This window comes from Euprymna scolopes, chromosome 20 (assembly GCF_053919585.1).
Source record: "Euprymna scolopes isolate OS-2025 chromosome 20, ASM5391958v1, whole genome shotgun sequence".
NCBI classification, from domain to species: domain Eukaryota; kingdom Metazoa; phylum Mollusca; class Cephalopoda; order Sepiida; family Sepiolidae; genus Euprymna; species Euprymna scolopes.
The window spans coordinates 11,865,598-12,151,151 of NC_136501.1; the positions used below are offsets into that span (position 1 = coordinate 11,865,598).

General features: G+C 33.6%; 2 protein-coding genes across 5 annotated transcripts; one reads left to right on the forward strand and one right to left on the reverse strand.

Annotated features, from left to right (window-relative positions):
* Positions 1–9,009: 9,009 nt before the first annotated feature.
* On the reverse strand, positions 9,010–108,419 carry LOC145241327 (dehydrodolichyl diphosphate synthase complex subunit DHDDS-like). Its single transcript, XM_080104159.1, has 8 exons — positions 108,286–108,419; positions 60,012–60,206; positions 57,604–57,746; positions 46,944–47,060; positions 21,092–21,193; positions 16,218–16,332; positions 12,156–12,263; positions 9,010–9,391 (listed from the first exon to the last, which is right to left on the reverse strand). Exons 2-8 carry the CDS (start codon positions 60,198–60,200, stop codon positions 9,152–9,154), a joined length of 1,014 nt encoding a protein of 337 aa, XP_079960285.1. The 5' UTR covers positions 60,201–60,206; positions 108,286–108,419; the 3' UTR covers positions 9,010–9,151.
* Positions 108,420–108,588: 169 nt separating this feature from the next.
* Positions 108,589–243,153, forward strand: LOC145241326 (PH-interacting protein-like). Of its 4 annotated transcripts, XM_080104155.1 has the most exons (37): positions 108,619–108,757; positions 108,909–108,967; positions 109,060–109,089; positions 109,427–109,486; positions 144,683–144,833; positions 148,654–148,749; positions 151,132–151,292; positions 153,333–153,554; positions 163,536–163,636; positions 165,627–165,798; positions 169,437–169,576; positions 174,301–174,457; positions 174,765–174,899; positions 179,954–180,082; positions 181,079–181,304; positions 183,917–184,105; positions 186,456–186,606; positions 186,922–187,006; positions 189,701–189,838; positions 201,622–201,645; positions 204,641–204,687; positions 207,367–207,562; positions 208,612–208,911; positions 212,480–212,607; positions 214,148–214,230; positions 217,593–217,704; positions 219,113–219,174; positions 221,204–221,242; positions 223,102–223,372; positions 225,202–225,327; positions 226,666–226,786; positions 229,553–229,708; positions 233,058–233,210; positions 234,652–234,770; positions 237,242–237,672; positions 238,238–238,516; positions 241,826–243,153. In XM_080104155.1, exons 1-37 carry the CDS (start codon positions 108,703–108,705, stop codon positions 242,539–242,541), a joined length of 5,820 nt encoding a protein of 1,939 aa, XP_079960281.1. In that variant the 5' UTR covers positions 108,619–108,702; the 3' UTR covers positions 242,542–243,153. The 4 variants fall into 4 exon arrangements, with proteins under 4 accessions (XP_079960284.1, XP_079960282.1, XP_079960281.1 ...); XM_080104156.1 differs by lacking the exon at positions 201,622–201,645 and having other exon boundaries at positions 108,609–108,757; XM_080104157.1 differs by lacking the exon at positions 221,204–221,242.
* Positions 243,154–285,554: the final 42,401 nt, after the last annotated feature.

Below are 285,554 nucleotides of genomic sequence, written 5' to 3' on the forward strand. Positions count from 1 at the left end.
ATAAGATAAACCAGTAAGTGTTATGGATTGTCAGAAATTTGACAATTACATCACGCCTCCCATTGTATTTGTTTTGGACCAATCAAATTGGTCAACTGTATTTACTGCAGAGCGATTCACAAATTTTTTTGCATTGTGTGCCTTTTTTTTTTTTTTTTTTTTTTTTTTTTTTTTTTTTTTGAGTTTCATCAAACCAGCCGTACAAGAAGGATCTTTAAAACTTGTTGGGAAGTTTCATAAGTCCCCTGAAACAAATAAATAAAAAGAAATACCAAATAATGTAAAATAAACTTTGTTTATTTTTGTTAAAAGAAATTACTTTTTTTAGTATGGGCAAAGGTGGCAATCTGTATGAAAGAAGGAAGGGAGGAAGAAAGTGAAGACTTGAGAGCATGATTGAAAGAGTCCGACTACATGCTGTGATGAAGTGAGAGAAAAAGTCAAACAATATTCTTTAACGTGCGAGAAAAGCTGTTATTTCAGCTACTGAATTCGCTCGGTGACCGTTCGACTTGCGACTCGTCTTTCTGCTGGTGTCTGATGTCCCTCTCTGACGAGAAGTTCCTCTTGCCTTTTATATTTCTTTAGAGGCTCCCAGAGGCTTGCAAAAAATGCTTTTTAAAATCGAGCCCTGATTGGTCAAAAATTCATATTTTTGACAAAAAAACATGCTTTCAACTATGTCAACCATTTCTCAAGTGTTCTGCTTTTTGATCCAAGAGGTTTGGTGTGGGTGAATGCTGTAATTCCTGTGCAAAGGAATTTATAAATTTTAATGCGTATGTGTGTGTGTCTTAGAAAAATAAAATCAGAAACAGTATAAATACTTCCCCTAGATTGGAAAAAACATGGAAGATGTATGTATATTTTTTTTAATGTGATATATTCTTTAAAATGTTTTCGCCAGTGGACTTTTCTGCCGGTTTTTGTAGTAGGTGTTATGTCAGTATTTCGTTTGTCAGTTTTCTCGTGTTTTGTAGGAATTTTTTCCTTGTGGAAGAATTGCATGAGGATGTCCCTCAATATATGCAGGTTTAATGCGATCAATAGCGATATTATCTTTCTTTTCTTTCCTCAAGATAGTAAAATATTTTTCATGCCTTTTCAAAACTAGGTATGATCCTGAATAATTTGGGCAAATTGGCTTTTTAACTGCATCATTCCTGATAAATATATATTTGCAGACGTGAAGATCATTTGGGATGTAAGTTTTTTTGTTTGCTTTCCTGGTGGATGTGAAGTTGAGAAGAGACATTTTATGTTTCAATTCTGTCACAAATGATGTTGTAGGTGAAATATCTGTCTTTTGATTCAAATACTGTCCAAGTAAGGTTAATGCTGATTGAAAAACTACCTCTGTAGCTATGCTCTATCTATAAATCTTTCTACATGTTTCTTATTGCTAGGAGAATTAATGGTAAATTGTCTGCCCAGTCCGCATTGTTCAAATACATAGCCAAGGAAGCTTTTTTTTTTTTTTTTTAATTTTTTTTTTATTGCAATTTCACCCCAAACAAGGCACATTGCCACTTTGCTGTAGGGGGCTACTATCAGGGACATAAGCTACAAGGGTACTATGTGGGGAGTTGGGCAGCAAGATGTTGGTTCACGTTACACTTGAACTTCTGCATGTCAATACAGTTGGGGAAGCAGGAACTCTGAAGGGAATTCAAAGTCCAGCGGTTCTGGGGAAGAAACTACTGGAGTAGAAGGCTCTCTTACATCTAGGGATCTTAACTGAAGGGGTGGAATTTTGCTGCTTGCTGAGTTTGTCGGGGGTACTTACGTCGAGGGGGCACAAGTGCTTTCAATTGTCTGTGGAATCTTTCTACCATCTCATTTGCATAGGGGTGATAGGCAGTTGTCTTAATGTGGTTTGTTTGTAACAATTGATAAAATTTTTCAAAAAGAGTTGATTGGAACTGTGAGCCCCTGTCTGTTGTAATTACTGAAGGTACTCCAAAAATTGCTATCCAATCCTGCAGTATAACTCTGGCTATTGTTGTGACTAAAGTGTCTTTGACTGATATGGCTGTAGGCCATCTGCTAAATCTATCAACTATAGTGAGGATGTGTGTATATCCTTTTGAGGTGGATAAAGGTCTTACTAAGTTGATGTGAACCTTGGTGAATCTAGCGTCAGGTGTGTTAAAAGTGGCAAGTGGTGATTTTTTGTGTCTGAATTTTATTCTTTTTGCAAGATATACAAGTTTTAGTCCAATTGCGAATGTCCATGTTCATATTGGGCCAAACAAAGCGTTCTGCTATTAATTTCATAGTTGCTCTTTTTCCTGGATGAGATAAGTTATAAAAATGTTGAAAAACTTGTCTCCTGATGCTAGATGGTATATACAGATGTGGATATGTTTTTGATACATCGCAATAAAATTTCATTGTACCAAATGATATAGGCATTTGGTTTGTTGAAAGGATGTTTTTAGTTGTATAGCTGGAAGTGTTTCATCTCTTTCCTACTCTTGTGCGATTAATTCCATATTTAATGAACTGGAATTTAAAGAGGCAATTGTAGCTCCAGATATCGCACCTGCTATAATGTTCTCTTGTCTCTTAACATATTGGATGTCTGGAGAACTGAGCTATATAATCCAGATGTCTGATTTCTCGTGGCTTGTATTTATCTGTGTATGTAGAGCGTATGTTAATGGTTTATGACCAGTGTAAATGCAAAAATTCCTTCCAGCAAGTGTTTAAAATGCTTAATTGCAAGATAAATTGCTAGTAGTTCTTTTGAAAAAGTACTATATTTTGTTTGCGTCTTGCTTAATTTAGCAGAAAAAAAAAGATATAGGAGTCATTGTGTTGTTGACCAGTTGGGTGTATGACTGCTCCTACAACTATATCTGATGCGTCTGTTGTAAGTGTAAGTTTTGTGTCCTTACTGTCTTTTATGTAATTCAATTTTGTGAAGTTGACCAAAGCTGTTTTAGCTTGTTTGAAGGCTTCTAATGTAGGTCCGTCTAATTTTAACTGTTGATTTTTTCTTTTGTTTTTTTAACAGACATGTCAACGGTCCCAGTATTGTAGAACAGTTAGGTAAGAATCGTCTTTAGTAGTTAATTCCGCCTACGAATCGGTGTACTTGTCTGACAGATTTAGTTTGTGGGAAATTAAAAGAATTTTTTTTTTTTACTCATGTTCACCCCTTACAAAGCATATCGCCACTTGGACGTAAGGGGCTACTATTTGGGGCCGTGTCTAGGAAAGATCAACAAGATATTTGTATATGTTACATTTAAACTTCTGCATATCAGTACAGCCAGGGAAGCAGGCAGCAGGAAGGGAATTCCAAAGTTCAGCTGTTCGGGGGGGAAGAAACTATTACAATAGCTTTCTGGCATTTAGGGACATCAACAGTGAAGGGGTGAGATTTTATTGCTAAGCGGGTTTGTCGGGGATATGTATGTTGAGGGGGCATAAGTGCAACAAGTTCATCAGAACACATTCCATTAAAATATTTGTAAAACAGACACAGAGATGCAACATTGTGGCGATGGGACAGGGGTTGGAGCTTAGTTGAGGAAGTGGGACTGATTAGATTGACAACTCTTTTTTTGGACCCTACCTAAGAGGGAGAGACGTGGTAGATGCACCAGCCCAAATGTGGCAACAATACTCCATGCATGGGTGAATGGTGGCCTTGTAGAGGTACAGGATACTCTCAGGTCTTCTAGCTCGATAGAGGGAACCCACCTTCTTTGCAGCAGCCTTTGCAATGTCCTCTATGTATTTGTTCGAGTTCATATTGCCTGCAAATGTTAGGCCGAGGAGTTTGAAGGTAGAATTCTCAGGTAAGGTGTTATTTGTCATGGATATAGTTGACAGGTGTCTTGTAATTGTTAAAGGAGAGCAGCTTAGTTTTACGAGCATTAAATGCTACCATCCATTTGCGGCCACATTCCACGATAGTCTGAAGGTCGTTTTCTAACAATTCTGCCATTGTCTTAGATTTGTGTACATCTGTTCTTCCGTCATGCATGTTATAAAGTGTTGTATTATTAGCAAATATACCCATTTTGGACAATATTATTAAGGAGGTCGTTTATGAATATCAGGCATAATAATGGTCCAAGGATCGACCCCCTGAGGCACTCCCGCATTAATGTTATGCTGCTTGAATGAACGTCCATCAATGATAACCTGTATGCTTCTATTGTCTAAGAACATCTAATTATATTTAGTAGATATCCAGTTATACTGTACAATTTAATTTTCATTACCAGCCCTTTGTGCTAGACTTTGTCAAAGGCCTTGAATATATCAAGGATTACAGCCCTGGCTTCGCCCGCCTTATCCAGTCCATGGTAAATGCGTTCAGAGATGAATGTTAAAATATCTGCCTGACATTTTCATTGCCTGAATCCATACTGTTTGTCAGAGAGATTTGCTTTTGCGAGGTAGTGAACTAGTGCTTGATTAATTAAGGTCTCAAAGATTTTAGCGAAGAGGGCGAGGAGACTAATGTGGCGATAATTGAGAGGGTCTGTTCTTTTACCAGAATTCTTGTACACTGGTACCACAGAGGCCATCTTCCAGCTATTAGGGAAGCAAGATTCAGCAAGGCATTTATTGTAGACCTTGGAAAGTATGGGGGCTAGCTCGGCTGAACATTTAATTAGTATAGCAGGGATGAGATCAGGCCCACACGCCTTTGAGGTGTCAAAGGTTTTTATGATATTGTGACATGAGAAGAGGTGATGTTTTCATCATCAAATGTGGCTTCCGTCCGCATAGGGAAATTTGGGAGGGAGTTGTTTGTTGGCTCTAAGGTGGAGTTGGAGGTGAATCGCCAGGCAAGCAGTTTCACCTTCTCCATTGCTGTGCATGCAACCTTCTGGTTGTTGCGCAGTGGAGGAATTACTGATTGCCCTTTATTCACTACACTATTATAGATTTTCCAGAAATCACGAGTTCCTATCTTCTGCAATTCAATGTGTTCCCTGATTATTTCAGCATGCTTTCTTTTGGCTATCACTATTTCTCTCTTACAATAATTTCTATCAAACTTTGTCATTTTTTAAAAAAATATAAACAAATAAAAAATTCATACATTTATTTCAATTGATGATAGACACTTCAGATGATTGGTGTTGATACTTTCTCCAATAAGTAAACCCGGACTAAATATTCAAAATAAGATAGTATTTAAAGCTAAAATAAACTTCTCATCGGCATGGCTACACAAAAAGAAATGGTACACTTTGTCAGTGATGTTGCGTGCAATGACAAGTACTCAGTTGGATATTCCACCAGACCAGATTCAATATTTGTCTTGGAATCAGGTAAGACGAACCGATCACAAGAAAGATATAACATAGTTAACGGGTCAATTATGGAGAGGAAAATTAATGTTCTTTGCTTATTTACTAACTAAACGTTTGAGAAGTAAAGGAGAATTTTAACTGAACACTCAGATATCTATGTATCCCATGTAGAGATACAAGTGTTAGCTCGAGAATGTAATGAAGTAAAAAGAAAAAAAAAAAGTAGAAAAATCCACAGATCTAAGTGTCACTTCTGATTCTTAAACCCTCATAACCATAAAAAAAAATAAAACAGTCTTCTATATTCAATGGCACAAAATTGTCTGAGGATTTTAGAATTGTGAGGGTTACACTTAGATTTGTAGATTTAAAAAAAATGTTTTTTGATCGGGGAAATTGAAGTTCATTTGAAAAATTGAAAAATAAGTCACATAAAAAAAAACAAGTCGTTATTTAATAATATTCGTCTTAATGAAATGAAGAAAAAGAGGAAGATGAAAAGACAAGCATTACTCAATTAAACTTGCAGTGTTGCACCAGCTTTTTTTTTTTACATGGGTGTCACCACTTATCAAGGCCCAGAGGCCACTCAAGGATAAGGGTTAATAGGTATACATTAGTCATTGTGATTTTAGCATAGTAAACAGTGGGAATTTTGTAACTTGGATTACTTAGGGGGACGATTCAATTAGAACTTGTTCACATTGGACTTTTTCTTTTTTTTTTTTTTTTTTCATAGGTATCAACACATTATCAAGGCCAAGAGGCCACTCAAGGATAAGGGTTAAAGAGTGTACAGTAGAAATTGGACAATATAATAATCATTAGTAATGAAAATTTGTTAAATTTGATAACTTATATGGAACGGCTCATCAAGAACTTATTTACGTTAGACTTGAACACAACCATATTGTAGTCAGCCGGAAAGCAGGAAAACGGAAGACAATTCCACAGGCGTGCAGTTCTAATAAAAAACCTTTGTTCATGGAATCTACGTTTAGGTTTAGGCACAGATAAAGAGTGGGGGGAATTATTGATAGTGTTTACAGCTAGACGAGTCTTTCTTGTGAAAGTTTTGCGAGGGGGGACCATAGATTGAAGCTTAGTCGAACACTTTCCATGAAAATAACGATACATCAGAGACAAACTCGAAACATCTCTTCTGTGAGATAGAGGTTGCAGGGAAGAGAAAAGGACATCTCCTACGAGGCTACGAAGTCTATTTTGAACTCTATCAAGGCAGGACAAGTCCTTTCTAGCAGCTCCTGCCCAGATGTGGCAACAGTATTCCATCCTTGGACGTACCTGGCTCCTATATAGATAGAGAATTGCATCAGCAGTGAGATATCTACTGGATCGATAGAAAGATCCCACCATTTTTCCAGTGGCCTTGGCAACAGATTTGATGTACGTGTTCCATTTAAGATCAGGAGTAATGGTCAAGCCCAGAAGCTTGTCAAAACTTAAGGCCTCCTGAAGACGAGAGCCATTCATTTCAATTGATGCCAGATGGGGATCAGAATGTTGATGATGTAAAGAGAGAAGCTTGGTTTTAGATGCATTAAAAGTAACCAGCCACTCCTTTCTCCATTGTACTACATGCTCAAGATCAGAGGAGAGAGAATTGGAGAGAACTTGGTCGTTTACTGTCTTAGATGTGCTACCATAAATGGTAGTGTCGTCAGCATAAATGTCTACAAATGATGTAAGGATGTGATTTGGAAGATCATTAATGTAGATCAGGAAAAGAGTTGGGCCCAGGATGGACCCCTGAGGGACAGCGGCATTAATACTGTGGGCTTCTGATTTTTGCCCCTCAACTACTACTCTTATGAACCTATCAGAAAGAAATGATTTAATAATTGAGAAGACATTTCCAGCTATACCATAGCTAGAGATCTTATGAAGTAAACCTTTATGCCATACCCTATCAAAGGCCTTAGATATGTCAAGAGCAATTGCCCTAGAAAGGTTGCCTCCATCGAGAGATTTGCTAATCCTATGAGATATAACTGTAAGCACATCTGCTGTAGATCTAGCAGAACGGAAACCATATTGAGTGTCACTAAGAAGGTTATTTTTGTTGAGATGGTTGATTACTTCTGTATTTAACACAGATTCCAGCAACTTACTCATGACGCACAGGAGACTTATTGGCCTGTACTGAGAGGGGGATGAGCGATCACCTGAATTCTTAAATACAGGGCATACTGATGAAATTTTCCAGGGAGATGGGAAACTATTCTCCTTAAGACAACGTTAAAACAGTTTTGTAAGTATGGGCGCTAGTTCAGGTTGAAGTTTTTTGAGTACTATAATTAGAATACCGTCAGGGCCAGTTGCTTTACTGGAATCAAGGTTTTTGATTAGCTTGGCAACATCACGTACAGATATACGTATATCACATAGTGTGTTATCAGATACAGGAGGAAATATTGGGGGTTGGCAGCCTTGATTGCAAAAGGTAGAATTAGCTGCAAAGTTCTTGACAAAGAGTTTGGCTTTGTCTGATGCTGACGAGATTACCTCAGGTCCATTGATGATAGTTGGGATGGAGCACACGCTTCTGTTCAGAATTCTGTCTGCCATCTGCCAAAACTTGTGGCAACCAAGCCGCTGCTCAGCTACTTTGGACTTAACAGATTGAGCATACAACCATCTTGCGCTCTTTATTACTTTCTTACAATGGTTGCTGGCAGTCCTGAAAGCGGCTTTAGTTTCCATACATCTATTACGTTGGAAACAGTGGAAAAAGTGATTTCTGTGCGCAATGGCAGCAGCACATTCTGGAGAGAACCATGGCTGGCTGTTAGGTTTTTGCTGAAACTTTTTCGAGGGTATGAAACGATCAATACCTACAATTAACCATTCCGTCAGGTCTAATACTATAGAGGACACATCCTTTTTAAATATGGAATGCAGAGGTAGATCAGTTATAAATGTACGGAAGCTATCCCAGTCAGCCTTAGTATATCGATATACTGTACGATGGAGAGGTACGTCTGGGGACTTATTACATTTCATTTTTATCTTAATTGATACAACAGAGTGGTCGGAAGATCCAAGAGGCGACAGAACAGAAACTGAACAAAGTTCAGGGCAAGTTGTGAGAAAAAGGTCTAGCTTTGATTGAATTCATGACAAAGAAAAAAAAAACTTATTTTTTTTTACAAAGGAGTCACTACCTTATCAAGGCCCGGAAGCCACTCAACGATAAGGGTTAATGAGTGTACGGTAATTGATGGGACAATATCGTAGTAATTGTTAGTAGTGGAAATTTGGTAAATTGGATTACTTAAGGGGATGGGTCAATAAAGACTTGTTTACATTGAACTTGAAAATGAGCATATTGTAGTCAGCTGGAAAGCAGGCAAGTGGAACAGAGTTCCAACAGCATGCAGTTCTAAGCAAGAAGCTTTGTTCATAGAATCCATGTTTAGGTTTAGACACAGATAAAGAGTAGGAGGAAATTATTGATAGTGTTTTCAGCTAGACGAGTGTTTTTTTTGTAAAAGTTTGGCAAGGAGGGGGGGTCATAGATTGGAGCTCAGACGAACACTTGCTATGAAAATAACGATAGAACAGAGACATGCTTGCAACATCTCTTATGTGAGAAAGTGTTTGACATGATACAAAGTGATATTACCTGACTGCATTAACTCTGGCAACCATTTGTGAAAAATAAATTGTCAAATATCAAGATCAGAGAAAAATATCCGAATTCTGATTCTTTTCTATAAAATCATTTATTTCAAAGTGACAGCAGATCCTCATGAACAGAATTTGTTCGTTTGAATTGTTTGTTTTTTTTACACATTTCTTTAAGGATTGATTATTTAAATAAGACATATTTTTTTTTTATCGTAAGATCACAGCATTTTTGGACATAAAGCTTGTATATAAGCCTCTCGTTTATTATATAAGTAATTGAGGAAGGCATCGACTCTACGTTTCCTCTGTAAAGAATATGCATGTGTTTTTGCAGCAGATACGGAACCCATGTTCTCTCCCAGATAATCGTGTTCTGCATGGCTTTCCTCTTGAGCACACTTGTAGTCACTTGCCATTCGAATACGTTCACATTCTGTATTGTCATAGTTCACAGCAACCTGAAGGTCAAAAGAAAATAAAAATAAAATTTTTAATTACTTCAAGAAGAAAATGGCGTAAAATAAAATTAGCGTTAGAAAATAATTTATTTAGGAACATTAAAACTTGGGCCATGTTTCTTCACATATAGCCAATGAAATTATCGGAAAATGAAGATCACAAGAAAGAATTCATGGTGTGTGCATTTATGTTACCATGCTACTTTTTTAAAATATTATTTTCAAACTAAATTCAATTTTGACGATATTTTTATTACATTGTTAAGTGAAAGTACAGAAAAGTTATAACATTATCACCCTCCTCATGGTAAGAATGGCTTTCTAAATAACGTCATTATTTCAGCACAGTAACATAAGTACCAATGCAGCTAGACAATCTATTTTTCTAATCACCACTTTTTACCGACAACATAAAGATATTTACTCCTGAAGATTTTTGTTGATGCTCCCAAGACTTAAAGATATTCAAACCTATGAGATTTGTCTTTGAATATCAACAAATGCAACCACTTTCCAGTCAGTTGTTACTCTAATATGTCACTTTCGAACTTGGCCAATTAATTCTGGTAGAGACAGTGCAGTCCAAGGACTGTGGCATTGTGGTCAATTCCTTTTTTTTTTTACTTCTATTTCCCAATGCAAAATTCCACCTCTTCATCGTAGAGGTCCCTAGATGCTTTTAATATTTTCTTTCCTCGGACTATAAGACTGGAATTCCCTCCATGTTTCCTTCTTCCCTGACTGTAATAACATGCAGAAGATTAATTGTAATGTGAACAAACATCTTGTTTATCTTCTCACAGTCTTCTGAATACATGGTCCCAACTAATAGCCACTTATATCCAAGCAGCAATATGCTTGACCAAGAGTTACCCCCACCCCCAAAAAAACTTATTTAGGTCTCAAATAAAGGTTCATTGTGTGCCTTTTCTTATCTTCTATTGTTTTGCTACCGTCAACGTTTCCCTCCTGCTATACATGTCTCTGGTGCAATCTATTCTGGAATATGGCATTCAGGCCTTATTCTCCTATCTCGTTCAGGCTATTCAACACCTGGAACATGTTTGGAGCCTGGCAACATAGATGATCCATGGGCTCCACATGAAGTCGCTGAACAACGACTAGAGGTCCTCAACCTGTATTTGCTGGAGCAGACTCAAACTACAGTGACCTCATCATTGCCTTTAACATAACGTGCAGCAATTATAATGTACCAAGTGACCTTTCTTTCAAACTCACTCTGCAGAAAGGGCTTTGTGGAAAGTCACAAAAGTTATACTGGAAAATATCTTAGCTGAATTGTCGGAAAGTTTCTTATTCAGTTATGGTTGCTTGATTGTGAAACAAGCTACTAGAAACCCGTGTTAGCCTGCAGACGTCTGGACAGTTCATGGCATAATGTTGACAACATCAAACTCTCCTTGATGCATTAGATATGGGAAAGTTGCAACATTTTTGTTTATTTTCGAATACAGTGGAATCATTTCATTCAGAGATCTGAACAATTGTGATTTTTGAGTTCTGTCTCAGCACCCAGTTTTTGTTTTTTTCATAAAGTAGTCACCACTTATTAAGGCCAATTAATGAGTGTACAGTGGTCAATGGGACAATGTCGTAATAATCGTTAGTAGTGGAAATTTGGTAAATTAGATTACTTAAAGGGATGGTTCATCAAGAACTTGCTTACGTTGGACATGAAGATGACTATATCAGCTGGAAAGCAGGCAAACAGAACGGAGTTCCACTGGCGTGTAGTTCTGTGAAAGAAGTTTTGTTCATGAAATATAAAGAGTGGGGGAAATTATTGATAGAGGTTTCTGCTAAACGAGTGTTTTTTGTGAAAGTTTGGCAAGAGGGGGGGACCATAGATTGGAGCTATTGGAGCTCAGACAAGCACTTGCCATGAAAATAATGATAGAGCAGAGACAAGCTTGCAATGTCTCTTCTGTGAGAAAGAGGTTGCAAGGAAGAGAAAAAGGCATCCCTACTAGACTATGAAGTCTATTTTGAACTGTTAAGTCTACTCTATGAGTTACTCAAGACCAGTATTAGAAGAGTTGAACTTATTCTTTACCCTAAAGACTCATTCAAATAAAATGTGAGAATTTGAAAAACCAAGTCTGTCTCTATTTACAAGAACAGAGTTAGGCACAAGGTCAGTTTTTAATGTAGGAAAAATCCAGTTTCACAAGAAAGTGCACTCTGAATTGGGGAGAAAAAACAGTAAAAATTGCATCACTCTAAAAGGATTTCTCCTTCACTGACTGAGAGCAGAAAAGATGAAGTATAACTGATACTACACTTTACTCCTAACCAAAAAAAGTCAAATTTGTCAACTCAATTTTTCATGCAAATTAACCACCACATCTAAATGTCATAGTTTTTGAAAAATTAAACTTTATGAGAATTATACAAAAATCATGTCTTATATAAAGAGAGAGGGTGGATTTCTATGCTAATAGAATGAATAAACTTGTTTCTCGTTGGCAAAAATGTGTTGATTCTAATGGTTCTTATTTCAATTAATAAAGTTTATTATGAAAGGAGTTATGATATTTTGAAGTTGAATGTCAAAAACATTTTCGCACCAACTTAATATTTCTAGAAAATTTAAAAATTATCCCGGCTTTAAATATTGTTCTAAAAAAAAAAAAAAAAAAGTCAATGTATCTAAAATATGCTCTGAAACAGTAAACTTATCTTTTGTATTTGTCTAAAAGTCATAGAAAGTGAATAATTGAATTCAAGAATGAAATGTACTCACTTGTCTGGAATTATGGGTCGTTTGGTAACTGAGGATGGCATAATACAAATGCCAAATGTTAAACTCGGGCCATAAAACTTTTAGGAATGATAAACTGGAAAAGCTACTCTGAAAATGAAATGAAAACAAAAATCAATGTTTAATCAGATAGTTAATCAAAATATATTTTTTTGGTTGAAAAACGTCTGCACCAGGTATTGACAGTAAAACAGAGTATTTCGTTCTTGTTCAGAATTCCTCATATATTACAAAAAGCAAAAATAAAAAAATCTGTATAATGCAAAACAAAAAATACAATCTCCCAAAAACCACATAAATTGATCAAGTAGTTTTATTTTTAAGAAAATTAAATTTAGGTGAGACGTCACTGTCTTGAGAGAGAGAGAAAAAAAAAAAAAAAAAAAAAAAAAAAAAACTCAATAAACAAAGGGAGACAACCTAATAATTCGCACTTGCAAAATTTATAGTAATATGTACAAATTACCATTCATTGCTAAAAAATAATTTTCTTTATAAAAATAAAACTACTTGATCAATTTACAGAATTTTTGGAAGATGATATTTTCCTTTTGTCATGGGTACATATATCAAACAGATTTTTCTTTATTTTTGTTTTCTAATATAAAGAGAATCCTGGAAAAGAACTGAATATTTACTTCAGTTTAAAAAAATGTACGTATAGAACTACAAAAAGTCAACATTGCTTTATATATTAGATAATTAATATATACAAGAAATAAATCAATTAGAAAATTTATTACAAACAATAAATATTATATGATAAAGTAATAATTACAAAGAAAAAATACCAACTGCTTCAAATATTAGATATAACTTGCAGTGCTGTCTGGCATTGCATGGAAACATTTAATAAAACAGAAGAGGTAAAAAGAAAAAAAAACAAAAAACAGTGAATAACATTTCCCCAAAACCTGTGGCCTTGATGGAGGGGAAACTAAAACTTGCTGCTACGGTTTCAAATGATCTGAAATAACAGCAAGGGGAGACTTGATTCCAAATATTTCTCATGTTATATTTCCCCTCGTTTGAAAACAGGGTACAATTATGAATATCTTCAGTATCAAATAATCGTTATACACTGAAATTTACTTTATGTATGAAAACCAAACAGGGGAGATATAACATATGAGAAATATTTGCAATCAAATTTCCCCTTGTTATTTCAGATCATTTGAAACCATAGCAAGTTTTAGTCTAGCCTCCATCAAACCCAGAGGTTTTGGGAAATATCAGATATTTTGTAATTCATATGCAAAATTAGGAAAACAAATAACTATGATTGAAATATTGATAAAGGGCAGTATCTTTCCACCCACAAAAAGTCCTTTAAAATTACCACTATTATATAGGTTTTCGAGGGTGCTGAAAATAAAAATAACATTTAAAATTGCAGGAAATTAGTAGTTTCCAAGATTTGAGGAAATCATAGTTTTAAAATGTGAGGAATCACTGTGCTATATAATTTTAATGTAAAATGAGCACCCACTTTATGGGGGGGGGGGGATTATTTTTTTTTTTTAGGGATGGTGTTTATTGTGGCCCGGTAGACCAACACAAAACTTACCTTAAAAAACTTGTTTGCTATAGGGTTTCGGGTGTGCTAAAAACTAATATCGCATTTAAATTTTCTGCAAATAAGTATTTTTCCAGGTATTAAGCAATGTAATTCTTTGTTATAAGTGGTGGCCATTGCTGTATGTGCAAGTGTGCATATTTTTGCTAAATACCCAGAAAAATACTTATTTGCAGAAAATTTAAATGCGATATTCGTTTTCAGCACACCCGAAAACCTATAGAAAGAAGTTTTTTAAGGTAGGTTTTGTGTTAGTTTACCAGGCCAAAATAAACGCCCCCTAAAAAAAAAAAAAAAAAAAAAATAACAGACCCTCACCCAAGAAGGTGACCACAAAGTGAGTGCTCATTTTATGTTAAATTAATATAAAAATGTGATCCCACTTTTTGAAATCATAATTTCTTCATATCTTGGAAACTACACGTTTCCTGGAATTTTAAATGTTATTTTCGTTTATTAGCACCCTTGAAAACCTATAATAGTAGTAATTTAAAATGATTTTTTGAGGGTGGAAAGATACTGCACCTTTACAGAAAGATTTTATTGCTGTAAAAAAGGGCCAAAAATAGGCTCTGGATGATCCTCTAAATGTTTGATCTTAAAGACAAATCTTATATAACTCAAACCTTTCCAATGAGCCATCATTTGTTAAATTCTGATCAGTAGTTGCTGAGATTTGGAACTTATAAAATTGCTAAAAAAGGTGGTATATCTATACAGTAGAACCCCAGAATACGGCATTAATTCGTTCCGGGGTTAGGATCGTCAGGTGAAATCACCATATGGCGGGGCCCAAGCAAAATTTTATACAGTACAAATTAAAAATTAGTAACAATACGGTACAGTATATAATACACATGTATATAATCAAATAACAAATAACACTAAGGCGGGGCAAATACCATAACCAGGATCTGGAAACATCCTATTCCAAATTGTAACCTAAATAAATGTATCCCTGGGTTCGACTGTATATGGGTATACCTATACTTATAGCCAAATTGAATATTGAAATGCTCATATCTTTGGTTCTATGGGATGAAACCACATAAAAATTTGCAGGCTTTTTGAAGATTATAATACTATTCTATGGTTAAATTTTATGACAATTGGTAAAAAAGAACCTATATTTTCAAACCAATAAAATATGTCCAAATTTGCCTACACTTGTATATATATATATATATAGTGTCCGGGTAGGCTAGCTTCAGTTTTGCTGCTTTGAGATGAATTTTGCTTAGGGATTTTTCTTTGCTTGGTTGTCTCCACTAATGACTCTCTGACTCTCTCTCACACACACTAATCTGTCTGTTTGTCCATTCTACCTTTTTTCAGAAACTACTGATCTGACCGAAATTTTTTTTTAAATTAAAATAACAATTAACTATTTAATCAATAATGTATTCTCCATTTGTGTTCACAACTTTTTCCAACGTTCAACAAAATTTTCAATAACTTTTCGGTAAAAATCATTTGATTTTGATTTGAAAAATAAAATATAACAAATAAATTTTCAAAACACAACATAATTAAAAACAGCAAGAACTTAGTTGCCAACCCAATATATATATATATATATATATATATATATATATATATATATATATATATATACACACACATATATATTACACATTTATTGGAGAATTAGAGTCCTATGCTAAGGATTAGTGATGAGGTGTTTTCTGTACTGCAAAGAGTATGGTCTTAATATCCAAAATATTAAAACCATGTGGTGACCATCCTTGTGAAAACAAAAAGAACATTTCCATAATCTTAGATACTCTTTAAGTATTTGATTTTAATTATATATATATATATATATATATATATATATATATATAGCATTATATGGCAATAATCACATTGAAGTACAAGTTCTCGTTAGATTATCGAAGTTAAACATAAAACCTGGTCAATGCCAAGTGGGTGACCAATTGGGAATACTAGACACTGTATTCCAACTTCCCATGACTGAGATATATGTGCGGCTGAGCACCACTTGTAAATTCAATATTCCCTGAGAATTTCCTCTTATCGAGGAAACTGTTAAAACTCGCTCAAAGCTAATACCACACTAGATTACTGGTTTGTGTGCCTGTCAATATCAGTGTGCCATTCTCTATAGAAAAAAAGGTTAGAGAATCTACATAAAAACTAAATGTATTCAGATGTAACATTTTTTTTTTGTATACTAGTGTTCAGTCTTTTTCTTAAGCCTAACAGCAATGTACTACAAAAGCAGCCATCAAATAGACAAGCTAATTTTATCTTTCCATTTAGTTTTTTTAGTCAAAGGAGACAATTATTCACTTACCTGAACCGCCCTCCTTAAGTAATGACACTTTATCAATTCTCCAATACTATTACTACACTGTGATTACTGTACACACAATAACCCTTATCCCTGAGTGGCCCTTGGGCCTTGATAAGTGGTGAACTCCATGTAAAAAAAAAAAAAAACTTACCTGCCAAGCAAGGAAGCCACTTAGTCTCACCTCACCTGATGTCCGGATAAGTAAATCAGGATTTGGAGATTTATTTGTATACATGCAATTCTGAAGAAGCTGTTGGTCGACATCACTGAAACAGAATAGGAAACAGAATGAAGAATTACAATTAAAAATGCTAAAAAGTAGGGTTCTCCTCCAGAGTTGCTTCATATTTAAAAAAAAAAAAAAATCCAAAAAATCTGTAGGTTGTACATATCTGTGACGGAAAGAAAATATCATACACGAAAAATTATGTAAATGGGTCAAGTAGTTTTATTTTTATAAAGAAAATCAAATTTTATGGCTAAACTATGAGCTATGATTTTGCAACACCGTCTTCAAATCAATTTGAAGGAACAAAGGAGATAACTTCACGTAATTCCAACTTGCAAGATTTTAGAAAAAGCCATTCTTAACACGAGGGATGGCACTGGAAAAACTAAAAAAAATAATTTTCTTTATGAAAATAAAACTACTTGATTAATTTATGTAATTTTTGGTATACAATATTTTTTTGTCACGGGTACATAAATACATCACAGATTTTTAAAAAATGTTTTATAATGACTGGAAGAGGGTAGTTCAGGCAAAGTGCTAAAAATCGTTACCTGCATATACTATTTTAATCAACATGGGTCTATGCAAGTAAAATTAAGAGTAAAAAAAATAAATAAAATCAAACAAAATGAGAATATCTAAATTAAGGAATTGGCAACTATTTTGTGTCTTCAGGCCAGATGATATGAGATCGGGGTAAGCCAAATAAATAAATCTCTTAATCTTATATGATTTTTGGTGCTTGTTCAGAATTTCCACTATATTAAAAAACAAAAAACACAGAAAAAGTTTTGATGTACATACCCGTTACGGAATGAAAACATTCCAAAAGTCAGAAAAATTTATATATTTAAAATAAATTTTTGTATGATTTTAAACAAAAATCATAAATCATAGCCATTACAAGACTGAAAACAAATTTAAAAAATTTGAAGTTTAAATTGAGTTATCACCATTAGTTTATTGAAGATGGCTTAGTCCTAGCTTCATCATAAAATTTGATTTTCTTAGTGAAAGAAAATAAAAAAAACTAATTTATCAATTTATGTGATTTTTGGAATATGACATTTTTGTTCTTTCACTAGTACACACATAAAGATTTTCTTTTATCTTTGTTTTTAAATATAGGGAGCATTCCAAAAAATAAAATTTTTTTGTTTTGTTTTAAATAAATAGCCAATGGTATTGGATATGAACTTAAAATGCAGCCAGTGGCAAAGTCTTAATTTGAGGTTCTGGGGAGTAGAGAGTCACCACATTACTCTGAACTATACTGACTTTGTATGGGAGTACTGGTCATAGCTTCATCTAATTTAAAATCTCATTTAAACATTTAATAAATGTAAAAAAAAAATGTTTTTATTATGCATACAGTTTAGATAAAAAAAAAATGTAAACAAAAAACATGTGAAAATTAGACATTTTTTGTAATATTTTTTACAGAGTGACCTCCCTTAGTTCATACTTAAAAAGGAATGGACATTGTTTTTTCTTTATCCATTTGAAAATAACATAGCATCATCAGTTTTTTTATCAACGACATGAACAGATAGAGTTGGAATCTAATTATTGTATGACACCACGTGCTACCCAACTCGACAAGTCTGCCGACCCCAAATGTTGTGTACCGTGGCTTTATTCTTCATTTTCTCTTCTTATCGCCATATCATTTTCTCACACTGGTGGCTGTCAAGAGAATGCACAGGTCCATAAGTAGAAAAATAGAATAAATCACAGGAACAAAAGGACAACATGGACTCCAATCCTTCACAAATATAGCAGTGTGTGTGTGTGTGTGTGTGTCTATATGCTAAGATTCACATCTATTTCTACTGTCGAGGCCATTTACATCAGTCAGTTCATTAGTTCATCTCTGTCCGTTCAAGATCTGTCTTCAAAAGTGTTCAAACTAACTGCTGTCAAAGTGCCACTGAACCGTTGTTGGGTTGTTGCCAAAAACCACTTCCAACTGTTGTAAAAACTTGCAAAACACCAGCCTCTGCAAAAGTTACCTCACCTTCATAAAACTAAATATATTTCTCACACCCCAACTGACAAACTCATATAAAATTTCTTTTATTTTCCTACTTATTGTCTACTAATAAATCCTATTCTCTATTTCTTTTGTTATCTATCTTTTTCTATTGTTCTACTTCACGGCACTTGAATTTCTTTTGTCACATAGCTTTTCCTCTCATTTCCTAGCGCCTATGGTATCACAATTGTGCCTCTTATTATTTCGATCAATAATCTTTTTCCAACTCTTAATTAAAAAAAGAAAAAAAAAAAAAAAAAACTGTACACAGTTGTTTATTTTGTTGGCAATACCTTTGATCAAATTCATTTATACAGAAAAACATTTTACCTAAATGCTAGGCTGGGAATAAATTTCTGTTTGCCAATGCGATAAGGAATATGAAGAGGCTTGTTGCCACAAAAATTCTAGTGAAGACACATGGTTGTTGCCGGTGAGAAATCAATGGCAAGCGACTGTTGCAATAATGCAAATTCATTTGAAAAAATTATCAAACCAGATAGATAGTACTGTAATCTTGAGGAGACTTGTCACACAAACTCTACAGAACACCACTAGTTGTTGTCAGTGAGCAATCTCTGATGATGGTCTGTGTAAGAACTCCTAGTGAGTACAAATAATAATGAACGTGGTTTATCTTAACATTTTACTGCAATTTTATGACATTTGGTCATTAAGTGCATTAATTATAACCTTAACATATTTATACATTTGAATACAATTTCGAAATGAGCATAAAAGTGAATCCTAAAATATTATTTGGTCCCCCCCCCCCCGACAAAAGGAGGTTGGCCCTGTAAATTCACCCTTATCTGTTTGTCTGTCCACACTCTTCTCAATAACTACGCCTTTAAATTTTTTGAAATTTTGCAAACATTGAACATGATATGAGTAAAAAGTAACAGAACGGATTTTCGGGAAAACTCTGGTTGCCCCCTAGGGGTGCCTTTTGAGATAAAATGGCTGAAATTGACATTTTTGTGCTTGTTAAAAAAAAAAAAAAAAAATTGATGCCTTGGATTTTTATAAAACTTTCTGAAAAGTTGTAACTAACTGATTCCTTTATAATTTTGTTTGTCTATACTTCACGATAACTCTTGGGTGTGCCCCATGGGCTCCTTTAGAGCTAATAAAAACACTCCATTTTTGGGACTATTTGACCATATTTGTCCAAAATTTTCTGTGATTTAGCAGTTCTCCATAGTGCTGAACTCAAATTTAAATATGTTAAGGCCTTAGGGACTTTTGGAGCTAAATGGGGGAGGGGAAGGAGGAATGATGGACTTAGTCATTTCCTTTTTTGCATGGCGCAGAACTCAAATTTACATATGTTAAGGCCTAAAACTGCATCATTTGTTCATTTTCACCAGGATTTGACATCCCCTGGGGGCTAATTGAGGGGGGGGGGCAAATGCTGAACTTATTCATTTTTTTAATGCCTTGTTCACTGTGCACTTACAGGGGACCATGCATACTTCACTTGTTTTTATTACAAATGTAGTTGGTGTGACATGATCGAGCACAGTTATGATTTGCCTGCATAATGTGACATCGTTCATAGACATGATTTCTTTTCCAGTAGTTTATTTCCAAGAATTACAAACTTGTGGAAATCTCTTACTGCTGACTGTATTCCTCTTATTGTCCTTTTCAAGACTAAGTCGAATAGACATTTTGTGTCTTAATGAAAATCATCTTTTGTTCTTTTTAGTTCTTACATCAAGTGGCTTCATGCCTTTTCTAGCGCGATTTCCATTAAAAAAAAACTTTAAAATGTTTCTTTTAACAATGCAATAAATTTTTGTACAAGTTTAATTGAATTAGTTATAGTACTGTTTTGTTATTATATTAATTGAATAAAATTATTAAAAATTAAATAAATTTGAAAAGGTTAATTTAAAATATTACATTAGAACATGAATTCCCACGAACAGACATTTTGTCTTTAATATATAGATTTACTTAATGATTGGCCGATATTTACAAACAAAAAAAACAAAAACTATAAAATCCAAAAATCAAAGTGAAATAATAGATTTAATGCATTTATTAAAATATCAGCAATCATTAGGAAAAAAAGGTACAAAATGCTATTTCAAATTTACGCCTAACAGACAAAAAAATTTGAAAGCAAAGTGCAACAGACCAAAGCAAATGCTATTTCAGACTTAAGCATGTTCAGCAGACTAAGCTTCCAATTGCAATGCGAGGACATGCCTAAATAAGACGTGTGATAAATATTTGCATCATTTTCTACCTGTATAAGCATACAAGTAAACAAATAATGGTAATCTTATAATATAGTTAACAGCCGTGAAATCAAAGTAAAAAAAAAAAATACAACTAATAATAAATGCATTAAAATTTTATTTTCTACCAACCTGTATATTTTAAATGTTCTGAACCTGTTTTAAATATGGTTCTTATTTTTTCAAAATAAGATTTCATTCAAAGCTTTTTCAAACCCAATAATATATGTGTGTATGTGCTTTCTAATATTCCTACTGTTTACTATACTGTAAGATTATACAAATAGTATTGCAATCAATACAGAAACGGTGCTTTGTATGAGAGAAATCAAAGTTGTAATAACCAATCAATTTATTACAAAAATTTCCTTGAGGAAAATTAAAATATAATTCCTGCAATTAAGTGTATATGTGAGGATGAGGAAGGGAAACACAATGATTATATCAAATATTTTCAAGTTTCACAAGTAAAAAAAGAAAAACAAACAAAAGAAACAAAAACAACTTACCTGGTTTTTAATAAACCCATTTGTACACCTTCCGCCACATCTTTTATGGCTGTGGAAATTTCATCTTGGGATGAATAAGCTAAACAGATGTTTAAAAAAGCTCTGGAAACAAAAAAAAAAAAAAATGAAAACATTTTTTTTTACTGTTAACTATCGGGGGGTACCTAGCGTTGCCCGGGTGTTTGTAGGTGTGTGTGTTTTTGGGTAAATAAAAAGAAAAATCGTTGGCCGGGTGTCTGTTAAAAAAAAAAAACGAAGCCTTGACACGCAGTTGGAAAATAATAAAGTGTGAAAAAAAAAAAAAAAAAGGTGCAATGTTTAGCGGCAGGTGCTCGTTTTTAACGAGTTAATGACGTCAACTTTGAGTGCAGGACAGTGTTTTATTTACCGCGAGTTTGTTCGCTTCTTTTTTTTTTATACGAAAAAGCTTAATGCACATGCGGCTATCAAAAATTGTTGAATATTTATCTTTTCAAAGTCGGGCAAATTAAATAGACAGGCGACCCCGGTTGTTAACTCGTATATATTATCATTTAGGCATGATATAGAAAGTTTTAAGAAGTTGTGAGGCGACCGATCGGTTCTCGGAAAGAAGCCTTTCTTGGACATACACGAAAACGCACACAAACATTTTCGCTTTTATATTTATAGACTAGCGGGAGTACCCGGCGTTGCCCGGGTGTTTGGAGGTGTATGGTGGTGGTTTGGGGTGGGGTGGGGGGATAAAGAACTTCTTAAAAAATCGGAAAAACCTAAACAAAAAAATAGCCAACGAACGTAAAACTTCTTAAAAAAAAAAAAAAAAAAAAAAAGAATCGGAAAAACAAACCCCCTCCCCCCCAAAAAAAGGACGGCATTGCCTGGGTGTTTGGAAGTGTGTATGTAGAGGGGGGGGGGGCAAAGAATAAGCGAATTAATAACCCTGTTTAAACTTAAAAAAAAAAAATCGGAAAAAATAAAACAGCGAACGGGCATAAAACTTCTTTAAAACTATCGGATAAACAAAAACCCAAAAAAAGGAAAAAAAAAAAAAAAAAAAAAGAAAAACAGTGAAAAAAAAAAAAATGGTATAAATAACCTCATTTCAATATTAAATGTTTAAAAATCGAGAAAAAAAGTATATCTGATAACTGGGATTGAACCTGAAATCTTTAGATAACAACGCTGTCACTTAACCCATTGCGTTATAGACACATGGATGAAAGTAGGTCGATTTTTATAACATTTAAAACGAATTCAATGTACAACATCTTTTGAGTGTATTGACGCACGCATAAAGCCACCTTGTCATAAAGATACCATTTTTTTTTTACCCCTCCTTGTAAAAAAGAGCCGTTAAGGATGAAGGAATGAATGTTTTTGCTCAATTTTTCGATATTTGTCAACCGGAGGTTCGAGCTTTAGAATGATACCTTTCTGGCGAAAATCTGTGGCCTGTGTCGAAAGTTTTTGCGAGATATACAAACACACACACACACTCAACACACACATTTTGCCTTTTATATATATATACTAGCGAGGGGTACCCGGCGTTGCCCAGGTGTTTGGAGGTGTGTGTGGGGGGGGGGTAAAAAAAAAAAAAAAACAAGTAAGTATGAGGATCAAACCCGAACCGTTGAAGCAAAGTTGTGAAAAAAAAACAAAAAAAAAACGTGCGACGTTAACCATTGCCCCACCGCGACATGCTTACGGAAACACGTTTGAATTTATTTAATTACTTGGATTTAGCAGGTGCTCGTTTTATAGGAAAAAGACTAACCCACATGCGGTGAGCGACAAATGTTGAATAATTACCTTCCCGAAATTGAGCAAATTAAATAGACAGGTGAGCTTCGTTGTTAACTGTGAGATATTACGATTTATATGTGATATAAAAAGTTTTAAAAAGTTGTGAACCGACCGACCACTTCTCTGAAAGAAGCCTTTTGTAGACACACAGAAAAAGCGAACACACATACATACATTTTCGCTTTTATATTTATAGATAGACTAGCAGGGGATATCTGGCGTTGCCCGAGTGTTTAGAGGTGTGTGTGCTCGGGCGGGGTGGGGGGTGTTAATCAAAACATAAGAATAAGCGAAGTAAAAAAAATTAAACTAAAAAACAAAAAAAGAAAACAGAAAAACGAAGGTTAAAACTTCTTTAAAAAATCTGAAAAAAAAAAAAAAAAAAAAAAAAAAACATGTGAAAAATGGCTTAAATAACACTGTTTCAATATTAAAATTTAAAAAATCGAAAAAAAAAAAAAGAAAAAAAAAAAAAAAAGAAAAGATATTTCACACCACGATTCGAACCCAAAACGTTTAGATAATGAGGCCGCGCTCTAAGCAATTGAGCTAAGACGACGTGGACGAAATTAGGTCACTTTTTAAAATCTTTAAACTAAATCAGGTTCCGACGTCATTTGCGTATGCGTAGAACTGAACTCGTCATGAGAGGAGTGTTTTTGCTGACGAAGTACAAGCACTTGTACTCCCTTGACGTGAATACCCCCGACAAACCCGACAAGTAGCTAAATCCCACCTCTTCACAGTAGAGATCCCTGGATGTAAGAAAACCTTCTACTCCAATAGTTTCTTCCCCAGAACTGCTAGACTTTGAAACTCCCTTCTGGGATTTTGCTTTCCTAACTGTACTGACATGCAGAAGTTCAAGTGTAATATGAGCAGACATCTTGCTACTCATCTCCCTTCATAATGTTTCCCGATAGTAGCCCCCTACTTCAAAGTGACACTGTGCCTTGTCTTGGGTGAAAATTGATAAAAAAAAAAAAAAATTTTTTTTAAATTATAACTGAACTTCTGCATATCAGTAGTAGAGCAGGAACCCGGGAGGGAATTCCAAAATCTAGCAGTCTGAGAGAAAAAAAACATTTGAGTAGGTTTTTTGGCATATATATATATCTACAATTATATTAATGCAACTTTGTGTGAGTTCATTCCTTATAGACTCCGAAACAGCTGAACTTTAGTGTATTAGTCTGGGAGTGATCTTAGTTAAGTTTTGTCTCAGAATACCCCTGATAATTACCGATAATCAAAACTTATTTTAATTTATTTATCATCAGTAAAGCCATTTTTTCCATGTTGTCACTTAAAAGATAGAACAGGGTGTGAAAATTCTACTGTGGGTAAGTTGATAGTATGTTTTTTTTTGTTTTTTTTTTGCATGACGTGGTCTGCAGGTTTGCACTCCGCACGTAAATTTCTTAATTTTTTTATTAACTGCAAAGAATTTTACAAGACTTGAAAATTTACGTGTTTTTTTTTTGTTAACTGGAAAAAAGTTTATATAAAATAATTTTATAAAAGATAGAGTGCAATGCAATGTAGAATAACATATTTTGAACTAAGTTATTGCATGGAGGCATGTGAAGTTTCCTCCCGGGTGATTTCACAGATTTTAATGACAATAAAAATATAGGAGTGCGAAATATTTGTTGATTATCATTAAATCCCGGACAACGTCGGGTCTCCCTGCTAGTGTATATATATATATATATATATATATATATATTAAATGAAAGATCAGGAATAAAAGTTATACATAACCTTATTATATCATCAGAATAATAAGGAAAAGTTAAGGGGAAATTTAAGAAAAAAAAAACAAAAAACCTTTAAGCCATGACATTTTGAAGCTAATGTCTTCTCATCAGAAGTGAAGGATCAGAATTATACAAAATCAAATATAGAAAAAACTGGTTTAATAACATTTAGAAATGAAAAGAGAATGAAAGAATAAGATAAAATGGTAAATAGTAATTAAAAGTAGGTACAACATATAAGGGCGAATCGGAAGGGTAGTATATATGTAGGTAATATTTAAAAAATATACGCCACTATAAAATAATTGGGATCATTAAAAAAAGAGCCAATAATAAAAGAAAGGAAAATAAGGAAGATAGTGGAGAAAGAAGGGGATGAGATAGAAACAGTAAATTTTAATTTTTGGTTTTCTATTACCCGATTGCATAAAACTAAATACACCTCCAATTACCCACCCTTATATCTAGCAGAAGTGTTCAAAAATACATAATGATCAGTTAATTAGTTTAGGAGTAAATACTGTACATACAAATATATAAACATATACATATAACTTTATTTTTGTACTAGCAGTTCCATCCGGCTTTGCTCGGGCTCTATGATTGTACTGTTCATAACTTTATGTGCATATGTATATATTAAAAAATGTGAATATGTATGGTAATGCCTTTCTATATAATATGCTTCCTTAACTACCATAGAGAAAAGTTGGTAGAGACTGCAGAGGTCAAATTCTTTTTAACTTTGTCCCCAATTTTGACCTCTTAACATTTATTGTTTTGGGCTCAAATTAAATTAAAATGCTGGATTCATGTCCAAGTAACCTACATCTAAAATTTCAAGTGTTTAGACCCAAAATTGGCGGAGGAGTTTGGTAAAGTTTTCACAGGTCAAATTGTTGAACTTTGACGCCTGAACAGACAAATTTCTGGCCGAAAACCGATTAAAAAGATTTTCCTAAATCTCAATACCCCTTATGTCAAATCTCGAGTCTGTAGACTGAAAATTGACAAAATAATTTGGTAGGGAAGTGTACACAGACAGACACACAGACATTTTCACTTTTATAGATATATAGATTAGTATTTACTTAAAAAAAATTTCAATACAAAAGTAGTGTTTAGTATTATTATAAAAATATACTTATTGCAAGCAAGTTATACAGAGACGTTTCAGTTTCATTCCACATCAGAATCTACCAGAAGAATTATTGACATGCCAAATTCCTTTGTGAAACAAAGCAAAGACTTTTGTGTAACTTACTTGCCATAAGTATGCTTTTATAATATACTAGCAGGACATGTCTCCCAGCATTACTTGAGAAAATTGAGAAAAACCAAGACTTGCAATTGAAAGGACCAAAAAAGACTGTTTTCATTCAAAACACAACCTCCATCTATAGAAAACAATCGTTGAAAAAAATAGTTCATTAATGAGATTTCCTTTTGCAAAGCAATATGGAAATTTGTTAATCAGATGACATCAATCACATGTGCATTATCCAAATATATTAGGAAGCTATTGTTAATTTGATACTTTAATCTCATTTTATTGCGATAAGCGCCTAACTTTATAAATATAGTTTAATAAGCTTTGCAGTAAAAGAGAAAAATCAGTTTACTCAATATGCAAGAGCATATATATTTTCTTCTATTAAAAAAACGTTAAATATTAGTTTGATTGTTCATTCATACCTTTGGTTTCAAAGAAACAACGGAAACTCAGTTCACAGAGCTAAAAGATAAACAAATCTGTTATTCAGTCAATGTGATGATTAGGGCTATGACAATAGAATATTCTTATCATTGTTTTGACTATATATCCAACACAGACAATTAACCGAGAACCACATCACTCTATATAAAAAACATAAGATATTAACTATATATATACTCGAGAGTCAAAATAATGAAAAGAATATATTTTTTTTTTTTTTTTTACATGGATGTCACCATTTATGAAGGCTCGGAAGCCACTCTGGGATAAGGGTTATTGCGTGTACAGTAATCAATGGGATAGTATCGTAGTAATCGCTAGTGTTGGAGATTTGATAAAGTGTCTTACTTAAGGGGGTGATTCATCAGAAATTTGTTTATGTTGGACTTGAAGACATCCAAGTTGTGGTCAGGTGGGAAACAGGCAAACGGAAGAGAGTTCCTGAGATTGAACAAAATCATATACTTATTGCGCATTTTGTGTGTATGTATAATACACACACACACACACACACACACAAAATGCGCAATAAGTATATATTTTCTTTTGTTCGTAACTTTGTTGACACACATTTCTCAACTCTACCAAAACTCTGGTTTGGGGCAAAAATAAGAATAGCATTAAGCTACAAAAATTTCTCTTTTGACTAATGATAAAACAAGTACTACACTTTGATCTAAACCTAAAACCTGGACAATGGCGAAACCATCCGAAAACGTCTCATCCTTAGTTTCAAAAGTGAGAATTATAAAAAAAAAAAAAAGTTAATTTAATCTAATAATTTGTAAAGCAGAAAGAGGTAACATGAATCAATTATTTTTTAGAATTGTTTTTTTTTGTTGTAATTTAAATAATTATAATATATATTAGAGAAAAAAAAACGTTGATTTTTATTAAAACATAATATTGATTTTATGTCCATTTTTTCTTTTATTTAAAACTTTAAGTGAATTAAATAATAGGTTTATATATACTAACAAAGATACCCATGCTTTGTACGGAACTTTACTATACGCTCATGTACCCGCAAAGCAGGTACATGAGTGTACAGCAAAGTCCCGATATTAACCAATGATCTTGAAAGATAGTGTGCACTAGGTGTGTCAGAAATTTGGGGGAATTTTTGATCCCCCCCCCCCCAACAAAAAACTGCGAATAAAATCTATCAAAATTTTTCTCTTGGTTCAATTTTTACGATATTTTTAGGTTCAGTGTGAAATTTTATGCTCTTTCCAATAAACCGAATATAATATTCTAGATAAGGTATTTTTTTTTTTAAATTCAACCCCCCATTTTGAAATGTCTATTAAAATGAAAATAATTTTCTCACCTCAAATTTATATATCACAAACTGAAGATAAAAGATCAATAAATAAAATAAGCTAATTTAAAACAAAAAAAAATACAGTTATTTGCAAATTTAACTGTAAAGTTCAACGTTTAAAACCTTTTTTTAAAAAAACCACGTTGAATTTTTAATTTTTTTTTAAGTGAAACCTTATAGTCTTATATTGCACAGAAAATTTCATTTAATTACGACAATTATTTCTATTTCATTCAATATTTTCTTTTTTTTTTTTTTTTTTTTTTTAAGATATTAAAAAAAAAAATTCACTCCATAAAGAAGAAATAACATATATTAAATAAAAAAACTTGTGTATTTCTTTGAGAAAAGAAAAAAAAAAAAAATTCCTTGACTGTTTTTTTTTTTAAAAGGCAAAAACTAATATATGACTATTTTTCACCTATGGTGACACATTTCTTCACACACAAGCCTAGACGGCTAACACAAACGTGTGGTTTTTACCTCCTCCTGTCCATCCGTAGTTCAAAACAAGAAACACCGGTTCGGCGTTTTGTTAACATCGTAAAAATGCTTACGTAATGGCGGCCTTTTCAAATAGCTGTTTAAAAAAATTTTTTTATTTAAAAAATACATGGAAATTAAAATGTAAACATGGATAAATTCTTAACAATCAAGAATAGAAGCACCCATTGAATAGTATTTTTTTTTATAGGTAAGTGATTTTTTGGAATTTATATATATTTTTTATAATCAAAGTAAAATTTCGTTGATTTTCTTCAAATCTTTTTTAAAGAAAACCGATTTAAAAAAGCAAATATTGCATAATTTGCTATTAAACCTGTTATTTTTTTAAAATTTGGTCTTTGTTCCTTTAATTGAAAAAAAAATTAGGGTTTGAATTACATTTTTCAAGTAGTTATAAAGTTGGAAAGATAGGAGGTCAAATTATTCAATTTTTTATCACGCATTTTTAATGTCGGTTTCTGACACTGCTAAGTATGCACCATTCCTAGACCATCATCATGTCAGGTTTGGACATGATAAAAATAAAGGCATATGTGAATCCCCACTCATTAGGTACCTCCACAGCTTTGTGTAAAACGGCAGCGTTTTACACAATAACAGCAACGTCATAATTTCGTGTGTTTTCTCTGTCAATTTCTAGGAAGAGCATTGCCACTATAATGGTTAATAGAAATAACATTTTTTTTTTTTTGCTATCGGATTAATTCAATAACATTCAAGTAATTTCGACTGCATAATTTTGGAAGCTACCATTGTAATTTATTAGACTTGACAAAAAAAAAAAAAAATCAGTAGAAACCATTGTTTTTTTTTTCTTTTTTTATCTGAAAACTATTTATCGACTACAAAATTTTATTCTAATAGTGTAGAAGTGCCAAAAAAATTAAACTAGATAATGATTACGGTACTTGTCCAGTTTAGTCAAGACATTAAAAAATGAAAATATTGAAAAAAGTTTAAATTGTACGTATCTGTTATGGAATGAATTTCTCCGAAAAAAGAATTTCACTTAATTTCATCAAGTAGTTTTTATTTTACAGCGAAAAAACAATTTGTTATCATACCGAGCAAAAGGTTCGATTTTTAGGAAGAAAAGCTAGTTATTAAAGATGGGGAGGGAGTGTCGGCGCTTGGGTTTGTATTACTGTACACATAGATTCGAAAAAGTTGTCAAAAAACAAATATATAACAAATAAATGTTATCAAAGGCAAAATAAGTTACTTTTCTACCAAACTGGATATATTTTTCGTGTTTTTATTCAATGTAACATGTTTATTCAGCTCGAAAACCATACAGTGTTTACCGATGTATTGGAAAATTCAAGATGGCGTCTGACTCCCTCTTTAACACAGTAAGTTTGGGAAAAGGTGTTATAAATAAAAAAACTAGATAAAATACTGTTAAAAACTCGCTCAATATATGTTACCGTGATATAGGTTGACACATTCGGCGGGTTTTTAATAGTATTTTGTCTAGTTTTTATTTATAACACTTTTTCCCAAACTCACCGTGTTAAGAGGGAGTGAGGCGCCATCTTGAATTTTCCAATTACGTACAAACAAGTAGTATTTTTTAAAATTTATTTAATAAGAAAATCGAATTTTATGAGTATGGCCAGGAGACGCCATGCTTTTTTTTTTTTTTTTTTAGAATGTATGATAACTCAATTTAACTACCGAGATTTACAAATCGTACTATTTTATTAATCGAAAAACAAACAAACAACCCCCCCCGTAAAATTTGATTTCCTTAATTAAAAATACAAAAAACAAACAAAAAAAAAAAAACTTAAAAAAAAAAAAATACTGATCGAAACCCACCTACCGTGACATTTATTGGATTTCTACCAATATTTAGTTTTATTTTTCATTCTTAGGCCATTATTGAGATAACAAAAATGTAAGAGTCACATCGCGGACATTTTTTTTTCTCGTAACGTTCGAAACTGCTTGTTTTTCGAACCGAATAAACGCTTTAAAATAAGTTAAAACAATAAAAACATTTTCAGTTAGGTAGAAGAGTAACTTATCTTGCCTTTCGTAAAATTTGTTATAGACCACTTTGTGTTTTTTTTTTAATTAAGTGTAATTCTAAATAAGCACACACACACATTATATATATATATATATTATATATATATATATATATATATATATATATATATATATATATATATATAATAAACTGTTGTGCGAGGATGCAATTGCAATAACACGTTTTCTTTTTCTTGAGTGGAGATGGAGATCTCCCTGCTTTAAATTAATAAAATACGAACCATCTAATTTCTTAAATAATCAATAAATTTACAGTTTAAGATAAAATCTTTTCTTTTATTTTAAAAGCTGAAAATAATTTGATCAGGCTGACTACAACAACAACAACAACAACTGTGCGTGTTTTTGTAGTAGTACGCCTAACAGTACCTTGTGAAGCAGGCAGAAAACCATCCGAAAATATAAGTCCACATCTCATCTTTACAGTTTCACATATGAGAATTATATAAATAAAAACTAGTTAAATCTCGATAGAAATAATATCTTACACACATTTGTAAAATAAAAAAAATTAAAAAATTGCACCACGCGACTTGTCGGCCATATTTAACATTTATTTGGATCGTAAAGATTTTTTGGAATATTAATAAATATGTAACTTATACATTTTTCTTCGTTATTTATAATTTAAATAATTATTTTTTTAAATATCACACTCATTGCAGTTTACCAAAAAATAAAATTAAGATTCTATTTTTTCGGGCGATTACACACAGCCTGAAAAAATATTCGTAACAAAAGAAAAAGAAAAAAGATTTTAGCGTGGGGGATCAGTCACTCGGCACTCGCCGATATAAATTTAATATAAAATGAGCACCCACTTTCGGAACAGTTAGCGGCCATAGGCATTTAATCATTTTCGGTCAATTTTTACGACATAACAATTTGGTTCAATTCCATGAATCAACAAAAATAATGAAATTTTTTTTCTTTTGTGAAATCTTTTAAAAAAGTAATTTGATAAAAAAAAAAAAAAAAAAAAAAACACTGCCGGGCAACAAGGCATATGCATTGCACGGCACGGCTAGTTTATAAAGACTTTTTAAATTCGTCTTCAGATTTCTTGAAAACTTGGCTAGCAAATTAGTCACCATTGTTCAGAAAGCGGCTAATTAAGGAAGAACGATAACTCAAATTCTTAATACTATTTTCTCGCCCCACACCGCCACCAAAAAAAGGACATTGTGGATTGGGACAAAAATAAAAATTGTCTCAATTTAGAAGGATTTCTCTCTTATTCTCCATTGATATTATTATTATTAGAACATATATTATACTTTGTTCCTGGCTACAAAGAACGTGCCCATACCCTTTAATTAAAAGTGATTAACACTTTAGTTTCCTTCCTTAGTTAAATCTCAGTATGAAAGATTGGGACTATATTTTTCCGACCAACTTTCATTTCACTTGCTATAAGTTCGTGTTTCTAAATGTATCATTTATTTCATTTTTTTTTTTTTTTTTTTTTTTACGAAAATACGATTCAAGTAAAATAAAAAGAAAGTTGTTCAGAAATAATGTTGAAATCCATTTAACGCTAAACAATTTATTTGACCGAAATAGGAATTAACTAACTAAAAAGTACACAAACCTGGATTAACGTAAAAAGAATTTAAAAATATAAAAAAATGAGATACTTGTGCAGAATAGCGCACTAACTCTAAGTCCGAGTGGCAACGCCCCCCCACTCCCCTGTCATACAGATTTAGGGTGAGTGGTAAGATTAGAGAATTTTAAGTGGAAAAAAATCTGTTAAATTCTCTGATTCATTATTTTCCACAAGAATTTCAAATAAGTTATATATATATATATATATATATATATATATATATATATATATATATATATAAGAACAAGTAGTTAATAAAACATGTTAAAAAACACTTTGAAAAAGAATTAAAAACATTTAATTTTAAAAAGGAAGCACAAAATAAATTTTAGTCCTTAATCTGCGGAGTTTCGAAGAAATACTTTCCTACTCATCAGAGGGTAGGATTTAGCAAAATGCGGGATCGGATTTTGCTTGCAAAAGTATTTAATGAAACTACAAGTAAGTCATAGATCTTACTTGATAACAAAAAGTGAAGCAGAGGGAATAGGGTGAATAAAAAAGTGATTTCACGTGAATAGAGAGTCTGGTGAAGGTTAAAATATGCAATAACAGTAAAATCCAAAAATAAAAAAAGTTGGTTAAGTTTCCATTTCCACAAGTAAAATCCAAGGGAATCGCGTAATTGGAAGATGATCCAAAGTGATCCAAAAGGCAGAAATCCGTGGAATAATTCACAAATGGGGGCAAGGAAAAGGGAATGAGTTTAAATAATATTATTAAAGGAAGATAAGATGTGCGTAAAAAAAAAAAATTTAAACCACTGTCAAGGCATATATATATATATATATTTTTTTATTTTTTATTCAATTTTCACCCCAAACAAGGCACAGTGCCACTTTGAAGCAGGGGGCTACTATTAGGGAATTAATTAGCGGGGTCATTATGAAGGGAGAAGAGTAGAAAGATGTTTGTTAACATTACACTTGAACTTCTGCATATCATTGCAGTTGGGAAAGCAGAATCCCGGAAGGGAGTTCCAAAGACCCGCAGTTCTGGGGAAGAAACTATTGGAGTAAAAGGCTTTCTTGCACCTAGGGATCTCTACTGTAAAGGGATGAGACTTAGTAGCGGTAGTTACGTCGGGAAGGTACAAGTGTTTGCAGTTCGTCAGAGCATTCACCATTAAAGTATTTGTAGAACAGGCAGAGGGATGCAACATCTCGTCGATGGGACAGAGGTTGAAGCCTAGATGACAGTTCAGGACATATCAGGTTGGCGACTCTTTTTTGAACCCTGTCCAGGAGCGAGAGACAAGCAGCAGATGCACCAGCCCAGATGTGACAACAGTACTCCATATATATATATATATATATATATATATATATATATATATATATATATATGGTGATAGTCAAAGTGAGTATAAATAATTAAATAAAATATGAGGAAGTGTCAGAATTTACTAAAACAAGTTAGAAATAGTTATAAAAACAAAAGAAAAACACTTCTAATATTCATTTCAAGTAATTCAGTTTTTAATTTTATTCTTGGATTTTTTTTTTTTTTTTTCATCCGAGCCTTTCAGCTGTAGTTTTTATATAAAAACATTTTTTTTTAAATAAAATAAAAATGAAATTGTTAAAATCCAACTTTTCAAAAAGCATGATGCTGATAATGACACACACTCAAAAAGGTATTAAAAGGAATGAATATTTAAAGATAAACAATTTTAGGTAAATTTTTACTTGGTTTCTCACCCTTTCCTTTAAAATGACGACTTTTAGAGGTTTTCGAGTATGCTGAAAACGAATATTACATTTAAATTTACCGCAAATAAATAGTTTTCTGTATATTTTATTTGCGGAAAATTTAAATGCGATATTCGTTTTCAGCATACCCGAAAACCTAGGAAAATTGACATTTTAAAAGGAATATGTTAAGGTGGGAACCAAGTAAAATTTACTCAATTTTAAAAGATTTCTTAAAAATTATATAATGCAAACAAAAGAATATAAAAAATTTAATTTCATTTGTAAAATTATATTTTTGACAATTGAAAGTGTTTTAAACTTAAAACACTAAGAAACTGATTATTATAATAAATTATTTTGGCCAATGTCAAGTTGCTTTCCAACTCCACAAAAAACTTGATATGAAGAAAATGATATATGAAGAAATTACTTTTTTCCAGAAGTGGGGGACCACTTTCCTATATACATTTAACCTAAAATGAGCACCCACTTTCTGGTCACCTAGTAATTTCTTATATCATGAAACAAATTTAACTGATATTCGTTTTCAGAACCCCCGAAAATCTGCGCTGTTTGTTTTACTATGAGATTCGTTTATTTTTTCATCTCATAATTTAGGACGCTAATTATGCTGTCAGTAAGCTTACAAAAATATACTTTTGTTTTTCGTTCTTTTTTCATTATAGAACTTGTATAGTTGTTAACAGGTGTTTAATATTAATTCTGTTTATATTAGGGCGCCCCCTAATGTAAACAGAATTTTTGTGAACTATTAAATGATTCTTCTGCTCGGTTAATGTCGGCACGTTACTTACCGAAAAATGGTTAATTAAACTACAGAAGAAGCACCTGTTAAAATTATACAAGTTCTATAATTGAATGCAAAAAAAAAAAAAAAATATATATATATTTTTGTAAACCGCTCGTGTAAACTTACTGACAGCATAATTAGCATCCTAAATTATGAAAAAAATGAACGAATCTCTTAGTAAAAAACAGCGCCAGTTTTCGAGGGTTCTATAAACGAATATCACAGTCACATTTGTTTTATGATAGGAATAAATTACTAGGTGGTTAGAAAGTGGGTGCTTATTTTACGTTAAATTTATATAGGAAAGCGATCCCCCATTTTTTAAAAAAGTGATTTTTTCATATCATGAAAACTACTCATCTGCCCCAAATTTAAATTTGATATTCGTTTTCAGCACCACCGAAAACCTATAAAAGTCGTCATTTTAAAGTTTTTTGAGGAGTTGGAAAGAAACATGACATTGACCATTATTTTATAAATAGTTTTAAACAGTTTTACAGATTAAAATTAAAAAAATTAGATAATAAATAATTTGCAATTTCAAAATTTACAAGAAATTCTCATCAGCTGTTTATTCAACTTTTGATATAAACGCACGCAATAACCGTGATGTAAAAAAGGTCAAGGTCACTTTGCGTTATAAAGCCGAAAGCAGTTTTAAATAAAACTGTTTTAAACAACTTAAATAAAAAAACGCTAATCTTCGAATATTTGCTTATATAATCATACCACACCACGGCTCACTAAACGCTAATAATAATGTACAATTATTTATTAAAATTAGGTTTTTCAATCGAAATATGCAAATTAAACATCGCATTACGTCAGAAGCAACGATTTGGGCAATGTATATAATGCAGATGCTGCGAATTTCATTCGAGGTCCGAAGTCACTAGAAATACGGATGCTAGGTTCATTCTCCCACTTTCTCTTCTTTGAAAACACGTTTGATCGTTTATCTTCCCAAATTCTAGTGACAAACTTTGAGCTCTTTTAATATGAGATTAGAACTTTCTTTAAATCTTGAAATTGTACGAGACTATTTTTTTTTCTCACGAAGGAAAAACAAACAAACAAAACAAAAAAAACGTTCTTCATTCAAAAACTGTTTAATAACATTGTAGATTTCTCGTGTTAGTATAAAGTACTAAAACGAAATTAAAAATTATGAAATTAAAATTAAATCCATCAGAGTGCATTTCGTTTTTTTTTTTTTTGTTTTTTTTTTTTTGCAAACAAGTAAGCTATAAATTATTTTATTTATGTAAGGTAGAGGTGCAGGTGGTGATTGCTTCGGGACCTTTGAAAAGAAGCATTAAAAATGTCACTTCATTCAAAAAAGTCATTCCTGCCTTTAAAATCCTATGCATTTTTCAGTACAGCCAACAAAACGAAAAAATGAGAAATAAATTACATAATAAAGTTGAGTTTTTTTTTCTTGCTCTGACATTTATATTAAAAGCCCATTGTTTTTTTTATTGGTATTTATTTGTCCCCCCCCCCCCAAAGAGGAACTCTGGAAGTAGGCAAAAATAAAAATTATCTTAGTATAGAAGAGTTTCCCTTTCCTAAGGACAAATTAACTTGAGTGTAGCATCAGAACAGATACTACACTACTACTAGTGTATATATATATATATATATATATATATATATATATATAAAATTCTTATGTATAATTATAAAACTATGTTGTGGACTTGTCCAGGCTTGCTTGCTTGAATCTTGTCTTCAAGTTTGGCCAAAACAAGTCAAAATTGATATACACTAATGGAACTGTATTTGACATTAAAAGAAAATGGCCAACTATATTATTTAAAAAGTATGGTTCCCTCAAAAACTGCCTGTCACGACTTGGAAACCTGGCATAAAATTCTAGGACACTGCAATACAGCTGATATTAGAAAATTACCAAATGTAGTCGAAGGTATGAAAATAATACCTTCAGATGATCTCTCAAATTGTGATGTTTGTGCACAGGGGAAAATGACAAAATATATAAGCAAAACACCAGACAAAAAGGCCACGAAAATTCTCACTTATGCACTGTGACTTGGCAGGTCCGATCAGCCCGATGGGGAGAAATAATCTAAGGTACGTTTTAAACTTAATTGATGATTTTTCCGGTTTGATTACAGTTTATTTTCTAAAAAACAAATCAGATATTATCCTCGCCACTAAGAAATATTTAGCTTATTTTTTTGCCCCGTACAGCTCAGTAAAATGTATTCACTCAAACAATGGGACTGAATTCTTTACTAGTAAATTCAAAATTCAAGCAATGTCCCGTAGACGCGTGCACGTATACCAAAAATGTAGGTAATGAATTGTTGATTTTGGTTTTTTGGATTGACGATATATTACTCGCCTCAAATTGTGACAACACTTTAAAAGATGTTAAAAATAAATTAAATAAAAAATTTAAAATGGCCGATCTTAGACAATTGTCATGGTTCCTTAGTATAAAATTTACCTATGAAAACGAAACTATAACAATGAACCAATCACGGTACATTGAAAAAATTCTGCTCAAGTTCGGAATGCAACATTGCAAACTGTGTGCAAATCCTGTTGAGATAGATATAAATAAAAATATAGAGATCGAAACAAAATTAATAGATGATCGATTATACAGAGAAATGATTGGAAGCCTTATCTATTTGATGACCGCAACTAGGCCTGATATATGTAACACTGTAACAAAGCTATCTCAAAACTTATTGAGACCGACAATTAAGGACCTTAATCATGCAAAACAAATTCTTCGTTATCTAAAAGGAACCAAGGAATAATCTTTAATATTTAAAAATCAACATATCCTCTAAATTTAGAAGGATTTTCAGATTCAGATTGAGGTAACTGAGGATAAAAAAAATAGAACGGGGTACTGTTTTAGACTGTCAAAGACTGGACCTATGATCTCTTGGAAAACTAAAAAACAACAAATTGTTGCACTTTCTACTTGTGAAGGAGAATTTGTGGCCCTCACCCATTCCACGCAGGAGGCAATTTTTCTGAACATCCTTCTAAAATCTATTTTAAAACCAGATCTAAGTAAAAAAACCTATAGTAATTCATTGTGACAACCAGAGTAGTATCTTATGAGCAAATAATTCTATGATTCATCAAAAGGTCGAAGCATATTGATATCAGAAATGATGAAATAAGCAAAAAATCTATTACTCTTAGTTATGTAACATCTGAGAATAATATAGCCGACATTTTCACTAAACCTATAAAAAGGATAAAATTAAAACATTTTATAGCCAAACTTTTTGGAATTTAATCATGAATAAATCTAAAAAGTAATAAATAAATAAATAAATAAATAAAAATAAACAAATAAAATAATTTTTTTGTTTATGCTTGTTTTTTTTTTTTTTTGACATCTGGAAACATAGCTCAGTGGTAGAGCATTTGACTACAGATTGAATGATCGTGCGTTCAAGCCCAGGTGTATCTCACCATTTTATTTTAATTTTTTCTTATCAATGAATTCAATTTACAATAAAAGAAGAGGTACCATTTAAAAATCGCTGCAAATCATTTCTTTGTTTGCATATTTTAAAAATAAATATTAATCAGAAGTGACTTTTTCTGGGCATTCATTGTCAAGCCAAATATCAGCTAATGTGATATTGTAAACAAATACGGATGGCATTTGATGAACAACATTATTATTATTTTTTATTTTTTTGCGAATTAGTCTACCAGGCAAATTATTCTTTGTAATACATAATATTCAATAGAGGATTGATTCTATAATAACACATACACAATCAGCATAAATTAAAATATCATGTTCAAGCATATCGTACGACCGAGCAATGCAGGGCATCTAGCTAGTATATATATATATATATTAGTGATGGGATGATTCCAAAATTTTGTTGATTCCGATACAATTACTGATTCTGTTCTAAATTGTTGATTCCGATTCTTTTAAAATTTCTTAGTGTTTAATTAAATATTCAATGATTTTTAAAAGTGTTCAAAAGGACCGTCCCCCTCTCGTGTACTGTCGACATATTTGGCTAAACGTAAAAATACATTTTGGAGCGGGGGGGGGGGCATATATTACAAGAGTAGATCTTTCTAAATATTTTTCTCTAATGTTTTCCATGAAATTGATTGAAAATTATTTTTAAAAGGAAAACAAATCTCATTTGCATTTGGTTGTCGTTAATGCCATTTGAAATTTTCATAAACGATTAAAAAGAATCAACAATTAGTATGCAAAATAAGAAAACAGTTTAAAAACAAAATAGTTTTTCTATTAAATGCAAATGTTAATATTAATTGTATTTCAGTTTTTAATTTATATATTTATTTGACTGTGTTTTATTAAAATATAATACTATCTCTGGTCCAATGTACTCATTTTTATCTGACAAGTTGATTTTAGATCCATATATATATATATATATATATATATATATATATATATATATATAATAAAAGTGGTGCAGTTTTTCCCCTCTGCACCAAAATACTGTAGGTTTGCAACAACAGATTCCACATATGAATCTATTAGCCACTACATTCTGTAACTTTACAACTTCATTACAGACATATTTAGGCTTCATAATAAAATTGTACATTTCATCCTAGGAGCGACATCACTATCGCCATTATCTTTAAAGGAAGTAGTTCCTATTTCCCCCCTATTCAATAAGTCCTCTTACGACCCCATTCTTCCTCACCGTGTGAATTTATACTTTTTCCTACTTTCGTGTCTATGCTGTCATTAACTGGCTACTGAATTCATACATCGCATACTCTTACTGACATTCAAGATTAACGGTATCAGCCTTAAAACCGAATGCTTACTTATATTTCCATATGGCCTCTTTGGATTACATACGAAAGAGAAACCTTCTGGCTTATTACTTATGGCATTAAACACACTGACAACCCATTACACATGTATTTACACATAAAAAAAACAAAAAACGCAGCATTGCTCTGTGTGTGTGTGTGTGCCATTAAACTAATAGGTTGCATAAACTTCTGCATGCATGTGTTTGCGTTCATGCACATACATGTGTGTGTGTGTTTGTTTACTTGCATGTGTGTGTCATTAAAGTAATAGGCTTAAAAATCTTGCGCATGCGTGTTTGTGCTTATACACAAACATGTACATGTGTTTGTGCATGCGTGTTTGTTTTTGTTTGATTGAGTGTGTCTATGTGCGTTTCTGTTTGTGTTTATACATATACACATGTGGGTTTTTTTTTTGCATGCGTGTTCACCTTGAGTGTGTGTGTGTGTATGTTTTTTGTACATATGTATTCATTATGTTAACATGAATTTGCAGCATCAGAACAGATACTACACTTTCAGCCTATTACTATATTGTTTCAGTGTTGTGTTCTTTTTTTTTCGGTGCATTATATTCACGTACGCATGGAAAAAATAAACTAAGTAACAATTATTTTTCGTTTCAGTAGGAAATATAACAAAATAGAGTTCTCCTGACACTTCTGTCTCCCAATTTTTTGTCTGCTAAAATTATATTCACATGATTATGGTAATAAATAAAATAAAATAAAGCGCAACTGATGAAATTCTACTTTTTAAAAGTACACGTGAATTCATAATTGTGAAATTATTCAAAATTGAAGAAATACAACACAAGTGCAAGTGAAAGTAAAATTATTTTTTAAAAATAATTACACAACATTTTAAATTAAACTCCTTGTGAATTTATTCACATGGTCCTTTGGAATATAAATATGTCAAATGAAGTGGTGCTTATGCTCTTATATTCGTGTCCTATTTTTTAAAATAGTATTTTCAAGTTAAATTCAAGTTTTACAATATCTTTTTGTTTATTTAATTGTTAGATGAAAGTACAGAATAGTTACAAAACACCCGCCAGCCCGGTAACATAAGTGAATAAGTACCAATAAAGTGATTTTTAATGTCAACAGTGTGAGTTCCATATAGAAACGTTGATTTAATTTGAATAAAATAAAATACGCATCAAGTACGCTTGAAAGCCAAATCACAACGTAATATTAGGAAAATAAACAGATATTTTACTTGTTTGAAATTTATAACAAATATATTTTGGGGCTATACTCCATCCTCAGTATGTTGGTTTTCTTTTCTTTTTTGCCATGTTGTAAAGTTGGAGAAAGAAAAGTCTGTAAAGAGCCACGCGTTCTATCTGAGCGGTTGTGTTTTGAAATGTTGGAACCGTGCGTAGGCAACACGAGAATAACATCAAAGGTGTGATGTGCCTCTAGAAACGTTGATTTAATTTGAACATGACCGCTGAGATACATTGTAACCGTCAGCATTTTTTTTTCATTTCCATTAAGCCACAGCAACGCGTGGCCGGGTACAGCTAGTATATCACAAAAAGAGCCGACAATTCTATTCTGCCCCCCCCCTTATATCCCTTAAAAAGATACAAGTCCAAATGCTAAACAATGGCATGCTAAGATTTTTTTTTTTTTTTTATATAATCTTGTTGAATGCAGAGCCGTATCAAGGTAAGACGATCCGTAATAGTTATGCACTGAAGATGGATGCTTTTAGCAAATAAGTTGTGAATTTATTTGATATTTATTCTTTATTAGATGCAAATGTTAACATTAATTATATTTATTTCAGTTTTTAATTCATATTTTTTTTTTTTTTATTTGATTGGGTTTTATTAAATGTATAAAACTACTGTTAAAATTTATTATTGGAATTGTTAATTTGCGGTTTGTGATTCGTTTACTATTTTCCTAAAAATAAATGCATTCCCCAATTTTGAATGTATACGCGTTCTTTTGCAGCCCCCCCCCCCAATGTCAACGTTATTCTTTAGTAGACTTTTTAAATAGTCATACTAATAAAGCACTGCCTAGCGTCAACTATGTTAGCAAAAGGAGTAAATAAATTCCATTTAAATCAAATCGAGAATGACTTGAGGAAAACAGCAGAGTTGTTGTAAGAATTTGTCTCTTAGTCCTCATTTAGAACGAGTGATTTTTCTGACAAAGGGAGAAAAAGCTGTATTCTAAGTCGGCAGTGTTTTTGTGTGAGCAGTCACCTGAGATGTCGGAAATTTTCTGCTTCTATGTCTATCCTTGTAACCATGCCACTAACAAGGGTGCTGGAGGTAAACGTTTTAACTGGACTGAAGTTATCTGCCTGATAATAAGAGACCTGAACCTTGGATTAACCACTAAGGAGGCTGTCCTATCAGCAGGTGCAATATAATGGGGCTGCTGTACTGCAATTTGGTGAATGGATTCTGGACCATGCAGTAGCTTCTAGTGGGGCCTCTCGATGCCATACTAGTGGGTAATTGTTACGGCTTTACCTTATGGACAAAAAAAAAAAAAATTTCTTTGTTTCTTTTTCTCCATTACTTTCTCTCTCTGCTCTAACCAAGTCTATCACCACTGCATTTACATTTGCTCTTTATTGTCCCCACAGCAGCGGAGTTACTAAGAGCATATCTGATAAAATTGACCACTGTCTGCTCATCTTTTGGTTAACATTCACATCTGGAATGGTTAGCCCACTCAAACAATACAGATGATTAGGAGAGAGGTTCTGTCATGATTTCTCCATTGCTTATGATCTAACTCAGATTGTTCATGAATCTACCCGTGACGGTCAGTATGCAAGTCTTCTAGACTATTTTTCCACAACTTGCCCTGAACTATGTTCATCCTCCATTCTGTCTCCACTAGGATCTTCTGACCATTTGGTTGTATCAGTTAAGATAAAAACAAAATGTAATAAGTCCTCAGATGCATTTCTCCATCGTACATCAATACTCTATGGCTAACTGGGATAGCTTCCGTACATTTATATTAGATCTACCTCTACATTCCATGCTTAAAAAGAATCTGTCCTCTACAGTATTAGATCTAATGGAATAGTTAATTGTCCGTATAGACTACTTTATATCCTTAAAAAAATTCCAGCAAAAACCTAACAGGCAGTTGTGGTTTTCTTCAGAATGTGCTGCTGCCACTGCACACAGAAATCATTGCTTCCAATGTAATAGATGTACTGAGACTAAAGCTGCCTTCAGGACTGGCAGCAACCACTGTAAAAGAGTAATAAAGAATGTGAGAGTTGTATGCTCAGTCTTAAGTCCAAAGTAGCTGAGCAGCAGCTAGATTCCCACCAGTTTTGGTAAATAGAAGTGTGTGTGCTCTATCTCAACCATTATCAATGGACCTGACATGACAAACTGGAGATCATTCTCTAAAGTAGTGGTTTTTAACATTTTTGCAGACGCGGATTCTCTGAGGAGCTCAATTTTTCCTCCAGATCGTCATATACATCCATGTATATAAGGATTTTTTTGATAAAATAAAGAAAAAGGTTTACAATTACAAAACTGCAATATAATCTAAATTTGTTTTGGGCCACTATATCTTAGTGCCACGGTTGCTAGCACTCTTCAACATGGCCGGGTGGTGATTTGGCCATAAGCGTAGAAATACAAAGAAATGCAATCACAGAATTCCCTTTCTAGATCGATCCTTTTTCGTCCGGACGACATGGGGTAAGCATGCGTGTTTCTGTCTCTCTGTGAACGAGAGGGGGCACCCCCTTTCCATCAACACTAGTTAGGACTATCTATGTAGCTCAGTCTAATAATTTTTAAAGTTTAAGTATTAATTGCTTTTGATTCTTTTTGTAAAACATTGTAAAATATTGTAATATATTTATGTATAGAAATAAAATAGTTAAGATTTCTCATAAATATTTCGATTGTATCGTGTTGTGTGTTTTATTGAGTCTGCCATGAACGCCTCCATCAAACAACAAAGTGGTCCAGAGGACGAAGAAAGGATATTCCAACCAGAATGCCACCAGGGTGAAGAGGTCATCTTGAGAAAATAAAGGAGCCACACCCACATCCAACACCTCAGGTATGATTTTCTTCTTGATACACAGACCCTAATGACTGGCCATTTCACGAGACTACTTCTAAGACAATTAGTATAACATGTAAAGCCAGTCATACCAGAGACCGACTGATCGTGTTATAGTTTATTCAAGAAAATTACAAATTAATGCAAAATTTTACCTCAATTTTCAAATAGAACTGGAAAGTTTGGCCTTGTTTTCAAAAGACATACACACATCTCTTCAAGTGCTACTAATTTTTCTCTTTTCTTACTTTTAATATTTGTCATAGTGGAGAATCCTAAAATTCGTACAAGTATGACATAAAAAACTGCAGGAGAATATGTAGAGCCTTTTTTTTTTGAGACTGATCAATATTCTTTTGCAGTTCAAATCCAAAATGAGTCTAGATCAAGTTGTGCTTCATTCTAAGTGTCCAGTCATTTGAAATACCTGCCAATTCTTCTTCAGTCAAACTGAAATCCACCTTAAAAGATTCAACAAAAGGATTTCTAATCCAATCATACTCTTCAAGTGATATAGAAGGAAATTATTTATTCAATCCTTTAATTAAAGATTCCAGATGGTTAATTATCAGTGGCAAAATGTCAAACAAATTTATTCTTTGAACTAAAATGGGAAAATTCCACAGTTGCCTTGCAAAACATGTTTTTTTTTTCCAAATAATCAATTTCCTTTTAAATGCATCAATTTTGTTTAGTGAAGTTAGAAAATTCTTTTTCCCCTGGCATATTCATATTCAAATTATTCAGGTGCTGGAAGATGTCAAATAGATAAGCTAGTTTTGAACACCAACTTTTGTTATTCAGAAATTTCATATATTCAAACTTGTTACTTGTAAAGAAAAAAAACAACCATTCTTCTCTAAGCTCATGAAATCGACATTGTGATTTAAAAAGGAAAACAAAACGAGAAATTTCTTAGTTGTTTGTTTGATTTATTGTAATTTCTGATTGTACAGTGTTTGTAAATGAAAGATTTTGGCACTTCTACAGAATTGAGATGAGATCTTTTAGTCGATAAATGGAGTTTTCAGATAAAAAACAATAGTTTCAACTGATTTTTTTTTGTCAATTCAATTAAGTTACAATGGTAGCTTCCAAATTATGAAGTCAAAATTACCTGAATATTACTGAATTATTAAACAAAACCGCTTTAATCGTGTTAGCAGGTAAAAAATTGCTGCCATTTTGTTCCAATCGAAATGGAAAATTACCTCCCTTTTGAATTCTCTTTTGTCTTATGATAGTTTTCATCGAATTCTATTTTTACTTTCTTTAATAAATAAATTTCTACCGTATAGAGTTTCATAATTTTTGGATATAATCTTAAAAATATGAGGAATATGTAGATACCATTGTTTTCATGTGAAATTCAGTTTTATGATTTCTGAAATTTCATCCTAATAGCATAGAAGCGCCAAATATTTTTCATGGTCATTTCACAAAGTGTGGCTTCAATTTTTATTTTTGCTACAAGTTTTTAATTTTATCTCGTTCCAGTTTCTTATCACAGCATTTCGCTTTTTTGATCAACAAAGTCAAGGCTTTCCACTTCGAGATAAGGCAGCTAAAAGACAGCCATGTTGGTTAGTTTTTACCTAATGTTTACATATTTAAAGTGTGTATTTCTCCAGTTTAAATGATTACAATAAAATAAATTTTAACTCTAAATGCCTCCTCAAGTGGTGAGAAAGTTACCTGCCTTCTTTTTTTTTTTTTTACACAGTGATCACCACTTATCAAGGCCCGGAAGCCACTCAGGGATAAGGGTTATTGCAAGTACATTACGTTAGTGTGGAGATTGGATGGAGTGTTTACTTAAGGGGGCGGTTCATTAGGAATTTGTTAACATTAGACTTGAAGACACCCAAGTTGTAGTCCGGAGGGAAGCAGGCAGACGGAACAGAGTTCCACAGGCGTGCAGTTCTAAGAAAGAAGCTTTGTTCATGGAATCCGCGTTTTGATTTAGGCACAGATATAGAGTGGGGGAAATTTTTCACAGTGGATTCAGCTAGACGGGTGTTTTTCGTGAAAGATTGGCGAGGGGGGACCAGGGATTGGAGTTCAGACGAGCACCTGCCATGAAAATAACGATAAAACAAGAATAGGCTCGCAACGTCTCTTCTGTGGGAGAGGGGTTGCAGGGTAGAGAAAAGGGCATCCCCCACTAAGCCACGAAGTCTATTTTGTACTCTGTCAAGGCATGATAGGCTGTTTTTGGCAGCTCCTACCCAGATATGGGAACAGTATTCCATCCTTGGACGTACTTGGCTTTTATATAGATAGAGATGCCTTTTGTTTATTTGTGCCCCCCCTTTTTTTTGGGGGGGGGCTAATTTTTTGTTATTATTAATTTTATTTAAATATTTAACTTTTTTTATTTAAAATTTAAATATTTTTTATGTGCATAAAAGTTACCCATGAACACGTGTTTCTGGGTATCCTCCTCATGCAATAATATTTAACAAAAGACATTTTTAATGCCTACAGAGAATGATTTTCTTACTATCAATTCAATACAGTACTTAGCAACATTACCTATTAGCAAAGGTCTTTGGTTTCAGATGCAAATGGTAAGGATTTGATTATATTAAGTATTCATTCAGTAAGACTGTATAAGTTAGCTTTCATAAGATCGTACTAAAAGTTAATTTTTTTCCAATCTCCGTGAATAAAAACTTCTGGTCGAAGTTTAAGATGTGTTTTGATTACGTGTACCATTTCAAAACTATTGATGAAGATCGAATGATTTAATTTTAATTTTTAAAAACAAATGTGTAAAAATTGAGTTTTGAAAAAAAAAAAAAAAAAAAAAAAAAATACTTTGCGTTTTCGCTTGTTCAAGGTAAATACTTTTTTAAACTTGCTGTAAAAAATAATCCCAACTGATAAAAATCACATCCAAATTACATATTTGAAAATATTTTCTTTTCTTTCTGACCATATACAGATTTAAAAAATTGACCCCCCCCCCCAAAAAAAAGTGAGAAATTTCAAGTGCAAATTTGTTATGCACGATAACAGCTTATGGACTAAGAATACTACAAAAATAGTACACAGAAAAAACTGTTACAGTTTCATCAACATGTTCATGCTATCAAAAACTGCGGCATACCTTTATACTAATAATTTGGTCCTTGTCCAGAATTCCCCTTCTATTACAAACCCATTACGAAACAAAAAATATATTCCTAAAATCAAGTAAATTGATCAAGTAATTCTATTTTTAAAAAGGAAAATCAAATTTTATGGGTATCTGTAAGTAATTGTGACACCCGACATTTTTTGGGGGAAAAAAAAAAACAAAAACAAAAAAAAAACAGGAGATGACTCAACAATAATTTATATTTATTAGATTTATGTTGTAATGCCTACGAATTCCCATTAATTGCATAAAGATGATTTTCTTTAAAACTACTTTATCAATTTATACAATTTTTGGAATGTGATATTTTTATTTTGTGATGAATATGTACAACATACATTTATTTTTTAATATAGGGAAATTCTGGATAAGAACCAATAATTTAATGATATTTTTGAAACATTTATGTTGCTGAATTAATGGCTAAGTTTTTTTTTATGCAAGACAACATATCAGATGTTGTAAAAACAAAAATCTGAAGCTGCCATTACGCTATTTATATATCGATTAATGGATATGAAAGAAATAGATCACATTTAGATTCTTACCTTGTATTATTTTTCGATAAATTCACAACCTCAGCAATTATATTCTGAATGTCTTGTGGTAGGTAACTCAAATTGCCAATTAATCGGACACACACACCACGTTTGTTTAATTCATCCCTGAAATGGACAGAAAAGTTTCCATTTTTAAAAACGTTTGTGGCATAAGCATGATCATCTCCATAAAAAAAAGCCAAGCGATCTAAAAAAAAGATTTTGAATGGAGACAAATTTTACAGTCAGTAGAAATCTTTTTAGTTTAACTGTCATAATTCATAGAAAATTTGTTTTATATAAAATACACCTAATACAAACATAATAAACAACTGTGATACATCGAGACAATGTTTATAAGCCAAGAATTCTTTCATTTATACATTAAGTATGCCGTACATGTTAATTTTTTATTAAACAGTTATGCTACTGTGCTAAATCTTTTCTGTTTACATACATAGGACACATTGTTTTTCGACACATCGGCACTGATAACCATTGTTTCTTCTTTATTTTATAAAAGCTAGATAAACCTCTCTTTTTTTTTTTAAGTATGATTGACAAAAATTCTTTATTTATACGCTAAATAAAAAAAATAAAATACGGATTAATCGATTAATATAGCCGAGACCCACACTGTCTATTCCTGACTACCATGCTAAATCTTTTCTGTATACATACATCGTTCATAGTTTTGCGACACAGATAATCATTATTTCTCCTTTCTTTTATAACAGAAGAAAATTCTTTTTACACTAAATAAAAAAAATGGATTAAGCGATTATTATAGCCAAGACCCGTGTTCATAACCAGTATTTTGCAGTTTATATATTTAAAAATGTGTGATTTGGAAGCCTTTAAACTGTCTATTCCTGATTTGCAAAGTTTGTGTGTGTGTGTGTGTGTGTGTGTGTGTGCGTGATGGTGTTTTTTGTGTGCATGTATTTATATGTGTGCATGTATTTATATGTGTGCATGTTTGTTTGTAGAAGTACGTGTGCATTTGTTGCATCAACCAGACTAGGCCACGGCAACACGTGATTTGGCAGGTACAGCTAGTAGTTTTATAGTCCATAGTACACGGAGTCATCCTAAGGCCAAAATTTCATGATTTTATATTCTCTTTTACACTAGGTCATCTTAAAAATAAAATTGTATTCCTTTCTTTTATTTGCATTTTTTCACTTTTACAAATTTTATTTTGATCATTTTATGTTTTTTACGACGCATCATATTTTAAGATCAGGGATTGGTAATCAAAACTGTGTATTTGGGGGTAAGGTTAGGCTAAGATATGCACAGCCTATGCTTACCAACAACTGCTGCTATGTTGACATTGACTGAACATAAAGGTACATGGACATGCACATTCTCAGGTCTTTGATCCATTATATTTTCTGAGTATTTTTGATTTCTAAATGAAAATAATTCATAAAATTTACATGGAGGCATATTCAGTATGATTTGCACTATAGATTTTTTTTATTATTACATTTTCACCCCAAACAAGCCACATTTTCACTTTGATGTAGGGAGCTACTATAAGGGACCTAAATTGCAGAGGTACTATGTAGGGAGTTAGCAGCAAGATGACTGCTCGAACCTTTGCATGTTAGTACAGTTGGAGAAGAAGGCTTTCTTACATCTAGGGGTCTCAACTGTGTAAGGGTGGGACTTCGCCACTTGTCAGGTTTGTCAGGGGCATTTTCGTCAAGGGGGTACAAGGGCTTGTAGTTCGTCAGAGCATCCACCATTAAAATACTTGTAAAACAGGCATGATCTTATCTTGATGTATCTATTCCAACTCATGTTTCCTGTGAACATTAAGTCAAGGAGCTTGAATGAAATGCTTTCAAGTAAAATATCTAGCCATAGTTATTGGTGGTTGGTAAGGTTTCATGTAATTATTAAAGGAAACGAGCTTTGTCTTGGCAGCGTTGAACATTACCATCCATTTTTGACCCCATTCCACTACAGACTGAATGCGTTTCTCTAGGGTTTCAGCCATTACCTTAGATATGTGAACAGTTACAGCAGGAATTGGATAACACCTTACTAAAGCCCGAGTGTCACAGCTGGTGAATTTCAAAAACGCAATCTGGATGTGAGTACATTTCAGAAGAACGATATGCAATAAAATTCTGTTTTAAACTTGGAAAAAATGTCATAGAAACGTATGGAATGCTTCAGACTGCTTTTGGACCAGCTTCCATGAATCGAGCATCAGTTTTTGAGTAACAAAGAGATTCAAGGAAGGCAGGGAGTCTGTGAGATGAATAGAGGTGTGGAAGGAGTAACGAAGTCAGAAAACCAGAGTTGATTGGCCAACTCCCACAGAAGAGACGTTGCGAGCCTATCCTTGTTTTATCGTTATTTCCATGGCAGGTGCTTGTCTGAACTCCAATCTCTGGTCCCCCCTCGCCAATCTTTCACGAAAAACGCCCGTCTAGCTGAATCCACTGTGAAAAATTTCCCTCACTCTATATCTGTGCCTAAATCAAAACGCGGATTCCATGAACAAAGCTTCTTTCTTAGAACTGCACGCCTGTGGAACTCCGTTCCGTCTGCCTGCTTCCCACCGGACTACAACTTGGATGTCTTCAAGTCCAATGTTAACAAATTCCTAATGAACCGCCCCCTTAAGTAAACACTTCATCAAATCTCCACACTAACGTAATGTACTTGCAATAACCCTTATCCCTGAGTGGCTTCCGGGCCTTGATAAGTGGTGATCACTGTAAAAAAAAATAAATAAATAAATAAGAATTTCATAGATAAGGACCATTGTATGTCTATAGAGACAATAAGTGCACAGTTTGATGTCAGTGAGAACTGTACACACAATTATTCGCGAGGAACTCAAGATGCAGAAGATTTGTGAAAAGTTTGTTCCAAGAATGCTCAGAAAAGATCGGAAAGAAAGACGTTCTCATAACAGCAGGGAAATGGTCAAACTGATCAATTCAGATCCTGTAGTTCTTGATGCTCTGATGACTTGTGATGAAAGCTGAATCTACTGCTATGTCTAAGAGACAGAGTTCCCAGTGGAAACACGCTGGCTCTCCCAGACCCAAGACCAGACAGAACAAATCCATCCGAGCAATAGAAAATCTCTACTATTATATAAGAGGAACTGTGTGTGTGTGTGTGTGTGTGTGTGTGTGTGTGTGTTTGTTCCCTATGGACTCGAAAACGGCTGGACCAATTTTTATGAAATTTCACATGAACATACTTTTGGTGCCTGGTAGTGTTCTTAGATAGAGTTTGTATCAGAATGTTTTCGATAAGTACTGATAATCGATAATCAAAATTATTCGATAAAAGGAACAGGCGATTTTGACCAAAGTTAACACCTTACACAGCCTAACATCACAAGTGCATTTTAGAAGTTTTATAACTACACTAGCCAAAAGGCTCGACATATAAAATTAAGAGTTGGTTCTTTGATATAACAGGGGTGCGTTCGAAATGAATGTTTCTGTTTAGAGCACAGTGGAAGTATGATACTTGATTTTTGCATTTTAAACTTAAATTCAAGCCATTATATATAAAAATAATTTTATAAAATCAACAGTAGGTTCTCTACAGTGCAATGTAGAATGGGAGATTTCATCAATTTCAACGATAATAAAAATATGGGAGTGTGAAACATTCGTTGATCATCATTCAATCCCGGGCAACGTCAGGTCACCCTGCTAGGGAAAGGAGATTCACACACAGCCATATTGATGTTAGGTGTAACATAAGTTTGGTTTAATGTTGAAAATACACCCCTTCCACAAAAGAGGCTTCTCTTCACCAGGAAAAAAAAATAATTTAGTTTGACTCATCAACACATCCTAGTGAAGGTGCCTCTCAGGTGACAGGAAATATATATATATATCCTTTCTTCTAAAGGAAGAGACAACCTTTTCACTGTCAACAAAAGTAGCAGGTAATAATGAAGAGTACGATCTCCTAAGATTGAACACTTACAATCCAGTCCAAAAGCTATTGATCTGTGTTTTCACAAAGTTTAGGTATTCCACAAGGTTGGTTTAATATGAGAAATTCGGCTCTTCTAAAAAGTGGAGCATTCTGGTCCAGGAATGAAAAGAAAAAATGTGTAGTGCTATTTCCTGATGAGGATGCCTCAGTAAACAGTCAATAAAACTAACTCCCCACCCCCACAGGAGAAAACAAAGGAATGTAATCCCTCCACCTTGTACAAAAGGACGACCCCCCCCCCCTCATTAGACCAAAAACTTTCAGTACAAACAGAAGGTGAAGGAAGAGAGGAGACATAGAAATTAGACTGTTTTAAAGAATTTCAAGCAAGCTCAATGGCTGAATCCATCTTGATAAGAGGGGAGATAAGCCAGCAGTGACTGTTTTAAAGATATGAGGGAATTTTTGAAGAGTTCCATAAATATTTGTAAATTATCATTTTTTGTAATATTTGAAATTTCAAAATAAATATGAATCTCTTGTGATGTCATAAACACACATTCTCTTCTCAGCTTCACCTTCGGTGCAAGACTATAAATGTTCCACAAGTAATCTTTTTTACTATAAAAGTCTGAAAAAAAATCTTTATAATGTACGTACTTGTCACTGCATGAAAATGTCATATTCCAAAAATTACGTAAATCGGTCAAGTAGTTTGTTTTTTTTTTATTAAAGAAAATCAAATATTATGAGACATTTTATCGAAGAAAGACTTCACGCCATCTTGTTTTTGAATGATACACTGCTAGCCACACCTATTGGGAAAGTTTGGAATATAAGTCGGCAAGGGGCAGACAATCGACTGTCCACGCTATAGAAAAAAAACTTGGATAATTAAGACATTTATAAGTTTTGATGATGTTGAAAACGAAAATAACGTTTAAATTTTTTTTTTTTTTTACAGTGATCACCACTTATCAAGGTCCGGAAGCCACTCAGGGATAAGGGTTATTGCAAGTACATTATGTTAGTGTGGAGATTTGATGAAGTGTTTACTTAAGGGGGCGGTTCATTAGGAATTTGTTAACATTGGACTTGAAGACATCCAAGTTGTAGTCCGGTGGGAAGCAGGCAGACGGAACGGAGTTCCACAGGCGTGCAGTTCTAAGAAAGAAGCTTTGTTCATGGAATCCGCGTTTTGATTTAGGCACAGATATAGAGTGAGGGAAATTTTTCACAGTGGATTCAGCTAGACGGGCGTTTTTCGTGAAAGATTGGCGAGGGGGGACCAGAGATTGGAGTTCAGACGAGCACCTGCCATGGAAATAACGATAAAACAAGGATAGGCTCGCAACGTCTCTTCTGTGGGAAGTAGTTTCCAAGATAAGAAATGTTAGTTTAAAGAAAGTGGGGGATCACTTTTCTATAATAATTAAACGTATAATGATCTCCCACTTTATGGCCACCACAAGTGTAAAACTTGAATTTACGCTGCTGAAATACACATTTGCTGAATTTTTGTTGGAGTAGCGTCAACGTGTGGATGCTCAATTTACGTAAAGTTCTTCATATCTTGGAAACTACTCGTTTCCTGGAATTTTAAACGTTATTTTTATTTTCAACGTCCTCAAAAACTTATGTCTTAATTATCCAAGTTTTTTTTCTTTAACGTGGACAGTCGATTGTCTGCCCCTTGCCGATCTTCTATTCCAAACATTCTCAATAGGTGTCGCTAGCAGTGTATCATTCAAAAACAAGATGGCGTGAAGTCTTTTTTTGATAAAATGTCTCATAATATTTGATTTTCTTAAATAAAAAAAAAAAAAAAAAACTACTTGACCGATTTACGTAATTTTTGGAATATGACATTTTCATGCAGTGACAAGTACGTACATTAAAGATTTTTTCAGATTTTTATAGTAAAAAAGATTACTTGCGGACCATTTATAGACTTGCACCTCATCTTATAAATATAACAAGTTGTATCACAAATTCAAACAAGGGAGATAACACTTGCCTTAAATTAAGTTTTTTTTTTTTTTTTTTTTTTACAAGGTAGTCACCACTTATCAAGGCCCGGAAGCCACTCGGGGATAAGGGTTATTGTGTGTACAGTACGTTAGTGTTGGAGATTTAATAACTTAAGGAGGCGGTTCATCAGGAATGTGTTTACATTGGACTTGAAGACATCCAGGTTGTAGTCAGATGGGAAATAGGCAACCGGAACAGAGTTCCACAAGTGTGCACTTCTAAGAAAGAAGTTTTGTTCATGGAATCTACGTTTTGATTTTGGCACAGATAAGGCGTGGGGAAAATTTTTGACAGTGGTTTCAGCTAGGTGGGTGTTTATTGTGAAAGATTGGCGAGGGGGAACCAGAGATTGGAGTTCAGACGAGCACCTGCCATGGTAGTAACGATAAAACAAAGACAGGCTTGCAACATCTCTCCTGTGGGAGAGAGGTTGCAGGGAAGAGAAAAGGGCATCACCCACTAGGCCACGAAGTCTATTTTGTACTCTGTCAAGGCAGGATAGGCTGTTTTTAGCAGCTCCTGCCCAGATGTGGCAGCAGTACGCCATCCTTGGACGTACTTGATTTTTATACAGATAGAGAATTGCATCGGGGGGGGGGGAGATATCTTCTGGAGCGGTAGAAGGATCCCACCATTTTTCCAGCGACCTTGGCAACTGACTTGATGTACGCGTTTCATTTCAGGTTAGGAGTAAAGGTCAAACCCAGAAGTTTATCAAAACATGGAGCTTCCCCTAGACGAGAGCCACCCATTTCAATTGATGCCAGATGGAGATCAGAGCGTTTAATGATGTAAAAATAGGAGCTTGGTTTTAGATACATTAAAAGTAACCAGCCACCTCCTCCCCCACTGTACTATGCGCTCAAGATCAGAGGAGAGAGAATCTGAGAGAACTTTGTCATTTACGGCCTTTGATGTGTTGCTATAGACGGTCGTGTCATCAGCATAGATGTCAACGAATGATTTAAGTATGTGTTTTGGAAGGTCATTGATATATATCAGGAAGAGAATTGGGCCTAGGATGGACCCTTGAGGGACTCCAGCGTTAATATTGAGGGCCTTTGATTTCTGCCCATCAACCACTACTCTTATGAGTCTATCGGAGAGAAATGATTTAATAATCAAGAAAACATTTCCAGTTATACTATAGCTGGAAATCTTGTGAAGTAGGCCCTTATGCCATACTTTATCGAAGGCCTTTGATATGTCAAGAGCAATTGCCCTAGAGAGGAAGCCTTTGTCAAGAGATTCACTAATCCTATATAAGATATAACAGTTAGTACATCTGCTGTAGACCTGGCAGAACGGAAACCATATTGCATGTCACTAAGAAGGTTATTTCTGCTGAGGTGGTAGACTACTTCTCTATTTAATATGGATTCCAGCAGCTTATTCATGACACACAGGAGACATTGGTCTGTACTGAGAGGGAGATGACTTTTCACCTGAATTCTTAAATACAGGGCATACTAATGAGGTTTTCCAGGATGTTTGAAAGCACTTCTCTTTAAGGCAACACTTAAACAGTTTTATAAGTATGGGGACAAGTTCTAGTTGAAGCTTTTTCAGCACAATGATTGGAATGCCGTCTGGGCCAGTTGCTTTACTGGAATCAAGGTTCTTGATTAGCTTGACGACCTCACTCGCAGGTATTTGTATGTTCCAGAGCGTGTTGTCCGTTATAGGAGGAAATACGGGGAGTTGATGGCCTTCGTCGCATAGGGTAGAATTAGCTGCAAAGTTCTTGGCAAATAGTTTGGCCTTATCTGATGCTGACGAGATGACCTCAGGTCCATTGGTGATGGTTGGGATAGAACGCACGCTTCTGTTCAGGATCCTGTTTGCTATTTGCCAAGACTGGTGGGAACCAAGCCGCTGCTCAGCTACTTTGGATTTAACAGACTGAGCAAATAGCTCTCTTGCATTTTTTATTACTCTTTTACAGTGGTTGCTGGCAGTTCTGAAGCAGCTTTAGTCTCAGTGCATCTATTATGTTGGTAGCTATGGAAAAAGTGATTTCTGTGCGCGATGGCAGCAGCACATTCTGGGGAGAACCATGGCTGGCTGTTAGGTTTTTGTTGGAATTTTTTAGATGGTATGAATCGGTCTATGCCTACAATTAGCCATTCGGTCAGGTCTGATACTATAGAGGACACATCCTTTTTAAACATGGAATGCAGGGGTAGATCGGATATAAGTGTATGGAAGCTATCCCAGTCAGCGGTAGCGTATCGATATACAGTACGGTGGAGAGGTACATCTGAAGGCTTATTGCATTTCATTTTTATCTTAACTGATACAACCGCGTGGTCGGAAGATCCCAGAGGAGACAGAACAGAACTTGAACATAGCCCAGGGGAAGTTGTGAGAAAAAGGTCTAGGAGGCTAGCATACTGACCGGAAGTATCGGGCACTCGGATGGATTCGTGGATAATCTGGGTGAGGTAATAGGCAATGGCAAAATCATGAACGAACCTACCCTCATCATCTGTCTTGTAAGAGTGGATCAGCCATTCCGCATTGTGGACATTGAAGTCAGCACAAATGTGGAGGTTAGCTGAAGGGTGAGCAGACAGGATGTGGTTAATTCTTTCAGATATGCTCTTAAGGATAGTAACTCTACTATTGTGGGGGCGATAGAGAGAAAACATAAATGCAGTAGAGTAAGCAAGTGCAACCCGGAAGCACATATAAGGTAAATTAGGGTCTTCTCTGGAGATATCCCTACCACATGGAAAGACATTTTTAATGTAGGCACATATTCCATGTCGATCTTGGGGGTCAGATTTAGATGTTAAGTTAGAGTATCCTTTAATTATGAATTCGTCAAGGGAAGTGGTCGGCCTAATGCCAGTTTCGCTTAGGAAGAATATGTCTGGTTTCGTCTCCTGTAATTGGGTTTCCACCTCTGAAAGGTTGGAACGTAGACCCCTGATGTTGGAGAAGGAGACATGGTAGTAGAGGTCTACGTTGGAAGATGGGGTTCTGGGTCTGCCATCTTTAAACACGATATCTGGGAACATAATTGTGGCTGATTTTTTTATTTAAAATACTTCTAGCACATCATCTACTGGATCATTTTGCACAATTATTGGAATTCCATTTTCCTTATAATTCATCATTTAATGGCACCTGCCCTTCTTCCCAACATCCAAAATATTCATATACAGATGAAAAAGTGTACACAAGATAACAACATCAGAGTTCTAGTAGAAAATCGATAATCAAACCAATAGCAACATTGTTCGCAGAAGTTCTCAATGATTCTCCCTGTCATCTTAGGTGAAATTGCGTGGATTGTCTTTCTAGTCCTTTCTTCCAGATCCTCAAAATGTGTAGGAAAACTTTTTCATTTAGAAATCCTCAGAGGAAAAAGCTACAGAAAAGTTTTACATATATATCTATAAAAGTGAAAGTGTGTGTGTGTGTGTGTACATTTCCCTACACAATAACTGTCAATTTTACTGACTTGAAATTTAATATATAGAGTATTGAGATTTGGGAAAATCTTTGAAATCAGTTTTTGGCCAGAAATTTGGCTGTTAAGGGGTTAAAGTTTGACGATTTGACCGTTGAGAACTCTACCAAACTCTTCCGACAATTTTGGGTCTAAACACTTGAAATTTTAGATATAGGTTCATTGGACATGAATTAATAATAACTTGATTTGAGTCCAAAATAAATGTTAAGGGGTCATAATAGGGTCAAAGTTAAAAAAATTGACCCCCCCTCCTTTTTTTTTTGCTCAACATACACCTCCAAACATCCGGGCAACACCGGGCTGAAATGCTAGTATGTATATATATATATATATATATATATATATATATATACACATATATTAGTAAACTTTCAGTGCTTTTTTAAATGAGTGATTTTTTTTAAACAAGCGCATTTCAGGTGGAAACATTACATACTTACATGTCATGTCGAAATTAGTATAAATTCCATAAATTTATGAAAGTGATTCAGTAGAAAAATAATTACAAGTAAAAAAAATAAAATTTATTGAATTATCAAGTTTTATTGTATGTTTTAATATGAAATAGTTGTGCGATAAATTCAGTATGCCAAACAAGGGAGATAACACTTGCCTTAAATTTAGGGTCTGCCATCTTTAAATACGATATCTGGGAACGTAATTGTGGCTGAGTTTTTATTTAAAATACTTCTAGCCCATCATCTACTGGATCATTTTGCACAATTATTGGAATTTATACTAATTTCGCCATTTCATGTAAGTATGCAATAATGTTTCCACCTGAAATGGGTTGGTTTAAAAAAATCACCAATGTAAATAAGCATCGCACTTGCTGCTCCCCCATTCCATCATTACAGAGTGGATATGTAATACGAGTTTTAAAGACCAGCTTAAATCTGATGACCTCAGAGAAAGATTAAATCTTGAGAGTATAAGTAAATGTGTTTCGAGCAGGAGTTATTGTTGGTTTGGTCACATTAAAATAATGGATGCAAGTGGTTGGGTTAATAGATCTCCAACAGTTACAGTAATCAGGTCAGTTGGCAGGGTATGGTCAAGTAAAGTATGCAAGTGATACAAATAATTTTGAAAAAAAAAAAAAAAAAAAAAAAAAAAAAAAAAACTGGTCAGAGATAAGTCAGTTTGGAAGTCAATTTCCAAAAGCTGTCCAACATGCCAACATTTAAAACAGACATTTAATGTAATATGATGATTAATGGTTTTGCTTACTTTTCTTCCATCAGACGTTTCGCTCTTGCTCGGGCCAATTCCATAAGACAATCAACCTCTTCCTTAGATCTCTTGAAATTGTCAATGCTGAAAGCATATACTGTTGCTTCGGTAATTCCAAGATAGAGACACCATTCCAACACCTGAAATTGTAAAATTAAATTTTCATTTAACTACAAGTTTATTTTACACTAGCAGTTCAGCCCGGCTTTGCTTGGGCTCTATGCACTGTTCATAACTTTATGTGCATATGTATATATATATTAAAAAGTTTGACTCATGTCTAGGTAACCTACATCTAAATTTCAAATTTTGGCGGAGAAGTTTGGTAGCGTCTGCAAAGGTCAACTATTTCAATTTTGACCTCTTGCCAGCCAAATTTTCGACCAAAAACTGATTAAAAAGCTTGCTGCATGTCTGAATACCCTTTATGTAAAATTTCAAATTTTTAGACCAAAAATTGACTGAATAATTTGGTAGAGACTGCAGAGGTCAATTTTTTAAAAACTTTGACCTCAATTTTGACCTCTTAACATTTATTGTTTTAGGCTCAAATTAAAAAGTTTGATCCATGTCCAAGTAACCTACATCTAAAATTTCAAGTGTTTAGACCTAAAATTGACGGAGGAGCTTGGTAGAGTGTGCAAAAGTAAAATTGTTGAACTTTGATCACTTGACAGCCAAATTTCTGACCGAAAACCAGATTAAATAGATTTTCTCAAATCCCAATACCCCCTATGTCAAATCTCGAGTCTGTAGACTGAAAATTGATAGAGTAGTTTGGTAGCGAAATGTACACAGACAGAGACAATTTCACTTTTATAGATCAAACTATACTCCAATAAGTTGTACTTTTTAGTTGGGTTGTATATTCTGTGAAAAGTGAAATTAGATTGAACCTCTTGAAATTAAGAAATAGATCTTATCCAGAATTCAACCTAATTAAAAAAAAAATACAGAAAAATCTTTGATATACATACCCACCAAACAATGAAGATGTTATATTCCAAAAATCATGTAAATTTATCAAGTAGTTATTTTTAAACTAAAAAAATCAAATTGTATGAGTAAGCAAAAATGGACTGGCTTGAAAAACAAGGGCAGATAACTCAACAATACTTCAAACTTGTGAGATCAGCTATGTAATGCTAACAATTTCACATTGTTTAAAAATTAATGTCTTAAAGTAAAAAATACTTTGTGATTTTTGGAATAGGACATTTTTATTCTGTAACAGATATGTATAAAAGATTTTTCTATATTTTTAAGTTGGACTGTGGATATGCACTAAAGAATCTAGTCTGCATATTCATATTTTGTAAAATTTTTTAAAGTTGAAAAAAAAAAAAAAAAAAAAAAAAAAAAAAAAGAAAAAAAGACTAATTAAAATAAAATATCTCCAAAAAGGTATAATAATCTTCAAAATAATTTGTACACACGTTACCATTTTCCATTTAAAACAACAAAATGTACGCCAGTGTCAAAATTTAGACTTTACTTAACCAGCGATGACAAATGGAGGTATTGGCATAGAGTAAAATCTAAATAAGTGATGCTAAGATAAGCATTCATAAATTTGTAAGATAGAAAAAACACTGAGTGCCGAGAAGCCAGCAGCAAAAGGAACAAAGAGTAAAAAAAAAAAAAATGAAAAGGGAGGAGTGAAAAAGACTGGGATATTAAAGAGCAGTGATGCTTAGCTTTTTATCATTTGTCGAAAGTTGTTAAAAATGCGACTTAAACAACAACCTGATCTAAATAAAGTCAAAATATTTTAATGGAATCTGCTCTGATGAACTTGTTGCACTTGTGCCCTATCGACATACATATCCCTGATAAACCCGCTTAGCAACAAATCTCTAATAGTTTCTTCCCTCAAACAGCTAGACTTTGGAATTCCCTTCCTGTTACCTACTTCCCTGACTAATGATCGATGCTTCCGTTCAGTCTTGAAAGACAAAGGATACCCTCATGTTGGGGCAGCTGCGCTTGTAATTGTGTGGCAAGGATTGCGCAATCTCTAACCACACTTCTCCTGAATCGCCATTGCTCGAGTCCAGTGACAAAGAGAAGTCCAGGATGACTGGAAACAATGCCGAGATAAGCAGAGAGCACATACAGCACCTGGATGTCCCAAATGGTCAACCATCTGGTACTGGGCAGGCTCATCGTTGCTTAATTTTGGTGAGTGATCTGACGGGAACCGGTGTGTCAATGTGATTATGCCATATATGTAATGATATGCAGAAGTTTAAATGTAACGTAAACCAACGTCTCGTTAGGCATGGTCTAAAATAGTAGCTCCTTACATCCAAGTGGCGATATGCCTTATTAGGAGCGAACGTGAGTAAAAAAAAAAAAAAAAAAAAAAAAAAAAAAATGGTTCCAAGAAATAAAATGCCCCTTACCTCAGCAAGCTTTTCAACTCCTTTCAGATGGCCTTGAGAATTTTCCATGGATTTCTTTGAAGCAAAGCGCCTGTTGCCATCCATAATGAAAGCTACATGTTTTGGAATTGGTCCGGTCTTTAAAATATTGCCACATAACCGTTGTAACCATGTGACCGTATTTTTCTGAGAGAACCACTGAAGATCCATAATTCACTGGAAAAATGAAAAGTAAATTTATAAATGTACAAACAATAAATAACACACAGAAAATTATGTATACAAGATCGACCACTTCAGCTGGCATTGTTTTTATGATTCAACCAACACATAAGGTGTACAGATAAGTACAAATCTATCTCTTTATCGACAATATATTTGCTTCATTACATTATGTTTTTTATTTTACTCTTCTTCATCCAAAACAAGGCATACTGTCATTTGGAACGTAAGGGGCTACTATTTGGGATTTTGTCTAATAGGGGACTGTGGGGAGTTGAGCAGCGATATATCTGTTCACATTACATTTAAACTCCTGCAATCAAGACAGTAGGTATTAAAGAGGGAATTTCAAAAGTCTAGCAGTCCAAGGAAACAAGCTATTAGAGTAGGCTTATCAGCATCTAGGGACCTCAAAAATGAGGGGTGAGATTTTGCTGCTTGTCAGAACTTTGTACGCTGAGGTGGCACAAGTACTACTAGTTCATAAGTACTTGTAAAGCAGGCACAGGGATGTCACATAGTATGGGACATATTAGATTTTAAACTTTTTTTTTGGGGGGGGGGACCGTCTCCTCTATTGGTAGCAATCGTACATAAGTAAATGATGAAATATACTTCTGACAATACATTTGTTTTGGTGGCAACCCATGTTTTTGTAGGCAAGAAAAAAAAAAAAAAATCGCTATTAAATGAAACTTTTTAGGATTGGTTATTCATATTATTTGGATTCATTGGACTACTGTTCTCATCTTGAGTGCAATTTTCACAACGTTTTGGTCGATGTAACTTCAGATTTTCTTCAGGAGTATCTTGTCAAACTAGATTGTCGATTACTAAGTAGACTTAGTATAGAATTTAATACGACATGGGAACCATTAATTATAAACAATAGATAATATACACAAGTAATAAACATAAACATTAATATATATATATATATATATATATATATACACACACACACACGTTAATATATAGTAATAAATAGTGATACTGACAAATAGAAATAAAATAGGTTTAAAACTCCTAAAATTTGTACCAGAATTGTTTGCAAGGACCTGTGGAGCAGTGCTTAGAGTACTTAGAAAAATCAATTGTAAAAAGCGATATTCTCCTGGAGGTTGAAGATTCAATCCTCAGTGTGAGCGACCAAAAAAATACAATTGTGAATTACTTAGGACCTCTATCCAGTCATGGCTGATGGAACAAGAGCATGCTACCCCTATGAATTAAATAAAGGGTTCTGCTTGAAATTCCATCCAAATTCCCGAGTTCAGCAAGATACACCTAAAGAAGGTCGGAGGTTATATAGACCGAAATGTTGTGAAATCACACTCAAGATGAGAACAGTAGTCAGATGAATCCAAATAATACAAACTTTTTATAGTTATACGGTGTCTTTGTTTTTTTTTTAACCCATTATGTGTAATTTTAGTGTATCTGCTACAAAAAAAAACACATTTACAAATCATGCATTATTTGGTCCCTTCTGAAAAACTGCTGTCTTTGTATTTATACCACTCTACATGCAGCATGGATGTGACACAAGGTTCAGCTTAATGTGTTCTCTGTGATCATTACTGAACACTGGATGAGCATCCATGGTTATTGAAAAAGACCTTTACAAAATTCCTCAGTCCTCTCGGCATTCTTTCACAAGTGAGGGCACCTCAGGCTACAGGTACTCCCTCCCCCCGATGCAGTAGAATAAGAACTGAAAATCTTATGCGAATGAATAAATTTATCAGATAATTTCACGTTTGAGTTTTACACGTTTAAGCGCCAAGGTTGTAGTCTGAGTGTTGTGAGGTTTTAGTCAGATTTTAATTTTCTGAATAATAAAGTCTGAATATTGGAAGATTTTTACGTCTTCTAATAACTGATCAAAATCAAATATTTTTAAATCCTAAAAATTGGAAGGAAGTTAGATTTTATACTTCCTGACTCTGCAACACTGGTAAGCACTTTATACTTTACAATGAATTCTTAAATTTTTATTGAATATTGAAATCATAAAAGTGAAACTAAACTTTGCAACAATGCATTTTGAAAGATTTAAGAGCCCCCCCCCTCCACCGCCATAAGTTTATCAAAAATATGCTCAGAAGAAAAATACAATGTAGTCATAGCAACCATAAATCGTAATTTTAAATGCTTAAATAATAAAAACTCAAACTTTAAAAGTACAAAAAGACAAACTTCCAATACTACATAAACAATTATAGTTACTGTAGGATAATTACTGTAGAAATTCTCATAAGATAATTTATGGCTTTTTATACTTTTTAATTTTAGTTAGTGTCATCTCACCACATTTTGGGCCAATTAATCCTCTGGCCAATTTTGGGTAGGATTGAAACCGCTATCTTCAGACAATACTCACCTGGAACTGTAGAGATTCAACGCCTCTATCCACTGCACCATGGGGCCCAAAGGATTAGTTGGCTAAAAACGTGGTGAGACAACAACAACTATGGAAGGCAGTAATTACTAAGAGACTCAGCATTCCTATCCCATTGCGGTTAACCACTTGACCTTTTTTCGATGACTACTGTTCAAATGTTAATATTTAATTTACAAATATTTAAGATACTGTTAATCAGTAAACTCTCTGATAACGATTATCATAAATTAGAATAGTACGCAGTCAAATATTTTTTTATATTCATTTTTTTTATTTTATTTAGATGAATATCAAAACCACCCTGTCACTTTGTGCCCAATTTTAATTGGACAAATAAAAAAAATGTAGGATAAAACCAATACTTTACAGGACGTAGCCAAAATGGGCCACATTACATAACCAAAATAATGGTTTTCCAATAATTTCATATTACAAAATAAAAATAAATCACTAATATTTATAATAGCCGGCACAAATACAGGTATTAAAACAAAACTGATGCTATATGTAGAATGCCAGCCCATGAACCTATTGAATCTTCTGATACTCATGACCTTCCTCCTGCTAATGTATCCAACATATCTGATGCTACCCTACCTGGTCTTGCTGATATTTCTAAAACTATCCAACTAGTTAATACAAAATCTAATAAACCAATAGCAAAAACATGCTACTTCAATTAATCATTTTAGCATCGTTGAGCAGAACTAACACAAATTAATGTACACAGCAAATGATGACGTCACCGATAGTGTGTAAAACGTTAGCAATTTCTCACAAGAAATTGGATATCCCTATTATTTTACTTCATAGACAAATGTTTAGCAAGTCAAAAGAATTCAGAAATGCCAATAATAACGAGTTCTTCTTCTTGGTTATGATGGTAGGACACTTAATGAATCACTACGGTGTTCTTCCCTGCACATTCTTTGGAAGAAACGACTTGAATTTCAACAAGTTGTATTTATATCAAAATTAGCAAAAAGTTTCTGAATAAATGAAGAACTGTGAAAGTGTCTTGTGTTTACAACAATGAAATGTTCATCACTTAAAAATTTTGTTCAGAGCATTTTAAGTAGAAAACTTTGTGAAGTGATAGTAAAAACGATCAAATTAGTTACACTTGGTGAAATTGGAAAGATGAATTTACATTCTTTCCTATACATGCGACTGGAGACTGCTTGTGAATTTAATATTCCCTTGACACTTCCTCTTTTGGAGGAAACCAGTCCAATTCACCTTGGGTGAATTTCTGCTGGCAGACATACATGCACGCATGCATGCATTCTGCTTTCAAATTTCATAATTTGATTAAAAAAAAAAATTTTTTTTTTAATAAAAAACATTGCAACTGCTATATTCATAAAATCTGTCAAATAAAAAAGGAAGCAATATAATGAAACAACAACACCGATAAAGATAAGGATAACAGTTTGCAAAATAAATAAGTATACAAATTACTCATCTCAAAGGATTATAATAAAAATATATATATATAAGTAATATTTATTTAACATTTTAATTTGATAACAAAAAAATGGAATTAGAAATAATAAAATTAAAAAAAAAAATACTGTAAACTAAGACAAAAATCTTAGTAATTTGAAACCAGTGTTTTAAGTCTGAACAATAAAAAAGGAGAAACATTTGATGAGCGTGTAGTGCATTTAAAGCAACCGCATAACAGCATCAGAATACGAATTCTGAGAATTGATAAGCAGAATCCACTAAAAACAATCATTTAGAGTTACAGAATCAAACCTTTGCAAAAAAAAAAGAAAAAAAAAAAACATCAAGTGAATGTAGCAATAAAAACAAGCCCCCCTCTGGTGCTGCATATGAGATGATGCCACAAACAAATAGTGAAGAAATGATGAATGTGAGAAGTTTGAAGGGCCAACCTTGCCTTCACATTTATGCCAAGTTTCAGAAAAATCTAATGGATAGGGCAAAAGTTATGGGGTAAAAAGTGTCATTTTTTGCAATTTTGGGGCACTTGTGACCCCTTTTGAGCTCCTGGGAATGCCAAATCCCAGTGAAAATGGACAAACGGTGCAGTTTCATGCTTTAAGACATGTATGTTTGAATTCAGCACCATGGAAAACCACTATATAGACATATATATCAAGTTTCTGAGTAATATGAAAAAAGAGCTAAAAAAAGGCATGTTTTTTAGCTCCAAAAGTCCCAGAGGGATGCAAACCAGAATTTTGTCAAGGTCACTCATGGATCAAACGCTATGGGACAAAAAGTGTCATTTTGGCCAGTTTGGTGCATTTTTGATCTCTTTTGAGCTCCTGGGGATGCCGAATCCCAATGCAAATGTATAACGGTGCAGTTTCAGGCCTTAAAACATGTATATTTGAGTTGTCCACCATGAAAAACCACTATATAGTCACACATATTTTTTTTTTTTTACACAGTGATCACCACTTATCAAGGCCCGGAAGCCACTCAGGGATAAGGGTTATTGCAAGTACATTACGTTAGTGCGGAGATTTGAAGTGTTTACTTAAGGGGGCGGTTCATTAGGAATTTGTTAACATTGGACTTGAAGACATCCAAGTTGTAGTCCGGTGGGAAGCAGGCAGACGGAACAGAGTTCCACAGATGTCAAGGACATATCAAGTTTTTGTTGAGAAATATGAAAATAGAACTACAAAAAGGGGCGTTTTTAGCACTAAAAGTCTCTGGGGACACAAACCAAACTTTTTTCCAGGGTCACCCATACCGGATTTATATTAAGAACAATGGGCTCTACATTTTGGCCAAGTTTCAGAAAAAATCTAATGAATGGATCAAAAATTATGGGGCAAAACGTGTAATTTTTGGTCATTTTGGGGCATTTTTTTTTTTTTATACCTCTTTTGAGCCCCTGGGGACGCAACGGAAATTTTCACAAAAAACATTTTTTTACTGTGCACATCTATTTAATGAAATACAATTTGTGGAAAAATTTCAGGAAAAACTAATGGACGGTTATCTGGCAATCGTCCGGAATAACGGACGCACAGATGGACGCCACTCTCCGATAAATCAGGGGACCAAAAATGTCAAAGAATTTATAGAAGAGAGGGGTAATGGAACAAGCCTCAAGACAATCCAAACCATTTAGACTCAAAAGAAGCAGCCATAAACACAAAGAAAAGAAAACTAACATAAATTAATTTCCTTTGCTGGAGGTTAGACACAAGGTCAAATGTGGGTTTTATGAATTGGTTTCTGTAGATTAGAATCTGACACACATTAACCTCTTACCCCCCCCCCCACACACACACAGAAGGCCACTATGAACACATCAAAATACAACAGGGACTCCTAATATAAATAAAAACAACAAAATTGTAATTACTATGGAAACATAAAAAAACAGCTGCATTTTCAGCATTCCAGATATTTTGCAGTAAATATTCTAAATGGATATTAAAAAAAAGGTGCGAGTCAAACTAAATGCACATTTTTTATGATGCAAGAGAATAGGAAAATGTATACTTAAGCCGCATAAATACACAGAAAGATAAAACATAATTGGACCATAAATATAAAATCAACTGTGGAGGTGGAATAATAATAAAAAAGACTACCTTTACTAAAACAGAAGACAACAAAGTTAATGAAATATAAACATTCAGGTAATAGAAAAATCAATACAAAAAAAACAAAAACAAAAAAAAACAATAGTGCAACAAGCCATGTAAAAGGACAGATGCATACATCTCTACTTGGGGTGTACCGATTAATTGCCAGGTAATCAACCAATTTGTCGATAAAGAGAAAAGAGAAAACCAATTAAATTTAAATAATTTCATCACTGTCAAGTGACTAATCAGATAGCTTTGACACATTAACACATTAACTGCTAACTTAACATTTGTTAAGTGTCTGGTCATTATGGCTTTTTGTCTTTATTAACTAAAATTATAAAATACAAAGTACAATTTCCAGTTTTCAAATGAATATAATTAAACAATAAGAAAAAAGAAATTACAAACCAACTACAAAGTATAACTTGTAATTCTTTAAGCGAATAACTATAAGCTGAAGTTCTGCACCTGCTGCTGCTAGTCTACTTCTTTTGTTCTTACTGCCGGTCTCCTCTACTCTCATAGTCTCAATACTTTTAAGTTGTAATGTAGAAACATTAGAGTTCCTCTATTCTCATGATCCATCCTGTTCCTCATAGGTTCATACACATTACCACTTGTACTAAAGAACCTCTCACTCTCCACAGATGAAGGTGGTGCGCTTAAATATTTGAAGCCAGTTTACTCAGCAGTGGTAAGGTCTCGTATCTTCTTCCATCACTGAAATGGATCACTGAAATGGATCATCACCTCTTGCGAATAGTTGTAAAGCTACACAATGATCAAGTTATTTTGTGCACTTAAGCATAAAGGATTTACTCTTTTTGAGTTTAGATTGTGATATTTGTATTTCTGTTGGAGTTGCAATCTCCAGGTTTAACTCAGCTTCTACCGGCTTTAAGTTGGGATTTATTACTGTAAGATTATTCAAAGCTAATTCATCAAACAGGCTTGAAAAAGATACAGTTTTACTTTCACTTTGATCTTCTTGACCCTCAACAGAGCTTGAAGAAATGTATCCTGCTGGTTCTGCCTTATTATCATCAGTAGAAAGTGGAAGATTTAGAATTTAGTTCTTAGAGTTTTCCACATCATTCTTTTGAAATTTAAATCTTGGATCTGAGAAAGTAGAAATGCACAAGTTTTTATGATGAAACAAGATTTTCATCCTATCTAAATGATATTGTTCAACAATGGTGAGAAGGATTCCACTGAAGTCAGAAATGCTAGAATTAGATTGGACAACTTTTGAAAGAAATAACCTAAAAGCTAAAATTGTAGGTATTATCAATATGGTTGAAGTTTTGTGACTTGCATCTTTGGTGATTTTTTTCAAATGGACTCGGTAATTAGATAATGTTTTGAACAAATTCTCAATGGTAAGTTGTTAAGATAGGAATTTTATAGAATTGCAAATTCTTGTATGAAAAAAATGAACAAATCTCTTATTAAAAAATTTTGGTTTGTGCAAATCATCCTGCTTGACATATGCCATGAAAAAGTCCTTTCGGATGACAAATATCGAAAAATTGTTCAAAAATATTAATTCCTTCACCCTCAACTGGGCAGTTTTTTACAAGGAGGGGTTGGTTTTTGCACCAACATTTTCACAAAGTCATTGTCTCAGTTGGACTGACTATGGTTAATTTCAACAGTCAGGACTTCTGGTCGTGCCATGAAGACATCAGCTATGACATCACGTTTTTACACTTTTTCCTCCTTTGTGTTACGGGTTCGAGCCTGCCTGTTTACTATCATTTTTATTTATTTTTTTAAAACCTCTCAATTCGTTGTTTTAACCCTCTCCCTCTACTACCACTTTTTTTTTTTTTTTTAACACCTCCTTGGGGTTCCTCACTACACCACTTACACACACCCGGGCACCTCCGCTACTATCACCTTTTTTTTGCCCCTCCCCCCGTTCTTTACTACACCACCTCTCCACATCCCGCACTTCCTTGCGTTAGCCTGCCTGCCAGCACTTTTTTTTTTTTTTAAAACATCTCTTTCCACCCGGGCTGCCTACTCGTGTTTTGACCCCCACCCCCCACCCTCACTACTATCATTTTTTTTTTCGGAGTTCCTTACACACACCTGGGCAATGCCGGGCATCCCTGCTAGTATATATATATTTCCCCAAAACCTCTAGCCTTGATGGAGGGGAGATTAAAACTTGCTGCTATGGTTTCAAATGATCTGAAATAAAAGCAAGAGGAGACTTGATTCCAAATATTTCTCATATGTTATATCATCCCTCTTTTGGAAATAGGATATGATTATAAATATCTTCAGTATCAAATAATCTTTATACACTGAAATTTACTTTATGCATGAAAATTAAAGAGGGCGAGATATAACATATGAGAAATATTTGCAATCAAGTTTCCCCTTGCTGTTATTTCAGATCATTTGAAACCATAGAAGCAAGTTTTAGTCTTCTCTCCAGAGCTAGAGGTTTTGGGGAAATATCATATTTTGTCATTTATATGCAAAACTAAGAAAACATGACTATGATTGAAATATTTTATAACTGTAAAAAGTGCCAAAAATAGGCTCTGAATGATCCCTTTAATGTGCGACCTTAAGGGCAAATGTCACATAACTAACTACACAAATCAGATTATTATCTTTCCCAAGAACCTTCATTTGTTAAATTCTGATCAATTGTTGCTAAGATTTGGAACTTATTAAATTGCCAAAAAAGGTGGTATATCTATATATATTAGTGACCTAGCAAGGCCACAGGGAAGACAACCGAAGCAGCAAAACTGAAGCTGGCCTGCAGGACACTATATATAAAAATGTAAGCAAATTTGGGCATATTTTATTGGTTTGAAAATATAGGTTCTTTTTTACCAATTGTCATAAAATTTTAACTTTAGAATAGTATTATAAGCCTTCAAATTTTCATGTAGTTTCATCTCATTGAACTAAAGATATGAGTATTTCAATATTCAATTTGGATACCAGTATAGATATATCCATATTGTACCAAAGAAATCGGAAGGAGACTGGAGACCCTGCAGAGACTACCGAGCTCTCAATGCAGCAACTTTTCCTGACAAATACCAGATTCCACACCTGCACGAGTTTTCTGCACCCTTATCTGGCTCTACAGTTTTTTCATGCATTTATTTAGAATGTGCATATAACCAAATCCCGATCGGCGAGGAAGACATTCCTATGATTGTGATATGCACTCCTTTCGATCTGGACCCCGCAGTTAAGCTTTTTCTTTCGACAGATGCTTCTGATGTAGTTGTTGGTGCAGTACTCAATCAGGTCGTAAACGGTCAAACATGATCACTGTCTTTCTTTTCTGCTAAGCTGAACACTCCTCAGTGTAAATACGTTTTTGGTCAAGAACTACTCGCCATGTACTTAGCAGTCAAACATTTCCGTTTCATGTTGAAAGGGAAACAATTCACTATTTTCACTGACCACAAACTTCTGATTGCTTCCCTTACATCTTCCATTTCTGGTAATCATACACCCAGAGAACTTCAACAAATAGATTCTGTGACACAATATTCTGCCCACATCCAATATTTACCTGGTGAGACGAATATTGTAGTTGACACTCCTTCCCGCTTTTGCGATCCCAACAGTCTTGAGAAATCTCTAGACTTTGATTACATCTCAGCTGAAGAGGAACGAGATACGTCTTTGACAGAATTTATGCAACAAGTTTTTCTGGCTCAGAAGCAATCATTGCATCCAACCCAGATAACCATTGTCACACCTAGATTCCGTCATTACACCTGCTTCTCGTACACCTCGTAATGACGCTGACCTGCATCTTCCACCTCTTTTGTCCAACCCACTATTACAGTGGCTTTTGTGTAATATTTCTATGCAATTATGTGGACTATGACATGTCTTAAACCTTCTTGCATATACACATGCTACACCACACCTACATACTAATTTCATTTACTTTTCTCGGTAGCCTCCGACTATCTGAGGGGGAGTATTATAGGAACTATCATGACTGCTATAACAGTGTTTCACCTGTGGCCTGAACACATGGCCACAAAATAAGCCACGTGAGTGTAACACACAAAAACAATGTTGATCTGACATTTGACATGGTGACATGACATCTAGGTCATTCCCTTTTGTACCTTTTATTTCTCTCTCACTCCAGTTCCATTTCTTTTCTCTTTTTCGTCTCGACACAAGCATGACAGATGTGATTGTGTTCGCTCCATAAATACACTCAAGTGAAGATCAAATTCTTGCATGTACGCATGTATACATACTCAAGGTAAGATGACTTAATTTCGTCATAAACATTAATGAGGTGTCATGAACAATTACATTAACTTCAACAACATTAACAAACTTCTCAGAACTGTCCACACACACACATACACACAATGAACATTTTATGATTATGTCTATCACACGTGTACGTATACACAAATAAGTCATACACCATCCACTGACTACGAAATTCCTACAGCTACATACCTAGAAAATGGGCCTATTAAGCCTGACATAATGATATGGGACAAGAAGAATGTAGCAACCCTAGTTGAAGTAAGCGTCCCTAATCATACTGGCCTTAACAGAGCTGAGAGAGAGAAAATAACAAAATACCAAGGACATCGCCCCCTATGGGATGAAGTAAAAATAATAAACAGAAAGACCCACTGGAAAGTAAGAAAACTTAAAGAAACAGCTCACATGCTCGGACATAACCTACTGAGCAAACCAAGCATAGAGCTGAATGCAATTTGGACACCTCTGATAGAGAGAGAAAACCTTGAATAACAACATAGGTTTAACATTAACAAAAAACAACTAAGAATTGTCCTAGTGACATATGGCCGAGTGGCCCTAGACGTTGTATCAAAGTTTACAGTTACCCAAAGGTGCTGAGTTCAATCCTGAACGAAGGCAGTGAAAAAGTAACATTCAAAACAGAGAATCAGCAACTATGTCCCAGAGCCTAGCTGGAGTCCGAACACGGTACCCCCGTAATAATAATAAAGGGTTGGGTTTGAGACTCCTAACAAACGGTTCCCCAGTTCGATACAAAACACCTGATGAAGGCCGGAGGGCAAAACGGCCAAAACGTTGTGACAATAACAACGAAGATGAGGAAGTCAGTCCGACAATCTCAATCAATGAAAACACCTCATCTCAAAAATACAGACAATTACTACCAAGAACTTATGTATGACATGAAAAGAAACTGGAATCTTAAGAAGGTATCAATCATACCAGTCATTATAGGAGCAACCGTGCTAATGAAAAAGAATTTCCAAAACTATCTGGCGAATATACCCGGTGAACCAAGTACAAAAGAAATACGAACACTAGCACTTAAAGGGACGGTTAAAATCTTAAAAAGATCTCTTGGTTGGAGTAACTAAACTAATGGGAGAATGTTTGGCATCTTTAGAATGCCCCATTCCCAGGAAAAACAAAGTGATAAGAAAATTAAAACAAAAAGAATATGCTCTGTCTTTTTCCATTGTTCACAAATAAGTGTATTGTTGTATATATTGTAACTCAGTATTTTGTTGTTTCATTTTAATGTCGGAGTCGAAGAACACACAAAGATCCTGTACACCTGTTATCAGCATGTCTATGCCAGAAGGTATAACCATGCTGATGATGAGGGATACCCAGAAACATGTGCCCATGGATAAACTTTTATGCATGTGAAAATATTTGAATATTTAATAAATAACTAAAACAAAAATATGCCTAAATAAATGATAAAAAGTCTATACTCCAGATTTTAAGATGTTGTCCATCTTACTGTTTATTTCTTTAAGCATGTTAAAATGTTCAGTTCTTGACAGCACATGTTTTGTAGCGCAGAATCATTCATGCAATTATTGTCAATTTTTTAATCTATTCCACCCTTATCAGAAAAAAAGGAAATCATCTATCTAAAAAGAAAAAGGAATATGGGCATGATTACAAAATTCGAAAATCGGAATAGAAGTTGCAATTGTATTTTCTTTTAGTTACACCATCTTTGAATTTTAATATTAGTTACATAGAGCTTCATAAATTAAAGGATTAGTATAAATAAAAGGGGAAATATAATTGTATAAGCATTATATATGTACAGCTAATATTATATAAAAAAAAAAAACCCTAATATTTTAGTAACATTTATTGCCACAAACTCAATACTGGTTGTAGACACAAATATTTCAGAAAAAAAATGAATACAATTAAAAAGTAATATTTAAAGATGATTTGAAATGAAAGCATCTGTTCACTGAATATAATGAATGTTAAAGAAAATCTGGCAAACGGTCATATCCACATCATATTATGATAGACAAAAAATATCTAAAATTCAAATTTTAATAAAACTTCAGATTGAAAATGAACTGAATAGAACACAAGGAATGATATCAACAATCAAATTAATAAAATGGTAATAATTGAAAAATCAAAACAGCAAATGGATTGACAAGATTTGAATAAATTAAAGAGAAAATAAACTTTCAAGTGTGCCTAAAACTAAACCGAACATCCATGAGAGAAATTTCTTTCTAATAACAGTTGATCTGTGGAACACAATACTATGGGGCTGCTTTCCAGCTAATTACAACATGGTTGTTTTCAAGTCCAATGTTAACAAATTTTTGTTGAGCTCTCTTTTTAAATAATCAAACTCTGCCCAGTCCCAACCATTTTTATCAATTACTTGGATAAACTCATTAACCCTTATCCTTTTCAAAAATGATCTTTGAACCATAAGTAGTGACTAAAAAAAAAAAAAAAAAAAAAAAAAAAAAAATTTACTTGTGCCTTAACCAGACAGGACCATCTGCTGAAGTAAATAAAGGTTTCCACATCCTCTGTCACCTCTCTTCTCTCCCTTCAGTACGTCTATCCACTAACAGAATAATCAATGGTACTATTGAAAAATACCCCCTCCCCTCGAATAAAATAGCTATTTCTTATCCAACTGATAATAGCTCAAACAGTATCTTATATAAAATTGTCCATGGCAAAACCTTTGCAGAAAATAACAATTGTACAATTCTAAAGATTATTTATTTTTAACTCCTATTAATTCTAGACAAGGCACAGTGCCACTTCAATGTAAGAGGCTACTGTTTCGGACCATATCTACAAAGACACGATGAAGGTAGTTGAGCAGCAAGATATCTGTTCAAGTTACATTTGAACTTGTTAGTAGTCAGGGAAGTAAGAGACAGAAAGAATTCTACCACTCCAGTAAATATCTCACTGTTGATGCAATTCTATACCTGTATAAAAGCCAAGTATGTCCAAGGATGGAGTACTGTTGCCACATCTAGGCAGGATCTGCTAGAAACAGCAGATTCTGCCTCAACATAGTTCAAAATAGACTTTGTAGCCTAGTGGGGAATGCCTTTTTCTCTTCCCTCCAACCTCTTTCCCACAGAAGAGATGTTGTGAGCTGTCTTTGCTTTATCCTTAGTTTCATGGCAAGTGCTCATTTGAGCTCCAATCTATGGTCGTCACCTCCAGCCTTACTTTCACGAAAAACACTCATCTAGTTGAAACCACTATCAATAATTTCCCCCACTCTTTATATATATATATTAGATTCCATAAACAAAGTTTCTTTCTTAGACCTGAACGTCTGTAGAACTGTTGTTTTCCTGCTTTCCAACTGAGTACAATATGGTTGTCTTCAAGTCCAACGTGAACAAATTTTTAAGTGATCCAATTTACCCAATTCCTACAACTAACGATTAGTACATTTTCCCATTGATTACTGTACACTTATTAACCCTTATCCTTGAGTGACTTCCGGGACTTGATAAGTGGGGACTCGTTTGAAAAAAAAAAAAAAAGTTTGATTGAACAAATTATTAGATTAGAAAGCTTTCTAACATCTACAGACATTTACACTGAAGGGGTGGGATTTTAATGCTTGTCAGATTAGTTGGGCGTATTTATGTCAAAGGGATACAAGTGCTACGAGTTCATAAGAGTGCATTCTATTAAAGTACTTGTAAAACAGGTACAGTGATGCAACATTGTGGCGATAGGACAGGGGTTGGGGTTTGATTGATAATGAGGGACCTATTACATTTTTTGGACCCTGAGGGAGAGACTAGCGGTTGGTGCACCAGCCCAGATGTGACAACAATACTTCATGCATGGGCAAATGGTGGCTTTGTAGAGATATAGGATACTATCAGGTGTAAGTAATTTTCTAGCACGATAGAGAGATCCCACCTTTGCAGCAGCCTTGGCAATATCTTCTATGTATTTATGCCAATTGATGTTACCATCTTTGCAGCGATATCCAATGTATTTGTTCCAATTCATCATGACCATCTACGGCAACACATCAAAGGCTGTAAATGACAAAGTTCTCTCTAATTCTCTCTCCTCTGATCTCGAGCGCATGGTTCAGTGAGGGAAGATGTGGCTGGTTACCTTTAATGCATCCAAAACCAAACTCCTATCCTTACATCATTAATGCTCTGATCCCCAGCTGGCATCAATTGTGATGGATGGCTCTCGTCTGGGTGAGGCCCCGTGTTTTGACAATCTTCTGGGTTTGACCTTTACTCCTGATCTGAAATGGAACACGTACATCGTCTGTTGCCAAGGTCGCTGGAAAGATGGTGGGATCCTTCTACCGCTCCAGAAGATATCTCACTACTGATGCAATTCTCTATCTATATAAAAGCCAAGTACGTCCAAGGATGGAGTACTGTTGCCATATCTGGGCAGGAGCTGTTAAAAACAGCCTATCATGCCTTGACAGAGTACAAAATAGACTTCGTGGCTTAGTGGGGGATGCCCTTTTCTCTACCCTGCAATCTCTCTCCCACAGAAGAGACGTTGCGAGCCTATCCTTGTTTTATCGTTATTTTCATGGCAGGTGCTCGTCTGAACTCCAATCTCTGGTCCCTCCTCGCCAATCTTTCACGAAAAACACCTGTCTAGCTGAATCATGAATTTCCCCCACTCTATATCTGTGCCTAAATCAAAACGCGGATTCCATGAACAAAGCTTCTTTCTTAGAACTGCACGCCTGTGGAACTCTGTTCCGTCTGCCTGCTTCCCTCCGGACTACAACTTGGATGTCTTCAAGTCCAATGTTAACAAATTCCTAATGAACCGGCCCCTTAATTAAACACTTCATCAAATCTCCCCACTAACGTAATGTACTTGCAATAACCCTTATCCCTGAGTGGCTTCCGGACCTTGATAAGTGGTGATCACTGTGTAAAAAAAAAAAAAGCCTGTAAATGTTAAGCTTTCAGGTAGTGTATAATTAGTTATGACAATCAGTGGTGGTGAAGATTTCTTATGGTTGTTAAAGGAAAGAAGCTTAGCCTTAGCAGCATTAAATGTTACCATCCATTTACGTTCCTATTCCCCTACAGACTAGAGGTCATTCTCTAAGGCTTTGCTCCGGCATAAAATACGCTTAAATATGATATTTTAATTTGTCCAGATTAAGTATATATTCATGATTTCAAAAGTAAAAAAAAAGTATTTAAGTGCCATCAGCTAGAATCAAAACTGAAACTGTAGCATTCAAAGCTGGTGACGTTACCACTGTACCAACGTGACACACATATAAACCGATTAAAAATAAACTAAGATGAATGTACAAAATGTTTAACGATTTTTTCCTAAATTTTGACCCATTTTTGACTCCTTAAAAACAATCTTAACTGCCTAAAGATCCATAAAAGAACGGCCTGTAAAAGATCCAATCATTTGAGGCCCCTAGCGCCGCTCTGCGACTTTTAGTTACGGAGGAGATAGAGTTTGAAAATATGGAGACAGACAGACCGACAGAAACATAGCCATTTATATATTAGATTAGAGCACCCATTTCAATATGCAAACACACTTGCAACCATTAACTTGCTTTTCCCCAAGATATCACATATTTTTTATATTATTTCTTTTATGGGAAAGGCATAACATATCGAGAGGATCTGGAAGATTATTATAAGTGTTTTTATTTTCAAGTATGGGTGTGTTTTTTTTAAGGCCCTGTAAATTCAGTGTTTCGTTTTATTCAAATATTCGTCGAAAAATGATTTATGGACATCTATTGCTGATGACTAGCACTATGACAAGAGAATATTCTTTTCATTGTTTTGACTCTCGAGTGTATATCTGACACAGTTAATCAATGGAGAACCACATCACTATCTAAAAACATAGGATATTAACTGGTTTATACTCGAGAGTCAAAATAATGAAAAGACTATTCTTTGTCATAGTCCTACTAATGAAAACCACCTATGGCAACACTTTGAAGAGCATTAATGATCAAAATCTTTCTGATTCTCTTTCTTCCAGCCTGGATCATGTGGTGCAATTACTTTTAAACCATCTAAAACCAAGATTCTCTCCTTTAACCACTCACACTCGGATCCTCACTTTACCCCAACTGAAATGAATGGCTTTCTGTTTGAGGAAACCTCCTCTTTTGATAAACTTATAGAACTAACTGCCACTCCAGACACAAAATGAAAGACTTACAATCTGTTGCTAATTTTTTCGGAAAAAAAAAAAAAAAAAAAAAAAAAAAAAATCGAGCATGCAAAATCCCCCTCCATGAGTGAAAGATTTACTTTCACCATGACTAATGTTTGTGCAAATTTTTTTAAAAATTGAAGGCATGGTTATTGTGAAAAGTGTGAACAAACAAATGGATGAATGACTTGGGGGCAATTTTACCCCTATAATGTCTCCTCAATCAGAGTTATCTCAGAAAATCTGTTCTGGCCAAAAATTTACTTTCACCATGACTAATGTTTGCACAATGTAAAAAAAAAAAATCCAAAGCGTGGTTATTGAGGAAAGTGCGAACAGATGAACAGGTGGTTATTACAAGGTTCAATCCCTCTTTTGTCGAGGGGACCAAAAATGGTTGGATCATTCTACTGATCCAGAAAGTATCTAACTCTTGAAACAATGCTCTGCTAGTATAAGAGTCAAATATGTCCTATTACAACACTTTGAGTACCTTTTTCTCATTTAAAATTAACTTTGAAATCTAATAGGGCATGTTCTTTTCCCTACTGTGTCTTTTTCACATAAGAGAGGTTGTTAGTCTTTCTCTATTGTTATTTTCATGGAAAGTGCTCGACTGTGCCCCAATCTATAATCATGCCCTCCATCCTCAAAATTTCAGAAGAATTCATCAACCTACAACCACTGTAAACAATTTTCCTTTTTTTTCTTTGTATACCTAAAACTAAACAAAACTTCCATGAACAAAGTTTATTTCCAAGAACTACCTATCTATGGAATACAATACCACAAGGCTGCTTCCCAGCTTACTCCAACATGATCGTTTTCAAGTCCAAGAGTAACGAATTTGTGTTATTTCATGGTTCTTGCCCCACCGCCATGCTTAAATACCACCCTGCGCTGCATCTGAACAGACCAAACCTGCAACAATATACATTCACAATAGACCTGAGAGGCCTCATGTTTTGATAAACTTCTGGGCTTGACCTTTACTCCTAATCTGAAATGGAACACGTACATCAAATCTGTTGCCAAAGCCACTGGAAAAATGGTGGGATCCTTCTATCAATCAAGTAGATATCTCACTCCTGATGCAATTCTCTATCTATATAAGAGCCAAGTTCGTCCAAGGATGGAGTACTGTTGCCACATCTGGGCAGGAGCTGCTAGAAAGGACATCCTGCCTTGATAGAGTTCAAAATAGACTTTGTAGCCTCATAGGAGATGTCCTTTTTTCTTCCCTGCAACCTCTATCTCACAGGAGAGATATAGCGAGTTTATCTTTGCTTTATCATTATTTCATGGCAAGTGCTCGACTGAGCTTTAATCTATGGTTCCCCCCTCGCCAAACTTTCACAAAAAAACACTATCAATAATTCCCCCCACTCTTTATCTGTGCCTAAACCTAAATGTAGATTCCATGAACAAAGCTCCTTTCTTAGAACTGCACACCTGTGGAACTGTCTTCCATTTTCCTGCTTTCCAGCTGACTACAATATGGTTGTCTTCAAGTCCAATGTTAACAAATTCTTGATAAGCATCCCCCTTAAGTTAACAAATTTACTGAATTTCCATTACTGACAATTACTATATTATCCAATTTTTTTTTTTTTTTAATGGAGAGTAGAAAACGCATTGTGGATGCGTTATCGGCAGCTCCTGTTACTCTCGCTTCTTCTTATTTGTCCCTCAGTCCTCATTTTTTAATGAGTGATTTTTCTGACAAAGGGAGAAGAAAAAGCTGTTTTCTAGGTTGGCAGTATTTTGTGCGAACAGTTGGCTGAGATGGTGGAAATTTTCTGTTTCTATGTCTATCCTTGTAGCCATGTCACTAGTAAGGGTGCTGGAGGTAAACGTTTTGTCTGGGCTGACGTTATCCGCCTGATAGTCAGGGACCCGAACCTTGGATTAACCACTAAGGAGGCTGTCCTATCAGCAGGTGCAAAGTACTGGGGCTGCTGTATTGCCATTTGGTGAATGGATTCTGGACCATGCAGTAGCTTCTGGTGGGGCCTCTCGATGCCATACTAGTGGGTAATTGTTACGGCTTTACCTTATCATTAGCTACAAATAAAAAAAATAAAAATTCTTTGTTTCTTTTTCTCTCTTAATTTCCCCTCTCTGTCCTGCTCTAAGTAAATCTGTCGACCTAGTCCACAAATTCCAAAATTTCATCATGACAAGTTTCAAGAAAAAATACACGATTAAACCCGGTTCTCCAACTTCCAACGTAGACCCCTACTTCCATGTCTCCTTCTCCAACATCAGGGGTCTACGTTCTAACCTTCCAGAGGTTGAAACCCAATTACAGGAGACTAAACCAGACCTTTTATTTTTAAGTGAAACTGGCATTGGACAGGCTATTTCCCTAGAAGAGTTCGCAATTAAAGGATACTCTAACTTAACCTCTAAATCTGACCCCCAAGATCGCCATGGGCATGGAATATGTGCCTATATTAAAGATAGCTTTCCATGTGGTAGGGACATCTCCAGGGAAGATCCTAACTTACCCTATATGTGCTTCCGGGTTGCTTTAGCTCACACTACAGCATTTTTATTTACTCTCTATCGCCCCCACAACAGCGGAGTTACTATATTTAAAAGCATATCTGAGAAAATTGACCAAGTCCTATCTGCTTATCCTTCAGCTAACATTCACGTATGTGGAGATTTCAATGTTCACAACGTCGAATGGTTGACCCACTCAAACAAGACCGATGATGAGGGGAGGTTCTGTCATGATTTCTCCATTGCCTATGACCTCACTCAGATTGTTCAGGAACCCACCCGTGTGCCCGTCAATGACGCCCAGTATGCGAGCCTACTAGACCTTTTTCTCACAACTTGCCCTGAACTATGTTCAGTTTCTGTTCTGTCGCCTCTTGGATCTTCCGACCACTCTGTTGTATCAATTAAGATAAAAATGAAATGTAATAAGTCCCCAGACGTACCTCTCCATCGTACAGTATATCGATACACTAAGGCTGACTGGGATAGCTTCCGTACATTTATAACTGATCTACCTCTGCATTCCATATTTAAAAAGGATGTGTCCTCTATAGTATTAGACCTAACGGAATGGTTAATTGTAGGTATTGATCGTTTCATACCCTCGAAAAAGTTTCAGCAAAAACCTAACAGCCAGCCATGGTTCTCTCCAGAATGTGCTGCTGCCATTGCGCACAGAAATCACTTTTTCCACTGTTTCCAACGTAATAGATGTATGGAAACTAAAGCCGCTTTCAGGACTGCCAGCAACCATTGTAAGAAAGTAATAAAGAGCGCAAGATGGTTGTATGCTCAATCTGTTAAGTCCAAAGTAGCTGAGCAGCGGCTTGGTTCCCACCAGTTTTGGCAAATAGCAAACAGAATTCTGAACAGAAGTGTGCGCTCCATTCCAACTATCATCAATGAACCTGAGGTAATCTCGTCAGCATCAGACAAAGCCAAACTCTTTGTCAAGAACTTTGCAGCTAATTCTACCTTTAGCGATCAAGGCCGCCAACCCCCAATATTTCCTCCCGTATCTGAAAACACACAATGTGATATACGTATATCTGTACGTGATGTTGCCAAGCTAATCAAAAACCTTGATTCCAGTAAAGCAACTGGCCTGGACGGTATTCCAATTATAGTACTCAAAAAACTTCAACCTGAACTAGCGCCCATACTTACAAAACTATTTAAACGTTGTCTTAAGGAGAATAGTTTCCCATCTCCCTGGAAAATTTCATCTGTATGCCCTGTATTTAAGAATTCAGGTGATCGCTCATCCCCCTCTCAGTACAGGCCAATAAGTCTCCTGTGCGTCATGAGTAAGTTGCTGGAATCTGTGTTAAATACAGAAGTAATCAACCATCTCAACAAAAATAACCTTCTTAGTGACACTCAATATGGTTTCCGTTCTGCTAGATCTACAGCAGATGTGCTTACAGTTATATCTCATAGGATTAGCAAATCTCTCGACGGAGGCAACCTTTCTAGGGCAATTGCTCTTGACATATCTAAGGCCTTTGATAGGGTATGGCATAAAGGTTTACTTCATAAGATCTCTAGCTATGGTATAGCTGGAAATGTCTTCTCAATTATTAAATCATTTCTTTCTGATAGGTTCATAAGAGTAGTAGTTGATGGGCAAAAATCAGAAGCCCACAGTATTAATGCCGGTGTCCCTCAGGGGTCCATCCTAGGCCCAACTCTTTTCCTGATCTACATTAATGATCTTCCAAATCACATCCTTACATCATTTGTAGACATTTATGCTGACAACACTACCATTTATGGTAGCACATCTAAGACAGTAAACGACCAAGTTCTCTCCAATTCTCTCTCCTCTGATCTTGAGCATGTAGTACAATGGGGAAAGGAGTGGCTGGTTACTTTTAATGCATCTAAAACCAAGCTTCTCTCTTTACATCATCAACATTCTGATCCACATCTGGCATCAATTGAAATGAATGGCTCTCGTCTTCAGGAGGCCTCAAGTTTTGACAAGCTTCTGGGCTTGACCATTACTCCTGATCTTAAATGGAACACGTACATCAAATCTGTTGCCAAGGCCGCTGGAAAAATGGTGGGATCTTTCTATCGATCCAGTAGATATCTCACTGCTGATGCAATTCTCTATCTATATAAGAGCCAGGTACGTCCAAGGATGGAATACTGTTGCCACATCTGGGCAGGAGCTGCTAGAAAGGACTTGGCCTGCCTTGATAGAGTTCAAAATAGACTTCGTAGCCTCGTAGGAGATGTCCTTTTCTCTTCCCTGCAACCTCTATCTCACAGAAGAGATGTTGCGAGTTTGTCTCTGATGGAAAGTGTTCGACTGAGCTTCAATCTATGGTCCCCCCTCGCAAAACTTTCACAAGAAACACTCGTCTAGCTGTAAACACTATCAATAATTCCCCCCACTCTTTATCTGTGCCTAAACCTAAACGTAGATTCCATGTACAAAGCTTTTTTATTAGAACTGCACACCTGTGGAATTGTCTTCCGTTTTCCTGCTTTCCGGCTGACTACAATATGGTTGTCTTCAAGTCTAACGTAAATAAGTTCTTGATGAGCCGTTCCATATAAGTTATCAAATTTAACAAATTTTCATTACTAATGATTATTATATTGTCCAATTTCTACTGTACACTCTTTAACCCTTATCCTTGAGTGGCCTCTTGGCCTTGATAATGAGTTGATACCTATGAAAAAAAAAAAAAAAAGAAAAAGTCCAATGTGAACAAGTTCTAATTGAATCGTCCCCCTAAGTAATCCAAGTTTCAAAATTCCCACTGTTTACTATGCTAAAATCACAATGACTAATGTATACCTATTAACCCTTATCCTCGAGTGGCCTCTGGGCCTTGATAAGTGGTGACACCCTTGTAAAAAAACAAAAAAAACAAAACTACTGCACACTCTTTAATCGTTATCTTCGAGTGGCCCCTGGGCCTTGATAATTGGGGATGCCTATGTAACCCCCCCCCCAAAAAAAAAACAAAACAACAATAGACCCTCTGCATAATCACACTGATGTACCGACAATCTCTTTTTGCATTGTGAACGTGCTGCCTCAGAATTGTGTGAATGAACATGTATCACTGTCACATTTTCGGAGTTCTGTATTGACTATTGTGATGTTCCTAAGTTTTATGCATTTGCTAATTGGCTTAGTAGCTTCTGTCTATTGCTAACGTTTTTATGACCATCTATATATATAAAAGCGAAAATGTGTGTATGTATGTTCGCTTTTTGCGTATGTCCAAGAAAGGCTTTTTTCAGAGAAGCGCTCGGTCGGCTCACAACTTCTTAAAACTTTTTATATCACATATAAATCATAATATCTCCGAGTTAACGGATCTCGCCTGTCTATTTAATTTGCTCGAGATCGGGAAGATAAATATTCAACAGTTTTCGCTTGCCGCATGTGGATTAGGCTTTTTCCTATAATAAAAGCGACACTTATTCTGGCGGTATTTTTCCGGTCGCCATCGCCGGAAATGTCCGAAAGCAATCAGATTTGATCAATGTGGAAATATTTTCCTTATATCAGACAATTGCTATTCAAATTGGACAAGGGGAGCTGGCCCCCCCCTCCCACCAACATCTTGGGAAAATAAAAATAAAAACCCCGCAGTCAAAGTTGACCTCATTAAGTCATTAAAATGTGCACCTGTCAATTCTAAGTAATTAAATAAATTCAAACGTGTTTCCGTTAGTATGTTGCGATGGCCCAATGGTTAACGTTGCACTTTTTTTTTTTTTTCACACTTTAATTTCCAACTTTGCCTCAAAGGTTTGGATTCGATCCTCATACTCACCTACCAAAACTTGTTTTTTTATTTTAACCCCTCTCTCCTCCCCGGAGTTTTGATGTACCCAAAACCACAAACATCCGGGCAACACCGGATACCCTGCGCTAGTGGCATAATAAAGTTGAAAAAAGGAAAAATAGAAAACAAAAGGAAAAAAAGAAAAAAGTTGAACCATTCTCTTTAAAAAAATTCTGTTTAGTTTTAATGATTGTTAATAATCCTCAGTGTTGTTTCACCATCCACCTAACAAACTCATTGATTCTTATCCTTGAGTAGCCTTTGGGTCTTACTAAGCAGTGACTCATTATCATAAGAAAAAAATCTTTGGAAACAATTTACATAAATAAAACCGTGGCTTCTATTAAAAGACTTATGTAATAAATATAACAAAATTGCCGATAAGAAATGTATGATTAAAGGTTTTGAGCGATACAAGTTTTATTTGCTATCAATTAGTGTTGCGATTATTTATCAAAATCAGAAAAAAAAAAAAAAAAAAAAAAAAAAATTGGAACTTTTTGAGGTATCAGAATCGAAAAATTTTGTGCATATTTTCTGATGCCAAAAGCGATTCCTTTAACTATCTTTTTTATTTCATTTTCTTTAAAACAATCTTCCACTGCTGCTAGTAATAATAGAAATTAATATTTATTGATTTTAAAATACCAATAAAGCTCAAATCTATAGCCCCCCCCCCTGTTTGGAAAAATATGCACATTTAGCATGTTTTTACGGCAATCAGGAACAAAGCTTTATAGTTAAATATTTAGACATTTACAAAGAATCGGAATTTAGTATCAGAATCGTCCCATCATTACTATCAGTTTATTAACACAAACTATTGTATTCAGCACAAGACAAAATAACATTGCATGTTCAAATGATTTTTTATTAAAAATGCTTGAAGCTTATAAAACAATATTTCTAGAATTATAAAAATCAACACAAGACAAATTTTAGCTACAAGAATTGGATAAATTTTTATATGTACAATTCTAATATTTTCCTTGCTTGAATGAATGTGAAACTTTCGGTGTAACATAATTTTTATATAATCTTGAAAATTAAAATTTTTTTTAAATTTAAAAGCAGGAACATAGAAAAATAATTAAATTAAAAAATGGTAAAAAATTAGACAAACATTCACGATAGAAATGTAGAGAAGCAAGGCTATGAGAAAAAAAAAAAGAAAAGAAAAACAGCACCCTCTACCTCCCTTTAACTACCTGACATCATTTTCAGACAGCCTTTCGATTATCTGAAAGTTTGGGCTTCTGTATAATCCATGTGACAAGGAATTTGTTTACTCTCAGTTGAACGAAGAGAATCTCTCGCTTTTGGGAGCGAATTAAGCTATTTTTTCTACAAACAAGGTGTTTTTTTTTTTTTTTTTTTTTTTTTTTTTTTAATTTAATTCAATATTTTAGGACTTTACTAATTATCTTTGTAATAGACCCAGAAAATTAATATTTATCTTTCAAAGGATTTTTACAATGAATTTATTTAACTAGCTGAATTAGTTAGCTCGGTGTGAAAACATTTTTAATAACTGTTTTTTTTTTCACATGTGCAAATATTGTTTTCCTTTTGTAAATTAATTTTAGTCTTTAATCTTTCAAATACAATCAAAAAGTAGTCGGAGAACTACAAAAAAATATGATAAGCCGGTTTTCAAATCTACGTCTTCCTATTCTTTTTTTTTTTTTGGTCATTTTTGCCTGTACCTAATATATATATATATATATATATATAGTTACTAGCAAAAGTACCAGTCGTTAACTAGGTTCAAAAACAGCCTACAGAAAATGGACTCTGATTTATGAAAGTATGATAGGTCATGAAAAGGAAGGGTTGTAAAGAGATAGCTTTGAATTTGGGGGTATCAAAACCAAAGCAAAATATGATGAAAGTAAAAATAAAATAGATAAACCCCATAATTTATTATACCTGTTCACACCGAAACATTTATCACAATATTTTGTGGATCTATATTAAAAAACCTTGTTAAACTTTGTGACATATTTCCATTCTATGGAGGTCAGGTGCGAACGAACACCCCATAATTTTATTATACCATATTTCTTCAAACTGAAACATAATTATCAAAGTATACTTACGCAGATAGATATGAAAAGTCTTTATTAAAGTTTGTGCCTATTTCCATTCTATGGAGGCCAGGCGCGAACGCAGACCCCACAATTTTATTATACCATCTCTATTCAAGTTAAAACATACTTATCAAAGTATTATTATGTACATCTATATCAAAAACACTTGTAAACGTTTTTTTTTAATTTTTAAATTTTTTTATTTCGATACTTTGTGGACCAGGAGCATATGCAGACCCCACAATTTTAATGAATTATCATTATGCCAGATCAAACATACCCATTCCTGTGTCTCGATACATCTATCATTATATGTGATCAGTTTTCTATAATAGTCAACCATATAGGAGCCTATTCGTGACCAGACACATACAGACAGAGGTTCAGCTTTATATTATAGATATATACAGACACAGTGATTTCTGTGCGCAATGGCAGCAGCACATTCTGGAGAGAATCACGGCTGGCTGTTATGTTTTTGCTGGAATTTTTTTGAGAGTATAAAGTGGTCTATACCTACAATTAACCATTCTGTCAGGTCTGATACTATAGAGAACAGATTCTTTTTAAACATGGAATGCAGAGGTAGATCTAATATAAATGTACGGAAGCTATTCTAGTCAGCCACAGAGTATCCATATACTGTACGATGGAGAGGTATGTCGGAGAATTTATTACATCTTAATTGAGACAACCTAGTGGTCGGAAGATCCCAGTGGAGACAGAACGGAGGATGAACATAGCTTAGGGCAAGTTGTGAGAAAAAGGTCTACGAGACTTGCATATTGACCATCAGTGTCGGGCACGCAGGTGGGTTCGTAAACAATCGTAAGCAATGGAGAAATCGTGACAGAACCTCCCCTCATGTCTTGTTTAAGTGAGTTAACCATTTCACATTGTGAATATTGAAGTCTCCACAGACAGGAATGTTAGCTGAAGGATAAAAAGACAGGATGTGGTCAATTTTCTCAGACATGATCTTAAAGATAATAACTCCACTGTTATGGGGACGATAGAGGGCAAATATAAATGCAGTGGTGTGAGCAAGTGCAGATCGGAAGCACATATTGGGCAATTTAGGGTCTTCTCTGGACATGTCTCTACCACATGGAAAGCCATGTTTAATGTAGGGACATATTTCATGCCCATGATGATCTTGGAGGTCAGATTTGGATGTTAAATTAGAATATCTTTTAATTACAAACTCATCTAGGGAAATAGTCTGTCCAATGCCAGTTTCTTTTAGGAAGAATAGGCCGTGTTTGGTCTCCTGTAATTGGATTTCAGCCTCTGGAAGGTTGGAACGTAGACCTCTGATATTGGAGAAGGAGACATATTGGAAGTTGGAGTTCTGTTGATTCTCATTCAATCCCGGGCGTCAGGTCTCCCTACTAATATATATCGTAAAGGCCCTTTATGTATGTGTGTGAATTTGTTCCCTATGGCTCTGAAATGGATGGGTCGATTTTTATGAAATTGCTCACAGATTTACTTTATATGTCTGAGCATGTTCTTAGATAGGTTTTGTATGGGAATGCCCCTGATAAATATCAAAGATCATTAATATATAATAGAAAGAAAAAAAAAGGAACAGGTGATTTGAACTAAAGTTAACACCTCATAAAATCTAACATCACAAGTGGAAATTTGAAAAATTTTATCACCTCACAAGCAGAAGAAAATCAACAGTAGGTTGTTTGAGAAGACATGGGTGCATTCAAAATCAAAGTCTCTGTTTAGAATACAATTAAAACATGATACTTGACTTTTGCCTTTTAAACTTTAAATCAAGCCATCATATTAAAAATAATTTGGTAAAAATCAACAGTAGGTTCTCTACAGTGCAATGTAACCTCAATGTATTGTAGACTAAGTCACTGCAGGGAGGCATGTGAAGTTCCTTCCAATGCATCGTGGTGGGTACCCAACTAGAGCAGAATAGTATATCGATTTGATTGAAAAATGAGCAATGTCACAGATTTCAATAACAAGTATGGTGTAGAATATAAAATAAAATACTTGGGCTGAGATTGAAACCAAAACCTAAAGGCAGTGAGTCAAGTGTGATAATGATTAGGCTTGCTTGTATTCAAACTTACTTATTTTTAACATAATAAATCTGTCATATATACATAGTTAGCAAACATAAAAATCTGACTCATACATACCTATTTTTTCAATTTTGACCCCTTAGCAGACCGTTTTTCCGGATGAAAAACAATTAAAAGTTTTCTAGATGTTTGAATACCCTATATACCAAATTTCAAATCTGTAGATCAAAAATTTCTTGAGTATGAGTTGAGAAGTGTCCTCACACACACACATTCTCACTTTATATATATGTTAGTAATAATAATAATTGATAAATAAAAATTAAACCAATATAACACATAAAATATCAGCAAAAAAAAAAAATAGGAAAACGTATCTAAGTACATCCAGGTTAAAACAAGGTCACCTTTTAATAAATAAAGGAGGATGACTCACCCTCTCCAAAAATGAACAAGGAAAGGTGAAGTAGAAGTCAGCCGTTCTTGATCTGATAAAAGCCTGACTATTGGCTGGTGAGTGGGAATAACAAAGAATCTGATTGGTTAACTACGAGGGGCATGCAGTAAGTAATGCCCCTGACCCACTTCCCATAGCAGTAGAGCAACAAAACTTGGCAAAGTTATTAGTCTTTCTCTACATAGGAACCATCCAGAGTTATGCATTTCTCCTATCATTTGATGCAGCTCTGGAGACCATTTTTGTAGAACACCCCAGGTTGGTCCTCCAACCAAGACGTGACTTCAGAAATCAAGGCTGCATCATCTGGGAAACGTTTTCCTTTCAAAAACAACTTAATGGCTGGGAAGAGGTGAAAGTCAGAGGGTGCAAGGTCAGGAGAGTAGGGAGGACGAGGAAGGATTTCATAACCACTTCTGATCTGGCGACATGCAAGTTGTGGACCGGAGCGTTGTCCTGCAGGAGGAAGGTACCTTTGCTGATCTTGCTCCGCCTCTTGATTTTGATAGCTTCCCTTAATTTCCTCAAAAGTGAAGCATAATAGACTCCTGTAATTGTGGGACCCTTTGCCAGGAAATCTGTCATCACTACTCCGTCCTGGTCCCAGAAGACTGTGAGCATGACCTTGCCAGTGGAGGGCTGCACCCTTGCCTTCTTTGGAGGTGGTGAGTCCAAGTGTTTCCACTGCATTAACTGGGCTTTGGTCTCTGGATCATAGTGATGGACCCAGGTTTCATCCTGTGTAATCAGGATTTTGAAAAACTTTGACTTATCTTCTTGGCACATCTCCAAATTCATCCTCGAGCACTTGACACGTTCTCGCTTCTGGAGTGGTGTGAACAACCTGGGAATCCATCTGGCAGACAACTTATGCATATGCAAATGGTCATGAATGATAGTTTCCACAGACCCTGTACTAATCTTGACGTCTTGGGCTATTTGGCGAATAGTAATGCGCCGATCTTCCAAAATGGCAGCCTCAACTTGACGGACAGATGCCTCATCAATGGCAGAAGGGGGGGGGGCGACCAGGTCTGGGAGCTGTTTCCACAGATTTCCGGCCATGTTTGAATTCACGATGCCAGCGTTTTACAAGCTCATATGATGCGGCATTATCACCATAAGTTTCTTTCATTTCATCAAAAGTCTCCTGCGGTGTGCGTCCTTTCAAATACAAAACCTGGACCACTGCTTCACATTCAACAGGCTCCATTTCACACCTGACTCAGTTCAAACACCTGTAAAACAGAAACCACAATTAGTTCAGAGCTGTAATTTTCCACATAACCCGTAGAGATATAAATCATTGCATATGCAAAATTTTAGCTAGATCAGACAACTGGAAGTGGGTCAGGGGCATTACTTATTGCATGCCCCCTCATAGCAAACTCAGCATCAGTTTTTATATATATATATATATATATATATATAAAAAAAACATGCGATAACATCAATTCCATGCATTAGCCTGAGAAGTCCTCACATGAATGAAACGTGAAAAAGTCCCGTGTTGCTTAATTGTCACATATTTTCATAACTTATTGGGGCAGCATTTGAACTATATGCAAGAAGTTGCATGTGAACTCGAGATAACACAAAAATCTATTTTATTGTCATAAGTACAAAGGTAAACAAATATCTGATTAAATTCACATAATATTTAACAAGTTGGGTTGCTCTGATAAAAAAAATTCACTTCCAAGAATGTATGATTCTTAGAACACAATCCAGTGATATTCACTTTCACGGTTAATTAACAGTAAGAGGCTAAAGACGAACTGTCTGATGCTGTTATGGTATGCAGTGTACTTTGTGATTTTGGGCTGTGTTTTTACTTTTAATTTTCTTATTTTGTTCTAGCTGTTTTATCTCATACGTTCCAACCGAGAGATCTTTTGAAAATTCTAACTGCCTTTAAAGATGCAATTGTTTTTATCTCTTGCACTTGGTTCACTGGGTATATTTCCCAAGTAGTCTTTGAAATTCTTTTTCATGAGTTAGGTTGCTCCTGTAATTACGGGAATGATGGAGATCTTTCTAAGATTCTAGTGCAAATCTAGTAGGTTGTTTGCGGAGTTGCTAAAAATCGTCTGAAAACCCTATTTCATTTCAAATTATTTTTATTTGGTAATCAAACCCCATCCTGTTTATCTAAAATAAATAAAGGACCTGGGGTGGGGCTAAATTAACCTCCTTTGTTAAAATAGAAATATCATGGTATGCCTATGAGTATAGGATCCAGTTGCAATCCTAGAACTGTCGAAAGTCCAGAATTCCTCCTGGTGACGAGTGAGAGCAGTAGGAAGACTTGTTAATTAGCAAGAAAAATAGAAACTACTTCCTTTAAACATGGTTGCGATTGTAATGATGTTGCTCCTAGGATAAAATTTAGGATTTTATAACAACTAAATGTGTCTAAAATGGCATTCTAAAGTTACATAAGATAGTGGCTAATAGTCTAGATATAATAAATTTGTATTTGGAATCTGGTATTGCAAATCTACGGTACTTTGGTCCAGAAGGGAATTTCTGCAATCAAAATATTATATAGGAGAAAAGATTGACCACAAAACTAGCAAAGAGACCAATTTACAAAGTTAATTGGAACGCAGATTCATGATATTACTAATTATTTAAGGTTACTTAGTGTAAAAATTACGAGAGATCACCATACAAAGTCGGCGAATGCATTTTTGGCAAACAATAGAAATGCCGATACATTTTCTTTTTGAATAAAATTAGTTCAGCCCAGGGTTGTTTTCATAGAGCAAACAGTGAAGTATGCATTATTATTAAGTGCAACAAAACCTTGGCATACACACTGTTATAGGAGCAAAACTATGAAATATGTAAAATAAAGAGAGTTCATAGCATAAAATATACTTATGGCAAGTCAGTTACAGAAATGTTTATTTCAGTGCCCAGAGGAATTGCTCAGTTCAACTGCAGCGAGCCTGACGATTTTTGTTGATGTAGCTTACTTGCCATAAAGTAATATAAAATTACTAAGCTCTACTCATGTACTGAGCACTGTTGAAGTACACACTGACATAAAAATATATACATAACAAAAAAAAGCAAACAAAAACAAAATACTATAATGAGGGGGGGGAGTCTGCTGCGTGAACATGCTAATGTCATACTAAAGCATTTATTAAGGCATCTTCAAGGCTTTATTCATTTTTGTTTGCAGGGTGTTTCCCTCATACAGTGCCTGACATTACCAAATGGTCACGTATTTGCTATTGACCAGGCCCAACGTTGCATAAGTTCATTGTTCTAATGAAACCTAATGTATATGCTGCTAACATATCAGTTTTCATTAGTGGGCCGAGAGAGTGAAATATTGGAAATAAGTATCTCAAGTAAAAATAATCCCCTGATAGTGATCGAGGGCTCGTTAGAAGTGTATAACTGAGCTTATTACAGTGATAAAAAATTTTTTTTTTTTAATTTCAATTTTTAAGGGGTCTGAATCCAAATAACCATATTTGGGCATTATAGGCTAGAAACACGTTTTGGGCATATTTTAGCTAAAAATGATTCCCTGATAATGGTTGACAGCTCATTGGAAGCATATTACTGCGCTAATTACAGTGGTAAATGGATTTTACAAAACTTGCAATTGGTGAGTGGTCTGGGTCCAAATTACCATATTTGGACAAAACTGGCCAGAAACGTTTTTGGGCAATATTTGGCTTAAAATGATAATGGTTAAGGGCTCTTTGGAAGAGCATTACATAACAAAGAAATTACTTAATTAATGATAAATTTCTGGGCCAAAACAAAATCTAGGTAGTAGGCAGAGTCTAGAAAGAAGTAAATATGTTATTGTGCAGACACACAAGCTTGAAAATTGGCAACTTTATTTTCAACTTCTTATCAACATTATTATCCGACTTTAGAAAGTAAACAATGTTCACCTATTAAGACAACATATAAAACATCACGTCATCACTTCAACATAGTTTCTCAAACAGTGTCGACATTGCTCAGAAACCCAGAGACTGGGTGGGTTTTCTTGCAGTACCATGTACAATGACCATACTAACTGCAATGTTTGCAGAATGGTTTAGTTTGCAGTCAGATGGTGTTTACTTTAGGATTTGAACCACAATCTGTTTATCACGTCTTCCAAATTATCAGCTTGAGAATTTTGTTGTTCGCCTCCAAACCAGATTCGTCTAAAAACTTCAACCCATGACCATCATTCATGTTAATGACTTACCAAGAGTGGGCAGATAATTTGTGTAAAGGCGATGGAACACTAATCCACATCAAATGCACTGGCTGAGGCAATTTCTTTTTCGATTGGATAGGGAATCTTTCTAAATACAATAGGTAAAGGGTGGTGCAAATCTGGAGGTTTGAAGTTACTTGGTTTCTGCGCTTGGCAGATGGAATAAAAGTTGTCCCATGTTAATTTCATAGTGAGAGATTGTTGTTCTGTAAAAGAAAAGTATAGTGTACTGACAATATATGCAATAATGCGTGTGGTATGATGATGCAACATGTGGTTGCTTTCATTTCGAGACGAGACATTCCCCCTAATAAACAGGGAGCTGGTTTTCTACAAAGTTAGGTAAAAAAAAAAAAAAAACGAGTTATTGACCTCATTAAAAACTGTCCCACAGAAAATGTTAACTGCTGAATAGCTATTGCTTACGATCGCCGCATGTGCATTATTAAGCTTTTTCGTATACATAAAAAAAAAAAAAAAAAAAAGCCAACAGACACACACTCAAAGTTCACTTCATTGACTCGTCAAAAATGGGCACCTGCCAGGTCGCACGTTTTTTTTTTTTCACACTTTACTATTTTCCAACTGCGCGTCAAGGCTTCGTTTTTTTTTTAAAACAACCAACGATTTTTCTTTTCATTTACCCAAAAACACACACACCTACAAACACCCGGGCAACGCCGGGTACCCCCCGCTAGTGTAATATAAATCTATAATATAAATCTCACTTGTCTGTATGTATGTCTTGCAAAAACTTTCGACGGGCGATGGATCTTGACAAAGTCAGTATCATTTTGAAGCTCGACGTCTCAGACAACAATATAAAAAAATTGGCCAAAAACATTAATTCCTTCATCTTAAACTGGGCACTTTTCTACAGGGAGGGTCGATTTTCTCACTGACCTTTTTTGTAAGTCATTCAACTCTCGTGATCACGATGTCGCTTAAAAGGCTTTATTTTCGCCCGTGATGTCACAACCACGGTAGGCACATTGGTAAGACAGTTTTTTTTTTCCACCTCTTTTTCCTCTGGCACGTTACGGGTTTGAGCCTACTTACTAATATTTTTGATTTTGCTTCTTTTTTTTTTTTTTTTTTGCACAACCAATACCCTTATACACAACTCCACTTTCTTTTCTGCCTTTGCGTCATGGGTTTGAGCTTGCCTGCCTACTACAACTTTTTATGTTTTTGCTCAACATACACTTCCAAACACCTGGGCACCCAGGCTAGTATACTAGAAAGAACAGATGGAAATAAGTCAGACACAATCCACTATGACTATGCAATCCCTACAGTTACATACCTTGAAAACAGTGCTATTAAAACTGACATAGTGATATAGGATAAGGAGAAAGAAGCAACCTTAGAAGTTAGTGTTCTCAATGATGCTGAGTAAAGCAGAGCCGAGAGGAAAAAGATAAAATACAAATGTCATTGTGTAAGACATGAAAGGAAACTAGAATTTTAGAAATGCCTCCATCATTCCAGTAATTATAGGAGGAACCAGACTCATAAAAAAGAATTTCAAAAACTATCTGACAAATATACCCGGTGAACCAAGTGCAAGAGAGATTCAAACAATTGCATTTAGAGAACAGTTAGAATCTTAAGATCTCTCAGTTGGAATGTGCGAGATAGTGAATAAATGTCTGGCATCTGGTAGGATGCCCCATCCCCAGTTAGAGGAAGAAAAGAAAAGAAAGGTAAATAACTATGATTGGCACAAACCAAAGATTATGGAGAGGAAGAAATGGATTACGAAGGAAATGAGACGAACAATGGAGTGCTTTCTCCACACAAAAGGCACCTTTAATATGCATGGAAGATAATCCCGAACTTATGCCACCGAATTTATAAACAGCTTCAGTGCATAGAGAAACACTAGCTGTATATATCTGGCATTCCTCAAGATACAGTGAATTTATTTTATTTCTTAGTTTGTTTACACATTAAAAATATAAAACTTTAGGGCGCTTCTACACTATTAGGATGAGATTTCGGAAATCATGAAACTGAATTTCACATGAAAACAATGGTATCTATGCATTCCTCGTATTTTTAAGATTATATCCAAAAATTACGAAAATCGATAAGGTAGAAATTTGAAAAAAATGATCGTAAAACACAGAAGTTCAAAAAGGAGGTAGGTTTCCGTTTCGATTTAAACAAGATGGCTGTACTTATTTTTCACTTGCTAACACGATTAAAGTTTTTTTTTTAATAATTCAGTAATATTCAGGTAATTTTGACTGCGTAATTTGGAAGCTACCATTGTAATTAAAATTAATAAAAAATTTTTTTAAAAAGAATCAGTAGAAACCATTGTTTTTTTTATCTGAAAACTCCATTTATTGACTACAAAATTTCATCCTTCATGTAGAAGCGCTAACTTCAATTTTAAAGGAAGATAACTTTTACATTCTTCAATAAAAAAAAATGAGTTATTGCCCTTGTTAATTTTGACTTTTTTTCCGATCATAATTGAAAATGATTTCATATCATTAATTGTCCGGGCAAGACTACATATTTTTTTTTTTTTAATAAACCATAACAAAATGTAATTATTATGCCACTAACATGGTACAACAATGACAAATGAAAATTGTCTAGACAAAATCAAAATTTGATGTCAGCTTAAATGCTATTTAAGTTTTAAAATCTTACAAAAGCTTCAGCTTCATCTATAATATAAACTAGACTACCCGTGACCCGTTGGGTCAGTATGTTATATTAGCTATGGAATTAATGTATGAACGGGACACTTGTGACGTAAAGAAAATAGTTTTGTGACAAACATTTCTATGAAAGTATATTAAAATGTAAAAAGAATATAGATAGATTTCTATGAATCGTTCTGTTTATGATTGTTTATTTAAAAAAAAAACAAACAAACAAAAAACAAAAAAAACTTACAGCCATTGAATTATAAGTGGTTTGCCATACTTATAGGTAAATGTACACTGAACAGATACCATACTACTTAAAGTTAAATTCAAAGTTTGATATATCTTTTAATTTAAACGCGAAAAAAAAAAAAAAAAAAAAAATTGGACGCTAAAAATGTACATAGTAAAACAACAAGTGTTATTGTTGTATTGATTATTTATTTGTAACGCAATTTAAAAAAAACATTTTCGGGTTTATGTTGGTAGTGTAGAAGAAAATAATTTCTAAATAATAACGTTAATATTTCAGTGCGCAGGTCGCATTTTGCAAAAGTAGCGATTTGTGTTTATTTGTTTACACTGTTAAGGGTTTATGTTTATGTACGCATGCGCAACCGGAAGTTGTAAACTGGATGTGGGTTACAACACCCGTTACAAGGTCATTTGAGTTTTATAATTATATAGATTTCACCTGTTTAAATGTATGTATGTATGTAGGAGAGAAATTGCAACAGGAACTGAAGTGTACTGTATGTGGCAGATACTTTTTGTCAAAAGCTGGTTTTGTTAATCATATGAAATCACACAAAGACATGGACGACAGTCTTATGAGGAGGCTTCTACAGCACACCTGACAACATTAAGTTATCATATATATGGTCCAATCTGCTAATCTAAAAGTGGCCTGACACGGCATTCGAGAATTCACAATATTATCATGCGATCACCTTTACAAGTTTTTATGCCACATTTGTGAACTTCCATGTAGGATTAAAGCTGGATTAAAGAGTCATCCACGTGCACACGGACGCAATAACACTTAAGAAAAGGATGGCAAACTTCTGCCAAGAAATAGCAATCATCATGTATGTATCTATGTATGCCTGCCTAAAACATTCAACAGAGGCAACAGATTTTCACAAGATCAGTATCATTTTGAAGCTTGACACTTCGGACGACAAATATCAAAAAATTGGCCAAAAACATTAATTCCTTCACCCCCAATTGAGACATTTTCTACAGGGAGGGGTTGCTTTTTTCGCTGATATTTTCGAACGTCATCCCATCTTTTCGATTCCGGTTTGGCAATGGGCGCAACCGCAAACCTTTCATGTTCTTTTCCTCCTTCGCAGTACATGTTTGAGTCTGCCTGCCTACTACCACAATTTGTTTTCTGTTGCTCAACACACACCTCCTAACACCCGGGCAATGCTGGGCATCCAGTCTAGCACATTATAAATGTGATATGAATGAAAAATACTGAGCCCAAATGTAAGAAGCAAAACATAAACAGATATCACACACCCGAACATTGATTAAATAAACAGTTTACGGCAATTCCACTCAGTGTTCTAAATTCTTACATCGGTTTGTAATGTAGGGAAAATCTTTTTACCCACAAAATGTTTTATAAAAAAACTTGTAAATATATAAGTGCATTCTACAAAAACTCAATCTTGGCTGGGATTAAATGATATAACTCGTTTTATCATTATTAAAAATGAAAAAAAGCAATCCAAAGTTTGTTTTAAAAAATTTTATGGTCGCAATACAATAATATATCTCATTTTTATTATTATAAAAAAAAAAAAAAAAAAAAAAAAAAAAATGATAAAATTTTTTAAAATTTTCTTGTCGCAATATAATAATATAACTTTTTTTTTGCTTCTTTTTTTTTTAATGATTTTAAAAACAAAGAAGCAATCGCAAGTTTGGTCTAAAAAGTTTTGTTGCGATATAATAATATAACTCGTTTTTATCATTATATAAAAAAAATATATATATCAATACAGTTTGGTCTAAAAAGTTTTCTTGTGATATTTGTTTACAGAACCAATATGTGCGAACTGCAAAGGTGATGGTTAAACTGGTGTTGAGGGAAAAGCCTCCTTTTTTTCGTTTCTTGGCAGTGAAGTCGATAAGAGTACTTATCCCCTACTTGGTCTGCTCTTTTTTTATTTTTATATACAGTCTATCATCATTTGCTGCACATGGCATACATAGTCAGACATAATCCAGAATCATTAGTACAAACGGTTTATAGTTTACAGTACAACTATTTTAGTAAATGTAGTGACCTTATTTTATTCAGGTAAGCAAAATTATCATATGTCGCTACAATAACTTTACTGTTTCAATCTAAAAAAGATTTCATCAAGCAACAGAGCCCTCCATTCTTAAGGCCAGTTTCTTAATGAAAGTAAAAAATTTGGAAGGCATTTTTTTCCTTTTTATTAAAATATAATGCGCATAGTGCGATTGGGTTTACTAGAAGAAAAAAGGGGGGGGGAGAGGTGGTTTAATCAGCAGCCACCAGACGCAGTAAATTTCTGATAGCGACCTATGGTAATTTTGTTTACCTAAATTGAATAAAATAATACTTTGCTCTTTTATTGAGCACTATCAATAACCTTGTTAAATTCAATGGTTTTTACTTTTGGATATTTTGATCTAGAATAATAATATAATACATATATATATATATATATATATATATATATATATATATATATATATACACACACACATACATACACAAAAAAAAAAATACAAGACAAGGCTTTATCTGCATTATTGTAGATTCCACAGAAAACAATCTAAGAAAGTCTGGTGATGAGATACTGCTGAAATGCTCTGGGCTAGTGATAATAATGGTTTGGCTCCAAAACCATGCCTGGACTTAGAGTCATCATCTGACGAAAGCTTTGTTGGAAGCAATGCTGCTGTAAAAGCAAGGTATTGCATAAACATAATATATATTGTCAAGTGATTCCTATGAATGCTAAACAGCAAACACCTTAAATTGCTGTTTTTCTTTCTCCACTTTGGTGAGATTCCTTTCTTTATCAAGTCAATTTTTGCAGAAACATGTGAACTCGAAATATTTTCCAACCAATAAAAATCGTCTCAAAACCAACGAAGTAACACATCTATGTGAACATATTAGGCAGTACTCACTTAAAAATTCCTATAAGAACAAAATAAAATCAAATTTGTTTTTTCTAAACTTCAGACGACTGCACCTGAAGGCTGAACAGCACCCCTTCATCCTCTTTGGGCCAAGTTGTCAAAAAAAAAAAAAAAAAAGAAAATGACTTAACTTACATCTATACACACATTAAAAACAACAAGGTAAACCAGTGCACATACATACACAGTGCCACGCTGCCAAATACTCGTATACCTATATTACTTATTCATGCATATTATTCACTCAATGAACATATTAACGTACACATTTCTAAGCTTTGTGACTATTTACTGGCCTTTCTTTACCAAATACGCGTCGTCTCTATGAAGATTTTCATTACTGAAAATAACTTTTATATTCTTATTTCTTGTATAAAAACGTTTTGTTATAAAATTTCGTTTTTCTCAATTTTTATGCTTACAAACATCAGTTTATGTTTTAGGTAGCACTTGCAACTTTGTGACCCTTCTATTCTTTCAATGTTTCATTTAATTTTCATTTTATATGCATATATATATATATATATATATATATATATATATAAGTTTCCTTCTCCTAGATGAAGGTCTTAATGAAGACTGGAAGTGCATATCTGCCAGTGAATACCAACCTGGAAATGCCTACGACATGGCGCGGTACATACACTAGCACCTAACCTTCCTAAATGGTCACCTATATATATATATATCAATCACGCTGACACACCAGTTCTTGCCAGATCACCAAAGTTAAGCAATGTTGAGCCTGACCAATACCAGATGGGTGACCATTTGGGAAGGTTAGGCACTAGTGTATGTACCGTGGCGAGTTGTAGACATTTCCAGGTTGGTATCTGGGGGCGCATTAATTCACTCCCAGTCTTCGTTAAGACATTCATCTAGGAGAAGGAAACTTTCACATTAAATCCTGCGGTCTACGGTATACTCTGTCCTGTGGCAGTTATCTGCACCAGCGGAGGTTAGCAGTAATATCAAAAAGTGTGGATGGTTCTACACATAGCCTTCACCACTATAAACAAATCATCTGTAGAGATTTCCAACCAACTTAGTTATTGTGACGGAACCTCATACATTGAAATCGACGGAAGAATCCATTTTTATATATATATTTTTCTTCTTTCGCTAAAAACATAATTTTTATACACAATTCATATTAAATGTCGATGTTGGTGTGATTCTTGGCCATACTGCTGTTGCAAAATGGCCCCAAGGCCAGGGACTACACTATATATATATATATATTCAAAGATTTAGACATTAAGATCATGTACAAGTTAAAATCAATGTAGTATCATGTGATATTAGGAGAAAAAGACTAGTTTATATTCAGAATCCCCTTATTTAATATAAAGAAAAAAGAAATTTGTATCATATTTCAAAAATCACTTAAATTGATCAAGAAGCTTTATTTTCAAGCGATTAATGGGAATTTGTAGGCATCACAACAAATCTAGCAAATTTGGACACAGTTATCTCCATTTTGTTTCTTAAAATTATTTCCAAGATGGCAGGCAGAACAGTCACTTCTCAGAGACTCATAAAATTGTTTTCTTATTTAAAAATAAAAATACTTGTACATGATTTTAAAAATATATTTTCATTTCCGTGATACGTATGTTATACAAATTTTTTTTATTAGTTTTGTTTTCTAAGCCAAAAGACATTTTAAAACATTTGTCTTGAGCGATACAAAATAATAAAAATCTGGCTTCAGACATACGTTTTCAGTCTTGTAAGGATTGGATTTTGTTAAAATGGTGAACATCCTAACATATTTGCACATTTTAAGCATTTTATTTTTTAAGAGTACATGTGCAATACTAAATAGATTTTAACTCAAAATGGTTTCTCATCCAATAATGTAGACCAATTTTTATCGCCTATACACAATTTTTATCGAAATTCCATTTAAACCGTCAATTTATCTTAAAAACAAACAAAAAATTCACATAACTAATATCCTTTAAAAAAGATGTAACGCAAGTCCAAATTGGGTGGGGGAGGGATGAGAGTTGTGTGCCATCCTTTTTGTCTATTCTCTAAACTCATTTCGGTTAAGTCCAAAAATACAGTATTCAAAGTTAAGATGCTGGAAGTGAACCATTTACCTAAATCTGGAACAGAAGTCACTAAGCATGAAACAAAATTAAGTTTCTGGTGATAATACAAGAAATGTTAATAAAAAAAAATTTTCATACATTATTTGACAAAATTCTATGATAAAACTTGTGAAAAACAAATATATTATTTCAAAAAGACACCATTTATAGAAATGTAAATAATTTTTTTTGTGTGTTAACAAGTGTTAGGAAAAAAAACAAAAAAACTATTTATAGAAATGTAAATAATAAATTTTTTTTTTGTGTTAACAAGTGTTAGGAAAAATAAAAAAAACTATTTATAGAAATGTAAAAACTAATAGTTTATTATTTTTTTTATTGTTTCATGATAACACAGGAAATGTAAAAACATTTTTCTTAATGAATTATTTTTATATGGATTTTGTATTTTGTTTCACGTTTACTGACTTTCGTTCCATATTTAGGTAAACAGAATCCATTTCTGGGATCTTAACTTTGAGTACTGAATTTTTGGACTTAACTCTAGTTTCATCATACTCATTCTGAGCAATCCTACTTAATATTATCCCCGGTGTTTAGATGTTTTGGCACTTGCGCATTTCTGTTATTTGGACATTTTTTGTATTCATTTTTAAAGAACTCTTTTCAAAACAAGGAGAGACAAATCAAGAAAACTAAACTTTTCAAAAAAGATTTCTCTGAAAATGGATGTAAATACATAAAGTATGTGCGGCATCTGTTTTTAAATTTTGAAGCAGAAAAACTTATTTGAGAGTTACCACTTATCAAGGCCACTCGAGGATAAAGGTTAATGAATGTAAGGTGGTAGTATAGTAATCGTTAATGATGTAAATTGGGTCAAGTTTGATTATTTATTGGGGCAGTTCAACAAGAACTTGTTTGCATTGGTTTTGAAGGCTACTATGTTGTATTCAACCGGGAAGCAGGCCAGCATAACAATATTTCACAGGCAGGCAGTTCTGGCAAAGAAGCTTTGTTCATAGAATTTGTGCTCAGATTTAGACGCAGATAGAGAGTGAGAGAAATCTTATATATTGGTTGTAGTTAATCGAGTGTTTTTTTGTGAAAGTTTGGCAAAGGGGGTATAAATTGGAGTTCGGTCGAGCACTTGTCATGAAAATAATGATAGAGCAGAGACAGGCTCGCAACGTCTCTTTTGTAAGAAAGAGGTTGCAGGGAAGAGAAAAAGGTTAAACTATCAATATTTTAGTCTCTAAGACTGTTCCTCCCACCGACACATATCTACAAAGAAGAAATATATTACACAAGTAAAAAAAATGGATTCAAATTGGAAATGTTTGGGAAGAAGATGACCAAAGTTCGTTTATGTTGGGAAACGGAGTTTTAATTGAATAAATGTTGGGATAATTAATGTTTTGTGTTATTGTATTATTTTAGTTTATTTATATTATTTTTTTTTACAGAAAAGTTAGGCGAAACTTTGACATTTTTGAATAGGACCTTCTGGATTTGTCTCCTTTTGTTTTAAAAGGAGCCCTTCAATAATGAAAGCAAAAAAAATGTTCAAAATACACAAGTGTGAACTTTTTTAATTTACAAAAATACACATGTACAATTTGATCGACTGGTTACTAAGAAACTAATAATTTTTCAGTAAAAAGGAAATTCAAAATAAAAATTTTAAGTGTTATCTAAATATCTATAAGAGTGAAAGTGTGTGTGTGTGTGTGTGTGTGTACGTACATTTCACTACTACATAACTGTTAATTTTCAGTCTAGAAACTCGAGATTTGACATAAGGGGTATTGAGATTTGAAAAATCTTTTTAATGACTTATCACCTGAGTTCTTAAATACAGGGCATACTGATGAGGTTTTCCATGTGTTGGAAAGCATTTCTTCTTAAGGCAACGCTTAAACAGTTTTGAAAGTATGGGGGCAAGTTCTAGTCAAAGCTTTTTCAACACTTTAATTGGAATACCGTCTGGGCCAGTTGCTTTACTGGAATCAAGGTTCTTGATTAGTTTGGCGACCTCATGCACAGATATTTGTATGTTTGATAGTGTGTTGTCTGTTGTAGGAGGAAATACAGGGAGTTGATGACCTTCGTTGCAGAGGGTAGAGTTAGCTGCAAAGTTCTTTGCAAATAGTTTGGCCTTGTCTGATGCGGATGAGATGACCTCATGCCCATTGATGATGGTTGGGATAGAACGCACGCACTGCGGTCTCTACCAAATTACTCAGCCAATTTCTGATCTAAACATTTGAAATTTTACATAAAGGGTATTCAGAGATAGAGGAAGTTTTTTTTTAATCGGTTTGGGTCGAAAATTTGAGCTCCCAAGGAGTCAAAGTTCAAAAGATTTGACTGTTGTGGTGTCTAGTAAACTACTCAGCCAATTTTGGGTCTAAACATTTAAAATTTATACATAATGGGTATTCAGACATGCAAGCATTTTAATCAGTTTTGGGGCGAAAATTTGGCTGCCAAAAGGTCAAAGTTGAAAGAGTTGACCTTTGCAGATTCTACCAAATTCCTCCGCCAATTTTGGGTCTAAATACTTGAAATTTTAGATGTAGGTAACTTGAACATGGGTAAAACTTTATTTTGATTTGAGACCAAAATAATAAATGTTAAGGGGTCAAAATTGGGGTTGAAGTTATAAAAAAACTCCCACTGCGGTCTCTATGAAATTACTCAGACAATTTTTGGTGTAATCATTTGAAATCTTACAGAAAGTGTATTCACACGTAGGCCAAGTTATGAACAGTACATAGGGCCCAAGCAAAGCCAGGCTGAACTGCTAGTGATTAATAAAACCCTCCTACATTTATCAAATGAACTGCTCACTGTTTTCCGGGTTTATCAACAACTGAAAACAAACAAGGCAGAGTGGGTATTCTTATTAGACTGGCGACCTTTGCATTTATCCAAAATTCTACCCGGTCATGGCTGATGGAATAAGAACAATGTAACACCCATGGGAGGAGAGGGGCATGAACATTCAGTTTAAGATTTAAGTTTTCAAGTTAGAAAAGATTCATCCTAAAGGAGATCGGAGGTGTGAAAAATTCCATATACATTCACCATCTTTCTTGTTTAGGCAGTTATGGTGGTCGACCGTTATTGGTTAATTTTGAGTGAGTCAGGTGATTTGCTTGGCGCGCTTTTTTTGTAACATGCTTTTATTTTTCAGTCCACGCAAGAACTCTGCAAAGGGATGAACTCCAAATCAGCGGCTCCCATACGAGAAGGGAGCTATGTCAATTCCTTCATGTTTTATCACCGAACTGTTGGTGAACAAAGGATCACATCTCTACAAGCAGAGACACTTTTATAATGCTGAAATTATCCTAATTACAGGATGACGTTAATGAACATTTCTTCACGTTTTATTTACCAAATATTGGATCTTATCTCAATTCAACTAGAGTCCAAAGTGACTCGCATTATACCTAATTACAGGCGCCAACATTCCTGCTGAGTCCACCATGAACATACATGGATCCTTTCGAAGAACAACGAACTACCACTCCATAAATAGGAGTTCATACTACTGGCTCTATGCAATAGAGGCAAAACTGGCCACCGTTTTGCAAATGGACAAGACCAGAACCAGTAAACTTTCATTGCTGTTACTTTTGAATAAATTTTGAGTTTGAAAGGTATGGCTTTTGTATTTGTGGATTCTTTTGCCTCTGCAGGGAGTAAATTGAGATGTGAGAAATAATTTCTTACAGAGATTACATCGGCCTAAACGCCGTAAATATAACAACCAAGATGAGAATAGTAGCATGAATAATACAAATGAATGTTTTTTTTTTTTTTAGTTTAATTTTACGTTTTGAAATGAAATTCCGGGACAATTTATAAATTATAAAAAATCAACAAAAATCTTCTGGGCAGTTTAGCCAACAAAACGAAAGAATGGTAATAAATAAATATATATATATATATATATAAATTCATATTTCTGTCTGTTTGTTTATTTGTTTGCTTGTTCACAATTTGATTAACGCTTCCTTACTTTACTCTCTCATTTATTACTATATACAGTATGATTCTTGCAAACTAGATACAATAAAGAGATCATCTCATTTGCATATTACATTAAGAAAAATCGATTTTATTAAGTAGCGGTATCTTAGTTATGTTTCTAGCGAGAGAATTCTTATAAGTGTTCTATTAAAAACCATTATTTAATAAATTTAAAACAATTATATTGATAACATATTTAATTAAAAATTTATTTGGAATTATTATTCCAACATAGATTTATATATAAAAAAAAACAAAAAACGATGTTTTAGAGCTATTTGCCCCTTCAGAACATAAACAAACAAAAAAAAAACCTATCACCAAATAAAATAATTTGGTAATCTCAAATTTCTAGCTTGAAAAAAATAATTCTGAGTAGATAGAAAAATGTTTAGCTTTTATTGTTTTTTAAATATTAAAAAAACAAACAAACAAAAGAAACACTTGAAAAACTGAAGAAAAGACTTCATTTGTTTGTTTTTATTATTCTATGAACGGCTATACAGAAATTGGTAGTTTTTTTACGATGTGACCCACCTAAAAAAATAAAGATCTACTTCTTTTGGCCTAATACGTTTAAATAGCCTTTAAATAATATGAAAGAAATTTTGAAAAGAAAAAAAATTAACATTTTAGAGTGGGGATCACTTTTCCATATTAATTTAACATAAAATGAGAATCCACTTTTTGGTCACAAAGCGTTCAACGAAACATGTCACTTCTAGCATTTTTTCAAGTTTGACGATCGAGAGGGAGGGGACAAAACACAATACAATTTGTTTTTTGTTGGTGATGGAGGGCGGGAATTACATTTAAAACATTAAATAACGATAAATTTAATTAATTTTTATGAGACCACTTTGTACTTTCACCTAACAATTTCATAAACAAAACGAACCCCAAAATATGACAAATTATATTGGGGGGGGGGGATTACAATGACGAAAAATTTCATTTAATTGTTTTTGGAATTAATTTTTGGTAGATCTTCATTTTTTTTAGGGCTTCTGCCTACTTGGCTAATTTTTTTTTTTTTTTTTTGATCGCACGGGCATTCAGTGCTATTTTTATTGAAACAAAGTTGTAATGATTTATTTTTATTTATTTGGTGTGTGTGTGTGGGGGGGGGGGGAGTTTTCTTTCCAGTGCTCAATATACGGAGAATAGTTTCTTCTCTATCCTTTCTGCTGAAATATCTGGTAGTGGTGGAGAGCGTATTACACTTCTTTTTGGGGGCGATTACATTTTCATGTTTTTATCAGTTCTTTTATTTTTGGAATTGTTGTGGGGGTTGCCCATGATGAAAATGATTAATATAGCAAGTGTGTCCCAAATGGAACTTCATGTCAACCCAGGAAACGCCAGGTACCCATACTAGTATATTATAAAAATTCAATATGGCGTAATGGAAAAATTTAAAGGTATTTGCAGCTTCTCTCCCAATTTTCGGATTTTAATCATGTCAAATCACATTTCAATTCCTTTTGACGGATTGATCGTTGCTATTTCTTCTGATGAGTTAAGGGCATAATAAATTCACTGATTGATATAATAATTAAGTGATTGATTTTGCGCTACGAAACAGACACTGTCAAAAATTGTATAAGTCAACTGAATTAAAGGAATAAATTATAAGATGGTTAACATCATGAATTTTGGAATATAACTTTTTGTCATTTATTCTACATACATACATATATATATAATGAATGTTACTAAAGGCAAGATAAGATAAGCTCAAAGGACGGACGTCTACAAATTGCCTCCCCCCCCCCACTTCTAAATTCCACAATTATCACTTTTTCTGTTAATCACATCGATTACAAACTTAACTTTCAGATTAAAAAAAAAAATTCAAAAGAGTATTTTAAAATTTGAAAAAAATGTTCTTATGACTTATCATAGGAATCAGTTTTCAATTATAACGTTCTACTAAATTGAACACCCACTTTGTGGCCATCAACGAGAAAAAATTAGCTACCTCACGTGACTAGTCTAAACAAACAAAAAAAAAAAGGGGGTTACAAAGTGAATTTTCTTACCCCCCCCTCTCTCTCTCTCTCTAGATTTACCTATCTCTCAACTTTCTAACTCAAGATTCATCTATAAAGTTACGACTTAAAATTACAGGTTTTCGGGTATGCTGAAAACAAATATCACGGTAATGCCCTATTTTAGCGTCGAAAAAAAAAAATCCTAAATTATTAGATTCACACAAAAAATTGAATACAAAGTCTATTTGTATAAAAATTAATAAAAACAAAAAACACGTTTTGGTTATAATATCTGACAATTCAACGGGTCTAACTTTTAGCATTTTCAGAATTTCAATAAAACAATTTTTATTTTTGTTTAGATTAAATGAAATTAAATTGGTTTAAATACGTTATTTTAAATGTTTTTAATCTTTGTAACTCTTTTTAGACGAGAATATTCACCGATCACGTGCGAGTCGCTATTTTTTCTCGGTAGTGGCCACAAAGTGGGTGTTCAATTTAATAGAACATTATAATTGAAAACTGATCCCCGACGATAAGTCATAAAGGGTTTGTATTACTATACACAGATTCGAGAGAAAAAGAAAAAAAACTTTTTTCCGGGGAAAAGTTTGGTAAATTTTACGACGTGCGTGCCCCACTGCCCCAGCCCCATTATAAACATTATTTAATATAAACATCCCAACCTCCCCATGTTAAGAACGGCTTTCGGATTAAACATCCTCCAACTTCGAAAGCCGTTCTTAACATGGGGAGGTTGGGGTGTTTAAACTACGCTGGGGCAGGTCGTAAAAAAAAAAAAAAAAAAATTACCAAGTTCTTTTAAAAAGTGAAAATTGTGGAAGTTAGAGCTGGGGGGGGGGCAACGTTCGCCACTTACAGTTACTCTTCCTATTAGGATAATTTATTGTATTTAGCTTATTTTAAAGCGTTTATTTACTGTGAAATACAAATAATAAGAACAACAAAAAAGAAATAGCTGACATTAAACGATCATCTGGGAAGTCTCGATAATCGCTCAAAAATCGAAAATTAGACAACATACTGGTATAACATTACATGTTTCGCACGATTGGTAGGTTTCTAAAGTAAATAAACGCTTTAAAGGAAGTTAAAACACAAAAAACCTCACCTCGGTAGGTAGAAGTGTAACATCTTGCCTTAACACACACACACACACACCACTTGTTCGTTTTGTTGTCTGCACTGTAAAATGACCAATCTTCCTTTCAGATAATTTTTACAGCAACAACACAGAGATTAAAACAATTTTTTGTCCATGCTAAATAAAAATTTAGGTTTCTCTAGAATGTAAACATTTTCCAGGTAAACAAACAATTAGTGCTTGTGCAGTTTAGGGACGGTGCTAATTTTTTTAGATTAGATTTTCAATTCAATTTATTGTATCTTTATTGACGTCTTAAGTGAAAGTACAGATTAGTTAAGAAGCTCCCTCCATCCTATGTTAAAAATGGATTTCTAAATAATAGTGTTATTATTTCAGCACGGTTCATAAACTGCACAGTACACAGACAGCACAGGTACCGAAACAATGTTTTGATGAAGATGAGAAAAGTAATGTAATCAACACACACACACACACATCCATTGAAGACATTTAAGAAAATAATTTAATAGGCAGAAAAAAAAAAGTTTTATTACAGAAAATGTAAAAAGTCTTACATTGCGTTGTATTGAAAAACTAGTCCACGTGTCATAGCCAGGGGTTAGAAAAACAATTTTTTTTTTTCGAAAACTACGTAAATTGACTAAAAGAATATTATTTAAACTTTTTCCAACTTGTAAAACAATCGATATACAATTGTCAAATAAAATTTTAAAAAACTTAATAAAATATGAAAAAAAAAGACGAAAAAAGATTGAAATCGAAAATATACAATTAACACGCCAGAAATGTATTTTGTTGTGGTAGCAAATACTAAGAGAATATATATATATATATATATATATATATATATATAAGTGAATTATATGAAAACAAGTGTCTAGAAAACGAAAGTAAAAATAAAAATAAAATATTGATTAAAGTAAATGATGCGTTTCAAGGTGGTTATCAACTGAGGGATCAATTTTCCTGTTAAATGTACACCAAAATCAATCCCCCATTTTTGGAAAACTTTATTATTTTTTTGTTCTACGATTTAAGAATTATTTATATTGAGAAATAAACTATAATGAACGATTTGTTGTCAGACTGATAGATATAATAATTATGTACTTATTCTATTACATAAATAAACAAATACGGCAACTATATCGAATAACGTGTTGCGACATAACATTGCGTAACATTGGAACCCACCACATGCTAAACAGCAATTTTTTTTCGGTGTTTTCTTCCGTCAGTAGTTGAACTTTTGACATTAATTCTGATTATGAATTTTTTTTTCCCCCTTAAAAACCTAAATCGAATTTCTTTTAAATAAAGCGATCGCTAATCTGTTGTATATTCTTTCTTTACTCACCCCCGTTCCTTCGAGCTGGACGACACTGGCAAGCAGTCGTTTCCCTCTCTGATGACGTTGCTAACTCAAACACGCAGCGGCCATTAACACTATAGCCGGTTAAAGAAAGTAGTTCGCCGACACACAAGAAAGCAAATAAAAGTCTAAAATTATCTAAAAATCTATATGGAAGCACTAAAAAAGAAACATGTGTCACTGAAATGCTAAAAACGACTTTAAATCGGTATTTAATCGTAAAGATGAACCAGGAACACTGATCAGCGAACGACAGTTATGTATCATTCCGCGTGTAATAGTTCCGGCGGCGAATGTCGTTGCTTCCCGAAATGACTACACCATAAAAATATGGCTACCGTGAGTACAGATAATTCCAAGTAATACACTAAATGACTGGTACGGCATGCGAGTACATATAAGATGAATATGTCCGAGGAAAGAGGCGGAGATAATAATATATCAAGAGTAGAATTGGGTAAGGGTGTTTTTTATGCGAATAAGAGGTTTAATATTGTGTTTTTTGTGTCCCGGAAAAGCTATATCGCACACACGCACTTGTCTTTTTGAAAAACAAGCCGCTCTCTATACTAACTAGGAATTAAAAAACGGACTTTTTTCTTTTTCAGAACTCTACTTTTTAATAGTGAAATTTTTGGAGTCCGGACCCTGCAGTCGGGCAGCGGAGGTCAGTACATATCCTATTGTTCGATTTAGGCTGTCCGTTTCGACCTTAATCTAAAAACACATTGTAACTTTTTTTGTTGTTTTTTTTTACAGGTGTTACGTGAAGAGATTCATCACCACAAGGTAAGAAGGTCCTTCTTCAACAAGCCATGCGCTTCTTCTGGTCTCTCTCTCTCTGGAGAGAGCGTAGATGCGCGCTTTTTACTTTTTTTTTTCTTTTTTTTTTCTTTGCGCTGCTTAGTAACCACTGGACGCTCTCTGACAAAATATCATCCGAATAACTTTAAACATTTTTTTTTTTTTTTTTTAGAAAATAAATAAAAAGAAAAAAAATTAAATGCTATCTTTTTAAAATTTTAATTGAAAAAAAGAAAAAAATCAACTTTAATTAACTAATACAATTTAATTTATACTTTTAGAAAAATTAAATATATAAAACATTTAATTTTTTTTTATACAGCTTTTGCCTAAAAGGATAGATTGGAAAGGTGAAGAACATTTGAGTACTTATGAAAAATTGGTAAGTTATTATATTTTTTAAATTTCATTTTAATAAAATTTTAGTTAAATTAAAAAATATATATTTATATATATATATTAATTTAAAAAATTTTTTTTTTTTTAATTGCCTCCTTTTCCCTAAAAAATAATTTATTCAAGTAAAAATAGAACAAATAAAAACAACTTATTTTCAATTCAAAGAACTGGGGAATATGGGGGTAAAATTTATTTGTGTACAATTATCAAAAATCGAATATACATGCAAAGAATCGATGATGTCACAGATAAATGCTTATTGAAAGCCAATCGAAATCTTTCTACTATCTACGAGTCGGGTTACTTCCTCTGAAAGACGAAGTTCGCTAAAGCTGAGAAATAAGAAGCAATCTGATTGGCCAATCAGATTTAATAGAACAAGCCATCTCCTATTTCTTTCTTCCACATAAATTGGCCTTTTTTTATTTAATTTTTTTTTTTTAAATCTAAAAATAAATTATATATACATTTGTTTTAAATTATTGAAAAAATAAATTAATTAAATTAAAAATTGACCTCAAATTTAAGAACCTGGCTGAAATAATCTTACCCTCTAATTTAATTCATTAATTTTTTTTTATTTGAAAAAAAAAAAATATTATCAAATTGTAATTAAATTAATTTTTAAAATTAAATATGTTAAAAAATAATTTTTTAAAAATAATTAATTGATTCTAACAAAGTAAAACTGACAAATTTTAAGAAATATTTAATTTTAAAATTTGTTTATCTTTCGGCTTGAAAAGCCTGCAAAGATTGTTTATATTGTGTATTTTACCACGAGGTTTTGTGAGAAACTCCAAATTGTCAATAAATATTGAATCTTTGTAACGATTCGCACTGACGAAAAATGGCCTCGCATTGAAGGCGAACTTATCTATTTATACCGTTTTTATAAACCTTATTAATTAAAATCCATTATCCTTTTATGACAAATTTCGTAAAAATAAAACATTTTAGAAAATGACTATTTATTTCCATTATTTCTGTTTGTTTATCGATCGATCGCTTATTCGTTCGTATTGCCGTCTTAAACATTGTTGAAGTTGAAATTTGAATTTCCTAATAAGTTGCTTGAAATTTTAATACACTTTTGTATATTTAGGTAAATATTTGTATTTAATCTTTAAATTTTGGTAATAAGATTTAAATAACTAAAAAAAAATCTTTTACATAGCAAATTGTTTCGTTCAAGTAATACTTCTTTATCTGCCATATCACGTTGTAGTAGTGATAATAGGGCAAGGCTTGGTGGAGTACGATTTCAGCGTCCTAAATTCGCATTAAAAAATGTACACAATTATTCTATTTGCAATTTTAAAATTATATTGCTATTTAAAATCTATTAGCAAAATATAAATATTTAATATCTTTTTTTTTTTTTAATAAAAAAAATGTATTCTGGCATTTTTCTTTTTTAAACAAATTCTAAAATTTAGAGCTATTGTCCTTTACTGTATCTGACTGAATATTTAGGGTTAGAGTTAGGGTTAGTTTTTTTTTTTTTGTTTTTTTTGCCCCTTCCCTTCTCTCATTGAGTTTTCTTTGTCATAAAGTTAGCAAAACAAAATACTAAGTCCTTTAAAAAATCTATATTAAATTAATCTGTAAATAAATTTTCATATGTATATATATATCGTAAAATATAATATAACTTTAAAACTACGAATAGAATGACCGTCGTTTGAAAAGAGAATTTGGGACGCTGAAAACGTACACACCCGCATGACTGTCACCTTTACGTAATTCAAATATTTTTAATTTTAGCAGAAATATATCCTCTTCTTGTTTTAAAATGTCACAGACGTTTTATTTATTTGAATAAAAATTGAAATCGGGTTTAATTCCGTTAGCATTTGGTCAGCTTTTCCATTTTTCTGTCGATCACGCACTATTTAACTTTATGCCTCTGTGTCTTTACTCCATCTTATTTTGGTCGTTTCTTTATTCGCTCTTTATTTTCAAAAAGACGTCATTCACATTTTATTGGTATTAGTTTGTTTTTTTAATAATTATATTTGGAAAATATAATTGAATATCACGACGATCAGATGTTTATAAATCTGTTTGATTATATTTATTTTCTATTATGAGATTGCAAAAACGAAAAACAAAAAAAAAAAAACGAAATCCTATGTTATTGACCTAGATATAAATTCCTTTATTTCGTTCACACTTTTCTTTGTTTTTGTCATTTAATTTTTTTTTTTCTTCCCGGTTACAATTTAAATTTATCAAATCGGTAACTTGACAATTCTTTTATTTATTTATTTAAATACGATAGGTGTAATCGATATATAGTATGAACATATTAAGAAATAATGTTTTTTTATTTATTTATTTTTTTATAATCTACGGGACATTGTTGGGATCTATCGGATGAAATATTTAGAATTTAAAATTTTCTGATATTTTCTCTGTTTAAAAAAATAAATAAATAAATAGGTGTAGCAAAAAAACAAATGAACAAACAAGACTTCCAAAAACTCTTAGTTAAACAATGTTTAAACATATTGTTCTCTACAGTATTGTATTCATTTTTAAAACCTTTTACACTGACATTTTTAGAGTCTGTCAAATGAGATATTTAGAATTTATTCTGTTTATATTGAGATTAAGAAAGAAATTTCAAGTTCCCATTAAATTATTAAATCGATAGAATCTTCCTAATAAATAAATCTTTTGTTTTTCATCTCAGAAAAATAACTTCTGTAACGCAAATAAATGCGTCGCTCGGCTTTCGTTTGATATCTTTTTATTGAAATGAATAATGTATACCATAATGTAAATATATATATATAAAAGAAAAACAAAACATTAATTTGATTTCGCAAATACGTTGTCTAACAAGAACACTACTACCCAATGCAAGTGCTTGTAATAAAACGCATCTATTTGATGAGGATGTATTTTGGTGGTCCACGTCCATAGTAAAACTGGATGGTTGATGGAAAATGCCTGCTTCTTGCTACTACCAGCACTCTGATGTCAATAGGAATTATGATGTTAATGTGATATTCTTAGATATGGATATTTTTGGCAAACATTTCTCTTGCATTCTTCACTCAGCATTTGACCATAATTGCAATTTACAAAAAAAAAAAAAATAAATAAAAAAGATCAGCCTGTGTGTATTCAGAAATAGATAATATGGGCTTGGTTTTCCATTAAAAAAAAATAAAACTTTTCATAATTTTTAATTTAGAAGCAGTAAATTATTTGGCAGATATTTAACAATTGGAAAGAAAAGAAGTAAAAAAAAAAAAGCAAACTTGTCTCAAAAATTATGCTTGACCATTTTTTTTCTTCTTTTTAATGAGAAATGACAATTATTAAAAAACACTGTAAAGGCTGTGTGTTGGTAACATAATGTATATTAAATCTCATTGAGATAAGTTATGATAACCAGTTTTACAGCACTTGGTAACAATTTTTTAAAACCATTTTTGAGTACAAGAATCTTCCACAAATGCCAAATAATGAACTTAGGATGATGAATTTTATCAAACTGGAAACAAATGGCATTTCCAAGTTGTCTAGTTCTAAATTCTAATCTAAAATATATGTATAGAATATCTAAGATGAAAAAAGGATATAAGCAAAAAAAAAAAAATAAAAAATCCTCTACGATTCAGCCACTCTGAGGAGTTGTAGATGACGAAGCACGAGTCAGCAGATAATTATATTTTAAACAATAGGTATGTTGCTCCCCATTTGGGAGTACCAAATTGGTAAAAAGGGAAAATTATTCCCAACTCACATTTAGGTAAAAAGGCACTTAAGTATAAAATAATAAATCCCAAAACCTCAACATGACAAATCTCCAAAAACAAAACCCGAATAAACCTAGAACCCCATCCTCCAACGTAGACCCCTACTACCAGGTCTCCTTCTCCAACATCAGGGATCTACGTTCCAACCTTCCAGAGGTTGAAACACAATTACAGGAGACAAAACCGGACATATTCTAAGTGAAACTGGCATAGGGCCAACCACTTCCCTAGACGAATTCATAATTAAAGGAATCTCTAACTTAACATCTAAATCTGATCGCCATGGGCATGGAATATGTGCCTACATTAAAGATGGCTTTCCATGTAGTAGGGATATCTCCAGAGAAGACCCTAATTTACCTTTATATGTGCTTCCGGGTTGCACTAGCTTACACCACTGCATTTATATTTGCCCTCTATCGCCCCCACAATAGTGGGGTTACTATCTTTAAGAGCATATCTGCGAAAATTGACCACATCCTGTCTGCTCATCCTTCGGCTAACATTCACATTTGCGGTGACTTCAATGTACATAATGTTGAATGGCTGACCCACTCAAATAAGACCAATGACGAGGGGAGGTTCTGTCATGATTTTGCCACTGCTTATGACCTCGCTCAGATTGTGCACGAACCCACCCGTGTGCCCGATACTACTGGTCAGTATGCAAGTCTTCTAGACCTTTTCCTCAACTTCCCCTGAGCTATGTTCATGTTCCATTCTATCTCCTCTAGGATCCTCCGACCACTCCGTTGTAGCAGTTAAGATAAAAATGAAATGTAATAAGTCTTTAGATGTACCTCTCCACCGTACTGTATATCGATACTCTACCGCTGACTGGGATAGCTTTCGTACACATATCCGATCTACCCCTGCATTCCATGTTTAAAAAGGATGTGTCCTCTATAGTATCAGACCTGACCGAATGGTTAATTGTAGGCATAGACTGATTCATACCATCCAAAAAATTCCAACAAAAACCTAACAGCCAGCCATGGTTCTCCCCAGAATGTGCTGCTGCCATCGCACACAGAAATCACTTTTTCCATAGCTACCAACGTAATAGATGTACTGAGACTAAAGCTGTTTTCAGGACTGCCAGCAACCACTGTAAAAGAGTAATAAAAAATGCAAGAGAGCTATTTGCTCAGTCCATTAAATTCAAAGTAGCTGAGCAGCGGCTTCGTTCCCACCAGTTTTGGCAAATAGCAACCAGGATCCTGAACAGAAGCGTGCGTTCTATCCCGACCATCATCAATGGACCTGAGGTAATCTCGTCAGCATCAGATAAGGCCAAACTATTTGCCAAGAACTTTGCAGCTAATTCTACCCTATGCGACGAAGGCCATCAACTCCCCATATTTCCTCCTATAACAGACAACATGCTATGCAACATACAAATATCTGTGCGTGATGTCGCCAAGCTAATCAAGAACCTTGATTTCAGTAAAGCAACTGGCCCTGACGGCATTCCAGTTATACTGCTGAAAAAGCTCCAACCAGAACTTGCCCCCATACTTACAAAACTGTTTAAACGTTGCCTTAACGAGAAATGCTTTCCAACACCCTGGAAAACCTCATCAGTATGTCCTGTATTTAAGAATTCAGGTGAAAAGTCATCTCCCTCTCAGTACAGACCAATAAGTCTCCTGTGTGTCATGAGTAAGTTGTTGGAATCCATATTAAATAAGTAGTCAACCACCTCAGCAGAAACAACCTTAGTGACATGCAATATGGTTTCTGTTCCGCAAGATCTACAGCAGATGTGCTAACAGTTATATCTCATAGGATTAGTGAATCTCCTGACAAAGGCTTCCTTTTCAGGGCAATTGCTCTTGACATATCGAAGGCCTTCGATAAGGTATGGCATAAGAGCCTACTTCACAAGATTTCTAGCTACGGTATCACTGGTAATGTTTTCTCAATCATTAAATCATTTCTCTCCGATAGGCTCATAAGAGTAGTGGTTGATGGGCAGAAATCAGAGGCCCACAGTATTAATGCTGGAGTCCCTCAGGGGTCCATCCTGGGCCCAACTCTCTTTCTGATCTACATCAATGATCTCCCAAAACCCATACTTAAATCATTTGTTGACATCTATGCTGATGACACGACCATCTATGGCAACACATTAAAGGCCGTAAATGACAAAGCTCTCTCTGATTCCCTCTCCTCTGATCTTGAGTGCATGGTACAGTGAGGGAAGAGGTGGCTGGTTACTTTTAATGCATCCAAAACCAAGCTCCTATCTTTAAATCCTCAATGCTCTGATCCCCATCTGGCATCAATTGAAATGGATGGCTCTCGTCTTGGGGAGGCTCCATGTTTTGACAAGCTTTTCGGTTTGACCTTTACTCCTGATCTGAAATGGAACACGTACATCAAGTCTGTTGCCAAGGACGCTGGAAAAATGGTAGGATCCTTCTACCGTTCCAGTAGATATCTACCTGCTAATGCAATTCTCTATCTGTATAAAAGCCAAGTACGTCCAAGGATGTAGTACTGTTGCCACATCTGAGCAGGAGCTGCTAAAAACAGCCTATCCTGTCTTGACAGAGTTCAAAATAGGCTTTGTGGCCTGGTGGGTGATGCCCTTTTCTCTTCCCTGCAACCTCTCTCCCACAGAAGAGATGTTGCGAGCCTGTCTTTGTTTTATTATTTCCATGGCAAGTGCTCGTCTGAGCTCCAATCTCTGGTTTCCCCCCCCCCTCGCCAATCTTTCACGAGAAACACCCGTCTGGCTGAAACTACTGTCAAAAATTTTCCCCACTCCTTATCTAAATCAAAACGTAGATTCCATGAGCAGAGCTTTTTTCTCTGAAGTGCACGACTGGAACTCTCTTCCGTTTGCTTGTTTCCCACCTGACTACAACTTGGATGTCTTCAAGTCCAACATAAACAAATTCCTGACAAACCACCCTCTTAAGTTAGACACTATCAAATCTCCAATACTAATGATTACTACAATACTATCTCATTAATTACTGTACATGCAATGACCCTTATCCCTGAGTGGCGTCCGGGCTTTGATAAGTGCTGACCTCCATGTAAAAAAAAAAAAAAAGTTCAAAAGAGTATCACGAACAAAAGCAAATAACATGTATATATTCTGTTGGATATTCATCCTCTATCACATATACATTACATAAATGCACACATATACTTGAATATGAAAGACACTTCATGTGTTTGAATTTGTTCTCTATAGACTCCGAAATGGTTGTGCCAATTATTTTTGAAATGTTTACACAAATGTACTTCACGTCTGGGAGTGTTCTTAGATAGATTTTTGTATCGGATTGCCTCCATTAAATATCGATAATAATAAAAAAAAAATTTGATTAAACAAAGAACAATCTGATTTTTGACCAAAGTTAACACCTTTTTGAGAAGTTTCGCCGCACAACCGGAAATGTCCAGCATATAAAAATCAGTAGTAGGTTCTTGGATAAGACGGGCATGTTTAAAATAAATGTTTCTGTTTAGAGCACAACTTAACCATGATATGTGAGTTTTGTATTTTCAACTTTAATTTAAGCCATACATAATCTAATATAGAAAAGGCTATTTGTCTGTCTCCATATTTTCAAACTATCTTTGAAATTAAAAGTAACAGAATGGCACTAGGAACCTCAAATGATTGGATTTTTTATAGACCGTTCTTTTATGGGTCTTTAGCCAGTTAGCATAGTTTTTAAGGGGTCAAAATTTAAAAATCGTTAGACATTTTGTATCTTAGTTTATTTTTAATCAGTTCATATGCGTATCACGTTAGTACGGTGGTAATGTCACCAGCTTTGAATGCTACAGTTTTGGTTTCGATTCTAGCTGATGGCACCCAAATACTTTTTTTTTTTTTTTTTACTTTTGAAATCATGACTATTAATATATACAAAATCTGGACAAATTAAATTATTATATTTAAGCATATTTTATGCCCGGGCAAAGCTATTAATTTTATAAAATTAATAGTAGGTTCTCTTCAGTGCAGTGTAGTGTGTTATGGAGTAAGTCACTGAGAGGAGACATGTAAAGCTTCCTTGCAATGAGTCTTTGACTAGAACTGGCAATTGGTCAATTTGATTAAAAAATGGGCGATTTCATCAATTTTGATGACGCTAAAAGTATTAGAAGTGTAGAACATACGTTGATTCTTATTCAATCCTGGTCAACCTTGAGTCTTCCTGCTAGTATATATATGTAAATTAATCATTCACAAACAGCTTTATTTCACAACTCAGTGAGCACAGTCAACAGATTGAAAACATGAATCGCAAGTCACTATCAAATCTCTAAAACTAACAACCCCCCCCTCTCTCTATCTAAGAGAAAATTAAATTTATTGCTGTACAGAATGCTCCAAAAACAATTTTGTTTTTGGAGCATTCTGTCCAACAATAAATTTAATTATAAATTTTAATTTACAATTTAAATTTTTTTTTTTCTCTTATAACAAGCTCTACTCTCTATTTTGTTTGTATTGAGCTTTTTTATTTGGTTGGGATTAATATATCAATAACTGCTAATATTTATATTAGATTAAAGTTTACACTTGCTTGTATGAGGTAAACATTTCATTCCATTGCTTTTGATTGTTTCTTATATAATTTTCTTATTTTAGTTGGGGATGGAGCATCATGCCAGACATTCACCCACTATCTCATACATTCAAACCGAGAGATCATTTTAAGATTCTAACCATAACCACTATAGATTGGAGGTTTTCTTAAGATTCTGCCATTACCTTAGATACGTGTACAACTGTTTTTCCTTGTGCCTATTATAGCGCATTTTATCATTGGCAAATATACCCATCTCAGACACAATGTTATCGGAGATCGTTTATGAATATTGGGAGTAATAAAGGTCAAAAGAATCGACACGGTGCACTTCTGCATTAATAATTTGTTGTTTGAGTGTACATCCATTATGAACAGCCTCGATTATCCTCTTGTCTAAGAAGGATCAAATTATCTTTAGTATTCATCCAGTAATACGATATGATTTCATTTTCATTAGGAGCCCTTTGTCAAAGGCTTTGGATATATCACGGGTTACAGGTCTACATTCCTGGCCTTATCCAATGCATGGTATATGTGCCCAGAGATGACTTAAAACATCTGCAGTAGAACATTACCTAAATCCATACTTTAGGCCGGAGAGAAGATTAGCTTTTGCAAGGTGGTTAACTTGTGCTTGTAGTGTAGAGGTGTTAGAGACTGAGTTGGCTGGTTACTTTTAATGCATCTAAAACAAAGCTTCTATCTTTCTTGGGTAGGCTTCATGTTTTGACAAGCTTCTGGACTTGACCTTTACTCCCGATCTGAAATGGAACACGTATATCAAATCCATTGCCGAAGTCGCTGGAAAAATGGTCCAGTAGATATCTCACTCCTGATGCAATTCTCTACCTATATAAAAGCCAGGTTCGGCCAACGATGGAGTACTGTTGCCACATCTGGGCAGGAGCTGCTAGAAGCACTTATCCTGTCTTGACAGAGTTCAAAATAGACTTTGTAGCTTAGTGGGGGATGCCCTTTTCTCTTCCTTACAACCTCTTTCCCACAGAAGAGACGTAGCGAGCCTGCCCCTTCTTTATCATTATTTTCATGGCAGGTGCTCTTCTGAACTTCCATCTATGGCCCCCCCCCCTCGCCAGACTTTCATGAAAAACACTCGTCTAGCTAGAACCACTATCAACAATTTTCCACACTCTTTATCTGTGCCTACACCCAAACGTAGATTCCATGAACAGAGCTTCTTTCTTAGAAGTGCTTGCCTGTAGAACTCTATTCCGTTTGCCTGCTTTCCAGGTGACTACAATCTGATTGTCTTCAAGTCCAACGTGAACAAATTCTTATTGAATCGTCCCCCTAAGTAATCCAAGTTACAAAATTCCCACTAATGTTTACTATGCTAACATCACAATGACTAATGTATACCCATTAACCCTTATCCTCAAGTGGCCTCTGGACCTTGATAAGTGGTGATCTCCATGTAAAAAAAACAAAAAACATGTTCTTCAATGCCTGCTTTGCACCATTCGGTTGTCTCACTGGCATACTGTTCAACAGGAAGGGAAAATTAATTCATGTGGCATCTCTGATGGCTTCCCAGTCCGCCGTTTTGTAGTACCTTGTTGTTTTGAGAAACGGCTCCTCACCTTGGAGTTGGGATTCAAGGGGGATGTCTACTGACATCACAAGATGGTCAACATATGAGTGGACTATGGACATTTGTTACACAATCCTTGGGTAATTTAGTAAGGAGTAAATCTGGAACTGAAGCTTGCTAATGTTCACGATCTAAGAGGCAGGTCTGGAACAAGACTGTAAAAGAATGAGCTATAAACTATGATTACTATACACGCAATAACCCTTATCTCTGAGTGGCCTCCGGGCCTTGATAAGTGGTGACCCTCATGTCAAAAAAAAAAAAAAAAAAGGCATTTAGCTGTATCTGTAACTTGAGAAACCAAAGCAATTACTATGGTGGACATTAAAGTCTCCAAATGCAGGTACTTGAGTGGGAGTATCTAAGGAGTACTGCATCTATACTATCAGATTTGGTTGATTTGGGTACAGTCCTGATTTGAGGGAGAATGATAGAGAAAATATAAATGATTAACAGTGTTCAAAGGCTAATCGAAAGCACATGAAGGCCTGATCATCTGACTCAAGACTTAGCTCTCTAGTCAAGGAGGGAGTGCTACAAATATAAACTCCAAGTCTGTGCATATATCTGTCAGTCCTGATGGCAGAAAACGGGGGGGGGGGGCATATCTTGTCATGTTAAAGCAGAGATGATTGAGGAGGGTAGGTTTCACTTAATATTAACTTAGGATATCATTACATATAATTTCAAGTTGGGAGTAGAATGTTGGGCAAAATAGGTCAGCTCTGTTTGACTCAGCATTATTGGAAATGCTAACGTCTAAGGTTGCTTCTTTCTCCTTGTCCCATATCACTATCAAGTTTAATAGCTCGGTTTTCTAGGTATGTAGCTGTAGGAATTGCATAGTCATAGTGGATGGTGAAGGACTTCTTTCAGACTGTTATTTCTGGTATATGTCCCCCAGGATTTGCTACTGCATTCAATATTCAAAGGCCTTCGATAAGGTATGGCATAAGGGCCTACTTCACAAGATTTCCAGCTACGGTATAACTGGAAAGGTTTTTTTTCGATCATAAAATCATTTCTCTCCGATAGGCTCATAAGAGTAGTAGTTGATGGGCAGAAATCAGAGGGCATCAATATTAATGCTGGAGTCCCTCAGGGGTCCATCCTAGGCCCAACTCTCTTCCTGATCTACATCAATGATCTCTCAAAACACATACTTAAATCATTCGTTGACATCTATGCTGATGACACAACCATCTATGGCAACACATCAAAAGCCGTAAATGATGATGTTCTCTCAGATTCTCTCTCCTCTGATCTTGAGTGTGTGGTACAGTGGGGGAGGAGGTGGCTGGTTACTTTTAATGCATCTAAAACCAAGCTCCTATCTTTACATCATCAATGCTCTGATCTGTCTGGCATCAATTGATATGGGTGGTTCTCGTCTAGGGGAAGCTCCATGTTTTGATAAGCTTCTGGGCTTTACCTTTACCCCTGACCTGAAATGGAATACGTACATCAAGTAGTTGCCAAGATCGCTGGAAAAATGGTAGGATCCTTCTACTGTTCCAGATGATATCTCACCCCTGATGCAATTCTCTATCTGTATAAAAGCCAAGTGCATCCAAGGATGGAGTACTGCTGCCACATCTGGGCAGGAGCTGCTAAAAATAGCCTATCCTGTCTTGACAGAGTACAAAATAGGCTTTGTGGCCTGGTGGGTGATGCCCTTTTCTCTTCCCTGCAACCTCTCTCCCACAGGAGAGACGTTGTGAGCCTGTGTTTTATCGTTACTACCATAGCAGGTGCTCGTCTGAACTCCAATCTCTGGCCCCCCCCCCCTCGCCAATCTTTCACGATAAGCACCTGCCTAGTTAAAACCACTGTCAAAAATTTTCCCCACTCCTTATCTGTGCCTAAATCAAAACGTAGATTCCATGAACAAAGCTTCTTTCTTAGAAGTGCACGCCTGTGGAACTGTTCCGTTTGCCTGTTTCCCACCTGACTACAACCTGGATGTCTTCAAGTCCAATGTGAACAAATTCATGATGAACCGCCTCCTTAAGACACTTTATCAGATCTCCAACACTAATGTACTGTACACACAATAACCCTTATCCCCGAGTGGCTTCCGGGCCTTGATATGTAGTGACTACCTTGTAAAAAAGAAAAATTCAACTTTTTACAGATAGTTCTCAAGAGAATATTTACACACTCCATTGTGTCGCATTGTTTAGTAGCCGTCCCTCAACAGAATCTTAAACCTGGATTTTGGCTGGCTTGCACTCTACTTCTGTGTAGCTGTATATATTAATGAGACGATCCCAATGTTTTTCCCCGATTCCGATACAACTACCTATTCTGATTCTATTTAAATTTCTAAATATAGGGGTGTTTTCAATGGAAAAGGGATCAAATTACCATAAAAATCATGTAATATGTACATACAGCCGTGGCCAAAATTATAGAGCACCAATGAAAAATCGAAATTATTATTAAAACTTATATATTTCAAGGTCAAGAATAATGGAGTAAACATTAAAAAATTATTTTAACAACAATTAATATTTGACATGTGCTACTTTTGCCTTTATAACAGCTTTTATTCGTTTTTGCATATTATTGGTTAAATTGTTGCAGGTGGTAGAATCTATTTGTTATCACTCTTCATGAAGTTTGGCCTCAAATTCTTTTTTTGATGAACATTTGTGCATTCTCACTCTTTTCCCTAGATGGGACCACAAAGTTTCAATGGAAGTTAAGTATGGGGATTGAGGGGCGCACTTCATCACTGTAATCCCTTTTTTCCTCAAACCAACCCTATAAAACTTGATGTATGGCATGGGGCATTGTCTTGTTGGAAGATTATATCACTTGGAATATTATTAAATATTTTAGTCAAACGAGTTTGGTAAACCTGGTCCAGCATGTTCGTATAAATTGTGGAGTTCATTCTGCCATCACATGTGTACAACAGTCCAGTGCCTGAAGAAGCCATGTTATCTTCAAGCCATTACGCTTCCTCCTCCAAATTTGACAGTTGGAACTGCACAATCAGGATGAAATGTCTCTTTCCCTATGACGAACAAATCATTCCAGGAGTACCAAAAATCTGATGAAAAATTAAGAATTTGCTACAATTTTTGAATAGATGTAATGGATGTGTCTTCACATAAATTTTAATTGTTCCTTCCAAAGTTGATGTTACTTTCATCAGACCAAACAATTTTTGTTGAATCATCAGGTGTCAATTTTCATATTTTACAAATTCCAGTTGTTTTTTTTCTTGCTGACCTGAGACAAGTATGACTTCTTCCTTGCTTTGTATTATTTTAATCCTGCTTCTAATAAGTCTTCTCACTGTTTGAGCTAATATGTTTTTGTTTGCATCCTCTCTAAGTTCAGCAGCCAGCTCTGAAGAACTTTTCCTATCTGCAAGATATGCTCTTTTCAAAGATCTCTTACCTAATGGTTGTAGATTTATGACCTTGTCCTTTTCTGTTTTTGAAAGTGTTTCATTGTACCTTTTAATCGTTGTTTGAACTCCCTTCCTTGAATATTCAATCTCCCTGGCAATTTCTACCTGAGAATATTCTTCAGATAAAGCAACAATTTGTGCCCTTTTAATCTCTGAAAGCTGTTTCTTTGGAGATATTTTCAATTAAATATATTATAGCAAAGGCAGGAATTAAATATTACCTGAAAAATAACAATTTTTGGTATGACAATGAATCATTTTGAATATTGGAATGAATTTAGTATGAAACTCGGCTAAAACTCTTGAAAAAGGCTTTAAAGCAAATAAATATTACAATTTACTGTTAAATATTTTGCATTTGTTCTCAACTGTTCACTGTACAATTCTTAACTTTTAAATGCGTAGGTTAAAACTATTATCTATTTTTTATTTTTTTTATTTATATAGGTGTTCCATAATTTTGACCGTAGCTGTATATTTTTGCAAATGCAAAAATATAATTATGGCTATTATTTATAGATTTTAGTTTTACTGGTAGTTATAAAATCAATAAATATTTATCATTGCATCTTTAATACGAGCCACAGAAAATTATGTTTTAAACAAATAAAAATTATAAAAAGAATCATTTAGGGCATCGGAAAATACATTTTTCTGCTACCGATTTTGATACCCCAAATAGTCCGGATTTTTTTTTTTTTTTTTAAATATTTTCGGTTTCGGTGAATCATCCCAACACTTATCTATTAGTTATTCCAAACCAGAAGATGTATTTAATTTACACTCATAATAGTTTATTTATATTTTTATGGAGTACGTTTTGTATGTATTTTGTTGAATAGTGGAAACCAGCCAAGCAACTCATTCAGAGACTGATGTATGTTCCATGGAAAACAGTTGGAAAGTATATATATATAATATATATATATATATATATATATATACACTAACTAGCATGGGTGTTTGGAGGTGTGTTGAGCAAAAATGTGGTAGTAGGAAGGCAGGCTCGAACCCGTACATCGGAGGAAAAGAACGGTAAAAAAAAGTGACGTCTTTGCTGTTATGACCACCGTTGACGTAGGTTTAAAATCAAAAAGAGGGGATGACTTTTGAAAATATTGGCGAAAAAAGCGACCCCTCCCTGTTGAAAAGTGCCCAGTTGAGGGTGAAGAAATTAATGTTTTTAGCCAATTTTTCAGTATTTGTCGTCTGAAGGGTCGAGCTTCAAAACGATACTGATCTTGTGAAAATCTGTCACCTCTATCGAAAGATTTAGGCAAACATGCAAACATACATACATTTATATATTGGTAGCTCAAATTTTTGACCCAAACCGATTTAAAAGAAAAAAGCTTTGTTTTGGGCTCAAATCAAGTTATTAAGTTAGATCCATGTCCAACGAACCTATATCTAAAATTTCAAGTGTTTAGACCCAAAATTGGAGGAGTTTAGTAGAGTTCTCAAAAATCAAATCGTTGAACTTTGACCCCTTAACAGCTAAATTTCTGGCCGAAAACGGATCACAAAGATTTTCCCACATCTCAGTACCCTGTATATCAAATTTCCAGTCTGTAGACTTAAAATTGACAAAGTTATTGCGTAGGGAAATGTACACAGACGTTCAATTTTATAGATATACTAGCATTTCGGACCGGCATTGCCTGGGTGTTTGGAGGTGTAAAAAAAAAAAAAAAAAAAAAAAAAAAATTTTGATCCCTATTATGACCCCTTAACATTTGTTTTGGGCTCAAATCAAGTTATTAAGTTAGATCCATGTCCAACGAACCAATATCTAAAATGTCAAGTGTTTAGACCCAAAATTGTTGGAGGAGTTTGGTAGGGTTCTCAAAGGTCAAATCGTTGAACTTTGACCCCCTTAACAGCGAAATTTCTGGCAGAAACCCGATCACATCGATTTTTCCCAAATATCAGTACCCTGTATATCAAATTTCGAGTCTGTAGACTAAAAATTGACAGTTATTGCATAGAGAAATGTACACAGACACGTTCACTTTTATAGATATATAGATAGATATGATGCATGTATGTAGAGTTTTGCTACATCCTGTCTCTTGTGTGTCAAGTGTTTTCATGCTAAGATTTGAAATACGACCGCTTAATCACTTGAAAGTTGGGAATTTTCCTCCCTACACTTTTACATTTGTCTGGAATATAATTATTATGTCTATATATTCGAATAACCACTGCCGAAAGTGCTTGATCAATTTTCTATAGAGCTATACATAGGACCAATAATTAACTTCTTTCTACAGTACATTTCATCAAAACTGGTTTTGATATTCCTTATTTCTGATCATTGGTGTGTCTGATTGCAAGAGTTAAGTTCAGGAAATTTCTACCATTACTAATTAGCAAGTAAGGCTGTAACTGCTGTAAGGCGTGATGTATAGAAGTGAAACATGGCTTGTCAAGGTTGCATGGAGCATAATGATATGAGAATGCATGTTGTGAATTTTAAAGACGGGTTTAGATCTTATGATTTCAGAAGATTAAATCTAGATGGTATATAGAACAGTATTTCCCAAGCTTTTTTTACCTTCCTATAATAGTGATATCCGAAGGAACTCCTACATAAGAAAATATTGTACAGTCTTATTTCTCCTTCATAATGCAAGCAATTTTTCTTATGATTGGTTTAGGTAAAAATGTCTCAAATTTATTGATAAGATTGAAAAAAAATAAAATAAAATAAAAAATCAATTTTTTCTTTTGACAACATTCTTTTATAGCATATTCTTAAAATTTAAATTATTTCCATACATTTATAAGAAAATCAGGTTAAAAAAAACAAAAAAGAAAAATGCATTTGCATATATGTGCAAAGACTTAATCTCAACTTAATGATCAGGATCTCTTGAAAGAACCCATAGCAAGCTCTTAAGTAACCCCAGGGTTCTGCAGAACTCTGGTAAGGAAACCCTTATTTAGAGACATGAGATTCAAATGCTACAATCCACTCAATGTAAGCTTTCTAGATTTGAGGAAGTATTTCTTATTAGGAGGCTCTGATGGTTTGGGCACACTTCATCATTCTCCAATTGACCGGATTCACAAGGCAATAGCATCAACAGTAATTCCAAGATGATGCAAGAGGAATGGTGGTCAACTGAGCATGTGGCTTGCAAAGGTCAAAGCTGACTCGAAAGCTATAACCGACCTTCGCATCTTCAATGTGTGACGATAGAATTGCGAATGGCTGAATATGCTGAAAAGTTAACAGATAAGATTATTTTTTCAAGTTTATTCATAATTCAAAAAAATGTCTTTCTCAAATTTATTGGCAATTTGAGAAAAAAACGAAAAACAAAAACGTTTCTCACAACTTGTTCAAACACATACCAGCAGAATAATTTTTTCCAGTTTATTCACAATTAAAAAGTAACTGAAATAATTTCCATACATGTATAATAAAATTAGGTTCGACAAAGAAAAAAGGCATTTGCATATACATGCAAAGGCATAATAATCTCAGCCTAATTATCAATATCTCTTGAAAGAACCTTTAGCAAGCTCTTAAAAAAGCCCTGGGGTTCTATGAAATCCAGGCTGGAGAAATCTTGGTATAGAGATGTGTACAGAACTGGAGACTTCATTAGTTTGATTCCATTAAAAGAATAGATGAGAAATCTTGGGTTCATAGATGTAGGTAGCAGGGTCAGTTGTCGGATCGTGATAGGAAGTAATAAAAATGGATTTGAGGGAAAACGGTTTTATTTTACTAATGGGTCACTACTTATGGCCTGGGAGCCACTCAAGGATAATGGTCAAAAAGTTTATTATTTCTAGTCGCCACAAATGTGATTGCTTCACTCTCAACGTAAAGCCCCTGAGTAGAGAGAAGCTAGAAACGACTAAGAAAAAGGCAAGATAATAAAGTAAATTTTGTATTCTGTGAAATGTGAGGAAATGCCAATAGTGTTGCCCAGGCACTTTTTGTAGGGGAGAATGCCCCTCTCCGGGAGTACCGACTTCTCAATCCCACTTTCCGACCCTGGTGTCGCATTTCTTGCGGAAAAGAAATAAATACCTCTATAGTTCTCACTCACGTACGTACACACACAGTGCAAGAACCCATTTTAATGTATTGCATTTTTTTAAATTTTATTTTGTTTTTGCTGGGGATGTGGCATCCTACTGGATGCTAGGTATTAACCTCTATCTCATATTCAAACAGAAAGATCTTTCTAAGATTCTAACCGTCCCTTTAAGTGCAATTGTTTGTATTTCTCGCATTTAGTTCAGCGGGTATATTCACCAGGTAGTTTTATTTATCTTATTTTTGTGAGTCCGGTTGTTCTTATAATTCTTGAAATGATGATCTTCCTAAGATTTCAGTTTCTTTTCATGTCTTACATAAGACTTTGGTATTTTATTATCTTTTCCCTCTCAACTCTGTTTAACTCAGCATTATTGCAGGGGGGGGCACTAAATTAAACTAGGGTTGCTTCTTTCTCTTTCTTGTCTCCTATCCCTATTTCAGGGTTAATAACTTCGTTTTCTAGGTACTGTAAAAATTGCATAGTCATAGTGGATTAGTCTATGACTTATTTCCAACTTTTCTTTCTGGTATATGTTCCCACGACTTGTTCCTGCATTCAATATTAAATTTTTTACACATGATCCAGTGGAGATAGTTACACACTCCATTGTGTTACATTGTAAGGTAGCCATCCCTTACAGCTGGATGTCAGATGACTCCCACTATTTCTGTGTGGCAAAACCTACATTTGTTATCATTGCTGAGACCACTCAAGGTTATCAAACCTTGATCTTAAGCATCCATTGTAATTCTCTCTTGATTATAGTGGAGCAATCCTCTTTTCAGCCAGTCTATAAGAGCCTTCTTTATATAATCCTGGGTAAATTCATCCAGAAAATTCTTGGCATGCTGTTGGTTAGCTCATTCTTCTAGATTTTTGAAATGGAAGTTCTTGGTGTATTTTTGGCAACTGTTTTGGGTTATTTCAATACCAGGCTTGTTTTCTGATTCTGCCTCATGTACAAGACAGTTTTTGTCCAAGATGTTTGGCTAGTTTCTGTGATGAAGGGGATTCTGCTGACTCTTTATTCCTAATATTTATATACCATTGTTAGGTTTGGGTTGTGGGAACTCATCAGTTATTGCCCGATGCTCACAATAGTAGTTCAATGTTGGTTAATTTCTGAGAGACCCACACCTCTTGCTCCTCTAAGGAGATGTAGCCTTGTTAGAGATTGTTTTCTTTATGTTGGTTTTTACAATGTCAATATTTTCTGTGTTTTAGTGTCTAGTCTGTTAATGCCCTTTTGTGGCCAGTCAATGCCAAAGCTGTATGCTATCCTGGGCATGTCTTGTTGGTTAATGGCAGTTATTTTGTTTTTGTTTGTGTCAATAATGAATTGATTCTTCTTTATTAATGGTGATTAGAAATGGAAATCAGATGAAATTTTCATGCAGTTTTTATAAAAAGTATTTTCCCTCTCATAATAGCAAAATTTTAAAATGTGCATCTTCTAAAGTCTACATGAGTAACCTTCCTTTAAAGCAAGAATTTATTTTCATCATATTCGGTTTAATGGTAGTTTTACACACTGCCATATATGGCATGATAATGTTGACACACCGGTTGTTGTTCAATCATCAAAGTTAAGCAACATTGAGCCTGGTCAGTACCAGATGAGTGACCATTTGGGAAAACCAGGCACTGTATATAGAATGTCAACATCTCCCTGCAAAGACCTAATGTCGTTATCTCCTGACTGAGATATACATGCAACTGGAGATAGCTTGCGAATTTGATATTCTCTTGACATTTCCTTCTCCAGTGCAAGTCAGTTCAACCCGCTTAGGGTGGATGCCGTTGGCACTGTTGGATGGCGTTTAGAAATTGACTTCCAAATTTACCTATCTCTGACCAGGTTCAATTATCCCTCTTTCTTTGAAAGATTCACTTTGTGACGTAGCCATTATGTTGCAAATGGGCAAACAAATAAAACAGGAATATAAATAAATAAAAATCTGGATTGGCATTTTTTTCTTTAACGAAATTTTTTTTTTTTTTTTTTTTTTTTTATTACTGTCAATTGTTTCAACACTACTTAAAAGTCTCTCGCCCGGTGTACACTTTTCCTCTCTGACTCCACGCCAGCCGCAGCCAGCAATTTCTCGCCTTTACTTTACATGTTCATTTTTTCGATGCCTAGTATGTGATTTCCGGTTTCTCTTTTTCCTTTTGTACACACTTCCTAATTTGCATATACACATTTTTTAACTGCTGCTGCTAATCTCTTCATAGCCAGCCATCCTTTGCCACTGCTGATATTTTTCCATGTGCTCATATGCACTATCTTACAACTTCCTTGCTTGTCAACTAACCCTTCTATCTAAATTGTTATACATCTACTTACCTAAACACTCAGCCATTCTCTCAATGTGACCAAACCAACAAAGTCTCCTGTTCTATGCATGTTTCTCTGTACTGTCCAGGTTTAATATTTATTTGAGGTCATCAGATCAAAGCCTGCCTTTAAGACTTGCATTACACATCTATCATAACATTTCTTGCCATGCAACACATATCCTTAACTCTTTCACTGTGCACATGTGCTTGATAAATTCTTTTCACGGTTTCAATCTTATAAAATACAAATTGAAATATAGCTAATTTTCTATTCCACTATTGAATAAAAATTTAGGTTATTAGATTTACAAACTTCAAATTGTATAGGAATGTAAATCCTGGTTTTTTTTTTTTTTTTTTTTTTTTTTAAATTTATTTTTTACTCTCATTCACCCCAAACAAGGCATATTGCCTATGGACGATGTAAGGCGCTACTAATTGCTACCATGCTTAAGAAATATTAAGATGTTGGTTTAAGTTACATTTGAATTTCTGCATATCAGTATAGTTAGAGAGGCAAAGTCTAACTGGGTTATACAAATTTTGACTCTCCAGAATTTCCCGTATATTCAATAATGAAATAACGATGTATGCATCAAATTTTTATATATCAAATGATGTAAAAAGCTCATATTCCAAAAGTGACATGTATTGGTTAAGTAGATTTATTTTTATAAAGAAAGTTTTAAACGATTATTGGAAATCGTAGGCATTACAAGGCTAATCTTGCAAGTTGAGATATAACCCTTTGTTTTTTTCAAGACTCCCTAGTGCTTACTCACTAAATTAGATTTTCTTAGTTAAAAATAAAACTACTTAATCAAATTACATAACTTTTGGAATATGGCATTTTTGTTTTGTCATGGGTACACACAGATTTTGTTTTTATTTTTGGTACTTGTACAGTTTAATCAAGACATTAAAAATGAAAATCTTGAAAAAAGGTTATATTGTATAGAACGAAGTTCTCCGAAAAAAAAAAAAAAAAATTCACTTAATTTCATCAAGTGGTTTTTTTTTTTTTAATTTTTTACAGTGAAAAAATTTTTTTTTATTATACCGAGCAAAAGGTTAGATTTTTAAAAAGAAAAGCTAGTAATAAAGATGGGGAGTATCGGCGTTTTACATTGAGTTATCTCCCCGTGGTGTATTAAAAATTTCCATAATGGCTGACTTCAATGCGCTCTCATAAAAACGTTTTTCCGCTTAAAAAAAAAAAAAAATACTACTTGATCAAATTAAATTAAATTTTTTTTTTTTTCCGGAGATCTTCAGTCCAAAACATACCTACAATATAACCTTTTTGGGGGCAGTTTCAGTTTTTAATGTCTTGATTAAACTGTACAAGTACCTTATTTTTTTCTAATATAGGGAGAATTCTGGATAAGAATTTAAACTTTATTAAAGGGAACTATCTGCAAAAAATTAAAGCCCCCCCCCCTAATCTTTTGCTTCTGATTTTAAGATTTCAAACATGCTTACATTATAAATAGATTCTTAAAATCTAAACAAATTCTGATAGTTTTAAATCCCTCTAATGGATTGCTTAATTCCACAAAATGCAAAACCTTTCCCAGACAGAAATGTCATAAACTTCAAAATCACTATTGAATTTTAAAGGGTTTCAAAGTAAACACTTGTTCAACATTTTTTTTTTTTGACAATAAATTGGTCAACTTGTTTGCAATATTGTAACCATTCGAAAGTGAATTAGAAGCCTTTTAAAATGTGTGTTAGAAAGTAATTTCAAGTTAAAGTTAAAAGTGCCAAAAAGTAAATATCGAGTATTGTGTGTTTTTAAACTTTAATCATTCATATTATATTAGATTCTTCTGGACTACTCTTATCTTGAGTGTTATTTTCACAACATTTTGGTTGATCGCCTTCTTCAGGTGTATCTAGTCAAACTATAATCTTTCTTAGGATCCTTATTCAGTTGTAGCTAAATGAACAAGAACATGCTATCTCTGGATTAAATAAAGCGTTCCATTTGGAATGCTGTGCAAATTTCAGGGTTCAACAGGATACATCTGAAAAAAGTCAGGTTACATCGACCGAAATGTGAAAATAACGCTCAAGATGAAAACTGTCAGAAAAATCCAAATCCAAATAATGAATCTTCATCTCGAAAATTCAGAAATGCAAGATAGAAATAGTACAGATATAGACTATTCATTTTATTTATTACAAACTATTCCTCTGACCTTCGTCAGGTTGTTACCGCGATGGGGTAGGAACTCTGAATCTCCTAACTGCATCCTCAGCAATTGCCTTCCACAGCTGTTGTCATCTCACCACATTCTGGCCTCTGTCGTGGTCAGACGACAACCGTGGCAAAGTGGATAGAGACGTTGAATCTATGGTTCCAGGTGAGCATTATCTGAAGAGATAGGTTTCAATCCTACCCAAAGCCAACCAGAGGCTTAGTTGGCCAGAACGTGGTGAAACAACAGCTGTGGAAGGCAGTAATTGAGGATGCAGTTAGGAGATTCGGAGTTCCTATCCCGTCGCGGTAAACAACCTGATTAAGGCCAGAGAAAAAATAGTTGGCCAAAATGTGAAGCAACAACTTAAAGATGAGGATAATAGTCTTTAATAAAAAAAAAATGAATAAATAATACAAATTACTCATTTCAATAATGGATTCCAATTTAAATAGTATAGATGTAGACTATATTTACGGATAAGATGATGGCAATTTAAAAACAACAAAAAAACAAAGAAAAAGATACAAGTAATTATTGTACTTTTTTTTCCATGTTTAATTTTACATTATTTTGCATTATACTAAAAATAAAAATTAAAATCCAAGAAAAAAAAACCAAAGCTAAGTAAAAATTCCTAACTGTTCGCATATAATTTAAAGCTAATATTCTTTCCATTTTCAGGCATATTGTAACCGATAACTTTTCTTCACTTAAATAGACTATTTCGCCGCTTACAATGCCATGTCACTTAATTAATAAGTCAATGCTATAGTAAAGACAAACTCGGTAAAAAAAGAAATTATGCTAAGTTATTTAGAGGACATGAAAACCTTATTTAAATATCATTTCCACCGTGTTATAAATCTAGACTTATTGCATGTTCAATTATTGCATATATTAAAAAAAAACCTATAAATAATTAGATTTATTGAATTAAACCTAAAACTCTATGATTCTCAATTTATTGTTGGTTTTCCTTCACGACGGTTAAAACTTATTTCAACGAATCCTTACGCACCGTAAGTTTATTATTTAAATTCTTTCCTAAAGCTGTACTTTTCAACTGCACATTTCCTTTTCAGTTTTTTCCGCTTTTCACCTTGTACGTTACTTATGCCATTACTTTTACGTTATATCTATTAATATTTTATTTCCATCATATTTGTTTGAAACGCGTATTCAATTGTTAACATTAATACCCCTAAAAACGATACACATGTAAAGAAATATGTCGCGCCGCCAACTGGAACACTTTTCACTAAGTGACCCCCCTCCCTCTAAATCAGCCCACACCGTCTCCCTAATTAGATAGCATCTTGGTACCACAAGTGCCATTTGACCGTATGAGGCCAAGTGAAACAAACGACCACCATGCTTTTTAGCCTCGAGTATCCAAGAAAAAAAAACCAAAGCTAAGTAAAAATTCCTAACTGTTCGCATATAATTTAAAGCTAATATTCTTTCCATTTTCAGGCATATTGTAACCGATAACTTTTCTTCACTTAAATAGACTATTTCGCCGCTTACAATGCCATGTCACTTAATTAATAAGTCAATGCTATAGTAAAGACAAACTCGGTAAAAAAAGAAATTATGCTAAGTTATTTAGAGGACATGAAAACTTTATTTAAGTACGATACTTAATATAATCAGCCATCGAAAAAAAAAAAATTAAAAAAAAATTTTTTTTTTTTTTTTTTTTTTTTTTTTTTAAGAAAAAAAAAATAAAAAGTTATAAACATCAGTGACCCCCCCCCTTGCTTGTACACGTCCATTTCCTTTCCGGATCCCTGCTCCGAACTTATGCTAGTGATCCATCATCTCATCTGAAGATGAGGGGCTCTTATGCCTTACACAACAATTTATCAGTCTATACTATTGTCTATAAACTGATATCATCAACAATTAGATAAGCTGTTTTTAAATTTCCCCTCTTGACAAAATTGCAAACCGGAATGCAAACGGATTTTCCTTTGCGTTAGAGGATTGAACTGAAGCAGTATACTTAATATGTACAATACGTGCGTACTAAACTAAACCACCTTTGTTACCTATATACAATCGCCTATACTGAATCCTCATCGGCTCAAAGCTCTCTGTATCCCCAGACTCTTAATTTCTCAAATCTTATATCACCAAGACATCCTTCTTAATTGATACAAGAATCCTCCTGAGCAGTTCAACATCCAGTGATCATATATCCAATCCTCATGAAACTGCTTATATCACCCTGAATATTACCTTAAATCTTTATTCTATCCCTAAGCAAAGTAGAACACCTAATAACACTCTAGTCAACTACTTTTAAAATTAGAAAAACCCAGTTTCAATATTAGAAGTACATCGTCCCTCACCTTGACTACGGACTTTTGCAATAAGTCATGAAACTATTGTACCTAAAATTCCTCTCCAAACTACAAAATACTGCTGCTTGTATACTAAGCAAGTACCTCCTATAGATACTTTACCTCCAAGATGACTGCCTTGTCTGTTTTGCATGACAAACCTTATTATTTTTTACTTAAATTCTCTTTCTCCTGATCACTAACAAATCAAATCTGCTCTACTTCCTAAGTTGACACTAAACAAATCCGTCTCCCGTAACTTAAATGGGTCCTTGCTCTCCGCCCTTGACCTTAACAAACTCGCGAATCGATACCCATTAACACCTAAAATTTCCTAGGCATGCTCCCGATTATAACTCCCAACCCATAACCAAGCTTCTAAGTAAATACTTACTAGCCTTAGTCCAATACATTGACTTAAAGTAATCTATAATGAACAGTAACCGTTAATATCTCTTTATTAAGAGATAGTATTGCAATAATTATTACACAAACTAAACCGGTACTCATTGAAATAAAAACTTCCGGATATTAAGAGAAAGGCGAAGTCATTCTCCTTAGTTGTAGTCTAAAGGCAACTTACTCAAATTGTCTAAAATTCCATGCATTCGTATACAATACTACTTATCCATCCATCTATACTTTTACTATACTTACTGAATATGCAATAACCTATATCTATCAGGTATAACTGTACTCCATTTCAAATGTTCTCTTGTCTCTATACTGAACATATCTAATCTTTCAGTCTTACTAAATGTCCGGTTTGGGCACCAAATCAGAATTTCTAATAGAAAGTAGATCATACTCTAGCACTTTATCCTAATTCCTAAACCTACTAAACCATATCTAACCATACATTCCTAAACCTACTAAACCATATCTAACCATACATTGCTAAACTTACAAAACTATATCTAACCATACATCAACTCGACTCTCTCGATCCAATACTGTAGCAAATTTAACTGCTTCCACTGCATGAATTTTTACGTATGCCCTCTCTCAGTATAAATGAAAATGGACAGCATAATAATGCCCTTTTTAAACCACACTTGAGGAGTGAAAATCTTCTGTAGAAGCTAACCTAAATGCCCGATTTTCCAGGAGATATTAACCTAAATAACCAATAAATATTAACTACCCATGCGGGGTCGCAGAAATACCTGGATTAGGACCCAGGCGCGGGGCGAACCCCCTCGGAGCTGATGGACCCGTAGGTCTTCCCAGGCCATCCGTCTAGGAGAAGGAAAACTCTGAAACTAAACCTAGGGGAGGGAGGCCTCTTCAGTCCTGGACGACAACCTTCCTAGAGCTGGTGACTCAAACAAATCACCGGTTGGCAAACCTAAACTGCTTAAGGAGGAGATAGACTCTGTCTATCGCTCGGCTTTCATACTCCTTCTTTGCCTATTGGCCAGGCGTAGAGGTACTATCACAGGGACTCGCTTGAATCACCCAGTGGTTGACCTTGTTTCCTGACTAGGGTAATGAACGCCGCTTTTCCCCACTCCTGCCACATCCCATCCCCCTAAACTGGACACAGTGGGGTGCTTCAGTGCCATATATGTCAGTGCAGTTGGACTGGGCTGGCTTTGCCTAATGGATTGAGGGTACCGGATTGACAGTTCCTGGCTGCTGTTTCCGACTGATAGTACAGGAGCCCTAACTCTTTGGTAGCGCTTAGAGCGGCTGCTCCATCAACAGTTGTAAAATATCGGGATGTTTGTAGTGCCATGTCGCGCATGGAAAGGGACCCTGCACTCATCCCCGGTGGGCTTTCCCGAGGCCACAATCCTGTGGGTGAGGACAGCTGATGGTCTACTTGTATTGCATGTCTGGTATTCTGCACAACTACTTGTCCAGCACCCCCTCACTCATCCACCCTAACTGAAACTTTTAAATAAAATAAAATGAAATGACAGCTCAAGCAAAAGTTACGTTTAAACCAGGACCAAACTCAAAGAAAACCAACCTGCCTCCTCCCTTGAGGCTTGCATTTACTAATATCCGCGGGCTTAGAACTAACTTAGATGATGTTGAGTCATTTCTCCTTGTAAACACCCCGGATATCTTAGCATTAAGTGAAACTAACCTTCACTCCTCCATACCCTCTAACCACTTTAACATGCCTGGTTATCTCCCACTCTACCGTAAGGACTCGGACAGACATATGCATGGACTTGGAGTCTATATTCGAAACACCCTCCCCCTAACTAGAGAAATAAAACTAGAATCAGAGGGCCAGGCCTTTATGTGCTTCAGACTAAATATGCAACACAATATTAGCTACTTATATTTTCTCTACCGCTCTCCCTCAAACCAAGACTGTACCCTAATAAACAAAGTCTCAGACAGCATAGATATAGCACTCTCCCTCGATACTAGCGCACAAATACATGTATTTGGTGACTTCAATGTCCACCACAGTAACTGGCTAGGATTCTCAAATCACACAGACGTAGCTGGTAGCGCCACATATAGCTTCTCTATATCTCATTCCCTATCTCAGATGGTTACATTTCCGACACGTTTCCCAGACCAGCACGATCAACATGCCTCACTTCTAGATCTCTTTCTGACAACAGTTCCCAATGACTGTACAACAAATGCCCATAGCCCACTCGGGAATGCTGATCACGCTGTGATAATGGTAGAAATCAGCCTAAATTCTCGCCCTAAAACTGAAGACCCACTACTCAAAACAACGAGGTATTACAAAAAGGCTGATTGGGAAGCCATCAGGGAGCTCATCAGAGATGCCCCATGGCAAAATATCTTTACTCTTCCAGCGGAACAGTGTGCAAATGAGACAACTGAATGGTTCAAAACTGCTATTGAAGCACATGTTCCCGCACGGAAATACTATAGCAAGCCCCACTCCCCCCAATGGTTTACTTCTGCTTGTGCAGCTGCCATTTGTCAAAGGCAGCATGCGTTCCGCAGATTCAACCGACATAAGTCCAGCTCAAATAAACAGAAGTTTATAGAAGCTAGAAATAATTGTAAGAGAGTGATAGACACAGCTAAGTCAGATTACTCTGAAACCACCAGAAAGCGCATCGAAGCACAGAAATTAGGAACCCGGGATTTTTGGAAAATCTACAACAGCGTAGTTAATAATGGACAGTCAATTATTCCCCCACTAACAAACAATCATGAGGTTGCTTGCACGGCAACTGACAAGGCTAATCTGCTTGCCAGTCGGTTTGCCTCAAACTCCACACTGAACTCGGTACACCACTCACTCCCTGATTTTCCTCTGCGAACAGACGCCACACTTGACGACTTGAAAATCACCCCTTCTCAGGTACATGCTATTATAAAAAACCTAGACACCTCTAAAGCATGTGGACCAGATCTCATCCCGGCTGTGCTATTAAAAAAATGCTCTGCCGAGGTTGCTCCAGTTCTGTCCAAACTTTACAATAAATGCCTTAACGAATCTTGTTTTCCCGACTGCTGGAAAACCGCATCTGTGGTACCAGTCTTCAAGAATTCTGGTGAAAGAACTGACCCACTAAATTATCGCCCCATTAGCCTCCTCCCGCTTTTCGCCAAAATATTTGAGTCCTTAGTTAATAAAGCCCTAGTCCAGCACCTAACAGCTGCTAAACTCTTGACTGACAAACAATATGGATTCAGGCAAGCCCGTTCAACAGCAGATATCTTAACTGTAGTTTCTGAACGTATATACCGTTCATTGGATAAAACAGGGGAGGGTAGAGCGGTGGCCCTTGATATATCTAAGGCTTTTGACAGGGTATGGCACGATGGTCTTCTAAGGAAAATTAGATCATATGGAATCACTGGAAGAATTCATAACGTAATTAAATCCTTCTTAAGTAATAGAAAAATCAAAGTTGTCCTCGACGGACGTACATCCAAACAATATGACATAAATGCGGGAGTGCCTCAGGGGTCTATCCTTGGACCTCTATTGTTCCTGATATTCATAAACGACCTCCCTGATAATATTGTTTCGGAGATGGGTATATTTGCCGATGACACCACTCTCTATAACAGATATGAGGGAAAAACAAATGAACACATATCCAAGAAAATGGCAGAAACACTAGAGGATGACCTCCAATCCGTAGTGGAATGGGGACAAAAATGGTTGGTCTCATTCAATGCTGCTAAGACTAAGCTTGTTTCCTTCAATAACTACAAGAAACCTTCTCTACCACCAATAGCAATGGCCAAGAACACATTGCCTGAAAGTACTTCTTTTAAACTCCTCGGCCTAACGTTTACAGGGAATATGAACTGGAATAGATACATTGAGAGCATTGCCAAGGCTGCTGCAAGGAAGGTTGGCTCCCTCTACCGTGCTAGAAAACTACTTACGCCTGCCAGTATCCTATACCTCTATAAGGCAACCATTCGCCCATGTATGGAATACTGTTGTCACATCTGGGCTGGTGCATCTGCTGCTTGTCTCTCGCTCCTGGACAGGGTTCAAAAAAGAGTCGCAAACCTGATAGGTCCTGAACTGTCATCTGGGCTTCAACCTCTGTCCCATCGACGAGATGTTGCATCCCTCTGCCTGTTCTACAAATACTTTAATGGTGAATGCTCTGACGAACTGCAAACACTTGTACCTCCCCGACGTAACTACCCCCGACAAACCCGACAAGCTACTAAGTCTCATCCCTTTACAGTGGAGATCCCTAGGTGCAAGAAAGCCTTTTACTCCAATAGTTTCTTCCCCAGAACTGCGGGTCTTTGGAACTCCCTTCCGGGATTCTGCTTTCCCAACTGCAATGATATGCAGAAGTTCAAGTGTAATGTTAACAAACATCTTTCTACTCTTCTCCCTTCATAATGACCCCGCTAATTAATTCCCTAATAGTAGCCCCCTGCTTCAAAGTGGCACTGTGCCTTGTTTGGGGTGAAAATTGAATAAAAAAAAAAAAAAAAAAAAAAAAAAAAGAAATGATTCTTTAATGATAAAAGGAAAAATCAAAATTATAAAACCTGTATGCATACATGGTTGAAGTGTATGATTACTTTAAATTTTCTTTGGTTTTCATTATTTAATAGTTCGTTTACAATTTTAATATTGGACGATTACTATCATTTTAAAACTTACTTGTTGGTTTAAAAAGAATAGTTTTTAATTTGATCGACTTTTAATTATTTTTCTAAAAATCCACTGTCATATTCTGGTAGACGCAGAGGTTGCTGTCATCAACAGCCAAGACTTTTGGGCTTATTTAATTCAGTCTGACTCCTCCCCCTTCTCCCAACAGGTACTACCATCCTGGGTCAGGATGGACCTAGAAGCATCACTAAGGGATGTCTCTACACTTCTCAGTACTCTCAAACTGAAACCATGTAGAGTTATAATTGTTTCTGGGATTTGAATCCAATTTTTTTTTTTTTTTTTTTTTTTTTTTAAGCATAAATTCTCCATTTTGATAATTGGTTGACTGCTACAACTATCATCCTGGATAGACTTTAGAATGGCTAGAAAAAGCTGACTTAACATTATGGTTGGATTTGTTAATCAAGCATCAAAATACAGATTTTTAATTTTTATTTATTTTCAAACTAATGAACTAATTTGAATCATCTATTATATAAAGAGTAATTATCTGCATGTATGTCTGTTCAACTAAAAGTCAAAGACTACAAAATGAAAATCAACAAAGTTGGTATATTCTTAATCAGCGTTACCATAGATAAATAATATCTAAAATTTAGAAAAAAAAAAAAATCATTCTCTGAAGGTCAACTGGGCGTGGTTTGATTTGGGGGATTGGTGTTTGAATGTTATTATCTACTTATTTAGAAAGAAAATGCCAACTAATTCCTCGAGGAATCTATCATATAAAGAAGTTGTGTGTCGAGAGGAATGGGCTTGGCGGCGGAGAAAGTGGTGATAGGAGAGAAGGATAGATAAAACTGGAGTGGGGAAGAGAGAAAGATAGAAGTTTTAATAGAAGTATGTTAAACTTTTCCTTCAGGTATCTTCAAGTAATCTTTTGTTTTGCTGAAACATAAATTTCACTTATAAATTAGGTGTAAAGTCATCAAAAGTGTGGAGTATTGGGCAAGTTTGTGGTCATCCTCTGCTTATCTTACTCTGGATATATTTTGACCCATTTATCCAAGCATGGTTTCTTTCATCATCTGTTTATCACTTTCACTTCAGCAGTCACCAGAATACCACACTTTATCAACTACCATATTTAAAATATCCCATATGGTTTAAAATTGATTTAATTTATAATAGACTAGCCTGGGTGCCCCGCATTGCCCGGGTGTTTGGAGGTGTGTTAAGCAAAAAAAAACTTGTAATAGACAGGCAGGCTCGAACCCGTGATGCGAAGGAGGAAAAGAAAGTGGAAAAAAAAAAAATGTGACGTGTTAGCTGTTGCGCCCATCGCCAAAACGGAAGTGATGTAGGTTTAAATTAAGGTTAGACAATCAAAAAAGGCGATGACTCAAAAATATTGACGAAAAAGGCGACCCCCCCTCCCCACCTGTAGAAAAGTGTCCAGTTGAGGGTGAAGGAATTAATGTTTTTGGCCAATTTTTCAATATTTGTTGTCTGAAGGGTCGAGCTTCAAAATGATATCGATATCGTGAATATCCATCACCTGTCGAAAGTTTTTGCGAGACATACAAACATACATACATTCATACATACATTTAAGCAGACAAGTGAGATTTATATTATAGACTAGCGAGGGGTACCCGGCGTTGTCCAGGTGTTTGTAGGGGGGGGGTAAGTAAGTATTATAGAAAAGACGTTAAAAAAATCGGAAAAATCAAAACCATCGCTACGGGATCATTACGATGACGTGGCAGTATTTTTAGTTTTCGCTTCCCCTAGGTGATGGTGGGGGGGGGCAGCTCCTCATTGTCCAAATCAAATAGCAATTGTCTGATATAAGGAGAAAATCCACATTGATCAAAAACTGATTGCTTTCTGGTTGTTTCGGCAAAAACCGGGAACACGACCTGTTTGAATTTAGTTTCACTGTATTTATACTAAAAAGCAGGACAAACAGGGGACAGAGCGAAATAGCACGAATCTTATAAAAGTCGATGTAAATAAATCTAAAGGTGACCCGCATTCCCAAATCCTAGATATTATCTAGGGGGTATATAAATACTTCTAAGCGATAGGAACCCTTGATCTCCTGTCAAAACATGCCAGCAGTGTTCATACAAGTGCAACTGGAGTAGATACTGTGGAACTCCTCGCTTTTTCTCCAAAATATCAATCTTGCTGTCTAACCAAATCCTCTCAATTTGTTGGGTGTGCGCACCTGTATTTGGACCTACGAAGTGTTCCTGGTGATTGACGATTTTGTGATCGTACCCAACTTGATGTTGTCTATAAGTTGGCCATTTATTAGAATGTATTGTTGAACCTGCTTCTGCTTAGCATTCAGTGATAGGGATTAACGTTGCTGTGTCTCATTTGTGCATGTAAAAGTACACAATTTATTAAGGTAGGAACTGAAAATGAGGGTAGGAATCGCACTATAGTAGCACCATTTTATCTTTTGTGTCATTCGTCGTATATTTTTTAGGTTGCTTTTTTTTTTTTTTTTTTTTTTTTTACCCTTTATTAAGCCATGGTCATAAAACCATTAGCAGTAGACAAAGGCTACTTAAGCTAATTAGGGAACGCATAAAACTTAGGAATATCATGATAGTTAGCCAATACAGATCTCTCAAAATGTGACAGTGATACATGTTCATTCACACAATTCTGAGGCAGCACGTGCAGGACTGCAGAACACAATTTGAAAGAAGATTGCTGATACATCTGAGCAAACACCAGTGTGATTATGCAGAAGGTCTAATGTGAATGTATATCATTACAGGTTTAGTCTGCTCAGCTGCAGCACAGGGCAGAATTTAAGCATTGCAATGGGGCAAGACCCATGAAATAATCTAGTCAATTTTCAGTGACAGGCAGTTTATTTTTTAAGTGTTTTTCACGTGCACAATATTGTATGCTTCTTTGCATATAAAAACAGTCCCATTTTAAATAAAAAGGGATAGTTATCAGTCTGGTAGGCTTTGTTTTTTCAGTTGTATTACTGTCACATTTTTGGACATCTGTATTGTCTAACTATCATGAGGTTCCTAAGTTTTATGCATTCTCTAATTAGCTTAGTAGCCTCTGGCTATTGCTACGGTTTTATGATCAAAGTTTCATAAAGAAGCAAAAAAAGTTGTCCTTAACAAAAAAAGAATTTAAGTGGAAAACTTCAGTGAATTTTGCCCTATTATTGTATTTCTGTTTTTACATGATTTAAATTTCATTTGTTTTTCTTTTTTTTAAATTTTTAATTGATTTATGAAAAAGAAAAATCTCTCTTGATCTGTTTTTAATCATAAAGATTTGGTGTATTAGCTGTTGAAATTGAGATTATATGAACAGATGAGATTTTTTTTTTGTATGTGTTTTAAGAGATAATGTTTTGGGTGGCTTCCTCTAATAATAATCGTTTCCATTATGATTAGTATTCATTTACTAAAAATGACATTTGTGAGAATTTTTTCATTTTTTTCAAAGCCTGCATTTGTAGTTATGCCGTGTTACAATTGGCTTCTAGACTAGTAGCATGCAAAACGGCGAAATTTCTAATTTCTAACAAAATTTTCAGAAATCTATGGCTAATTGTACTACTACTACTACACAAATAAATTTGATATCGTTTTGTAAAATATGCCCACATTAAAATTTTGGTTTGGGATATAATGATTATTTTAGGTACATGCTAACATGATGTTCCTATTTTGCCCCCCTCCCCCCTCACACACAAAGGCAAAGTTAGATGCATGGTCGGTTTTTAATGTAGGGAAAAATCCAAAAAAAGAGCACTCTGGATTAACATAATGTTTAGCTAGTTTATATCGTAGACTACATCTTTTACACCTCAAATTAAAAAAACTAAAGTTCAAATTAAAAAACACAACTTCAAATTAAAAAAACACAACTTCAAATTAAAAAAACACAACTTCAAATTAAAAAACACAACTTCAAATTAAAAAACACAACTTCAAATTAAAAAACACAACTTCAAATTAAAAAAACTAAACTTCAAATTAAAATACACAACTTCAAATTAAAAAAATCCAAGTTCAAATTAAATTAAAATTTTATTACATGATAGATAAACCATTTATTCTCCAACAGGGAGGTCCTCTTCCCTGAGACATCTAGCGTGATGGCGTTGAACCCGATTACAGAATGCCTGAGACATGGCAGGAGTTACCACTTGGTAGGCTCGGTCGATGGCGGTCTCCACAAGACGAAGACGGTGCTCCACTTTTGTGATATCTTCCGGTTGTGGCACATGTATAACGCTCGGTAGATCCCTCTTGATGACGGCTTTGATGGCTGACCAGGCCATTTCGATGGGGTTGAGAGCCGGGCTGTATGGAGGCAAGCGAATAAACTCCACTTCTGCAAAAGCTGCCTGGTCGTGTAGTTGTTCCACTCGGGAATGGCACGGGGTGTTGTCAATTACCAAGGCTACCTGTCCGGCATCATATCCCATTGCGAAGACAGAATTGAGTAGTTCTGCAACCCATTGGTTGACATCCGGGTGCTTGTAGGCGCCACGCCTGCGGGTGAAGTTGATGAGTCCCTGTTGACTAATACCAGCAACCATGTGAATATTTGGACCTTTCGAGCCTGGAACATGTAGCACCACTCTCTGGCCCCTCGCGGATCGTCCAACGGTCCGAGTACAAAATAAGTTCACGTTTGACTCATCCAAATACACCACATGTTTACCAGCTCCCAATGCGGCCATAACCCTTTCTACATAGATACGACGTTTTACCTTATTCTCCGGAGTGTTGACATTCTCGGCTTGCTTGTGAACCCGTTTTACAGTGAAGAGTCTACCATCGAGATGGTTATTTATGGTAGTAACGCTGATTGGGGGGTTGATTCCATGCATCTCCGAAATCTTCAAGGCCAACTCCTTGAGAGTGATGGTAGGATCTTCTCCGATTATATCAAGCATGTTGTTGACCATGTCCGGATTCACTTTCCCATGTCGCCTTCCACCCCGCGGCTTATCCTCCACGTCTTGCCCCTTGGCCTGTTTATTCACCCAGGCGTACGCGGTGTTCCTATTTATCCCACAGTTCTCTGCGACAGTTGTCCAGTCCCTGCTATTTCGAGCGGCTTCCAGAATCCGACGCTTAGGAGAATTTCGATTGCATTTGTACTGACCACGTACTGTGCCTCTCTTGACTCCTCTACTTGATCGCACAACTACCGGAGATCCATTGTTATTTTCCATATTTTAAATTATTGTAATGTTAATTGTTAGAAACTTTTCTTTTTTTATTGTTGCGAGCAACTACAAGTAATAGTGGGTAATTTGCATAAGTGATGTTATGCAAATTACCTTACAAAGTTTGAGTATGAATAATTCTAACATAATGTCACGTGCTTTTAAATTGAACTTGGGTTTATTTAATTTGATGTTGTCTTTTTTTAATTTGAAGTTATGTTTTTTAATTTGAAGTTTAGTTTTTTTAATTTGAAGTTTAGTTTTTTTAATTTGAAGTTTAGTTTTTTTAATTTGAAGTTTAGTTTTTTTAATTTGAAGTTTAGTTTTTTTAATTTGAAGTTTAGTTTTTTTAATTTGAAGTTTAGTTTTTTTAATTTGAAGTTGTGTTTTTTAATTTGAAGTTGTGCTTTTTTAATTTGAGGTGTAAAAGGTGTAGTTTGCCTCTTTTTATTCCCAAATATTATGGCCTTGTGTCAGACTAAAGTCAAACCAAGTAAATAACTGTTTGTATATTTTGTGTTTTAATCTTTTATCTAGTTTTTATTCTAATTTTTATTGGATTGTCTTTGTAGGTGTCTTGCAATAACCACATTTCTGCTGACCATCTCCTGAAGATTTGCCAGCGGATTAGTCCTCTCCTAGAAAAAGAGATCAAACCCAGTGTCCCTGGAATTGCTACATTATTAGGGGCTGGAAGTCACTCTCTTCTGCGAAGACCTCAAGGTAAGGAGAAAAGATATTTTTGCAATTCAGAAAAAAAGCAGTGTTCTGAATAAGGAAAGACTAAATCACTGAAGATTTATTTCCTTATTTCCCCGCCTCTAATTAATGTGATTTTATTTCTTTCGAACTCTTATTTCATCTTTTTTTCTTTTGTTTTTCTTTCCTTTCTTGTTTTGTTTTACCTTTCCCCTCTCTCTGAAAATATTAATTTGTCATACTTCAAATTATTCATGGATAGTAGGAGCAGTAGAAGACTTGACTTTCATCAATGAAAGTCTTATCTTTAAAGCGTATTGGTCTATGAAAAAAATGTATTGTAGATTAACACCCATTTGCTACAGTTTTTGTGATTGAGTGAACACCATCGGGCCCCTACGTTAAGAAATTAATTTTGATTTCAGATCCCCACTCCCATTGACCACTCAATCCCTGTATATATTAGAGCCTACAGGTAAAGAAAATATAACAATAGCAATAATCTCTTATTGTAGTCTTTAAGTGCAATTATTATGCACTTGAATCTCTTGAATATGACTATCATGTTGACACCAGTTCTCATTAGGTCACCAGAGTGGACCAGGCACTGGATGTAGGAAGATATCAACACCTCCCTGCAAAAACTATAAAAAAAAAACTAACGTCATCATCTCTCCTGACACAGACTGAGAATGAATTGTGAATTTAATATTCCCTTGACAGGAATCTACCTCCTGTGAATGTTTAGCTGGCTAGCATTTTAATCTCTAGTTGATTTGTTTATGCCCATCTAAACATGGTTACCTTGTGAAGCTTGTATAACAATATACAATGAAAGTCTTATTAACCTTATCAGAAACTAACAATAATAGAGAAACAAAGGTGCTTGTGCAGCATAGTGAGATTTAAAAAAAGAAATGCATTTTAGGTAAAAAAAAAGAAAACAGGGTTAAATACTTGCAGGTCATGTCGAAATTAGTAAAAATTACAAAAAAATGACTGGGTAGAAAAATAATTAGAAGTCAATATAAAATTTATTGAATTAGTTTTATCATATTGGTTAATGTGGCAGAGTTCTTAAAAGCCAGGTGAGATAATTGAACTGAATTGAAATGAATAGCTCTCGTTTTGGGGAAGCTCCAGGTTTTGACAAGCTTCTGGCTTGACCTTCTGATCTAAAATGGAACACGTACATCAAATCTGTTGCCAAGGTTGCTGGAAAAATGATGGGATCCTTCTACCGTTCCAGTAGATATCTACCTGCTGATGCAATTCTCTACCTATATAAGAGCCAAGTACATCCACGGATGGAGTACTGTTGCCACATCTGGGCAGGAGCTGCTAGGAAGACCTTATCCTGCCTTGACAGAGTTCAGAATAAACTTTGTAGCCTAGTGGGGGATGCCTTTTCTCTTCCCTGCAACCTCTTTCTCAGAGAAGAGACATTGCGAGCCTGTCTGTTTTATTGTTATTTTCATGGCAAGTGCTCGTCTGAGCTCCAATCTATGCCCTCCCCCTTGCCAAACATTTATGAGAAACACTCGTTTGACTGTAAATACTATCAAAAATTTTCCCCACTCTTTATCTGTGCCTAAATCAAAACATAGATTCTGTGAACAAAGCTTCTTTCTTAGAACTGCACACCTGTGGAACTCTTCCATTTACCTACTTTCCAGCTGATTACAATATGGCCATCTTTAAGTTCAATGTAAACAAGTTCTTGATGAGCCGTTCCCCTTAAGTAATCCAATTTACCAAATTTACACTTCTAATGATTACTATGATATTGCCCTTTTGACTAATGTACATTCTTTAGCCCTTATCCTCGAGCAGCTTCTGAGCCTTGATAAATAGTGATTCCTTGAAAAAAAAAAAAAAAAAAAAACCTGCAATCTATGATTTTGATAAATTTATTGTTTCAAAATAGAAAATGGTGGATCGCTAATTTTTTTTTTTTTTTTGTAAAAAAAAAAAAAAAAAAAAAAAATTTTAGCAGCTTTTTTTACTCAATCATTTTTAATAATTTATTTAAAATTTTTTTGTTAATTTCGACAGGACACTTTAATATGTAATATTTTTTTAAATCTTATAATGCACAAGCACCAAAACAAGTAATACAGCAATACAAAACACATTTTCTGGATTCAATTTATACACTTTTGTTAACAGTGAAGCAAAATAAGGGCATTATAAGAACAAGTAATAATGAATTCAATTTAATTACTTTCATTGACACTGTCTCGCTTAAAAAAAATGTCTGAAGGAATATCATTGTTTTCAGATCATTTGGACATCTTGGATGTTATTTTCGCATTTCAGTTGATGTAACCTTCTTCAGGTGTTTCTTGTCCAACTTTGGAATTCTGTATAGAATTTCTAATGGTAACATGGGGGTAGCTTGCTCTTATTCTATCAGCCATGACTGGGTATAAGTCTTAAGTAATTTCTCATTGTATTCTTAGTATCACCTGTAGTGAGGTTTGAACCTTCAACCTCCAGAAGAGTGTCACTTAGAACTGATTATTACTTAGCACTTATATCTGTTGTGACAGATTCTCTGAAGAAGGTTGGAGATTACATCGGCTGAAACATGACAAAAATATCCAAGATGAGAACAATAGTCCAAATTATCAAACCTTGTGCATTTTATGAAGCTGAGTTTTATGATTGTTTTTTTTTATTGTTAAATTTTGGTAGGAATAACAAGATTTTACGACCACCATGTCCTTATGTATTTCCTTTTTGTTGTATCATCCGTTCAGTAGTAACATTAGTTATGGTTAATGTTACCATCTTATCCTCATCTTTAGTGTTTACCTGGCACCATCCTGTGTGTAGGGTGAAGCTCCAACCCCTATCCTATTGCTGCAACATTGCATCCCTGTGCCCATTTTACAAGTATTTTAATGGAATGTGCTCTAATGAACTCGTAGCACTGGTGTACCTCTATAAATACCCCTAACTGATCTGACAAGCAGCAACATCCCACCTTTTCACTGGTGCTACCAGATCGGGCTGTCTGAAGATATTGGCTTCCAGAGACGAAATGCGCCTAACATTGATGCTTTTTGTTTTTCTATTTCCTTTTGCAAAACTTATGTTCAGCAAAAATAAAACAACCCACTTTTTCCACCCTCTTTTTTTTCTTTTCATTTCCTCTTTCTCTTTCTACCCCCCCCCCCGTACACACACTCACACTTCCTGGCTGATTTTCTAACTTAAAATGTACCAAATATTAATACTGTAATCTTTTTCCTTCTCCCATTGCAAAACCCCTTCATGTTCTGCAGGGCAGGGAACAAAAACGATAAAATCCACTATAAAACAATCAAAACCAAAAATTACAAACTAGTGATCGAAGATACAAAGAGCTTGAAGAATAAAAACCTAGAAAATAACTGGATGCAATATGAATACTATTTCCAAAATAACTGGATTTGGCATTAAATAACCTGAAAAGCATTGATAAGCCATAAAACAACCAAACCAAACCACCTTTTCACTGTCAAGGTCCGTTGATCCTGGACTGCCAAACTTTGAATGAAATTCCCTTCCTAATTCCTGGACTATACTAACATGCAGAAATTTAGATGTATTGTGAACAGACATCTCTGTTCAACTCGCTAGATAGTGTCCCTGTAGATATGGTTGGCATTAAATGATCCATGGTGGTTGATATGCCATAAAACGCCAATAAACCAACCTATAAATATGGTCCTAAATGGTAATCTCTTATGTTCAAGTTGCACTGTGCCTTGTTTGGGGTGAATTAGAATAAAAAACATAAAATAATCCTCATTCTGATTCCAAGAATTCATTACCATCAAATATGTTTTCTTTTTAGATATCCAAGTAACAAGATGGAAACTGCAGCATCATGTTGCTACAATGCATCAGGCATCTTTATTGCCGCCAAGAAATACAGTCACACCAAATTACAGTAAGTAAACGGTTTGATTATGCCTTCGTTTCATCATATATGCACTTTTTTTTATCAAGGATATACCTATAATAGGCCTGGCAGTCATGCGGTTGAGGATCAATATCTACTGAACTACATCAATATTAAACCATGACTGAAAACATTGATTCTCATCCAAAATTCAGTCCAATTCAAAAAACAAAAATGTGTAAAAAAAATGTTTATGTATTTACTCGTCACTGAATGAAAATGTCATTCCAAAAATCATGTAAATTGATAAATATTTTTAGTGATTTTTTTTTTTTTTTTTTTTTTTTTTAGCCATTACAAAGCTGATTTTTCTCAATAGTTTGAATTAAGTTGTCTCACCCTTATTTATTAAACATGCTGGATCAAAATATAGCATCTTGCTTCATTAAAAAATGTGATTTTGTTAGTTTTCAAAAACTTCTCAATCAATTTGGGATTTTTGGAATATATTTTTTTTTGTTCCATGACTAGTAGGTATATCATAAAAAATTTTTTTGATTTAGGTTAAATTCTAGATTTGCACCAAAACATTTGAGTAACTTGCTAGCATTCAGTAATTGATTGATTAGTATTTCTCTTATGAGGAAATGCCTGATAATTATTTCTATGTATTATGTCTTCAGTCCTCCATTAATTGACAGTGCATCATTCACAAAATCCATGCACTGTGAAACTCTTTCACTAATTGCAGTAAAAGCTCCACTATTGAAGAAAATTCAGTATCTTTCTGAAGAGTCTTGATCATAATGAGACTTTCCAGCTTGTTGATATTGGCTTCCTGACCTAAAATGCGCCTAAAATTGATGTTATTGTTTTTCTTTTCCTTTGTAAAACTCAATCATGTTCTTCAAAAATAATTTTCCTATACAAAACGATCAAACCAAACACTATCAATAAATATTTTAAGATATAAAGAACTTGAAGCATAAAATCTTTTTTTTCCAAAATGACTGGAGTCGCCATCTAATTAACCTGAAAAGGGGTTGACATGCGATGAAACAAGACGACCAAACCAACTTATTGGTTGACAGCTGAGGACTACAGGAACACTTTTCCAGTAGGGTCGTTGTTGTCATACATGTTCAACCAGTTGACGTTTAACAATTGCAGATGTGGGTAGAAGTTTATTTATGACAGTCTTGCCACAATATGCTGTGAATGATGTGGATATTATCTTGCTATCTCATCATCCATTAAGTTTTTAGAGCAGCATTTCGTATTGAGGAGTGATCCATAGAGTATGGTGGATTTGATTAATACCTTAAAATCTTTACGTTTTGTTGAATTACTTGCATGCCACACTCGGCCAATACACATGTTCGGATTATAACCAGAGTAAATAAGAATCATGTGTTCATGTTGAGAAGCAGGCAAGATGGCGAAGTCCATTATAAGTAAAATTAAAAAAAAAAAAAATCACAATCTACTTCTTGCAATGCATAAAGATTGGTGTTTTATGGCTATTGTAGTATCCACTACCAAAATTGGCTGAAAAATGTTGTTTTTTTTTTATAGTTGATTGTGAAGAAACACTGATTTCGTAAATGGATAAAATAAAAAAAACCTTTGTAGTTGTAAGGCATTTTAGTTTTAGAAAAAAAAAAATGTTGTCACAAACAAAAAACAGCATCAATCCAGAGAAGCTTTGAATTGTAAGAACTGGCGAATGAAGACTAATGGTTTCCGATAGATAGCTAATCTGTAGAAGTCTTGAATTGTAAAAACTTGCAGACCAAGAGCAAAGTTCCTTTCCATGTGGAGAGGAAAAGTTATGTGCAGGCATTCTAAAGAGATTCTGTATATTTTATGGAATGATTTCAGTTTCTGATTGGTTGGTAGCAGAGCAGTGTGGTTCTATCTGGTTTGTTAGTTCTTACTGCTGTTTATAAATAGAACCTCTGAATTTCTTGTAAATTATAGCAAAAATATTGCAACAAAACCTCCTCAAAATTTTATTCAAGCAATATTTGTAATAAGTAGGTCTATGACAACAGCATTCATTGTTTTGATTCTAGAATGTGTATCCGTTGATATCTTATATGCTTTTATATAGTGATGTGGTTCTCGGTTGATTAACTGTCTGTGTTGGATATGTACTCGAGAGTCAAAACAATGATAATATGCTGTTGTCATAGTCCTAGTAATAAGTAAGCTTGTGGAACTCTCTTCCTGCTGACTGTTTCCCCTTACTTTTAACCCGAGTCTCTTCAAGACTAAAATCAAAAGGCATTTCCTATTTTTGCTATAATCAACTTTACGCCTTGTCTGGAGTGATTTCCACAAAAAAAAAAAAAAAAAAAAATTGTATGGGTGATCATTAACAAGATTTTTTTCTAAAAAAATTTTTTTTTTTTTTTTTTTTTTTTGCAGAACTTGTATTGCATTCACGAGAACTAAATGGCGCGAGTCACAAACCTCATCTCATTCCAACCCACATCTATACGCGGATGGGTCTGCATGCGCGGAAATTGGGCCACTTATCAGCCGTCTATTGTTTAACATTTGATCGAACGGGAGAATACATTATAACGGTATGTTTTGAAATTATTCATGGTTAATTCTCAGCCATCAAGTAATTTATATTCAACTAAACTTACGCTAAATGATATCTCCCACGGTGCCTAGAAGATATATATATATATATAAAATCGGTTCACTAGCTACAAATACTTCTTGGACGTTTTCCAAGCTTAAACTATATTTACAAAAAAAAAAAAAATTTTCAATCCCAAAGGTTTCATTTGAAAATAATTTTGCTTGTAATCACTGTATTAGTTTGCTTCCAAGAATTTAAACTAGCATGAAACATTTTTTTCGGGATTTAAAAACAAAACGGTATATTAAATCATGGTTTTTGCAGCAGTATTGATCAAAACAGTTGCAAATATTGCGTCTAGTTTTTTATGCCAGATTAATTTAGCCAAACTATTCATGTTATTTTAAAAAAAAATGACTTCCTTACCTGTGTCATTCATCTTTGCGTCCAAAACTAAAAGTGCCTGTTATTTATAAATTTGCTGTATTTTATAGGGTTCAGGTGAATCCATTATACTACTAACCACCCCCTATTTTTGGTTATTAATTTTTTTTTTTTTTACATATTTACATTATTTGCTCATAGCTTTATATTTATTATAGTTTAAATATTATATATATATATATATATATATATATATATATATATATATATATATATATATAAATTATTTTTTATCCTCTCCCAAAAACAATCTTAAAATTATTAGCCATTGTCTGCCATATAAACACGGAGGTGATCAGTTTCCTTAAATTGTATTTTAATTGATTCAACCTATAGAAAAGTTGGGTTTTTTTTTTTTTTTATAACTGGAAATACTTTTATAAGATTATTCGGTACTTATGCTTTGAACAACCCGTTTTTCCGTGATGTTGTGTTAACTGTTTGTGTAAACCTCGGGAATATGCCAAGTGCTGATCAAATTTTAAAATGCTAGAAAAAAAACAAAAATCATGTTAGAAAACATTTATAGTAATTTCAATGAATATAAATGGAAATACAATTTTTTTTTTTTTTTTTTTTAAATCAACCTATGATCGGTTTGATGAGTAAATATTTTTTTTGTAAAATGCGTAGCAACAAATCATTTTTTTTTTTTTTTTTTTTTTCACTTTTCAAAATTTTTTTACAAATAAAAATCTTACTGTATTAGTTAGGAGATTGGCTATCCAGCAGTCAAATACGACATTGGTCACTGGCAGAATATACTTTCTTGTGGGAAGGAAAGGTTTTGGCATTATCGTTTGGGGCTGTCACTAGAAATACCTTCTTGATGGTGGTGAGGGGTGATATCATCTGAGGACCCAGAACGATTTGAGGAGCCTCTCAACATTATGCTTCTTCTTGTTGAAGAGTGATTCATCAATTTCTACAGTGTGCCCTGAACCTATGATTTATTTTTAATGATTTAACTTTTCTGTCGATTTGCATAATAAGGTAAAATTCACAGATAAATGGGTCGTTTATTGCATTGCATCATTTACTGTACCAATTGTTCAATATAAATAAACAGCTTGAAAAATAAATTTTTATATATATACATATATATATATATATATATATATTAGTGATGAGATGATTCCGATACAATTACCAATTCCATAATTAATCTCCAAATGTTTAACTATAAAGTTATTTTTTCCCAATTACTGTAAATGCACATATTACATTGTATGTATTATCTCTAACTTAAATACATACTTATTGGCTGGGGGGTTAGCTATAGGTTTTAGTGTTACTGATATTTTAAAATCAATAAATATTTATTATTTTATCATTACTACAGTTGAAGATTTTGTTTTAAACAGAATCAAATAAAAGATAATTAAAGGAATCGTTTTTTGTATTGAAAAATGGTCACAAATATTTCAGATTCTGATACCCGCTAAACTTCGGATTTTTTTTTCCCCGAGTAATTGTCCCTACACTAATATATATATATATATATATATCATAAATTTGGAAAAAAATAAATTTTTTGTTTATTTATAAACATGTTTTTTTATTTCTTCACTTTGATACTGTTTCCTTACAGGGAGCTGATGATCATTTAGTCAAAATCTGGAGTACCGCAGATGGACGTTTGTTGGCCACGTTACGTGGCCACTCTGCCGAGATTACCGACATGGCAGTTAACTACGAAAACACATTAATTGCTGCAGGCAGCTGTGATAAGATCATTCGTGTCTGGTGTTTACGATCCAAAGCACCAGTCGCTATTCTTCAAGGACATACGGGCATGATCACATCTTTACAGGTAAGAATCATTTTCACTTGTCGACTTTCTTTACCCTTGCATGCTACAGATCTAATGTTTATCTTACTAGCAAGAAAATCTGGTGTTGTCCAGGATTGAATGCAGTATTCTATGTGCTCTTGTATCCAACTCATAATGTCATATTACTGTTTTTATTTTTATCATTTGATTAAACGTCTATTTAAAAATTTTTTTAAATATGTGTGCTAAGAAATTGATGGAGAGTGGATATATTGTTTTTTTTTTTTTGTTTTTTTTTTTGTTTTTTCAATCAAGCAATGTGATGTCCTATAATGAAACGCATTATGTAATTTGGGTATACCTCGGTGTGATTGCCTAGTTGTTTAGTCCATGTGATACAATCACACAATGGGAGGACATAATATAAATATATTTTTACTTTAACAGTTATCGGCATCCTTTTTGATTTTAGAATGGTGCTGTGTTTTTGGAAAGCCGCCCAACCCAGCCCCATTCTGTATTTGAATGTCGTCTTGTGATCACTGGAGAAAGTCAGTTTTAAGCCCTAAATAAATGAATAGAATACCGCCTCTATTTGATAAAATCAAAAGTAAAACCCTTAAACATTTTGGCCATGTCAAACAATCAACCACTGGCCTGTCAAAGTTATGCTTTGAAAGCATGTCAGAAGGCAGAGGAAAGCCAAGGAGAAGATGGAGAGAAAATGTTTTTGATTGGACATTTCTCAACAGTTGGGCGTCCATCAACCAACTTGCCCTAGATCGAAAAATAAGTCATTTACAATCTGCACCAAGCTGAAGATGCGACTCCTGCTTAAAAAATTGATTTCCAAATTAACTTATTTCTGGCCAAGTCTTTATTTACCCCTCTTAAGTTTATTTTTATCACTAAGTTTTCTTTGGTCTTCCCCTATGAACTGACCCTGTTATTTCAACTGTTTTACATCTACTAACCCAAGAATTCTGATCGATTTTTTTCGACATAACCATATTAGCAGATTTTCCTGTTCTGCACACATTTCCCTATACTGTTCAGATTTAGTTTCTCCATTCATCGGACGTCCTCAACCGTTACTTACCAAGTTTCACTTCCATACATCATCACATGACATACACATACTCTTTTCCTGGTGGGGAAAAGAGCAGCAAATATACTCTACATTGATTGGGTTAGAAATTATAAGAAAAGTGACATCAATTAAAATTAATTTCAGAAAATTTATGGCACATCCAATATTTTCTGGCAATCAATTTGGAGTTCTGTGCAGCTCTGCTCCAAACCTTGAACATAAAATTTTTATTTTAAAATTTCTATAATTTTCAAGTTATAAATAAAATCAAGTAAAACATATTTCCTTTTTATAAATAAACGCATACTCCAACCTAATCTTGTACTGCCTTTGATCATGATGAAATATATTTATCCAAGTACTTTAAACTCAAGAATGCTTTTAATCTGCAATGGCTTTTGTCAAACTTAGAAATCTTTCTGTTGAACTTAGGGATCTGCACAGAATTTCAAACCGAACCCTGGATTTAATCTTGAGAAAGTGGTAGCATGCTCTCATTCCGTCAGCCATGATTGAGTAGAAGTTTTGAGTAATTCACAATTGTATTAGTATTGCCTGCACTGAGTATTGAACCTTCACCCTTCTCATTTGCTTCTTTACCTGACGATGATTCGACAAAGGATCATAAACATTTGTGATACATGTGGAACTTATGAATTTTTTTTTTTTTATTTTAACACAAACGGTAAAAAAGGTATAATTAAGATTTATTGGTCCCTCGACAATTTGTTTTTCACACTTTTCTCAATAACCACGCCTTGGATTTAAAAAAAATTTGCACAAACAAAAAATTATAAAGCGATTTGTATCTTGTGATACTACACTTCATCTTTATAAAAATAAAAGTTAAGATATGTGACTAAATTATATTTTTAAAAATCTCGATTGTTTATACTTGTGATTTTATTATGCATAAAAATTGCCTCGTCTAGAAGGATTTTTCCTTCACTAACCATCTCTACATACATCACACTTTAAATAAATATTGAATTGTATTAAAATATATAAAAAAAAAAAGAATGCACTCAGAAAGACACCCATTTATTTAAATATATTTTGTTTAAATATGTTTGTTTTATTACTTACATTAAAAAATTTTGCGTAAATAGAAAGTTTTGTTTTAATCCTTAAAAGTTTTGTAAATATTTAATATTAAAGAAAATGTTTTGTAAATATATTTTTTTCTTTTAAATCTTTAGTTTTGTGAATATATGTTTAAAAAAAATCTTGCTCGCGAACATTCGAACATGTTTGCTACTTGACGTGTTTACAAACAACCAATGTCAAGGTCGAATAACCGGTGCCACTTGAAATGTTCAACAATCTTTGTCTGCTCTGAGGTATCTAATCTTTACTTGATCCCTCATCTTTTTATATTCACAATATTTTCGCTGTTGCAAGTTACCCCCCCCCCTCCCGGACGTTCTTTGATGATTACATGATTGATGAATATATTAACTAAGATAAGAATAGTAGTCCAATAAAAATTATCAATCCTCGTATAAAAAAATTCTGTAGTGCATTTTTTCCCTCCTTTAACAAATCTAAGAAATTTATCCTTTTTGTAATTAATAGAAGCCATTAAGTATTTGCTGACTAAATAGTTTCAAATTGAAACCCTTGTCAAAAATAAATGTTTAAAACCGGTAAAACATGTTCATTTATTTTGTTTCCTACTATTTTGAGGAAACTTATTTTAGTCATGTAAATCATATTGAATGAAATTATTTTCGCTATTGCTCTCACAAAGGAAGAAGATTGGAGAAAATATGATTGAACATTTATTTCTGGTTAGAGTTCCAAGAGTTTCTTACTAACTCAGCCCCTTGTTATAATTTAAAAGAAAGTAGAAAGTAGATCTTGGGTTTATTTTTGGCAGCCTTGTAACTTATCCTTATTTTGTCTATTAGTTCTCACAAGTAATGTTTCTGACAAAGAGAAGAATTGCTGTTTTCTAGATTATAATCTATTCCATCTAACATCATTAGCAAGTTTTTGACCTTGGAGTAGAATTTTTTTTATTCAACTCCTTACGTCAATTGGCTTCATGCCTTGTCTGGAGGGATTTACACAGAAAATAAATGAAAAAATGACTAATTTTTACTTAAAAACGCGTTTTACATATAAAGAAACAAAACATTAAATAGACTTGGTTATAGAAAGTTTCAAGTGTAAATAGACCTTTTGTTTTAATTTTTTTGGTTTTCACTAAAACATGTTAAACTTTTCAATAAAAAAGTATACAATTTACTTTTAACCAATCAGCAATGAGAAAGTTATTTTAATATAAAAAAAAAAAGAAAGAAAATGAAGCATTAAAAAAGTTTTTACATGGTGTATAAAGTTGTTTACCGAATGTAATTACAAGAAAATATTTCTGGATTGCACCAATATTATTTTGTTATATAAATTGTATGATGCTAATAATTCAAAAATTTAAACAAGCAGAATCTGCTCTTCTTGAATAAAATCAATTCTAGAAAAGTAATCTGAATTAGCTTAATTTCCCTGGAATACCTTTTGTAGTCTTTTGTTTTTGCATAAATTGTATGATGTTAAAAAAATGTAAAAATATATATCTACCAAAATATACAACTTATCTAGAAGTTGGTCTGTGTTCAATTGTAGATTCTGGTACGAAATGGTTTGTTTCGTTTAATCTTGATAAGACTTGACTCCTCTTTTTAATTCCTTTTCTTCCTGAGATCCTTATGGCTGACTTTGCTCTCGTTGAGAAATAGATTCTAAAACTTTCTCATCAAATCTTTCTTTGATTTATTAGATCCATTGCTCTTTTTCAGGTCCTGGATATGACCTTAAACTATATCCGATGGTGAGGCCCCAGCATGCAGGCTTTAGGGAGTGTGGATCCACCCTTTAATTGCCATTGCTCCCAGGTCCAATCTGACCTAGAGTGGTAGTACCTGTTAGGGTCCCAACTATGGGTTAAATAGAAACTGACTTGAAAAAAAAAAATATATTCTATTAAAAAAATTTTATTCAAAATAACTGGATTCGGCAGTAAATAACCTGAAAAGGGTTGATATGCCATAAAACAAAAACAACCAAACAACCACCACCATTGCTCTTTTTACTTCTCATAAAATCAGTTTTCTTTATCACTCTAAAGATTTTTTCACACTTAAGGCCACTCTCTCTCTCTCTCTACAAATCTACTATCGAATCAGGTATGGAGTACTTTTGTCATATTTGGGCTGGTGAATCTCTGTCCCATTTGAATCTTCTTGATAAGGTGCAGAAAGGTATCCATAATTTGATTGGCCTCATCCTTTCTCTCTCACAAGTGTGATGCTGCTCATCATCTGAAGATCTATAAGTGTACCATAATTAGAAAGAAAAAAATAAATAAAAATCTTCATGGATAACCATTGATTTGTCATGGAATAACTTGTATATATATATATAGATCAAATTCTCTTTTTTTTTTTTCTTTTTTTCTTAAATTTTTTAATTTTATTCTAGCTGAGGATGGAGCAGATATTTGCCTTCTATCTGATATTCCAACCAAGAGAGCTTTTTAATATTCTAATCATCCTTTTAAGTGCAATTATTTGAATCTCTTGATTTAAAATAGATGTTTCATTTAATATTCTGAAGATCTATCAGTGTACCATATTCAAGAGATTCTTTTAAGGTTATAACTATCCCTTTAAGTGCAATTGTTTGAATCTCTTTTGCACTTGGTTCACTGGATATATTTGCCAAGTAGTTTTTGAAATTTTTTCATGGATCCAGTTGCTTCCATAATTACTGGAATGATGGAGATCTTCCTAAGATTCCAGTTTCTTTTCATGTTAAATGAAAAAATACAGAACATATAGAAATCTTTTATGATGTACATACCTGTCAATTTCCCAAAATTACATAATTTTAGCTAAGAAAATGAAATTTTGAGTACACAAAAAGAGGCTGTCACGTGTCGCCATCTCCAAAAAAATACAAGGCCCTGTAATGCTAATTATTTCACATTTAATTGCTTTAAATCATTTAAAAATGATTTCCTTTATATAAAAAAAAAATATGTGATCAATTTATGACATTTTTGTTTAGTGTCGGGCATGTAAAAAGATTTTTCCATATTTATTTATTATTTTTTTTCTTTTTAATTAGGTTTAATTCTGGATAAGGACACAATATTCTAAATGGGTCTTAAATATTTGTTTTTTGTTAGCTTTTCTTGAAATAAAATTTCTCATCCATTCATTTTATTTGTATTTGAGATAATTGTAAAAAATATGATTGATCATGAAGATTTACTCACAAATCACACTCCTCAATTTATCATAGTATTTATGGTTTTATATCCGTTTTACATGCTGGCATATGCTGGACAGCTTTTAGAAATTGACATCTAATCTATCTCTAACCAAGTCTTTATTTATCCCTCCTCTCAAATCCATTCTTATCACTTCCATGTTTTCCTTGACCAGTGCACTAACCCTACTACCTCAACTGTTCCAGTATTGTGAACTATAATTTCTATTAATTTTTCTGAATTGATAAGCTATCGATATCTTTTTTGTATTCTATCTTGTTAATGTTATGGACAAGAAAGGGACCTGGTACAGTTTGTAACCCATGCTGAACCCGACTTTTTGTAGGCATCGTTTAACTGTTTACAAAAACAGCTGGAAGATGCAGAATAAAAACGCACCCGCTTTAAAATCAAAACAAATTTAAAAAAAAATAATGGACCATTTAAAGCAAAAAAAAAAAATGGACCATTTAAAGCAAAAAAAAAAAAATGGACCATTTAAAGCAAAAAAAAAAAAAAAATGGACCATTTAAAGCAAAAAAAAAAAATGGACCATTTAAAGCAAAAAAAAAAAAATGGACCATTTAAAGCAAAAAAAAAAAAAGTGGACCATTTAAAGCAAAAAAAAAAAAGTGGAATATTTAAAGCAAAAAGAAAAGTGGAATATTTAAAGCAAAGAAAAAAAATGGAATATTTAAAGCAAAAGAAAAAAAATGGAATATTTAAAGCAAAAAAAATGGAATATTTAAAGCAAAAAAAAAAACAATGGACCATTTAAAGCAAAAAAAAAGTATTTTATGAAACAATATTTTGACTAAGAAAATAAAGTGAAACAACTGTTTTATTTTTTTCACAAGAAAGTTTTTAATTTTTTTTTTTTTTTTTTTTGTACTGGTATAGCTTTTGAACTACATCTACAAGGTTAAGGTTAGAGTGAAAAAGAAAACAGTTTTTTTTACAGTTTTTTTATTTTTTTTATTTTTTTTGTCCTTTCAGAGAGGCTGAATAGGTTGTTTTAAAATGCTGAAATTCATTATCACTTTAATCAATTGTCTAACTTAATGAATTTTATGATTTACTCTATTCAAAATTGCAAATTGTTGTCTGCTGCAATTTGATATGGTAAGCACCTTCCAGCTATTTACGTGAACTGCCCGAAGATGTTGACAAAAGTTGGTTTAAGCGTGACAAACTGTAAGGTACCCAAAAAAGATTTTATTTTGCTAAAAGGCCAAGAGTGGCATCCAGTTGTAAGGTTCCATTTTGAAAGTTTTCTGGATTGTAAAATTATCACTTAGTTGCCATTACTTTAAAGTTCATTCTGATCTGCTGGGTCTTAACTTTTGATTAAATACAATCTATTCTTCATATCAAACAAGCAACAATTAAACAAGATGCCATGTTGAGTGTTACCCCATGATAGGAACAATTTTTTTTCTAGGGAAATGCTGGCCTTTGTAAGCAAGGCTAATATAGACAAAAGCATCATGCACACTCATGTGTAGATGTACGAATCTTTAGCAGTTAGTGACCAAAAAAAAAAACAACTGAATGTTTAATTCATATCTCTGGAAATAATATAGAAATTTGAAATGTAGAAATAGCAAAACAAGCAACTGCCATTTTCTCCTAAAAAAAAAAAAAAAAATAAATAAATAAATAAAAATAACCCAACATGTCATGATGTTTTAAAACTTTTGAGATGAGGATTATTTATATTTGGATTATTTAGATTATCGTTTTCATTTTAGATGTTATTTTCATGACATTTTGGACGATATAACATTTTCAAATACGACTTGTCTGATTCTCAAGGACATGCAGCACAAAAGATAAAATGCCAAGTATTAATTGGTTCTCAGTGACAATCTTCTGTAGGTTCAAGGTTCAATACTGCATACAGGTGATACTAGTAATATAATTATTAATTACTTCTACCAGGTCATTACTGATGAAACAAGAGCAAGCTACTCCCATGAATTAAATAAAAGCTTCGATTCGAAATTCCATACAAATTCTTGAATTTGACAAGACTCATCTGAATAAGCTGAAACGTTGCGAAAATAAACATTCAAGATGGGACTAGTAATCAGAATGATCTCCAAAAAAAAAAAAAAAAAAAAAAAACGAATGGATGACATATCATAAAATTCAATTAAATTGAAGACCAAATCGAACCATTTCTAAAATGACACATTTTATGACTATGGTCATGTTCAGTGCTAGCTAGCCTTTATCATCAATTCTTTCCTAAAGGAGAGAAAAGATCTTCAACTATTTATACAAATGCACTTTCATATTTTGCTTTTGGCTATAAAGCACATAAGACAGCAAATTTTCTATTTTTCTAAATTGAGGACTTGTGGTGTAATGGATAAAGTACTAGGTAAATTTAGTTGTTCAACTTTTATAGAGGTTGAAGGTTCAATCCTCAGTGTGGCTAGTACTAAAAATGCAATTGCAAATTACCTAAGACTTCTACTTGGTCATGGCTGATGGAATGAGGGCATACTATCTTCATGGATTGAATAAAAGGGTCTATGGGAAATTCTGTTAGGATTCTAGAATTTGACATAAAGATTCACAAATTTTCCTTTCATCAAAGTTCATTAGAAATAATTAGCCTGCCAATTTGGTACTATTTAAAAAACAAAAACAAAAAAACAAAGCAGTTTGTATGTATGTGTATATATATATATATATATATATATATATATAAGTGAAAATGTCTGTGTGTGTGTACATTTCCCTACCAAAATAACTGTCAATTTTCAATCTAGAGACTTGAGATTTGACATAAGGGGTACAGAGATTTGGGAAAATCTTTTTAATTGGTTTTCAGCCAAAAATTTGTCTGTCAAGGGATCAAAGTTAAACGATTTAATCTTTGAAAACTCTACTAAACTCCTCTGCCAATTTTGTGGTCTAAACACTTGAAATTTTAGATGTAGGTTACTTGGACATGGATCAAACTTCTTACTTTGATTTGAGCCCAAAACAAATATTAAGCGGTCAAAATATGGGGTCAACATTAAAAAAAAAATTGACATCTGCGGTCTCTACCAAATTACCCAATTTTTGGTCTAAACATTTGAAATTTTATGTAGTGTATTCAAACATAGGGCAAGCTTTTTAAGCGGTTTTTGGCCGAAAATTTGGCTGCCAAGGGGACAAAATCCAAAAGATTTTACCTTTGCGGTCTTTAGCAAACTATTCAGCCAATTATGGGTCTAAACATGTGAAATTTTACATAAAGGTGTTCAGACATGCAGCAAGCTTTTTAATCAGTTTTGGGCGAAAACTTCGCTGCCAAGAGGTAAAAGTTGAAAGAGTTGACCTTTGCAGACTCTACCAAACTCCTCCGCCAATTTTGGGTCTAAACACTTTAGATGTAGGTTACCTGGAATGAGTCAAACTTTTTAATATATATATATATATATATATATATATATATATATATATACATACATACATATGCACATAAAGTTATGAACAGTAGATAGGGCCCAAGCAAAGCCGGGCTGAACTGCTAGTATATATATTAAAAAGAAAATCTGGATTTTGCATATCTAATACAGTAAACAAATATATCTTCCGATTATGAGTCAACGGAAGAGCGATTATGACAAACTGCAAATAGGTGTGTGTCACAAAGAATGGCAAAATGCACATTGATTTTTTTTTTTTATTGATTAGGCAGCTATGTTCAGTAAACTCTCATAAGCCAATGTTTTTCTTTTTGTTGTTTTTAGACGAATGTATTACTTATCAAGACCCAAAAGCCACTCAAGGCTAAGTATTGATGAGATTGTCAGTTATGTTTAACAACACCTTTTAGAAGATTAGAGGCGATGGGATCCAGGTCAAGAAGTGTTGTTCTCAATCCTGCTTCACAGGACCAATTAGTGTAACTAGGCCGTCTCTAGTCCCTAAATACAGGGACTAACCCTAAGTTCCCGTGACTACACTGTTTGTCTAGTGATGTACCCTTCAAAATGTAATCAGACACTTGTTTCTGGAACTATCGCTCTAATGCTCAGTACACAAAATGTGCACAACCCTAAGTCTGTGTGGCAATACCTTTAATTTGTGAGTTGGCGATTCATCATCAGATGCTGTGGTTGAGTTCTCCTCATAGGTTCTCTAGTGAATGGCTGTTATATCACTTCTCAAGTTGGTGTTGGGTTCAGGATAGATCTGTAATGAACTGCATTTCAATTTAACAGGCAATCAACAATTAGGATTAACTCTGAAACCTTTTTCTTAAATAATAATTATTCATGAAATATTTTAGGTACACTTCGTATAAAGGAAAGTTAAACTATTCGGGTCCTTAACGATTTCACGATGTAGGATTTTTTTCAACTTGGATTCCTTCAGATGGTTTATCAGTCGGAAAAGGAGCTTTTCCATTTGGGGAGGCTTCCAACTAAAACCCCCAAACCCGTGCGTACAGTCCAACAACCAACAGCCAAGTCCTTTCATTTGCCAAACAATAGTTTTTATGGAACCATAATTCTGACCACCATCTCCCTGAGATTAGCATTTTCTCTTCTGTCGCCTGGAGATTACCCCCCTCTTCTTCTATTAGTCTTTCCTTCTTTTTTCTTTCTTCTGAACTCAAATTTGTTTTAATGTGTATTGTAATTTTTAGTTTTCACCTCAAACTCGAGGAGACGTGCGTTACTTGTCATCAACTGGTGGAGATGGCTGTGTGTGCTTTTGGGAATGGAAAGCTTCAACTAATGTTTTCAAGTAAGTCTTTTTTTTAAATTAAAGAAAAAAAAAATGTTATACCATAGATAATAGAATAATCCGGAGCAATTATTTTCATTCTCCTTATGTTAAAACACACAACTATAAAAATTTTGGTACTTATGGAGTGTAAGAACTGTGCTATTGTTAGAATTATCTGGACAGTTTATGAAAAATGGTAGGTGCTTAATAAGTGTTTTTTTTGTTTTGTTTTTTTCTCGTAAAAACGCAGGCCAATTTTTTTCAATGAAAAATATTTCTGTCGGTACAAATTTAATTCAATGAAAAATGAAAACAATATTTATGAATAATTATTAGACAATTTTTAGAAAATTAAAATATTCATTGTAAGGTAAGGGTTATGATTTTTTTTTTTTTTTTTTTTTTTTTTTAACAAAATTTTTTTTCTTTTCTTAAAATTATTTTTTATTAATTTTTTTTTTTTTTTTTTTTTTTTTTTTTTTAATGATTGTTATTTTGTTCAAATCCAGATAAGATATTTAGACTCTTTATAAATTTAATAAACTAATGAAAGCAAACAAAGATTTTTATGATTTGTCTGAAATTAGATTGTCCAAATGGGAAATTTGCCATAAGGTTTCTTCTCCTTTTAAATATTTATTTATTTATTTTTATTTTTGTGTGTTTAAAAGATGACCGTTAGAAACTGTATTTAAGTGCCATTTGAAGAAACTGTATTTGAAGTGCTATTTGCTAGTAATTTTTTTTTTCCTGAAAATACTAATCAAGTTGTATTTATTTTTGTGTGTGTGGGGGGTGGGGAGGGATTACATACATTTCTATGTGATTGTTGTACTTAAAATTGAGATTAATTAATTTTTTTAATCTACTTTTAGCAAAATCTTTTTGGACACTATTTATTTTTTTATTTTTATTTATTTATTTATTTATTTTTGAGATTTGGGAATAGAATGATAACCATAAAAAATTATCTCAAAGTTATTGAAATTTAATAATTCCCCCAAAAGTTATTGAAATTTAATAATTCCCCCAAAAGTTATTGAAATTTAATAATTCCCCCAAAAGTTATTGAAATTTAATAATTCCCCCAAAAGTTATTGAAATTTAATAATTCCCCCAAAAGTTATTGAAATTTAATAATTCCCCCAAAAGTTATTGAAATTTAATAATTCCCCCAAAAGTTATTGAAATTTAATAATTCCCCCAAAAGTTATTGAAATTTAATAATTCCCCCAAAAGTTATTGAAATTTAATAATTCCCCCAAAAGTTATTGAAATTTAATAATTCCCCCAAAAGTTATTGAAATTTAATAATTCCCCCAAAAGTTATTGAAATTTAATAATTCCCCCAAAAGTTATTGAAATTTAATAATTCCCCCAAAAGTTATTGAAATTTAATAATTCCCCCAAAAGTTATTGAAATTTAATAACTCCAAAAAAAAAGAAAAGTTATTGGGTTCCCAGGGGAAGAGAGTTGTAAACAAATCAGGAGTGGTTAAAAAGTGTATGTGACATCTTTATATTAAAATTTCTCTAACTTCCTCAATTCATCTTTTTCTTTCTTCTCCTTTTTTTTTTTTTTTTTTTTTTTTTTCGCATCCCTCTCTTTCACCCTTTCACCTCTACGGAGTCCATTCCCCTCTTGTTTTAAAAATAAGAATTATGTAAGTCATTCGCCTCTTCTTTATATAATGAATAACATTGGAAATGTCTGAAAAACCAACCCTCTTTGACAAATCCCGGTCAGTTGACTTCCAAAAAAATGTTTTTACAATTTTAGATATTATTCATCCAGGGCAACGCTGATCAAGAATATATAAACTTTGTGGATGCTTGTTTTGTACTTTTCGATTTTTAGCTAGAAATATATACAAACACGGACAATTGTCCTTTATATAATAAATTATGAAACTGTTAAGATAGGTTTTCTCTTTGATATACATTTAAAATTTTTTTTAATTTTAAGAAATAAAAAAAAATTTTTTTTATTTTTTTTTTTTTTTTGCAGCATGAAACCAACTAAATTTATTGAACGGTCGAGGGCAGGTGCTCAAATGCTTTGTTCGTCTTTCAGTCCTGGTGGAATGTTTCTGGCAACTGGCAGCTCAGACCATGTTGTCAGAGTCTATTGTTTCATGTCCACGGCACCAGAAAAAATTTGTGAATTAGAATCACACACTGTAAGTGGAAAAGCCTAAAGAACCCCCTCTTTTTTTCTTGACCCCCTATCATTTCTTATTTGCAACTATTTTTTGTGTATTTTATCAATAAATTGTGAATAAATGTTTTTTTTTTTTTTTTTTTTAGTCGCACAATTTATTTGAAAGTTTCATGATTAAACTTTGATTTAAGTCCTAATATATTGACCACTACGTGCCAATTGGCACAACTTTGAACTCTCATAATGACAGACAAAACATGAAAATTAAAAAAAATGTATTGAGTTTATTTTTTAAATTTGTTTTGCAGGACAAGATAAACTTGCAAACACAATGTATTATATTTTCATTGAAAATTAAAAATTTTTATATATTTTTTTTGTATTTCCGAGAGTACAATGTGATATATATATGTATATGTAGCTTTGATTATGTCCACAAATGGTTCAAGCACTCCAAACCGATCTAGGACTGACCACAATGCTGTTCTTGGAACACTGTCATACGCTTTGTCAAGGTTGTAGAATATTAGAAATATGGATTTTTCTTTGTTCTTTTGATTTTTCATGTAGTTGGCTGACATGAGAATCCTTGCCGCAGAGCGTTTTGCTCCAAAGATCTTCTTAGTACTGGGAAAAAAATTTCTAATGTCTCTTCTGTCTGCGAAGCTTTGCAGGTCTTTAGCAGTTTGTTGCCACCCCTCGTTTTGTATTTCCCAAAGCCACGATTGGCGCAAACTTTTTGAGTATACTTAGCTCTTTTTGTGTGGTTATTTGAATCTTGTTCATAGACTATTCAAGCTTTCCTTTTTTTATCAATGAGAGACTTTTGTTATATCGTTTTTTGTCGAACCAATCCTGGTGTTCTCTGCTTTGATAGCCAAGTATTATCTTTGCAGCCTCGTTGATGGCATTTCGGATGTTGGTCCATTCCATGTCTAATGACAGGTTTTGTTGTACTGCTGTTTGGAAAGCACATGAAGTTTCTTGATCTTTAAGTTTGTCTGTATCATATATCTGTCAGGTTTCATTTTGCTGGTTGTTACGTGGCTTCTTTTTTTTATTGTTAATTTAAGCTTTGTTATTAAGAGCCAGTGGTCGGTCCAACAATCGTCGACTCCCTTGTGATCCAAACTTCATTTTTGTTGTTTTACTATGGAATAGTCCAAGATATGTCAGTGTTTTGATCTTGGGTGTTTCCAGGTGGTCTTCTTGCGGGTTGGTAGTCTAAATTAGGTGTCTGTGATGAATAGTTCCTGTTCAGCACAGAGGCCTAGGAGGAGGCCATTGTCATTAGTTTCCCACTCCTTGTCTGCCTATGTTATGCCAAAGCCTGTGGTTTCTCCCTACTTTCGTGTTGAAATTTTCCAGGAGGACGAGTCTGTCCCCTACTGATATCTGGGTGATGGTAGTGTCGAGCTGTTGATAGAAGGCTCCTTTGATATTGTCTTCTGCGTCCAGCGTTGGGGCATATACTGATACTAGCGTGATCAACTGGTTCCTTGGAAGTAGTAGTCTTAATGTCATTATCCTTTCACTCATAGCATTTGGTGTCAGGTTGTGGTCTTTTTACTAGTTGGGTCTTGATGGCAAAGCCAATGCCTTGGGAGCAGTGTTCTTCTGGTGCTTTACCCTTCCAGAAGGTGTAACCTGACCCAATTTCAGATATCTGACCTTCACCAGGTAATCTTGTCTTGCTGAGAGCTGTCATATTGATATTGAACCTTGCTAGTTCTCTTAAGACTAGAGCTGTTCGTCTCTCTGGGCGGTCTGTATCTCTTGCATCCTTGAGGGTGCGCACGTTTCAAACGCCTACTTTAAGGTGAGATTTACATACATTATTTGTTTTACGGCTGCACTTATGGTGCATCACTGGGTGCAGCAACCCAATGACGATTTTTCGCCCATTTTTTATAAGGGCCTCCCCAGTTGAGGTGAGCAGCGGTGCTCCTGAAAAGGTCTGCTAAGTCGCAGATACAGGACCAAGTTCCTGTGTGGTCACAGGAGACACAGCCATCACACGCCTGGTGCCAGCATACAGTTTTGGGCTAAAAGCTTCCAGCTGCACCAAGCCTACTCCCATTAAAAAAGAGTGTGTATCACATGCAAGCTTTTGTTTGTCTAAAAAAAAAAAAAAAAAAAAAAAAAAAAAAGGGGGGGGTACAATTCTCAGAAGTTCCAAATTCCTTCATATTAAGATTTCACAGAAAACTGACAAATTTAAGATATCAAAATCATTGCTTCTACAAAGAAATCATAAAATTATATTAAAACATTTGGTTCCTGTCCAGAATCATCCATATATTAAAAGACAAAAATAAAGAAAAGTGTATGATGTACATACCGGTGACAAAACAAAAAAATATATTCCAAAAATCATATAAATTGATCAAGTGGTTTTATTTTTATAAGGAAAATCATTTTTAAGGGATCGATGGGAATTTGTAGCTATTACAACAAATCTTGCAAGTTTGAATTATTGTTGAGTTATCTCCCCCTTTGTTTCTTTCAAAATGGTGGGCAAAGCAATAACTCCTCGTAAAATTGATTTTCTTATTTAAAAATAAAGCTACTTTATCAATTCATGTGATGATTATAATATTTTTATTTTGTCACAGGTGCATACATCGTACAAATTCTTTTATTCTTCTTCGTTATTGTAGCGAAATTCGAAAATTGAATTTCAAGTGAAACTAATGTTATCTACTGAATGTCATGTCACAGTAATGAACACATCCAAAAATTATGAAAAACGGTAAGGTAGGAAATTAATCATTAATGAAAATAGTTTTCAAAGACAATTAACGAAAATTGAGTTTTGCAAAAAGAATTCTAATTGTAACAAAAGGGAGGTAAATATTTCCTAAAAACTGAAAATCTTTGGCCAATTTAGCAAAACATAATTTTCATAAATTGTCTTCAAAAACTTTTCATTAATATTTAATTCACTACCGCCATCATTTTTCATAATTGTTGGATATGTTCATTATTACGACATGACCATTCAGTAGATACTATTGGTTTCACTTGAAATTCAATATTTCAATTTTCAAATTTCGCTACAAAAACAAAGAATTGATTTTTTTTTTTTTTTTTTTTTTAATATAGAGGAAATTTTATATATATACAGGGTGACCCCAAAAAAACAGGATATTCAATTGTTTTTCTGCGCATTTTACAGTCAACGGAGAGAGAAAAAGGTCAAAGACCCTAGTGTTTTGATGTGATGTTTTGAATATAATAAACTAGTTATGACCAAAGTTTCATTTCATTCGGACAAAACACTAAGAAATGGAGCCTAATTAGAGTTGGGGCCCATTTTTTTTTGGAGGGGGGGGTCACCCTGTATATCCAATGATAATGACCGTTAATCTGCAGGTAGCCATCTAATAATGTAGCGTATAAGGGTTTGATGGTTTTAATTGTTATCTCAAAGAAAATTTGTTAATTGTATTTTTTATTTTTTATTTTTTTTTTTAAATTGAGCCACAAAAAATGTAAATTTGTTTGATCAAACTAATTTCATGATGCCACTAACCTTGTCTGACAAATAAAATTGAACTAAGAAAGAATTGATGGATTTTCTTTATGATTTTTACCTTTTTTTGTATGAATATTTTAATTGTAGTCATTTTAATTTAATTTTTTTTTTTTTATAAGGATCGTGTGGATAGCATTCAATACAGCAACAGTAGCATTCGCTTTGTTAGCGGCAGTCGAGATGGAACAGCCCGGATATGGCGGTATGAACGACAGGAGTGGAGAGCCATCATCCTTAACATGTCTACTAAACTGCCTAAGTAATTGCTTTTTGTTACACTTTTTATTTCATTTAGTTGTATCATTATTTTCATCCTCCTTCAAATATTTTTGCAAAAGAATTCTTATATCCAGAATTATCAAAAATCTTAATAGTTTGATATTTTTTTTTTAATATTTTGTTTCTTAAAGCAATATATTGTTTATATCTGATACTGAAGCCATATGAAATTGATTCTAAAATTACAAAAACAAATTGCCTTGTTTTGCGGCTGATGATGTTTATGCCTCAGCGTCCAAAATGAAATGACTAAACTCATTTGTGCACACATTGATTGAGCATACACTATCCTGAATAAAAACAAATTATTGTATTTTGGGTCAATCAGAATGGTCTTTCTGGGAGCCACTTCGATCTCTTTTTTTTTCCTTTTTTTTATTTTTTTTTATTCAATTTTCACCCCAAACAAGGCAAACAAACTTTGAAGCAGGGGCTACTATCACGGACTTAATTAGCGGGGTCATTATGAAGGGAGATGAGTAGAAAGATGTTTGTTGACATTACACTTGAACTTCTGCATATCGTTGCAGTTGGGAAAGCAGAATCCCGGAAGGGAGTTCCAAAGACCCGCAGTTCTGGGGAAGAAACTATTGGAGTAAAAGGCTTTCTAGCACCTAGGGATCTCTACTGTAAAGGGATGAGACTTAGTACCTTGTCGGGTTTGTCGGGGGTAGTTACGTCGGGGAGGTACAAGTGTTTGCAGTTCGTCAGAGCATTCACCATTGAAGTATTTGTAGAACAGGCAGAGGGATGCAACATCTCGTCGATGGGACAGAGGCTGAAGCCTAGATGACAGTTCAGGACCTATCAGGTTGGCGACTCTCTTTTGAACCCTGTCCAGGAGCGAGAGACAAGAAGCAGATGCACCAGCCCAGATGTGACAACAGTATTCCATACATGGGCGAATGGTTGCCTTATAGAGGTATAGGATACTGTCAGGCGCAAGTAGTTTTCTAGCACGGTAGAGGGAGCCAACCTTCCTTGCAGCAGCCTTGGCAATGCTCTCAATGTATCTATTCCAGTTCATATTCCCTGTAAACGTTAGGCCGAGGAGTTTAAAAGAAGTACTTTCAGGTAATGTGTTCTTGGCCATTGCTATTGGTGGTAGAGAAGGTTTCTTGTAGTTATTGAAGGAAACAAGCTTAGTCTTAGCAGCATTGAATGTGACCAACCATTTTTGTCCCCATTCCACTATGGATTGGAGGTCATCCTCTAGTGTTTCTGCCATTTCCTTAGATATGTGTTCATTTGTTTTCCCCTCATATCTGTTATAGAGAGTGGTGTCATCGGCAAATATACCCATCTCCGAAACAATTTTATCAGGGAGGTCGTTTATGAATATCAGGAATAATAGAGGTCCAAGGATAGACCCCTGAGGTACTCCCGCATTTATGTCGTATTGTTTGGATGTACGACCATCGAGGACAACTTTGATTTTTCTATTACTTAAGAAGTATTTAATTACATTATGAATTCTTCCAGTGATTCCATATGATCTAATTTACCTTAGAAGACCATCGTGCCATACCCTGTCAAAAGCCTTAGATATATCGAGGGCCACCGCTCTACCCTCCCCTGTTTTATCCAATGAACGGTATATACGTTCAGAAACTACAGTTAAGATATCTGCTGTTGAACGGGCTTGCCTGAATCCATATTGTTTGTCAGTCAGGAGTTTAGCAGCTGTTAGGTGCTGGACTAGGGCTTGATTAACTAAGGACTCAAATATTTTGGCGAAAAGCGGGAGGAGGCTAATGGGGCGATAATTTAGTGGGTCAGTTCTTTCACCAGAATTCTTGAAGACTAGTACCACAGAGGCAGTTTTCCAGCAGTCGGGAAAACAAGATTCGTTAAGGCATTTATTGTAAAGTTTGGACAGAACTGGAGCAACCTCGGCAGAGCATTTTTTTAATAGCACAGCCGGGATGAGATCTGGTCCACACGCTTTTGAGGTGTCTAGGTTTTTTATAATAGCATGTACCTGAGAAGGGGTGATTTTCAAATCGTCTAGTGAGGCGTCTGTTCGCAGAGGAAAATCAGGGAGTGAGTGGTGTACCGAGTTCAGTGTGGAGTTTGAGGCAAACCGACTGGCAAGCAGATTAGCCTTGTCAGTTGCCGTGCAAGCAACCTCATGATCGTTTGATAGTGGGGGAATAGTTGACTGTCTTATAAAAAGACAAATTTTTCTTCAATAAACAATAAACCAGTTGAACCGAAATCCATGGACCGGCATCCTCAGCATGCCTCTGTACCAACTTGCTGGCATGTTAACTCAAGTGTACTCATATTTACAAAATGCGACACACACACGTGCACTGTTCGAATTCCTTCATTTTCATTTGCTCATCTAAAAACCAATTTATTCATTGAAATATTCCAATCTTCTCACTGGAGAAGTTTTCATTACTACTATTTTCTGACCTCTATAATGCAAAGCTCTTAAACTATCGATTGGCTTCTTCAATATCTCAGCTAAAGAATTCTCTTATTTTTAGAATAACTCTAAAAATATTAAAGGACATTCTGTTTTTCGCACTACTGTAAACTTCCATTTTAAACTTATATAAAACTAGCCTGGGTGCCCGGGTGTTTGGAGGTGTGTGTTGAGCAACAAAAAAAAAAAAAAATGGTAGTAGGCAGGTAGGCTCGAACCCGTACCGTGAAGGAGGAAAAGAACGTGCAAAAAAAATAACAACAGCAAAGACGTCCCTTTATTTTTTCATCGCCAAACCGGAAGTGACGAATGTTTGAATTAAGGCTAGTCAATCGAAAAGAGGGGATGACTTTCGAAAATATCAATGAAAAAGCAAATCCTTTCTGTAGAAAAGTGCTCAATTGAGGTTGAAGGAATTAATGTTTTTAGCCAATTTTTCAATATTTGCCGTCCGAAGAAGTTTTGCTTCAAAACAATACTGATCTCCTGAAAATCCGTCGCCTCTGTCGAAAGTTTTTGCAAAACATACATGCATACATTTAAACAGACAGGCGAGATTTATATAGTAGATATCTCTTTTGTGAATGTCTGCCTTTTTTTGTTTATCATATAACAGGTATCTTTTCTTTTTTTTTTTTTTTTTTCACACTTAATTATAAATTTTAAAAACATTTTAATTCAAAATATTTCTGTAAAATTGGCTCATCCCCAAAATACCTCTCCTCAAATCAAAACACATGAAAAAATATCCCTAAAACTGGATCCCTAAATTTGTTTTGTAAATATTTTATTATCTCTCTCCCTTTTTTGTTTTTGTCTTTTGTACTTGTTTTCTAGTTAATCACTCAAGGCATTGATCACCTCTCTTCTGTTTTTGTGAGCAAATTTTGTAACTAGTTGTTAATACATACTAACAAAATTCAGTCTCCTTTTTCCACTACCCTGTTAATTTCCATTTTTCCTCTCTATTTCTTAATGTTTTTTCTCCTTTACTTTCTTTCTGGTTTAAAGGTGTGTCTATATGTGCATATATGGAGCTGAACTGTGGTTATTAAATTATCATCATCATATTTGGTTTAATGTCCATTTTATATGGTCCTGGGTATGATCATAAAAGACCTATGTTGGTGAGGCCCCATATGAGGGTTGTGGGAAATATGGAATTGCCCATTAGGTATCATTGCGCGTAGGTCTATTTCCGCCTAGAGTAATAATACCTGTTAGAATACTTGATGCTATCAGATCAGGCTGTTTCAAGATACTTGCTTTGTGATTTATTTGTTATTGTTTTATTTCTTCCCCTTTTCAAAACTCAATCATGTCCTACAAAGTCAAAAACAAAAATAACAATTTTCTTTCTCCAAAACAATCAAACCAAACACCATGAATAAATATTTGAAGATATAACTTGAAAGCGTAGTAACTTTTTTTCAAAATTGCTGGATTAAGCATTAAATAACCTAAAAAGGTTGATATACTGTAAAACAAAATCAACCAACCATTTTACATGCTAACATGTGTTGAATGCATAGTCATCCCTACAAGCCAAGTATTTGTGCAACTGGAGTTTTTTGCTGTAGAAAAAAAAAAAGAATTTTGAACCAAACTATTTTTTTTTTTCACACGAGTCCATTGTTCTCGTTCTGTAGGTCATTACTAGATAGACAATCAAAAATTACAGTTCTGAATTTTTTAGATGAGGGCTGATTGTTTGTATTACTTGTTTTAATCGGACTATCGTTCTCATCTTGAGTGTTATTTGTGCAACGTTTCAGTTGATGTAGCCTCGGACCTTCGTCAGCCATCTTGGAAAAGAAAGGAGAAAAATTACTGGCTCTGTAGATGGTTTCGTACACCTGAAGTCGTCCCGTTTTTTTTTTTTTTTCATTGTAGGGTTTCATATATGTGAAAAAAATTCTCTTCCCCTTGTCAACCAAATTTTTTTTTTTCACACCTATGAAACCATTGCGAAAAAAACGGGACGACTCCAGGAATATATCTACAGAGCCAGTAACTTTTCTCCTTTCTTTTCCAAGATAGCTGATGAAAGTCGGAGCCTACACCAACCGAAACATTGCACAAATAACACTCAAGATGATAACAATAGTAACAAAAGTATACAATCAAAGGTTACTCATCAGAGATAACATGTCCAAATAATCAAAATAATGCAAATTCAATGCAGTAGTTCTAATTTTTTTTTAAAGAGTATCCAAAAATAGAATTCTTAAATTTTTCCAAGTTGAGATTTTACCATTATTGTCTTTTAGGGCTAAGACTGGGAACGCTGAAGACGGTAAACCTATGAAGTACAAGGTCACCATGGTTAGTTGGAATCTGGATGATTCTCTTGTAATTACTGCTGTTAATGATTATTCTCTCAAAGTTTGGGATTCATACACTGGTTCACTGCTGCATGTACTGGAGGTAAGTTGCAATCTTAAACCGTGATTATTGATTCTTACTATCCATGAATTCATTTTTCTAAAACAATTGTACTTTGTTTTTTCCCTTTCAATTTTGAACTTCTTTTAAATAATATGTTGAAATTAAGTTATTCTTTATCAATCATAATTTTGGTACGGCATGGTATCAAAAACAGCTGATATTGTCATTTTATTTATTTATTTTTTTTTTTCAAATAAAGAGAAAGAAAAAAAATTGCAAATTTAGTAAGACAAAAGAAGCAAAAATGAAATGTTTGTCTTATTTTTATTTTGTTTGGATTTCCCAGGGCCATGAAGATGAAGTCTTCGTATTGGAACAATGTCCTACAGATCCACGTTTGTCACTAAGTGCAGGTCATGATGGTAACATTATTCTGTGGAATCTATTTACTGGGAAAAAGATAAAAAGCTATTTTAACATGGTAAGAATACATTGTTTTATTCATATTATTTCGATCATTCAAACAACTGTTCTCATCTTATTTTCACAATGTTTCAACTGATGTAACCTACAACCTTCGTTAAACTCTGGAATCTTTCTGTTGAACTCTGGAATCTGCACAGAATTTCAAATGTAACACTTTATTTAATCCAAGGGGGTAGCATACTCTTGTTCCATGTAGAAGTCTTTAGTAATTTGCAATTATATTCTGAATATTGTCTGGACTTGCGACCTATATAAGAGTAACTTACAACTGAGTTTTACTTAGTACTGAAGAAGGTCGGAGTTTGCATCAACAGAAAAATCCAGATGAGAACAGTAGAACGACTAATCCAAATTATCAATCCTTATTTATTTCTAAAAATTCAGAAACCTAATGTTTTATAATTTTTATCGATAATTGTTTGGTAAAAGTCTATTCTGATAAGTCAAGTGATAGGCTGATCAAAAGGCTCTCAAGATGCCAGGATGCATCTTTTTTTTTTCTTTTTTTTTTTTTGATGGAAATCGCTCTAAATAAGGCATGAAGCCACTTAATGTAAGGCGCTAACAAGGGCGAAATATTATTGCAAAGACAGGAGATGCCTATTAATGGTAGTCTGGAAAAGGATAAAAGTAGGGAGAAGACAGTTAGCAGGAAGAGAGCTCCACAAGTCTGCTGTTCTTTGAAAGAAGCTACTGGAATAGGAAGCTGCATTACGAGGTATTAAGATAACAAATTGATGAAGACCACTAGATTAATAAGACTAATGAGCTGGAACAAAGGAAGCAGGAAATAGGTAAGACAATTCTGAAGAATACATGCCATAATAGTATTTGTAGAAAAAAACTGAGACTAGTAACATCACATATGGCCACAATGCTGTCAAATTCTACCAAAAATCGAGTTCCTACAGTTCTTATGTAATGTAGAGAAAATGATACGTAGAATTAGAATTCACATTTGTATGTAATACCAGCAGGGAGACCCAATGTTGCTCAGGATTAAATGATCATCAAATGTTTCACACTGCCAAATTTTATTGTCACCGAAATCAGCGAAATTGCCCATTTTTTCAATCAAATCGAATGCATTGGGAGGAAGCTTCACATGTTTCCTTCCAGTGACTTAGTCCACAATACTTTATAGTTCTACATTGCACTGTAGAGAGCCTACTGTTGATTTTATAAAATTATTTTTATATATAACTAGCGGGGGGTACCCGGCGTTGCCTGGGTGTTTAGAGGTGTGTGTGCTTGGGCAGGTTGGTTGGGTGTTAATCAAAACATAAGAATAAGTGAAGTAAATATTTTTAAATATTAAATTATTAAATATGTTAAAACTTAAAAAGTCGAAAAAACACCAAAAAAAAAAAAAAAAACTAACGTAAGGCAAACAAACGATGTTAAATGTAAAAATCGGAAAAACAAAAAAAGAAAACGCGAATGTGATGGAAACAGAAAAACGAGTGTTCAAACTTCTTTAAAAAAGCTGAAAAATAAAACAAAAAAAAACGTGAAAAATGTCTTAAATAACCCTTTTTCGATATTAAAATTTAAAAAAATCGAGGGGGAAAAAAAAAGACACCTCGCACCACGATTCGAACCCAAAAACTTTAGTAAATGAGGCCGCCATCTAAGCTACTGAGCTAAGACGACGTTGACGAAATTGAATTGTTTTTTTTTGTTTTTTTTTTTAATATTTAAACTAAATCATGTTCCGACGTCATTTGCGCATACATAGAAGCGAACTTGTCATGAGAGGACGGTTTTTGCTGACCTCTCCCTGTAGAAAATTGATGATTTTAGGATGAAGGAATTAATGTTTTGGGCCAATTTTTCGATATTTGTCGGGCGAAGGATCGAGCTTTAAAATGATACCAATCTCGTGAAAATCAGTGAACCGTGTTGAAAGTTTTTGCGAGACATACAAACACACACACATACATACATACAAACAAACAAAAACATTTTCGCTTTTATATATATACTAGCGAGGGTACCCGGCGTTGCCCGGGTGTTTGTAGGTGTGTGTGTGTATAGGGGGGGGGAGTAAGTAATAACCCTGAAACGATGTTAAAAAAATCGGAAAAACCAAAACCAAAAAAAAAAAAACAGCGAAAAAAAAAAAAAAAAAAATGCTGTGTGTATAGGGGTGGTAAACTAAAGAATAAGCGAAGTAAAAAAAAAAAAAATGTTACCCGGGTGTTTAAAGATGTAAAAGAAAAAAAAAAAAATAGATTGGTCGGGAGACGGGATTGAACTCGGAAGCCTTGACGCAGAGGTGAAACAAATGCCAACCATTTAACCGTCTAGGCCAGGAGTAAGAGGAATTGATTAGAATGTTAAAATAAGGCTTATAAAGCGAGTGAAAGAGGTTTGATTGACAGATAGCCGCTAAATGAGGTCATCGTGGGAGCGTTACGAGATGACGTAGCAGTATTTTATTTAATGCAGGATAGCTTTTTGGTGTTTGTTTACTTTGTTTCAATGCAGGGCAGTTTTCGCTTCCCCAAGATGATGGTGGGGGGAAACCGGCTCCCCATTTAAAGGGGATTGTCCAGAAGATCAAAGCTGATTGCTTGTGGATGTTCCTGGCGCGGTGCCAAGAACACCATGTTAGCTTTGAATTAGTTTCGCTTTTTATACGAAAAAGCCCAATCAACACGTGAGAAGCCAAAATAGCAATAATTTTGTAAAAGTTGCTGTAAGTAAATCTAGACGCTATGCACTTTCCCAAATCGTAGATATTATTATATAGGGGGTATATAAACAGTTGTAAGCGATAGTAAACCCCCCCCCCCCCGAGAGCATGTGCGAAAGAAGCCTTTGCGAGACATACCCGAAATGGTCACACACATTTTGCCTTTTATATATATATAGATAGATGGCATGAATAAAAGTTTAAAATGCAAAAGTGTGCTCTAAACAGAAACATTAATTTCGAATGTGCCTCTGTCATATCAAAGAACGTACTGTTGATTTTATGTGCTGGGCCTTTCTGCTTGTGCGATAAAACTTCTCAAATGCACTTGTGATGTTAGGCTGTGTAAGGTGTTAATTTTGGTTAAAATTGCCTGTTCCTTCTTTGATCAGATTTTTTTATTATTATCGATACTTATTGAAGACATTCCGCTACACAACTTATTGAAGAACACTGCCAGATACATAAAGTACATTTGTGTGAAATTTCATTTCGGAGCTCATTGGGAATGAACTAACATGCACACAAAGCTCCTTTTATATAAAAGTAGATAGAGATATTAATTTTGGTCCCCCAATTTATCGGAGAGAGACCTATACTTTCAGTGGTGTCCGTTAGTCCAGACTATTGCCAGATAACCATCCATTAGTTTTTCCTGAAATATTGCCACAAATTGTATTTCGTTAAATAGATGTGAAAAGTGAAAAAAAATTTTTTGCAAAAATTCCTGTTGCGCCCCCAGAGGCTCAAGAGTTCAAAAATGCCCCAAAATGGCCAAAAATTACACATTTTGACCCATAAATTTTGATCCATCCATTAGATTTTTTTTTTTTAAACTTGGCCAAAATGTGGAGCCCATTGTTCTTAATATAAATCTATTATGGGTGACCCTGGCAAAATTCTGATTTTGTTAATTTTTGTTGTTAATCAACACATTAATGTAGAAGCATTTGATCATCTCTTACATGTCGGCTTAGTGATGGCATATGATGTTCATAGGCTTAAAACCCTTGGTGGTCTGAGGCTTAAGGAATCCCTGATACAATCAGATGCATCCTTAAAATTCCTCTCTAAAAAAACATTGATTGACTAATGGAATTTTATTGTTTTTTTATATATATATTGAAGTATATTTTAAGAATAGAAAGTGGTTTTAATAATCTGAATCGACTAACTTTTAAGTTTCCTGATTCCATTTGTTTTGTCAGTTGCTTTTAAGGACAATGATCCAATTACTATATTGATTAACAATTTTGTTTATAGTCAGCTAACATGTCCCCTAATTTTCTGCAGATTGCCACCGGAAGTGGTGACAAGACAAATCAGTTCCTTTACTTTTTATCTCCCCTGTGCATGTAATATGTATATGATACGTTTTTTTTATGTTTGAAATTTTATTTTGATTTCAATAATTTCATAAAATATATTTATTATAAAATTTTAAATAAAAATACTTTTATTTTCATAATTTCATAAATGTATAATTATTATAAATTTTAATTAAAATAAAAACTTATTTTTAAAAATTTTGTTATTAAAGTGCAAAAAAAGACTAATTGTTATTTTGATCTGTATAATTTATCTTTATTGTAGACTTTTCAATAAAATCCTTTTTATACTTCATTTTAATAAATCACTTCAAAATACAAATACTGAATAATAAAAAAATGCAAAGGAACTGATTTGCCTTGTCACCACTTCCAGTAGTGCTCTGCAGAAAATTAGGGAAGATGTTAGCTGACTATAAATCACATTTTTTTTTTTTTTTTTTTTTTTTTTTCCATCAACAAATATTTTAACTTATTTTTATTTCAATAGGATTTTTGGTTCTTGTCCAAAATTTCCTCTATATTAAAAAAAAATACAGAAAATCTGTATAATGTATGTATCCATGACAGGGGGTTTATTTTTAAATAAGAAAAATCAAATTTTATGAGTATCCAAACACTGATTATCTCGTCCACCATTTTGAAAAAAATATCAAGAAATAAAAACAAGAATTCCCACCAGGTTTATGTTGTAATGCCTATGAATTCCCATTAATCGCATTAAAAATATAAAAATACTTGATCAATTTATGTCATTTTTGGAATATATTTTCATTTTGTCATTGGTATGTCATTATACAAATTTTTCTTATTTTGTTTTTTAATATAGAGAGAATTCTAGACAAGAACAGAATTTTCCTTGAATGCAAAAGTTAGATTGCTTACATTTTTTTTAAATAACTGTAATAGATTAAATTTTAACTGAATGATCTGTAAAGCATATAGAGAAAAAAATGTAATAAAAATTAAATTGATCAGCGATGTTACGTTGCATTTGAATAAATAATTTTTTTTCTTTTACAGATCGAAGGTCAAGGTCATGGGGCAGTGTTTGATACCAAATTTTCCCCTGATGGCCAAGTATTTGCTGCAACCGATTCTCATGGCCATCTCTTGATATTTGGATTTGGATCTCATGACCGGCACAAAAAAGTAAGTTAGATTTTATGAAAGCATACAAACGGACATGAGGGTCACAATAGACAACAGAACAAAAAAGTGTTAAAAAAAAATGTTACTCGAAATTCCATGCAGATTCCTGGAGTTCGACAAGATATACCTTAAGGTGAAAGGTTACAGCTGAAACCACTGTCAATAATTTTCCCCCACTCTTTATCTGTGCCAAAATCAAAATGTAGATTCCATGAACAAAGCTTCTTTCTTAGAAGTGCATGCCTGTGGAACTCTCTTCCGTTGCTTGTTTCCCACCTGACTACAACTTTGATGTCTTCAAGTCCAACATAAACAAATTCCTGATGAACCACCCCCTTAAGACATCTTATCAAATCTCCAATACTAATGGTTACTACGATACTATCCCATTGATTACTGTATACGCAATAACCCTTATCCCCGAGTGGCTTCCGGGCCCTAATAAGTAGTGACTACCATGTAAAAAAAATAAAAATAAACAAATAAAATTGAAAATTGAAGTATTTGGATTCTTTGGACTATTGTTCTCATCGTGGCTGCTATTTTCATGTTTTGATTGATGTAACCTTTCACCTTAAGGTTTATCTTGTTGGACTCCAGGAATCTGCATGGAATTTTGAGTATAATTTTATAACATTTATTTATTTTTTTATCACTTTTTTGTTCTGTTGTCTATTGTGACCCTCTCATGTCCGCTATTTTTTCTTGTTCTCGCGTAACATTTAACACTACTTTTTCAAATTGAATAAACACTTTAAAATAAGTTAAAAAAAAAAAATTATGCTACTAGATAGAAAATTAAATTATCTTACCTTTTGATAGCATTTATTTGTTATATATATTACTACTTTTTTGTTCTGTTGTCTATTGTAAAAAAACATTGTGGAAACTGCAAGTCTAAGGACCTATAGTTATATTAAAAGCAAATTTTAAGCAATTTTATTTCTTGCTAAATGATTGATACAAAAATTTACTCCTGTTCTCTTATTTCCAAAGGTACCAATGGAAGTCTTTTTTCACACGGATTATCGTCCTTTAATCCGAGATGCCAACAATTATGTTTTGGATGAGCAGACGCAACAACCTCCTCATCTGATGCCAGCCCCTTTCCTAGTTGACATAGATGGAAATCCATACCCCCCAATCACGCAGAGGTTGGTACCTGGCCGAGAACACTGTAAAGATGAACAGCTAGTGCCTCAAGTGGCAGTTAATGAAGAGGGTAAGTTAGTTTTTTAAAATTTTTTAGTAGCAACTGTTTTTGTTAAAAGAAAAAAGATCATATTATTTGGATGCTTTGGACTACTGTTCTTATCTTGAGTTATGTTCATATTTCAATCAATATAACCTCTAACCTTTTTCAAGTACATCTTGTTGCTTAGAAATCTGCATGGAATTTTGAACCGAACCCTTTCTTTAATCTACAGGAGTAACATTCTCGTATTCCTTTGACCATCACAATTTTTACAAAGTACGTTATTCACTACATGAGTTATTGCAAAAACATCCAAATACGAATCAGTCCTCATCTCCAAAATTAAGAAATCTAAAAAAAAAATTTTTTTTTTTTTTTTTAAACTCCAGTAAAGAATCCTCCCATTTCAAGTACAACATAATCATAATCATCAATTTTGTCTTATTTCATTTGGTTATGACTCAAATGTTTTTTGGTAGCTTGCAATTCCCAGTCTCCAAGTTTGGCACTCTTTTTGAATTCTATTGTCTAAGATCTTGTTGAAGGTTTTCATCCAACTTTCCTCCAGCCTTCCACCAAGATCTCTGCATTTTCTAATCAAAGAGTCGTTTTTCCTAACATGGCTGAACCAATATCCTGTGTTTAATTAAGTTCAGCATAATGACAGAGCAATATTCAATTTTGAATCAGAGTAGCTGACCTGACATGTCAGCTCCAATATTCAAAGACTTTGAGGGTGGAAGGTTGGAAAAACCTGGAATGATCAAAAAAAACAAAAACAAAAGAACAAACTTGGATGCAAACTATCAACAAGGATCTTTAACAATGGAATTTGAATGGATCAATTCTTAATGCCAAGCTTTGAGACTGCGAATGCAGGCTGATAGGAAACATCAGACCCCTGACCAAGGGAAATAAGGGTTTTTGTCCAGAGTACCTCTATATGAAAAAAAAAATCAAGAAAAAATTACATGACCTATGTATGTACCTGTAATGAAAAAAAATATCATATTCCAAAAATTATGTAAGTTGATAGTAGTTTTTATTTTTAAATAAGAAAATTAAAATAAAATTTTATGAGTATCCGAGGAGTGAATATCTTACCTGCCATTTGAAAAAAATAAATAAATAAATAAATAAATAAAAGGGGAAAAGGTCTAACAAAGGAGATAACTCAACAATAATCATAGAAGATTTGTTGTAATGCCTACAAATTCCCATTAATCGCTTAAAAATGATTTTCTTTTGAAAAAATAAAACAGCTTGAAAAATTTACATGATTTTTTTTATATATTTTTGTTTCGTCCCCGATACAAGCATTATACAGATTTAAAAAATTATTTTTGTATTTTAATATGGGGGAATTCTGGACAAGAACAGAAATAAGATAAAATGGATGACTTGTTTATAATAAATATTGTTTTATGCATTAAATAAAAGTTTTACAAACAAACAAAACATTGTAGAAGCCTGCATTATTTAATTGGGACTTATGCAGAAAACAACCTCTTTTTCCGTAGATGTTTGCCAGCAGCTTGCATAAATGGCTGGTACATGCCAAATGCTGATCAAATTTTAAAAGACTAAAGGAAAAAAAAACATGACAGAAACCATTTTATAGTAATTTTAATGAAGAAAATAGGTTGAGGTTTTTAAAATCATATTCCTATGTTAAGTTTCATGAATATATATATTTTTTTTTTTTTTCTTGTGTAGCAACAATTGAAAATAATTTATTTTTGTTTTGGCGTTTGTTTTTTTATTTTTACATTAGAAATGTTACTCTTTCAATCTATGGTTCCCCCTCGCCAAACTTTCACGAGAAACACTCGTCTAGCTGAAAACACTATTAATAACCCCGCCCCCTTTTATCGGTGCCTAAACCTAAATGTAGATTCCATGAACAAAGTTTCTTTCTTAGAACTGCACGCCTGTGGAACTGTCTTCCGTTTGCCTGCTTTCCAGCTGACTACATATGTTGTCTTAAAGTCCAACATAAACAAGTTCTTGATGAGCCGTTCCATATAAGTTAACAAATTTACCAAATTTCCATTACTAACAATTACTATATTGTCCAATTGACTACTGTACACTCTTTAACCCTTATCCTCGAGTGGCCTCTGAGCCTTGATAAGTGGTAATGCCTATGTAAAAAAAAAAAAATTATTGGAGAGATATGAAATATACATTTTATGACAATGTTTTTATGTCTCTCTCTTTTTTTGTATCTATTTAATTATTTTTCTTAGTTTAAAGGGGGTGAGCAATATTTTAGAGGGGGTTATCTGCTGAGGATTCCCAAAGAAGTACTTTTGCAATGTCTTGTTGGAAATTTTTTCAATTGGTCACATGTGTTCCGAACCTATGACATTTTCTCACTGTAAATGTCGAACAGTTGCAATGTCTTGTGACCACTTCTTGCAATTTATTAACTGTCATCTGCTGCATTGGTTGAGTCTGTTGCCATATTCTGGTGATTTACATAAACTGCCAGAATATGCATACGCAATATTCACAGAAAAATGGATCGTTCTCTGCATAAATGCTTGAGATTCCATTTAATATTGTTTAAAATTATTTTAGTAATTCATGGACCATTTCGTGTTGGTAAATCTCTTAATACGTGTTTTTTGTTCAAGGTGACCATGAGGTAATAGATCCTTTACCAGCGAATGAAGGAGAAGATGGGGTTGAAGGTAATCCTCGGGTGGAACGGGATTGGCCAAATTTGGATGCTATGATTGTACGTTTACAAAGAGAACAAGATCAGAGACTGGCTATCCAAGGTGGCAGTGCCCCAGTTACATCTCCACAACCTGTTCCAAGACGTAAGCTTTTTTTTATTATTAGTTTGAATTTAAATTGATAATCTATTTTAGTTTTAAGCATATTCTTAACTGTTTTAAATCAGCATTTTCTCTTTTCTTTTTCTTTTCCTTTTCCTTTTTTTTCTGTAAGTAATTATTTAAAAAAAGTTTGTATTATTCTCGTGTTTAGTCTGATTTTCAGTATTTTGTTCGATGTAACCTTCAACACTGTTCAGGTATATCTTATTGAACGTGGAATCTGCATGAAATTTCAAACAGAACCCTTTATTTAATCTATGCTCTCGTTCTCAGTCATGACTGGATAGAAATCCTAAATAATTCACAATTGTATTTTTGAGACTCGCCCACACTGAGGATTGAACCATCAACCTCCAGAACAGTAACTTTACAACTGAATTTTACCAAGTACTTTATCCACTATGTAAACAATTCTAGTATGAATTTCAAGTCTTAAACTTGTTTTGTTTCTAGATGTATAATCTTACTTATTATATATCGTTATTACTTTGTTTCCTTTGTATATGATGGACTCTCCCATCAATTTCGATGTATGAAGTTCTGCCACAACAAATTGCTCAGAAATTCACACAGTTGATTTGTTTATAGTGGTGAAGGCTTTGAGTAGAACCAACCACACTTCTTGGTATTACTGCTAACCTTTGTCGGTGCAGATGACTGCCACAGGACAGAGTATACAGTAGACTGCAGGTTTTTGCATCAGTTTCCTTCTAGATGCATGTCTTAACAAAGACTAGGGATGTATGTCACCCAGGGACTTAACACGCCTCCAGATACTAACCTGGAAATTTGAAGTTTTAAAAAAAAATGACATGTGCGGACTTTCTTTTTGGCGCCAGTGTGTGTGTGTGTGTGTGTGTGTGTGTGTGTGTGTATATATATGTCTTTGAAGCTTTTTAACCTTAAAAACTGTATCCAAACTTTTTATAAAACTTTAAGTTTTATCCTTTGTTTGAAAATTTTGTCAGTAAGTCATTTAATCTCCAGCAATCACTGAAAAAAAACCCTGCTTTCTCGCACTAACAAGTTTTCAGGGATCATCAGTTTACCATGAAACACTGTTTCAGATTTAATATATATTAAATCAATGTTCATCTCAAAAAAATTTTTATAAGCCATCATCATTTTGAATCCTAAAAACTTATATTGGATGAGTATTATTTGGAGCCTTTAGACTGCTTTTCTCATCTTTATTATATTAATGTTTAGGCTGATGTAGCCTCTGACCTTCATGTGCATCTTTTTGAATTTGAAATGTAAATAAAACTGTAATCTTACAAAATTCCAAACTGAATGCTTTATTCAATCCGTGGAGGTAGATTGTTCTCATTTCATCAGCTATGATTGTGTTAATTTTTATTTTTACTTATTTTTTTGTACTAAGGATTGAAACTCCAAAAGAATGTCACCTATGTAGGTTAGTTTCAAGGCCCTCAAAATTCCTACTAGAATTGGATGATGTAACAGGTAATAGTGTTAGTTTACACTTATGTCCATCTTTAATTATGCAAGTGATCAACCTTTCTATGCCATAGTTGAACATATACTGGGAATAAAATTAAGTGGACTACTACGACTTCTACCATGTATTAAAATCTACCTGTTCTTTTTTTCCACTTTAATTAAAATATTTTTAATAATAGTTTTTTAAATAAAGTTTAAAAGAAAAATTGATTATAAAGTCAGAGAGCAGCTTTTTGATATAAAAAAAAATTAATGTTATTAGTTATAAGAACTAATTTTGTTTTTGTTATAAACAAATTTCAGGATACAGTGATCTATAATTAGTATGGAGAAAAACAGAAAACAGATTTTTTCTTATCTTGTATATAAAATTAAGCTGTAAAATAATTCATTTATTTTTATTTATTTTTCCCATATTAATTTTTCCTGCTTTATTATTTTATATATATTTATCAAAACTTTAGTGTAAATTTGATTTTTGAAAAAAAAAATGTTTTCTTTGAAAATTTTTTTAGATATTTTAAAGTTTAAATTTTTGTGAATATAAAAAAAAATTCTTGTTGCTTTATTATTTTTTATATATTTTATATAATTTTTTTCAGCTTTTATTTTTTATCTTTTATCCCCATCATATCCCCCTCCCCAATTTTTTTTTTCTAATTCCAATCTGAATGTTTTTAAAGGTGGTGTCACCTTTTTACCTTTACCTTTGTATAATGCCGACTTTTTCTCTTCTGACGAGAAGTATTTGACTTCGAAGAGGTTTCTCCCTATTTCTCTTTCTGTAACTCTTATTGATAATGTAATAAAGTTCCTATGTAACTTTACTCTTTATCTTTTGAACTTATTATATATATATTTTTTATAGGTGTTCATCACTTGATTGGTATGCGTCGAAATGGTGAAACAATTGGTGTGCGTCAATCTTTAGAAAACATTTCTCAGGTTGCAACTCGTAGTGAGATTATAGCGCTTAGTCGGAGAGTTGTGGTTCATGCTATGGATCCATATTTGTCCAAGTAAGTCGCCTTTTTCTATTTTGTCAGCATTGCTGGTACCCATTCCCTACACTTGGGCCTCAAATTTATATTTCATGAAAAAAATGTTGAATTCACAATTCTTGGAAAAACACATAATTTGAAATTAAAACCATAATTGTATATAAAAATTATGATTTGTGGAAGAGTTCCTAAATTTTGAATCGGAGCTTTTAACATTCCAAGAGCCTGAGATGAGTGTTCATACAGGCCAAAATGCAGTTCTGTCCTCTATCTTAAAGAGTCAACCCATATAATGGATGTGTTTTAATCTATGAAACTCTTTCTTTACTACAGGACTAGCGAAGAAATTCGAACTGCTCACACGGAAGAAGAAATGAAAAGATTCGTAGTTGAAAGAAAAAAGAAACCTCCCCATGCTGTAAGAACCTTTTTATTTTAAAATAGTCTTTGATTTTATTTTTTTAACTAGCTGAAGTACTCAGCATTGTAAGGTTGTATTTGATATATTCTGTCCTCGTACATAATTCTTATTGATTTAAACGAAACATTAATTCATAATGGCTTTTTCAATATCCCCTATGAGATAGGAACAGTAGGTGTGTTTTATTTTATAGAGGTCTTGCCAGTAGCTATAATCCTCTTTTCTAGTTTAATCTTTTATCTTTTAGTCTTCTTTCTTTCAAAATATGATGCAAGAATCTATATATTAATACGATAGCACTTTGGATTCCGCTTGCTGTAAAATGTTTAAATATATTTAAAATCATGCATATATTCGTATTTATGAATATAAAAATATTGATGGCGAAAGTTTTTTAAATATGGCTTAGTGCCATCAGCTAGAATCACTGAAAGATAATAAAGTGTAAATATTAACACCTACTGACACCTGAAAGTATCCTGTATCTCTATAAGGCCACCATTCGCTCATGTATGGAGTATTGTTGTCACATTTGGGCTGGTGCATTTGCTACTAGTCTCTCGCTCCTAGACAAGGTTCAAAAAAGAGTCGCCAATCTGATAGGCCCTGAACTGGCATCTAAGCTTTAGCCTTTGTCCCATCGACGAAACGTTGCATCCCTCTGCCTGTTCTACAAGTATTTTACGGTGAATGCTCTGACGAACTGCAGACACTTGTGCCCCCATGACGTAGACACCCTCAACAAACCCGACAGGCAGCTAAATCCCACCCCCACACAGTAGAGATCCCTAGATGTAAAAGATCTTTCTACTGCAGTAGTTTCTTCCGCTAGGCTCTGGAATTCCATTCCAGGTTCCTGGTTCCCTAACTGTACTGACATGCAGAAGTTCAAGTGCAACATAAACCGACATCTTGCTGCCCAAATCCCAACATAGTCCCCCAGTAGTTGCTGCCCCTGATAGTAGCCCCCTACATCAAAGTGGCGGTGTGACTTGTTTGGGGTGAAAATGTAAAAAAAAAAAAACTTTAAATTAATGAATTTATGTGATCATGTGCAGAAAGAAGTATAAACACGTCGGCTAGTTGAAAAGAACATTTCGCATTTGTGGGGGACTTGGTGTGTAGTTTATATACCGGTTGCATAGCTGGATCCCCTCTTTGTAGGCTGCGTGTATGTGAACCGGTTATGTGAATAGGCTGCGTGTTCGATAAGCTGGATAGTTGGAGGTCGTTGTTACTAGGACAGCATAATAAAGAAAACAATCAGCATAAGTACACGTGTTGTGTTATGAATACATTTAAGACATCGAAATGAAGCACGCTGAAACAGGATCATATATTTACATATGTACAAGGAATATTTATTTACACAGAAACGTTACGAACGTTACAGAGTGTGTGTTTATAAACTAGCATGCATGTAGACACGTTCGTTGTGCGTATGAATGTACGCAAGAGTTTGTTGAAGCATACGTTGGAAGTTCATTGTGCGTGTAAGAGTTTGTTTGTACGAAACTTATCTTGAGAAAAGATAAATGCCCTGTCGAGGCGTGGACGTAAATTGCGTGCCACTCACATTTTAGGTTTGAATTGAAGGCAAACACGTGTTGTCAGCTCCATGTCTCAAGTGGAAAGAGAGAGAGAGAGAGAACGGAAGAGGAAATAGAGGGCAAAGCAGGGGTTACCATAGGGGCAATAACTGATGTGTTAGTTAAAAGGTGTATGCATAGATGTGTGTGCGGTTTGCTTAAATACATGTTACATTAAAAAGGCATGTTGCTATACATTTCAACATGCTGATATATGTCTGTGCTTTATTCATCAACCCAAACAAAGATTTTACTCGTTATAAACCATCCTTGGTGTATAATTACTATTTCCTGTTAATTTCGGTGTTATATGACCAACAGTTTAAGAGTTTACCTGTTAAATATTTACACACACACCTCTACTGTTTATATATATATACACGCTCCCTGCGAAAAAAAGCACACACAAAGGAAAGGGTGAACTTATGGTCAAATATGTCTTTGTCCTGTAAGTGCCTGCCTATTGGCTGATTAGGAGGGGCGCGGTGGAAACTAGGAAGCTGATTGGCTAACTAAGAATTCAATAGAATGTGCGTGTATAAAAAAAATGAGATAACCACAACTCTCTTCGCATAAGCCTAATGAATTCTCATAAGAATGAAATGCGGAATATTCTGTGTAGCTTAATTGCCATATATATTTTTATAACTAATATATATATATATATATATATATATGTCTTATTTGTAGTATTCCGAATTTTACTGGGTTTATATATTTCAGTAATCGTTCACATACCAATAAATTTTAAGCCAAAAAGAGATGACTTAAACTGTAAACTACAAAAATATCATATTTCATAATTGAGCATTCATATACTATTTTAACAAAACCAAGACTTCAAAGACTGGATTGATAGCAACAAAAGTGTATTTCATTGTTAGTTACAATTGTTTATCTCAGTTAAAAAAAAATTTAACTTGATGATGTTTACAATTAAAAGAATTTTTTTAATTCATATTTTAAATAATTTCATGTCAACTGTTAGGATTCTTTACCATTTTAAAAGAATAAAAACTATACCAATGCATTGAAAATGAAATAAAAAGCCAGTAACAAAATGTTGACATTATCAACTTTGTTAATACTTTTTTTTTTCCAGGTGGATACTGCCAATGTCAACAATTATATGAGCACACGTCGAGCAACAAATTATACCTCCTCTCGCACACGCTCTAATAACAATGAAGAAACCACATGTAATCGACTTGCAGCTAGAGCATTATATGACACTGAAGAAGTAAGTAGATTTAACATTTACCATTTTATTAACTTTGATTGGCTAAAACATTTGGATGATAGTAATCTTTTATAAATGGCTTCATAATGTCACCTATGCAAAAGAAAATCAATCGAATTGAATAAAAAAAATCAATCAAATTTAATCATGGCTATCTCTAGAATAGGCCATGTGATTGTGTAACTAGGGTCCTTTACTTAATATAATGAATACAGTGGTTAACAGTGAGATTAGTTTGATATTTTTAAGAATAAAAATAAGAACCCTGATGATGAACTAATTGATAAATTTAATCAATGACAAGTTCCTATGAATGTAGAGACTGGTAACTTATTCCTTGTAATTAAACAAAGAAAACAATGGTGCATGTTTGGAATAAGAAGCATAAAAAGTCACAAAATCGAATTTCCATTAAAAAAAAAATCAATGTTATTTACTTTTTTATTTTTATGTCGATTTCAATTAATGAATAATGTTATCTACTTAATGAATAATGTTATCTATTTAATTTCTATGTTGCATTTACTAACATGCGGGCAATATGAACTGGAACAAATACATAGGACATTGCAAAGGTTGCTGCAAAGAAGCTGGGTTCCCTCTATTGAGCTAGAAGACTACTCACACTTGAAAGTATCCTGTACGTCTACAAGGCCACCATTCGCCCATGCATGGAGTATTGTTGCCACATCTGGGCTGGTGCATCTACCACTAGCCTCTCCATCTTGGATAGGGTCCAAAAATGAGTTGTCAATCTAATCGGTCCCACTTTATCAACTAAGCTCCAGCCCCTGTCCCATCGCCACAATGTTGCATCTCTGTGTCTGTTTTACAAATATTTTAATGGAATGTGTTCTGACGAACTCGTTGCACTTGTACCCCGTCAACGTACACATCCCCAAACCTGTTTAGCAATAAGATATCACCCCTTTACTGTTGATGTCCCTAAAATGCCAGAAAGCTTTCTATTCTAATAGTTTCTTCCCTCTAACAGCTAGACTTCGGAATTTGGAATTCCCTTCTTGCTGCCTGCTTCCGTGACTACTGATATGTAGAAGTTTAAATGTAACATATACAAATATCTTAATCTTTCCTAGACATGGCCCCAAATAGTATTCTGTTACGTCCAAGTGGCGATATGCTTTGTAAGGGGTGAACATGAGTGAAAAAAAAAAAAAAAAAAAACATTATTGCATAAAAGATATACTTTCACAATCCATTGATGTATATATTTTATTTGGCAAACTAAATGTTCACAAAGCAAAGATCGATCAAAAAAAAAGTGGGAAGAGGGGCGGGGTCACTGTATCTAGCTAGAGTTCTCATTCACTATAATACCACAAACACACCAAGGGTTGTCCTACTTAAGATTCTCAAATCAATTTTCTTTTTTTATAAATGTGTGTTTGTGCATAAGCCTGAAGAGTCCTAGAGTGGATGAAATGCGGAATATTCGGTGTAGCTTAATCGCCATATATATTTTTTAACTTACTAACTAGCTCTACCTACGTATTGAGCACTTTTGAAGTAAATACTTAAAGTTTACGCATAAATTTATACTTTCGTATATTAATTTTATGTGAGTAAATGAAGTAGTTTATATATATATATATGTGTGTGTGTGTATGTAAAAAATAGAATTTTATAAAAATCATTTTATTCATACCATCATGAGTAACTTAAATAAGGGAATTAACTCAATAGTTTGGAATAATTTTTATTCCAGTATAGCTCACAATTTTTCGAAAACTATTTTCATTATAAGTAATTTTCTACTTTTTTTTTTTTTGGGGGGGGGGGTTGTTTTTTGATATTTTACCAATTTCAACATAACAATTAAGTAGATAGCATCGGTCTTAAATGAAATTCGATATTTGGATTTTTGTTATTCCAAACAAGCACTGGTAAATGCATATTTTAACAAGTGAGTTTTGTTTTACTGCAATATTTTTTATTTTTATTTTATTTATATTTATTATTTTTATTTATTTATTTTTTTTAGTGAATTTGTACTACTTAATCAATCATGACCATAGTTAGAACTCTTCCAAAATTTTTTAGGAGCAATTACTGTGAAGTGTTAGAAGCTAAAAAATATCCTGTTAACTGATTACAAAACTTTCTTCCAGCCAGAATGTAAGATCTCTTGGCGTGTTATAGGGATAGCCATGATTTTAATATAAAATTTGTCACTTTTTGACTTTAAAAAAATATATATATTTTAGAATCTCTTATAAATATTAAGCTTAAAATCTGTGCTTCAAGTGAAGTTGTCAACTTGTGATATCTAATATGAATGCTTAACATCTGAGCTTTGTAATAAATAGGTGTTATAAAAACAACTTTTTAATGAAAAAACTTCTCAATGGTGTTTTAAAGATACATAATGTGTAAGTGTTGCTTGGTGAAATTTAAGTTTGAAACCCAATTGCATTTTATGATTCTATAAAGGACTTATTACTAGCGTAGCGATGAGTCCCACCCTCCCCATTTATTTTATGATTTGTTAAAAATTAAAAATGAACTTATTTGAATAAGGAAACGTATGCACATAATTTGTCTTCACAAATCTTTAATTTGTCCTTATTTTTCTTAAAGATTTTAACAAAAAATGGTTGATTTTTCTGTTAAAGTTTTTTCCTAGTTTTAACTGTAAATATTTTTTCTGTTTTCCAGAAAACACATTTTTTTTATAATAAATTAATTCGTCGATTAACAACTCATTCAAATAAATCATGTCTTCAAGCTCTTACATCAGTTTGCTTGGTGTTGCTTGCCTCCTTCTCTTGAGTTCGCGATAGTGTGCCCTTCAAGTTGGGGAACCCAGAAATTACAGCTATTTTTTTGGCCTTTTTTTTTTCACCATATTTTTACATCCTTGATTTTATCTATTTGGTTTACAATTCATTATAAATATGTTCATATATAGTATCATTTTATTTAGCTTTGGAATTATGGGCTGGTGCCTACTATAAATTTTAGATGGCTTTACTTTTTCTTCCTTATTCTCTTCAGTTGACTTTGAAGCTTCTAGAAAATGTTTAGTGTTATATCAAACTAATGAAGGGTTTTTGAGAAAGGTTATTTTTAATAGTAAGATTAAAATAGTTAAAATTTATGATTATGTTGAAATTTTGTCTGACATTCTTTGAATGTTCTTCCCATGTTTGCAATGAATTTGGCAGCCTCTTTCAAGGGCTACTCTTTCCAGTGTGTTTCAATTTTAGTTTGCTGCTGTAGTTTTCTTTAGAAATTTAAAGAAATGTATGCTTTTATTCAATGAAGTATGAGATATATTTTATTTCCTTCAAACTTGGTAAACAAAGAAATAATTTCTTTTTTTTTTTTTTTATAAAATTCAATAATCTTTTTTATTTTAAGTTAATTTAATATTTTATATAAAATTTTTATCCATAAAAGCAAATTATTTTTTATTTAAATTATTTTTTATTTATTTTTCTGTTTTTGTAAATAATGTAAATCCTATTTTGATTTTATAAATTAGTGAAATTAGATTTGTTTTATTTTTGCATCGGAATTGTTATGCTAATAGTTATTGGGTTACAGTCAGGTAAATATACTTCCTAACTTCCGGCATATTACTACCGGAAGTGGTGACAAATAAAATCAGTTCCTTCACTTTTATTGTTCTTCAGTATTTCTATTGTGAAGCGATTTATTGAAATAAAATGTAAGGACATTATTGAAAAGTATACAATAAAAACTAACAAAATTATAAAAAGATAAAAATAACATAATTAGTCTATATTTGTACTTTTAATAAATTATTTTTTTTTTAATTTTGTTATTTTATTTGAAATTCTATAAGAAATATATGCTTATGAAATTATAAAAATAAGTTTTTCAAATTTAAAAAATAAAACTTTTTTTTATTTTAATTTGCTTATGAAAGTATAAAAATAAAATTATTGAAATCAAAATTACAAAATTTAAAACATAAAAAAACGTATCCAATATATAATATTCCCAAAATAGTTTAAAAAAAAAAAATTATTTTTGTTTTCAATAATTCTTAATTAAAATAAGACCAAAAAAAAAAATTTTTCAATGATTATTAAATTAAAAAAGAACTATCAGAAAAACGTAAAAAAAAAAAAAAGTTCATGTACAGGGGAGATATAAGCATGAGAGAAAAAAAGCGAAGGAACTGATTTTCCTTGTCATCGTTTCCGATAGAAGTTATGAAGTACGTTAGCTGACTATAACCAGTTGTTGTTCTAAAGTGAAATCCTTCAAGTTTATTTTCTGTAGACAGAATGTGTGACGTGTTTGTGTTGTGATACTGCATGTCATCTGGTGTGTGCTAAATTTAAAGAAAGAAATCCTTTTAGACTGAGGCAATTATATTGAAGATGTTGAGTTTTAACTGGAAAATTCACCCTAAAAATAAAAATATCAAATTTGTGGAAAATTTGTCATTGTTAATTTTATTAATAAAAAAATGTTAGATGTAGTATTGATAATATTCGTTTATTCCATGAATATAGTCATAATGACCAGTTCAAGGATCAAACATGGTTATATCTGAAGTAAAGTATTTAAAATTAATATATATATATATATTATATATTATATATATATATATATATATATATATTATATATATATTATATATATATTATATATATATTATATATATATATTATATATATATTATATATATATATTATATATATATTATATATATATATTATATATATATTATATATATATATTATATATATATTATATATATATTATATATATATATATATATATATTATATATATATAATATATATATATTATATATTATATATATTATATATTATATATATTATATATATTATATATTATATATATATATATATATATATATATATATATATATATATTATATATATATACATTTTTGTTTTTTGTAAAAATGGAATTAGTGTAGTTTTAATTTATTTTTTCAATGGCGTCTTCTGAATGGAGGTCAATCTTTACTATGAGTTCGTTTTAAGCACAGGTGTAAAAGGGTATGGTAGCTACTCCTGAATATTTTTAATTGAGGATTTTTTTATTTAATTTTTTTAAATTGATAACACACAGCAATTAATAAATATTCCACAAATTTTATTTTTCTTTCAGAATTTTCAAAGGTTTCTTAAGGCATGATATTAGTACAGTTTTCCATTTTAAATTCAAATTCGAGGTGTATTGAATTTAATGCATAGACATTTGACACCAATTTCGAAAGATTCCCTGAATTTTAATTTCTATTTAGACATCTTAACGCTTGAATGTGACAGTTTCTAGAAAAATACCATGCAGTCATAGTCTAACAACAGACAAGCATATGCAATAGATATGATAGATGTTGCATTCTGTTTGAAAATTTAATGAAGAGGAATTCTACATATAAATGATCTCTGTTTCTCCAAACCAGCTATTGATTAATCATTTATTTGTACGAGGAATAGTTTTTGAAATGTGCTAACAGATAATATTGCTCGCCCAAATTAACGGAATTGGAGGCGAATAAACAGAAGGCTCATAAAATGCTGAGAGGGAAGTGATGATTAGCTGCCAAAAGACACTTGCCTGTCGTTAAAAATTTGATAACGATTATATAAAAGGGAGTTGTGGTTAACTCAAATTTGGAAAACGCATTTATAATTATATTATTGGGGATGCCATGTTTTTTTTTTGTTTTGTTAATTATATTCAAATATTCCATGAATAGGCTTGTAGCCATTCAATTGTTTAAATATATGATTAATGAAAAAGTGAGGAAGCTAAAATAGTATACAGCAAATTAAAGTTACATACTATGAAAGGACAAATCTAATCTACTTAAAAAAATGCTTATATGGGCTATAGCAGGTAATTATGAATATTATTTAAATACAAGATTAACACCAAAGTAAAGATATCAACATTATAAGTTAAAAATAGCTAAAACAATCTATCTAGAAAAATCCTTATAAGAGTTTTATCAGGCAAGTATGTATATTATCTTATGGTAAGTAAGTTACAGGGAAACATGTTTTATCTCTAAGGAAATTTGTCAAGCCAAATGCCAGGATTAGCATTTTTTTTTTTTTTTTACGAGTCCAAACCAGGATCTAACCCTAAAAATATTTGTCGGAGTAGGGAAGTTAAGGATGGCTTGGTGTCTTTTTTGTGGGTTTAACAAATTGAAATTGTAGTTTTAAAACGTGGGGGGATTACTTTCTATATTAATTTAACATAAAATAAACACCTAATTTATAGTCAGGGTTACGCTACGAAGTGGCTATAAAGTGGGTGCTCATTTTACATTAAATTAATATAGAAAAATATAAACAATGTGCAGCCTTAAGTGCAAATGTCACATAGCCCACTACACAATTCAGGTCATGAGTTTTGCAACAAACCTTCATTTGTTAAATTGTGATGAATAATCGTGGAGATTTTAAACTTATAATATTGCCATATGTATCTATAAAAGTGAAATTGTCTGTATGTGTCTGTGTGTACATTTCCCTACCAAACTACTCTGTCAATTTTCAGTCTATAGACTCGAGATTCGGCATAAAGGGGTATTGAGATTTTGGGAAAGTCTTTTTAATCAGTTTTTGGCCAGAAATTTTGCTGTCAAAGTTCAAACTCCTCCGCCAATTTTGGGTCTAAACACTTGAAATTTTAGATGTAGGTTACCTGGACAGGAGTTAAACTTTTTAATATATATACATATATATGCACATAAAGTTATGAACAGTACATAGGGCCCAAGCAAAGCCGGACTGAACTGCTAGTATATGGATATATTTATACTCCTAGCCAAATTGAATATTGAAATGCTCATATCTTTGGTTCTATGGGATGAAACTACATGAAAATTTGCAGGCTTTTTGAAAATAATACTATTCTATGATTAAAATTTTATGACCATTGGTAAAAAAGTAACATATTTTCAAACTCATAAAATTTGAATATATAGTGTTCTGCAGGCCAGCTTCAATTTTGCTGCTTCAGTTGTCTCCCCTATGGCTTTGCCAGGCCACAAATATATATATATATATATATATATATATATATATATATATATATATGGTGCTCAAAAATAAAGAATCTTTTTAAGTTCAAAACTTTTCAGTAATAAAAAATGAAGAATAAGGTATATATAACTTTACTATATCATCAGAATAATAAGGAAAAGTTAAGGGGGAAAGTAAGAAAAAAGATTTCTTTAGGCCATGGCATTTCGATGCTAAATGCTCTCATTAGAAGAGAAGAGCCAGAATGATACAAAATGCAAATATAGAAAAAACTGGCTTAATGACATATCGATATCAAATGAGAATGAAGGAATAGGATAATATGGTAAATAGTAATTAAAAGTAGGTATAACATATATAATTAGTAGTATAAAAATATACTTATGGTTAGCAATTTGGGGAAACTTTTGTTTTCACTAAGGGAATTTGTCAAGCTAAATGCAGTGATGTGCATTCTACAATGCTTTTTATAAGCAAACATTGTCTCCCATAAACCCATTAAAGTCATCGGTTTTGTTGCTCACATTCATACCATTTTCTTTCTATTCATCTCCATCAACTAATAAATTTTACCTCCATTAAAGTTTCGGTTGACTTTTTTAAATTGATCAAATAAACAAAAGCCGACCTTAGAATGAGGTCAGCTGTGTTGACTGAATCAGTTTATCTGTTTAACTAAAGTCAGCTCTCTCTTTCCTCATGTTTTCCCATATATATGTTTAAACCTATATATAATAGAAAAATCTTATTGAAAATTAATTTAAATTTAAAAAAAAAACAAAAAAACATTAAAAACCTGTAAAGAAGGTATACAGAATTTTTAATTATCTGATAAGGAATACAAATAAACTTTAAAGACCTTATTCCGTGGAGTTTCGAAAAATGCAATTCTTCTCATCAGAGGAAAGAGGTTTGCAAATACAATAAATTTTGCAGGTTAATGCATTAAAAGAAACTACAAATATGAATTGAATCATATTTGCATAAAATAGGTTTTAACGTTTTGTGAAAGTTTATAAACATTCATAACGATTATGAAAGCAGAAACAAGGAAAAAATATAAAAGGATATGGTAAAAATCCATTGAAAAAGAAGCTAAAATCCAGGAAGAAACAGGAAAAATCCAAATAAGTCCATTGATAATCCATAAGCATGGGAAACAGAATTACAGATGTCCAGGGTAAATTAATTCTTCCAGAAAATCCATCGGATCATGGACATATAAATTTCAAGTTATATATAAACATGTGTGCATATAATATCAATATGTACACTTGTTGTCAGGATCATATGTATTGTCTCTCCCTTTGACCCAAGACATGAGCGCAATGTTTCTGAATTTTTGAGATTTGGATTCTTTGGGCTACTCTTCTCATCTTGATGGTTATTTTTACGTTTTGATCGATATAACCTATGATGTATTCTGTCGAACTCAAATTTTTTTTTTTTTTTTTTTTTTTTTTTTTCTTTTTTCGAAAAATTGCATGGAATTTCGAACAGAACCCATTATTTAATCCATGGAATAGCATGCTCTTGTTCTGTCGGCCATGACTGGGTAGAAGTTGTAAGTTTATATCGACTCCACTTAATAATGAATGTAGCGGCATCCCATGCGGCTAGAGATTGCATTAGACTGTAGTATCCATTCCATGCATTTAGTACCGTTTTTCTAGTGTGTGCTGGTATGGCCGAGACCTGATTGAATAGAGATGAGGTGTAATGTGTATCCCTCATGGTGGCATCATTCAACTTCTATAGATCCACCGTTTGCCTTGGGAACTCATCCTTTTTTGGCATGGCCACCATTCTTGAACACCCAAGTAGTCGGTGTGCCTACTGGTACCAGTTTAATTATCACCTGTGCAACGTCTCTGTCCTGCTTCACTTTTTTCTTCCAGTGATGGGGAACAGGTATCGGCATGTGGATTGCTGTTGGTGTCACAGCTGGGAAGAATTTTATTTGTTTACCCTTCATTGTCTGTAGAGGTTGATGTGGACACGTGTTAAATGCGCTCGTGTTGAAGTGTTCCTTTAGCCATTGTTCCAATTCCTGTCTATTAGTTTGAATAGGATCGTCTCTGTTTTCTTCGGAACCAGTGTTCTGCGCAAGCATTTGCAAGGGGCTGTTTCCTTTGTTCTTGCAATAAGTTGCGATAAGTAGAACCTGGATGTGTTGTCTTTCGACTCCCCCCTCCCTTATGCATAAGAACCGGACTTCCTTGATGTGCAGCCGGTTATTGGCTATGCCTCTTATCCGGTGGTTGATTGGTATCAAGTACTTATCTGGGTACCCGAAGAGTCTTTGAATTTTGGGCCCGACCAAGCAAGTCTGGGCCCTTTAGATGGAATGGGTGAATGCATTTACGGGTTTCTTTGGCACCTGTCCGAAGGTCGCATGACACTTGGACATCATAGTTATTTCTACTGTAACTGAGGCGGGTAATTCTGGGGCACACGCCTAAAATTGCTTTGTTCGTTGACTGTCTCTTATGTCTGTGAACAAAAAATTTTTCCAAGATACTATTCGTAAACATAAGCGTTTTTTTTTTTAACATGGTGGTCACCACTTATCAAGGCCCAGAAGCCACTCGGGTATAAGGGTTATTGCTTCTCGATACTTTGCTTGTGGCTTCTGTTCTAGACTCCTTAAATTTACGGCCCCACCACATCACAAAAGTGGCACTGGAATCCAACTGTTGGACAATCTTTTTGATTCATCGACCCTCCTGGGTGTGATGTCTTCCCACAACCGTTTGCAACGTTTAGTATCCCGTAGAGTTACAGGAGCCTCTGCCTCCTGGTTGTGCTGTTCATGGTTCGAACTTTATACATCAGATTGCATCAGAGGGTGTGTGGCACCATGTAAGAGTTACAGCGGGATATTGTATCTTTCCAACTCCTGGTGAGCTCAATACAAAATATCAATGGCTGTGCTCATGTGTTCTGTATTTATAGAAATCAGGGGAGGTTACTCTAGTTGCTTCCTATTGTCAGGGGCAGATAACTCTATACCTATACAGATGTAACCTTTGATTTTCTTCATGTGTATCTTGTCGATCTTGGGGTCTGCACCTAATTTTGTATGAAACCTTATATTTAATCCATAGGGGCAGCATGCTTTCGTTCTATCAAACATGACTGAACAGAAGTTTTAAGTAATTTGAATCAAATGTTGCCTGCACTGATGATTTATTGAACTTTAAACCTCCAAAAAAATTTAACTTACAGCTGAATGTTACCAAATACTTTATTTGCTTTGCCACTTGTCCGACATTCGAAAAATACAATTACAAATTATGTAGGACTTCTACTCAGTCATGGCTGATAAAACAAGAGCCCGCTACCTCTTGTGGATTAAATAAAGGGTTCTGTTCAAAATTGTGTGCAGTCTACAGTTCGACAAGATACACTTGAAGACGGTTGGAGGTTACATCGACTGAAACGTTGTGAAAATAACAAATAATACACCTCGAGATTGGAGTAGTTGGAAGAATCCAAATTATACGCAGGAACACAAGTCTTTTTTAAAGTGGAGGTTTTATTTGTATGAGGAAAGATATGTAGACGGACAAGAGAGGAATATATTTCACTAAGAGAAAAACCGGCACCAAACTACAAGAACTACTTCATGACTCATCTCCATCCCTGGCCACCCTATCTGCATTGTGGTTTGGAGTCCAGAGTCCACTTCGTACATCTAATAGCTGTCAAATTGCAACTTATGCTGAAGAAGAGATCATGTTACCCTCTGGTGTAAATGATCTCAATTCTTAATTTCTGCCTTTCATCAGGGTCAGAATATGATTTTACACCTGTCAAAATTTTTCCTTTTCATTTAATCTGTTATTCTTCCATTTTAAAATGAGACATTAGTTCTCATTTTGCAATATTAAAAATCTCCATCTAATATTGATTCGTTTATTTATTTGGTGCTTGTATAGTTGGTGATCTTTTAAACTAACGCATTTCAGGTGAAAACATTATGTACTTACGTGTCATTACGAAAAATTATCTATTAGATGTTCTGGATGTAGTTTTAACAAACAAAAATCATTCATAATTGCATTCTGAGATTTTTTTTTTATTAAAAAATGGTGAACCTTTAATTTAAGCTAACTTAATTAAATTATCTTCCTTGTTTGTTGAACTGAATTGGTCGCACAACTCTTCTACATTAAAACCTACTATAAACTTTGATAATTCAATAAATTCTATTTTTATGTGTAATTATTTTTCTACTGGATCATTTTTCGAAATTTATACTAATTCTGACATGACACGTAAGTATGTAATGTTTTCACCTGAAATGTGTTAGTTTAAAAGATTATCAATCTACACAAATCCCATATTTTATAAATTTTATAACTTTGGAAATTAATGTCTGACTGACCGTATCTGAAAAATTGATTTTCATCTTCTCATATCAGTATATTTTGTAACTAGCATATTCTCATTGAAATAAGCTTGATTAAACCAAGTAGACATTTTTTTTTTTCCATCAAATTTTTCAATTGTTCTATTTTTTTTTATATCGGAGTTCAAAAATATGTAAATGTATGCAACATTATTTAAGTATTCCTATAAATAAATTATCACCAAACTAACTTTTTTTTTCTTTTAAGATTTGGGAATCCTCCTTATTCATCCATTTGACACTTAATGTTTTTATTTTGACCCCCACTCCCTTCTCTCCTTATGTCATTCACCCATGCTTTTTTTTTTTGTTTTGTTTTTGTTTGTTTTTTTTTCTCCATAGATTTTCAAATCCTATCTGTTTGATGTAAGTTAAAATTTTTGCCCGTTGAGTTTTAGTGTCAATTCTTTCCCTTTCATTCTTAGCTGTCTTTCTCTCTCTCTCTCTCTCTCTCTCACTCTCTCTCTCTCTCTCTCTCTTCCAATTTTTTTTTTTTTGTAAAATCTGTTTTCTTCACTTGAGCTTTCATTGTTGTCTTTGTTTAATTGTATCATCATTCATTCATCTTAGAACTAAACTCTCATTGCAACCTCTACCCACCCCACCAGTCCAACTTTTTTCCCTTCAAAAAGCATTTTAAAGTTCCAGTATTTTCGATTCTTTGAAACTAATCCAAGAATCAATGTTTATTCAAATGCTTTTATTTAATCTACCCAAAATAAGTAATCATTTTAATTATTAAACGTTTCAAATCTAACTGCACATTTAGTTAATCATGGACATAACCTGTTTTGAATTAAAGTTAATTTGAGATTGTATTTCGATTTATAGATAATCTATTATATATCGATATTTACTTATCAATTTATAATTTAAATTTTACAGATAATTTTTAATGAATACTTTATCATGTTTGACAGTCAGATCACCGAAGTTAAGCAACGATGAGTCTGTCCAGTACCGGATGGGCGACCATTTGGGACTTCCAGGTGCTGTATGTTCTCTCTGCTTATCTCGCCATTGTTTCCAGTCGACCTGGACTTCTCCTTGCCACTGGACTCAAACAGTGCCGATTCAGGAGAGGTGTGGTTGGAGATTGCATAACCCTTGCCATACAATTACATGCGCAGATGCCCCTACAAGGGGTATCCTTTGTCTTTCGAGACTGAATGGAGGCATTTTATTTTTAATGATTTATTTGTAAAAGCAAATCTCAGCAGATTTTATTAAACATAAAACCCCCCAAAAAAATTGTGTTCAGTATGAATTATTTAAATTGATTTGATGGAGAATTGTATTTCTTTTCATTGCTTTGTGGTTTTAAGAGATAAATTTGTATTAAGATAAATAGATAGCAAAATTTTGGTTATGTTAATAAATGTTAATATTGGTTGCTTTTTTTCAAAAACTGCTTGTGGAACTCTTACTGTTCATTGTTTTCCTCTTACCTACGCCCTTGGTCTTTGCAAGACTAAGATCAATAAGCATCACCTGTATTTGTGATAATTATCTTTCATTCTTGTTAGCTCCTTACATCTAGTGGCTTCATGCCTTGTCTGGAGCAATTTCCATTAAAAAATGTTTAATATTCTGACTGAAATGGAAACAAAGTTTTGGGCAATGCACAATGGATTCATGGATGATTTTATGTTTTATCATTTATAATAATTTAAATTTCACAAATTTTTAATCAATATTTTATTTTGATAATTTTTATCTTTTTTTTTTTAATTTGGTTTTGTTTGTAAAAAAATCTGAATAGATTTCATTAAACTCTTCAGACATAAAAAAAAATTTACTATCAATTATGTAAGTGTTTAATATATTGGACTGAAATGGACACAAACTTAGCACAATAAATTGATGGATGATTTTTGTGTTTTATTTATGCATGTGCACATTAAATGTCGTTATGTTTTTAATGTGGATTTAACCCATTTTTTAGTATTATTAAAATAATTTGTAGGTTATGAATGCCAAAATATCTATTAAAAAAACAAACTTGTACATCAGTATTGGTGTAATGCTGGCATGCATGTGATGAAAAAAAAAATGAAATTTTTTTATAGTTTAATTTTTTTTATATAATACTTTTGTATCTTATTTGGTATCATTACTATTATCAACATAAATTATCTTAAAGGAAATATTAGGAAATTGATCAAAAGTTTTTTTATCTATTCATTTGTCACCTATTTGTGTAAAAAAAAAAAAAAAAAAAAAAAAAGTTTCACAAATATTGAGTCTGAACAAAGTAGCCATCTTTGTTTAATCAGTAGACTAAATAAACATAGCTACTTGGCTTGTCTCCATTTATACTTGTTTATACTTTGCGTGATACTATTAACTTTACCTTCTTCTACCCCCCCCCCCAAAAAAATGTTAAGAATAAAAGAAAAAAAACAAATTTATCAGCAAAGAAATGGTATAGAAAGTTGTTCACAAAGGAACACAAAAGAAAGCTAAAATAGGATTGTTAATCAAGACAGTTTTCGATTTGCGACAGTTAAGGACAATTTCGAGTTGAACTCAATAAAAGGTAGTCATGGCTCAGAGTAGATCAAGATGAGTTGACATCAATTGATGACAAAGAGGTCTTCACAGACTGTAGATGTGAACCTTAGTGTCCAGATGGTTGATGGTAACACGCGCTCACACCCAGAGTGCAACTGATATTTGCAGAATATGTCAGAGTTTTTGTTTTATTTTTTATACTTGTGGACACTGTGTAACCCCATTGGCAATGTCAATGTAAGGGACAACGACGACACAGCTGGAATAGATGAAAGAGAAGAAATCCAGTGTTGGGGTCATCACCAGTTGTTGAGAGGCAGGGAATATGGTCTTACACTTATATTGAATATATATATTTTTATTTTTTACACAAATAGATCACAAATGAATACATGAAGCAAAATAAATTTTTATAACTTGGTTTTCAACTATATTTCCCTTGAAATAATTTTTCAGTAATAATTAGTCCTTATTTTTTCTTTCTCATTTTTTTTTTTTTTTTTTTTTTTTTTTTCCCAAAAAATTTGGTATAAAGTCATTTTTCAAATATATCAAAGTTAATTTCATTCATATAACCCTTTTTTGAAACTGGGTCATGAGTAATATCTAAAGATTCGTCCGTTTCATTTCAAGGTTTTTTTGTTTTTTTTCGCATAAAGTTTTTTAAATCTTAAATATTTGTAAATTATTAAAATAACTGTTTAAATGATAATAATGTAGATTAAATATTTTTAGTTGATTATATTTTGTTCTCAATTTCTTTTGACTTCATTGAAATATTATAATATAGTAAATACTGAATATAAAATGTGATATTGAAGTTTGTTTGCTTTTCAATTTTAAACAGGAGGATGGCAGCAGTTCGGGTACTGAATTATGGGATGATAGTAACAGGTAATTTAAAAATTTTTGTGATTCACACGTCCCCTTTTGCATTTGAATAAAATAAAGTTAGTAACTAGTAAATGCCACCGGAAATTCTAGGACTGTTTTCCACATTGAAATCCCACAATCAAATTTGCTCATCAAGATCTGTGAAATCATCCATTTTTCAATCAAATCGATTGATTGCCTGCTCTAGTCAGGGATCTACAGTAGTGCACTGGGAGGAAGCTTCACATGACCCCCTCCTGCAGTGACTTAGTTCACAATACATTGTAGTTTACATTGCACTGCCAAAAACCTACTGTTGATTTTATAAAATTATATTTATATAATGGCTTGAATTAAAGTTTAAAATGCAAAAGTCAACTATCATGGTTCGTGTGCTATACAAAAACATTCATTTTGAATATGCCCCTTTCTTGTCGAGGAACCTACTGCTGATTTTATATGACAGTCTCCTCTGCTTGTGTGGTGATGAAACTTCTCAAAGACACTTGTGATGTCAGGCTGTATAAAGATGCTAACTTTGGTCACGATTTTTTGTACTTATCGGAGACAATCTGATAAAAAAAAAAACCTACCTAAGAATACTCTGACACAATGTACATTTGTGTGGAACTTAAAAAATAATCGGCCCAACCGTTTCAGAGTATATAGGGACCTCTCTCTCTCTCTCATACACACACAAAATGTTTTTTTATATAGGCAAGTTTCATTTTATAGTAAAATTGCAAACATGTGCAATGTTGCATGGTTGGTAGGATGCACAGATGGCAGACCTGCAGTATGAGAAATATTGGGCAAAGTGAAGAGCGACTATACAAGAAATGGGTTGGCATTGTTGAAATAGAAATGTATTCTTAGATCTATGCTGTGACTGGGAGCCACTTGAGTCTCTCCAGGTGCAAGACATCTTGGATAGTAAGTGGCCTAATAACAGCTTATGATTCTTATGTGGTCTTGTTAGGTGGCCTACTTCAAATGACAGCTACATAGATGATGATTGCAACGTCTTGTCAGACGAGTGCCACTCCCTCAGACATTTAAAATCCATGAGCCCAAATGCCTGAGGGAGTATCTATACAAATATGATGTTACAGAGTCTTAGCTTTGTACGACAGCTAAGTATCTCTCTCGGTTCAAAATGTTGAGATTCAGCAACAAGCAAAAGCAAGATAGCCAGCAACAAATTATACTGCAGACCAGCTTAATTCGGGTAATGATCTTCCACTTTATGGTTTTTTAAATCAGAGATTTGCTTCTCCTAGAAAGGTTGCCTTCACCACGGCTTACGGGAGCCCTCTCCACCCCAATACACATATACACACACACAAATATACACGGTGCTAGTTGGCCGTTGACCCAGAAAAAGAGTTCATTCGCCCTTTGGAAGGTCTTGTTTTTAATCCTTCAGGGAGACTAGCCGCCCTCCTCACCAAACAAGTCTGGTGGGGGAACCAGTTTAGTCGCCGGTGACCCGACCATGAGGCAGGTAGTACTGGGTTACATGGTACCAGTAGCACATGACATGACCTGCTACATACATACATTATATATATATAAAGAGAGAGATAGATAATAGTCCAGACTAAGAATGTATTCGTAGGATAAAATCTGAAGAATATCCCTTGGGTTTGTATAATACTGCTCAAATACAAACAAATAGAGCTATTTCCATATTAATATTTATTTATACAGACATGTACAGGCTTTGTTACACTGGCACGACAATGTTTTGATGTGTAGTTATTAATAACTAAGGTCTTGTCAAGCAAAATAAAAGTTCAGTCTTATAAAAAAATTCATGTCACTAGATGCAAGATATCCTGACATAGTAAGTAGCAATTAAACTACACAGAATTTTTCATATTTCGTCCTTTTGAGGATTCGTCAGACTATTGCTTTGAATCTATGTTGCTTTTAAAAAATTTCTTTGTTAATGGAGATAAATTCTGCGCATTTTTTTATGAAGATAGAAGGTTGTTATAATAATAGAAGTGTATTATGTATGTGCAAAATGAACTTTTCAAATTTCATGTTTTTCTTTACAATATGATTGCTATATATTTTAGTGCTCGTCCAAAGTTCAACAATTGAAAAAAAATGAAAATACAGAAAAATCTTTGTATGGACTTGTGCTAGAACGAAAATGCCATATTCTAAAAATCTTTGGGTTTTTTGTTTTTTTTATTTATTTATTTTTTTTTTTTTTTTTTTGCGAGTGTTAGCAATTCATAGTATACTATAGATATTACAAAGTTGATTTTAAAATCTCTGTAGTTCGAATTGAGTTGTCTCCATTTATAATACATGGTTGATCAAAACCATGTCTAGCTTTCTCATAAAATTTGATTTTCTTAGTTAAAAAAAAAATGACTACAAATTTTATGATTTTTGGAATATGACATTTTCATTTCATGAGTGCGTAGTATGTATATTAAAGATTTTTTTCTTTTTATAATTAGGTTGGATTTTGAACAAAGACTGATATTTTATATTATCTTGACAACTTTTGTCTTTCATTTTTGTTTTTTTTTTCCTTTTAGCATCAAAAAGATCTATGCGATCTAAACATTTATAATTCTGCTGACAATGTTATCTGGAAATAACTTTATACCTATGAAATATTCATTCCAATTAAGACTTGTTATAAGGTTCATTTTATTGTCATTCTTTTTTCTTTTTCAGTGAATCCAGTGAGTATTCCGATTGGTTAGGTGACCAAGGGATCAATCTGCAACCCCCGAAGCGATCCCAACGGAAAACCAAAAAAAAGAAAAGAATATCCACAACTTCAGAGGACGATGATGGCAGTGATCTTGTTAGAGAGTACACAAAACCAAAGAGAAAACCTGCCCCCAAAAGGAAAGGTAAAGGAAAAAAGGTAAGCTATAAGTTAACACAGATTTGCAGAATCACTTGAATTACATTTTTTTCATTCATTAAATAGACGAAAGTGGACCTTGGGTTTAGTGTCTGCAGTCTAATAGCTCTCATTTCTCTACCTATTTTCTTTAGTCCTCACATTCCACGAGTGACGTTTCTATAAAGTGGTATGTCAAGGTTTCATTTTCTAATAATGTTCATCATCATTCAACTGTCAATGTATCCTTTTCATTGTTATCCTCGATTAGATTTTAGCCTTGATAAGTTGTTATTCGTTAGTTGGAGTAGAAAGTTAAGTCACATTCTGAATATCTTTTTTAACTAGTCATACAGATATTAAAGACTATAAATTTTGAAGTGGACTCTTTTTAAACCTTGGAAAGATCTTATATTAAAAGTATTGAATTTTTCTGTATGTGAATTAATCATTAGTTATATGCATGTATGTGTATATATATATATATACATATATATATATATATATATATATATATAGTGTGTGTGTGTGTGTATGTATGTATGTATGTCATAAATTAGTAATTTAAATTCTATGACGTGAAATGGTTAAGTTTCAAATCTAGAATTTTTATTATATACAAGACAATACAATTCCAAAAAATTTCAAAATACTTTTTGAATTGTATTCTTTGTCTTGCATATAATAAAAATTCTAGACTTGAAACTTAATCATTTCACATCATAGAATTTAAATTACGAATTTATGATTTATTTGCTCTATCTAGTATATTGGGCAGTTTTTTATTTAGCTGGGATTGTCTTATATAAAATATTACAGCCAATAATATTTTGTAAGACCAATAATCACTGGATTTCCATACCAGTAGATCTGTTGCATTACACTACTCTGAAGTGTATGTAGGAAAATAAATTCTGGAGCACAAAAGGTTGCTCCTTTTAATTGTACTACTTCTGTCTTCAGAGCTCTTCAGCTTTTTGAATTAAAAAAAAAAATAGGCGGCTTTACTTTTGGAACAACCCTTGTAATGCGTATAAAAAAAAATAGCATTTGAATAATTTTTTTTGCAGAAGAGGATTGAGAAGAACAGTAGTGATGAAGACGAAAATGAAAACGGAAACGAACCAGGAAACGAGAACGAAAACGAAAATGATGATGATGACAATGATGAAGTTCCCGAAGATTTCTTCCCTCCAAAGTGGCTGACTGATGTTTACCCACGTAAAGCCCCGTATGTACCTCAGATGGGCGATGAAGTCATTTACTTCCGTCAAGGACATGAGCAGTACGTGCATGCTGTCAAAAAGAACAATGTTTATAATGTTAACCCTAACAAAAATCAACCATGGCATAAAATTCCAAATCTCAGGGTAAGTATTTTTCTTTTAACACCATATTCTGTCGGGATGGGTGGGTGGTGGTGGGTGGAAAAAATCCAATAAAGTGTTCGATCGTGGATGTGAGAGCTGAGGATACAATATTTATTTCAGAACTATATATACGTATTTCAAGGGGGTACCAGAGGTTTCATTGCATTAAATTAACCATAAGAGGTTGAATGGTGTCAGCGCAAATTCATCAGTGATTTTGATGCAAAGTAAACAAACAGAAAAAAAAACTGTTAAAGGAGCGTTTTAACTCGGAGTTTGTGATTTTAAAATAGATCTTAGCAACCGACGCTAATAAGTTCTGATTATGGAAAGAAGAAAGCGATGGGTAGTGTAAGGTGTGTGTGTGCGTGCATGCTTTAGCAGGAGATAGTTTGTTTTAGCAGGAGATAGTTTGGAAAAAACCTCTCTGAAAAAATGAAGAACCTGTTTAAACAAACACATAGCCCCATATAAATATAGGTACAATAAAGAATGTTAATAAATAAATATGGAATAAAAATATGATGGATATAAAGCATGAATATATTAATTTAAATTTAATTTAGATTAATTTTAAAATAAATAAAAAAAGGTAAAGTATCTCCTCTCCTACACGAGCAGTGGGGGCTAGGAGGGGTATTGGAGTTGGGGGTTTAGAGGTCAGGATAGAGCTGACTGAGGGACACCCACACTCTAAAAAAAAAAAAAATGTAATATAAGATTTCCTGTTTCTCGTTCTATCCTGTTTTTATTGATCCATAAATACCTGATTTTTTTGTGTAAGTAAAAATTTGAAGCTTTCTTTTTTTTTCTTTTTCTTGTGAGCCACCACTTATCAAGGCCTTGTTCGCTCGAGGATAAGGGTTAATGAATGTATGGTGTTAGTGTAGTAATCGTTAATGGTGTAAATAGGGTGGAATTTGATTATATATAGGGACGCATCAACAAGAACTTATTTACATTGGATTTGAAGGCTGTTACAGTAGAACCCTGGAATACGGTGGCCCTCGGATACATTTTTTTATTTTTTATTTTTCAGATTACGATGTGGAATACAATGTTTTTCTGGCCCCCTGTTTACAGTATTTGCCCCACCTTATGGTGTTATTTATAATGTTATTTCATTATATACATGTGTATTATATACTGTACTGTATTTTGTTACTAATTTTTAATGCCGTATTCCGGGGTTCTACTATGTTGTATTTAGCCGGGAAGTAAACCAGCAGGCATGCAGTTCTGGGAAAGAAGCTTTGTTCATGGAATCTACGTTTAGATTTAGGCACAGTTAGAGAATGGAGGAAATTCCATATAGTGGTTGTAGGTAGTCGAGTGTTACTTTTAACTGTATAAAGTATTAGGGTTTAATAGATTAATTGTTACAGTACATGTTGGATAGGTGACAAGCCATGCTGAAAATTTTTGGATGTAGGTGCACACACGTAATGCCAGAGATCAGTTGATTGCTAAGTGATGCGTGTGGGCACCTATGTCCGATATTTTCCGGCGTTGCCCATCATCTATCTCACATATAGAATGAGGAGAAACAGTTATAGCAGACACTAAGTACAGCATTATGAAAGGGCACTCAGTTTAAATATATATTAATGGACTTACTGTTGGGAAATTTATTCTGCTTTATCTACTAATTTGTGACCTATTTGCGTTAACAAAAATTTAATATTTAAAGAAGCTTTCAATTAATTTATTTTCGTGATTGAGAATAAAATGATGCATGGTAGCCATTTTGATTCTGGATTATTTTACTGGCGATCCCTATTTCAAGTAAATTGGTTGAAAACTTCTAAATATTTTTTTTAAATAAAAATCGGTTACAAAGTAATAGTTTTTGCCTAATTTTTCCACTGTATTTTTTTTTTTTAAATAATTTATGTCAATAATAATAACTAGCAGAACCTGTGGAAATTCCATGGAAGGAGAAATATATTGAATCAACAAATGTTTTGATAAAGCTGCTATTATTTTGCATAGTGCAAGCAATTAAATGTTTGGATAGAAAAACTAATAACATGGCAAATATGAGTTTATTAATATTTCTATGAAAATAGTGTCCATTGTATTTTAAATATAGAACTGATAAAAATGAAATAAATTAATAAATATTCAGTAATTAATATTGTGCTACATAGTTCAATACAAATAATAAAATCACATTATAAGGGATAATCTTTAATTTACTCCTTCAGTTCAGTTCCTCTTGTGAGACAATGTTATCTTTTTTTTTTCCTTTTTTTTTTAATGTTCCCTTTTTTACATAACGTTTTGCGGACTTCTTTTTTTGGTTTAAAAAAAAAAAAAAAAAACCCACTGCATGTTGAAATTATGAGTTCCTTTCTTACATCATTACAACAATGATCATATATTATTATTATTATTATTATTATTATTATTATTTATTATTATGTATCCAAAAACGAGGCTACATTGAAGGAAAGTTATTCTTGTATTCTTTTCCAGGGTTGCCAGATTAATAACCTTTTTAAAGCCAAATTCCCTAAATTTGAACTTTTTGAAGCAATTTTATCTTCAAAAATTGTACTTGGCCGTTATCAAAGTTACAAACTAACATATAGATGCTTACGGATGAAGGATTACAAAGTGTTTTTCGATGAAATATTTTAAAGAAAGAAAATTATAACAAAAAATGAATTAAATTTTTTATTTTTACTAAGTGAAATTTGTCACCTTGTTTACTGGAGAACCCTTGCATATTAAAATGGTGGGATCTTTCTATCGATCCAGTAGATATCTCACTGCTGATGCTATTCTCTATCTATATAAGAGCCAGGTACGTCCAAGGATGGAATACTGTTGCCACATCTGGGCAGGAGCTGCTAGAAAGGACTTGTCCTGCCTTGATAGAGTTCAAAATAGACTTCGTAGCCTCGTAGGAGATGTCCTTTTCTCTTCCTTGCAACCTCTATCTCACAGAAGAGATGTTGCGAGTTTGTCTTTGATGTATCGTTATTTTCATGGAAAGTGTTCGACTGAGCTTCAATCTATGGTCCCCCCTCACAAAACTTTCACAAGAAACACTCGTCTAGCTGTAAACACTATCAATAATTCCCCCCACTCTTTATCTGTGCCTAAACCTAAACGTAGATTCCATGAACAAAGCTTCTTTCTTAGAACTGCACGCCTGTGGAATTGTCTTCCGTTTTCCTGCTTTCCGGCTGACTACAATATGGTTGTCTTCAAGTCTAACGTAAATAAGTTCTTGATGAGCCGTTCCATATAAGTTATCAAATTTACCAAATTTTCATTACTAATGATTACTATATTGTCCAATTTCTACTATACACTCTTTAACCCTTATCCTTGAGTGGCCTCTTGGCCTTGATAATGCAGTGATGCCTATGTAGTATTCTTATAATTAACTGCCTTTTCTCAGGATTGAACTCTGAGCCTGATAACATGCATACTTTAACCAATTTTCTAGTCATCTTAGCCATTTGCCTCCATGATAATCCAGATGAAGAAAGTAGTTTGAAAATTATGTCTCAAATTAAAGAGAAATATTATTTAAATCTTGACTTATTTTTTTAAGGAGCAAGAACTAATGAAGATTGTTGGCATTAAGTATGAAATCCGCCCGCCTCGATTGTGTTGCCTGAAACTTGCATTTATTGACCCAGAAACTGGACGTGCTAGTAATGGAGGCGCTTTCAGTATCAAGTAAGTCCATCAGATTTTTTAATAGTCATTCTTAGCAGACAATCTAAAATGTTTGAAAATATAATTTGTGAAATCGTGTATGCATACAAAATCATAATTTAAACAGTTATAGTAAGATTGGAGAAATTTCATGCTTTAAGAAAATATAAATTTCATAATATTTTACTTACAGAAAAAGCCAATACTATTTATTAAACAGATATTTTTTAAGCACATAGTGGTGTTATTTTTCTTTTAGATATCTCAGCCCCCCCCCTCTTTCTCACATCATCTCCCCATCACCTTCTCCCTCCCCACTATCGCTCTCTTTCTCCCCCTCTTTTTTTTCTCCTCTCATCATCCCTTCCTCATTGTTCTCTCTGTTTATCGCTAACCATCATTATTTTTTCTCATCACCTCTCCCTCTTTTTTTCTCTCCCTTTTTTTCTCTCCCTTTTTTTCTCTCTCTCTCCCTCTTTCTCTCTCTCTCTCCCTCTTTCTCTCTCTCTCTCCCTCTTTCCCTCTCTCTCTCCCTCCCTCTTTCCCTCTCTCTCTCCCTCCCTCTTTCCCTCTCTCTCTCCCTCCCTCTTTCCCTCTCTCTCTCCCTCCCTCTTTCCCTCTCTCTCTCCCCTCTTCCCCTCTCTCTCTCCCTCCCTCTTTCCCTCTCTCTCTCCCTCCCTCTTTCCCTCTCTCTCTCCCTCCCTCTTTCCCTCTCTCTCTCCCTCCCTCTTTCCCTCTCTCTCTCTCTCCCTCCCTCTTTCCCCCTCTCTCTCTCCCTCCCTCTTTCCCCCTCTCTCTCTCCCTCCCTCTTTCCCCCTCTCTCTCTCCCTCCCTCTTTCCCCCTCTCTCTCTCCCTCCCTCTTTCCCCCTCTCTCTCTCCCTCCCTCTTTCCCCCTCTCTCTCTCCCTCCCTCTTTCCCCCTCTCTCTCTCCCTCCCTCTTTCCCCCTCTCTCTCTCCCTCCCTCTTTCCCCCTCTCTCTCTCTCCCTCCCTCTTTCCCCCTCTCTCTCTCCCTCCCTCTTTCCCCCCCCTCTCTCTCTCTCTCTCTCTCTCTCCCTCTCTCTCTCTCTCTTTCTCTCTCCCCTCTCTCTCTCTCTCTCTTTCTCTCTCCCTCCCTCTTTCTCTCTCCCTCTCTCATTGGCTCTATCTCTATATATCATCATGCCTCTCTCTTATCGTTCTTTGTCACTTTCTAGTTTCGCATTGCAGCTTCTACAGCAGTCTCTTTTGCACAACTTATATCAATAGCGGTGATATATTTTATTTTCCCTCCCACATCTGTTTTAAACTAATCCTCTTATCTCTGAATATCTCGCTTGCTGAAAAACTCATGTAACTAACATTTAACATACAAATGGACAAAGTTATTAGTTTAACATGTAAAGAATTTGTATAAAAAAAAATAGTTGAAAAATGTGTGAGTATTGCAACTTTCTATCTAATAAGTTTCTTCTCTTCACTTATTGAGAGAAATCCGTTTCATTTTAATAGTTGAGCAAATTTGTTTTGTATTTTCCTATGAGTCATTTGATGATTACTTTTGTATTGCATTTTTTGTGTAGATACCATGACATGCCAGATGTCATAGATTTTCTGGTTCTCAAGCAGACCTATGACAATGCCATGAAACATAAATGGAAATCAGGTGAGTATTTCAAAGCTTGTTCTTGAATTAATTTTATTTCGATTTACAAATTTTGATAGCAAAAAAAAGAAATTACGATTAATCTAGACCGGGTCAACTTTTTACTCATACTAGTGATTCTAGGACAAAATAAAATCTATATCTATAAAAGTGAACGTGTCTGTGTGTCTATGTAAATTTCCCTACGCAATAACTCTGTCAATTTTAAGTTTACAGATTCAAAATTTTATATACGGGGTATTGAGGTTTGGGAAAATCGTTGTGATCGGTTTTTGGCCAGAAATTTGGCTGTTATGGGGTCAAAGTTCAGCAATTTGATCTTTGAGAACTCTACCAAACTCCTCCGTCAATTATGGGTCTAAACACTTGAAATTTTAGATATAGATTCCTTGGACATGGATCTAACTTAATAACTTGATTAGAGCCCAAAACAATAAATGTTAAGGGGTCATAATAGAGGTCAAAGTTAAAAAAAAAAAAAAAAAAAAAAAAAAAAAATTTACCTCTGTGGTCTCTACCAAATTACTCGGACAATTTCTGGTCTAAACATTTGAAATTTGACATAAAGGGTATTCAGAGATAGGGCAAGCTTTTTAATCGGTTTGGGTCGAAAATATTTAGTTACTTGCATGTCTGCCTAAAACTTTTCGCTTTTTTCACCGATATTTTTGAAAGTCATCCTCTATTTTCGATTGTTTAGCCTTAATTTAAACAGAAGTCACTTCTGGTTTGGCGGTGGTTGTAACAGCAAAGACGTCAGATTTTTTTCCCGTTCTTTTCCTCCTTCGTGGTACGGGTTCAAGCCTGCCTTCCTACTACCACTTTTTTTTTTTTTTTTTTTGCTCAACATGCACATCCAAACACCCGGGCAACGCCGGGCTGAAATGCTAGTATTTTATATAATAAAGATGAACGTCTGTGAGAGAGTCAATACATTTAAAAACTACTAGACACATTTTTATAAAATTTAGTACATGAACAGTGGATGGCATGGGGGGGGGGATGTAATGTAAAGGAGGCTGCCCCCCTACACACACACACCTTGAAAATAAATGCTCCTATTGATTCAAAAACTGCTGAATTGATTATGAAATTTAAGAACAGACGAAAAGTTATTCAATTGGAATTCATTTTTGATATGAGTATTATTTTTAATTTATTTATTGTGGACTATTATCTCACCATGTTTTTGGCTAAGTAAGCCTCTGGCCGACTTTGGGTATGATTGAAACCGCCATCTTCAGACAATTCTCACCTGGAACCGTAGAGATTCAATGTGGTGAGATGACAACAACTATGGATGGCAGTAATTGCTGAGAATGCAATTAGGAGATTCAGGGTTCTTATTGCGTCGCGGTTACTACCTGACAAAGGCCAGAGGAATAGTTGGCCGAAACGTTGTGAAACAACAATTAAGATGAAGATAATAGTCTGCAATAAATAAGACAAAAAGTTATTCCATTCTCACTATATTTTCTTGAAATATAAAATGTGTTCACACGTCTTCTATCTATTCTACTTATATTTCCAAAGTTATGTTGGATTTTCAATTTTCACATCCAAATAGCCTTTAAGCTTACAAATAGGACTTTGATTCTGACTAGGGTTTTTTTTACCCCAAACAAGGCAAAGTGACACAGTCATAAAGGGCTACTATTTGGGACCAGATTTGCAGGGATACTATTTAGGGTGTTTGTTCTTATTATACTTAAATTTCTGCATGTCAGTACATACAGGGAAGCAGGGGCCTGGGAGAAAATTCCAAAGTGCAGCAGTCCATGGGAAAATCTATTAGAGTAGAAAGCTTTACAGCATCTAGAGATCTCTACAGTGTAAGGGTGGGATTTTGCTGCTTGTCTGGTTTGTCGAGGGTATTGTCGTTGAGGTGGTATGAGTGCTTGGAATTTGTCAGAGCACCTGCCATTGAAATACTTGTAAAATAGACACAAAGATGCCACGTTTTGGTGATAGGACAGAGGTTGGAGTTTAGTTGATAGTTCAAGTTCGGGATCTATTAGCTTGGCAACTTTTTTTTAACCCTGTCTAGGAGCGAGAGACTAGTGGCAGATGCACCAGCCCAGATCTGGCAATAATGCTCCATGAATTCTTAGTTGTTATTATTGTATTATTTTAACTAATTACTGGAAAAGAGAAATCAGAATCGGCAAGGGAAATAACTCTTAGCTTTAATTGTAGAATATAAAGTGTTGTGTTTTTTAATTAATTTTTATTTATTTATTTCTTTGTATAAATTAAAAAAATAAATTTTCAAACAAATACATCTGAAAAACTAAAATTACTTAAATGCATTATTTGGGTAGGTACAACTAAATTTATATATATATATATAAAAAATAGCAGTATTAGATAAAGTCCCAAATCTATCAATAAATCTAAAGTATAGTGTATGTGTCAACACGGTTCAACAAGAAATAACCTAACACATCCAATGAATTATGCTGCACTTAACTTTGGGGCTGGTATCAAAAGTGTATTTGTTTTGTCCTTGATCATAGGAGAGTATATCCTTCTACACTGAGACAATTTTTATCGTTATCCAAATCCAGAATGCCTCTTTTTAGGGGGCTGAATATTTTCCTATGTTAAAAATCTATCTAGCATTTAATTTTGCCATCATGAGTTAAGCCGAGACACCAATGAATAAACACTATAGTGACCATTCCTTCAAGGGAGAAAACACAGTTCAACTTATTTCATTGTACAATGATTTTGGCATAAACTAATTTTGATTTTAATTTATAATAAATCACTGATGATCAATTTGGTAAATATTTGTCATATTAAATATATAATTTCTCTGACAGTCATGTTGATAGTCATGTTTTGACAAAGCATTGACTTGAAAACATGACCTAAAAGGTGGATGGTAGATTTAGGCAACTTTTGAAAAAAAATAAAGCACTTTGACTCTTTTTCCTCTTTGAAGGTCTTGGATATGACCTTAAACTATATCCAATGGTGAGGCCACAGCTTGTGGGCTTTGGGGAGTGTGGAGTCACCCATTAATTGTCATTGCTCCCAGGTCCACTCTGACTCTGAGTGGTAGTACCTGTTAGGGTCCCAACTATGGGTTTAATAGAAACCGACTCGGAAAAAAAACAAAACAAATATATTCTATTAAAAATTTTTCTTCAAAATAACTGGATTTGGCATTAAATAACCTGAAAAGGGTTGATATGCCATAAAACAAACAACCAACTGATCCTCTTTGAGTATCTACAATAATTTAATATTTAAATTGCATTTATAACGTATGAAGTATTTTAAAGTTAAATTCAACTTGTCTGAATCAGAATTTTACTTTCAAAGAATTTTATTGTAATTTAATTCTTTAATTTTAGGACACAAGTTCCGCTCAATGATAGACGATATGTGGTGGATGGGAGTCATTGAATCTCAGGAACCATTCCAACCAGAGTTTCCCGATAGCATGTACCAGTGCTTCAATGTTCAGTATGTGTTTTTAAAAAAATTTTTTTTTACAGCTACCATTGATTAAGATATATTTAATTTGTTGAAAGATATTCTCAATTGAAACACAAATTCCACTAATACCGTTTTTAGATTTGGTTAATTAGGTTATTCTTGTCTAATTTTGACAGCTGTAATTAATTTCTCTTAAATGAAGACGTCATATTTAACTCCTTCAATAAGAAGAATGCTGAATTGACTAATTACTGAAATCCTTAGTTTCATCATTTTACTAAAAAAATTTTCTTTCTACCTCTTTCCTTTTTTCCTCTTCCTCTCTTTGTTTTGTTACTTTAACTCTCATCATACTCCAAAAAATTCATGATGTGGGTATGTAGAAGACTTTTGTTTCATCATTTTCTGTGCCTAACATATGCAACTGGAGTGTTTCTTTTGCTAATAGCCATGTTTTTGTTTTGGTGCTTATTCAAATTGGCAGTTATGAAGGTAATCAAAAGTATAGAAAATACAGAAAAGTCTGTATGATGTAGGCACTCATTGCAGAACAAAGATGTCATATTTCAAAAATTACATGAATCGGTCAAGTATTTTATTTAAAACTGAGAAAATCAAAATTTATGATTTTTAACGATTTTACTAAACTGTATTAAATGTTAGGCTGAGTTTTCACCTCCCAACTTCAATTTGAGTTATCACTCTTGTTTTTTATTTGATCAAATTTAAAGATGGCAAATGGAAACAACTATGACTTGCTTAGTCGTAAAACTTGATTTGCGGGGATTTACTACTTGGGCAGAGTTAATAATATGGTTATGGAAGTTTCAACTTGAACTTAGAGTTAGTTGTAGATTAAGTATTTTTTTTTTTTCTGTAACTTTTCAGCTTGAAAGAATACCACTTCTCCACAAATAAATACTCAAAATTTATCACATAACAAAACACAAATTGGAGGTTGGGTTCTAAAAAGCTAAAATCCAGAAATGAGGGATCATTTTATGTTAAATTTCAAACACGTGGGCAGTAGAGGAGGGGGGGGGGCGTCAGGTTTGGAAATTCTTGAATTCAGATTTTTTTTTTTGTCATTTGCCACTCTCCTCTATGTAATAAACATTTTGTTTTATCATTAAGTAGTGTAATTGACCAATTCTAAGTTTAACATAGATTATCTCCTAGGCCATTCTAGCATCTACCATTGTCTGGCAGATAACATAGGAACTATTTTTTTCTTTTTTCTTTTTTTTATGAGAAAAAATTTTTTTTAATTTGGTGCCATTTGTCACTCTGCTCCCAATAACCATTATTTATTTATTTTTTTTCTTACATTAAGTAGTCTCTTAGTGGGTCAGGGTGTTATTGCTGATTGTTAAATTGTAGACGTAGGTGAGGATTTTACATTTGAAGATTATAACACTTTTCTCTCTTTCTATAGCTGGGATAATGGTGAAACGGAAAAATTGAGTCCTTGGGATATGGAACCAATAGATGACAGTCGTAAGTATTTTTTTTTCTTTTTTAACATATTAAGACTTTTTCTTTTAAAAAAAAGGGAGGTGTACAAAGAAGAGTTACCGAACAATAATAAAATCCTTAAAGAATTTTAATTATTAGGATTGGCAGCGTCGGCGGTTCCCACTTGTATCTGAGTATCGGTTGTTTGTTTGCTGTCCTTCATTAATGTTTGTGATATGATTAACTGAAATGGAACACGTACATCAAGTCTGTTGCCAAGGTCGCTGGAAAGATGGTGGGATCCTTCTACCGCTCCAGAAGATATCTCACTACTGATGCAATTCTCTATCTATATAAAAGCCAAGTACGTCCAAGGATGGAATACTGCTGCCATATCTGGGCAGGAGCTGCTAAAAACAGCCTATCCTGCCTTGACAGAGTACAAAATAGACTTTGTGGCTTAGTGGGGGATGCCCTTTTCTCTACCCTGCAACATCTCTCCCACAGAAGAGACGTTGTGAGCCTATCCTTGTTTTATCGTTATTTCCATGGCAGGTGCTCGTCTGAACTCCAATCTCTGGTCCCCCCTCGCCAATCTTTCACGAAAAACACCCGTCTAGCTGAATCCACTGTGAAAAATTTCCCCCACTCTTTATCTGTGCCTAAATCAAAACGTAGATTCCATGAACAAAGCTTCTTTCTTAGAACTGCACGCCTGTGGAACTCTGTTCCGTTTGCCTGCTTCCCACCTGACTACAACTTGGATGTTTGGATGCGTTCAAGTCCAACGTTAACAAATTCCTAATGAACCGCCCCCTTAAGTAAACACTTTATCAAATCTCCACACTAATGTAATGTACTTGCAATAACCCTTATCTCTGAGTGGCTTCCGGGCCTTGATAAGTGGTGACCACCGTGTGTGTAAAAAAAAAAAAAAAAAAAAAAAAACTACAAGGATAAGTTGGAACTGTCAGAAGAAGAATAACCGGTGACTTAATTATACTTTTTATTTTGAATATATATTCTCACATTGGTAATTTATTGACAGCTAATCCAGAGTCAGTCCTAGAAATGGTTGAAGCAGTTTACAATTTGCAAGTCATCTTTTTAGAAAGTTTCTTTTCTTTTTTAGGGGTTGAAAGAAGATTTTTAGTCCTGACCCCTCACATGCTTAGTGTCTTCTGCTTTTTATTTTTTTTCTGTTACAAATTGTAAACTACTTCGGCCATTTCCAGAATTGGAATTCATCGAACTAAATCCTCTAGATGTTGGGATGATTTAATTCCAAATTGAAAAAAATTAGGAACTGTGGAAGCATCGGAATTGGAAGAATTTGAACTCCTTTTCCAATACTGAAAATGATTCCTTTTATTGTATTTTTGTTTTTTTTTCTTAACTTGATTTTCTATGGTGCATATTAATAATGAAATGCCAAATAGTTTTGGTAAAATAAATCTATAGCTCATTTCCACAAGCGTATATTTGCAAAAATATAGGTTGTTTTTTTTTTCTTTTTTTTTTTTTTTTTTTTTTTTGAGGCGGTGAACTTAAAGTTGATAACTCTATATTCTTTAATCGCATATTTGGCAACTATCAGTTATTTTGAATTCAGCTGTGTCTGGCAATTCATCAGAGACGGACATCTGAGCAGCGTTTGCAAGTTGTGCAAATTTATTTTGAAAATAATTTTAGAAACATTTGATAAATGAATAATTTCACAAAATGCACCTGTCAACTGGCCACCTTTGTGCGATTTAACCCAATTAGATTCTTTTCTTTGGGTATATGTAAAGCCCCATGCTTATGCTGATAAACCAAACACAATAGACCACTTGAAAGTCAACACGTTATTGTCAAAATACAGCCTAGTTTAATGTGCAAAGTTTGTGAAAATTGGGCCTCTAGATTATGCCATATATGCGTGAGCTGTACGGCAAAAATTGTATTTAAATTATAAATGGTAAAAATCTTTTGGAATAAATCATATATTTTAATAATAAAATATTTTTCTGTGATTTATTTAATTTTAAGTTCGCCGCTTATTCAAAAACATCCTTTATAATATCTTCAGGTAGGGCCAAAAGACAGGCAACCCAAAGCAGTTTAAAAGGTATGTCGTACAATATCTATAATATAAAGCTGAATGTGTATGTGTGCGTGTGTGTCTGGTCATGAATAGGCTCCTATATGGTTGACTATTTTAAAAACTGATTACATATAATGATAGAACATGTATCGAGACACAGGAATGGGTATGTTTGATCTTGCAGAACGATGGTTCATTAAAATTGTGGGGTCTGTGTTCGCGCCTGGTCCACAAAGTATGGAAATAAAAATTTAAAAATTAAAAAAAAAAAAACGTTTACAAGTGTTTTTGATATAGATGTACATAATAATACTTTGATAAGTATGTTTTAAGTTAAATAGGAATGATATAATAAAATTGTGGGGTCTGCGTTCGCACCTGGCCTCCTTAGAATGGAAATAGGCACAAACTTTAATAAAGACTTAGAAAAAGTATACTTTGATAATTATGTTTCAGTTTGAAGAAATATGATATAATAAAATTATGGGGTGTTTGTTCGCGCCTGACCTCCATAGAATGGAAATATGTCACAAACTTTAACAAGGTTTTTTAATATAGATCCACAGAATATTGTGATAAGTGTTTCAGTGTGAACAGGTATGGTATAATAAATTATGGGGTTTATCTATTTTATTTTTACTTTCATCATATTTTGCTTTGGTTTTGATACCCCCAAATTCGAAGCTATCTCTTTACAACCCTTCCTTTTCATAACCTATCATACTTTCATAAATCAGTCCATTTTCTGTAGGCTGTTTTTGAACCCAGTCAATGACTGGTACTTTTGCTAGTATATATATATATGTATATATAATGCAACAGTATATTTCTTTTGTTTTGTTTTTGCTGCGTCTGACACACACACACACAGCAAAAACACTAAGAAATGTACTGTTACATGTGTGTGTGTATATATATATATATATATATATATATATATATATATGTGTGTGTGTGTGTGTGTGTGTGTGTGTGTGTTTTTGCTCTGTGTGTGTGAGACATATTGTACAACATACCTTTTAAACTGCTGTGGGGTGCCTGTTTTTTGGCCCTACTTGGGGATGCCATCTGTCCTTGAGGGAGTTGGAATATGTTAACAAAGGCGTTTCAGATGACTCAAGTTGATGATTGGTTTTCTATAAAGATTTTATTTCACTTCCCAGGTGTTGTTATGCAGAAGAATGGAAAGTGAATATTTGGCCTCTGGGTTTCTCCTGGTCTATATTTTAAGATGCATCACCTCCCTCTGAGAGGGGGTGCAAAGACTTGTTTAACCAATCCGCTCTCCCCAACATCTGAAATCCAACTCAACACTATGCTTGTCAGCCCAGAACATGACATGCAACATGTCAACTTCTGGTCACCTGTTCGGACACCTTCTAGTGCAAACTTGACCGGTCACCAAATTTAACAACCTGTCAAAACATAGCTTCACATCTCTTGTCCACATAATTCTAGCTAGATAAATAATTAGTAGATAGATATACAGATCAATAGATTATTAACACTTTTAAGCCTGCTATCATCTAACACTAATAGCTATAGTTTCTATTTAACCCATTTGAGAATAATGGTGACTTCAAAGCTTCCAAGTTGGACTTTACTACTGGATGCAGTTTTGTGTCCGTACTGAGAATGGTTGGGGAGCACTAGAATAGTAGGAGAGGGGAGGTGTATTAAATGTATTTCTTAAAGTTGTTAGTTCAATCCCTAGACAGGGTAGTACTTTTTTATTTTATTTTTAATCAAATCAAAAACAGAATAATATCCGAGAAGAAACTTGATCATTGTTAGCATGTAAATAAAATCGTTTTTATTGCTACTCCTTCCCTTTTTTTTTTTTTTTTTTCTTGAAAAATATAACTTTTTTACTTTTTTTGCAGGTGTTCCAATGGAGGTTGGAGGTGGAGTGGAAGTTACTGCAGAGGAAAGGAAATCTCATTATATTCCCAAGAATGGTGAATGGCCCAAGAATGGGCGTGATATTGAGTGTGACCGCATAGTTACAGGGCTGGAGTACTTAATGGCTCACTCCATTGCAGAACCTTTCCTGACCCCAGTAGATCTGAAAGCTTTTCCGCTATATGCGAAAGTCATAGAGTATCCTATTGATTTGACTACGATCAAGGAGAGATTAGAACACAGGTTCTACAGGTAAGATGCATTTCGACTCTTATCTAGGCAGCCTCACAGTGTGTGTGTGTGTGTGTGTCGACACTTAAGTTATTAAATACATACAAGCAGCAAAATCTCACCCCTTCCTTAGATGCCAAAAAGCCTTCTGCTTCTAATAGTTTCTTCCCTCAAACTGCTATACTTTCAAATTCCTTCCCTGTTTCCTGCCTTCCCAACCGTATTGGGATGCAGAAGTTCAAATGTGATGTGGACAGATATCTCACTGCTCAAGGCAGTCACATCATTTAACAACTACAAAAAAACCTTATCCACCGATTTCCATGACAAATAACACTCTACCTGAGAGCTCCTCATCCAAACTCCTCGACTTAACATTCACAGGAAGCATGAATTGGAACAAATACATTGAGGACATTGTCAAGGCTGCTGCAAAGGAGCTGAGCTCCTTTTATCTTGAAGACTATCCTATATCTCTACGGAGCCATTATCTGCCCATGCATGGAATATTGTTACCACATCTTGCCTGGCGTATTACTACTAGTATGTTGTTCTCGGACAAGGTCCTAGAAAGAGTCTCATATCTAATAGGTTCCACATTATCGTCCAAGCATCAATCTCTGTCCCATCGTCGCAATGTTGCATGTCTATGCCGTTTAATTAAACGTGCTGATAAACTCCTAGCACTTGTGCCCCATGACCTGCATACTCCCGGTTAACTCGATAAGCAGTAAAATTTCATGCCGAAAAGTTTTCTACTCTTCCCTCTTACTACTAGACTTTAGAATTCCCTCCATACTTCCTTGACTGTACTAACATGCAGACGTTTAAATGTAACGCAAACAGACATCTCGCTGCTCAATTCCCCTACAATCCCCTGTTAGACATGACTCCCAAATAGTAGCCCCTTTTATTCAAGGGGCAATATGCCTTGTTTGGTTGAAAAAGAAAAGTGTATGTGGACTTATTTAAGTTACTAATAGGCAGCTTGGCGTTGTCTGGTTGTAAAATACGCATAAATATTAATACATGCAGAAACTGAGACATGTGCATGCAAGTATTATGTGTTTTCGAAACAGTTTACTCCTTGTAAATAAAAACAAAAAAAAATTAAGCTGAGATCAAAACCTAAAAAGAGCAAGTCATGTATTGATAAACATTAGACCAACTTGCAACGATCTTTAAAAAGTGTTTTCAAACCTACTTATTCTTAACATAAAGAAGCTGTTATGTGAATGATTCACACATGCGCAGTCATGGAACAGTTGACAAACCGATAATTTAATGACCCAGTACTAATTTTGCAATTTTTAACGTTTTTTCTGGATGAAAACCTATAAAAAAGTTTCCACGTGTCTGAATACCCTATATACCAAATTTCAAGTCTGTAGATCAAAAATTTGTTGAGTATATAGGTTGAGAGTTGTCCTCACACACACATTCTCACTTATATAGATATATATAGACTGTCATCATTTCTGAAAATACTTTATCTCCAAATACAAGTAACTTAATACTGTGTGCTCATATTAATCTTGATGCTAAAGTGTTAGCTGAAATTTTTATTTTATTTTATTATTGTAAAAGTAGTTCCTATTTACAATGCCTCTGCACGGGACAGAGTTAGACACCAGGGTCGTTTTTTAACGTTGAGAAAAGGAACAAAAATAAAAAAATTGTCTCAGTCGTGAAGGATTTCTCTTCCACTGACAGAGAACAAGAAATTGAAGTGCAGTATCTGAAGAACAGATACTACACTTTGATCTTATTATTGTAAAAGTAGTTCTATCAGAAATATTTTTAACAAGGATGTTTTAGCATTGATTTTCATTTATTTTTTTCTATTTCAGGCGAGTCAATTCGATCCAGTTTGATGTACGGTATGTAGAAACCAATGCGGAGAGGTTCAATGAACCCAAGTCACAAATTGTCCGTTCCGCCAAAATTCTCACCGAAACTCTACTCAGGTATATCAGGTAAGCAGTTATTTCTTTTTTAATTGTTTTTTAATTAGTTTTAAGATTTATTTAGTTTTGTACTTAACCTGGTTGTTATGAGCTAATTAGATTATTTCCCTTACCATTGATTGAGTCTAAAATTCTCATTTTAATCTATCTACTATTATATAAGTCATTTTGTGTGTGTGTGTGTGTGTGTGTGTGTGAAAACCTTCCTCATAGGCTCAGCCGTTTTGGAACCCATCTTTTGCAAATTTCACACCAAGCTAATTTATATGTTTGGCAGTGTTCTTAGATATGTTTTGTACAGAAATTCATCTAATAAGTATTGAAAACCAAAGAAGTCCGATCTTAAAAATAGTTTTTCTCTCTTACAGATAAAAAGAAACATTTTTACAGGGGAATATTTTGTTGCACCAAGGGAGATAATAAAATTTCAGCAAATCATTTCTTAAAAAAAACAAACAGATTTATTATAATCTGGAGACATAGCTTAGTGGTAGATTATGCAACTACAAGTTGAATTATCCCCTATTCAAGCCCGAGTGTACCTCATTTTATTTAAATTTTTTTCTTATTAATTAGTTCAATTCACGATAAGAGGTACCATTTTAAAATCACCACAAATCATTTTGTTTGCATATTTTAAAACTAAACATTAATCAGAAGTAACTTTTCTAGGGCATTCATCATCAAGCCCAAATATCAGTTGACGTGATATTGTAAACAAACAGGGATTTGATGAATGACATTGTTTTTATTTTTTAAAAATTTTTTTTGTTTGCAAATTAGTCCATGTAATATATAAAATTCAATAGAAGATTGATTCTGTAATAATTCATATGCAATCTGCATAAATTAAAATATCATGTTTAAGTGTATTGTACGACCGGGCAATGCCAGGCTGCCAGCTAGTCATTATTAAAAATGGATAAATGAGAAAATGTTAATTTCAATGAGTTTGTTATATAAACAATTCTGAGATTACAATAATTTATAATTGGTCTGCAGTTTTCTATTGCTTGTGTGAGCTGTGGTATTTTTGTGGAAATAATTATATATCATCTTGCATTCAAAAAAAAAATATTATTAAAAGGAGTCTTCTCTTTAGAGAAGAGCCTTTTATTTATTGCTATAAAAGACTATCTGCAAATATATCAAGCTTTCTGTGTATGCCAGATTTGAGTTGATTCTGAGAGGTTAACATTTTGTGTTATATGAGAGGAATGATATTAAAGGAATGTTTAAAAAAAAAATTTTGTTTCCTGTATTTAAATTTTTTTTTTTTTTTTTTTTTAAGTATAATTTAGATTTATTCATTAAAAAGTGGTTTTCCCTTTTGGTTTCTTTTCTCAGCGATACAGATTGTTATGACCCCCGACCCCTTCTGGCAGAACTCTGGGGTGAAGATGACCAAGTCAGTGAAAGTGAGGATGATGAAAGCAGCAGGGATTCTACCAGCCGTAAACGCAAACAAGTATGAGACTATATCTTCATCTTTCAATTAAATGTTGACCAATTTTTATTGGTCAACATTTCACATATTTAGATGTGAAATCTGTTTAACGCAAACTAAAATAAAGACAAAACAGATTTCTATTAAAGTTGCAGATTAAGCTACAAACTCATTAATGGAAGTATTAGTTACTAGCAGGCTGCCTGGCATAGCCCAGTTGTAAAATATGCATAAATATTATACTTTAATTGATGCAGATTTCTTATTATAAACAAAAATACTGTAGGTATTAAATGTAACGTAAAATTCCTTAAAAAAAAAATGAAGTAAAAAGAAAAACGGAAAAAACTGAGGCATGTGCATGCAAATAATGTTTTTTCTAAACAGTTCACTTCTTGTAAGTAAAAAAGAAATACTCGAACTGAGATCAAAACCGAAAGAAAGTTAATTACAATAACTATTAGGCCAGCTTTACACGATTTTAAAGTGTTTTCAAACCTATTTATTTTTAACATAAGTAATCTGTAATGTGAACGATTCACGCATATGCATTCTTGAAATGGTTGACAGATAAAAATCCGATCATCCCACATACCAATTTTTCAATTTTGACCACTTAGCAGCTTTTTTTTTTTTTTTAATGAAAACTGATGAAAGTTTTCCATATGTCTGAATATCCTTTATACTAAATTTCAAGTCTAGATCCAAAATTCATTGAGTATATAGGTTGAAGTGTCCTCACACATACGCATTCTCACTTGTATTAGTCCTCACACGAAAGAGCAGGACACAAAATGTTTTAAATAATAATAATAATAGAATAACAATAGCAAAGGCTTTCGCTGCCGAGCACTACTATTGACCGTAACATGTTATACAGTCCTTTTGAAATTTTCATCTCTATTTTTCTCGTTATGTACTAAATATTTGCTAATAAAACCTATCTGAAATATGTTCCTTATTAAATTTTAAAGATTTTCTATTCTGAAAGAAGTTTTAAAATTTAATCTAAAAAAGATATTTTAAAATTTTTGTTAAAAAAAATTCAGGTTTTCTCATTATTCAGACCTGTATTACAAAGAGGGGGTTGCAAAAAATGAGTTGTGGTGTGAGAAATACAAACTGAAACAGAGAGAATATTAAGACCTGTAATAATACAAAGAGGGGGGGGTGCAAAAATGAGTTGTGGTGTGAAGAGAAATACAAACTTAAATAGAGAGAAGGAGTTTTAAAATATAATTTTAAAAAGATAAGATGCAAATTACTTTGGATTTATTTTATGTAATGTACATTTTGTTGTAATTTAAAAACATTATCTTTCATCTAGCAATTAATGATATAGATATTTAGTTTTAGTATTATTTTAATTGTTTGAACTACTGTTTTCATCATGAATGTTATTTTTACATTTCAGTTGGTTAACCCTTACTCTAACCCGATTGAACCACGCTCCCCCCACCATCACCCCCCGTAATGTATATAGTACTTATTTACTATAATTCAGTTGTAAAGTTACACACACTTCTGGAGGTTAAAGGTTCAATCCTCAGTGCGCGCGTCGCTCAAAAATACAATTGTCAAATACTTAGGACTTTTATCCAATCATGACTGCCAAGATGGGAGCATGTTACTCCCTATGAATTAAATAAAGGGTTCCGTTCAAAATTCCATGCAGATTCCCGAGTTCGACAAGATACACCTGAAGAAGGTCGGAGGTTACATCGGCCGAAACCTTGTGAAAATGGTATTCAAGATGATAACACTAGTCTGAAGAATCCAAATAATGTGAATTATCAATCGTCATCTCAAAAATTCAGAGAAACGTAAAGAAATTGTTATAATCTTCAAACAAAACAGGTGCTCAAGTTAATACACAAAATCTGAAGGACGTTGAGGATTGTTTATTTTATGTAATGTACATTTTGTTGCAATTTAAAAACATTATCTTTCATCTAGCAATTAATGATATAGATATAAAATTTTCAATGATTTTTTAAGTGCAACAGAATGTACATTAAATAAAATAAATCCAAGGTAATTTTTGGATTCAATTTAAATTAAATTTTTATACCTTACTTTGCAAATTTATAAAAGTGCACTTTGAAGATAAATAAATTTTAAATTGAATCTTGTACCTTTATTTTTAAAGCCTATAGTAAAAACATTTTGTTTAACAATTTTCATGCCTTGGATGAAATGCTTTTCTAACTTGTATATACATAGATTAGCGCAAAAAGAGAAAACAATTTTATTTCTCTGTTCTTATCATTTGAAAGGTTGTGTAGATTTGTGATTTGCTTTTTTTTTTCTTTTTTTTTTTTTTAACCAACGCATTTCAGGTGGAAACATTAGTACTTAACATGTCGTGTCAAAATTAGTAAAAATTCCAAAAGTTGCAAAAAATTATTCAGTAGAAAATGTGCTAAATGTATTTTCAACCAAAAATCATCTACAATTACGTTCAGACATTATGTTTAAAAATGGCAGACCTGTAATTTAAGTCAAGGGAGATAAGTCGGTTTGTCATACAGAATTGATCTCATAACTCTTCCACATTAAAACATGATAAAACTCGATAATTTGATGAATTCTAGTTTTACTTGAAATTATTTTTCTGCTGGATCATTTTTTGTAATTTTCTGAATTTATACTAATTTTGACATGATACAGGAATGTTTTCACCTGAAATGTGTTGGTTTAAAAGATTACTAATTTACACAAAGGCTGATAATAGATATTGTTAATATTTTACTAATATATGTTTGTTTTTTGTTTTTTTATCTATAGCGTTCAAATACAGCTTCCAGTAAAAGACGCCGTGTAGAAAGTCAGCCAACGGATCCAGATGCATGGAAAGAGCAAACTCGGGATTTGTTAGAAAGGATTTTTGAATGTGATGATTCTGAACCATTCCGAACTCCTGTAGATTCAGAAGAGTACCCTGTAAGTTTTGTCCTTTTTTAATCTTTATTTGCAAAAAAAAAAAATAAAGGCGTGTAAGTCCAAAGCTCAACCTAATATAAAAAATTTTTTTTTTAAATACAGAAAAAAATTTTATATGTACCTGTCATGGAATGAAAATGTCATATTCCAAAAAAAAAAAAAAAAAAAAAAATCACGTAAATTGATCAAGTAGTTGTGTGTGTGTGTATATATATATATATATATATAATGATATTTTACAATTTTTACCGATTTTTTAATAATTGTAGCAGTTATAAGATTGATTTTCATCTCTGTAGTTCATGGTGAAGCAAAACAATATGCTCATTTACTTATAAAATTTGATGTTCTTTGTTTTCTCCATCGTTTCCTCTCTTTGATTTCATCATCATATCACCTTATGTCTTGGAGGCTCTTTTGCAAATACACAAGTCTGATCTATTACTTTCAACCATGTATCCTTCAACTTCTAAATTTTTCAAAGTGAATCTGGTAACCGAACGCTCAATTACTTCATCTCTGAAGACTTGTTCTTCATTCAACCTCCACATCTATCACAACAGGGAACATGAGTTGGAACAGAACATCGAGGGCATTGCCAGGGCTACTACGAGGAAGGTGGCTCTATCTACCGTGCTAGAAAGTTACTTACACCTGAAAGTATCCTGTACCTCCTCCACTCACCCATATATGGAGTATTGTCACATTTGGGCTGGTGCATCTGCTACTAGTCTCTCACTCCTGGAAGGGTTCAAAAGAGTTGCCAACCTAATAGGTCCTGAACTGTCAGCTAGGCTTCAACCTCTGTCCCATCGACAAAATGTATCCTCTGCCTGTTTTACAAGTATTTTAATGGTAGGTGCTCCAACGAACTAGAAGCCTTTGTACTCCCTTGGCATAAATACTCCCGGCAAACCCGACAAGCAGCAAAATCCCACCCATACACAGTAGAGATCCCCAGATGCCAAGAAGCATTCTACTCTAATAGTTTCTTCCGTAGAACTGCTAAACTTTGGAATACCCTTCCAACTTCCTGTTTGTCTGACTGTACTAACATGCAGAAGTTTAAGTGTAATGTAAACAGACATCTTGCTGCTCAACTCCCTACATAGTATCTCTGCAATTTATGTCCCTGATAATAGCTCCCTACATCAAAGTGGCACTGTGCCTTGTTTGTGGTGAAAATGCAATTTAAAAAAAAAAAAAAAAAAGGTCACAATTTCTTTATATTTATGTTTTTGCCAGACCCGCTTTGGCCAGGCTTGGTAATGCAAATAGAACTCTCCTCTATGAATTTTTTTCCCTAGAACTATCTGTGAAACACAATACTGTGAAGCTACTTCCCAGCTGACTATAACATAGGTATTTTCAAATCTAATATAAATGTCCTTGTTAAGCTGTCCTCTTTAATAATCAAACTCTACCCAAGTTCCACCAGTCCACCCAACCCTCATTAACCCTTATCCTCAAATGGCCCTTGAGCCTTGATAATCCGTGATCTCCTAGGATATAAAAAATCACTAATTACTTTTGCACCATTAAAGATTAATCTACTTATATATTTGGTGTACATACATTACCAAGGACTAAGATTGGCTCTAGGAGCTTTCCCCATCTCCCCAGTGGAAAGTTTATATGTAGAAGCAGATGAACCCTCATTATCACTTAGAAGAGAAAAACTAGAACTACAATATTATACAAAATTGGCTTCTTGTCCAACTAATCCTGCCTACAAATGTGTCTTCCACCCCCAATACAAAAACCTCTTTGATAGAAAAGAAAATTCTATAAAACCATTTAGCCTACATATGGAAGAATCCATAAATAAAGCCAAGATAGATATTGCAACAATACACGAATCTGTAAAACCTAAATATCTCCCCTGGCTGACAAAACAACCAAAAATAATATCAGACCTAATTAAATACCCTAAAACAAAAACCAATCCAATCATCTATCAAGAAAAATTCCAAATAATTAAAGATAAGTATTCCAAACATTCAACACTTTATACAGACGGTTCAAAAGATGGAGATAATGTTGGATATGCAGCATTACACAATAAAACAATCCTAATCAAGATTACCAGACAAAGCATCGATCTACAGTGCCGAAGTATCAGCCATTGGTATGGCACTTGATCTTATAGAATTTTCTAAAGATAAACAATTCATTATCTGCTCAGATGCCAAATCAGTACTCGAAACCCTGGAAAACAGGAAACCAACGAACCCAATAATCACCAAAACCCTAAATAGATTTGATGATATTCCTAATGATAAAAACGTTCTCTTTTTGTTGGATACGCAGTCATATCAACATAAAGGGTAACGATAGAACTGACAAAGCAGCAAAAGCAGCACTAAATTTGACCATAACCAAAGATAAGATCCCTCATATCGATCTAAAACAAATCATTAACAAATATATTAGAAACACATGGCAAGAGTCGTGGAACTCCTTTTTTTTTTTTTTTTGCATGGAGTTCACCACTTATCAAGGCCCAATGGCCACTCAGGGATAAGGGTTATTGTGTGTACAGTAATCAAAGGGATAGTGTAGCAATAATATTGGAGAATTGGTAAGGTGTCATTACTTAGGGGGGGGGCGGTTGATCAGGAATTTATTTGTGTTGGACTTGAAGACATCCAGGTTGAAGTCAGGAGGGAAACATGCAAGCGGAACAGAGTTCCACAGGCGTGCAGTTCTAAGAAAGAAGCTTTGTTCATGGTATCTACGTTTTGATTTAGGCACAGAAACAAAAGAATGACCAGAAAGGAGGAAGTTATAATAAGACTCCGAATAGGTCATATCTCTATAACACACTCCTACCTACTCAAAAAAGAAGCCACACTTTGCACACCCTGCCAGGAACCATACACAGTAAATCACATTAACAAGATGCGAAGACTTGAAAACAAACCGACTGAATCTATATAATGAAAAAACTGTAAAAGACATATTCACTCATGTAGACCCAACTACTCTTCTCAAATATCTGAAGATAACAGGGTTACTCAACAAAATTTAAAAAAAAAAATACCTTATCTAACTATATAAACATAGACACTGAACACCAGATACATACATAAAACCTATAACTATTGATGTATATAAAAGACTCTGGCATTAAATGACCACATAGGTTGATATGCCATAAAACCAATCAATCCATCAACATATTTGGTGTACCGGATTCATGTGACTAGACAGTTTTTGCGTTTCTCAAACACAGCATTTGCAATGAAAACATTCATATTTCTGCTAGACTCCCTTTTCTTCTGCAATTAGACAATGATCTCTATACGAAATACTGTTGAAATATTTTTTGTTTTTCTTTAATTTGAAGGATTATTTTGAAATTGTCGACACACCTCTGGACTTTGGAATAGTGAAGACGCGCCTACAGAACGGGGAGTATGATACACCCCTTGATCTCAGTAAAGATGTACGGCTCATTTTCCAAAATTCCAAAGCATACAACACAAATAAAAGATCACGCGTAAGTAATACCATTTTTATTTTGTTTGATCTCCTCCTCAACCCTTTTTTCTTTTTTTAATTATTTTTATTAGCGTCTACAATGAACATGCTATACACAGATTTGTTATCATTTAGATGACCATGAACTGTTGTGCAGAGTTTTGAATGGAACTCTTTACTTCACAGGGGTGTTATGCTCTTGCCATTGTTAATTGACACCCAATTTGTCAAAATGTTTACTTTCCATCAAAACATACGTACTGTATCAGTTTATATGCTATATTTTAATTTATAGGTAAACGTGCTGAATAGTTAACAGTAAGAAAATTGAAAACCAAACAATTGCATTTATTTTTTGCAAACTGTTATTCACATCTTCATAGTTGTTGATTTTTCACCACGTTTTGGCCAACTTATCCTCTGGCCTTCTTCAGGTCGTTAACCACAACGGGATAGAAATGCTGAATCTTGTAACTGTATTTCCAATAATTACTGCCTTCCATAGTTGTCTCGCCACATTTTGGCCATTTACTGGGGGCACAGTTACAAGACTCAGCATTTCTATTTCATCACGGGTTAACCACCTGAAGAAGCCCAGAGGATGAGTTGGGCCGAAACGTGGCGAAACAACAATGGAGATGAGGATAACAGTCCATAAAAAATAAATACACAAATTATGAAACCTCATCTCAAAGGATTCCAAAAAATAAAATATGTAACAAATAATTTGTACCAGACATAGAATTGAATCATCTACTGGTCTATATTCTTTTAACATGCTGAAACTATAAGATTTTTTAAAATTTTTATTTCAAAATTTTATTTTCATAAAAACTGGTTTATCAAAATGCAAAACCAAAATGGCTGCTTAGATGTCATTTAATTGCTGAGTGGGTTCATGTTGAAAAGATAGTAAAAAATTTAAAGAATAAATAAATACTTATATCACTAACCCTAAGTATGAGTGGCACCCTCCTCCTGGATGTATGGATTAGTAATAGGTTAAGTATTTTTTTATCAAATCTTTTGATTATGAACTTAACCAAACACATATATAAAATGCAGACGGGTCTTTTTTTTTTGTATAGTTTTGAGCAAAATTAAATTTAAAAATAAAAAAACAATTAAAAACAGTTTCAGCATATTAAAAGTATACAGGTCAGTAGATAATTATATTCTGTTGCATTTGGTATAAGTTTTTTAGTTCTGGTTAAGTCATTCTCTTAAATAATTAACCTTTATTCATTTTTCACCTTCAACGTTTATCTCGCGGTGTTGTCTCATCTTACACTCATTAACTGTTACCCTTGAGAGGCCTCCCAGCCTTGAAAAATGGTGACTTTATAGTATATATAAAAAATAAAAATAAAAACGATTTCTTGATTGTTAACTATTCCGTACATTTACTAATCTTCACCTTTTTTTTTTCTTCATCAATCTCTTAATATTTTTCTTTCTAGATATATGCAATGACTTTGAGATTATCGGCAATGTTTGATGAACAAATCAGAGAAATAATTAGTGACTGGAAAGCAGCGCTAAAAAACACCAGGTCTACAACAACTTCTAGTCAAAAAAAGTGAGTAATATATTTGAAATGGTCTTTGAATGCGGTTTCCAATTGTTTTTTTTTTTGGGGGGGGGGTACTTGTTTTGTTTAATCAAGACATTTAAAAATTGAAAATATTAAAAATATTATATTGTACGTACTCGTTATTGAATAAAGTTTTCATACAAAAAAAATCACTTAATTTGATCAAGTATTTTTTTTTACAGAGGAAATGTCAAATTTTAATGAGATCGATCGTGTCGTGGCCATTTTGCTTATTTCACGAACGAGGAGAGGGTGCCTTTAAACAAAAAAAGTGATTAACAAAGGATAAAATGAAAAAGGGGTTAAAAAATGGCAGAGAAACTTTGTAAAATAAGTGAAAAAAAAAAAACCTAAAATATTTATCTTGGTATTTTTTTGCTCATGTTTCAAAATAATCTCGTCAAATTTTGACACATTAAGTGGTATTTGGAGTTATTTCTCCTGGTGCCCCTCCTCCTTATCCGCGAAATAAACAAGATGGCAGCAACACGATCGATCTCATTAAAGTCTGATTTTCCTCTGTAACAAAAAACCTACTTGATCAAATTAAGTAATTTTTTTTGTATGAAAACTTCATTCCATAATGAGTACATACAATATAATTTTTTTTTTTTTTTCAATATTTTAATTTTTTAATGTCTTGATTAAACTAAACAAGTACCTTTTTATTTTTGCATGAATATGCTCGTTTTTTTTAAATAATCGTTTGCCAAGGACATATTTTTTAATTGCTTTCCAACGTAAGACTTTTTTTATAATTAAAGTCATAAGGAAAGAACAGTTGTTGATTACAAATAATACTAATACTTCAAGTTAACTGCTGTCGACACGTGGTGTGATGTAATTTAACAAACATAAAAATAAACGTTCACTACAAATTATACATACTAGCAAAAATATGATGGACAAACATGTACTACACTATGCTCTTCCAATGAGTTAGGTCATGCCCGAGATGATTCTCATGACAGCAATACAGATACTACATAAGAAAGTAATGTTTGGGAAAAGACACTATATTACCTCCCTCCTCTTACCCCTATAAATTAAGCATTAAAAGGTAGTTCACTTGTACGTTGAAAGTATAGAATCAGTTTCAGACTGATACCAAATCTCTGTTAATAATGGACATATTTAAATGTTATCGATATTACCGTCGAGTTGAAAATCTAATAAAATTGGAGTCTGAAGAAATCATATGATGGTCATCCTGCCTGAAACCTGTTAATGAAAAGGAAACTACTCTCATGTCTGTTAACACTGACAAATAATTATGAAAACTTGCTCTTATATTTATTTCATCATTATAGTTATTGTTAGGAAAAAAAAAATCTTACAAAGAAATAGTCGATAGCTATTAAAAAAAAACAAAAAACAAAAAAACATAGGGGTAGTTAATTCTGAATTAATATACGCATACTTATCTCCCTTGGGTGTGTTATGCAGTTTTATTCATTTTTTTTTTTTTTTTTTTTATTCTTCATAAGTTTTGGTTTCGGTTTCGCTTCAAGCTAATGCACCCAAGTCATATGGATATATTTTTTATTTTTGAAATCAAAACTTTATAATATATAAGAATCGATAGAAAATTTACTTTCTAATAATATATACAAAATCTGCATAGATTAAAATATAATATTTATGTGTATTTTACAATTGAGCTACACCGGGTGTCCCTGCTAGCTTACTTCTGCAGTTTTAACAAGAGCTTCAATAATATCAGAGTATCTCCATTTACACTGAACATCCACAGAATGGCAACATCCATGTATTACATATGAAAGAGTCCGCTCTGGAATTTCCGCAGGTCCCGCTAGTATGTCATTATGTATAAAATGGGCAGAATATTGAGATGATTCTAGAGTTATGTTTGCATCAACGTTAAAATTGTTTGAATTGAACTTATTAAAAATAGAGGCATGGTCTGGGTTGTAAAACAAACAAATAAAACCAAAAACAAAGATGCTTGTGCAGAATAGTGACATTTTAAATCAACGCATTTCGGGTAAAAACATTATTATATAGTTACACGTCATGGCAAAATTCTAAATTCTAAAAATTGCAAAAAATGATCCAGTGGATGTGCTATAGATGTATTTTTAACAAAAAATCAGCCACAATTATGTGCCAATATTTTGTGTTTAAAAATGGTGATTGTAATTATTTAGTGAAAATGATTGATTGCAGTTATCTCCCCTGCATCTTGCGAACTCTTCAACATTAAAACAAAACTTTATAAATCAAACTCAAATTTTATTTTTATTTGTAATTATTTTTCTACTGTATCATTTTTCGGAATTTTTGGAATTGACATGTAAGTACAATGTTTTCACCTGAAATGTGTTGATTTAAAGCATCACTATTCTACAAAAGCACCCCCCACCCCCCCAAAAAATGAAATATTGAATCAAATTATTGCAGATTCATATTTTTTTTTTTTTCTTTTTTTTTTTCAGAAAAAAGGCAACTAAAGCTCCTGTCAAATCTGAGGCTGGTCCCTCTTGTCGAGGACGAAGTGCTGCTGCCAGTAGTAGCAACTCGAATGGCCCCTCAACTTCTGGCTATCAGGCGCCGTCCATTTCAGGGTCGTCCTCCTCAATTTCCATCGGTAGAAGTGGACGGAGCTCGGCAACCCCGTCCAGCAGTGGCGGCAGCAGTAGTAGCAGTAGCAGCAGCAGTAGTAGCAGTAGTATTGGCAGCAGCAGATTGAATGGTCTTTCCTCGTCAGCTGGATTGACACTCCGAAATAGTGTCTTGTCCTCATCATCATCATCATCTTCTTCTTCTTCCTCTTCTTCCTATTCAGGCAGCAGTTCAAAAGGAAGCAACACCAAATTAAACCAAAAGGCTGCGGCAGTTGCAGCAGCAGCCGCTATGTCCCAGCAAGGTAAGATACATAGCCATTTTTTTTTTTTTTCAAAAAATGGTTTTAGCTTCATTTTTTTTATTTAATCATCTTTTTTATTTTTTTATTTAGTTATTTTTTTACTTGGTTATATTTTTTTTACTTGGTTATATTTTTTAGTTATATTTTTTGGTTATATTTTTTTTGTTTTTTATTTAGTTTTTTGGTTTTAGCTTTTTTTTTTAGTTTTTGTTTTTAGTTTTTTTTTTGTTTTTTTTTTTTAAATTAATTTTTTGCTGTTTGTTTTTGCTAAATATTTTGATCATGGTAATATTAATTCTCAGACATGTTCATATTCGATTTAATATCCATTTTACATGCTGGCATGTATTGGATGACTTTTAGAAATTGCTTTTCAAACTAACCTATGTCTGGCCAGGTCTATATTATTTATCCCCCTTTTATTTTGTGTCCATTCTTTCCGTGACCTTCCTATGTACACAGAACATGTTACCTCAACTGTTCTGCATCTACTAACGAGAGAACTGTTATTTTATTAAAGTTTAATTTTAATGAAATCTAATTTCTGCCTTTTTTACCTTCGCAGATATCTGCATTACATCAAGTGGTCGAGTTGTGAAAAAGAAAACTGTCATTGAACATTCATCTGATGAGAGTGATGTTGATGATATGGACAGGATTAGACCACACACAACGACATCCTCTAGAGCTTCAGCAGCATCTAAGAGACGTCGGAAAGAACTTGATGACGATGATGATGACGACGATATTGTGTCAGAAATGGAAAGAGAAATTAAAAAAAAGAAAACCAAACATAAAAAGGAACCTCCGAAAAAGAAAGCAAAGAAAAAGAATAAAAAGTCAGGTAACGTCTACGCAGTATTGTTAAACAGTCATACGTGTACATTCTGTATTTGTCAATAACAGGCACGAGGAGAAAAGCAAATGTACACGTGTGATACTATCGATGCCCCACCTCCAAGTGTTGGGAAGTGGAGGAGACAAAAAAAGTCTGACAAAAGAAAATAAGTTTATCTGGAAATAAAGCTATAGAAAATGGGGTTGGTGATAAGTTATTCATTGACATGCACAAAGGAAAGCTGAGGTTGGATTGTTAATTAAGGTGTGGCAATAATTGAGACAAAGACGGTCAATTTATTTTAGAATTAGTTTTAGGAATGTTGGTGGGTTTTGCGACCGTTTTACGATGGTTTTATGACAGTTCAATTGATGACAATTGGATACACTCAAAGGCAGATCCTGGCTGGAAGAGATAGAGAAATTAATTCATTAGTCGACTGATAAAAACAATCTCAGCAGTAGATGGGGAGATGGGTGTAGAGGGTTGATAGTGTCACACACGTGCCCAGAGTGCGACTTATATTTTCAGAAAAATAATGGAGTCTGTTTTTTTTTGTTGTTTTTTTTGTTTTTGCTCATTTTATTTTATGTTTTATGCTTGTGAGCTCGTGCACTCTTTTGGTAGTCGCCAATGCGTGGGAGAAAACATGGTCAGGATCAGAAGATGACAGAAAAAAAATCTATGATACACTACATTTGGGTAGACGATCATTGCTGAACAGGGTAACATGTGGTTTTATTGTATGCATGTCTGAGGCAATGTCAGAAACTCTGGAAAGTAAATGGATGGTAACATTTAATGCTACTAAGACTTAGCTTCTTTCCTTTAACAATTACAAAAGAAATGCTCAACCACTGATCGCCATGACAAATAAAACCCTACCTGAAAGCTCATCTTCGGACTCCTCAGCTTAACATTCACAGGCAACATGAATTGGAACACACATTGAAAATATTGCCAAGGCTGCTGCAAAGAAGGTGGGCTTTCTTTACCATGCTAGAAGATTACTCACACCAAAGAGTATCTTACATCTTTACAAAGTCACAATTCACCCATGCATGGCGTATTGTTGCCACATCTCGGCTGGTACATCTATCACTCATGTCCTTAGACGGTCCAAAAAAGAGTCAAGTCTAATATCATCACCCAGGCTCCAACCTCTGTTCCATTCCTGCAACGTTGCGTACCTGTGCCTATTTCATAAATATGTTCTAATAATATACTTGAATTTTTTTCTGTCTTTGGTTAGTGAAGGACAAATTCTTCTAGACTGATAGACTGAGGGGAATTTTTATTTTTGTTTTAAACCTTTTTGGCGAGCTGAATTTCTCCGACATTAAAAACTTTCTTGCTCTGTCCTCGTGGGAAGGAACGCATTACCAAATAATCACCCATTTTAGTACTGACCAGGTTTAATATTGCTTAACTTTGATGATCTAACGTGAAATTTGCAATGGAGCATTGTGCTTGTGCCTTCATTTGGGACCCTATGAATTCACCAGAAAGAATTGAATCAAATGATCAAACTTGATTGCTGCCATCCACAAGTTGTCATTTATTCAATAAATTGTATATTTGATAAGAAATGTTTGCAAAATTTAATATCAAAGGGATTTTCAAAATGATTGTTAGCAGTGAGATGTACACGATACTTTAACAGATAGATTCTTCACTGATTCAAATCATCAACCAACAACGACATCCATTTCAGTTGATATTATATAACCATTTGTGACCACCTGAAATACCCCCTTGGATTGGCCGTCTCACTATAGCCACACTCCAAGGGTGTTTTATTTGGCTATTGTCATTTCACTGAATTGACATGCCTTTGATTACACCAGTATAACCTTTTTGACGAAAATGACCATTTAAGCATTTGATCAAGTTTGTTGTGTTTCACAACAGGTTGCTGTGTCAGGTTAATAATTTTTATTCGAATGACCTTTTGATACATTTGATAATTGTTTCTTGCATTTGGCCAGATGCACACTTTTATCAAAATTATTTCTCGGTAAACAAAGTTTGAATATCCAACGCTATCTCCTCTCCGTATTTAATTGTAATTACTTACATGAATCTATTTTTTTTATTGCCACCATACCTCGTATATTTATGCATATATAATTTCTAATTTCTAAACATAAAATATATGAATGTTATCAGTAGGGCTATGACAACAGCATATTCTTTTCATTGTTTTGACTCTCGAGTATACATCTGACACAGTTAGACACAATTAATCAATCGGGGATCACATCACGCTACATGAAAACGTATAAGATATCAATGGATATATACCTGAGAATCAAAACCAGGAAAAGAATATGCTGTTGTCATAGCCCTAATTATCAATAATTATACAATGAAAATAATTGTTTTGTTTTAATAAGTGTTTTTTAGAATTTCAGGTTTTTTCCTAATTTTTATTTTGATAGACTCCTTAAAATTAACTTTTCTGAGAATGACAATAATATTTTGATTTTAGTAATGATTTGTTTGTCTATGTAAGCAGCATTTGTTGAATTTAAATTGAAATTAAGTTTAGAAAGCTAGTACAACAGATTTAAACATTTTTTTGTTTTTTAATAAACAAATATTTATTTATAAAGTATTAGAAGGCAAATATTTATTTGCTTAAAATCAAATTTTTGCCTGTCTTTGTGGTATAAGTTCCCTAGCAATGTGATCTTCAACAGTCTGATTTTCAAATGTTCAAAATCAGAAGGTACCCCAGAAAAAGAAAAAATCATAAACTGATTCCTTTCTTAATGAAGGTGTGTTATTGCTGAACATTCGATTTTTAAACAAGTATTTGTTTATATAAAAAGAAAATTGCATTGTATTGGCTTTCTAAACTTACCAATTTCAATTTATATTTGATTTTACTTATACATATATAAAAACACAATTTAAGATTGTAAATTATGATTTACAATAATTTATTGTTCGACAGGATAATCTAAAAAGAAATATTAAGATTTCCTTAATCCGCAGAGTTTCAAAGAATACGCTCTTTTCATCATTTGAAACTCCACAGATTAAGGGAATGTTAATATTTCTATTTTGAGTATCTGTCATACAATAAATTCTCTAATTTTAAATTGTGTTTTTTTATGTCAAGCTCTTTCCTATCTTGTTTTTTTTTTATTTGGTTGGGATTACTATATAAATATTAATATTTGCTATAAGTTTGCAGTAGCTTTAAGCTTGAAAACTTAATTTTTACATATATATATATATATATATATATATATATATATATTTTTTTTTTTTTACTAGAAGATAAAAATTATTTCATTTTTCTTTTAGACAATCATCTACCTTTGACAAATGGTCATGCCAAAGCCTATCGAACACGAGCAACTACAGGATCTCTAAAACCTCGAAGCTACGACAAAGTGGATGATTTACCTTCTCAACGTCGTCACAAATCACGGCTTCGTCAGCTTACTCTATCTCCATCTTCAACGTCATCAAATTCTAAAAAAAGCAGCATCATCTCCAGATCAATGTGCACGACCTCGTCACTGGTATCAACCACTTCCAACACTTCATCGAGTGGCAGCTTAGCATCGTCCACTCTTTCAACCACTTCCTCGTCCAACTCTTCCACTTCTTCTTCCTCTGACTCTGATAACAGTGGCTCTGCCACGGATAATGATCACAGACTCCGGCGATCAAAACGGGCGGCTACTCAGCGCAGCACGAGGGCCACTCAGAACTTCTATGAGGCTCCAACTCCTGAACGCCGGCCAAATACACGGTTTCGGAAAGATGAAGAGGATGGCCGTTTTGACGGAGAAAGCAGCCGGCAGTCGTCTTCCCAGTCACCTGTTATGATGACGCGCAACCAAGGCAGACGAACTGTACGTTATCGAGAGGATAGCGATTTTGAATATGGTGAAGGTACTGATGATGACTCTAATATCTCTAATGTATCAGAGAGCGCGGTTGTAGCTCACAGTCGAAAAGGACGATTAAGACGTATGGCGCAACGGAACAGACACAATTTAGTCGGAGATTAAAAATAAAGCAGGACTAAATAATAAATTTTAAAAAAGCACAACACTTCCTCTGCCCTTCATTTAATTTTTTTTAATTATGGCTTGAATTTTTTTTTTATTTATTTCATTTCAACATTTTATTTTTTTTTAACACTGTCCTTAATACGGGCTGGAGACAAAAAACTAAAAAATGGTGCCGATTATTGCTTTTCTTGGTAACAAAGATTATGAATTACAAATATCATAATAAATTAGCACCAAAAACTCATTTTGGGATGCAAGCGATCATCTCAGTGTCCTCGCCTCATGCCTTCTTTTCCTTCCTCTTATTTTTTTATTTTTTGTTTTTTTTTTTCATCTGAAACCTGTTCTTTTGTCATCCAGCCATTAAAAGAAAAACAAAACAAAAAATCTCAAAATTAAACACTTGACTCCTTGTTTTTGTTATCCATTCTGTCATGTTTGTTTTTTTTGTTTTTTTTAGTTTTTTTTATGTTTGGTTCCTTTTTTTTTTTCCCCCCTTCTCCTTAGAAAAAAATGATGCTTTCGTGCAAGCATCTTTTTCGTCCCTACCCCTTCCTCTTACATTTCCAAAAATGAAATAAAGTTTGCACTGAAACAAAACACAAAAAATCATTTGAAAATGTTTCTTCTCAAAGAATCATTTAGAACTGCTGAAATGCTGACTGTAATTAATAAGCTCCTTTTGTATATTTTGCAACCAATTAAAAATACCCAAAAAAAATGGATTATTTTTTTTTCCTATTTCTGGCTTAGATGGTAAATGCAAATATTTTCAATCAAATTTTACAAAGGTCATTTTTATTTCTTTTTTTCTTTTTCTTTTTTTTTTTTTTGATTAAGTGATAAATTTTGACACTTTGAATAAGTGATAAATTTTGCCAATTTGACATTTTGACACTTTTTGATTAAGTGAAAAATTTTGACATTTCGACACTTTTTGATTAAGTGATAAATTTTGACATTTTGACACTTTCTGATTAAGTGATAAATTTTGCCAATTTGACATTTTGACACTTTTTGATTAAGTGATAAATTTTGCCAATTTGAGATTTTCAATGATGCATTCTTGTACCAAAACATTAATGCTTGATATATTGTACCAAAACATTAATGCTTGATATCTTCCTAAAGGTTTTTTTTTTCCCTTTTTAATGTTGACGTTTGTCTCTCATGTATGTTTGTATATGTATAAGTTCCTATTTCTTTTCAAAAAGTATTTATATAATATAGGCCAGGAAACCAGTAAAGCTGTGTATTTATTTAGTACAAATTTTTACTTTACAAACATCTCTGACTCTGTGTTTCCACTAGTCTTGGAATTTTGTCTCTTGTTGAAGCCTGTATCCAATTAGGTAGATGGAAATGTTTGTATAAAGTTATATATATAGTAACTGGATGCCCGGTCGTACAATATGCTTAAACATGATATTTTAATTTATGCAGATTGCGTATGTATTATTATAGAATCAATCTTCTATTGATTATTATATATTACGAGGAATAATTTGCCCAGTGGACTAATTTGCAAAAAAAAAAATTTTTTTTAATGATAATGTCATCCATCAAATTTCGTCTGTGTTTGTTTACAATATCATGTCAGCTGATCTTTGGGCTTGACTATCTTAAAAATAGTCTTTCTTCTCTTATAGATATAAAGAAGAATTTTTACAGGGGAATATTTTACGTTACACTGGGCAAGGTTGGTGTAATGCAAAATATTCTCCTGTAAACATTTTTACAAAAGAAAGACTATTTTTAAGATTGGATTTCTCCAATTTTCGATACTTATCGGATGAATTTCTGTACAAAACATATTTAAAAACACTGCCAGAAATATAAATTACCTTTTTGTGAAATTTACAAATAATAGGCTCAGCCATTTCGGAACCTATGAGGAAGAAACTCACACACACACACACACACAGAAAGTGACTTTTCTATAATAGTAGATTTTTCAGAAAATTTAGATGTGATAAGTCATCAGTACCGTCAAACGTGATATTAAGGAGCCGTTATAGATCCCCATATCAAACTCTCTTTAGGTGATGAATATCGGCTGAAGAAAGCTTGATATATATATAAAACAGTTCCCTATTATCAGGTTTGAAACTGACGGTACTGATGACTTATCTAAATTTTCTGAAAGTAAAAATATAAATACGCTCTTATTTTTGGCATTTTTTTTCCTTATAACAGAGCAGTTTGCTGGAATCCTTTTTTCCAAAATATAACTAAGTATATATATATATATATATATATATATATATATATATATATATATAGAGAGAGAGAGAGAGCATTCTTTCCTTCAGGCATATTTCATTAAATAACACTGACAATTCTTGTTTGCATATTTTGGTGTGGATCCTTTCCAACCTTATTATTTTTATTGCTTTAGACAAGAACTGGCTGATGTAGTTGCCATAGTCACTGTTGACCCGAGTACTTTCGGATCCATCTGACTCCATCATCAGAGATAATTAACACCAAACTGATTTTAGAATATTTAAAGAAGTGTTTCTTTGTTGCTTTTTTGTTTTCCCCCTCAGTGGTGTATCTGCTGCTTATCTCTCACTCCTGGACAGGGTTCAAAAGAGTCACCAACCTGATAGGTCCGGAACTGTTATCTAGGCTTCAGCCTCTGTCCCATCAACGAAATGTTGCATCTCTCTCCCTGTTCTACAAATACTTTAATGGTGAATGCACTTGTACCTCCTCGACGTGATTACCCCCGACAAACCCGACAAGCAACTAAGTCCCATCCCTTTACAGTAGAGATCCCTAGGTGTAAGAAAGCCTTTTACTCCAATAGTTTCTTCCCCAGAACTGTAAGTCTTTGGAACTCCCTTCCGGGATTCTGCTTTCCCAACTGTACTGACATGCAGAAGTTCAAGTGTAATGTGAACAAACATCTTTCTACTCATCTCCCTTCATAATGAGCTGCAAATTATGTCCTCGATAGTAGCCCCCTACTTCAAAGTGGCACTTGTCTTGTTTGGGGTGAAAATTGAATTAAAAAATAAAAAATCACAAGCATTTAAGAATGTTATTGCTGTTATTAAATTTATATATATGATAGAGAAAGAGATAAAAAAGGAACAAACCAAGTTATGTGTTCATCAATGTTTTGTCTTTATTGCTAGACTTCTTCTTCTGAATGAAATTAATAAAACATAACATCAGTAAAAATATTTGAAAATATATTTTAGATCCAAAATATATTTGAAAATATTTTTACTGATATGTTTTCTTAATTTCATTTTCAGAAGAAATCTCACAATAAAGACGAAACGTTGATTTGGTTCCTTTTTTATCTCTTCATTCCTCAGAATACTATTTCCATTATTCTCATCATTATATATATATATATATATATATATATATATATATATATATATATATATATAGCTGTTGAAATTACAACTATATTTGGTACAATATAATAATCAATATTTCCATCATATATATTGATTGCTTGATTTGCATAAACGAGTCAGTTTTGGTTTGTGCAACCTCTCTCAGAGAATATTTATTATTGAAGTCCACTTTGTGATGATTAGCTTTGTACAAACTGAAACCATAACTTGTGTAAAACCAAATAACGCAAAAGTATATATCAGCTCTGCTAATAACGATTTTAGTATTGCGCATTTGTCTAAACTTGATATTTTAGATGTGAAGAATATCCATCCCAGTTTTGCACCACTTTTATTTTCTTGTGAAGATTAAAACCAAGATAAAATTCTAAACCTTATGTCTAGAATCCTTATCCTTATTCTTATTTTGATAAAATCTATTATACGGTTTGGATACTAGAAAATTCCTTAATTTTTAAGATTTAAAACTCAATGAATCTTGCTTAACTGGTGTCTTATAATCTATGGATAACATCAAATGCAAATCTGAAATATTTGTATTTTCAAATGGGAGGTTTTATTCATATTATGCCTTCTAAAAAATACCCCAAAGAAACTGAAATTTAAGGAATATTTATTAATAGATCTAATCTGTTAAAATTTCACAAAAAAATAAAAGATGTCTGAATTTTCATGAAAAAATTAAACTAAATACAGTCCACATTTGAACCAAGTGTTTCAAGCATCATAATGATCAGTTAATTGTTTAGGAGTAAACCTGTAAATACATATATGAATAAAGGTAGGTATGTTATTTATATATTAGATTTTGTAAAATATTAAATTTTTATTGGTTCATAAAACTGAAATTTCATTCACCAAAAAAATTGTATGACCCAACAAAGATTTAACAATTCAGACATTTTTAAATTGTTACTGCTTAGTCTTGAAAACTTAAATTTGCAAGCATATTTTCAATGATATAAAAATCATAGTTTTTTGGGGTTTTTTAATAAAATGTTTTGATGTGCAGCTTAAGAAAGAGCGCCTAAAAAGTTTACTTTATCTCTTACACTTGTCTTGATTTCCAGTTGATTTAAAAAAAAAAAAAAAAAAATCTTGCATCATTTTTCCATTACAATATTTATTTGAATAAAATATGGTAATCTTGCAGTATAGTTAACAACCAAGAAAATGTTTAAATAAAATTACAACTAATAACTTTCACCAATGCATTAAAATTTGATTTTCTACCGACTTGTATACTTTTAATGTTTTGATACTGTTTGAAAAAAAATATTTCAAAATAAAATATATCTTGAAACTAAAGGCAGCCACATTTAAATTTTTACTGTCTGCACAGATAACGAAATTTTTATTTTGTAATATATAATATATATATATATATATAATAATAATTTTAGAATGTTAAAAGTATATAGGTCGGTGGAAAATAAAATTTTATTGTGTTTGGTAAAAATTATTTGTTCTGCGTGTATATATTTTGTCTCAACTATTAACTATATTTCAAGATTGATGAAAATCCCTTTTTTCTTTTCAAGAAAAAAATTCAATGAATTAGGAGTTTAAGTTGCTGAAGAGCAATGCAAATATGTTTGTTTAATGATGGGCAGAAACTTGAAAAAATATATTTCACAATTCAGTTTTAATTTGATTGTGTACCATATATCAAATTTAACATAATTTTTTATTAAAATTCTGAGAAAGTTTTCAACCTTAAATATCTGATGAAATAAAATTAAAATTTATGTAATTTAATTATTGAAACAAACAAACAATATAAACACAATTCGTTTAATTTTTATTCAAATAAATACCATGAGCATCTAATTTTTAAAACATGTGGCTTTGTTTGGAAATGAACTGAATATAAAAATTATTTCTTAAGCAGTATAAATACTGTGATATCATCAGAATTGTGCAGGCAATTTACAGAAAATTCCAAAAGGTGCTGAAACACAGCGCTTTAACAAAAAAATCATTTGTTGATTTATTATTAAAAACATCTATTTATCTTGATTTGAACAAACAAAAAATAATCATACACCCCCTCCCCACTACAATTTTTTTTTTTTTTGCTATCAGTTTATTTATAAAATAAATATGTATTCATGAAACTTACCTTACAATGAATTTGTTTTTTCCTTGATTTGAATTTTAATTTAAAATTTTTGTAAGAATTGTTCCATAGTTATTCTAGAATATTGTTTTAATTTTTCATTGAATTAGCCTTTGCACTGAGAAATATTTTGTATTGAGAAAATTGGCTAGTGTTTGGATTTTTTTTTTTTTTACTTTCCCATGCAAAGTTTCTGTTCAACATCTGCCATTTTCCAATTCCGACGATAGATAGTACTATCCTTATACTGCATTAGTACCAAAATTTTTAAATTACTTTTATTTGTGTGCATATCCAAAATACAATTTTTTTTTTTTTTTTAAATATTTTTAAATAAATGTTTTGAAAATATCATTTTCTTTTGATATGGACACATAAAAAAAAATCATAAATATCTTGGATTTAAATAACATCCTAGCAATCTTGGAGTATAGTTAACAAACAAAACCAAACAAATGTTACAACTAATAACTTTTACCAAACAAATCAAAAAAATTGCTTTTCTACTAATCCATATATTTTTAAAGTTTGCAAGCGTATTGTAAACTTTATCTCTAGATTTGTCATTGGTTTAAATAACTAGTTATTGTCAAGTTATGAAAAAGAGATTTGAACAAAATCTAATTTAAAATAAATAAAAACTCAAAGTTTCAGAACATGTAAAGTATACAGGTTTGATATAAAATTAAGTTTTAATACATTTGGTTAAGTTATGTGTTGCATCTGTTTTCTTAATTATTAACTATACTGCAAGATTACCAGCATATTTATTTCAAGAATAAAATTTTTGATTGCAACTATGAAATATATGCCATTCTGAAAATTTGCTTGCAAACCAAAAAAAGGTGGGATTTTTATTCATAGAATCGCTAAATTGGAATTGAATCATGCTTATTCAAGTAAATTTTTTTTTTGGGGGGGGGGGCGTGTCTGCTAGTTTGAAATAATACCGAAAATTGAAAATTTGGATTTCAATTAAAAGCAATATTATTTACTTCATTGTCATGTTGAAATTAGTAACATATTATTACCACATTACATAAAACATTACTTTCACTATCCTGTAATCCGCCATTACTGCAATTACCTCCCTTGACTTTTTGTAATTACCTCCCCTACTATCATCATAAAACCTTTTTCGTCTTTAAATAAAACCTGCAGTTTTCTTTATGCAATTTTCATTCATAAATAATTTTCTATGTGATCATTTTCTGTAATTTTTGGATATGTTACTAATTTCGACATAACAATTAAGTAGATAACATTTCCTTTACTTGAAAATTTTCAATTTTCGTATTCTGAACAAGCATCTTTTTATTATTATCATTATTATGAATTTCACATCAAATTCTTTCTTTTCCCATATGAATCTGTAAAACCATCATGCATTTTCAGATATCAGTATTATGCATAGTAACGTTTGGTTCATAGGCCAAATACAAATATGTTGTCAAGTCTTAATTTCCCTTTCTCACTTTTATTTATCATTTTTTTTATAAATATGCAAGTGCATCATTGAAATAATTAAATTGTGACAAAAAAAAAAAAAAAATCCAGACTTTATATATTGCTCATGTTTTCATTTTATTTTATTTTTGTTTTATTGTGCAATGTTATATATTCATCATTGCAAACATTTATGGCTGTGATTTTAATGCTTCTTGGTATTTTTGTAGATTAACACATTCACTTTTCACCCCGCCCCCAATAAATATTTTTAAAAAACAAGATTATACTTTGCATTTCTTGATTTTTGAGATGAGGATTGGTTATTTGGATTCTTTGGACTACTGTTCTCATTTTGAGTGTTATTTTCACAATGTATCAGTGACTGTAATCTCCGACCTTCATGTGAATCTTGTCAAACTCAATAACTGCACAGAATTTCAAACGGAACCCTTTATTTACTTCATGGGGGTAGCATGACTGGATAAAGGTCCCAAGCAATTTGCAATTGTATCCTTTATCCATTCATGGATAGCACGCTACCCCTGTGCAGTAAATAAAGGGTTCTGTTCAGATTCCCACGTTAGACAAGAAACATTTCAGAGTTCAACAAGACCAACATGAAGGTGGGGGGTTATATTGATTGAAATGTGAAAATGAAACTCAAGGTGAGAACAATAGTCCGAAGAATCAAAATATAAGGTTTATTTTCTGAACACTCCAAAAACCTAATCCTTGCTCGACTACCACCACCTCAAAAAGAATATATATATTATTTGGTTTTTGTCCAGAATTTTTTCCATAATGGAAAAATCTGTATGAAAAAAAAAAAAAAAAAAAAATCCCAAAATTCACGAAAATTGATTTTTAATTTTTTAATAAGAAAATCAAATAGAATGATTCATTTGCCATTTTGAAAAAAATCCCAAAACAAGGGTGATAACTCGATTCATACAAGGTTTTTGTAATGATTACAAATTCCCATTAATCGCTTAAAAATTATTTGTTTTAAAAATAAAACTACTTGATCAATTTATATAATTTTTAGAATGATATTTTCGTTTTGTTGCTGATACATACATCATACTGTTTTTTTTCATTGTTTTTATTTAATATAGAGGGAATTCTGGGTAAAAATCTATTTTTTAAATAAGGTTATTTATTTATATATATTTAAGGTGGTAATGTGTGAACACTATGAAAAACTTGGAAAGAAAAAAAATAACAACTTTACAATTTAGTAGAGGATCAGTTTCATAAATAAAATATAGAATTACCTCCTCATTTTTTTGGTCGATTTTAGTGTTTGAGGATAATTAACTCAATTTAAAAAAATGTTTGAGATAAATTTTGTGTGTTTGAAGGATGGGGGGCATAGTAATAATAACAAAAAAAATAGTTAACTTTTTTAATAAAGAGCAGAATGGCCCAGAAAAGGTGATTATTTTACATTAAATTTATATCTGAAACAGTTTCTGCTCTGTATATTATATATATATATATATATATATATATATATATATATATAATTTTTTTTTTTTTTTTTGCAGAGGGGGGGGGGGATACATCTTTCCACTAGGTTTTTCAGAGTGTTTACAGGTAATGACTTGAAAAGTTTTTTTGTTGTGTTTTTTCTTATAGGGGAGGTGATTTAGTTGAGGTTGTTAACCTATAAATTAATCTTCATTTCTTTCTTTAAGGAACAAAATCATTTATGCTTAAAAAAAACAAAAACAAAAAAAAAACACTGAAAATACTGCAATGACCCCCCCCCCAATAGGTCATCTTTTTATGATTTCCAAATGAATTGTTAAAAGTTACTCTTAAAACATCTTGAAGTAGCAGCAGTGAATGTTTTTTTGGGAGGAGGGGGTCTTATTTAGAATTCAACCTATTTAAAAAAAACTACTGGAAAATCTTTATGATGTACATAACCGTCACAGAATGGAAATGTCATATTAAAAAAAAAAAATAATCATGTAAATTGATAAAGTAGTTTTGTTTTATAAAGAATTTTTAAATGATTAATGTGGAATTGTTATCATTACATAGCTGATCTCACAAATTTGAATTGCTGTGGCTTTATCTGCCCTTTTTTTTTTTTTTTTTTTCTTCTTCAAGATGGCGACACAGGACAGCCCATTTTTACTTGCTCACTGAATTTGATTTTCTTGGTTAAAAATAAAGCTACTTGATCAATTTACGTAATTTTTGGAATATGATATTTTCGTTTTATCATAAAACTTTTTTTATTTTTGTTTTTTTAATATAGGGGGGAATTTTGAACAACTTTTTTTTTTTTCTGACTAAAAACCAAGTATAATTTTTAAAACCAATTATATTATATAAGCACCCCAGAATGGACAATACCCAAAAGGACACATTTTAGCTTGATACTATTTTTTAAAAACTTATTTTTGGTTAAAACATAAACAAAACATTGAAAAGAAAGGATGTATATTAAATATTTATTTCCTGACGGGTACTGGTACATACATTATAAAGATTTTCTGTACTTTTTTTAAAATTATTTATTTAAAAATTAATTTTTTAAAAATTAATTAGGTTGAATTCTAAATATGGATCACTTTTTTTTTTATTTGTTTATTTGAATCTAGTTTGAATAAAATATGTAAATTGTGCTGATTTCCACTTGTATAAAATGAAAATAAAGCACTTATCTGCAGGTAGTGCTGCTGGCAGTGACAATTTTTATTTTTCATTTGTGGGGTGGAGGTAGGGTAAAAATAAGGTCCTTGTGCTAGGTGAGCTTGTAAACTTATCACTTCCTCACATTTTATTTATTTTTTTTTATTCCCCTGTGAATTAAACCTTGTGTGTCAACTATTTTATTTATATACTAATCTTAGAATTTTCATCCATTCTTTCAATGTGACCATACCACTGAACTCTTTTGTTCTGAACACATTTTCCTATACTGATTTGTTGCATTGGACTTAGTTAGGACGGGGGATACATAACCAGCATATATTCATCCTAAGTATAATTTTGTGTCACTGCTTGTTTCAGAATTACTACTCCAAAACTAACATTTAATAACAAACAGTGTAAGGAGATTAAAATAATAAAAAAATAATAAATTAAAAAAAACTACTTTAAGATCAAAAACAATATGCTATATAGATAGATTCCAACCCTGAAATTCTTTCACCTTTGTCAAGGTGAGGATTAAGATGAAATATGGAAAGCGAGTTACAAAGTTGCGGAAAGTAAACACAAGGTCCACTTTTTGCTCCCCTTAAATCAATTCCATGCAACTAATCTGCTAATTTACCAATTTAAGTGTATGAATTGTGTGAAATGAGTTTTGGTGCTCGTTTACATTGGTGAATTTTTAAATCAACACATTTCTGGTGAAAACATTATTACATACTTACGTGTCATGTCGAAATTAGTATAAATTCCAAAAATTACAAAAAATGATCCACGATTACGTTCTTTAAAAATGGTCAAAAAAAAAATAAGTCAAGGGAGATAAGTCAATTTGTCATACTGAATTGGTTGCACAACTATTCTACATTATCGGGAACTGCAAGCACTTGTACCCCCTCAACGTAAACACCCTCGATAAGCAGCTAAATCTCACCCCTACACAGTAGAGATCCCTATATGTAAAAGAGCTTTCTACTCCAATCGTTTTTTTTTCTCAGAACTGCTAGACTTTGGAACTAGAGCAAATAATATGGAAAAATAAAAATGATGCACCGGAATAAAGTAAGCGCTTAAATAGGCCACAACGTTGTGAGAATACAATTCAAGATAAAAATCAAAGTCATCAATCTAAAAAAAACTTTAAAATGTAAAAGGAAAAAAAAAGGTTTCAGGAACGTTTTTGGGGTCGATTTGATGAAATATTTGGAAGGAATTTGATCTGTATATTCATATATTCTGTAAGATAGAAGAATTAAATAAAAGTTAATATTAAATTAATTCAAACAAAAAAAATGTCCGATTAAATAAAAGTTGGTGCAAGTTTAGAGTTCAACCTAATTTTTTTTAAATTACAAAAAAAATTTTATGATGTACGTACTCGTCACAGAACAAAATGTCATACTCCAAAAGTCATATAAATTGATCAAGTAGTTTATTTATTTTTAATAAAAAATCAATTTTTTTTTTTTTTTTTTTTTTTTTTAAATGAATTTTAGCAATTTACTATTAACAAGGTTGATTTTGATTGTTATTTTTAGACAAGTTGTTGAGAGGAGGTAACCATCGATGAATTTTAAAGATGGTAAACCGACTTGCTTCTTCAAATTTTCTTAGTTAAAAAAAAAAATGAATAAATAAAACTACTTGATCAATTTACGTGATTTTGGAATATATTTTCATTCCATGATGGGTATATGCATCAAAGATTTTTGTGTATTTTTGTTTTCTTTAACTGGGTTGAATTCTGAACAAAAAGCATAAAATTTAAATCAATTCTCAGTTAATTTATGTTACAAAATGGCGTCAAAAGTAAATATTTTAATATGTGCGACAAATTTTATCCCTAAAAAAAAAATGATTTCATCATATAATCTGTGTATTGTATGAGTTCTATTTTGACGAGGTTAATTCTTTATATTATAACAATAAATAAAAGTTGATGTTTCTGAATTTTTGAGGTGAGGATTGGTTATTCATATTATTTAGATTCATCGGATTACTGTTCTCATCTTGAAAAAAAATCACACTCAAGATGAGAACAGTAGTCTGATGAATCCAAATAATATTAATAGAACCAGATTTAACCAATTATATTTGCGTTTGGGAGAGGGACTTTAAAAATTGCGTTTTGAGCCGTTTCGGAAATCAGATTAACTTGGAAGCACATGGTTTAAGAACAAGTGTTGGATCAGTTACAAAAAGATTCCTATAAAATAAACGATGCATTAAAATGTTAAACTCGATTAAAGAAGAGTAATGCATGATGTGTTCTCATAAAAGTTTGAGCAAAAATAACATACTTAACTCATTTGGTTGAACTCAAGAATCTGCACAAAATTTCGAATGGAACCCTTCATTTAATCCAGTTTTAGCATGGTCAGTGATGACCGGGTAGAAGTCTTCAGTAAATTGTAATTGTATTATTTGTGTTGTCCACACTGGTGATTGAGCCTTCAATCACCAGAACAGTATCACTTACAATGAATTTTACCTAGTACTTTATCCGTTATGTCTATTCAATCTCGAAAGACAAAGGATACATCCCTGTAGCGGCAGCTGCGCATATAACTGCGAAGCAAGGATTGCACAATCCTCAACCACACCTCTCCTGAGTTGGCACTTTGTTTCCAGTCGTCCTGGACTTCTCCTTGCCACCGAGATAAGCGGAGAGCAGATACAGCATTTGAAAGTCCCAAATGGTCACCCATTTAGTACTGACCAGGTTCAACGTTGCTTAACTTTGGTTATCCAGCAGGAACCAGTGTGTCAATGTGATTATGCCATATTGCTCTGCAAGATTTTACCAATTATGTATGTTTTTGTGAGAGTCCGGAAATAATAATACTTGTATACGTTTTTTTATTGGCATTACCAACTGCCGAGAATGCTCGATTCATTTTTTGTTCTTTTCCTTATGCTAAGTCACAGCTATTTATTTCTTTAATCAGAGAATTCAACGTATGAGTGGAAGAAAATGGATTTGAATCTAAGTTTTTTTTTTTTTTTTTGTTTTGTTTTTTTAAAAAAATAATAAAAGTTCCAAGAAGCATATAAACAACTCCCAAATGGACAAAAATATTTTGTATCCTTAGAAAATGTTTTATTTTATACTTATATCAAGTTGCAACATGAATCCCACGAGTTGTGAACATTTTATCACTCAACTGACCTGTTTGGAAAGCCATCTGTGTTACAAGAGATCAAATCCAATCTACATCTTAACACTGGAGGATTGGAAGGCATGCCTAATGAGTGATCAGCTTGTGTGCAAAATTGTGGCTTGTCTCATCTTTCCTTCTCGTCTCATCTTTCCTTTTCCTTCCTTTTCTCTTTGTAAAGAAGCAGTGTGCTGTTATTATAACATAGCGCATATGGCATGTGTGAGAAAATCAGTAGCAGCCTATGATAGCTGATTAGTGAAAATATTAGCAGCAGCAACAGCCGTCTTAGCACATATGCAAATTAGTGCAAGTGTGCACCTGCTGACGTCATGGGAAGGAGAAAAGAAAAGACAGAAAAAAAGGAAAGCTTATGGTCTAGCAAAAAGAAGACGGACATGTTCGACGAGTAAGTGGTATTTTGAAACACAGTAAAGTGCGTTGTCGGAAATTACTGGAATAAATGCTTTTTGTATTCATTTGGAAAAAAAAAGAAATGTTGAGTCGTATTTTTTATGTTAGGCAACAAAAAACTTTCAAATGAGATATCAACAGTTTTAGAATGAATTGTATGTTCCCTGACATTGAACACAGCAACAGACTGCAACAGACAGACTGGACCATAAAACTAAATATAACTGAAATGCCATCAGTGTGGCTAGATGAGCATCAAGCTGAGATTTGAAATCTTACTGCTATGTCAGCAATCAAAACCGCTAACCCTAACTAACTGAGGATAACGATCATAAGTTATCATCGCATTAGAAGTAACGTCCGTTTTATATGCTGGCATGTGTTGTATGGCTTTTAAAAATTGACTTCCAACTCTTTTTCACCCCAAAAAAGGCATATTTTGCCACTTAAAACATAAGGGCTACTATTTGGGATCATGTTTATGATATTTGATATCTGAAGTAATCGATACATGCAAAATAGTGGTTACTATCACGGTGGGATAGCAAGACAGATCTTGTTTGGTAAGTTTCCAGTGATTTAAAAAAAAAAACAAAAAAAAAAAAACGATGTTCGCATGAACCATAACTCCTGTAACACCAAGTTATCTCCTTTTTGGGAAATTACAATGTCTAACAAGAGACTATGGGGAGTTGAGCAGCAAGATGCCTGTTCACATTACATTTAAACTTCTGCATCTAAATGAACTCAACAATGAAGGGGTGGGATTTTGCTGTTAGAAGTATGTACGTCGATGGGGCACAAGTGCAATGAGTTCATCAGAACACATTCCATTAAAATACTTGTACAACAGGCAAAAAAAAACGATGCAACATTGTGGTGATGGGACAGAAGTTGGAGCTTGGCCGACAGTGTGGGGCGTATTTATTCCTCCTTCTCTCAAATCTGCAAGCCTGTGTCTGCTCCATCGTTATTTTCATGGTAAGTGCTCAACAGAACTCCAATCTATGGTCTCCCCTTGCCAAACTTTCACAAAAAAGTACTCGACTACCTACAACCACTATAAACAATTTCCCCCACTCTCTATCTGTGTCTAAATGCAAACGCAGATTCCATGAACAAAGCTTCTTTCCCAGATCTGTCTGCCTGTGGAACACTATTCAGCTGGTCTGCTTCCCGATTGAATACAACATGTTAGCTTTCAAATCCAATGTAAGCAAGTTCTTGTTGAGCCGTCTCTTATAGCTTGGAAATAGATCTACAGAATCTACTGGTGTGATTTAGTGGTCGGCTGCTTTATCTGTGTAGGTGATGTCTGGCCTTCAGATCTCTTTCGGTGGTTAAGGTCTGTTGATGACCTGTTCTGAAGTGTGTGTGGCGTTGGAACATTGCTGATGTGCAGTTCCCGTTGTGATGCAATTTCTTCAGATGTGTGTGGTTAGTCAGATCTACCTTCAAGTTTTGAGTTTCTTTTAGCTGGCCATAGATTGCCTATTTTTTAAATTTTTTTTTTACTCCAAATATGTAACAAAATATAGGTTTAATTTTTTGCCACCTCTTGAAGGATCAACATTATTATAGTTTTAATTTTTAAATTAATAAACAATTTGAATGAAGACAAGCGCCACCTGGAAACAGTTTAGTGAAACGCACACAAAAAAAAAAAATGCTGTGTAATGCAGAAGTGCCATTTAGTGCTATTTACCTTAACACCCGTGATGTCTGTAGGCCTATCAATATCGGACCTTTTGAATTTACAGCACGGAATATTGCACCAATAAATCTTGCAGCATCTTACCCATGACATCTGACAGGATTTATTATTAATCAATTGTTGTTCTGCTAAAATCAATTAACCTTATTGCTGTTGCTTTTAGTGGTACTCTGAGTTTTTTTTTTTTTATATACTTCCTTGGGCATAGCACTTGTATCGACCTGAGCATTGACGTCTATTTGCATTTTTCTGTTGCCAATTTCTAACTTGGCATACGTCTCTGTAGTAGTCGAAGGTAACTGCTGAACGTTGTTGAAACATATATCTTCACTTGGGCCGCTAGTATTCTTTTCATTTTGTGTCGCCATATCGATTCTCCCGTTTTTGTGCCACTGTGACTGTCTCACTCTTTTAGTTGTTTTTTTTTTTTCCCCCATCTTGGAGCGACAAACATTAACAAAATATCCCTTTTTATTACGTATTATGCGTGCTTTTCCTTTTGCTGGGTATTCTCTTCAATATCCACACTGGTTACTTTTTATTATTCTTAGCCTGAATTGCATGTGTACTGCTTTCTTTGACTGGGATGCGTATAGCTTCAAGTTGCTTGCAAGTCACCTCCTCTGTCTCTACTATGCGTATAGCTTATGCTGTTGTCGGATCATTACCTTCTTAAGTTAAGGATTTCTGGTCACCACTTATCAAGGCCCGAAAGCCACTTAGGGATAAGGGTTATTGCGTGTACAGTAATCAATGGGATAGTATCGTAGTAATCGTTAATATTGGAGATTTGATAAAGTGTCTTACTTAAGGGGGCGGTTCATCAGGAATTTGTTTATGTTGGACTTGAAGACATCCAGGTTGTAGTCAGGTGGGAAACAGGCAGACGGAAGAGAGTTCCACAGGCAAAATAAGATAAATGCTGAATATGAAGAAATTGACTATAAGTGTACACTTTACTCTCCAACGATGTCCAGCGAGTGATGTTACCAGATTTGTCCACTCTGGTTCTCATTTGGTTGCTGGGACTGGGCTGTTTCTTCGACGAGCATGCTGGTTGATGAGAGGATCTGGTCGGACAGGTTGCTATTCTCTCCACGGTAGTTTTTTGAAATTCTCAAGCTCCGAAAAAATTTTCCTTTTCTTCTTCTTCCTCAAATCTGTATCTCTGACCGCCACTCTCAACAGGAGGGTCCCATTGCTTTCACCCTCCATTAAGTCTCTACCTTTCACCATCACTCATGTGGGAGGATCCCTCTTCCCCTTGCTTCATTTGCATAACCAAGGGTTTTCCCAAATGCCATTCTGTATAAGTAAACAATAAATAAATTGGTTATCATGTTTTCCTATCCAAAGAAACTCATATTATCTGCACCCCCCCAACAAATTCGACCACCCCCAAGGTTATCTGTTTTTCTTAACAAGGGTGGCACTGAGATGAGACATGTTAAATTGCCAAAATGTGCCATTTCTGACATTTTTTGGGATATTTTTATAACCCAAGATGCCAACTTTTCCAGCCAGCCTGTTTTTAATGGCTGTTGGGTATCATCCTAATTATCATGGAAGAAAACAGAGTTCCTCTTTATCAATTCATCATATCCATGAATAATTGTGTTTTAAATAAATATAACAAACTTTCTTAACAATGCTCTTTCTTTCCATCATCATCATCATCATCATCATCATCATCATCATCATCATCAGTGTCGTCATTATTGCTACATTCAAGAACACTGTTATATCAGGACGTTTTGCATCATTTGCTCTAAAAGGTGTACAAAGAAGCCATTTTTATCTAAGAAGAACATCAATGATAGAAAGAGATTTTTCTTGTGTTATGGCAAGAAAGATACCGACTGGTTCAGGAATGTTTTCTGGTCAGATGAATCAAGATTTTGTCTTGTTAGTGATGCTTCCGATACTTCCAAACGGTGCAATAGAAGAACTGGAGAACGATTCTCGCCAAATTGCATAAAATCGACAGTTAAACACGGGAATGGAGGGATAATGGTATGGGGAACTTTTACTGCAGCAGGAGTTGGGAAACTTATTAGATGTGAAAAGTCAATCAATGCAAAGTAATACATTCAAATATTAGAAACAGGATTGTTACCAAATATCCAAAAGCTGGGAATATCCCAGAACATTATTTTTCAACATGATAATGCCCCTGCACACATTGCTAAAGTCACAAAAAAATAGTTTTCTGATAATTCAATTGATGTGATATTTTGGCCAGGTGAAAGCCCTGATTTAAACCCAATCGAGAATATTTGGTCCATAATATCTTGTGCATTGGCCGGAAGAACTTATGAGAACAATGACAAACTGTGGGAAGCTGTGCAAAGCGAATGGAATAGCATCTCCTCTTCACAGTGTTTCACTTTGGTTGAGAGCATGTCTAAAAGGATTGCTCTTTTAAAGAAATCAAAAGGGAATGCGATTCCATCCTAAGCATTTATTGAAGTAAATGTCTTGTTCTATATTATTAGTCTCGTTTAAGTTTCCTTGTCCAATTGTTCTTTGTTCAATATAGCTTTTAGTGCAATAAAATGTATAAAATTTGTTTGGCCCATTTTTTTTTTTTGCTCACGAGTGTATATACACCGAACGGATTTTTCTTCTTTTTTTTTTTTTTTTTTTTTTTTTTTCATAGGGGGAATTCTGGACAAGCGGCAAGAAATCTTAGTTTCCATACGTTCAAAGTATACAGGTCGGCAGAGAATTTAATTCTACTGCGTTTGCTATGAATTATTTTTATTTATTTATTTTATTATTTTAATTTTTTTGTTTAAGAGTTCTGGGATTTTTATCAGAAATAAAATCAAGGTTATAAAACATAAGGTAAGTTTAAAAGCCATTACTTTCCCCCTCGCACTCAGATTATACATTTTTTTTTTTTTTTTTTGTGTGTGGTCTTTTATACTTATGCATTTTACTATTTACGTGTCATGTCGAAATTAGTATAAATTCCCAAAATTATGAAAAATGATCTAATAGAAGATGTGCTAAATGTGTTTTAACAAAAATCGTTCACAGTTATGGTCTTTAAAAATGTTTTAAAAAATGGCGCACCATTAATTTAAATCAAAAGAGATTGTAGCAGTTAACAAACTATTTACTATAAGCGGATCAATGCCCGGGGCCAAAGTGATTCGGCCACACTGACCAATCGGTTGGCAGGGCGAATTGATTTGAGCTGTCCCCTTAAGGACTATTTTTAGCCCTTGGGGATCTCAGCTGCGATCGCCAGAGAGACGCCAGCAAGCGACCTATATAGACCCCCCCCCACTGCTACTTGTTGACAACTGCAGTATGATGGCAGACGACACCTTCAAACAGACATTTACACTTTCTTTCTTTCTTTCTCTTCAGTTTAAGATACAATCTCGCCTTTTCTAAATAAACCCTTTATTATTGTTTTGTTAAAAGCAATGTCGTTTGACCTTGTGTTTATTTAAGTAATTATTAGGAGAGAAATGCACAACATTTCCTTCATATAAGAAGCCAGTCTGTCATAGCGAAATTGGTCACATAACTCTTCCATATTAAAATATACGATACATAAAACTCGATGATACGTCGTATACGATAAATTTTTTACTTGTTTCGGTGAGTTTTGGAATTTAAACAAATTTTGCTACGATACGTAAAGTATATAACAATGTTTTCACCTAAAAAAGTACGTTGGTTTCAAAAATCACCGATCTACCCAAGAAGCACCTTTTTCTTTTTTCCCTTCAATGAATGAAAAACTAAAAACAAAAAAAGTATTTTCATTCAAAAAAAAGTGAACGACAGCGATTTTGGCGGCGATTTTGTCCGTCACTCACTGGTGTCGCTTTGATGCAGAACGTCTGTATTGTAATGAGAAATCTCGCAAAAGTGATCGCACACGTGTAATCAAATTTTCAACTAACGTATCATTCTTTATTTTCACTTATTGAAAAAAAAAAAAAAAGCTTCATCGTATGGTTGTTGTTTGTAAAAAGGGTTTAATTAAAATTTGTTTTTATTCGAAGAAATGAATCACAAGAAATACTTGTATCTGATTAACAAAAAAGGCGAATCACAAGAAAAATGTTTGTATCTGATTGGCTACAAATTATAACCAATCAGAACGCAGTTATTGGTTGCATCCGCTAAAAATGTAAATACGATTCTAATTTATCTTCTACAGATTTGTTCTTGTGGAATTTTACTTACTGTTTTTTTTTTCTTTCTCTCTCTCTCTCTCTTTTTTTTTTTTTTTTTTTTTTTGAACCATTAAAAATGTTCTGTTCTTGTTTAAGAGGGAATCCTCCCAGTCTTTTCCTCTTTATTTCGGTAGGTAGGAAGGGATACTGTGTCATTAAAGGCGCCATCAACAGGGGACGCCGATGAATTTAAACGTAGCTATTTTGGCGCTTGTACACTATTGATGCGAAATTTCGGAAATCGTAATACATGAAAACAATGGTATCTACGTATTCCTCGTATTTTTAAGATTATTATATCCAAAAATTACGAAAATCGATAAGGTAGAAAATAAAAAATAGAATTTGATGAAAATGATCGTAAGACATAGGAAAGTTCAAAAGGGGGGTAATTTTCCATTTTGATTTAAGCAAGATGGCGGCAGTTTTTCACCTGCTAATACGATTAAAGTTTTGTTTAATAATTCAGTAATATTCATGTAATTTCCACTGCATAATTTGGAAGTTACCATTGTAACTTATTAGAATTGAAAAAAAAATCAGTTGAAACCATTGTTTTTTTATCTTAAAACTCCATTTATCAACTACAAAATCTCGCCCCAATTTTGTAGAAGCGCTGCTATTTTTGCCAACCTGTTTGCGTTGGCTGTGACTAGATACCTCGCATTAAAGCGTATCTTGTTGATTATTGAGAAGACGGGTAAATAAATATTACTTTTTAATGTGGCAAAAATATTAATTACTTTTTTTTTTTTTTTTTACATAGGCATCACCACATTATCAAGGCCAAGAGGCCACTCAAGGATAAGGGTTAAAGAGTGTACATTAGAAATTGGACAATATAGTAATCATTAGTAATGAAAATTTGGTAAATTTGATAACTTATATGGAACGGCTCATCAAGAACTTATTTACATTAGACTTAAAGACAACCATATTGTAGTCAGCCGGAAAGCAGGAAAACGGAAGACAATTCCACAGGCGTGCAGTTCCAAGAAAGAAGCTCTGTTCATGGAATCTACGTTTAGGTTTAGGCACAGATAAAGAGTGGGGGGAATTTTTGATAGTGTATACAGCTAGACGAGTGTTTCTTGTGAAAGTTTGGCGAGGGGGGACCATAGATTGAAGCTCAGTCGAACACTTTCCATGAAAATAACCATACATCAGAGACAAACTCGCAACATCTCTTCTGTGAGATAGAGGTTGCAAGGAAGAGAAAAGGACATCTCCTACGAGGCTACGAAGTCTATTTTGAACTCTATCAAGGCAGGCCAAGTCCTTTCTAGCAGCTCCTGCCCAGATGTGGCAACAGTATTCCATCCTTGGACATACCTGGCTCTTATATAGATAGAGAATAGCATCAGCAGTGAGATATCTACTGGATCGATAGAAAGATCCGACCATCTTTCCAGCAAGAAGGATTTTACCTCCTATGACTGAGGATGGTTCAAGCTAGCGTGTCTGTTTTGGAGATTTGAACCCCACCACACAGACATTTAAATGATTTTTGTCACCTCCGGCCTGCCAAGGGAGACAATAAATGGAGACAATGTTATTGTGTGGACAACTCGGGTAATTCCTATTTCAGTCACCTAAATTATTATTTTTTTTTATTACATTTTTACCCTAACCAAGGCACATTGCCACTTTGATGTAGAAGGTTACTATCAGGGACATAAGCTACTGGGGCACTATGTAAGGAGTTGGGCAGCAAGATGTCGATTCACGTTACACTTGAAGTTCTGCATGTCAGTAGAGTTGGGGAAGCAGGGACCTGGAAGGGAATTCCAAAGTCTAGCGGTTCTGGGGAAGAAACTACTGGAGTAGAAGGCTCTCTTACATCTTGGGATCTCAACTGTGAAGGGGTGGGATTTAGCTGCTTGTTGGGTTTGTTGGGGGTATTTATGTCGATGAGGTACAAGTGCTTGCAATTCATCAGAGCATTCACCGTTAAAATACTTGTAGAACAGGCAGAGGGATGCTACATTTCGTCGATGGGACAGAGGCTGAAGTTTGGATGACTGTTCAGAACCTATCAGGTTGTCGACTCTTTGAACCTTTTGAACGAGAGACTAGTAGCAGATGCACTGGCCCAAATATGACAACAATGCTCCATACATGGGCGAATGAATGGTGGCCTTAGGTACAGGATACTTTCGAGCGTTAGTAGCTTTCTAGCATGGTAGAGAGAACCTACCTTCTTTGCAGCGGTCTTGGCAATGCTCTCAATGTAATTGTTCCAACTCATATTTACTGTAAACGTTAGACCGAGGAGTTTAAAAGATGTACTTTCAGATAAAGAGTCATTGGCTATTGCTATTGGTGGTAGAGAAGGTTTCTTGTAATTATTGAAGGGAACAAGTTTAGTCTTGGCAGCATTGAATGTGACCATCTATTTTTGTCCCCATTCCACTACAGATTGGAGGTCATCCTCTAGTGTTTCTGCCATTTCTTTAGATATGTATTCATTTGTTTTCCTGTCGTGTCTGTTATAGAGTATGGTGTCATCAGCATATATACCCATCTCAGGGGCAATTTTGTCGGGGAGGTCATTAATGAATATTAGGAATAACAGAGGTCCAAGGATAGACCCCTGAGGCACTCCCGCATTTATATCATATTGTTTAGATGTACAACCGTCGAGAACAACCTGGATTTTTCTCTTATCTAAGAAGGATTTAATTATGTTAAGTATTTTTCCAGTGATACCGTATGATTTGATTTTCCTGAGAAGACCTTCATGTCCTACACTGTCAAAAGCCTTAGATATATCTACCGCTCTACCCTCCCTTGCTTTGTCCAGTGAATGGTATATACGTTCAGAGATTACAGTTAGGCTGTCTGCTGTGGAACGGGCTTGCCTAAATCCATATTGTTAGTCGGTAAGAAGTTTAACATCTGTAAGGTGATGGACTAGAGCTTGGTTAATTATGGTCTCAAATAATTTGGCGAAAAGTGGAAGTGGCTAACTACAATGAAATAGAGCAAGCATTACTTCAAAATAACTATTTTTTTTTATTAAAACCACATTTAGTTTTTAATTTTAGTAAAATATAACAGAAAATAAAAAACATTTAAAACAATGTTATAGCAAGTTTTTTTTTGTGAAATGTTACAGCTGAAATGAAAAAAAAAATATGATAATGATGAAATTTTTATGGGAAATATCGGGTTTGCACTTGTGCTTCAGAATCAATTAGCTTTCAAGGACTGCACAAATTAGGCAGAACAAAAAGGACGCTTTGGATCAGCATTGGCTTAAAAGAAAAACAACTATTTATATTTATTAGAATCAAAATTTAAATATAAATTGAATAATCATAGAGAATGCACTCATTTGAAAATGAGGATTTACAATCTGGACACAATCTCTGCATTTGTTTATTGGTTGTACTTAAATAAAATAAAAAAATTTTTTTAATTCGACTCCTACTGTTGGGATTTTCCTAACTATGGATCATAACAAAATAATGTGACGTCTACAAGAAGAAAAGAGCACAAACGCAAATGAAAATTGTTATAAAAACTTGTATTGATAAGAAAGTGGAGGAAGTTTGCGGAACTCATCTGTAGGATTCGTCCTGTTAACGATATATATTATATTAATTGGAATTTATTATTATTGTTAACGATGTTTGTTTCCTGTGGAGTTTCGACTGAGCTGAGAAAAAAAAGGGAGCTTTGGGTTTTTGTGCTGCAGTTGTTGTCGAAAATCCTCACACGTGTCTGAGATTGAATGACGGAGAAAGCTGACAGACGCGTCTTATCTTCACGGTCCCAGATAAGCAAAAGAGGTAGTGAATTCATAAAAAACGCTCTCGAGGTGTTGGTGAGAATCTAAAAGAGAAGCCTATGATTGGTTGTTTTCCATCCAATCACAGGTCACCCTGTTAGTGATTCCTTAATAATTTCAATATTCTCCCCGAAAACAAAATTGCAATATGAAATCATTGCAACATAATTCTTTACAGAGTTGCAGATTGTTTGTTCTAGAGGTAGAAAACAGTCAAAACTGAAAGTTTGTAGAAAATTATTGCAAGGCAGAAATAGCCAAAAATGAAAGTTCACGGGAAAGTTTTTTTGTTTTATTAGGCAAAAATAGCCAAAGATGAAAAGTTCTCAGAAAATTGATTTTTTTTAATAGCAAATATAGTCAATGATAAAGTTAACAGAAAATGTCCTTTTTTTTAAAGGCAAAATAGCCAGAGATGAAAATTCAGTTTTTTTTTTTTTTACTTATTTAAGGGAAAATAGCCAAAGATGAAAATTCACAGTTTTTTTTTCTTATTTAAGGCAAAATAGCCAAAGATGAAAATTCAGTTTTTTTTTAGTTTTTTTTACTTATTTAAGGCAAAATAAAGTTAACAGAAAATGTCCTTTTTTTTTAAAGGCAAAATAGCCAGGGATAGAAAATTCAGTTTTTTTTTTACTTATTTAAGGCAAAATAGCCAAAGATGAAAATTCACAGTTTTTTTTTTACTTATTTTGAGGCAAAATAGCCAGATGAAAATTCACAGTTTTTTTTTCTTATTTAAGGCAAAATAGCCAAAGATGAAAATTCACAGTTTTTTTTCTTATTTAAGGCAAAATAGCCAAAGATGAAAATTCACAGTTTTTTTTCTTATTTAAAGCAAAATAGCCAAAGATGAAAATTCACAGGTTTTTTTTACTTATTTAAGGCAAAATAGCCAAAGATGAAAATTCACAGTTTTTTTACTTATTTAAGGCAAAATAGCCAAAGATGAAAATTCACAGTTTTTTTTTTACTTATTTAAGGCAAAATAGCCAAAGATGAAAATTCACAGTTTTTTTTTTACTTATTTTGAGGCAAAATAGCCAGATGAAAATTCACAGTTTTTTTTTCTTATTTAAGGCAAAATAGCCAAAGATGAAAATTCACAGTTTTTTTTCTTATTTAAGGCAAAATAGCCAAAGATGAAAATTCACAGTTTTTTTTCTTATTTAAAGCAAAATAGCCAAAGATGAAAATTCACAGGTTTTTTTTACTTATTTAAGGCAAAATAGCCAAAGATGAAAATTCACAGTTTTTTTTTTACTTATTTAAGGCAAAATAGCCAAAGATGAAAATTCACAGTTTTTTTTTTTACTTATTTAAGACAAAATAGGCAAAGATGAAAATTCACAGTTTTTTATTTTTACTTATTTAAGGCAAAATAGCCAAAGATGAACATTCACAGAATTTTTTTTTTCTATTTTAAAGCAAAAGAGCCAAAGATAAAAATTCACAGAAAATTTTTGTCTTTACCCTTTTAAGGAAAATAGCCAAAGATAAAAATTCACAGGGAATTGATTTTTTTAAGGATTTTAAATTAGATTTTTTTCCAAAAAGAAGTCCAACGTTTGAAAGAGGTGAGTGTCGTATTTTGTTTGCAAGTGGAGAAATTCTCATTTGGTGCACTAACAGGACTATAGAAATTTCATCCTTTCAATAATAAAATAGGATCTCATTAACGCTTATTTTTTTTATTCCACAATAAGTACCTATAAGCCAAGATATGTGAACACTGTAATTTTTAGATAAAACTGAATTTAATAAGGATTATTTGGATTATTTTAAAATTTTTTAGTCCTCTTAGGGCTTTGTAAAACACGATCAGACGGTCACTGGTGTGTGACCGACTTACATGTTACACTAAATATCTTAGAAACGGTCCCATGATGATATGAAGATGGGGCCAGTCATTAGGGTCTGAGTATCAAGAGGAGAAGCATACCTGAGATGTTGGATGTGGGTGTGTGGCTCTTTCTTCTCTCAAGATTTCTTCACTCTGGTGGCATTCAGGCCCGTCTTCAGGCCCGCTTCGTTCTTTAATGAAGACATTTATGGCAGACACAAAAAACACACAACACAGGTTGCAATTTATATGAAAAAATATAATTAACTATTTATTTTATACATGAAAATATTACAATATTAACATACAATTTACAGATCATACAACTGATTTTTACCATTACTTCTTTAAAACTAACCTTAACTAGTGTTGAGGGAGAGGGGATGACCCCCCCCCCCCTCATTTACAGAGAGACAAAAATAGGCGTCTTACCCCATGGCTGTCCGGACAAAAAGAGATCGAGAAAAGGAAGAGAATTATTGGATTGCATTCTAGTTGCCCATGTATTCTTCCACCTATGGCCAAATCACCTCCTGGCATGCAGGGGGTGGGTGTTAACAACCACCACAACGGGGTACTAAGATATAGTGCCACAGTTGTTTTATTGGAATAAATGTACTTTTAGTATTTGGTACATTGTTGGATACTTTTGATTTTGCAACATCATGCTTTTTTTTTTGCACACACTCCCTTCAGGTCTGGAATAATTCTAGGTTGTTGGGCATGATAATTGTGTTGAAAACCTTTATTTTGTACCTTTTTAGGGGTACTTTGATTTTCATATAAAAAATGCTGGCAGTTACCTAACAGAGAAATGTTTGTAGGAAACTCCCAAGCGGAGACCTTTACATACAGTCGACCATTTTGATGTTCTTCATAAATTAAATTACATCGATGCCTCTAAGACCATGAACCCTATCTTCTTTTTTCCATGCAAAAAAAGGCTAATTTGTAATTTAATTCAAGTTATTTTTAATAGATTAAAAATTACTGAATCTCAAGTTCATATTGAATTCATCATCTATAAGAACAGGTAGGGTTGACATTATCCTTATTAACTTGCAACAAGCACAGTAGCAGGAGTTAATTCTTGCGGCTCAAGATTTGAAATCCTGGCTTGTCCAATCACGTGACCGAGTGTATAAAATATAAAACCGAGAACGCTCTCCATCTCTTTCTTACTCTCTTTCTTACTCTCTTTCTCCCTGGCTTTTGCTGGCAGCAGACATTCGCCTGGGCCTTTGGCTCCAGGCTAACATGGAGTATCACAAGCCAATATGGCTATCGTCAAAACTTGCTTCCATTTGCGCTTCACACACATACTCTTTCCTACCACGAGACACTAACCCTTTGCCCTCTCTACTATCGGACGCACACTCTTACGACGCATACACTGAACACTTTTCTCTTTCTTTCTTCTTCAACAGGCCTGACTAATGTCTAATCTTCATCTCCACTTCAGGAACTCTTTTCACAACTACTATAAATACAAGCGCGCACGAACACTGAACTCTCATACTAACCCGTTTCTCTCGTGTACACTCTACTAACAAAGATGAAAAGTGAATAAAGTTGCTTTTGAATCTAGAATGAAAATCCATTTCGTTGTCTCTTATTCTATAATTATTATTTATATATATATAATTATTTCGTTGTCTCTTATTCTATAAACTTTGATTCTATTTTTTTACAGTTAAAAAAAAGCACATTCTACTCATGTTCTTAATAATATGACTGTCTATGACTATTAAAACATCAGTTATCATCAGATCACTGAAGCTAAGCAACATCGAGCCTGGTCAATACTTAGATGGGTGACCATGTGAAAATATCAGATGTATTAAGTCTGAAAGTAAGTGGCAAAGTAAATTTCTATAATACATTTTGGGGGGAAAAAAATCAATTTATCCCTCCCTTCACCTAACTGTGGGCGAAATCCATAACAGGCAAATGGAGAACCATTCACAACTCTAATGCTATCATTTAATTTTCATAAGCAACGAAATCCCACCCCTTCACTGTAGCGGTTCCTAGATGCTAGAAAGTCTTCTTATAGCATTTTCACTTACAGTATTTTCTTTAGGACTGCTAGACTTTGGAATTCCCTCCCTGTTTCCTGCTTCTGTAACTGTACTGACATGCAGAAGCTTAAGTGTAATGTGAACCGACATCTTACTCATCTTACATAGTCCCCTGTAAACATAGTCCTAAATAGTAGCCCCTTACGTCCAAGTGGCAACATGCCTTGTTTGGTGTGAACAAGAGTAAAAAAAGAAAATAAATAAAATCTTTCCATTACCTCTCTTGTTTTGTTCCTTTTCACACCCTGCTTATTTGTATCCTGTTTTCTTTTTAAATTCTTTTTTTACTAGCGGGTGGGGGGGCTTTGCACGGTGTAAAATATGCTTAAATATAATATTTTAATTTGTTCAGATTTCGGATATATTATTATAGAGTCATAATTTCAAAAGTAAAAAAAAAGGTATTTGGGTGCCATCAGCTAGAATCGAAACCAAAACTATAGCATTCAAAGCTGGTGACGTTACCACTGTACTAACGTCATATGCATATAAATCGATTAAAAATTAAAAATAAACTAAGATGAATGTACAAAATGTTTAACATTTGTTTTCAATTTTGACCCATTTTTGACCCTTAAAAACAATCCTAACCCGGCTAAAGACCCATAAAAGAACGGCCTGTAAAAAATCCAATTATTTGAGGCCCCTAATGCTGCTCTACAACTTTTAGTTACGGAGGAGATATAGTTTGAAATATATGGAGACAGACAGACAAACAGACAGACCGACCGACGACCGTTTATATATTCGATTAATAAAACAGTTATTTGATATAGAGAAACCAATTCATTCAGCATCCACCTTCCATCGGACAACCTGATATGCTGGCCGGTTTGCGGCTAGGTAAACTACTAGGGTAGACTGTACTCTCAACCTCTGGTTGGCTAATTAGTTTAATGAAATGAAATTAAAGCACTAACCGTCTGGCTTCCTCCGAAGAAGGAAGTTTCATGGGAGTATGAAATTCACAAGCGGCTCCCAATCGCAGGTATATCCCTGTTAGGGGAGATGACGACGTTAGGTTTTTGCAACTCTTGTAGGGAGATGTTGACATCCGCCTATATAAAACGCCTGATATTCCCAAATTAGTCACCCATTTGGTATTCCCAAATTGGTCGGTCCTGGATATGACCTTAAACTATATCCAGTGGTGAGGACCCAGCTTGCGGGCTTTGGGGAGTGTGGAGCCACCCTTTAATTACCTTTGCTCCCAGATCCACTCTGACCCGGAGTGGTAGTACCTGTTAGGATCTCAACTGTGGGTTAAATAGAAACCGACTTGAAAACAACAAATATATTCTATTAAAAAATTTTTCTTAAAAATCTTTGGATTCGGCATTAAATAACCTGAAAACAAAAACAACCAACCAACCAAATTGGTCACCCATCTGGAACTGACCAGGCTCAACGTTTCTTAACTTTAGTGATCTAGCAAGAGCCGCTGTGTCAATGTGATTATGCCGTATATGTAACTATGCTGCAACTAGTTTAGGAGAAGGATAACTCAGTTTTTTACTGCGTATTCAAGTAGTGTTTCTGATGTTTGGAATTTTTCATTGCAATTGTATTTAATCAATGTCAAGTCAGAAGTGCGGGTGGTAATTATGCAATCCTTGCTTCAATGTAAACTTAGAAGCAAAGTTTAGTACCTGTTCTGGCTGCACTTCATCTTTTCTTTTCTATGTTGGTGAAGGAGAAATATTTCTATACTGGACCGATTTTAATTTTTGTCCGAATCCAGAGTGCCCCTTTTTGGCAGCTGGATTATTCCCCCCCCCCCGCATTAAAATATTGACCTTGTGTCTAACTCTGCCATCCTGGGGGATGTAAGTAAGTAGAAACCCTCTTTTATAGGGTATCGATCGAAATAGGAGATCAATCATTATCTTAATACAGCTTTAATGCAGTGTGTTTTTGAGGTAAATTGCTAGAACTTGATTTGTAAAATGATAGGGCCTGCCAGTATGTTCATTTCAACAATCATCAGCTTTCATTTTTGGTTTTGTTATATTTTTTAGGAAGCCGCCATTTTTTTTTTCCTTTTTGTTCCAAAATGTGCTACATTATTTTCGACATTACATCATCATCTTTCTTCCATGCATTATATTACGTCAACATATTTGGTCAGATAGAAAGAAATGACTTAACTTAGAAGACTAAAAAAGAAAAAAAAATAATAATAACAATACAAAGGATCATTTTGAAAGCTGAGATAAAGTTGAGACAATCATAGCTTATTTTCATAATTTTGAGGAACTTTTTTTTATATTATTTGAAACTGTCTGTAATTTCATAAGCACAAGATGTAAACGTACGTATGTACACACACACACACACACACACACACACACACACACACATATGCATAATTATATACATTCACACGCATAAAGTGCATACGTGCAAACTGCACACACACACACACACACACACACACACACACACACACACACACACACACACAGAAAGAGATAAGTCATCTAACCAATCTTGGCAACCCTTTTTTCTTAGCATTTATTGTACATCCTTTTAGTCTCCCTAATTAAAATAACCTTTCCTCTGATTGACATTTAGCATCCAAAGCAAAAACTCACTCGTTCTATATTCCACTGCGAACATGACATTTGATTGCGTTACATATTTGAAAACTTTCATCTTAAAAAAGAACTCAGGCAGGAAATGTGACTAAAATTCACGTTTTTCAGCAGCAGTATTATAAAGTGCATCCTTTTTATTGTTATACTTGCAGATCGCCCGGCGTTGCCCGGTCGTAAAATATGCACAAATATTATATTTCAATTCATACAAAAACTGAGACATGTGCATGCAAGTGTTATTTTTTTTTTCTAAACAGTTCACTTCTTGTAAGTAAAAAAAAAAAAAAAAAATACTCGAGCTGAGATCGAAACCAAAACTTAAAGACATTGAGTCAATTACGATGACTAGCTTGGTATGAACTTTAAAAACTGTTTTCAAACCTACTTATTTTTAACATAAGTAATCTGTCATCAGAACAATTCCCGCATGCGCGTTCATGAAACAGTTGACAAACAGATAAAAATCCGACTCCCCCCTCCCATTTACCAATTTTTCAATTTTTACCTCTTTGCAGACCTTTTTCTGGATAAAAACAATTAAAATTTTTCCACAGGTCTGAAGACCTTATATACCAAATTTCAAGTCTGTAAATCAAAAATTCGTCGAGGATATAGATTGAGAAGTGTCCTCACACACGCACACACACACACACACACACACACACACACACACACACACACACACACACACACACACACACACACATTCTCGCTTTTATAGATATATAGATAAGTGACTTTGTCTGCCTGAGAAACGGTGTCTACCAAACTCCTCAATCAATTTTTGGTATACTGACCAATATATATAGAGTATATATAGATGCATAGGTTATTGGACCCATGGAACAAATTCAATTTGGTCCTTAGCCAGTAAAAATAGTCGCTAAGGGGTCAAAATTAAAAAAAAATTGGAACTTGGTAGGTGTAAGTCGAATATAAGTGCTTTTGTATGCATGCACAAATATACATTTAAAGCCGGTTCACTTTTAAACTATTTTTTATTTGTCTGATAATAGCTCAAACAGTAACAACTGAGGCTGGAGTGCTAAATGTTTTGGTTTCGATTCTAGCTGATGGTACCAAGTCATATTTAAAAATTTATTTTTTTTAACTCTTAAAAGCACTACTATATATTAGGTACAATAGAATCAATAGCAAATACGGATGCATAAATTAAAATGTCATATTTAAGTGTATTTTATGTCTGGGCAACGCTGGGCAGCCTGCTAGTATATTGATAATGGCGACATAAGACGTTTCCCACATGTGTTTTGAATTCAATTATTTCTTTTTTCGGGTGAGTGTGCGTGTGTGTGTGGGGGGGGGTCATGTGCAATTTGCCCGACGTACGTGAATCTAGGTTGTCCTATGCTCGTACGCCTGTGCCGTGGAGGTCATTTCTCACCAGTTCTTGCTTGCTCCTCTGACAGTGACCGGTAAATCCTAGATGTTGCTCTCTGATGGTAGTAGATATGGTAGGTAGGTTGCCATAAAGTTGCTGCTTCGTGGGATGAACTTGCCAAGATATATTTAACACTGTTCGTAGCATATGGGTGTACGTGCCGTCTAGCTTTATTTCCAATCTTTTGATGAGTGTCCACACTGTAGCATCATAAACAAGGACAGACCCCAACACTGCTCTGAAGAACCATCTTTTCAGTTTGTCACTTAGCCTTGAAGTCCATATTGACCACAACTTATCCAATGCAGCCCATGCTTTTGAGATGCGAATTTCGATATATGTCTCCGTGGAACCTATGTTGTTGCCCAGGTACGTAAACTCAGTGACTTCTTTCAGTGTTGTTCCGTCTAAAGCTTCGATCTCCTCCTCCGCATTAAAAGTCATAAAATTTGTCTTATCCGCATTAACGTAAAGACTAATGTCATTTGCAGACTTTTCTAGCTCACCTCAAGTTGCTTCTGGTCTCTGCAATTAAGCGAAACCTGTCTAAGATGTACTATAATAAAAAAAATAAATAAAAATATAAATTAAAACTTAATTACATCTTTTGGTTTTTGAATGATAACACACATATATATATTTGGGGGGGGGAGGGCTAAAAAGAATAAGAGAAATTCTTTAAAGTTTTATTTTTTATTATTTATTATTATTCTTTATTATTCTTTATAATTTTATATATTTTATTCCTTATTTTTTATTTGTTCATTTGTTTATTTTTATTTACTTTTTTTTTCTTCATTAATTTATTAATTTATACTTATATTAATTTATAATTCATACTTTGTTTAATACTACTTTGTAATTCTATTGCTCCTTCTAATATATACTGACCTAACTTCCGCCCTCTCTATTCATACCCCTTAATTCCATATGATTATAAAAGCATTTACCTTTACTCCCTTCCCTTATTGTTTCTCGATATCAAATGCACATCTCTATATATGGGCACAATACTGAACACATACCTTATAACCTACCATGGCAAATCCCTTAACCACATTACATACCACTTATATCCACAATGTGATATCCACAATTTTCTTCCTATATCGCATCAATTACTATAGTCCTCCCATCTTCCTCCCTCCACATTTACACTTTTCCTCTTGCACCTTATTATTTCGCTCCTAATCTAGTTATTGCTAGACGTCGCATCTCTATTATGTTACCTAGCACCTTCTCTCCTCTTCTGATGAAAAGCATTAGGCTTTGAAATACCAAGGGTATAAAGAGCATATTTATCCTACACCTCTAACTGATGTAATCTTCCTATGGAATCAACAATCAAATTTATATGCATTAGTATATATTTTTATATTGTCATTCTTTTATTCTCTCTCTCTCTCTCTCTCTCTCTCTCTCTCTCTCTCTCTCTTTATATATTTTACTTGCAAAAGTACCAGTCGTTGACTGGGTTCAAAAGCAGCCTACAGAAAATGGACTCTGATTTATGAAAGTATGATAGGTTATGAGAAGGAAGGGTTGTAAAGAGATAGCTTCGAATTTCGGGGTATCAAAACCAAAGCAAAATATGATGAAAGTAAAAATAAAATAGATAAACCCTATAATTTATTATACCATACCTGTTCACACTGAAACACTTATCACAATATTCAGTGGATCTAAATTAAAAAACCTTGTTAAACTTTGTGACATATTTCCATTCTATAGAGGTCAGGCGCGAACGTACATCCCATAATTTTATTATACCATATTTCTTCAAACTGAAACATAATTATCAAAGTATACTTACGCAGATAGATATGAAAAGTCTTTATTAAAGTTTGTGCCTATTTCAGTTCTATGGAGGCCAGGCACGAACGCAGACCCCACAATTTTATTATACCATCCCTATTTAAGTTAAAACATACTTATCAAAGTATTCTTATGTACATCTATATCAAAAACACTTGTAAACGTTTTTTTTTTAATTTTTTAATTTTTTATTTGCATACTTTGTGGACCAGGCGTGAACGCAGACCCCACAATTTTAATGAACCACCGTTCTGCGAGATCAAACATACCCCTTCCTGTGTCTCGATGCATCTTCTATCATTATATGTGATCAGTTTTCTATAATAGTCAACCATATAGGAGCCTATTCGTGACCAGACACACACACACACACATACACACAGACATTCAGCTTTATATTATAGATTTTGTGAGTGGTCACTTTTGATCCCATATTTCATTAGCTTCTTTTCGTTTTGTTTCCAACTGCTATTACACATTTATGTAAAGATTTTTAGCTTCAAGAATTTTTTTTTTTTTACAAAATCTATCTATCTATAAAAGTGAGAATGTGTGAGTGTGTGTGTGTGTGTGCGCGTGTGTGTGTGTGAGGGCACTTCTCAACTTATAAGCTCAACAAATTTTGTATCTACACACTTAAAATTTGGTATATAGGGTATTCAGACATGGGGAAAACTTCTAATTGGTTTTCATCCAGAAAAAAAGGGTTGCTCAGGGGTTAAAATTGAAAAATTAGTAGGTGGGGGTCGTCATCCCTCTAACTACATGTAGTTACCTTCCACTGTAAGGACTCATACAGAGACATGCACGGAGTTGATATTCGTAACACCCTTCCATTGACTAGAGAATCTGAATACCAGGCCTTTATGTGTTTTTTTTTTTTTTGTTTTTTTTTTTACACAGTGATCACCACTTATCAAGGCCCGGAAGCCACTCAGGGATAAGGGTTATTGCAAGTACATTACGTTAGTGTGGAGATTTGATGAAGTGTTTAATTAAGGGGGCGGTTCATTAGGAATTTGTTAACATTGGACTTGAAGACATCCAAGTTGTAGTCCGGAGGGAAGCAGGCAGATGGAACAGAGTTTGTAGACTAAACTTGCAACATAGCATTAGTTACTTATATTTTCTCGACCGTTTTCCATCAAACCAGTACCATATACTAATTAACCATGCCTCTGACAGCATAAATGCAGCTTTCTCCCTAGCGCGTAAGCACTAGCAAGTTAGTGACTTTAATGTCCATCACAGTAATTGGCTTGGTTTCTCTAGCTTTAGTAACAGCTGGTAACATCACACATAGCTTTTCTATTCCCTGTCACAGACAGTCACATTCTTGACCCATCTCCCAGATTGACAGGATCAGTAAGCCTCATTTCTAGACAAATGACCATAGTTCACTTTCGAATGCTGATAACATTGTGATATTAGTTAACATCGCCTAAAACTCTCGACCCCAAGTTAAAGAGCCATTGATCAAAATGACACGGAATTTCAAAAAGGCTGACTCGGAAGCCATCAGAGACTTCATCAGAGATACCCTATTGAGCTATATCTTTTCCCTTCCTGCGAAACAGTGTGCAAATGAAGCTACTGAATGGTTCAAAGAAGCAATTGAAGCACATGTTCCCACGTGGAAATAAATATAGCAAATCCACTCTCCTCAATGGTTCACTTCTACATGTGCAGCTCCCATTGCTCAAAGGTAGCATTCATTCCACAGATTTATTGGATATAAGTCCAGTACAAATAGACAAAAGTATGTAGAAACTAGAAATAATTGTAAGAGTGAATAGCCACAGCCAAGAAAAGGCAAACCGAAATCAGTAAAAAACGCATTGAGTCACAGAAATTAAGAACTCCCGGTTTCTGGAAAATTTATAAAAGTGTAACAAATTATGAGCAATCAACAATTCCTCCTCTATCCAGAAACCTTGAGGTCGTTTGCCTGGCAACCAAGAAGGCTCGCACAGTGGTTAACCTCCAATTCCACTTTAAATTCAACAAACCACTCCCTTCCAAATTTCTCTTTGTGGTCATAAGTCACCCTTGATGATCTGAAAATTACCTCTTATGTCTTACCAAATCTTGCTTTTCTGACTGCTGGAAAATTGCTTCTGTGACATCAGTTTTCAAGATTTCTGATGAAAGAATTAACCCACTCAATTATATCGTCCCATTAGCCTCCTTCCTCTTTTTGCCAAAATCTTTGAGTCCTAAATCAGTCAAATGTATATACCACACGATGGATAAAGCAAGGGAGGCTAGGGTAGTAGCTAGATATATCTAAGGCCTTTGACAGGGTCGAGCATGAAGGTCTTCTCATGAAAATGAAATTATATGGTATTATTGGATGAATACTTAATATAATATAATCAAATCCAAGTTGTCCTCGATGGTCGTACATTAAAACAACATGATATAAATGCAAGTGTGCCATTATTATTCCTGATATTCATAGATGACCTCCCTGATAAAATTATTTCCAAGAATGGATATATTTGCTGATGACACCATGCTCTATAACAGACATGAGGGGGAAAACGAATAAACACATATCTAAGGCAATAGCTGAAACCTTAGGGGAAGACTTCCAGTCTGTAGTGGAATGGAAACATAAATGGAATGGTAACATTCAATACTGCCAAAACTTAGCTTCTTTCCTTTAACAATTACAAGAAACCTTCTCAACGACTGATCACTATGACTAATAACAGACTCTTTGTTCAAATTCCTTGGCTTCACACTCACAGGCAACACGAATTGGAACAAATACATTGAGGACATTGCCACAGTTGCTTTGAAAAAGGTGGGCTCTCTCTACCATGTTAGAAAATTACTTGCGTTTGAGCATACCCTATATCTCTACAAAGCCACTATTCGCCCATGCATGGAGTATTGTTGCCACATCTGGGCTGGTACATCTGCCACAACATGATCAACATCATGAAATTTTGTAAATAAACGTTTGTCATTTATTTGTTATATGCTCTGTAATTGCATTGAACTTCATAAATTAAAGGATTAGTATAAATAAAAGATGAAATATAATTGGAAAAAAATACATATTTTCACAAATATATATATATAGTTTGAATCTCCCGACTGGCAGTAATCGTGACACTCTGCACTGATGATTCTCGAAAGGATAAAACACTAATGTCTGTAGGTATTAAAAAAAAAATTATTATAGTAATAATTATATATATATATATATATATATATATATATATATATATATATATATGTATATATATATAATATATATATATATAACTACTTAATTTACTCACATAAAATTAATATACGAAAGTATAGATTTATGCGTAAACTTTAAGTATTTACTTCAAAAGTGCTCAATACGTAGGTAGAGCTAGTTAGTAAGTTATAAAATGTATATCGTGATTAAGCTACACTGAATATTCCGCGTTTCATCCATTCTAGGACTCTTCAGGCTTATACGCGAATTCTGTGGTTGTTTGTCGTTTTTATAAGCGCATCTTCTATTGAGATTTTAGTTAGCCAATCAGCTTTCTAGTATCCACCGTGCCCTTCCTATCAGCCAATGAGCACTTATCGGACAAAGGCCTATTTGACCTCTGGTTGACCTGTTCCTTTGTGTGTGCTCTATTTAGCCTGGATATTTAGTTTCTTGATCTGTTTAAATATACTAGCCAGGCTTAACGTTGCTTAACTTCGGTGATCTGACAAGAACCAGTGTGTCAACGTGATTATGCTGTATACAGGTGACCATTTGGGAATTCTAGGCGCTGTATGTGCTTATGCCGGCATTGTTTCCAGTTGTCCTAAACTTGCCACTAGTATTCAACAATGTCGACTCAGGATAGGTGTGGTTGAGATTGCGCAACTCTTGCCACAAAAATTTCATGTGCAGGCATCCTTACAGTGGGTATCCATAGTCTGTCAAGACTGAAGGAAGCCTTATATATATATATATATATATAAGTGGTTTTTGTTTTGATTTTTTTAAACGATAGTAATGTTTATGTCTCCGACTCGGAGAACAGGTGTTTTTCTTAGAAAGTCGCCCATATTTATTTGGACGTATTATTTATTTATTTATTTATTTATTATTTTTAAAATAGCAGCGTGGATTAGGGCGCTGGACTGAAATACATAAGGTCCAAGGTTCGAATCCTACCAACAGTCAAGCTACGCTGAAGAGGAGTAGGGCTCCGAAACACTCGTGTCCGTAGATTACTGTTTTTAAAAATAATAAATATATATATATATATATATATATATATATATATATATATATATATATATATATATATATATATATCCAACTTTATTAGTGTAATGGTTTGCTGCATAACTTTCAGCCTTTCAACAAATGTTCTCTCGTAAAATCAACAAACGCCTCAAAGTATGTCTCATTTAGCAATAGGAACCTCAGCTTCGATTTGTTCGTAGTTAATGCAAATCAGTTAAGAATAATTGAATTAATATCAGAAAAGAAAGTTAAAAAAAAAAACGAATTCAACAAAATAATCTTTTCATGTTATTTATCTATTTATCAAGTATAATAGCAGAAAAATAGAAAAAGGTTTAAAAAAAAAAATAAAAACAATTTCTAAATTGTTTCGCTTATTATGAGCAATTTGCTGGCAATCTGCCATGATTTAAAAATATTAGCAACTTGTGTGGTCGAATTACAAGAAATTGGAAATAAGGAAAAGTCCAGATCTGTGATGTTTTTTGATCTCTGGAAGAAAAAAAAAAAAAAAATGAGAAATTGCTGAGCGGGTGGGGTGATGTGGGATGGGGTGGGGGTGAGGATGAACATACAAATGAAATGGAGTAGTGAACTTTGTTTTCTCTTATTTTCTATTTAGACTTAAGTCTAAGAAAATGAGAACTGTGAGCTGTGGGATGAGGAGGAATCGTGGTAGTCTTTATCAACTTCCCATATAACTAAGATCAGTCAATCTTGATTCGAAAAAAAAAAAAAAAATGCCAGGGTCATGGAATTGGCAATATCCTTCAACTCGAGATGCATAAATATGTATGTGTGCGTGTTGCATGTGCATGTATGTACTTATATGTGTGCATGTGTTGTATGTATTCATGTGTGCTTTTATGTGTGTGTGTGTGTATATATATATATATATATATATATATATATATATATATATATATATATATATATATATATATACTAGCAAAGATACCCGCACATTGCACGGGACTTTTCTGCACACTTAGGTACGCGATTTGTAGGCACCTTTCCAGTAAGTGGATGTTGTAAGAGGGAAGTAAATTTCAACTTGATGCTTAAATCTTATCTAACACATTGAATACTGAAAACATACCACAATCAGATCATATCAGTTTTTCATCATATCCTTTTGTAGAAATTTTCATTGAAGAGCCTCGTGGTAAACTACATTTCTGCTTCTTTGATTTGGAGCCAGAATGTAGAGTTTTTCTGAACTTCCTGTACTGATGGAGAAGTAGAACATACCGTGACTGAATCAGTCTGATGTCAGGTCTACGCCAATGGTTTTTAAACGTTTGACCTTGTCTTTTATTTATGCTCATTGCAAAACACACCTTCACAGGAAACATTTCTAAATAGTACAATTACAACAATGCCCCAACATCCCCCTCGCCCCCCCCCCGCCTCAATATAAACAAAATGTTTTTTTTTGGGGAGGGGGTCAACGTGTGGGTGCTCATGTTAGGTTAAATTATCATAGAAAAGTGATCCCCCACCTTATTGAAACTAATATTTCTTTAAAAAGTCTTAGGGTCCAGGAGTTCATACCATGCAAACGGTAAATTTGCGACAAGTTTGATTATCAGATTTGGTGTCAGAAGAAAAAAAGTCGGTTTGTGTCAAAAAATGAGAATAAATCCCTTTTTTTTATCATAAAAATAACTATTTGTCCAATCATGAGAAAGTGAAAGAAGGCATGGGGTCATTTTTTGTCTCGTTTGGCTCTTTTTGGTGTTTTTTAGTAAATGCACGGGCGGCCATCTTGCTTGCCAAACTGTAGCGATTACGTTGGATACTGAATGTCTTCAAATATGAATAACTACTAGTCTGCGCAAGAAATAAATGTAATATTCGTTCTCAGCGTCCCCCAAACCCTATTGAAGTCGACAATTCAAAGGTGAATGCCGAGGGGTTGATAAACTAATAAAATACCGATTTATAGCAATAATTATACCGTAGCGATGTATGTGATATCATATATGGTAAAAAAATTATATTTTATATTAAATCTATATAATTATAAAAGTCAAATGACCTTGTAACGGGTATTGTAACCCAACATCCGGTTTACGACTTCTGGTTGCGCATGCGTACATAAACATAAACCCATAACAGCGTAAACAAATAAACACAAATCGCTACTTTTGCAGAATTTGACCTGCGCACTAAAATATTAACGCTATTATTTAGAAATGATTATTTAACATGGGAAGGTTGGAGATGTTTTGCAACTATTCTGTATTACAACTATACTGTCACAATTTTCTTACAAATAAATCAACTTTAACCCGTTGACAACGTATTGTTTTACTGTGTATGTTTTCAGTGTCCCAATTGTTTTTTTTTTTTTCGCGTTTAAATTATCCAAATAAAAATTATTAATACTTTCTGCATTTTTTTACATTGTTCATTTCCGTATTACGTTTAAGTTATTTTAAAGCAATTTTCTTACAAAAAAATCTACATTAACCCGTTGACAACCATAAGAGCATTTTACAATGTATTGTTTTACTGTGTACGTTTTCAGCGTCCCAATTGGTTTTTTTTCACGTTTAAATTAAAAGATATATCAAAATTTGAATTTAACTTTAAGTATTATGCTATCTGTTCAGTGCACATTTACCTATAAGTATGTCAAACAAACCACTTATAGTTCAATGACTGTAACTTTTTTAAAATCAAAAATAAACAATTATAAACGGAACGATGAATTATATCGGCGTAAAACTACTAAATACAGTGAAAAAAAACCCCCGGATAACTCAACAATAACAAATAAAAAAGGTTGGTACTCATGCAGAGAGTAATCCAGACGTAACTCAGCGCATGCATGGCTTTCACCGGAACATGACGTCAACAGCCGGAGTAAGCCGAGTGTCGCCGAGAAAATTAAGCCGTCTGACGAAACATAAAGCTGAACCAATGACAATGTAGCGCGATGGTTTTTAACGTGACGCGTGTTTGCGCGAGTTGAAAATTCAAAGCAGCAGACGACAATTTGGAAAAGGAAGAAAAGAAAACAAATTAGCAAAAAAAACAAAAAAACACACCATTTCGTACTTTAACGTCAAAAAAAAAAAACATGAATTTTACAGCCTTAAGTGAGCAGCTGGAAACACCAACTGGAGTTCTCGACTTTTGTCAAGAAAAAAATTTACTGGCATGGACGAAAACTTGTGCATCATGTGGACAAGGAAAGGTAAGCGATGGCTATGTCTGGGGGTGTCAGGCTACCATATGCCGAACCTTTACATCATCTGGACTGGTACCTTTTTTTTTTGCCAAGTCTAGGCCTACAATTGCCATTGTGGGCATTTGAGCGAGCAACACAGAAAGACCTCCAGTGCGAATATGGAATACGATTTACGCACACACACCATTAATAAAACAATGGTCTGAGGAAACAACAACAATATCTGTTCTAATATAAAAAAAAAAGAAGAAAAAAAATCTATCCCACCCAGTTTTGTTTAAATTTTTCTAGTTTTCAGGTTTATCCTTGAGAAAAAAGAAAAAAATAATAATCAAAAAACATAAAAATAACACCCCAAAAAACAAAGATAATTTTTTCCCCCATTTTTCTTGAAAAAAAAAATACTTTACAAAAAAAAGTGTTTATTTGACGTACCTTTAAACCTTTTCTCGAACAAAAAAAGTTGGTCAATGTCAAGTTTCTTTCCAACTCCTCAAAAAATTTTTTATATGTTTTCGGTGGTGCTAAAAACGAATATCACATTTAAATTTGGGGCAGATAAGTAGTTTTCATGATATGAAGAAACTTTTTCCAAAAATTGGGGGATCACTTTCCAATATAAATTTAATGTAAAAGAAGCACCCACTTTCTGGCCACCTAGTAATTTCTTCATATCAAAACAAATTTAACTGATATTCGTTTTCAGCATCTCTAAAAACCGGCGCTGTTTTTTTTTTTTTTTTGTTTTTTTTTTTACTAAAATTCGTTCATTTTTCATCTCATAATTTAGGACGCTAATTATGCTGTCAGTAAGTTTACAAAAACATACTTTTTTTTTTCATTATACAACTTGTATAGTTGTTAATAGGTGCTCCAGCAGTTAAATTTTTTCACAAAAATTCTGTTTAAATTAGGGAGCTGTGAAGCCCCCTAATGTAAACAGAATTTATGTGAAATATTAAACGATTCTGCTTTAATGGTTTAATGGTTAATGTCGGCACGTTACTTACAGAAAAACGGTTAATTAAACTACAGAAGCACCTGTTAAAAACTATAAAAGTTCTATAATTGAATACCCACTTCCAAAAAAAAAAAAAAAAATGCTCGTGTAAGCTTACTGACGGCATTATTAGCGTCCTAATTTATAAAAAAAAATGAATAAATTTCTTAGTAAAAAAAAAAAAACAGCGCCAGTTTTCAGAGGTACTAAAAACGAGTATCACAGTTAAATTTGTTTTATGGTATGAAGAAATTATTAGGTAACCAGAAAGTGGGTGCTCATTTTACATTAAATTTATATAGGACAGTGATCTCCCATTTTTTGAAAAAGTAATTCCTTCATATCATGCCCCAAATTTAAATGTAATATTCATTTTCAGCACCACCGAAAACCTATAAAAGTCATCATTTTAAAGTTTTTTGAGGAGTTGACAAGAAACTTGACATTGACCAAAAAATCTTTAACATTATTTATTTAAAAAATATATATATATAGCAAAAACAAAACAAAACAAAAAATATTGTTTTTCTTTACAGTTAATAAAATTTAAAATTTAAGGTAGGTTTTCTTTTCTTGTTATCCTTTCATCGGCGACGCACGGCTTAATTTCCTCAGCGATGCTCGGTTTACTCCGGCTGTTGGCGTCATGTTCCGGAGAAAGCTGGGTGGACTCTGAGTTATGTCTGGATCACTCTCTGCATGGGTACCAAAAGGTTACTTAAAAATTAGGAATAAACGAAAAAAAAAATTACCTCCGAATTGAAAATAAAAATAATAATTCAGCTTAGAAGAATATTTTGGAAATGAAAACAAATCTATTAAAGAAAATATTTAATAACGTGCTCAAAGAATTAAACTACCACAGTTATTCCCCTTGGTTTTCTGGTTTGAAAATTAAAAGGTTTCAGATTTACGATAATAATAAGTAAATTTAAGTTAAATAAAATATAAATTGAAATGAAAATAGACTAAATAATTACATTTTAAATTATATTTTTAAATAGTACAGTGTTAACGAGGCTATTATGTCGAATAAGTAATATAATCGAGCTAATTATTTAAAATGATTTAATTTAATGTAATATATTAATAACCATAACTCAGTCGATGTATACGTGGTGTCAAAAATGCTATATCTAGAAGTTACACATAAAAATAAATGTCTCCTTTGGCAGAAGTATCCTACAATGGATATTAATATTTCTTGACCAGGAGAGGTGTATATACACTTTATATTTCTTTGATCATAGGGAGTTGTACCGTGGCCTTCGGTATAAAGATGGTATTTATTTGCTCCCCCACTGAGCAAATTAGGCACAAGGCCGTTTATAATGTGAGGTAAAAACCAGCTCCCCTAAAAGGGATCACTCTGGTTACCAAAAATAATAATTGTCCCAGTATAGAGGGTTTCCCCTCCATTGACTGGTACAAACTATCTTAAGTGCAGCATCTGCCGGAACAGATACTACACTTTGATCCCGGCGCGAAGGCCAAGAAGTGGCCTTCGGTATAAAGATGATCCATCCTATATGTATTTACATGTATGTACATATGTATGCATATTAATATGTATGTGTTAAGTATGTGATTATATATATTTATGTAATATATATCTGCATATTTATGTGTATGCATGTGTACAATGTATGTGAACGTATGTATATTTGTATGTATTCATATGGATGGATATTATGTCCTGTGTAATTAAGACCATGCCACTATGTGTATAACCTGTGTGTGTGTATGTGTGCATTATTATATACAGCATAATCGCATTGACACACCGGTTCTCATCAGATCACTGAAGTTGAGTAACGTTGAGCCTGGTTAGTACCAGATGGGTGACCATTTGGGAATTCTAGCCACTGTATGTGCTCTCAGCTTATCTCAGCATTTGTTTCCAGTCGTCCTGTACATACACTTCACTTGCCACTGATATTTAA

Coding starts and splice junctions, on each gene's coding strand:
- LOC145241327 (XM_080104159.1), bottom strand. CDS start 60,200: ATGGATCTTCAGTGGTTCTCTCAGAAAAATACGGTCACATGGTTACAA. Junction 57,747..60,011: donor GAGTTGAAAAGCTTGCTGAG/GTAAGGGGCATT, acceptor TTACAATTTCAG/GTGTTGGAATGGTGTCTCTA. Junction 21,194..46,943: donor TTATCGAAAAATAATACAAG/GTAAGAATCTAA, acceptor TTTTGTTTCCAG/AGCTTTTTTAAACATCTGTT.
- LOC145241326 (XM_080104155.1), top strand. CDS start 108,703: ATGAATATGTCCGAGGAAAGAGGCGGAGATAATAATATATCAAGAGTA. Junction 207,563..208,611: donor GGAAAGGTAAAGGAAAAAAG/GTAAGCTATAAG, acceptor TTTTTTTTGCAG/AAGAGGATTGAGAAGAACAG. Junction 214,231..217,592: donor GAAACATAAATGGAAATCAG/GTGAGTATTTCA, acceptor CTTTAATTTTAG/GACACAAGTTCCGCTCAATG.